At 45.3% G+C, this 269,696-nt stretch overlaps 6 protein-coding genes, 1 long non-coding RNA gene, 1 other non-coding gene and 1 pseudogene across 35 annotated transcripts; 3 read left to right on the top strand and 6 right to left on the bottom strand.

Annotated features, from left to right (window-relative positions):
• Positions 1-65,112: 65,112 nt before the first annotated feature.
• On the bottom strand, positions 65,113-65,216 carry LOC114111099 (U6 spliceosomal RNA). Its single transcript, XR_003587228.1, has one exon. It is a non-coding gene; the product is annotated as a U6 spliceosomal RNA (small nuclear RNA).
• Positions 65,217-81,491: 16,275 nt separating this feature from the next.
• Positions 81,492-94,513, bottom strand: SMIM19 (small integral membrane protein 19). Of its 16 annotated transcripts, none has more exons than XM_060407170.1 (6): positions 94,389-94,513; positions 93,333-93,424; positions 90,976-91,095; positions 90,086-90,223; positions 88,450-88,574; positions 84,479-84,604 (listed from the first exon to the last, which is right to left on the bottom strand). In XM_060407170.1, exons 2-6 carry the CDS (start codon positions 93,386-93,388, stop codon positions 84,480-84,482), a joined length of 564 nt encoding a protein of 187 aa, XP_060263153.1. In that variant the 5' UTR covers positions 93,389-93,424; positions 94,389-94,513; the 3' UTR covers position 84,479. The 16 variants fall into 16 exon arrangements, with proteins under 16 accessions (XP_014960127.1, XP_060263163.1, XP_060263162.1 ...); XM_060407171.1 differs by lacking the exon at positions 94,389-94,513 and adding an exon at positions 94,055-94,171; XM_042241278.2 differs by lacking the exon at positions 90,976-91,095.
• Positions 94,507-205,422, top strand: SLC20A2 (solute carrier family 20 member 2). 10 transcript variants are annotated; one of them, XM_060407167.1, is made up of 13 exons: positions 94,507-94,550; positions 97,091-97,310; positions 98,655-99,146; positions 100,294-130,054; positions 154,304-154,855; positions 163,521-163,661; positions 164,937-165,022; positions 168,265-168,361; positions 180,311-180,427; positions 185,533-185,736; positions 187,087-187,654; positions 195,623-195,808; positions 196,988-203,863. In XM_060407167.1, exons 5-13 carry the CDS (start codon positions 154,567-154,569, stop codon positions 197,274-197,276), a joined length of 1,977 nt encoding a protein of 658 aa, XP_060263150.1. In that variant the 5' UTR covers positions 94,507-94,550; positions 97,091-97,310; positions 98,655-99,146; positions 100,294-130,054; positions 154,304-154,566; the 3' UTR covers positions 197,277-203,863. The 10 variants fall into 10 exon arrangements, with proteins under 10 accessions (XP_060263150.1, XP_060263147.1, XP_027818474.1 ...); XM_060407164.1 differs by having other exon boundaries at positions 98,318-99,146; XM_027962673.3 differs by adding an exon at positions 203,941-205,422 and having other exon boundaries at positions 94,507-99,146; positions 196,988-197,072.
• On the top strand, positions 157,657-158,803 carry LOC105605295 (large ribosomal subunit protein uL11-like; annotated as a pseudogene).
• On the bottom strand, positions 165,497-169,839 carry LOC132658711 (uncharacterized). Its single transcript, XR_009598668.1, has 2 exons — positions 166,903-169,839; positions 165,497-166,325 (listed from the first exon to the last, which is right to left on the bottom strand). It is a non-coding gene; the product is annotated as an uncharacterized LOC132658711 (long non-coding RNA).
• Positions 205,423-210,474: 5,052 nt separating the features above from the next.
• Positions 210,475-222,263, bottom strand: VDAC3 (voltage dependent anion channel 3). 2 transcript variants are annotated; one of them, XM_015104638.3, is made up of 9 exons: positions 222,190-222,263; positions 219,725-219,793; positions 218,817-218,866; positions 216,063-216,215; positions 215,148-215,200; positions 213,810-214,037; positions 212,470-212,620; positions 211,417-211,474; positions 210,475-210,998 (listed from the first exon to the last, which is right to left on the bottom strand). In XM_015104638.3, exons 2-9 carry the CDS (start codon positions 219,789-219,791, stop codon positions 210,907-210,909), a joined length of 852 nt encoding a protein of 283 aa, XP_014960124.1. In that variant the 5' UTR covers positions 219,792-219,793; positions 222,190-222,263; the 3' UTR covers positions 210,475-210,906. The 2 variants fall into 2 exon arrangements, with proteins under 2 accessions (XP_014960124.1, XP_042097211.1); XM_042241277.2 differs by lacking the exon at positions 222,190-222,263 and adding an exon at positions 221,572-221,714.
• A 12,401-nt stretch (positions 222,264-234,664) lies between these two features.
• Positions 234,665-238,799, top strand: DKK4 (dickkopf WNT signaling pathway inhibitor 4). The gene is made up of 4 exons (XM_042241516.2): positions 234,665-234,937; positions 236,132-236,282; positions 236,715-236,834; positions 238,123-238,799. The coding sequence occupies exons 1-4, from the start codon at positions 234,830-234,832 to the stop codon at positions 238,365-238,367; spliced, it is 624 nt and encodes a 207-aa protein (XP_042097450.1). The 5' UTR covers positions 234,665-234,829; the 3' UTR covers positions 238,368-238,799.
• Positions 238,800-239,673: 874 nt separating this feature from the next.
• On the bottom strand, positions 239,674-267,394 carry POLB (DNA polymerase beta). Of its 3 annotated transcripts, none has more exons than XM_042241515.1 (14): positions 267,178-267,394; positions 266,802-266,859; positions 263,917-263,983; positions 260,561-260,635; positions 259,892-259,950; positions 258,063-258,112; positions 255,581-255,632; positions 253,714-253,768; positions 253,544-253,616; positions 249,240-249,310; positions 248,479-248,565; positions 242,660-242,724; positions 240,851-240,990; positions 239,674-240,175 (listed from the first exon to the last, which is right to left on the bottom strand). In XM_042241515.1, exons 1-14 carry the CDS (start codon positions 267,236-267,238, stop codon positions 240,117-240,119), a joined length of 972 nt encoding a protein of 323 aa, XP_042097449.1. In that variant the 5' UTR covers positions 267,239-267,394; the 3' UTR covers positions 239,674-240,116. The 3 variants fall into 3 exon arrangements, with proteins under 3 accessions (XP_042097449.1, XP_014960119.2, XP_014960121.2); XM_015104633.3 differs by having other exon boundaries at positions 239,674-239,913; XM_015104635.3 differs by lacking the exons at positions 253,544-253,616; positions 253,714-253,768; positions 255,581-255,632 and having other exon boundaries at positions 239,674-239,913.
• On the bottom strand, positions 249,311-251,522 carry LOC114110974 (E3 ubiquitin-protein ligase ZFP91-like). Its single transcript, XM_042241514.2, is given in 3 exon segments — positions 249,311-249,947; positions 249,950-251,212; positions 251,215-251,522. Coding segments are annotated over 3 exon segments (1,677 nt in total). The 5' UTR covers positions 251,504-251,522; the 3' UTR covers positions 249,311-249,822.
• Positions 267,395-269,696: the final 2,302 nt, after the last annotated feature.

The raw sequence follows: 269,696 nt of genomic DNA, 5'->3' as shown, positions 1-269,696 counted from the left end.
TATCATCTACAAAAGAGTTGCAGTGTGTGGGCAGAACCCTGACCTACTCTTAGGGACCCTGCGTTTGCCCCTAATTAATCATGTGATCTTGGATGAATAATCTGTTCCGGTGGCAGATCCCTCCTCTTTTGGGTGAAGACGCTGGATTAGGTTAGTTCTTCTCAATGTTCCCTTGGGGAGCTTTTCAAAAACACTGATCCTTGGTGTTGCACCCAGGCATTTTAGATCAGATTTTAACTGGTTTACTGAGAGGCCCAGGAATCAGATATTTTTTAAGCTCTCTAGGTGACTCTAAGCTATAGCCAGAGTGTTGATCCGCAGACCAGAAGAACTCTATGTCCCCTTTGGGTTTGAAATTCTGTGAGTCTGGAAGGTAAGTAGGGTGACCAACCATCCCAGTTTACCCAGGACTCTCCCAGTTTTAAAACTGAAACTCCTTGGCTCCAGCAACCTCTGAATCTCAGACCATGGTCTACATCACTCCCCATCTGACATGGTACAAAAAGAGAGAAGAGAGGCCTGCTCAGAGCTCTCCACGGTGTGTTGTGAGCGTGGGTTTTGTGTGTGATGCCACCAGGCCTGTTGGTAAGCAAATATATGACTTGGCCACTCACCTGCCTCATAATTGCTGTGTGTGCAGCTAAGTACACATTTGGATAAAGCTTACCTCCTGTGGATTTCTAAAGATTATATACCAACCATCCCAGCCTGTTTCCTGTTCTCCAGCCTGATGCTTTGAGAAAGCATGCTTTTATTTTTCCTTTCTGATTCTAGCAAAAGGAAGCAAAAGTAAGAGCAGAATAGTTTTAAAGACATGATGTTATGGGGAGGGAGGTGGGAGGGGGGTTCATGTTTGGGAACGCATGTAAGAATTAAAGATTTTAAAATTTAAAAAATAAAAAACTAAAATAAATAAATAAATAAATAAAAATAAAATAAAAGACATTCATTCAAATCCCAGCCTCTGCCTTCTCTGCCCCATATCCATCCTACACCAAGTCATATTTTTTCTACCTCCAAGACATCTCAAACATATCCCTTCCAATTGCCCTATGTCTATCACTCTTGGGCAATAGTTCTCATCTTTGAGGGACATCAGAGTCATCTGACAAGCATGTTACAATGATGATTCTAGGGCTGGAGTTTCTGATTCAGGAGGTCTGGAGTAGAATGGATCTTTCATGGTTCGCATAAGATCCCAGTTTCCAACAAGGTTCCAGGTATTATCCACTACATTCAGGGTGATGCGTGGAGATCTGGCAGGTGGGACTCTAGACTTCAGAAGAGGGACGTGACTCTTGAGCTGTGGGCTTTAAAAAACAATTGTGGTGAGATACACACAACATAAATTTGCCATCGTGACTATTTTTAAGTGTTTAAGTTTGGTTGTGTTAAGTACCTTCCCGGTGTTGTGCAGCCGTGACCACCACCTGCCTCCGGAACTCTCAGTCTTGCAAAAATGGAAACTCTGTTCCCATTAAACTAAAACCCCCCACCCCCACGCCCATCCCAGCCCTGGCAACCACCATTCTAGTTCTCTCTCAGGCAGAATGATAGAGCTTGATTTGTCTTTTTGTGACTGGCTTATTTCTCTTGACTCTGTTTTTTCAAGGGCCATCCATATTGCAGCCTGTGTCAGAATTTCCTTCCTTTTTAAGGCCCGATAATATTCCATTAACTGTATAGACAACATTTTGCTTATTCACTCACCCATCGATGGACATTTGGGCTGTTTCTGCCTTTTGTGAACCATGCTGCTATTAACATGGGTTGCAAATGTCTCTTTGAGTCTCTGCTTTCCGTTCTTTCGAGTTGGAAGCGAAACTGCTGGATCATACGGTAGTTCCATTTTTACTTTTTTGAGGACCTTCTATACCGTTTTTCATAATGACTGAACCACTTTACACTCCCATCTGCAGTCCACAAGCATTCCAGTTTCCCCGCATCCTCACCAACACTTGTTATTTTCTGAATGTTTGACAGTAGCCATGCGGGGCTTTGGCATTTTTAATATACATGATTAAGGAAATTTGAGAAATTGACATTTTTAAAAATCCTTAATGAGAACTTAATGAAGGAGAGAGCATAAACGTATTGGGTTGACTGAAAAGTTCGCGCTGGTAACCCAATACTTTGAAGCAGAAACCCTCCTACATGTTTTGCTGAGACTTCTTTCATCCTCTCCCCTCGCCTTCACTCTCCCTTCTTTCTTTTTCTCTGTTATTCTGCTCCCATATCTATGCATCCCTTACTGACTTCTGTCCAACCCTCCATGTTATAGGATGGTCGTCTTACCCACAAGGCAAGCCGTGTCCCTCTCAAAATTACTTGCAGCTTTTTTAAGCCAAGAGGCAGAACAAAGCAAATTCTGAATCAGGTTTTAAGCAGTGGATATTTGGGTGAATCCTTGGGAGCTTCTTAAACCACATCCATCTTTTTCCAAAGTGACAAAGCGATTGCACTTTGGCTTATAAAAGGACAAAATGGGAGGGTAAGGTACTACTTTTTGTTCTTTGCAACTGCTGACAACAGTTTATAATTTCTTGCCGATCAGAGGCACAGGTTTTAGAATTACCTCTCCTTTGCATTAAACAAAAAAGTAAGATATACATATCAGAGAAACAAAGATACTCATGAAAGTGAAGTCGCTCAGTCGTGTCCGACTCTGTGACCCCATGGACTGTAGCCTACCAGGCTCCTCAGTCCACGGAATTTTCCAGGCAAGAGTACTGCAGTGGGTTGCCATTTCCTTCTCCAGGGGACCTTCATATAGGCTCGTAGAAAAGAAAACAGAGATTATCCTTCTTTCTCATGGTTGGTATGCTTTGTTTCATGTTTCTGTGAATTGTAGATTTTGGAGATAAACTGAGGACCCAGCTGACCGCTGAATGGTGAGACTGGAAATATGGAATTTCGTCGCTAAAGGGCTAGAAACAAACGCCTCAATAGTGGGAAAAGGGTCTCAGCAGATGAAGCATCTGGCCCACAGAGAGATCCCCCTTCCCTTCCACAACACAAACCTTTTTGGCCCCAAGAGTGACATGGCAAACATTCAAATAATTGGAACTTGAAGTTCGTGGAATGAGTCTCGATATCCATGTGCCATCTACTGGACACTGTATGCATGGATAATATTTATTAACTGCTAATTAAATGCTAATATAGGTGTTACAAAGGTAATACTGTCCAAGGACTATAGACTCTAGCAAGTGGTTGCAGACTGGTAGACCCACGACAGGACGGCCCTTTGATGCTTTAAAGACTAACCGGCCTCAGAAGGGCCCTCTGAGGGGAGGAAGGGCACCATGTCCGGCATGTCCGCTGAGCCACCTTGGAGACGAGCAGGGTGCCCTGCTGCAGACAGCATGCCCTTACCCGAGCGCACTGGCCCTCCCAGACAAGGTGAAGGCGTGTGCATTTGGGGACAGTGAAGCAGGCAGATTTCTGGCTTAGTGAAGATTTCAACCACGTGAAGACTATTGTTTACAAATTGCCGCTGTTCAGAATAGAATACTCAGTCTTAATCAGTAAGTGTCCCATGGACAGGGGAGCCTGGCAGACTGCAGTTCATTGGCTCACAATGAGTCGGACACGACTTAGCAACTGAATACACAAGCACCGTCTTGAAAGCCAGTTGTGAGGTTCATCTGTGATAGAAACTGTGACTGATGGACCTCCCTGGTGGTCCAGTGATTCAGAATCCGCCTGCCAATGCAGCAGATATGGGTTCGACCCCCGGTCTGGGAAGATTCCACAGGCCTCGGGGCAACTAAGCCTGTGTGCCATCACTACTGAGCCCGTGAGCCTAGCGCCTGTCCTCTGCAACAAGAGCAGTCACCGCAGTGAGAATTCTACACGCCACAGCTAGGGGAGTAGCCCCTCTTGCCACAACTAGAGAAAAGCCTGCTCACCACAACGAAGACCCAGCACAGCCAAAATAAATAAATATATAAAAGAAACTGTGACTGATAACAAAAGTGATGAGACAGAGTCCTGTCCTCAATGACACTTCCAGTCTAGAACTGCCAGCCCTTTCTCACAACCTCTATGACTCCAGCTCACATCTGCTTAGAATGAGTAGGTGGGGAGACTTAGTTCAGTGGTCCTGGGGGGTTTGCGGAGTCAGATGAGGCTCTGTGTACTCAGCAAGGCTGTGATCAGGATTTGCGGCAGCGTGGAGGCCAGGAGCAGGGCTCAAAGTCAGCAGGACGTCCTCTCCCCAGGTGATGCTCTGGCCTCCCTGAGTAGAGACAGATTTCTCCATGTGATGGACAATATGACACCTGGTAAGCCAGCCTCACGTGTGCCTTTCAACAGCCCCGACCTGAGGGGAAGGAGGCTTCTCTCCCGACTCTGAAGATGTCATAAAGGGATTTTGGCCCCAGGCCACTGTGGCCAGGGCCGAGGTGCCACGGTGAACCTGGTCTTGTGCCTCCTCCGTAGCTAAGGAGCCAGGCAGGGTCCTTGACGAGAAGCAGAAAGAGTTTGGTGTCAGATGGAATCGTGGTGGCAAGATGACCCCGGGCGCAGAGCAGCCCTAGCAGGGGCAGTCTGCCCCGGGGAGGGCTGCCTCCCAGCCCACGGTGTCCACTCACTGCGGCCACACCCACTGGGGCTCTCCGCCCACCTAGCCACGCGGGTCATCTGTGAACCCATGAACTGAATCACCAAAAACACTTAACTGGGGAGGTTTCAGGTTCACTTCCTTCTACATCCGAGTGACCACAAAGGAAATGCTACAGCCCTTAGATTTGACTGAGAAAGCTTGATTAAATGCTCCTCGATTTCACCAGCTCTGCAATTCTGTGTGAATTCTCTGTGGCCTGACTCCAGGCAGAAGAGGCCCTGGACACCAGCCATTGTCGTCATGTTTTTGTTTTGTTACCGTCTTGTATCTGACCCCCTCTACCCCTACCCCACCCAGTGGCTTCACAGAGTCGTGGGGTCCACGTCTCACTGATCCCTTCCCAGTGGCTTATCAGGAGGGGGCATTGGAAGTTCGGGGCAGAGACAAGTGGGAGCCAGTTCTTGGGTTTTCAGTACAGGCACTCCCATCTGGTCAGTTTAATTCAGTGCTTCTCAACGGGGGACCACCTTGGGTGTCATACTGGGACTTCCGACAGGGAGGAACCAGGGACGCTACAAAACACCCCACAGGGCACAGGGACCTGCAGCAAAGACTCGTTCTGCCCCAAACGTCAGCGTGCTGAGGGCAGGTTCTGCTTCTGACCCAACACGCAGTTGGAGTCCAGTTCTCTGCAGGGTGAAGGACAGGTGTCAGATAAAGTGAGAGACAGTCCTGGATGTGCCAGGAGGTGGCGAAGAACAGGCATCCATGGAGCTTCTTCAGCCCGTGGCCTCGGGACATCAGTAGTGCTGAAGTGGACAAGCGAGTCCAGAAACGCTCCTGTTCTGACTTGTTGTTGCCAAGGGGGCGGAGAGGGGTCAAGTGAGAGTCTGGGGTTAGCAGATGCAGACTGTCACATGGAGGATGGATAAACAACAAGGCCCTTCTCTGCAGCACAGGAAACTCTATTCACTACCTGGTGACCAACCGTAATGGAAAAGAATATGAAGAAGAATGTCAGTTCAGTTCAGTTCAGGCGCTCAGTCGTGTCCGACTCTTTGCAACCCCATGAACCGCAGCATGCCATGCCTCCCTGTCCATCACCAACTCCCGGAGTTCACTCAGACTCACGTCCATCGAGTCAGTGATGCCATCCAGCCATCTCATCCTCTGTCATCTCCTTCTCCTGCCACCCTCAATCTTTCCCAGCATTGGAGTCTTTTCAAATGAGTCAGCTCTTCGCATCAGGTGGCCAAAGTATTGGAGTTTCAGTTTCAGCATCAGTCCTTCCGATGAACACCCAGGACTGATTTCCTTTAGGATGGACTGGTTGAATCTCCTTGCAGTCCAAGGGACTCTCAAGAGTCTTCTCCAACACTACAGTTCAAAAGCATCAATTCTTTGGTGCTCAGCTTTCTTTATAGTCCAACTCTCACAACTGAATTACTTTGCTGTACAGCAGAAATATGGATACAGCAGAAAAATGGATGGCATCACTGACTCAATGGACAGTCTGAGTAAACCCTGGGAGTTGGTGATGGACAGGGAGGCCTGGAGTGCTGGAGTCCATGGGGTCGCAAAGAGTCAGACACCACTGAGTGACTGAACTGAACGGAACTAAACAGCAGAAATTAATGCAACTTTGCAAATCAACTATACTTCAAAAAGATAAATTAAAAACACAAACAAACCACTTCAGTTCTAACAAATCCTAGAGACACAGCAGCCTTGAATCAAACAATTCCCTTCACGGTCGCAGGCTGAGCTTTCACCAGCCTGGAAGCAGTTCTCAGTCATCCCACCCCCCCCTCCCTTGGGTGGAGGGACCTTGATTTTCCAGGCTCCCAGGCTGGGGGGTAAGGGGAGGCTGGTTCTAAAGAGAAATTCATTCTTCTCACATAGAAAGTCTTTACACATGAAGCCTTTGGTGAAAAACCCAAGTATCTATCTATCTATCTGTATATCTATGTCATATATATATATATATATATATAAAATTTCAAACTGACTTGATTCTTAATGTTGCCAACTCCCATAAGAAGAAAATGTGAGATTAAAAGCCAACTCTTATCACTGGAAAAATTTCATCGTGGGACACAAGCCATGAGAACAGGACATATTTCAACCAAGAGGAACCCTGAGAAAAATACCACTTAGATGTAATTATATTTCATCACAGACACAATAGACGTGGAGCAGAGAGGATGAGAGAGGCTTTTTCTAATCGCGAAGCCCTGCGGAGGACTCACCACAGAGAAAGCAAGCATTTAGGAAGGATCATTTTTGTTTTTCTTTTTTTGTTGTTGTGCCAGGCGGCATGTGGGTTCTTAGTTCCCTGACCAGGGATCAAACCCGTGCCCTCTGCATTGGAAGCACTTAGCCACTGGACTGCAGGGAAGTCCTAGGAAGGACGGTTAAGCTGTTTTACTGGAGACGTAAGGCTTCATACATCTGTCCATCCACCACGCATCGTCCGTTCATTCTGATTCCCTACTCTGTTCAGGGGAGCCAGTGCTGAAGGCATGAAGGAGAAAATAAAACAAGAATCTGAGGGTGACTCCCACCCTTAGAAGCTGAGAAACCGGATGTACGCTTTGCCACGAGGAGGAGGTCCTGCATCACCCGCCACGTTCTAATTTCTGATCCCTGAATTGAGCCAGGCTGTCCTCACTCACGTGGGAAACAGGCTGAGAAATTCCATTTTGCCTGGAATTAAGACACGTGTCTATCTTGTGCTGTAGGGGGCGCCGTTACATAGAACACACAGGTCTGCGGCTCCTGGCTGATGAAGAACACAGCTCTTCTTTTTTAAAAATATGTTTTAATTAGAGTAGAGCTGCTTCACAATGTTGTATTAGTTTCTGCTGTACAGCAAAGCAAATCCGCTATATATTTGCACAGATCCCCTCTTTTTTGGGTTTCCTCCCCGTTTAGCTCCCCACCGAGTTCTGAGGAGAGTTCCCTGTGCTGAACAGTAGGTTCTCGTTAATTACCTGTTTTACACACGGCAGTGTGCGCTTTCCCCATGTCAGATACTTGGGCGGTCAGGGAATCTTGGAGAAGTTTGCTGTCCTGGAGGACTCAGGAGGGAAGGTCCTCTGAGATTTTTTTTTTAAATTAAATTGTAACATACATCAAGGGAAGTGTCTGAGTACTAAAGACACAACTCAGTGAGTCTTTGCACAGCTGCAACCCAGGTGACCACCTCCCAGATGAAGATACAATGATCTCCAAGCCCCTGAAGGTTCCTCCTCCGGCTTCCCAGACCACACCCCCTCCCTCAAAGGTTACTCTGATTTTATCACCATGCGTGGCTTTACCTGTCTTGAACTTCGTAAAAATGGGAACTATGCCTATATACCCTTTTTTAAAAAAAATCTGCTTCTTTGACCCATGTTCAAGCCTGCATATCATCCATATTGATGTGTTTGGCCCTAGTCTGATCTCTTTATTACCACGGAGAATTCCACCGGAGGGATGCGCTCAGGGATCTGTACCCATTCTCTCACTGGTGGGCCTTTGGGTTGCTGGCAGTTCGGGCTGCTGTGACAAAGACATCACGGACAAGTCTTCTGGTGCTTGTTACTCTTGCCACACACGGGGAGTAGAATCTGAGCGTGTTTTTTCAATTCTAAAAATGTTCCTAGATAAAACGTGCTGGTTTTAAGAGAAAACACACTAGTTTTTAATCTCTGAATAGGGATGTAGATGTTTATTAAAGAGAGGTCTATCTGCAGCCCACAGAAAATACATTTTCAATTGTGACCGGCCCCACTTTGGAGAAGGCAGACTGCTTTCTTCTAAATTCATACAACGAACCACAGCAGCATTTATGCTGTATAGTGGACACGGGAGACCATGAGGAAAGCGGTGTCCTTTGTTCCTTAAAGTTAACTGGTTAAAATTAATTGGCTAGAAATGTGTGCGTGTGTGTATACAGTGGCCTGGCTCTGGAAAGAAGGTGTGTCTTTTGAAAATGACAGCTGGGTGCCAGTGGTTAGAGCCTTGAAGTCCCGCCGATCTGTTATCCTGGAAAATGTGAAGACACCGTGATGGTGGAAGCAACAGGCCTAGACGGCCCGTGAGATGGTGCGTGGGAAGGAGGGGGGCAAAGCCAGCCAGAGATTCCCATCTAGAAGAGAGGAGGACGGTTATGCTATTAAGAGAAGCAAGAAAACCAAGAAGAAGAGGAGTTGCAACAAAACCGACTTGCCCCCTGCACTGAAATGTAATGAAAACTCATCCTGTTCATTTCTCCGTAGCCAAATGTGAGGCCGCACCTTCTGGAAAGTTCAGAAAAGGACGCCCTCCAGCTTGCCCGAGTGCAGTGTCAGTCTCTGGATGAGTCACTCTCTTGAGCAAATGCTCACCACACCCCGCTCCCAGCTTCATTTCCTCTGAGAGGCATGTAGGTACTGGGTGTTGAAATTGGCTACTTTGCCGGGGATCTTGATAATCTCATAAAGCTTGTTGTTGGTGGTGGTTTAGTTGCTAAGTCCTGTCCGACCCTTGTGACCCCACAGACAGTAGCCTGCCGGACTCGTCTATCTGGCAAGAATTCCCCAGGCAAGAATACTGGAGTGGGTTGCCATTTCCTCCTCCAGGGGATCTTCCTGACCCAGGGACTGAACCCGCATCTCTTGCTTCTCCTTCACTGCAGAGGATTCTTTACAGCTGAACCCCCAGGGAACCGTCATGACAGTTAAATTGATTGTAAAGTATATGACCCTAAAAACTATAAAAAGAATAAATAGTTTATTTATTTTGTAGAACATGAAACCAAGAATAGCCAGGAAGCCCCTGAAAAAGAACAACAGGGAAAACAGGAAAATATTATAAAACCCTCTCACTGAATCAGACCCAGAAATAGACACATAGGCCAAGGAACAGACTAGAAAATGTAGAGAAAGATTTATTTGCATGTGAAACTTAGTTTCTAACGAAGAGGCATCTCAAGTCAATGGGAGAAAAATACACGTTTCAATAGAGGGTTTAAGGATACCTGGACGGCCATGTGGAAAAAGATAAAATTAGATCCCTTCTTCAGATGGTACACTGAGATATGTTCCAAAAGGATCGGAGATTTAAATATGAAGAATCAAGCCCTCCAGCTCCTAGAAGAATTCCTCTGTAACTTACGCAATGAGAAAACTTTTCTGGAGCTTAAAAACTGGAGGCAGTGAGAGAAAAGATTAACAAATCTGATTACATGAAAAAAAAAGTTTGCATGGCAAAAGTACCATAAGTAAATTATAACAAGCCAGGAAAAAGTATTATAGACAAAGGGTTATTATCCGTGATATAAAAGTAGCATCTAAATTAAAAAAGAAAAAGTTCAACAAATCTATGGAAACATAGACTAGAGAGAGAAGTCACAGAGGGTAAAATCCAAATGGGCCTTACCCATCTGAAAGGATTCTCAACCTTGCCTACAAGAAGAAAAATGCCGATTAAAGCTCATTGATATACTATTTCTCACCCAGCAGATGGATAGACGGCAGAATGTTTGCCCACATATTCTGTTGGCCAAGCTGTGGAGAAACAGGCTTTCTCATGAGTTGCTGGTGGGAATTTTTTGCAAATTTGTCTAATTCCTGTGGAGGGGAACTTGGCAGTATCCATGAAAATTACACATGCATTTATTCTCTGAACTGGTGTTCCTGCTTTTAGGTATTTGTCCCAAAGATAGGGTGCTGCTGCTGCTGACACTTCAGTCATGTCCGGCTCTGTGTGACCCCATAGACGGCAGCCCACCAGGCTCCCCCGTCCCTGGGATTCTCCAGGCAAGAACACTGGAGTGGGTTGCCATTTCCTTCTCCAATGCATGAAAGTGAAAAGCGAAAGGGAAGTCGCTCAGTCGTGTCCGACTCTTAGCGACCCCATGGACTGCAGCCCACCAGGCTCCTCCATCCATGGGATTTTCCAGGCAAGACTGCTGGAGTGGGGTGCCATTGTCTTCTCCAGGAAGATAGTGTAGCAAGGCTAAAAAGATATATGTACTGGGCTATTCACACAGCACCAAAGTAACAAAAATCTGGCAAAAGAGCAATTGTATCAATAAGGGTCTGGTGGAGTTACTTCCATTTACAAAATGATGAAGCATTCAGCTAGAAGGAAAAAAAAGGCAAAAAATATCTATGTACAAATGCTGTGTAGTTATTTCTGGATTATCTCAATAAGTGCTGTAAGCTGTACCATGTTTAGTCCTGTCTGACTCTGCGACCCCATGGACTGTAGCCCACCAGGCTCCTCTGTTCATGGGATTTCACAGGCAAGAGCACTGGAGTGGGTTGCCATTTCCTCCTCCAGGGGATCTTCCCGACACAAATATCGAACCAGTGACCCCCGCATCTCTTGTATTGGCAGACTGCAGATTCTTTACCATCGCACCCCCTGGGGGGAGTTCAGATGAACACAATGGACCACAGGCTGACAACTGTTGAAAATGAGTGATGAGAATAGGAAGGCTTCCATCTTCTTCTACTTTAGCATGTGTTTGGAATTTTCCATAATATTCAATTGTTTTTGAAAGACTCAAAAGCTGACTATTATCCTCCTCCCCTGCATTCCTCCCACAACAAACTGAACCCTCCCGGAGGCAAATGAGTAGTCAGAAACCACACATGAGGGATTATAATGGAGAAAAGCAACTGACATATTTCCAAAATATCATCTCCATTTCAGAGGATTTATTTTTGATGGAAGATGATAAGTTCCATTTTACATGTGTTGAGTTTGAGACTCCCAGTTCTAGGAGGAGTTGAAATGCAAGGCTTTAGGCTAGAAGATATATTAGGGCTGACATCATCAGTCAAAAACAGTGTGGGCAGGAAAGAAAAACAGGAACTTGAGGTAAAGCCTCTTCCTTCCCTCCGTCATTCACTGATTCATTCAAAAATACACGAGCAAAGTACTTATATCAGAGCCTGGAGATGAAAATATGAAAGGTTGGGGTTCACTGAGGAAGAAAGGCACTGAAGACATGAAAACATTAAATTTTATCATTAAGGATCCAAGAGGTACAGTAAGGGCACGGAAGATCTTTTAAGCTTGCCTAAAGAAATCAGAGAAATGCTCATGTTGAGAAGGCTAGAGGAAAAAGGGAAGCTGAGACTAGCAGCCACATCTCAGTCCTGAAACTAATGAATCTATCGGGGGACTTCTGTGAAAATGTGTTTCTCCCTACTAAAAGGAAGGTCCTTTCCTGCTTCCTTCCTTCCTTGCTGCTTCCTACTTTCGAATACAGTGCAAGGCCATGATACTTGGTGCAACTGCAGCCACCTTGTGACTAGTAGCCAACAAGCATGAGGACGAAATATCAATATACGGACCATATCTGACCCAGCCTGGGTCCTTGATTATGTTGCTAAACTGCTCAACAAGCTCTAAATCAACTGGTCTGGAAGAGGTGCAATTCACATGGATATCAGTCACATCTCCTGGGATATTGTTATTTCTGATAAAATGCTAAAGTGATTTTCTCCTTAAATATACAACAAGTAAGCTGTGTGTGAGACGAGTCTCCCACTCAGCTGTCAGTCACATATCTAGAGATGTTTAAGCAAACACTTTGACCTTTCTGAGTCTGGCTCAAGTCCATTATTTTAACATTTTATCATCCAAAAATATACTTCCACCAAAAATGAACCATGTCAGAGAGCCTCTCTCTTACGGCAAGATTATAATAAAGCTTTTACACGTGCATCTTCCTTACAGTCTGAAAAGTTTTTACATACAGACTATATGAACTCTGGGCTTCCCTAGTGGCTACGATGGTAAAGAATCTGCCTGCAATGTGTGAGACCTAGGTTTGATCCCTGGGTTGGGAAGATCCCATGGAGAAGGGACTAGCAACCCACTCCAGTCTTCTCGCCTGGAGAATCCCATGGACAGAGAAGCCTGGTGGGCCACAGTCCATAGGGTCGCAGAGAGTCAGACACGAGTGAGTGACTAACACACACACACACACACACACACACACACACACACATTACAGAGTCACTAAACACAAGTTTATGTGATGCAAATAATACAGAAGAATAGATAATAGTAAGGGACAGTCCTCCACGGAATTCCGATTCCCAAAGATAATAACCAGCTCCTGTGTGGCGTGTGTCTCCTGGGCATCTCCTATTCATTCATTCACTTGAGCTTTCATTCATTCATTCAGTATTTATGGATCACCTAGACAAAGCTGAGGGCAGGGGATACAATTGTGGAAGAGATAAACCTATTCTTTAACTAGTGGATCTTACACAAACATAAATACCAGCTCTCATATTCATCAGGAAGCTGGCCCCTGTCAGTCTTCCTTTCCCAGCTGCAGATTCACCGAGGAAGAGTAAAGCCCCTCTTTGCCTGCTCCCTTTGGAGGAAACAAGGATGGGGTGTGCTGGCTGCTCCCCGCCTTTCCACTCCACTGCCCCACGCCGGCCATCCCAGACCCACTAGGGGACCAGGGTGGACGGTCCTGGGGAGAAGAATGGAGGAGATCTAGGCAGCCCGCCTGGGGAAGGAGCGGGGATGGAAAGCAGAGAAGGGGGTCCCTTGGCCCCGAGAGAATGGAAGAGGCTTGCAGGCTGTTGGAGGCCACAGTGACCAGCTCTCCTGTGCCAAGGCTCCATGGGGGCCTGGCCTCAAGCTGGATGGGGAGGCAGATACTGGTGTCCACTGAGGGCCTGGTGCAAGGCCTCCCACCTCAGCCGGAGATCAAAGATTTTGCCTTTGAAATGGACCCTAGAGGTTGGGCACTGGGCACCCAGCTGGGACCAGGAAGTTTAAGGACAGAGCTGCTTCCTGAAATCCTCTGGATGGATCAACACCCTGGGACTCCTGCACAGCCCCAAGGCAGTGAAAACAGATCCTGCTCATCCCAGCGCTCTGGTCAGTGGAGACTGGAGCCGGAGGCAATTTGATTGAGAAGCAGAAAACAAAACATTTCCTGCGTCCAAGTGGTGCAAAGCAAAGTTATACACACACATACCCAAGCTCATGAAATCCCTTAGCTTCGTTTATTAGCTCTCCATTCCACACCAGCATTCCTTTTTACAATACAGAGGCTTCAACTACACCAGAAGCCTCTTTCCTGCCGGTGACAGCTTGTCCCTTATAGCAGCCTGCAGTAAGGATGCTGAGGTGCTTTACATGGGAACAGCTGATCTCGCGCCCTTTACAAAGCCTCCACTGCTGGGCAGTGTTAGGGCGGTGTGGGGCAGCTTGGGGTGGCCGACCACCTCTGGAAGATACAGATTTCCACAGAGCGCTCCGGGGTCCTTTAGGGAACCACAGGCCACTAAAAGAAGTCAGGGAAGGGATGGGATTGAGCACCCCCCTCCTCCTCAATTAAAGCAGTTCTGCTTTCAAAACAAACCAAAACAACACAGACAAACTGATGTTGCTGCTACTGCTAAGTCACTTCAGTCATGTCTGACTCTGTGTGACCCCATAGACGGCAGCCCACCAGGCTCCCCCGTCCCTGGGATTCTCCAGGCAAGAACACTGGAGTGGGTTGCCATTTCCTTCTCCAATGCATGAAAGTGAAAAGTGAGGTGTGATTACAAACCATAAATTATACACATTTAAGTGTGAAGTTCAGTGAGCGGTGACAACTAGAAACAGCACCCCGCAATCCACGTGCAGAGTCATTTTCATTACCCCTGAAATAGGCCGGCTTCCCTCAGCCACTTTGCAATCAGCCCCCGGCCCCTGCCCCAGGGGAACCCTGACTTCTCTCTGTCACCGTCAGCTGGCTTCAGCGTTTCTAAATTTCCATGTCAGTGGAATCAGGCAGTGTGCACTCTGGTGTCTGGCTTCTTTCACTCAGCAAAATCATTCTGAGGTTCATCCGCGGTCAGTGTGTATCAGAGCTGGCTCCTGTTTGTAGCTGAGTATGTTCCACTATAGGCATGCACACCAGCTTGCTAGTTTGCTCATCTGTTGCAGGTCACGTGGTGTGTTTCCAGTTTTTGTCAATGATGAATAAAGCAATGTGACTCTGCTCTGGCATGTTTTTTTTTTTTTAATTAATTTATTAGGCTGCGCTAGATCTGAATTGCAGCTTGTGGGATCTAGTTCCCTGGCCAGGGATTGAACCCAGACCCCTTGTGCTGGGAGTCCAGAGTCTTAGCCACTGGACAACTAGGGAAGTCTCTGGGATGGTTTATATGCTTGGATTTGTGTGCTGTTTGGTTGGAAAAAGCATTTGGCTTCTTAAGAAAAAAATGGAAGAAGTAGAGAAAGGGAAGGAGAAAGGAAGAGAGGGGGATGAAAGAGGGGGAAGGAAAAAAGGAACCCATAGGTAAAACAAAGAAAGCTGCATCTTTGAATCCGCAGACAGAGCTGAGCTTGGAAGCTGGATTTACTTCTAGCTGCATGAGCCTGAGTAAATGACGGAGCTTTTCAGGAGTAGGGAACCGTCCGTTGTATAATTTGTAAAACGAGGGCACTACCGCACAGGGTTTCTGAGGGGCTCAACGCCAGGGGGCTAGCATACGGCAAGCACACAGCTGGTGCTTCTGCCGGGAGAGAGCCGCGGGCCAGAAGAGCTCTCTGGTCTGCTCAGCCCCGCAGACCAGAGGTACCAGTGCAGTTCCCAATCGGTGTCCCTTTTAGGGCTGCCTGTGCCTTTAGGTGACTTAGCCCAAGTGCCTTTTGTCTGCTTGAAAGTCCGCAGACTTTCAGTCATTCCTAATCATGCGCTAAATAACTCTTTTTGAATTGATTAGCTATTCACAACCCTTGATTATCCTGAGTTAGCCTTAGCCTCCCTCGTAAGGGATGTTAGATAAAATGAAGAGCGCTTGAATGCTGCTGGGTTAGTAAGGGAAAGTTCCCACCAGCTAACTGCTAGGAAGTTTCTAGAAAAAAAAACACAGTCTCATCAGATGCTGGGGCCAAGCTGGTGAACTTCGCTCAGCTCTGGGAAAGGCAGCAGCTTTGTCTAAGCTCATGCCGCAGGTTCTGAAGAGCTGTGCTGTCAACTATCTGTGGGAGTCTGAGAAAACGCGGTGCTGAAACATGCAGGCACTTGACAAATAACCACCTGGGAGAACGGAGATTAAGAAAGGTCACGTCCAGTCTGATGGGGATGGAGACCCAGGCTGAGTGAGGAGACGGACGTGCAGTGATGCCGCCTCTGGTTCTTGCAAATCCCGCTGAGGGGATGGTTTCTTCATCTGTAATGAAGGGCTTGCTTCCAGCCCTGACATCCTATAATCTTGGGATACTGGTTAATCCATGGACGTGAGGTGCTGGGAACCTGGCGACTCCGTCAAGTTTCTGACGCTCATCGAGCCCCACATGAGGTTAACTCTTACGAAAGTGCGATTTGGGAGGATTTGGGAGGCAAAAGGACAGATGATGAGGGTGGGGCTGGTGTCGGGACCTGGGGAGGAGTTCAGTTTTTGTTCTGCTGGGTCCCAGGTAAATGTCAGCATTGTTATCTGCCTTCTTGAAGGAGCCTGAGACGCAAGCCTGGAGCCGAAATGGAGAGGTCACAGCCTGAGGGAGGGTCAGGGGTCATGGGCAAGTCAGTTTCAACAGATATTTGTTGAGCTCTGAAGGGTGCAAATGTTCTTCCACTCAATCCACAAGCATTGATTATGTGCCCAGCGCCCCACTCTGCAGGGTAGAGGGTCTAAAAGGAAGGAGACACTGTCTCCCATCAAATTCAGCAGAACATGCAGCTGTGGGCCAGTGGGAAAGGCTGTGGATTTGGGGTTCACCTCTGAGACCCCAGTGTTTCATCTGTCAAATGGAGAGTTCATTGGAAAGACGAATATCTTAAAGTACCTAAAACGCTTCATAAAAGCCTAGATGACATAAAGTATATAACAGGCTTCATAAACGCACGGAGCCTGCTCTACACAAAGTCAGCTTCGAGTCTTCAATGACATCATCAGGCCAACCAAGCACAGTGAGCCTCCCCCCCACTCCGCCCCCAGATTTTTCTACCACGGGGAAAGGTCACCAAGAAAGCAGCCAGGTGAATGCAAAAGGGGGAATATTTTGATTTAGGACCCGAGTGAGCTTTAGTCCCAAACCAGGAGCTGAGGCTTTCTGACCTTCCCCATCTTAAAAAAAAAAAAAAAGAAAATTATTTTTAATGGAAGGATAATTGCTTTACACTAGCATGTCGGTTTCTGCCACACATCCACATCAATCAGCCATAGGTGCACACATCTCCCCTCCCTCTTGAACCGCCCTCCCACCTCCCACCCCGTCCCGCCCCTCTAGGTTGTCACGGAGCCCCGAGTTGAGCTCCCCGAGTTGTACAGCAAGTTTGCACTGGCTGTCTCTCTTACAGATGGAGGTGTGTATGTCTCCATACTGCTCTCTCCATTCATCCCACCCTCTCCTTCCCAGCTCTGGGTCCGCAAGTCTGTTCTCTCTGTCTGCATCTCCGTGACCTTTCTCATCTCTTAGCTGCCTCATACTCCGGGTACTCACACCCCGGTCCACTGAGCGTGTGCCCTTCACCCAATTTCCTTGCCACCAGGCAAGGCGGTGAGAACAGGGAGGGAGCGGGGACAATGAGCTGTCTGCACCGGGCTTAGGACATCATCAGTGGAACACCACGCTACACAAACACAGGACCTGACTTTTCAGCTGCTGAGGAGGGAGGGAGAGTGGTGTCTGCGGAGGTGCCCTCCCCTTGTCCTGGGCCAGTGTCAGGGCCAGGCTGGGGGACAGGAAATGACCGGCCACTTCCCAGGGTGCTGGAGAGGGCAGGGCAGTCAGGGGGGTGGGCAAGGCTTGAGCCATCCTGGAAAGGAGGCTGCCCTCATTCTCCAGACTGTCCTGGAGGGAAGCAGAGCCTCCCTGGAAACTCAGCCATAGAGGTGAGGACGTGTTCACAAATGGACCGTGGGCTGGAAGGCTTGCAGGAGGGAAGGAGGGGTCCTGGCAGGGCACACGCTCGTCTGGGGAGTCCTGTGTGTGCAGACTTCCTGAAGAGAATCTCCGAGTCCATCTCGACAGGCACTTGAGGAAAAGCCAGTCCTTCGTCTCCTTGCCCTTGTGATTTTGATGAGGAAGGTCACGAGCCACCCCAGAAGCAGGCTCTGTTGCCTTTGGGCCCGTCCCAGAAACCCTGACTCGAGTGCAACTAAAGCAACAAGTCCCTCTGTGTCCTTTCTTTAAAAACTTTTTATTTTGCATTGAAGTATAATTGGTTAGCAGTGTTGTGATTCCCCGGTGGCTCAGTTGGTAAAGAATCCACCTGCAATGCAGGAGACCTGGGTTCGATCCCTAAGTTGGGAAGATCTCCTGGAGGAGGGCATGGCAACCCACTCCAGTATTCTTGCCTGGAGACTCCCCATGGACAGGGGAGCCTGGTGGGCTAGAGTCCTTGGGGTCACAAAGATTTGGATACGAGTGAGTGACTAAGCACAGCACACATAGTTGATTAACAGTGTGGTGACAGTTTCAGGGGTACAGCAAACTGATTCAGTCATACATTTACATGTATCTATTCTTTGTCAAATTCTTTTCCTATTTATGTTGTTACATAATATTGAGCAGAGTTCCCTGTGTTAACAGTAAGTCCTTGTTGGTCATCGTCATCAGTCCAGGATCTCAGGAAAAGAATAGAGGCTCCTTTCCAGGATGGCTCGAGCCTTGCCCACCCCCCTGACTGCCCTGCCCTCTCCAGCACCCTGGGAAGTGGCCGGTCATTTCCTGTCCCCCAGCCTGGCCCTGACACTGGCCCAGGACAAGGGGAGGGCACCTCCCCACACACCACTCTCCCTCCCTCCTCAGAGTGCAAGAAATGTTTAACAAAGACTCACAGACATATAAATCAGACTTATGGCTTCCAAAGGGGAAGTGAGAGGGGAAGGATAAATTAACAGTTTGGGACTAAAAGACTTTATATATAATTAAAACTATTATACATAAAATAAACAGCAAGGATTTACTGTATAGCACAGGGAACTATTGAATAGCTTGTAAAAAGTCATCATGGAAAAAACTCTGATAAAGAATATATAGGTATGAATCACTTCGCCGTACACCTGGAACTAATGCGACATTGTAAATCTACTATTCTTCAATAAAAAGATGCAATAAAATGAATGAATAAATAAAAATCAGGGCTGCCAATGGAGCCTCCTCTTTTCCCAGCTCTTCTAGGAACTACCTTTGAAGAAAGACTCAGAATGGATTTACTCACTTTCAGCGTGTGTAATGCCACGCCAAGCATCATTAGAAGGCTGCAGAAATGAAGATGATTTTGGTGACGCTTGTAGTCTGGTCAAGGAGACAGACTTAGACATAAATCAGGAGCATTAGGCAGACAGCAGGCATACTACCATGGAGGATAAAAGGGACTTCCTCCCGGGAGGATGAAGCAGGTTGGAGTGGATGCTGGGGCCATGGGTGTTGGGGGCGGGGGGGCTTCCATCTGGAGCCAAGCTCAGAGGAGGGGAACTGTAAGAAACTGAATATTTGGGTGTGGTTGAGGTCATCCTTGGGCGGAGGTTGTGGTAGAAGGGGAGAGAGAGAGAGAGGTAGTGCAGGTAGCAGGGTGACTGTTTGGACTCGGTTCTCTGTGAAAGAAGGAGCAGGGAATGCTTTCTAAAACGGGAACAAGGCCGTCAGGGTGGAGAGGGTGCAGAGCAGGGAGGCCTGTCGGGGGTCACCGAGAGTCCAGGAGGGAGAGGAGGTGACTCTGAGCCCAGGGCAGTGTGTCCTGGTCGCTCCGCATCCTTCTAAGTGGGCCCTCAAGGAGCCGAGTGTGTCCACATGGAGACATGGAGGCTCCGTCCATGCCAAGGGGACCGCTGGGCACGGCGCATCCAAGGACACGTGGGTGGTCACACGACACACGTTCTTCTGGGTCTGTGCTACAGCCTGGGGTCTGCAGTCACAACCCTTTCTTCTAGATGCTTCAGTTAAGGGGGAGAGGAAGGCCAGAGAATAAGCCAGACCCAAGGGTGAGGGTGTTTCCCCGGTGGCTCAGAGGGTAAAGAATCTGCCTGCAATGTGAGAGACCCAGGTTTAATCCCTGGGTCGGGAAGATCCCCTGGAGAAGGAAACGGCAAGTTACTTCAGTATTTGGGGAAATACTGGGAAATCCCATGGACAGAGGAGCCTGGTGGGCTACAGTCCATGGGGCTGCAAAGAGTCAGATGTGACTTAGTGACTAAACCAACCAACAACCGAGGCGGGGGCGAGCTGCCAACACTCCACAAGCCCAGCTGAGTGGTGGTACAGCCTGGGCATTTTAGAATTGATGAATGTCCGTTATGTGCTGAGCTGGTTATGCTCCATCTTCCCCCTCCCACCCCCAGATCTGCCCTGTTAAGTGCCCGGGATGGGAGGGTGACTCTTGATCCCTGCTCCAGAGTTGGGCTTGAACTGCTTCTAAGGAATCGGACCTCAGACACCTGCCCACAGGCTGTACCAAGTCTCTTCGCTCATGTCCTCTGGGCGTGATAAATTCTAGTCCGTGTACCACCTCCTTCCTGCCAGGACCCTGACTCGGGTGCTGTCCATCTCTCTATGTGCCACTAATCCTCAGGACCACTCTGGGAGGCATTAGTTCCATTTGGTAGATCGAGAAAGTGAGGTGCAGGAAGGCTACCGGACCACACCTGTCCGAGGGGCAATTGTGGAGGCTTCAGGTTGGGAGGCGTGACACATGATTGTCCTGCTGACCTTGGCCACTGCAGGGAGGCCAGCTTCCTTGGACCCGCAGCCAAGCCTGCATGAGAGAAAAATAAACTCCTCCATGTCAGCCGGGAGATGGGCTAGCTCACAACTCATCCTGAGCACCAATTTTCTCTACGGTCACTTAGCCAGTAAATGGCAGGACCAGGATACACACAGGATATGGACAGGAGGCAGGAATTAATTAGGAGAAAGAAAGCCCCATACAGCGCTCAGTCGAGTGAAACCAGAGCCCTGGGGAACTTTCTGTTGCTCACTTTTCCCACAGCTGTTCTACCCTTGCTATCCATAACGTTAGGACCTTACACTTCTCGAGGGCTTATTGTTTGCCAAGAAATGCGCTGAAGGCTTTACCTCTGCTGAGATGTGCACTGTTATTATCCACGGTTTTCATTTGGGGGAACTGAGCTCAGAGACGTTGAGTAATTTTCCAAGTTCATATGGGTGGTAAGCATCAACCCTGAAGTTTTCACTTGGACCATATAACGTTACTTTCTAATGCCTCCCAAGACCACGGCCAAAGCCAACAAGGAAATGGGGTGTGAAAATGCAAACACACACAAACACTGAACCGCTTGTGATGGAAGGGAGCAGATCTAGTGAACCCTGAATGTTGGAAACATCCCCTCAAGCTCCGGCCACAGCATCCGAGAATGTGCTCTCACCAGCCGAGACGAAGTCTTCCGTCAACGGCTTTGAGATGCTCTGACACACCCCGTTCCTGCTCCTACACGTGATTTGGTTTCCGTTTTGCAAGCCCAGTGGGGAATTAGCTTCCTGGAGCTTGCTCACCACGGGAGCCCCCTCAGTCCTGGTAACCACAGGACCTTCGTCGTGGTGGGACAATCACACACCAGCCCCTGTAAGTGCGATGTGCAAACCATTTTTCCGGGAGTCAATCAAACCCAGCTAAGAGTGGGCCCGACCTGGTTGGTGTCCAGCATCCAAGGGCCCCATCCCCCACAGGAGTGACCTTAACCGCAGCGCCCACCACACCTCATCCTCATCCTCTATGGTACCATTTTTCCTCTACGATCCTCTTTACTCCTGAATCAGTCTTCCATTTGGTGCATATAATTACACGCAGGCTAGGAAGAAATTCACGGGAAGCAAGGATGTATAATTGTTTAATAAGATTATTTAAGATTACATTCCCTGAATATCAGAATGCAGCTTTTTTTAGGCATTCCCCTGTCCCCGTGTCTGAGTTTGTGGCATCATCCAAGATATACACAACGTTCATATATCCAAGGACATTCACTTCAAGGCCTTTTTTTTTTTTTTTAGCAGTGTGTTGAGGGGAACTGGCATGGTACTATTTCTTTTCCTACCAAAAGTTCCCCTCCCTCCCAGGGAAACAAGATTTTGAATATGGAAGGAAACTTCCTTTTTTAACATATGGTATGGTGGAGTGTATGTGTGTATGTGTGAGAGAGACAGAGAGAGCTCAGTCGTGTCTGATTCTTTGCTATCCCACGGACTGTGGCTCCTCTGTCCATGGAATTCTCCAAGCAACAGTACTGTGGCGGGTTGCCATTTCTTCCTCCAGGGGATCTTCCTGACCCAGGGATTGAACCCGCATCTCCTGCGTTGGCAGGCAGATTCTTTACCACTGAGCTACCTTGGGATCCCATAGCTGACATAAAACGCTGTTTAAAGTATATGGTATAATGATCTGATTAATATGTGTTGCATGTTGACTACCAATTAAGTTTATTTAACATCCATTTTCTCATATAGTTGACAAAAAAAAAGGAAGAAAAATGTTTTCTGCCTTCTGATGAGAATTCTTAGGACTTACTCGCTTAGCAGCTTTCAAGTAAACCGCACAGCCTTCATGCTAACCATTGCATCCAAGTACTTATTCATCTTTTAACTTGAATTTTGTACCTTTTGGTCACCTTCGTCCGGTTCCACATCCCTCCACATCCTGCCTCTAGTGACCACAAATCTGACCTCATTTTCTGAGTTTTGCCTTTTGTATTTATTTTAGATTCCACATATAAGTGAGATCATAACGTTATTTGTCTCTCTGTCTGACATTTCACTGGGCATAATGCCTTTGAGGTGGATCTATGTCATCACAAATGGCAGGATTTCCTTCTTTTTGGTGGCTGAGCGATATTCCACTGTTCAATTACCACATTTTGTTTACCAATGCATCTGTCAAGAGACATCTTGTTTCCGTATCTTGACTATTACAAATAATCTTGCCAGTGACTGTACTTTTGAGAAAGCAAAGGAAATTCTCAGCAGTCAAAGTGAAGAGAGCCCAGGAAAGCACAGGTTCTGGCAGCCTCTACGCATAGACCCCAGGAAAGTATTGATGGCCTCGGTTTCTGAGAGCCATGGATATGAGTGGCCCCATAGAGTAAAGACTCTGGTGCTGGGAAAGAGTGAAGGCGGGAGGAGGAGGGGACGACAGAGGATGAGATGGTTGGATGACATCACTGACTCAACGGATATGAGTTTGAGTCAGCTCCAGGAGTTGGTGATGGACAGGGAAGCCTGGTGTGCTGCAGTCCATGGGGTCGCAAAGAGTCGGACTCGACCGAGTGGCTGAACCGAACTGAACAGATGCAGTAAAGAGAAAAGGCCTTGGGTCCGTGCAGGTTGGGAAGTTGGAAATAAGACCCCTCACATATAGACACCACCCTCAGCATAAAGATGGACTCGAATGGCTCTGTACCAGCAAAGACACGACAAAGAAACTCATCTACTTTGACCCTGACTCTAGATATGGGGGAAAGTCCTCTGAAAGCGTATAAGCATGGCCTTCCCACAATGGGTTTAAGGAATGAATTTGAGCCATCTGGGCTGTCCAGAAACTCCAGGACTGGGAACTGTAACTTCCAGAGGTCTTGGGTTGAGGGCACCTGGAAGAATGAAAGGTAAAACCTTTTTGGAGGTTTGCCTACTCAGCCAAAGCTTCGTGTGATTCCACAAATTCAGCTCGGTAAGTAGGACACAAGCTCATAGCCCCGGTTAAAAATGCAGGAGATAACAAGCCTCAGAGCAGAGCCAGAGGGCCAGCAATGAGAGGGCAGACCCCCAGATGCTGGCAAGTCCCCCAGAGAACTGAATGTGGGCATTTTACAGCATTTAAAGGAGCAAAGGTCTTCCCCAGTGGCTCAGTGGTAAAGAACTCTCCTGCCAAGCAGGAGACGCAGGTTTGATCCCTGGGTCGGGAAGATCCCCTGGAGAAGCGCATGGCAACCCACTCCAGTATGCTTGCCTGGGAAATCCCATGGACAGAGGAGCCTGGTGGGCTAGAGTCCATGGGGTCGCAAAAGAGTTCAACACGACTTAGCAACTAAACAGCAACAACAATAGCATAGAAGTGAAAGAGGGAATCAAGAAAAGAAGCAAGAAATAAAATGCCAAACAGACCAGACAGATTTGAAAAAAAGACCAGTACTTTAAAAACAAAATAAAACCATGGTAATAACAGAAATGAAAACTCAATGGATAGGTTAAAAGGTAGCTCAGTCAAAGCTGGAAGAATTGGAAGATTCTTAGATAAAAGATTATATAATCCTTTCCTGGCCCTGGATAATTCAGTCTTCTTCTTTTTTTAAAATTTATGTATAATTGTATTGCAATGTTGTGTTAAGCACTGCTGTGTAGCAAAGTGACTCCATTATAAGTATGTACACAGTCTTCCATCTTTGTGTAAGTTCAGGCCATAAGTATCCAACCTGGTCGACTCCTCTTGAGGCTAGGGTCCTAGAGCGATTGATGTCACGTGGGACAGAAGGACATCCAGCCTTTCCATCAAGGTCAAAAGAACAACTCCCAGCCTGGCGTTTCCACTGACCACTCAGGGCCTGTAGGTCACAGCCAAAGAAGGAAGGAAGGCTTGGACTTTTAAATGAAAGTTTTCTTCTGTAAAGCTACGAATGAGAATGAAGGTTTTCAGAAGCCAGCCACGCAATTTTCTACTTAGGAGATAATATTTTCCCCTTAAATGTGCTCAGTCATTTTGGTACATCTTTGGGGACTGAACCTTATTAGCAAATAAACAGCTGAAACTTGATGCGTGTGCAACGGTTTAATGCTGAAATCTGCTCAAGGATATGAGTGCGTTTGTGTAAAAAACTTAAAATAAGACTTTATTGTGCCTCAACAAGATGCTTAATTCTGTTGTTGACATAAGAGACAGGAAGAGTTGTATACAGAAAAATACCCAGAGATCTTCCCCAGAATGTAACACAGAGAGACAAGGAAATGAAAAGCCTGTGAGAGAAAGAAAGAAACACGATAAAGGACAGCACGTGTGTGTGTGTGTGTGTGTGTGTGTGTGTTGTGTGTGTGTGTGTGTGTGTGTGGGGGTGTTCAATTGCTCTGTCACGTCTGACTGTTTGTGGCAGCATGGACTGTAGCCCACCAGGCTCCTCTGTCTATGGGATTCTCCAGGCAAGAATACTAGAGTGGGTTGCCATTTCCTGCTCCAGAAAGGACAGAATGATAAGGTTTAAATCTCAGTGAGCTGGAATTCCATAAAAGAAAGAAAAATCAAACATCAAAAGGCAAGAAATTTTCCTGAGTTGATGAAAGATGGTGATTCTTGTTTAAGATGTGACGCAGAGGGATCCCACGGTGACAGCAATCCTCCAAACCGTACGTGAAAACATTTCCACAAGCATGTCCGGATTCATCGCTGGTGCCGTTTTCTCGCTTCTCTCCGATGCGGACGTGAGGCTGGGGTTCTCTCCGCGTCAGAAAAGGGAAGAAGTTAGTGGCAAAAGGCAACAGGGCAGACAGGTGACTCTGAGGATGTCAGGACCCCGGGAAAGATGCTACGAAAGGTCTCAGAGGGGGTACCGAGCCGAAGGTACGTTCATCTGGGTTGACAGATGAGGTAAGGGGTGGGCTTCAGGGAGAGGGAGGAACTCCAGGACTATAATTTAGTAAGAGTTTTCTGGAACCCCAGTGCTAGAGCGGATTAAGTAGTTATGGCCTTGTGGCAAGTTCATGGGAAAGAGCCAGAGGGAAAATTAACTTGTATTTGACATGAAACACATACTCTCTGGGTATTCATCAGAGAAAATTATACGCAGTGGAGAAGTTTAAAAGCACTTCCTTCCCCCTGCCCCCCGCCCCCGCTTAATGAATATGCACTGTTGGATCACACTGGACTGCCCTCCTGGCTTTAGTAAACAGTCAACAACCTCTGATGCCTGTAATCTAGTGTTTAGCTGTCTCTACTTATGATTAAATGGAAGGGGGATACACATTACCATAATCCCTAGGAATTGCACAATATTTCCCACCAACCCTTGGTTCCCTGCTCCTTAGCACAATGCGGGACTCCAGCCAGGCTGGCAGGCGAGGCCGTGGGAGAGCGCGGTGGGAAGTAAGCTTGACCTTGAGGGAGCCAAGGAGTCGTGTGAGCCATCAGGCTGCCCAGCGGGAGTGGAAGTGGCCAGCTGCCTAGGAAGGTGTGGGCGTGCTGGGTGGAGATGCTGAGGCAGGCATCGCTCCTCTTACGCGGCCCTGAGAACTCAGGACAGGGGCTGCCCACAGCACCTGGGATGATGCTCTAAGCCCCCAGCTCACTGGAGGATGCTGGGGACCCATGGCTGCTGGAGGGGAGTGGCTTGGGCTGGAGGCACTGCCAGGAGAAGACTGACCTTGTCTTCTTCCTTTCCCCCTGAGTCCACCTTGACTTTTCCTCCAGCCGTTCACTCAGCAACAACACAGAAAACCCTAAGGCAAGGCCTATATTTGCACAATGAAAGGAGCCAGAACGTTCCAGGAGGGCTTCTTAATGTGTGTGTGGTGGGGAGCACTGGCATATACTCCGCTTATCCTCACAGCACAGCTGGGAGGCAGGTAGAGCAGGTGCGATCGTCCACATTTCAGAAGAAGGCGCTGGAGAGGTGAGACCATGTACTGAAGGTCAGTGGCCAAGCAGAGGCCAGGTTCCAGGTCTCCTGACTCTTAGTCAAGGAGTCATTCCATCCAGACCTAGAAGCATCCTAATTAGCACAGGGGAGTTAATGAAGCTCTGGAGGCAGGGATCTGGTGTTAACTTCTACCCCCTAGACTGTGCTTGGATAAACCAATATTCACAAGTGACCCCCTAATCCAAGTGATAATAGAGAAGAGTCATGTTAATGTCCCGATTTTGACTAGTTTGGTCCTAAAGCTCTAACCAGGTGGTTTCTGAAAGCATTTCCCACTCTGTGTGCACAGACTTGCAGAGTGGGTCGTGATCCTCGAAATGCCATCCATTCTGCTGATGCAAGAGTATCTGATAGCAACAGGTGTGGCCAGTATCATCACAAATGTAGGCACATCGTAGTATGACCCTGAGAACCCCCCAGGTGTTATGGTCCCAAGTCTGAACTAAACAGACACGAGTCTGGGAAGGTCAGAGCGAGATGGAGAGACCCAGAGTAGCAGGCGGTACCACAGACCCTTTTCCCATCACCTGGTTCTTACTTCTCCGTGTCCACATGCATTACTGGCTTCTGCTTCCACTAGAAGTGCGGAGAAGAGGCAAAAAGGCCAGCCACCCACCCTGGGACTGTGGGGCGTCTAGGACAGTAATGCTAAGTCACTTTCCTACCCAAGCCAGGTATGAAGGGAAGGTGCCTTCCAACTCCTGCTGACGCAAGCATCCTCTCTGTCTCTCCCTACCCCATCTGAAATGCCTACTTGCAGAGGTTCTAACGTAGGCTCAGGTTGCAGGGGGTGAGGGGGTGTGCAGAGAAAAGGAATCATTGAAAATAAACTTGATAGGGGGAGTTATTGTAGTTTGTTAATTATCTCCTTAGAAGGTAAAAAATAATCAAACAAGTTTTTAATGAATTTCCGCCATAGACTCAGTGCCATAGTGGGCACTGATGGGCCACAGAAACCCCTGGAAGGGGCTTTGACCCAGAGTGTGACTTCAGTGGTTAACCCCAAACCACATATAGCGGCTTCCCTGGTGACTCAGATGGTTAAGAATCTGCCTGCAATGCAGGAGACCTAGGTTCAATTCCTGGGTCGGGAAGATCCCCTGGAGAAGGAAATGGCTACCCGCTTCAGGATTCTTGCCTGGAGAATTCCATGGACAGAGGAGGCTGGCAGGCTGCAGTCCATGGGGTCTCAAAGAGTTAGAACATGACCGAGCGACTAACACTTCACTTCAAACCACATACAACAAAGCACTAGGAGGTGCGGCGGAGATCAAGCTGGCTTCCCAGTACCCTGGGATGTCTTCGTGGAAATGTTTCTAAGACACCAAAGTGTCACACCTTCCACTAGACTGGAGGGCAGGGACCAACAGGGCAATGGATGGTCACTGGGAGTTAGTGGGATGCTATACATTTGTCCAGAGTCAACCTTGCCTCCTCCATCTGATTTAGGTAGGACTGGAAGGAGGCATTCTGGATAAATTTGCCTGGATGAATCCTGAACAGGCAAGGACCCTAAACTTTTTGCCCTAAACACACACACATGCACACCCACCTTCAAACTCTTTGGAAGTCCAGCGGTGGTGACCTTTACTTGTCTGCTCGCCTGTCTAGTATGGCACATGGGTGCACAGGACCTGAGTCACGGACCTCTTGGTAAATGAGAATGCAAAGGACCAGGACTGAAGCTAGGCGGGGCTTCTCTGCCTCAGCGCTGACCTTGGGGCCAGGCCATCTTTGCCATGGGGTCTGCAGGATGCTCAGAACCATCCCTGGCCTCTGTCTACTCCCTGCTCCTAGCATCACCCTCCCCCTCCCCTCCAACCCCCTCCCCCCAACCCCCAATCAGGACAATCACCTGTGTCCCCAGCCTTGCCGGACATCTGCCCTGCTCCAGAGAAGGGGACACGACCCTAAGGGGCCACAGTGGGGTGTCCACAGCACGCGGCTATCCCTTATCATTCATCGCCTTTGAATCCCTGGACAAAGCCACTCGGCCACATCAGATGGTATTTCTTGAAACCTGAAGGGATAGAGTTGATCAGAATCCAGGCTCTCCTTTAGAGACAAAGGCCTAGCAGGGAGCTTCATCTTCAGGGTGGTGGACCTCAATGAACCCTTCAGCATGTTCACTGTGCGGTCATTTAGATCTCAGGTCAATAGCCCAGCCAGCCAGCCCTCCCAGGGCTGAAGTTTACCACGTGGTAAGAAGTCACACTCAGGGGACTTCCCTGGCAGTCCAGTGGTTAAGACTCTGGGCTTCCAGTGCAGAGGGCATGGGTTCAATCCCCAGTGAAGGAAGTAAGATTTCATATGCCACTCCCCCCAAGATACATTTTTTTAAGTAGAGCTTGGAGCCCACCTTGCCTGAGGGTATCCAGCAGGTCCTTGCTGGGAGTGAGTTATCAGGCTGTGCATTTTGTGTTGGACACAGATCCAGAAAATTAAACTCAGGTCATTTATTCCGAATAAGTGGGAAGGAAAAGCTGGCCATTAGGAAGGAGCTGGGCAGGAATGGTTCTGGCCAGGGGAAGCATGGAAACGCTAGGCGCCAGGACTCTGGGTGTGTGGAGTGCCCATGCCAGGCCTCTGTGGGATGCGATTGTCGAGGGGAGCTGCGGGGCAGGGAGCAGACTCAACAGCCTTTGGCTCTGTCCTGATGGCCTTGAGTTTACTCCTGTAGGTGACGAGGAGGACAGGGTCCAGGAGAGCCAGTTCAAAGCAGGAAGATGAGCTGGGAGGGCTCTGCAGTGGGAGCAGGGGCACGCAGAGGAAGGGAGAGGACTGGGAAATCCACTCAAGGATGTCAGCAAGGCGCAAGGACAACACCCAGTGTCTGGGGGGCCTTCCAGTGAGACAGCAACACAGAAGGAGTCGGGGTGGCCCTGTGCACCCTGAGCGCCTGTGGGACTTCAAGTGGGCCTTCCGAATGTGGGGGGCACCTCCAGGTTGGAGAATGGGGTTGGAAACCATGCATTGGAAGGAAGTGGTGGGTGCCTGTCACGTGGGGTTGGGTGATATTGCTGGGGGAGCATGGGTCAGAGGAAGGGGTGCCGTGGGGCTGCACATTTATACACCAGTGAACCGAAAGGGAACCTCTCTCCAGAAACCACCTTCCTGAGCAGTCCAGCCATTCCACTGGAAGTCATCAACCCCTTCCAGCCCATGAGGGTTTCCCTTGTGAAACAGGACAGTGGGTGGAACTGCCCAGGCAACTTATAAACTTTGTTTCTCAACTGCCCAAACCGTTCACAGACTTGTATTTCCCACCACCAGAGACTCTCCTAAAGGCACCAGGATGCTGGCTGGCACGCTGGCCCGGGTTCCAGGATCCTTCTAATGAACTGTGAACCTAACATTTGTGGACAGCATTGTGCAACTTCTAAGGTCTGTGGTCTGAGGGTTTCATCCACAACTTAATCGTCGGTGTAGACCCTTAAGATCTAGATTATAGCTTGCAGAGGTTGTTGGCGGTTTACTGAAAACCAAAGGAGAGCTCCCTTTTGCCATGGATTTGCAGTTCTGTGTATTTGCATTGGGGAAGGAGGTTTGCTTTGAATCGTCCCCTCTGCGTGTAATTTCCTCTGATGAGTACCTATACTGTCTGTGTTTCAGACACATGAAACATGACTTGGTACTTCCCCCTGGCTGTTTCCCATGAAGTTGACCCTCTTGTTACATGGAGACAGTAGTACTGGTTGGAACCCTTCTCCGAGTCTTCTCGGCTCGTCAGCCATTTCAGTCTTTTTGGCAGTAACCACACCTCAGTCGCTCAGCTCTTTAATGCTGAATCAGATGCCTATCCCTCAGGGGAAAAAGATAGTTTAAACCATGAGCTTTTTCTAAAACATTTGTGCTTTGTTTCATATTCCTGTTTTCTTTTTCTTTTTTTTTTTTTGGATTTTAAGAAAAATTAATTTTATTGAAGTATAGATGATTTACAATGTGTTGATTTCTGTGGTACAGCAAAGCGAATCAGTTGTACATATATAGACATCATTTTTCATCTTCTTTTCCATTATGGTTTATTGCAGAATACTGAAAAGAGTTCCCTGTGCTATATAGTAAGCTTATTGTTTATCCATCCTGTATAAAATACTAATAGTTTGCAGCTGCTAATCTCAGTCCCTCCTCCACCCCTGATTGATTCCCTTGGTAACCACAAATCTGTTCCCTAGTCTGTGTGTGTTTCATAGATAAGTTTTCTTATATCATTTTTTTAGATTCCATATACGAGTATCTTTCTCTTTCTGACTTCCTGAGTATGATAAATCCCTAGGTCCATCCATGTTGCTGCAAATGGCTCTATTTCATTCTTCATGGCTGAGTAGAGTTCCGTTGCATAGATATACATTTAAAGAGTCGGACACGACTGAGGAGAATGAGCATGCATGTACCACATCTTTATCCATTCGTCTGCTGATGGATATCAGGTTCTTTCCGTGTCTCGGCTGTTGTGAATAGTGTTGCTATGAACACTGGGTGTACGCATCTTTTGAAATAGTCTTGTCTTGATATATACCCAAGCGTGGGATTGCTGAATCATATGCTAACTCTGTTTTTAGATTTTTGCGGAACCTCCATACTGTTTTCCATAGTGGCTGCACCGATTTTCATTCCTATGAACAGTGCGGTGCTGATGGTTTAGTCACTAAGTCCTGTCCGACTCTTGTGACCCCATGGACTGTAGCCCACCAGGCTCCTCTGTCCACGGGATCCTCCAGACAAGATTATTGGAGTGGGTTGCCATTTCCTTCTCCGGTGTAGGGAAGCTTTCTTTTCTCCACACCCTCTCCAGCATTTACTGTTTGTAGACTTTTTGATGATGGCCATTCCGAATGGTGTGCGGTGATACCATACCATTGTTCTAGTGTAGTTTAGCTTTGATTTCCATTTCTTTGATAATCAGCGATATTGAGCATTGTTTCCTGTGCCTGTTGGCAAATTATGTCTTTTTTTCAAGAAACATATATTTAGATCTTCTGCCTATTTTTTCATTGGGTTGTTTGTAAAAATGTTCTATATAATTAATTGTACAGAAGGCTTGGCAAGATACACATCAGATTGTTAACATTTATTACCTTGATGGGAACGCTGTGGGATTCTAGGGAAAAAGACTGAATTTTTAAAAACACTCTTTTGGCCACAAGACATGTGGGATCTTAGTTCCTCGACCAGGGATTGAACCTGCACCCTCTGTATTGGCAGGGCAGAATCTTAACCACTGGACTGCCAGGGAAGTCTCAAGACTGGATATTTTTTAAAGGAAGATGTCTGTAGTTAAAATTTAGCACATGCACACAGTTAAAAGGAAGCAAGAATGATCAGCAAGGTGTTACCAGCATATCTCTTAGGTGGAGTGGGATTTCCGGTGAAAAGGAGAGAAAGCATATATATATATATGTATGTATGTATGTATGTATGTATATTCACATTGGCCACCTACTGTACTGGTATTAGTGCTTTTTTAATATAATTTTTTGCTTCTTTCTTTAAGTTTTACATTTTCTCTCTTTATTGAGGAAAAATTAGAGTTTAGCGCTGAAGGCAGGATTCAGAGATTAGAAGGTGCCTTCGGGTGATCTGACTTCCCTGGTGGCTCAGACGGTAAAGCGCCTGTCTGCAATGCAGGAGACCCGGGTTCGACACCTGGGTCGGGAAGATCCCCTGGAGAGGGAAATGGCAATCCACTCCAGTACCATTGCCTGGAGAATCCCATGGACAGAGGAGCCTGGTAGGCTACAGTCCATGGGGTCACAGAGAGTCGGGCACCACTGAGTGACTTCACTTTCCTTTCGGGTGGTCCGGGAGGGGCAGTGGTCCCAGCTCTGCCGGCCTCAGGCGGTCCTCACTGGAGAAGGGTGTAGTCACAGGGGTATGACAACACGGAGATTTTCTGTTTAAGAATGAAAGCTCCGCAGCTCCTTCTCTGTGCGCGCTGGACAGTCATGCCTGTGTTGTGGGGGATGTACAAGCTGGTGTTTCTCAAAGGTCAGCTTAGGCGGGTTCTGGAAACCTAGGTCTATGTTTTACGAGATCCTTACCAGTTTCTTACAGCAAAATACAACTGTGTGAGAATGTCAGAGTGCTAAGCACTACAGTTCATGCTAATGTGGGGAAGGGTCTCAGCTGGGAGACTGAGGCTCTGACTGTTGTTGCCTAGTTGCTCAGTCGTGTCCGACTCTTTGCGACCCCGTGGACTGTAGCCCCCCAGGCTCCTCTGTCCATGGGATTCTCCAGGCAAGAATACAGGGGTGGGTTGCCGTTCCCTTCTCCAGGGGACCTTCTCGATCCAGGGGTTTGAACCTGCGTCTCCTGTACTGGCAGGCAGATTCTTTACCACTGAGCCACCACGGAAGCCCCTGGCAAGGGGACTGAGGTTCTAATTTTCGTTCTCTACCAATTAGCCCAGTGGGATCCTTGTAAATCATTCCTGCCCTTTGGGACTTGATTTTCCAATCTATGTAAACGGTTGAAGATCAGTGCTTCTCACACTGCAGGGTTTAGACAAATCTTGCAATCTCTGAGTTCTCTGTGAGAATTATTTTTTAAAAATCAAACTTGCAGAAAAGTCACAAGAGTAAGATAAGAACACACCCTTCACTTCCACTCACTAATTAATAGCCTTTGCTCTTCTATTAATTTTTTCACATTGGTGAAATTCACGTTGATGAAATTTCACATTGATGAATTTCCCTGGATCCTTCTGCTGCTTCTTCTAACCAAGGACTGCCCAGCCTAGGTGTCTGTCCGTGTTTATCTTTCTTTTGGGGACAGGCAGGACTGGTCTTATTTCCAGGGGGTATCCAGAAAAGGACTGAAGAGGTCTCTACAAAATCCATATCAAGTAAAGGCCAAATGATACCATGGGGCCCCCTGTAAATGATGGTTGTCTGGTAATTTTAACAGAAAGGAGCCGGTCTGTCAGACTCAGGAAAGCCCTCTTACTCAAGTTATTAGCGTATTCACCTCACCAGTAGCAATTTATTTCGAGTAAAACAGCATCGTCTGGCAAACTAACGTTGTAAGTTAAATTGCATGGGGCTTGGAAGTAATATTTTTATTGAATTGGTAAATCTGTTTTATTATAGTTCTTCAAGAGCTACAAGCATAAGGAATTTATATCTATAATAATGTTGGTGCTGCTGCTGCTAAGTCGCTTCAGTCGTGTCCAACTCTGTGCAACCCCATAGACGGCAGCCGACCATAAAAATAAAACCAGGGACACAAAAGAATATGTTCCCAGGGCACATTACACACTAGTCCTGTTTGTACACAGTGAGCTGGAAGAGTCAAGTTCAGAAGCTGTGCTTCCAGGGGTGGACTTGGGGAGAGGAGAGAGGGGGAGAATAAGGCAGTTGAAATAAGTGGGCTCCTTTATCTCATTTCGGTACACTGGAATTCTGGGTAAGATCTGGTTTGGAAAAAAGGAGTGGGGGTACCACCAATCTAGATTATTCCTAAAAATCCTTTGAGCTTTAGCAGCCAAAACCCATTTATTTTCCTGACAATGAAAATTGTTGTCATTGTTTGGACTCCTCTTCATGTCTCACTGTCTCGAGTGTGTGTATGTGAAGTTTTGTGGGTATGCATGCGTTATTCAGGGCTCTCCAGAGAAACAGAACCAAAATGGATACACATCCATTTTCCTGGGGACTTCTCTGATGGTCCAGGGGTTAGGAATCTGCTTTGCAATGCGGAGGACATAGGTTCTGTCCCTGGTCAGGGACATGCCACGGAGCGGCTAAGTCTGCCTGCCACAACTAGAGAGTCCATGTACCACAAACAAAGTCCCACCAGCCACAATTAAGACCCAATGCAGCCAAATAAGCAAAAAATAAAGCTTAAAAAAAAGTGAATTATTCACTCTGAATGTAGTATCTGGGTCTTAATCATTGCACTTTAAAAAAGATAAAAGAAAGATGTTGCTTGCCATATCAGTAAACAAAGCATGTCGCAGCCATCAGCATTCCATTCCATTCCAGCCAGCCCAACAGTGAGCCCGGAGGGAATCAGGATGGCAAAAATGCTGCAGCCACAGCAACAGTGCATCCCGAGGCCACTCAGAGTGAGAGACCACAGGATACTTGCCCAGACAGCTAAGGCACATACCAAGGAGTGACTTCAACAAGCCCAGAAGCTGCATCTTCCCATACACAGAAAAGCACCAAATTAATTAACTTGATATCTCTGGTTTTCTTTAATTAACAATGATCTTTTGTGTTCTGACTATTTGCCTTTTTCCCTGCAAAATCCCCCATATATCCTGGTATCCACCTCCGCCCCAGCCTCTTTGGAATAGTCTCTCAGCATTATCTGAGATGCTGTGTCCCAAGCTTGAAGTCAGAATGTCCGCTGAATAAAAAATAATTCTCAACTTTTAGACTATGCATTTTTTCAGTCAACATACACACAGAAGAGAGCATGGGGAAATTTTATTTAGAGGAATTAGCCCACATGACTATGAAGGGACATGCCCCCCAAAAATCTGCAAGGTAGACCAGCAGGCTAGAAACTCAAGAAGAGCTGATGTTGCAGTTCAAGTCTGATGATTGTTTGCCAGCAGAATCGCCTCCTGCTTAAATGAAGTCAGTTTTGTTCTGTCAACTGATTGGGTGAGGCCCACCCAAATTACGCAGGCAAATTCATCATTGGGAGTGAGGTAATGAAGTCTGCCACTATTATTGTAAAACTCATTTGCTCCTTCCATCCTGCCTGTTTTTGCTCCATGTGTCTCGATGGTCTGTCTTTAGTTTTGCACGTTTATAATTGCTGTATCTTCTTGCTCTATTGAAACTTTTATTAATATACAACGCCTTTCTTTGTCGTCTGTAAACACTCATGAGTCAGTGTCTGTTTTGTCTGATATCACTATGGCCATTCCTGCTCTCCTTTGGTTACTGTCTGCGTGGAATGTCTTTTTCCATCCTTCCCCTTTCAGCCTGTTTGTTTTGGGGTATCATTTGTAGAACGACATACAGTTGGGCCTGTGTTTTTATCCATTCTGCCCATCTCTGGCGTTTCCTGCTCACACTCAGGTAGCTGCATAGACGGGATAAAAGGGTATGCCACGAAGCTGCGCTATGACTTTCCAGGCCTCCCCAAAGAGCCCTGATTCTAACTTGACCTGAGTCCCAACTTCCTGCGTTGTTCATCTGCTGCTTGAGCGAGTCCTGTTGCCTTCCTGGGAATGCCTTCCCTCTCTGGGTAAGACCGGGGCTCTACTCCTCCACAGAGGAGGGGCTATCACCACTTTCTCTTGGATGATGGACAAGCTTTCCAACTGAAGTGCAAGCTGAAGATGGCACGCCCCCTTATGCTCCTTATGTACTTACCTTTGATCTGGTCACAGTTCAACACATGATAGTCTCATTCTATGATTAAAGGTCTTTATTCTGCTCCCCAGTGACTCTGTACATAGTCTGTGCCCTGCAGTACCATCTCCTAACAAAACACAGTCTTGCGCCCAAATCAGTCTCCACATGGCACATTTCACAGCCCCTGTGTAAACTCAACACAGTAAAAACACAGTTTTAACACAGTTTAAAAAAAAGATTTTTTTCAATCATAAAAGCAAAGCATGCTCATGAGAAGAAATGTGAGATATATACAAAAGGAGAAAATATAGTATCACTATTAATTTCACCACTGTTAACAGCTGAAATATTGTATTAAGTTTAAATTTTAGAAAAATATAGAGTAACTAAATCACTCCCTAAAATAGCACATATTAATACTTTGTCATAAAAGGATTACAGAGACCTTTCCTAGGGCTTCCCTGGTGGCTCAGATGGTAAAGAATCTGCTTGCAATACAGGGTTCGACCTGGGTTCGATTGCCGGGTAGGGAAGATCTCCTGGAGAAGGGAACAGCAACCCACTCCAGTGTTTATTGCCTGGAGAATCCCGTAGACAGAGGGGCTTGAAGGACTACAGTCCATGGGGTCGCAAAGAGTCAGACATGACTGAGAGACTAATTTTCTTTTTTCACTTTATAAAAGAAATAGAAGGTGGCAAATAAAGCTGAAGTGACTTTTTGTCCTTCCCAGGTGGTGGTCCCTGCCATCCCAAGAGGTAACTGCTCTGATGGGAGAAGGGGTGAGGAACAGAAGGAGCAAGGTAAACACAGGAGTTGTGCACAGACATCCAGCCGGGAGGTCAAGCTTCGGGCTGCCTCTCCGCAGCAGGCTCAGCCAGGACTGCCCCCGACGGCACCCGAGGAATCCGACGTGGATTCGAAGTGCCTGTGCTGGAGGCCAGGCCTTGAGTCAAAGCCTGGGGCCCCATTTCCCTTTCAACAGTGACTGTGTTTGTTTCCCAGAGCTTGGGATACAAGCCACTTGGGGAACAAAAGGGAGATTCGGGTTGGGGCTCGGACCACCAGGGAACACACGAGCTGGCTATGTTCCCGGGACAAGGGCATCTTGCTGCCAGGGCTCCGTGGGGTGGTTTCCATGGGCACGAATCAGCCCACATCAAAATTCCAGGGCACAAACGCCCTTCCCCAGATAGGAAGTGACCCTCGGAACAGAGCGTGGCCACCTCTGGGTGAGGTTCACACATGCTCCCCCATCCCTGGCTCACGGGACACTCCTCCTGGACCCCATCACCTGCAGGTGTGGGAGGCGCGCCTGTGAGCCTGGTCTCTCCCAGGGGCATCGGAGGGGAGCGGCGTTGCCTGGAAACCTGGTGGCGCCTGCATCTCCAAAGAAGAAACAGACTGTGAGGGACCACGGGGCCACCACATTCTTCTACTGGGCAGCCTGGTCCAGCTCCGATTTGTGACGCTTCTGTTTATGAAACAGGGCAGAGTAGCCTCAGCACTCGGCCTCCGGGGAGCATGGTGGTGAGTGGTCAGCACTGCCTTTGCCAAATGCCAGGTATTTTGGGAAAAAAACCAAGTCCATTGCAGCTGGAAGCTGGTAGTTATCAGCTCCCGGCGAGGATGCCTAAAGGCCGCATTTCTTACTATGCAGTTATCATCTAATTGGCTTCCTGGGTCACTCAGACGGTAAAGAGTCTGCTTGCAATGTGGGAGACAAGGATTCGATCCCTGGGTGGGGAAGATCCCCTAGAGAAGGGAATGGCAACCCACTCCAGTATTCTTGCCTGGAGAACCCCGTGGACAGAGGAGCCTGGCGGGCTACAGTCCATGGGGCACAAAGAGTCAGACCCGACTGAGTGACTAACATGTTCCCATGTTCCCTCTGCTAGAATGTCTTCTGACTCAAGGAAATCAGAGTGGAGAGCTAACGGGAGTGGGCAGAGGCAAGGAAAAGTAGTTCCCATGAATGTCCAGAGGGGTTTGGATATTTTCAGCTAAAAGAAAAGGTAAATTCTCATTCAAATGGCTTAAGCCATAAGAAATACAAGAGCTCCCTAGTAAGAGCTCTATAGAGATTGGGCAGTGGCAGGGCTGGTTTATAAAACAATAATGTCATCAAGGGCCAAATTGCCTCTTTATTCTCTGTCATCCTCCACACTCTGACTTGTTCACTAGGCTGATTCTCCTCGTGGGTCCCAAATGGCTGCAGTGATTCTGGGCTTCATACATCAAAAACAACATCCAGGCAGAAAGAGGGAATCAACCCTGTCTCATATCCCATGTGAAGACTGAGGTAACCTTTCCAGGGTCCTCAGATTTCTCATGTCTCATGGCTCACAAGCACATTTAAACCAGTGATTTAGCAAGGGGAACGAGAGCGCCATATTGGGTTAGACAAAACTAGGGTGTCTCTTGGGGTCAGAGAGGGCCCTACAGCCCTACACAGGTGTGAAGGTCAAGGCCACTCAGAGGAGGGAAAAACAAAACCGGGGCTCTGTTAGAGTGAGGAAGGTGGGGAGTGACTGACCCAGGTGTGGATAGAGTCAGACTATAGAAGCTAGGGGTGGAGCCAGAATGAGAATTGGTGTGAATAAAGGGGAAAAGTGTAGTCAATTCAAATAGCCTTGAGTGCTCATGACCAGTTTTATTGGATTGGTAGGTATGTGATAAGTGGCATGCAGAGGAAGAGGTGAGCACAGTAATTCTCAAACATTTGGTATTTATTCACTAAAAATAACAGATAACACAGTGGCATGAGTTTGTGTCTTGGCTGTGCGGGGTCTTCGCTGCTTTTGCACAGGCCTTCTCTAGCTGCGGCGATCCGGGGCGCTGTTTTCGTTGCGGTGCGTGGGTTTCTCAATGCAGTGACTTCTCTTGTTGTGGAGCACGGGCCCTGGGTGCACGGCTCTCAGGAGCTGTGGCTCACAGGCTCCGCAGCTGTCACTCGAGGGCACAGGGCCTTCATTAGCTGTGGCTCCCAGGCTCCGTGTTTGCAGCTTGTGGGTTTAGCTGCTCCTCGGCACATGGAATCTTCTGGGACCAGGGATTGAACCCATGTCCCCTGCACTGGCAGGCGGATTCCTACCCACTGCGCCACCAGGGAGGTCCCACAGTGGCATTTCTTCAGCTGTGTTTTAAACTATATTTTCCACAACAAAAGAAAATTTAGTTGTTTTACATTTTACAAATCTCTTTCATGTCTAGGTTATTATAATAAAAGACGGCTCTCCTATCTGCTTCTGCATTCAGTCTGCTGTATTGGTGGAAGTATATGAAGAAAATCTAGCTTCACACAGATAAACAAGAAAGGGAGGAGCATTTTCTATTTTTTTTCGAATGATTATGGATATTCCTTTTTGATACTACACCAAAACGCGACAAATAATAGTATTGAAAGTTTACTTACAAAGTGGAATCAGGACCATACTAATGAAACCTTCATATCATTTTCATGGTTACATTCAAATCCATGAGTCTGTTTGGCACTTTGGATGGATATTTTATTCATGAGTATCTCTATAACAACACACATTTTTTCATTTGGAAAATATCGGTTTACTGAGTTATGCGGATCTTCTAAGCATTGACACACTTCAAACGATACGAAAGAATCCATTGAAGTCGCCATCTATCCTATAAAGTATTGGGAAGCTGTAGGACGCATGGTGGTGAATTCGGGTTTTGCAGTACGGTGAGGTGGTAAAGAATCTGTCTGCCAATGCAGGAGACACAAGAGATGCGGGTTCAATTCCTGGGTCAGGAAGATCCTCTGGAGGAGGAAATGGCTACCCATTCTGGTATTCTTGTCTGGAAAATTCCATGGACAGAGGAGGACTACAGCTCATGGTGTCACAAAGAATTGGACATGACAGAGTGACTGGGCACAATTTTCTCTTGAAAGTTCAGTCTTAATCATAGCAAAAAAAAAATCAGTTGCTTTCCTTGGAATAAAGGGCTCACTCTGTTAATCTCCAACACAATGTCGGCCAAATACCCAAGTCTGAATAATCATGATTTGTCCTTCTGCTGTTTTTCAAAGTAAAAGTGGTGTTCCATGACAAAAGTGGCCTGTTTAACTCACAACTGAAACACGTGAAAGAGTTTTTCTTTGAGACAAACCTCAAACTTCAGCCTGCAACATAAGCGCTTCCATAATGTCAGGGAGAAATACCAGTACCATAATGATGTGGGTTCAAGGAGCTGAGATCTGATGAGATCAACAAAGTTTACAGGTTTGTCAAGGACACTGCTAAGTGAAACTGTTTGGTGTTTTCTTTTCTGACTCCACGGTGAAAAATACGAAGGCTGGGTCCACGTTCATTAATGCCACTTCCTCAGCTCATGCTAAGGTGCCACCAGTTTGACTCACCTTGGCTGTTGTGTCATCCATGCAAATATCAACAGCCTTGTTCCAGGATAAACCGTGAGCCTCAAAAAAGTTATTCAACACTTTGTGTTTCTTGCCAAGCAACGAGTTTGTTGTCAGAAAAGGTCTTCGGCTCTTCAGCATTTGTTGCCAGGTGTTCGCATGAAAGATCTCCGATGTTTATCAGTTGGGGCTGGTAGTCCATTAAAAAACAGCAAACTCAGCCACCTCGACAGATTTGTCCATTGGTAAAGGAAAAATACAATTCTGCACATGAGATGTTAGTCCATTTGGCACCTCTGTAGCCCAAACTTTCATGTAACAAGTTAGTGTTACCGGGAAGCAGCACTATGGTGATTTCCCTAAAGACTTCATCCAGCGGGCATTCAGTACTATCAACTGTAAAGATAGATTTTCAACTATCCTGTGCATTTCTTCAGCCAACCTAATAAGATAACTTATAGTGTAAGTTGTTCTGGAGGTTTCCTCATTCCTATCTGAAAATCTGTAACAAATAACTTTTTGGTTTTAAGGAACTCATCACACCTATATTTAAAATATTAAATTTCTTTTTCGGCAAAAGCTGAGTGACTGGCCTCCAAGGGATACCACAACTTAATTGGCACCACAATACTCTTTCTTTTCATTCATGAACATTAGCTTTTAGTGTGATTTTAGGTCCCCAGCAAACTTGAGCGGAATTTACAGAGAATTCCCCTATACCCACACCCATTCGACCTCCCCCACCATCTACATCTTGAACTAGAGATGAACTTGTACATTCATTACAACTGATGACTCATCATTATCACCAAAGTCCATAGTTTACATTAGGGTTTACTCTTGGTACCGTACAATGTATGGGTTTTGGCCAATATAAAGGACACGTGTCCACCACTGCAGCATCATACAGAATAGTTTCACTGCCCTAAAAAAATGCCGTGTACTCTGATTTTCATTCCTGTTCTCCCCTTCACTCCGGGTAGCCTCTCATCTTTTTGCCATGTCCATAGTTTTGTCTTTTCCAGAATATCATATAATTGGAATCATACAGCTTGTAGACTTTTCAGATTGATGTAGACTTTTCAGATTGATTTCTTTCACTTAGTAACATGCATTTAGGTTTCTTTTATGTCTTTTCTTGACCTGATAGCTCATTTCTTTTTAGCCCTGAATAATACTCCTTTGTCTGGATGTACCACAGTTTATTCATCCATTCACCCACTGAGGGACATTTTGGATGCTTCCAAGTTTTGGCACTCATGAATAAAGCTGCTATAAACATCCGTGTGAAGGTTTTCCTGTGGACATAAGTTTTCAGTTCATTAGGATAAATACCAACGGGTGCCACTGGGATTATGTGGTAAGAGTACGTTTAGTTTCATAAGAAACTGCCAAACTGTCTTCCAAAGTGGGTGTACCATTTTGCATTCCCATCAGCAACAAAGGAGAGTTCCTATTGCTCAACATCTTTGCCAGAATTTTCTGTCCTTTAGGATTTTGGCCACGATAACAGGTTCATAGTGACACCTCGTTGTTTCAATTTGCAATTCCCTAGTAACCTATGATGTTGAATATTTTCATATGCTTACTTGCCATCTGTATATCTTCTATAGTGAGGTGTTTGTTCAAGTCTTTTGCCCATTTTAAAATCGGTTGTTTGCTTTTCATTGTTGAGTTTTAAGAGTTCTTTGTATATTTTGGAGAGGGGTCCTTTATCAGAGGTGTCATTTGCAAATATATTCTTCTGGCTTGTGGCTTGACTCCTCATTCTCTTAACAGTGTCTTTCACAGAGCAGAAGTTTTTAACTTTGATGAAGTGCAGGTTATCAACTATTTCTGTCATAAATCATATCTTTGATGTCATCTCAAAAAAGTCATCACTATACCCAAAGTCACTGGGTTTTCTTCTATGACATTGTCTAAGAGTTTTTCTAGTTTTGTATTATACATTCAGGACTATAGTCCATTTTCACTTAATTTTTGTGAAGGGTGTGAGGTCTGTATCCAGACTAATTTTCTTTTATGTGTGGGTGTCCAATTGTGCCAGCACCATTTGTCAAAGAGACTATATTTGCTTCATTGTAATGCTTTGCTTCTTTGTCAAAGACAGTTGACTATATTTATGTGAGTCTTCTTCTGGGCTGTTTATTCTATGCCATTGATTTATTGGTTTTTCTCTCACCAGTATCACACTGCCTTGAATACTGTAGCTTTATAGGGAATCTTGAAATAATGTAGTATCAGTCTGACTTTGTTGTTCTCAATATTGAGTTGGCTCTTCTGGGTCTTTTGTCTCTCTATACAAACTTTAGAATCAGCTTGTTTGTACCCATAAAAAAAAAAAAAACTTGCTGGAACTTTGATTGGGGTTGCACTGAATCTGTAGATCAAATTAAGATGAACCAATATCTTGACAACATTGAGTTTTGCTATCCGTAAACACAGAATACCTCTCTGGTTTTTTTAGTTCATTTTTTATATCATTCATCAAAGTTTTGTTGTTTTCATGTAGATCTTGTATATATTTCACTAGATTTTTACCTAAAATTTCATTTTTGGGGTGCTGATGGAAATGGTACTGTTTTTCATTTCAGATTCCTTTTGTTTATTGATGGTATATAGGACATCAATTGACTTTTGTATAGTAACCTTGTATCCTGTAATCTTGCTGTAATCACTTATTAGTTCAGGCAGGTTTTTGTTGATTCTTCCATACTGTTTACATAGATGATCGAGTCATCTGTGAATAAAGACACTTTAATGTCTTCCTTCTCAATTTGTATCCCTTTTATTTCCTTTTCTTGTCTTATTGCCTAGCAAGTTACACATTCTTCTCAAATTCACATGAACCATTCAGCAAGATAAACCACATTCTGGGCCATAAAAATCACACCATAACACATTGAAAAGAACAAAAATCACACATGTGCGCCGGAGGGCCTAGAGGAGGTATTCCACGTTCAAGGACGGGAGGGGCAGTGGTGAGGAGATACCCCTCATCCAAGGTAAGGAGCAGCGGCTGTGCTTTGCTAGAGTAGCCGTGAAGAGATACCCCACATCCAAGGTAAGAGAAACCCAAGTAAGATGGTAGGTGCTGCAAGAGGGCAGACACACTGAAGCCATAATCACAGAAAACTAGTCAATCTAATCACACTAAGACCACAGCCTTGTCTAACTCAATGAAACTAAGCCATGCCCTGTGGGGCCACCCAAGACGGGCTGGTCATGGTGGAGAGGTCTGACAGAATGTGGTCCACTGGAGAAGGGAATGGAAAACCACTTCAGTACTCTTGCCTTGAGAACCCCATGAACAGTATGAAAAGGCAAAATGATACGATACTGAAAGAGGAACTCCCCAGGTCAGTAGGTGCCCAATATGCTACTGGAGATCAGTGGAGAAATAACTCCAGAAAGAATGAAGCGAAGGAACCAAAGCAAAAACAATACCCAGCTGTGGATGTGACTGGTGATAGAAGCAAGGTCCAATGCTGTAAAGAGCAATATTGCATAGGAACCTGGAATGTCAGGTCCATGAATCGAGGCAAATTGGAAGTGGTCAAACAGGAGATGGCAAGAGTGAATGTCGACATTCTAGGAATCAGTGAACGAAAATGGACTGGAATGGGTGAATTTAACTCAGATGACCATTATATCTACTACTGTGGGCAGGAATCCCTCAGAAGAAATGGAGTAGCCATCATGGTCAACAAAAGAGTCCGAAATGCAGTACTTGGATGCAATCTCAAAAACAACAGAACGATCTCTGTTCGTGTCCAAGGCAAACCATTCAATATCACAGTTATCCAAGTCTATGCCCCAACCAGTAACACTGAAGAAGCTGAAGTTGAATGGTTCTATGAAGACCTACAAGACCTTTTAGAACTAACACCCAAAAAGATGTCCTTTTCATTATAGGGGCCTGGAATGCAAAAGTAGGATGTCAAGAAACACCTGGAGTAACAGGCAAATTTGGCCTTGGAATACGGAATGAAGCAGGGCAAAGGCTAATAGAGTTTTGCCGAGAGAATGCACTGGTCATAGCAAACACCCTCTTCCAACAACACAAGAGAAGACTCTACACATGGACATCACCAGATGGTCAACACTGAAATCAGATTGATTTTATTTTTTGCAGCCAAAGATGGAGAAGCTCTATACAGTCGGCAAAAATAAGACCAGGAGCTGACTGTGGCTCAGATCACATTATTGCCAAATTCAGACTTAAATTGAAGAAAGTGGGGAAAACCACTAGACCATTCAGGTATGACCTAAATCAAATCCCTTATGATTACACAGTGGAAGTGAGAAATAGATTTAAGGGACTAGATCTGATAGAGTGCCTGATGAACTATGGACGGAGGTTTGTGACATTGTGCAGGAGACAGGGATCAAGACCATGCCCATGGAAAAGAAATGCAAAAAAGCAAAATGGCTGTCTGGGGAGGCCTTACAAATAGCTGTGAAAAGAAGAGAGGTGGAAAGCAAAGGAGAAAAGGAAAGATACAGGCATCTGAATGCAGAGCTCCAAAGAATAGCAAGAATAGATAAGAAAGACTTCCTCAGCGATGAGTGCAAAGAAATAGAGGAAAACAACAGAATGGGAAAGACTAGAGATCTCTTCAAGAAAATTAGAGATACCAAGAGAACATTTCATGCAAAGATGGGCTCGATAAAGGACAGAAATGGTCTGGACCTAACAGTAGCAGAAGATATTAAGAAGAGGTGGCAAGAATACACAGAAGAACTGTACAAAAAAGATCTTCATGACCAAGATAATCACGATGATATGATCACTCACCTCAAGCCAGACATCCTGGAATGTGAAGTCAAGTGGGCCTTAGGAAGCATCACTACGAACAAAGCTAGTGGAGGTGATGGAATTCCAGTTGAGCTGTTTCAAATCCTGAAAGATGATGCTGTGAAAGTGCTGCACTCAATATGCCAGCAAATTTGGAAAACTCAGCAGTGGCCACAGGACTGGAAAAGGTCAGTTTTCATTCCAATTCCAAAGAAAGGCAATGCCAAAGAATGCTCAGACTACCGCACAATTGCACTCATCTCACATGCTAGTAAAGTAATGCTCAAAATCCTCCAAGCCAGGCTTCAGCAATACATGAACTGTGAACTTCCAGATGTTCAAGCTGGTTTTAGAAAAGGCAGAGGAACCAGAGATCAAATTGCCAACATCCGCTGGATCATGGAAAAGCAAGAGAGTTCCAGAAAAACATCTATTTCTGCTTTATTGACTATGCCAAAGCCTTTGACTGTGTGGATCACAATAAACTGTGGAAAATTCTGAAAGAGATGGGGATACCAGACCACCTAACCTGCCTCTTGAGAAACCTATATACAGGTCAGGAAGCAACAGTCAGAACTGGACATGGAACAACAGACTGGTTCCAAATAGGAAAAGGAGGACGTCAAGGCTGTATATTGTCACCCTGCTTATTTAACCTCTATGCAGAGTACATCATGAGAAACGCTGGACTGGAAGAAACACAAGCTGGAATCAAGATTGCCAGGAGAAATATCAATAACCTCAGATATGCAGATGACACCACCCTTAGGGCAGAAAGTGAAGAGGAACTAAAAAGCCTCTTGATGAAAGTGAAAGTGGAGAGTGAAAGAGTTGGCCTAAAGCTCAACATTCAGAAAATGAAGATCATGGTATCTGGTCCCATCACTTCATGGGAAATAGATGGGGAAACAGTGGAAACAGTGTCAGACTTTATTTTGGGGGGCTCCAAAATCACTGCAGATGGTGATTGCAGCCATGAAATTAAAAGACGCTTACTCCTTGGAAGAAAAGTTATGACCAACCTAGATAGCATATTGAAAAGCAGAGACATTACTTTGCCAACAAAGGTCCATCTAGTCAAGGCTATGGTTTTTCCAGTGGTCATGTATGGATGTGAGAGTTGGACTGTGAAGAAAGCTGAGTGCCAAAGAATTGATGGTTTTAAACTGTGGTGTTGGAGAAGACTCTCGAGAGTCCCTTGGACTGCAAGGAGATCCAACCAGTCCATTCTGAAGATCAGCCCTGGGATTTATTTGGAAGGAATGATGCTGAAGCTGAAACTCCAGTTACTTTGGCCACCTCATGCAAAGAGTCGACTCATTGGAAAAGACTCTGATGCAGGGAGGGATTGGGGGCAGGAGGAGAAGGGGACGACTGAGCATGAGATGGCTGGATGGCATCACTGACTCGATGAACGTGAGTCTGAGTGAACTCTGGGAGTTGATGAACAGGGAGGCCTGGCGTGCTGTGATTCGTGGGGTCGCAAAGAGTCGGACACGACTGAGCGACTGAACTGAACTGAACACATACATTAGAAAAGAAGGGATTTCTAAAACCAATCACTCAAGCTTCTCTTTTAGGAAACCGGAAAAAAAAGAGAAAATCCAAGGTAAGAAGCAGAACATAATAATAAAAATTAGAGCAGAAATTAATGAAATTGAAAATAGGAAATCAATGGAGAAAATTGATAAAACCTAAAGTTGATTTTTTGGAAAAATCAATACATTTGAAAAACTTTTGCTAGGCTAACTAAGAAAAGAAAATGACAACACAAATTACTGTATCAGAAAGGAAAGAGAGAGTATTACTAAAGATTTCATGAATGTCAAAAAAAGAATAATAAAGGAATACTATTAATATCCCTGGTGCTTCTCAGTTCCTCTCCTCATCTTTGCGGGGACAGGATGGGTGGAAGGGGCGGGAGTTGGGCTTTTCTCTTCCCCACGTGGGAAGTACGGGGTCTGAGGCCAGGTATTTCCCTTCCTTGAAATTAGGCTCCAATAAATCCCCGACAGGTTAGGCTCTGGGTAAATAGCTTCTCCTAAGGGAATCCCTTGTTAAGAAGAACCATTGGATTTTTCACAATGGTTATTTCCCCCTTCCTCCTGGCAAAAGCATGGGGATTTTTTTTCTGATATGCACTATGAGCTCTTGGAAGTAAACCTCTCAAAATCATGGGGACCCCCGTGTTTGGATCTTCTTGGAGTTTTTAATTCTCACACTGTCCCCTCTGAGTCTCCAGCAATTCATCATTTATAGTTTAGGTTTCCCTACCCTGGCACTGGGTCCCCCAGAATTTCCTACTTAAAGGTTTCGTATCTAGTAAGTCATGATCTTCTCCACCTATTTGTCTTTTTAATTTTTTGGACAGCTGCTTGCTCTATGACTTCGCTGCTCTAATGACAGATCTAAGAGGTTGTTGATTTTTGTTTTGTTCAGCTGTGTACTTGTTGGGATGGAATGACCATGCCTAAGCTCCTTACCTGGAGAATCCCGGGCACGGCAGAGCCTGCTGGGTTGCCGTCTACGGGTTTGCATAGAGTTGGACACAACTGAAGCGACTTAGCAGTAGCAGCAGTAAGCTCCTTACATGCGGGACAAGAAACCAGAAACCACTCACCATAATACTTTCAGAAATAGTGATAAATTAACATGTGTACAGCCTTCACCATATTTTTATATCTTATTCATGATTTCACCCTTTTTCTTTGAAAGTTCTCCCTTCTGAGCAGAGAAATGACTATGTATGTAGATGGTAAAGCTGTGGGTTGAGAAAGTAACCAATCACCTTTAAAAATAAGAATAGGGGGCTTCCCTGGTGCAGAGATGTATGCAGAGTACATCATGAGAAATGCTGGGCTGGAAGAAGCACAAGCTGGAATCAGGATTGCCAGGAGAAATACCAATAACCTCAGATATGCAGATGACACCACCCTTATGGCAGAAAGGGAAGAGGAACTAAAAAGCCTCTTGATGAAAGTGAAAGAGGAGAGTGAAAGAGTTGGCTTAAAGCCCGACATTCAGAAAATGAAGATCATGGCATCTGGTCCCATCACTTCATGGGAAATAGACGGGAAACAGTGTCAGACTTTATTTTGGGGGGCTCCAAAATCAATGCAGATGGTGCTTGCAGCCATGAAATTAAAAGATGTTTATTCCTTGGAAGAAAAGTTATGACCAACCTAGAGAGCATATTGAAAAGCAGAGACATTACTTTGCCAACAAAGGTCCATCTAGTCAAGGCTATGGTTTTTCCAGTGGTCATGTATGGATATGAGAGTTGGACTGTGAAGAAAGCTGAGCGCCGAAGAATTGATGGTTTTGAACTGTGGTGTTGGAGAAGACTCTTGAGAGTCCCTTGGACTGTAAGGAGATCCAGCCAGTCCATTCTGAAGGAGATCAGCCCTGGGATTTCTTTGGAAGGAATGATGCTAAAGCTGAAACTCCAGTACTGTGGCCACCTCATGCGAAGAGTTGCCTCATTGGAAAAGACTCTGATGCTGGGAGGGATTGAGGGCAGGAGGAGAAGGGGACGACAGAGGATGAGATGGCTGGATGGCATCACTGACTCGATGGATGTGAGTTTGAGTGAACTCCGGGAGATGGTGATGGACAGGGAGGCCTGGCGTGCTGCGATTTGTGGGGTCGCGAGAAGTCCGACGCTGCGCTGGGTCTTCACTGCTGCTCGGCCTTTTTCTCTAGTTGTAGCAGGAGGGGTGACTGTCTAGCTGTGGAGCGCAGGCTTCTCACCGTGGTGGCTTCTCTTGCTGCAGAGCCCAGACTCTAGGGTTTTCGGGCTGTAGTATTTGCAGCTCCCAGGCTCCAGAGCACAGCCTCAGTAGTTGTGGGCTTAGCTGCTCCGCAGCATGTGGGATCTTCCCAGACCAGGGATTGAACCCGTGTCTCCCGCACTGGCAGACAGATTCTTTACCACTGATCCACCGGGGAAGCCCGTAACTCATCACTTTTTAACTTCAGTTTCTTCACCTCAGCCTTCTTCATCTGTAAAATGAAAGCTTTAGATGAGATACCTAGTCTCAAAAAAATTCCTTGCTGTTGCAATCATTTCTAATGAATTCATGTGCTGAAAAGTACAGTCATTCTTACTCTCCCGGTGCTGCAGAGTTGTATCAGTTCACAAGAGGGCACGAAAATGTGGCCTTAGCAGTGTCTACAGACACATAATCGCCCACACCAGTGGGGTCCCCGGAACAGATAACACCACTTGGAGAGTGCTTGGCTCAGAGAGTCTATGAGATCAAACTCCAATTCTAACCAAAAATATCTCCACTATTTGGCCTGCAGGAAAAAGGGCATAAACAAAAGCCTTGATTTGACTAAAATACCAGCAGAGAGGGACACCATCTGTGACCTTGCTAAGGAATTTTAGAAGTGAGTGGCTAAGAGAGAAATCTGCAAGATGGCTGGAGTATTAACCTACTGTTCTAAAGGCTGCCTAGGAAACTTAACCAAGAAAGAACAAAGCAACAATGAACCGGCCTGCAATGCTTCCGGTGGGTCCCACCTAAAAGCCCAGTGGAAAAAAATGTATAAATCACAGCTTATTGGAAAACATGGAAGAAAAGACAGACATTTCACCTTTCGGGGTAAGAACCAGTGGCTGCATCTTCACATCTGTCCTCCAAACTCATGTGACAAAAATGTCTCCCTGGTCTGCCCTGGCAGGAAATATACACAACAGGGAATTGTGAAGCCCATGGTCCAGCCTAATCAAGGTGACACATTTCAAAACCACCGCCATTGGATGACTTGCAATAAAAATTTTCTATCCTGGCTCTGTTAGTTAAATCAAAATATTGTAAATAACCTTTAGAGCAGCCGTCCCCAAGCGTGTTTGGCATCAGGGACCTCATGGAAGACAATTTTTCCATGGATGGGGGGCAGGGGCAGGGGATAGTTTGGGGATGATTCAAGTGCATTCCATTTATTGCGCACTTTATTTCTATTTTTATTACATCAGCTCCACCCCAGACAATCAGGCATTAGATCCGGGAGGCTGGGGACTCCTACTTTATAGCTGTCACAGAAGGCCTGGTTAAATAAATTAGAATCTATAAACTGAAATACTGTATAGTCATTAAAAAGAATGAGAAAGCTCTTGCCTTACTGATATGACACAGACTGAAACACTGCATCTGTTGAAAAAGGGAGTTGAAACAAGAGGGCTTTACTAAATGTATCTTTGTTTACTTACATGTACATAAAATATCTCTGAAATGATATGCAAGAAAGTATTGATGTTCATTGATTCCAGGGGGGAGAAATAGTGGTTTAGGGACAGAGGTACCAAAAAAAAATCTTTTCACGCCCTTTTAATTTTGAATCATATGAATTGACCTATTTTTAAGTTAATTAAATTTAAAAGACAAATGGAAAAAATCAAAAGGGTGCTTACAGAATATTCAATGTGTACCCAGCATCGTGCTAGGCATTGTCGGGGCCACAGGGATAACTCAGGATGCTCAAACCTGAAGCATCTCTTGCCCTGAAGGATATAAGCATTCTCCTGGGATTTAAATGTTAGTGTCTTCTGGGGACCACTTCCTTTCTCACTCCTCGGTGAGCCCATCCCTTCTAGTAGATCTTCTTGTTCAGTCAGTAAGTCATGCCCAACTCTGTGACCCCATGGACTGCAGCACACAAGGCTCCTCTGTCCTCCACTATCTCTCAGAGTTTGCTCAAACTCATGTCCACGGAGTCAGTGATGCTATCTAACCATCTCTTCTTAGGCTGCCCCCCTTCTCTTTTTGCCATTAATCTTTCCCAGCATCTGGATCTTTTCCTATAAGTCAGCTCTGCCCATCCAGTGGCCAGAGTATTGGAGTGTCAGCTTCAGCATCAGTCCTTCCAGTGACTATTCAGGGTTGATTTCCTTTAGGACTGACTGTTTGATCTCCCTGCTGTCCGAGGGACTCTTGTCTTCTCCAACACCAAAATTCGAAAGCGTTCATTCTTGGGTGCCCAGCCTTCTTTATGGTCCAGCTCTCACGTCTGTACATGACTACTGGGAAAACAATAGCTTTGACTCTATGGACCTTTGTCAGTAAAGTGATGTCTCTGCTTTTCAATCCACTGTCTAGGTTTACCATAGCTTTTCTTCTAAGGAGCAAATGTCTTTTAATTTCGTGTCAGCAGTGATTTTGGAGCTCCTAAAATAAAACCTGTCACTGTTTCCACTTTTTCCCCTTCTATTTGCCATGAAGTAATGAGACTGGATGCCATGATCTTAGTTTTTTCAATGCTGAGTTTCAAGCTAGCCTTTTTCACTTTCCTCTTTCAACTTCATCAAGAGGCTCTTTAGATCCTCTTCACTTTTTGCCATAAGGGTGGTGTCATCTGCATATCTGAGGTTATTGATATTTCTCCAAACAATCTTGATTCCATGTTGTGCTTTATCCAGCCTGGCATTTTGCATGATGTACTCTGCATGTAAGTTAAATAAGCAGAGTGACAATATACAGCCTTGACGTACTCCTTTCCCGATTTTGAACCAGTCTGTTGTTCCATGTCCGGTTCTAACTGTTGCTTCTTGATCTACATTCAGGTTTCTTAGGAGACAGGTAAGTTGGTCTGGTATTCCCATCTCTTTAAGAATTTTCCAGTTTGTTGTGATCCACATAATCAAAGGCTTTAGCATAGTCTATGAAGCAGACGTAGATGTTTTTTTCTGGAATTCCCTTACTTTCTCCATAATCCAACGAATGTTGACAATTTGATCTCTGCTTCCTCTGCATCTTCAAAATCCACCTTATACAACTAGAAGTTCATGTACTGCTGAAAGCTAGCTTGAAGGATTTTGAGCATAGTCTTGCTAGCATGGGAGCTTTCCAGGTGTTGCTAGTGGTAAAGAATCTGCCTGCAATGCAGGAGATCCAGGTTTGATCCCTGGGTTGGGAAGGTCCCCTAGAGAAAGAAATGGCAACCCACTCCAGTATTCTTGCCTGGAAAATCCCATGGACAGAGGAGACTTGTGGGCTATAGTTCATGGGGTCAAAAAGACTTGGACACAGCCTAGCACACACAAGTAGCAGCTTGCTAACGTGAAATGAGTGTTACTGTGCAGGAGTTTGAACATTATTTGGCATTGCTGTTTGGGACTGGAATGAACACTACTCTTTTCCAGTCCTGTGGCCACTGCTGAGTTTTCCAAATTGGCTGACATATTGTATGCAGCACTTTAATGGCGTATTCTTTTAGGACTTTAAATAGCTCTGCTGGAATTCAGTCACTTCCACCAGCTTTGTTCCTAATAATGCTTCCTAAGGCCTACTTGACCTCACACTCTAGCTCTATGTAAGTGACCACACCATTGTGGTTATCTGGGTCATTAAGACCTTTTTTGTAGTTGTTCTGTGTATTCTTGCCACCTCTTCTTAATCTCTTCTGCTTCTGTTAGGTCCATACCCTTTCTTCCCTTATCGTGTCCATCCTTGCATGAAATGTTCACTTGGTATCCCCAGTTTTCTTGAAGAGATCACTAGTCTTTCCCATTCTGTTGTTTCCCTCTATTTCTTTGCATTGTTCACTTAAGAGACACTTCCGTCTCTCCGTGTACTTCTCTGAAAAGTTGGGTATACCTTTCCCTTTCTGCTTTTTTTTGCTTCTCTTCTTTTTCTTCTTTTTTTTGCAAAGAAGAGAAAAGCTATTTGCAAGGCCTCCTCAGACAACCACTTTGCCTTGTTGAATTTTTTTTTCTTTGGGTTAGTTTTGGTCACTGCCTCCTGTACAATGTTACAAACCTCTATCCATAGTTCTTCCAGCACTCTGCCTACCAGATCGAATCCTTTGAATCCATTTATCACCTCCACGGTATAGTCATAAGGGATTTGATTTCAGTCATACTTGAATAGCCTAGTGGTTTCCCCTACTTTCTTCAAAGTAAGCCTGAATTTTGCAACAAAAAGCTCATGATCTGAGCCACAGTCAGCTCCAGGTCTTGTTTTTGCTGACTGTATAGAGCTTCTCCATCTTCAGCTGTGAAGAACATAATCAGTCTGATTTCGGTGTTGATCATCTGGTGATGTCCATGTGTAGAGTCTTCTCTTGTGTTGTTGGAAAAGGGTGTTTGCTATGACCAGTGTGTTCTTTTGACAAAACTCCGTTAGCCTTTGCCCTGCTTCATTTTGTATTTCAAGGCCAAACTTGCCTGTTACTCCAGGTAACTCTTGACTTCCTACTTTTGTATTCCAATCCCTTATGATGAAAAGGACGTCTGATGTTGAAGAAGCTGAAATTGACCAATTCCATGAGGGCCTAGTAGATTTAATTGTCATCTATATGCTAAATTGTTTCAAACACATATCTCTAAACTTGGGATCACCACTCAGTTTTAGCCATACTGTATATATGTGTAGTTCGTTTTGACAGAGTGGTTTCCACAAATACTAACACTCCCAAAGCAAATCAACCATTTCCTCCACTCTCAAAGACCGCCCCTGGAAGCCCCAAACCAGATCCTCCTCCTAAATTTCCCATCTTAAACGGTTTTCCGTTCTGTGCTTTTTTGTTATTAAAATGAGAGTTAACTTTTTTTTTTTTTTGAGAGTTAACTTTTACAAGTCTATCTTTCTTCTCTTCTGCTTTGGCTTGAATGCTAAGGAAAACTTTTCTTATGCCTAAATCAGATAAAAATGTGTTCATGTGTTGTAAAGTTGCTAAGCTGTGACCAACTCTTGTGACCCCAAGGACTGTAGCTGCCCAGCCTCCTCGTAGGATTTTCCAGGCAAGAATACTGGAGGGGGTTGCCATTTCCTTCTACAGGGGATCTTTCCAACCCAGGGACGGAACATAGGTCTCCTGCATTGCAGGCAGATTCTTTACCATCTGAGCCACCAGGGAAAACTCCATGTTTTCTTCTATTTCTTTTGTGGTTTAATTACATCTTTTTTCTTTCTGAAATGTATTTTGGTCTGAAGTAGCGATCTAACACTCCAACACCACTTATTGAAAAAAAAAATTCATCTTTTATTTGCTTGAAGAAGTTTTCAGTTGATTCTCTGGGGTTTCCAGGTAGTTAAAAACTTTCACTAGCGAAAAGTTTTCCCTTCTTTCCAACATTTATACCACTTGTATTAGTCAGAACATTTTGGTTACCTACAATAGAAATCTTACTGAAACTGTCTTAGGCAAGAAATGAAAGTACCAGAATGGACAGAAGTTGCTTCCACCTTGGCTGAGTTCAGGGATACATATGATGTCTCATTTGTCTCTCTGATCCCCGCTCTGCTTCTTTCTCTGTGGTTCTCCTCTTCAGATGGCTGTACTGGAACACGCTGCTCAGTCACCCATGGACCATCACTTAACAGACTGTTCTTGCCCTGGAGACATAACTCCATGGAGTCTTACTAGGCTGCCTGATAATGTTATTTTTAGTTCCTCAAGTTGCTGAAACACAATATAGAAGTTGGCATCTTGTGCCAGGGTCAGGCAGCTCTATGAATAACTGTACCAGTCAGCTAGACAGCTGGAGGTGGACCGCACCTGCTTGTCCTGTTGTAAACGTCTTAGTCCCAGGCTATGGAGAGGGGAAATGGACTAGGAAGGTTTCCATGGCATTGGCATCCACGGATGCTGCTCTTCAAGCTGGTCATCCAGAGCAGCTGCTGAGGGATGCCCGTCCGCCTGGCACAGCCGCGGTGTCTGGAGGGAAGTGCCCAGCCCCACCCAGGAGTCTGGGTTTCCTCTCAGTTCAGGGTCTGCCCACACCCCCACCCCCGCCACCATGGCAAACACCAGAGTCCAACTCACAGGGCTTAACCCTCCACGCTAGAGGTGAGAGCAAAGTCCAGAACTTAGCTGCTGCAATTTGGCTTGATTATGAGACTGATTTCACTATTTTCAAATATTTGGCTCTGTCTGTTTTGTTTCCAGCCAAGCCACCTTGGTCTGGAATTTGTCACTTTGCTGGGACATTTTACTCAAGGCTTTGACTCTGATTTGAGCCTTAACTTCAGGGGGCCTGAGAGCTGAGAGCCAAGGGCCCCCTTAGCTGACTACACAGATGACCTGCTTTCTGGCCTAGGGTAGGGTGACCCTCAGGAGCTCCAACTCCACTTTCTCCCTGAGGGTCTTTTACTTACAGACCCACTCTCTGTACCAATTTCTACCCCACTAGAGCCTTCTGTATGTGAAAGCCTACTGTCCTCCTCAGAAGTTTATTTTCAAAATCTGAGTCTGTTTTATAAATAAGTTCGTTTGTATCATTAAAAAAAAAAAATAGGTTCCACATATAAAAACTCCACTGAATTTTAAAAAGCCAAAATCATATAGGCCACAATTCTGCTGTCATGATACAATAATTTTAAAAAGCAAAATTAAAATTTCAATTGCAAGCAGTCAAAGATCTTTTAAGACACTCTAATTACAGAGTAAGGCCCAAAAGGTATTTACGAAAATTCGTCACTTGAAATGACTTCATTACTGATTAGGAAAATATTAAAATAAATACATCAAGAATTCTCTTAAAGAAATCAATAAATAGCAAAACTACGTATTTTTTAAATCTAAGGAACCAGAAAAACTTGAGAAAGAGAAGAGCCAAATTAATGAATTTTAAAATGCAAAACTGGTAGAATTAAATAAACTCAAGAGCCATGTCTCTGAAAACTACAAGCAACAGTCAGATAGACACACCTCTAGTAAGTCCAATTATGAAAAATGAACATAGACCATTAAACATTAGAAACAGACAGATGCAGGAGAGATTTAGTAAGTATAAGAAAAAGCCTTCTACAAATTAACATATTTGAAAACTTGGAGAAAATAAATGAGTTTTAGATAAATGATCAATATCAATGCAAAAAGAAATAGCAAAACTGAACAGATCAGTGAAGTTTAAAAGAGTTGAACTTGTCATTAGAAAACACTGCCAGTGAAACACGTGCATATCCCAGCCAGCCCAACAGCTGAGCCTCTTCAAACTTTCCAGGACGAGATGGTACAAATATTACTTAAAATCACACGGACACAGGGGAAGATTAAAGATCTCCCATCCATTGTACCACATTAACATAACTTTTTATCAAAACTTCACACAGATAGACAATTAAGCCCAGTGTGGATGTTTCATGCCTGGAGACAGTCCCCTTTCTAGGCGTGTGTGGTGCGGAAGTAGGTGAATTGATAATTTAGTCCACAAGGGGTTGGTTCCCTCCTTCGGGGTGGGGGCTGAGTGCAATTGTGTTTGTACCAAGAACTGAGTGTTTTGTAAACTTTTTAGAGGAATATACATTTTTACATAAAAAGGAAAGTAAAGATCTCAAAAAAATACATAGCCTTACCGGTAAAGCTATCCTGATATTTTGTTATTCTAGTTCATTTTTTCCAGAGCAAAGCAACACACTAAATTAATCTCTACCATTAATAGGTGGCAATTCACAACTTGAAAAACACCCGGGAAACTGGGATGCCATCTAGTTTGGATGGCAGTATGGATGGAGGTGCCATCCATAGAGCAATGAGCATATGTGGCCGTGTGTGTGTGTGTGTGTGTGTGCACGTGCATGCGCGTGCGTGTACGTGTGTGTGAAAGAGAGAGAGAGAGAACACACAGAGGACACACTTGTTTTCTGAAGGCTGTCATGTCACCCATATGTTCTGAATACTTGCTAAACTCAGGACCCTCTCTCAGATAACGCTCTTCTTGTTCATGGGGGTGGGACCTGTTGCCTTGGTCACGGCCAATTGGACCAGAGCTGGAGCTTGAAACCAGCTGGATTGCAGCTCCTCAGCAGCTCATCATGGTTCCTTCACTGTATAAGCTAGTTTGAGAGAGTTTCTATGTGGTGGGAAGGGATAAACTAGGAGTTTGGTATTAACATATATACACACAAACATATATATAATACATAAGGGCCCACTGTATAGTGCAGGGAACTATATTCGGTATTCTGTAACAACTGATATGGGAAAAGAATCTGAAAGAGAATGGATATATGTATAAGTGGGCTTCCCAGGTGGCTCAGATGATAAAGAATCTGCCTGCAATACAGAAGACCTGGGTTCAGTCCCTGGGTCAGGAAGATCCCCTGGAGAAGGGCATGGCAACCCACTCCAGTATTCTTGCCCAGAGAATCGCATGGACAGAGGAGCCTGGCGGGCCACAATCCACAGGGTCGCAAAGAGTCAGACACGACTGAATAACTAACACACACGCACGTATGTATAAGTAAATCGCTCAGCTGTACACCTGAAACTAACACATTGCCAATCAACTCTGTTCCAGTATAAAAAAAATTAAATTAACAAATAATTTGAGAGGGATCCTAAACTTGCCACCAAAGCAGCTCTCATTGAATAAGCATAGGAAATATCTCTAAGGTACAAAGCTTGATGTAGACTTTTAAAATCCATTATATCATCTTATCAAATATATTGTTTGAATTTTCCATTTCAAGGGTTGGCCCACTGTGGTCCACAGTCTCAGTCAGCTCAGGCTAAAACAAATTCCATAGACGGGACGATTTCAACAACATTTATTTCTCACAGTTCTAGAGGCAGGAGGCAGAAGATAAGGGGTCCAGCAAGGTCAGGCTCTTGGCAATGGCGCTCAGAGAGAGATCCCATGTGGCCCCCTCTTTTACAGGCTATCAACGGTCACGACCTCATCTAACTCTACTCTCTTCCCCAAAATCCCATCTCAAATTCCACTCACTGGGGCTTAGAGTTTCAACATGTGAATTTGGTGGGGGACATGTTCAGTCCACGACACACAATGATCTAAGCTTCCATCCTATGAAACAGCAAATTAAAGCCCAAAGCAAGCAGGAAGAAGGGAATATGAGAGATAAGAAGTGAGTTCAACAAAACCAGAAACAAGAACGGTAGAGAAATCGATGAAACCAAGTCTGGTTCTTTGACAGATTAAAAAAAGAAAAAAATATTTGCTACACTGTGTGTGTGTGTGTGTGTGTGTGTGTGTGTGTGTGTAAAAGAGAGGAGAAAGAGGAGTCACAAAATAGCATTGCCACGGCAGAACATACAGATATTAAAAGGAGAATAAGGAAACACTATTAAAAATTCTATGCTCATGTATATGACCATTTAGATAAAATCAACCAATTCTTTGAAAGATAAAAACTCACTCGAGAAGAAAATAGATGACCTGAAATAGTTCCATATGTATTGAATACATTGAATTTGTAGTAAAATAAAATTAAAACTTTCTCATAAAGAAAGCTTCACACCCAAAGGGTTTCACTGGCACATTCTACCAAATGCTTGAGGAAGAAACAACTCTACACACTCTCTTCCAGAAAGTAGAAGAGGAAAGAATACTTCCCAACTTGTTTTATGAGGTCAGCATTACTCTAAGATTAAAAGTAGACAAAGATATTATAAGAAAACTATAGACCTATATCTCTTGGGAACATATAAAACAAAAACTCCCAGCAAAATCTTAGCAAATTGAGCCCAGAAATATATAAAAATGATAATACATCACAACCAAGTGGGGCTCATCCCAGGAATGCAAAGATATTTTAATACTTGAAAATCAATCAGTGTAATTTACCATATTAATAGACTACAGAAGAAAATACGTGTTAATTCAGAATGTGCCTGATGATACCTTGGTATAAGCCTTTAAAATAAATTTTGTCTTAAACTCGATGAATACTTTTAATTTGACTACATAGGATTTCTTCACCTAGGGAAAAGATTTTTTTTTTAATTTGCTTTTGATAATTCCTTCTGCTTGATTTTTTCTGATGTTTTCTGTAGGAATACCAGCTCTCCATGTGTTGGATGTCCTCGTCCTCTAAATGTACCTTCTTTGTGTTTCTCTGCTATTTCCCCTAAATTCTAGGATACTTTCTCAAGCCTGTGTTATCAGTTAACTACTGCTCTATGACAAACCACCTCAAACAAGATGGCTTAAACAGTGACCGTGTATTACTCACAGGTCAGCGGAGTGGCTCTGCCCATCTGAGCTGGACTCAGCTAACAGCTCAGCTTGGCTTCCTTCGCCTGTGGCCAGTGGGAGGGATGACAGCCTTTGGCTGCGAGGCTATCTAGAGCTGGAATGACTTGACGCTGCCCCATGTGGTCACTCATCTTCCACAAGGCTAGCCTAGGCACAAGCTCAAGGCAGACAGGAGAGAAGGTGGGCAGCCTAAGGGCTTGAGCACTTGTGAAGCCTCTGTACAAGTCAAGTTTTTTGCTGTCTGTTTGTTAAGTCAGACAGCAGAGCCCAAAGTCAGAGTGGAAGGGACTCCAGAGCTATAGAGTAAAGGGCGTGCACGGGGGGGACTATCACTCAGGGCCATTAATGTGGTCAGTCCACCACGTGCTTCCTTCACATTCCCTATTCGATTCTCTACACAATTCTGGTCCATAGATTAGATTTTGCTGTTTTGTTTTCGGTTTCCTTTGTTTTCCCTTTTTAGCTCATCACAGACCCGTTTCATTTTCCTCTATTTCTACTTTGTGACTTTTCTGTTTTACCGTGACCGTGTCTTTTCATATTCTGCTCAGTTTTTGAAAGTTTCTTCTGGTTGTTGGCGTTCCCGTCAATGTGTTCAGCGTGCTGCTGCTTTAAACTTTGTTGCAATACATTTCTATAAGTCTCATTTGATTTCTTTTGAGAGAATTATAAAACGTCTTTTATCAGTATTTAGACCATATGGCCTCACTCTGTCCATTTGAGGGATGATGCACTACCATGCGTAAAATAGACAGCCAGTGGGGAGCTGCTGTACGACACAGGGAGCTCCGCTCGGTGTCTGTGATGCCCTAGAGGGGTGGGACGGGCGTGGGAGGGAGGCTCAAGAGAGAGGGGCGATATATGTGCACATGGCTGATTCACACTGTACAGCAGAAACTAACCCAACATTGTAAAGCAACTGTACTCGAAAAGAAGAGAAACCCACATCACACGAACCTGGAGATGATCATACTAAGCAAAGTAAGCCAAAGACATATATCATGATCTCACTTCTACGTGGAATCTGAAAAAAAGGGATGCAGATGAACTTATTTACAAAACAGAAACAGACTCACAGACATAGAAAATAAACTAATGGTAAAGTGAAAGGGGTCAGGAGGGATAAACGAGGGGTTTGGGATTAGCAGAAAGAAACTGCTGCATATAACATAGATAAACAACAAGGCCCTGCTGTATAGCACAGGGAACTGTATCCAATATCGTGTGAGAAACCATGATGGAAAAGCATATTTTTTAGAAAAGAGAATGCATGTTTGTATATAACTGAATCACTTTGCTATACAGCAGACAGCAACACAGCGTGGTAAATCAATGGAAAAGAAAGAAAGAAAGAATTCCATTATTGCTTTTCAGGAAGAAGTAGGAAGGATATTCTGAATTGCAGGCAACTTTAATGGCTACCGTGACTATGGGTGGAGGAAATTCACAGAAGATGGGAATGTTCTCCTCCTGGTCACCAAGCGGCCCCGCAGGACAGCAGGGCAGATAGAAACACTGCCTTCCACAGGCCACCTTAGACACATTGGATTTCTTCTCTCCCACACCTTCGTAGGCCTGAATTCAGCACTGGTATTTTCCTTAATGAATGCTTTTTATGTACCTTGTATAAGACATCATTGTATTTCGTCTACCCACCCTACAAATTAAATATTATTATCTTTAATAGTTGACTAAACGGAGACCCATTTAGTTAGATTAGACCCATTTAGTGAGGTTAAGTATTATATCCAGGTTTGTATAATTGCATCTCTTCCGACGAGTCAAACAGTAAAGGGTTTACCTGCAATTCAAGAGACTCAAGAGACCTGGGTTCTTTTCCCGGGTCAGGAAGCTCCCCTGTAGAAAGAAATGGCAACCCACTCCAGTATTCTTGCCTGGGAAATCCCCTGAACACAGGAGCCTGGTGGGCTACAGTCCATGGAGTTGCAAAGAGTCGGACAGGACTGAGCGACAGCACACACACAGCTAAGTATCTCATCTGTACAGAGAAGTATAATAAAATCAGCTGTCTCCACCACCGGACGCAGGAGGATCACACAGGAACGTGTGTATTAAAAGTCTCTGCGATAATCACAGCACCAGCTCACACCTGGAGAGTCCTTTGTAATTTTCCGAGTGCAATCACGTTCTGAGATAATCCTTGTTTTACAGAGGAAAACCGAGGCTGAGAGCACTTGGGTATTGTACAGCTCACACTCTGCAGAATCGGAACTGAAGCCCAGCTTTTACTCCTCCAAATTCTATCACTTTCCCACACTCTAATGCTGCCATCTCATTTTCAAAAAGATTCTTTATTTCTCCAGCAGTTAACAATAGCATTGCGTCCCAGAGCTTAGTCATTTTAAATTAAATTCTTAATTTGGTTCATATACTACTTTTTGGGAGCTCACCTATTGCACTAAGGAGATACTAATGGATAAATAATGTCAATAATTCATTATCCATTTACTATTTTAATATAGTAAATCATATCATCATGGCCAAAAAGTACGAAGCAGTTCTTTAAAGGTGCTTATGTTAAAACCAGTGAGGAAATTGGGCCTGACATGTCATAATCCCTGGTGCAGCTGAACACCATTGCTAGTAGGGTGATTTTCAATAAAACTGAATATTCTCTTTTCAATACCGTTTTGGCATTGAATGGTATTGAAAACTGAAATGATATTTTCAATACCATTGTTGGGTGATATTTTCAATAGAATAAAGAGCTTGCCGGCATCCTAAGTACTTACTTTTTGAAAAAACTTTCCAGCAGGTAACTATGTTTACATGGCTCGTTGGTCCTGGAATATATCACTGTCAAAGTGGCTTAAACCCTCCAGACTGCTTTCTGCACAGTCCCTTTGGAGAAGACCACCCAGACCTTCTACCCAAGGGCCCATTTGTCTAGATGGTGTCAATGCAGCCTTCTCATGGATTAAAGAGGAAATCAGCCAGCAAGCCTAGACACAGGGTACAAAAACAAAAGACAGCAGACCGGGGCTGAGCAAAAGCAGAGAGAGAGGCAGAAGGAGAGAGCAAAGTCAGGAAACAGAGGCAAAGAAGAAAAAGGACTTTGTGTACCCTTGGCATTGGCATCGCCCTGAGATGGGTAGATGCACAGGAGAAGAAAGGGTGCTAATTCATATTCAGGCTGCAGACGCCAAAAGGAGCAGTTTCTAGGAGCAGAGGCAATTAACTCGCTGCCCACACACACAAGAGAAGCTAGCCAGCCTCTCCTGACAGTCTACTGGTTGGACTGGTGAACGGCATGGACTCAGCGGGTCTCATGGCTGCAGGAACCTGCTGGTTGCCAGACTTGACTTCCCCACGCGCCCTGGGGCCTAGGTTGCTTTGCCCACAGCTGAGGCCACAGTGAGCCCAGGGACTAGCTGGACTGCTCAGCTCATTCCCCAAGAGGAACTACCTTCAGCTTCAGGGTTATGATTCCACTGCACTTCTATGTAAACCAAATCCCACACGCATCTATATTAAAATCAGAGTCCAGTCTGGAAAATGGTAGATGAAGGGGGTATGACCTCATTGTTGAAAACATAAAAATATGAAACTTTAAAAAAAAAAATCACCCATAATCCCATAATTTCAGAGTAGTTAAAGAGTAATTGATATATAACTAGGCTCTATATTTTCACAATAGTCATATAAAAAGTAACTGTCTGAAACCACCTCGCCTTCCAGACAGGATCAGAGGATAATGACTCTGTTCTTACCTCTCTGAGTAGTACTTTCTTCCCCTTAAGTAATGCTTTTAACTTAGGCTACAGAATTCGAAACAATATTTTGTACAATAAAAACATCATAAACAAGCTGCTGCGTGGGAGAGAGAAACCTCTGAATATTCAATACGACAGACTCGATTCCAGATTCGCTCCCCATCTCTAGGCAGCGTGCTTCTGGGTTCTTATGTTGTGGCAGCTTGGGTCTGCGTGCTCTCTTGCAGTCCATTTTGTTCACTGTATGTCATTTTCTGGACCCATGCCCCTAACTCATTTTTCCTTTGACACTGCAGGAGTGTCAAATTTATAGCCAGAGCTCCTGAAATTTTATTTTATTCTAAATTTTTACTGGAGTAGAGTTGCTTTAGAATATTGTATTAGTTTCTAATGTAGACTGACTCATTGTCTAAGCTGCCATTTCCCCCTCTGCTCATTTTTTAATATTATACACGGAAGAATTGTACAAAAAAGATCTTCATGACCCAGATAATCATGATGATGTGATCACTCATCTAGAGCCAGACATCTTGGAATGTGAAGTCAAGTGGGCCTTAGAAAGCATCATCACTACGAACAAAGCTAGTGGAGGTGATGGAATTCCAGTTGAGCTCTTTCAGATCCTGAAAGATGATGCTGTGAAAGTGCTGCACTCAGTATGCCAGCAAATTTGGAAAACTCAGCAGTGGCCACAGGACTGGAAAAGGTCAGTTTTCATTCCAATTCCAAAGAAAGGCAATGCCAAAGAATGCTCAAACTACCACACAATTGCACTCATCTCACATGCTAGTAAAGTAATGCTCAAAATTCTCCAAGCCAGGCTTCAGCAATACGTGAACCGTGAACTCCCTGATGGTCAAGCTGGTTTTAGAAAAGGCAGAGGAACCAGAGATCAAATTGCCAACATCCACTGGATCATGGAAAAAGCAAGAGAGTTCCAGAAAAACGTCTATTTCTGCTTCATTGACTATGCCAAAGCCTTTGACTGTGTAGATCACAATAAACTGTGGAAAATTCTGAAAGAGATGGGAATAGCAGACCACCTGACCTGCCTCTTGAGAAATCTGTATGCAGGTCAGGAAGCAACAGTTAGAACTGGACATGGAACAACAAACTGGTTCCAAATAGGAAAAGGAGGACGTCAAGGCTGTATATTGTCACCCTGCTTATTTAACTTCTATGCAGAGTACATCATGAGAAACGCTGGACTGGATGAAACACAAGCTGGAATCAAGATTGCTGGGAGAAATATCAATAACCTCAGATATGCAGATGACATCACCCTAATGGCAGAAAGTGAAGAGGAACTAAAAGCCTCTTGATGAAAGTGAAAGAAGAGAGTGAAACAGTTGGCTTAAAGCTCAACATTCAGAAAACGAAGATCATGGCATCTGGTCCCATCACTTCATGGGAAATAGATGAGGAAACAGTGGAAACAGTGTCAGACTTTATTTTTTGGGGCTCCAAAATCACTGCAGATGGTGACTGCAGCCATAAAATTAAAAGACACTTACTCCTTGGAAGGAAAGTTATGACTGAACCTAGATAGCATATTAAAAAGCAGAGACATTACTTTGCTGACTAAGGTCTGTCTAGTCAAGGCTATGGTTTTTCTTGTATGGATGTGAGAGCTGTACTGTGAAGAAGGCTGAGCGCCAAAGAATTGATGCTTTTGAACTGTGGTGTTGGAGAAGACTCTTGAGAGTCCCTTGGACTACAAGGAGATCCAACCAGTCCATTCTGAAGATCAGCCCTGGGATTTCTTTGGAAGGAATGATGCTGAAGCTGAAGCTCCAGTACTGTGGCCACCTCATGCGAAGAGTTGACTCATTGGAAAAGACTCTGATGCTGGGAGGGATTGGGGGCAGGAGGAGAAGGGGATGACTGAGGATGAGATGGCTGGATGGCATCACTGACTTGATGGACGTGAGTCTGAGTGAACTCCGGGAGATGGTGATGGACAGGGAGGCCTGGTGTGCTGTGATTCATGGGGTCGCAAAGAGTCGGACCCAACTGAGCGACTGAACTGAACTGATATATATTTTTAAAATTTATTTTGGGTGTGGGTAGCCTTTACCATCTCTAGGGGATCTTCCCAACCGAGGTCTTCCTCATTACAGGCAGATTTTTCACCAGCTGAGCCACAAGGGAAGCCATACACACACACACACACACACACACACACACACACACACACACACACACACACACACACATATATATATTCTTTTTGGGGTGGGGGGGCACTATGCTGGGTCTTCATTGCTCTTCAGGCTTTTCTCTAGTTGCAGCGAGCGGGGGCTACTCTCTAGCTGTGGTCCACGAGCTTCTCAATGCAGTGGTTTCTCTTGAGGACCCGAAGCTCTAGGGTGCATGGCTTCAGAAATTGGGGCCCCTGGGCTCAGTAGCTGTGGCTTCCCGCTCTAGAGCACAGGCCCTCATAGTGGGGGCGCACAGGCTTAGATGCTCGGTGGCACGTGGGATCTTCCCGGCCCAGGGAGCAAACCCGTGCCCCTTGCCCTGGCAGGCTGATTCTTTACCACTGAACCACCAGGGGAGCCCTTTATATTTATTTTTTTAACAGCTGCGGCTGGAGCTGGAATTCTTTTTAAAAAATTTTATCGGAGTATTGTTGCTTAAGCGTTGTGTTAGTTTCTACTATACAGCAGGGAGTCAGCTGTATGTAAAATGCAACCCACTCCAGAATTCTTGCCTGGAGGATTCCATGGACAGAGGAGCCTGCTGGGCTAACAGTCCACGGCGTCCCAAAGAGTCAGACACGACTAAGTGACTAACTTTCATCAAACACAGAGAACGCTTTACGAATTTGCGTGTCATCCTTGCCCTGGGGCCATGCTAATCTCTATCCTGTTCCAATTTCAGTATATGTGCTGCTGAAGCAGGCACTCCCCAATTCCGAGTTTAACCCCACACGCCATCAGTTTTGTTCCGGCCAGGTCGCTGGCCTGCCTCTAATCTTCGCTTGGTTCCCCGTTGTCTTCCGAATCAAAGCCGTCGACTCCTCTGGTGGTACAGTGAATAAGAACCCACCTGCCCATGCAGGAGACACGGGTTCGATCCCCGGTTCAGGATGATCCCACATGCCGAGGAGCAGCTAAGCCCGTGTGCCACAACTGCTGGGCCTGTGCTGTAGGGCCCAGAGGCGCAACTACGGAGCTTGTGCTCTAGGACCCACTGGCTGCAACTATGCAAGCCCGCCCGCCCTAGAGCCTGTGATCAGCAACGAGGGAAGCCACTCGGTGTGATGAACAGCTCGTGCACTGCAAGGAGGCTAGCCCCCACTCACCGCAACTAGAGAAAGGCCGTGCCCTGCAGGGAAGGCACAGCCAGATAAAAGAAGAATCAAAGTCAAACACAGAATGCCTTCTGAGCTGATCTCTTCGCTTTGGCCCCTCCCCCAGCTCTGAGTGCAGAGAATTAATCAGACTTGATAAGCCCCGCTGAGTTCTCTCAAGGATGGATGCCCGTACCAGAGCCCACAGCCCCACAGCCCCGCCCCAACTTGGCACTACCCAGCTTGCAGATCTTGCTGGTCCAACTGGTTCTAAACTGTGTGTAGACCAGTGAGGCCTGATGCTTTTGGTTTTCTCGTCTGATCATTGCTTGCTCAGAAGCTTTATCATCTTCACTGGGAGCACCCCTCATTTTCTCCCTGATTTGCCTTAGATCCTTGTTGTCAGTTTAAGATACCTCAAAGCTCGCCTCTTGGACCCGTCAAGATTTAATCCACATTGTCCTTCATTGAAGAGATATTCCCAGTTGTGTTGAACGTTAATTCCCATATCTTTTGCTGGAGTGTGTTTGTGAGTGTTAATACTCATTCTTCACTATTATTCTACCACGGTCTCCTATGTGAAATTAGTCATCACCTCCTCTAAGATCTTGAAAGACTTTATAATTCCTTTGTTTTATCCTCTTTTAAGAATGTCTTTCGATGGTCTGTTTTGCTGTCTGAAGTCTGACCTCCTCAAGCATAAGGACTGAGCGTTATTTATCTCTGAATCCCCAGCGCATTCTGACTCATGGTAGTTCCGTGTTGGTGGAATGAACAGAAGACCTGTGTTAGTGGTCGTGTGGTTCAGGTCGGTTCAGTTCAGTTCAATTCAGTTCGGTCGCTCAGTCGTGTCCGACTCTTTGCGACTCCATGAATCACAGTACACCAGGCCTCCCTGTCCATCACCATCTCCTGGAGTTTACTCAAACTCATGTCCATCAAGTTGGTGATGGCATCCAGCCATCTCATCCTCTGTCATCCTCTTCTCCTCCTGCCCCCAATCCCTCCCAGCATCGGGGTCTTATCCAATGAGTCAACTCTTCACATGAGGTGGCCAAATTATTGGAGTTTCAGCTTTAGCATCAGTCCTTCCAATGAACACCCAGGACTGATCTCCTTTAGGATGGACTGGTTGGATCTCCTTGTAGTCCAAGGGACTCTCAAGAGTCTTCTCCAACACCACAGTTCAAAACCATCAATTCTTCGGCGCTCAGCTTTCTTTAGAGCCTAACTCTCACATCCATACATGACCACTGGAAAAACCATAGCCTTGACTAAATGGACCTTTGTTGGCAAAGTAATGTCTCTGCTTTTTAATATGCTATCTAGGTTCAGTCATAACTTTCCTTCCAAGGAGTAAGTGTCTTTTAATTTCATGGCTGCAGTCACCATCTGCAGTGATTTTGGAGCCCCAAAAAATAAAGTCTGACACTGTTTCCACTGTTTCCTCATCTATTTCCCATGAAGTGATGGGACCAGATGCCATGATCTTTGTTTTCTGAATGCTGAGCTTTAAACCAACTTTTTCACTCTCTTCATCAAGAGGCTGTTTAGTTCCTCTTCACTTTCTGCCCTAAGGGTGGTGTCATCTGCATATCTGAGGTTATTGATATTTCTCCCAGAAATCTTGATTCCAGCTTGTGCTTCCTCCAGCCCAGCATTTCTCATGAAGTACTCTGCATAAAAGTTGAATAAGCAGGGTGACAATATACAGCCTTGACGTCCTCCTCTTCCTATTTGGAACCAGTGTGTTGTTCCATGTACAGTTCTAACTGTTGCTTCCTGACCTGCATACAGATTTCTCAAGAGGCAGGTTAGGCGGTCTGGTATTCCCATCTCTTTCAGAATTTTCCAGTTTATTGTGATCCACGCAGTCAAAGGCTTTGGCATAGTCAATAAAACAGAAATAGATGTTATCTGTGTGGAATTAAAGGAAGTAATTTCCTCTCGGCTCTACAACTCCTTAGCAGAGGACCTTCCGCTCCTGTGGGCTATTTTGCCCACAATTATTTGGAATTGGAGCATCAGAGGATGGTCCCGTGAGACCTTGAAGTAGTGCAGCCCTTCAGGGGGCATGTGAGCTGCTCATTAAGGAGAGGGAGGTGGTCTGCACAGGAGACAGCTAGAGTCCAGGGGGCCAGGGGAGGGAGATCAGGTTTTCCTTGGTTCTCGCCAGATTTTCTGCTTCTGATGCCTCATGAAGCTTTGGTCATAAGACACCTCCCTATTCCTATAACTGGAGGCCTCGCCAGTAAATGTCCCAGAGATACCTAGTTACCTGTTTTCTACTCAGTAACAGAACAATTGCAACTTTCACGTTTTCAGTAGAGGTCATAGTAACTTAGGCAGTATTACGGCTAAGGCAACATTTTATTCTTTTACTAGACATGGAGAATCCCGTGGATGGAGGAGCCTGGTGGGCCGTGGTCCATGGGGTCACAGAGAGTCGGACATGACTGAAGTGACTAAGCATAAGACATACAAAAGTCAGCTCACCTTTAACTTAGCCATCAACAGATCTCTTTTTAACTGGCTTCTCTTTTTATTCTTCAGTTGGGCACCACCATGCTTACTGTAGCTGAAGTCACAGGCCTCATTACAACTTGATTAATCTTTCTGAATTAACAACATTAGAGGGCCTCCCTGGTGGCTCAGATGGTAAAGAATCTGCCTGCAATGCGGGAGACCTGGGCTCGATCCCTGGGTGGGGAAGATCCCCTGTAGAAGGGGATGGTTACACACTCTAGTATTCTTGTCTAAAGAACTCCATGGACTGAGGAGCCTGGCAGGCTACAGTCCACGGGGTCGCAAAGAGTTGGTTATGACTGAGCGACTAACACTTCACACTTAACAACATTGATTATATAAACTCCGTTACTGTCTAGGATGACACGAATTCACTTTATATTCACAGTTCTTGGCATCCAAAGTTTTCCACATGAAAGAGAAAAATCAGATAGCAATTTGGGGTATTGGTGGAAGGACTGGATAGAATGGCAGGAATCAAGATCCCTCATTTATTTTATGTTTTTAGGACATAAATAAAAGCTAAACCAGTTCTAAGATTTTACTTTTGTCACAGTTCATATAGTACCTGAATTGAGTATTAGAAAATTTTTTTCTTTGCCTGGTGCAGTTTGTGGGATCCTAGTTCCCCAATCAGGGATTGAATCTGGGGCCTCAGCAGTAAGAGCATGGAGCCCTAACCACAGGACAGCCAGGGAATTCCTTAAAAAAAATTTTTTTTAGTTGCACTATATTGATTTACAATGTTATGTTGGTTTCAGGGTTGTGTTGTGTGTTCAAGTTCAGCAAAGTAATTTATATACATATACACATGCATATATATGTATAGTGGCTCAGTGGTAAAGAATCCCCCGGCTAAAGCAGGAGACAAAGGATACAAGCTTGATCCCTGGGTCAGGAAGATCCCCTGGAGTAGGAAATGGCAAGCCGCTCCAGTGCTCTTATCTGGAGAATCCCATGGACAGAGGAGCCTGGCGGGCTACAGTCCGTGGGGTCACAAAAGAGTCGGACACGACTTAGCAACTAAACAGCAACACATATATATGGATATTCTTTTTCATATTCTTTTCCATTATAGGCTGTTACAAGATATTGACTATAGTTCCCTGTCATACATAGCATGTCCTTTTGTCCATTTTGTGTACAGCTGTGTATCTGTTAATCTCAAATGCCTAATTTAGCTCTCCCTCTCTCCTCTTTGGTAACAGAAGATTGTTTTCTATGCCTGTGAATATGTTTCTGTTTTGTAAATATATTTATTTCTGTCATCTTTTTGCTGCTGCTGCTAAGTCACTTCAGTCGTGTCCGACTCAGTGCGACCCCATAGACGGCAGCCCACCAGGCTCCCCCGTCCCTGGGATTCTCCAGGCAAGAACACTGGAGTGGGTTGCCATTTCCTTCTCCGATGCATGACAGTGAAAAGTGAAAGTGAAGTCGCTCAGTCATGTCCGACCCTCAGTGACCCCATGGACTGAAGCCCACCAGGCTCCTCTGTCCATGGGATTTTCCAGGCACGACTACACAAATAAACAATGCCATGTGCTATTTGTCTTTCTCTGTCTGACTTGCTTCACTTAGTATAATGATCTTTATGCCCACCTATGTTGCTGCAAATGGCCTTAGCTCTTTCCTTTCTGTGGCTGAGTACGATTTCATTGAATGCGTGTCTGTATCTCTCTGCCGCTTCTTTACCTATTCTTCTGTTGATGGGCCCTTAGGCTGCTACCATGTCTTGGCTATTGTACTGAGTGAGTTTTTATTTAAAGAAATTTTATTGTATAATACAATACAGACCCCCAAACCCACACAAAACAAATATACAGCTTAATTAGTAATGATATGGCAGACACGCCCTTGTTATTACAACTCAGGTCAGGAAATAGAACTTGCCCTCCACCCCACTCGGCCATCACAATCACAACTCCCCTCACGTTAAGCTTTAATTATACAGATGACCAAAGGATTTGTAGGCAATTATGCAAATAATTTTGCAAAATGTATTTACATAGATCAGATTTTAGCACTTAAAATAATTTAAAAATCATACTTGCAGTAAAAAAAAATCAACATATTAATCACTACTCTCTATAGTTTATTGTGTGCTCTCTCTATAGGTAGATGGACATGTATATATCTTTAATATATCATCCTAGACAGATGGACAGACATATTTGGTTTTAAAATCTTATCCTCACTACACCCCTTCCAGGAGTTTATTTAACAAACAAGGAAGCCAAAGATCAAAGCTAAAGACGTTTGCTCAAGGGATTAAACTAGAATTGAAATCAAGGATCTCCAACATCCCTTTCCAGGATCTCCTGCTATGATAATTCTAAATCGTTCTTATTTGTTGTTAAACAGGTTTACCACGATCTAAGAGTGTTCTGTTGCTGTATGTTATAGAAAGTAAGAAACTTCACTATTTTTAAAATTATAGCACACAACCATTTCCCTCTTGAGAACAGTCTTTTTCCTTGATTCATTCTGGCATTCTAGCAATGCTTTGTTTATAGCACAAAACATATAGGCTGGCTCAAAGTGAGTATACAACAATTCTTATGGAATATATATTGTCAGACACCTTCTGGGAATTGCATTTAACCCTGAAAACAGTTCTTTGAGGTGGGAGTTATTATCTCTATTTTAGAGATGAAGGTACAGAGCGCTATAGGTAAGAAAAAGAGCTGAGATGGAAAACAGGTCTTTCTGAGACCACAGCTCACACCACCAGCCCCTGGGATGCCTGCGTACCATACACACCTACTGACCTTGTGTTCACTCGGTCACTGATGGTACCTGTGCTGCAGGAGTCTTCTTTTCGAAACACTGTAATATTCTTGAGTAACTGAACTGAAACTGTAGCAGACGGATATGATAGAAAGAAGCAGATGAACAAACCCCACAGGCTGCATGTGCTCCTAACCCTGCGCTTCTTGGCTCTTTTCCAGATCTACATTTCAAGAAATTAGAAGACGATTGCTTCCTGGCAGGAAAACTATGGCAAACCAAGACAGTGTGTTAAAAAGCAAAGACATCACTTTGCTGACAAAGATCCGTCTGGTCAAGGCTATGGTCTTTTCAGTAGTCATGTACGGATGCAAAAGCTGGACCATAAAGAAGGCAGAGCGCAGAAGAATTGGTGCTTTTGAACTGTGGTGCTAGAGAAGACTCTTGAGAGTCCCTTGGACTGCAAGGAGATCCAACCAGTTAATCTTGAAGGAAATCAACCCTGAATACTCATTGGAAGGACTGATGCTGAAGCTGAAGCTCCAATACTTTGGCCACCTGGTGTGAACAACAGACTCACTGGAAAAAAAAAAAAAAACCCTGATGCTGGGAAAGATTGAAGGCAGAAGGAGAAGAGGGTGACAGAGGATGAGATGATTGGATGGCATCACCAATTCAATGGACATGAACTTGGGCAAACCCCAGCAGATGGTGAGGGACAGGGAAGCCTGGAGTGCTGCAGTCCGTGGGTTTGCAAAGAGTCAGACATGACTTGGCGACTGAACAGCAACAAAATAAAGGCTTTGAAGCAAAAGGAAGAAATCAGCCTATCCTTAATATTAATGGAAAGCCCTGGCGCCTGCAGTTTCTTTGCCTTACCAAAAGGATACACAGGAGAAGCGGTATGGAAACCTTTGCATCATACTTATTGGTTAGTGCGGATATTTTTTAAATTATCAAAGAGTGTTATGACAGAGTGGCAATGAAGGAATAACGTTTTCCGTGTGAACTGGAGTTATTTTGAATTTAGTTTGTGCAGCAATTTATGTAAGCCTGTCTGTCACTGTGAAAGGCCCTGTCTTCTTTTGTTTTCAAAGTCATAACTTAAATGACAAACAAATATGTTAAGTGGCTTTTGTGAACTGGCTACAGGCTTTGCGTGCCCAGACTTGTCTGGTACAAAGTGTACAAAACAGTCGTGTGATTTATAAGCTATGGGGTAATTGAATGAACACAAAGAAAAGAAAGAATCCTCTATATTTTAGTATTTGGGAACGCTACTCTAAAAATACTGTAAGGAAATTTTGCTGCTATTTGCTTGACTTTTCTCTGATGTCTAAGAGACATGAATAAGGCTGATAAATCAGGCATGCTAATTTACTCCCCAGCAATAATATCTGTGCTGTTTTCCACTGGAAACAATGCTTGAACCTCCAGACCATTCCATTTCTACCATGAGGATCACTGAAGCACAGAATGGCAATGCTCTCAAGAGATAATATAATTCTGGTTTTTAGCATTGAGACTTTCTCTAATTTCTACGGGCCCATATTTCTATCTGGAAAAAAATGGAGATATTATTATTACTTGAAGGATGACACAGAAGACTGAAGGTTTTGGTGTCTTTTAAAAGACTTTTTTGATGCAGACCATTTGTTTAAAGTCTTTATAGAATTTGTTATAATAATTGCTTCTGCTTTATGTTTTGATTTTTTTGGCTGCAAGATATGTGGGATCTTAGTTCCCAACTAGAGATCAAATCGACAACCTCTGCACTGAAAAGCAAAGTCTTAACCACTGGACTGCCAAGGAAGTCCCCTGAAGGGTTCTGGGCGTCGTCAAAGTGTGAGACATCTAGCCATGTGTTCACACATGGCAGTTTTGTTTGATGACTTGATTCCTGTACATTGTAAGTTTTCCTGAGCTGGCTGCCTTTCCTGGGACTGAAGAGAAAGCTGAAGAATACATGCTTTTGTGGCCTGGAGTCATTAAGAACTCCATGCATGTCTGATTTTCTCTTCCAAGCTCTTAAATATAGAAATTGGTTACACAGTAAAAGAATATTGAACAGCAACACCAAGGATTATTTCATTGCCTTCCAAGGGGCTCAGGTGGTATGTCATTTAGGATGCGAACATCCCTAGGGTAAAGGCAGTCTTATTTCCATTTAACAGACGAACAAATTGAGACCTGGTGAGATTAGTAAGCTACACTCATATTCAAATAGAAACTGCACAGATTGAAACAGGCTGAAGCCTGGGTTTCAAATTCTGTGTTCTGTTAACTAAACCATTACCTAGTTCGTTTTCTCTCTCAGTTGATACTTTCCAGATTGCCTCAAAACATATAGCAGTCAAGACTTGTCTTTGATTGCATTAAACGTGACTTGATATAAACTAAGTCAAATTCAAATTATATTTTAACTTCTTAGGAGAAAGATGAATTAGATCCTTCTGATTGGCCAAAAATCAGAAGTTATAATAGAGTTCAAAAGGAAATGGGTTGTTTGGACCATGAAGTGACTTCCCTCTATTCAGAATTGTTTCAAGCTAATTTTAAAATTTACTTTCAAACAGCTTGAGAAAGCAAACGTCATCTTCAGTCAGAGCTATCAGTAACAGAACGCTAAGTGTCTGGTTAATACGTTCAGTTCAAATTTCTCCACAGCTATAATTAAGGACCAGTGTTTCCAAAAATTTTACAACTCTTTTGAAGCATACTTGACTTGCCAAGGTCTTTTTTTCAATAAACAAAGCATATATTTTACAAGTATTAAGTTAGCATAACTAAGCGTTGTTATTAATTCTATTTCACCATGGCAACAGGCCTAGGGCTAAGAAGACACATTAGAAGTAGCCAAAAATATCCAGAACATTAAGTAAAGCTAGCGTGCAACCAGATAAGCCAATTTTGAGTAAGTAACCACTTCTCCAGCTACTTTGATTTAATCATTGGTAGATGAATGAAAATCTGTCCTTGGAACTGAGGTTTTTAAAACTCAGTCCCCAATCTTCTGCAGAAAATATCGCAGGACTCGAACGTGAATAAAGAAAATTAATGCTGATGGTCAAAAGTCTCAAGGAAGAAAAGGAGGAATTCTTTTCTCGTAAAGATTTGCTAGTAAAGCCTTGACAGCTCGACACAGCTGCCTGAAGTTTTTCTGGAATCAGCCAGGCCAGCGTCCCCTCCCACGGTCCGGACTGTTGACACAGTTCGATTGGTTTCTGTCAACGACAAACTGGCGCTTGTCACGGGCCCTGGCCACCCACCTCTACAAGGAATAGATCACGAGCTGCAACTGCTGCCCTTTGACACCCCCTGAAAGGAGTTCAGGGTGGAGAGCAGGGATGAGGCACTCCGTACTTTAGGAAAACTGGTAGGGCAGGTCTTCAGTGGGATATTTTCAGGAGCTGATTTTATGAGACCAACTCTTGTATCACCTCATATCCAAAAAAGCACTAAAACCCTTTATGGTGATGACTGCTCCTTGTGATGAGCAGAAACCTTCTGGAAAAATATGTGCTTGATTGCATGTACTCTCCCTTCCCCAAAATCACATACTGACCTTCCCCACTGCCTCCTTGGAGCAGTTTCTCAGAGCTGGGTGCGGTGGGTCCGGGCTACAGTCCTCATTTTGCCCCAAATAAAAGTGACGTGAAACTTGCATGTGCATTTTTCAAGTCGACATTTCCAATCAATAGTGCTGTATTGAGTGAGGTTTTGCTGATGCATGACAGTAATGTCACTAGATATTTAAAATTTTTATTTTATATGGGGGTAGAGTTGATTTACAGTGTTGTGTTCATTACAGGTGTAGAGCAAAATGATTCAGGCATACATATACATTTATCCATTCTTTTTCAGATTCTTTTCCCATATAGGTTTTCCCACACAGATTTCCCTGTGCTAAACAGCAGGTCCTTTTTGATGACCCACTTTTACATATAACAGTATATATATGTTAATACCAAACTCCAATATATCCCTCTCCCCTAAACTTTCCCTTTGGTAATCTAACCATAAGTTTGTTTTCTCAGTTTGTGAGTTTGCTTTTGTTTTGTAAATAAAAGTTCATTTTGTAAATAAAGTTCATTTATATCATTTTTTTAGATTCCACATAATAAATGACATCATGTATTTGTTTTTTGCTGACTGATTTCAGTTAGTATGATAAACTCCAGATTTACTATATTTTGCTTAAGAATTATAAACTGTAGAAGATGGTGACAAGTGAATTGAAATCGTGACGCTGTTGTGATCTGCTAAATCTGAATGTAACCACAGAGAAATTAATTTGTAAAAGCAATCACCTGCACCGTGACTGCTCTTTCAAGAAAAAGATGGGATTGGTCCACTCAAGACTGTCTGAAACCAGCTGGAGAATCTGTGGTTTCCTGGCAACCCCTGGCAGCTTCAGGCCAGCTTCCTTCTCTTCGGAATTCAAAGAGCTTTGCATGTGCTGGCCTTTATTACTAGGTATAAATGAGTTTGTTGTTATTATTTAGTCATATCTGACTCTGCGACTCCATGGACTGTAGCTCGTTAGGCTCCTCTGTCCATGAGATTTCCCAGGCAGGAATACTGGAGTGTGTTGTTATTTTCCTCTCTAGGGGATCTTCCCGACTCAGGGACTGAACTCAAGTCTCCTGCACTGCCGGTGGATTCTTTACCACTGAGCCACTAGGGAAGCCCTACAATGAACTTAAGAAATCTCAAACCAATGAAAATATTGTCACGCGAATGTATGTTTTTTGATTTTTTATAGATCTTCTGATCCCTGAACAAGGAGAGACTTGAGCCATCCTGGCGATGTGAATTTAAAATTGACTAATGCCCCTACTAGTCCTTGTTATGCTATATTGATGACGCTTATGATTATTTCATGTACTGTCAATTGTCGAACCTGTTTTGTCTCTGCCCAGGTCAACAAGCGACATTAAAGCCCCCTTGCCGAGTCACAGCTCTCAGATCTTGGATAGACTGTGTTATAGCTCTCAGGTCTCAAATGGACCGTGTTATAGCTCTTAGACAAATCAGTGTCACAGCTCTATTTTATTTAGAAGATAGCAGGAAAATCCATCTTTGGGGTGTGAGGGCACGTTGATCTAAAGACACGAGGAGAAGAGCGCCCCAGCGAGCAGGAGAGAGAGCTGGCTATGGCTCCTCTATTTATATGTTTATCTCTCCCTGGGCCTGTCCTATGTAAAGCGGGCCAACCAGGAGTGTTGTTTGTTTCACCTGAGGTCCTCACTTCGGTCCTCTGACCTTCTTTTGTTCCATTTTTCGTGGGCTTTTCCCTTCCTTGTCTGTAGCCACCACCGTTTTGGACTCTTTTTCCCTCTTTTATCTACCTAACAAATATGAATTTGGAAAGGCAAAGGTGTAACCACACACACACTAAAGCTAACATTTTGGGATTTTTGCCTTTTTAAAATTTTCTAAGCCACCATATTTATCGGTATGATGAACTAAAATTTAACTACTAATTTTTTGAAGAATAATACACACATACATATATATATATATATACACATATGTATGTATGTATATGGGCTTCCCAGGAGGTGCTAGTGGTAAAGAACCTGCCTGCCAAGGCAGGAGATGAAAGAGATGCAGGTTTGATCCCTGGGTTGGAAGATCCCCTGGAGAAGGGCATGGCTATCCACTCCAGTATTCTTGCTTGGAAAATCCCCTGGACAGAGGAGCCTGGCAGGCTACAGTCCATGGGATCGCAAGAGCTGGACACGACTGAGCACATTTGCATGCATTCAGGATTGGAAGAGGCAATCCCACTGTTCACTTTTCTTCATTTGTAAAATGGTAACCAAAAGCACATCTCTGTTCCTACCTCACTGAGATGCCCTATTTTGAAATGAAACTGTTGAATCACTCTCTTTATTTAGGAGTTCTAATGCATCTTATCATTTTGGTGGAGGAAGAGGTGACATTCTGATTGTTTGTGTTGGAACTAAGATGGTGAAAGTGAACGTTGTTCAGTCATGTCCGACTATTTGTGACCCCACAGACTCTATAGCCCATGGAATTCTCCAGGCCAGAATACTGGAGTGGGTAGCCTCTCCCTTCTCCAGGGGATCTTCGCAACCCAGGGATTGAAACCAGGTCTCCTGCATTGCAGGCGGATTCTTTACCAGCTGAGCCACCAGGGAAGCCCAAGAATACTGGAGTGGGTAGCCTCTCCCTTCTCCAGGGGATCTTCCCAACCCAGGAATCAAACCGGGGTCTCGTGCATTGCAGGTGGATTCTTTACCAACTGAGCTATCAGGAAAGCCTATGACAATGATGAAGGAGGGCAGAATTGGACGCAGGAGCCAAATAAAAAGGTATTTAGTTAACTGCTTTCATAATATGATTTCAGAGGCCATAAACATACTTTTATCCCTAAGAATTACCTCTCTGTAATGTTTGAAAACTTCACTGCTTTCCAACTGGAGGCTTTCTGTTAAAATGCAGAACAAACACCCCGTAAGAAGTAACACTTTGACTGTTATCAGTTATTTATACTTTTGTGGAAGTCTGTTTTAGATTCTTTCTTGGAATAGATTTTGATAGAGAGCAGGATTTTGGATACTGTGGGAAGAAGTAGAGAAGAAATAAACATAATGTTGTCCAGACACCTGCTTTTCAGCTTGCCAGTGATTCAGTTCAGTCGCTCAGTCATGTCCGACTCTTAGTGACCCCATGGACTGCAGCACGCCAGGCCTCCCTGTCCATCACCAACTCCTGGAGCTTGCTCAAGCTCATGTCCATCGAGTTGGTGATGCCATCCAACCATCTCATCCTCTGTCATCCCCTTCTCCTCTCGCCTTCAATCTTTCCCAGCATCAGGGTCTTTTCTAACGAGTCCGTTCTTCACATCAGGTGGCCAGAGTATCTGAGCTTCAACTTCAGTGAAAATTGATATGGTACAAAAATAGAATCTGGTTGACCAAGAAGTTGATTTACAAATGTTTTTCTATAACAAAGTAATTCCAAGCTTATATAAAAATGGAAACAGTACAACGTGTTCTACATACTCCTCATTCCCTCTTGATAAGAGCCCCTACTTGCTCTATCAATGTCTTTCCCCAACTGATTATTCATTATTCCTAGAATTTGCTTAGATTTGAGTTTCCAGGTGCTAGCACTTCTTTCTCTTTTTTTTTCCCCCAAAGAACTTTCTTTAGTATTTCTTGTTCAGCAGGTTGGCTGCTGATAAAACCTTTTGATTATCATTTACTTGAAGGTATTTTATTTATTTAAACATCTTTGTCGTGGCTACTTTGAAGTTCTTGTCTGCTAATTCAACATCCAGGTCATCTTGGAGTCAGTTTGCTTTGACTATTTTTTCTCCTGACTATGGACCATATTGTCCCATTTCTTCTCCTGACTGTGGATCTCATTTTCACCCTCTTCTCATTCCTGTACTTTTTCATCATATGTTGGGCATTTTGGATGACGTATTAGAGACACTAGATTCTGTTAATTCCCTCTGAGAAGGGTTGGGTTTGTTCATGCAGATGATTAAATTCGGCCAGATTCAAATTGTACCTGGCCAATGGTAAGCACCAGCTGAATACCACCCTTAGTCCCTTCAGCTGTTTGATTTCTGACAGGTTCCTTGGGGTCTCTCATGTAGATTCAGGGATCAGCCAAGGACTTGGCAGGATTTATATGCAGATTTTGGGGTTCCTCCTTCTGGGGTTCACTTTTTCCTGCAATTCACTTTTTTCTGTGATGTTCTTCCTCACTTTTCAGTTTAGAAGTTCTAACTCTATCCTGTCTGTCAAATCAATTTCACTGCTTGAGTTCTAGTTATTCGCAACTGGTGGACTAAGAAATACCTTCAGGCAAAAAACCCATATAAACACAAATCTCAACCACTGCTGTCCCTTCTTTCAAGGGTTATCTTTTTCCTTCTCAGTTTATGGCTTCTTTCAAATTGTTTTCATGTTTTGTTCTGAACTCATACTGTAAGAGAGTCTGACACAATTATTCCTCCATTACCAGAAGCAGAATTATTTTTAAAATATAAAAAATAAACATCAATTTTATAAATTGATGTGTTAATTATTTCAGCAACTATCTACCAAGCATTTACTCTGGACTAGTTACTATTTACTAGAAAGCATTCCAGATATAAGATTTATATCAGCACAAGCTGTGTGCTTAGTTGCTCATTCGTGTCTGACTCTTTGCAATCCCATGGACAGCAGCCCACCAGGCTCCTCTGTCCATGGGGATTCTCCAGGCAAGAATACTAGAGTAGGTTGCCATGCTCTCCTCCAGGGGGATCTTCCCAACCCAGGGATCGAACCCAGGTCTCCCGCATTGCAGGCAGATTCTTTACCGTCTGAGCCACCAGGGAAGCCCATACTGGCATGTAGTCAACTTAAGTGTGCCTGGTTTTTTAAACCTCAAAATAAAATGTTATTCAGAGACATAATCCCTCCTCCCAAAATAAATAACATACCTTTACTTGTTATATCATAAATACTTCATGTGGGACTTTTTTTTCAGATTTCTGAGGTCAAAGGGATTTGCAGTTGAGTTTAACAACATCAACATTGGTTGCAGTTAAAATTCTCAGCTTTCTTCAGCTAGTCTGAAATCTGTCAAAATATTTCTTTCATGAAAATCCCCAGGATGGAGCCACTCTTTCGTAATGAGACTTCTGTTGCTTCTTGATTTGGAAGAGAAGAAACTTTGGAATAAGAAACATCAAAAATAAAAGACATGAATAGCACAGTGGTTTCAGTATCACATTTGGGAACAGAGAAGCTCCCGATTACCCCAGACGGTTTTACTTGCTTCCCCTTTGACTAATCATCTTCCTACCTTGGGTGCGGCTGCTGTACAGCTATAGCTTTTTACTGCATGTAAATAAAATAAAGGTCAGCAGACTCCAGTGTTACAGGCTGTTCGTTCATTTGTGGGTGAGAGGTCCAGGGTAGGAGAAAGACAACCTGTTGCTGGAAGTTTCCATGTAGGGCTCACCACAGTTCTTGGGTTACCTCCTCATCCTCACTTTTAACTCCTTAATCAAGACTTAACCTCACCCGTACAGACTGGAAAGAGGCTGAGGAGGGGCAAAAAGACAGGTGGGAGATGCTTCTTGCTTTGTAGTTTTGTCTGGCTCTGACTTTATTAGGGAATCGCGTGGGAAACAGATTAAGACTAAGCTTCAGTCGCTCTTCTGTGAGCCTTGCTACTTTGCATAAGGTTGGATATAAGCCAAATGTCCTTTTTATTTCCAGCTCTCCAGCACCCATATGTTAATCCCAAACTCCTAATTTATCCTTCCCCATGACGTTTCTCCTTTGGTAACTGTTTGCTTTCAAAATCTGTGAGTCTTTTGTTTTGTAAATAAGTTCATTTGTAAAACTTTTTTTAGATTTCACATATAAGTGATATCATGTTATTTTATATACAGCAGTGTCTAAGACACATTTATTCTTAATATCTGAAGTTACTTTTAATACCATTTCCTCTCTTACTGTTACTGAATACTTAAATATATTTCCAACATTACAGCAATCTTACCATAAACTCTGCATCTTACTTTCTGGTGAATCCTCAAGAACTCCACCGGAAACAGCGTAAGGTTGAGAGCAAACAATTGTGCCTTTGGAGCAGTGGGCTGGCCCAGCTGTGCACCCAGGGGAGCTGCCCCATTGCACTAACCTCGCAACTTTCATGCAGTGAAAGGGAGAAACGAGGGAAAGGAGAACACCAGTGTTAGTGGGCTGTTTATTAGCCATGCCGCTTTTCTTCCAGAGAAAACAGCTCCGTTATGGACCCTTGGTGGATTCCCGGAGGCGAGGGGGTGCAGAAGCAGGACAGTCAGCTGGCGTGGCTTTGAAGTGTGGCCGCGGGGCATCCCCCCTTCCCTGCTCAGCTGTGGAAGCAGAGAGGAAACTTCAAAGCGGCCTTGCCGTTGATCCTGCTGGTAGGGGGTGTGACTCTCATCAGGCTTTACAGAAAAATGAGGAATCTTCCTCTCTCACTCGCCAGAGTCCAATGTTCACCATCTAGTGGATGCAAATAAAAAGCCATCTGATACTGTCTACAGTACAGCTCAGTCACTCAGTCGTGTCCTTTGCGACCCCAGGACCTGCACGCCAGGCTTTTCTGTCCATCACCAACTCCCGCAGCTTGCTCAAACTCACGCCCATCGAGTTGGCTATGCCATCACCATCTCATCCTCTGTCATCCCCTTCTGCTCTCAATCTTTCTCAGCATCAGGGTTTTTTCTAATGAGTCGGTTATTCACATCAGGTGGCCAAAGTATTGGAGCTTCAGCTTCAGCATCAGTCCTTCCAATGAATATTCAGGACTGATCTCCTTTAGGATGGACTGGCTGGATCTCCTTGCAGTCCAAGGGACTCTTAAGAGTCTTCTCCAACACCACAGTTCAAAAGCATCAATTCGTTGGCACTCAGCTTTCTTCTCAGTCCAACTCTCACATCCATACATGACTACTGGAAAAACCATAGCTTTGACTAGATAGACCTTTGTCAGCAAGGTAATGTCTCTGCTTTTTAATATGATGTCTAGATTGGTCATAGCTTTTCTTCCAAGGAACAAACATCTTTTAATTTCATGGCTAGTGACAAATAAAAAACCATTACCACCAATTGTGTTGTGATTTTCATTTATTTAGGTACACAGTTTGTCCTGACATAGCCAGTTTTCATAATTTGTCCAGGTTTGTGCCTCCATCATTGACAGCATATGAACCACTCCCACCCCTGATTACATAAGAGCAAAGTTTAAGAGACTGCTCCCTCGTTGCTCTGCTCGCCCCAGGCCATAATTACCAGCTTACAATCCTTCACTCTACGTATTCATTCTGGGTACAGGTGGGGAACTCAAAATCATCTGTGGGTTAAGAAAGAATTATTCCATTTGCTCAACAATCCACCATGTAAAATATACACATTTTTGAATGACATAAATTTTAAAGTAAGTGCAATTTTCTTGAAATTATTTCATTTGGCCTAAACTTTTTCATTTAAAATTTATATTCTTGGGACTTCCCTGTTGGTTCAGTGGTTAAGACTTTGCCTTCTAATCCAAGGGGGGCAGGTCTGATCCCTGTTTAGGGAGCTAAGATCTCACATGTCTCTTGGCCAAAAAGCCAAAACACAAAAAACAGAAACAGTATTATAACAAATCCAATAAAGGCTTTTAAAATGATCCATCTCAAAAAAAAAAAAATCTTAAAAAACCCAATAAAATTTATATTCTTTACTTCATAATTGTAAAGGAAAAGGCAATAACATTTAAAATATTAACTCTAACTTTTAAAATTGCATTTGATTCAAAAACAGATTCTCTTTTTTAATATTTATTTGGCTGCTCTGGGTCTTAGCTGCAGCATTCAAGAGCTTTAGCTGTGGCACGTGGGATCCAGTGGCCTGACGGGGGATTGAACCCCAGGCTCCCTGCATTGGCAACATGAAGTCTTAGCCACGGCACCACCAGGGAAGTCCTGAAAACAAATTCTTGAACAGTTATGCGGACAGTTAAATGTACCTGCTATTACCTCCAACCAGTTTTTCTTTAAATAAATATGAAAAACTGGGCAAAAACATTTCAGTGTTTTCAGCATGAACTTTTCAGCAGAAAAATGGTACAAGGTATGAGTCTACAGGGAAGCTTATTATGGTTAAAAAAAAAAAAAAAAGCTCAAGAAGCTAGACAGTTAAACATTTACAGTCATAAGATCCCAAAGCAAGTAGCTAGCACCTGTCAGAGGTACCAAAGTATTCAGCAGCACGGCCCTGGCATGGCTGGAAGAAGACTCTTCTGGTGGAAGGACACACCTCGTGGGAACACAATGAAGGGGAATGAACTCCAGTCCCAGGAAACTTCCACAACTAGCAAGGGGGTGTGCGTCAGGATTTCCCGGTGCAGAAAAGACAGTTTCCTGTGTGACTTCTGAAGAAACAAAGATGGCTAATTCAATCGGAGGTAACAACAGCCACAAGAACACACGTTAGTTAGTCCCTTATCCATTATGACATTTATCCCACGACACAATCAAAGAGGAAATTCTTTCAATGATTTGATTTTTATTTTTTAATTTTGCGAAAATGTCCCAAAGTGGCCTAGGCTCCAGACTCTTGCGCTTTTGCTCCCAACTGCATCCTGAAGGAGTGAAGGTCTTCACAAGGTAAGACTGCCACCTCTGGTGGCTGCATACCTTCCCAGACTCTCTGTGTTCAGGCCTTTGGAGGCATTTTCAATTTGTGGAACAAATGATCTGGAGATGAAATTTTAAAAAGCGAAACCAAACACACCAGAAAACTGGGGGGAAAGTCACAAACAAAATGATTTTTTGGAGACAGAACTTTAAAAAGACCCAAAAACGCTGGTCATGATTTAGTAGTGGGAGGAGACTGCACTCTTGAACAACAAGCATTTATGCCACTGATTTTCTGAGATTTTATTCCAGTGAGAGCTGCACACTGTCAGCTTGGTTCTGTGGCTGCTGATAGTCATACTTCCTGGCTATTAGGAAATAAACAAAAGAAAAAACAAGGGAAAAAGGAGATACAATTAATAAAGTCACAAAATCATTATGAGCTCACATCATTAAATTACAGTCAAGTCATGATTCTCAGTAAAGAATTAGCTTAAACAATTTTTTTTCACTACAGGAAATTTATGATACTTTGTGATCCTCTAATTTCTCATCAGTGCTGATATCCATTGTTTATTATTATTGTTTTGTACATTGGCTTATTCAGAACACTAAAATACATAGTGAGTGCATGCTCAGCCATTTCAGTCGTGTCCAATTCCTTGTGACCCTATGGACTGTAGCCCGCCAGGCTCCTCTGTCCATGGGATTCTCCAGGCAAGAACACTGGAGTGGGTTGCCATGCCCTCCTCTAGGGGATCTTCCTGATCCAGGGATCAAATCTGCGTCTCCCACATCTCCTGCCTTGGCAGGCTGGTTCTTTACCACTAGCACCATCTGGGAAGCCCAAAATACAGGGTAAACACTAATAAAGCTACTAAACTCAAACATTTTGTAATGTCCTCCTTTCTTATCCTCCATCTCCACCTCAAGATAAATGATCAATAATGCTTTTGCCACATCATAAGGAATTTGACTATATATTAAATGACAAGCCTAAGACATTTACTGAACATTGTCATTAATATACACGAGAAGAAAAAACAGACTTGCAATTCTGTACCGTTTTTGTTTTTCTGAGAAATAATTGTTGAAGGTCTTAACCTGAAAATTAGAGAGTGGAGGGCCAAAGTCTTGTGAATGGTTTAGCTTTGAAGCTTTCAGCCTCCTCATTAAGTTTTTACCAGCAAAGGAAGAAATACTATTTATTTATATACTCAGGGTGGATCCAGACTTTTGCGGCCTAAAGCTTATACAATTTGGGGGGTCCTTTTTAAGGAATCTGCCTGCAATGCAGGAGACCTCAGTTTAATTCCTGGGTCAGGAAGATCCCCTGGAGAAGAGATAGGCTACCCACTCCAGTATTCTTGGACTTCCCGGGTAGCTCAGTTGGTAAAGAATCTGCCTGCAATGAGGAAGACCTGGATTTGATCCCTGGGTTGGGAAGATCCCCTGGAGAAGGGAACAGCTACCCACTTCAGTATTCTGGCCTGGAGAATTCCATGGACTGTATAGTCCATGAGATCACAGAGTCAGACACGACTGAGCGACTTTCACTTTCACTCTTTGAGGAAGAGAATTTTGTCTGCTTCTTTCTTGAACCTACAGACGAAATCAGGATTAGATATGTCATCAACACTAAGAATGATGCAATGTGATGGGACTTATGAAATGTGCAAACACTCACTATTTATAACAACGGCTTCCAATCCACATCCTAATCTCCATAATCAGTGAATATGTTGCCTTCTAGGGCAGAAGGGACTCTAAAGCTGTGATGAAGGATGTTGAGAGGGGGGATTATGTAATCACCTGGATTATTTGGCCCAACCTGATCCCAGGAGCCCTGAAAATCAGAGAATCTCTACTGGCTGAGTTCAGAGACAGACAGAGCTATAAAAATGCAAGAATGACCAGAAAGACGCAATGCCACTGGCTTTGAAGATGGGTGAATGAGGCCACAAACCAAGCAATGCGGTAGCTTCTAGAAGCTGGAAAAGGCAAAGAAACACACGCTCCCTCACAGCCTCCAGAAAGAAACAGAACTCTGCTGACACCGTGGTTTTAGCCTAGTGAAACTGCTGTGGGACTTTTAACCTATAATTGTAAGATTTGTGCTCTGTCAGCCACCAAATTTGTGGTAATAGAGCAACAGAAACTAACACACCTTACAAACACAGGCATTCAGACAAACTTCATTTTTATGCCATTTTCATTAAAGACAAGAAAGAGCGGTACACTGGGTTTAAAACTGTATACGCTATGCCAGTGGATTTCTTTTTTTTTTGATGCCAACTAACTTCTGGGGGTTTCTTGTTTGTTTCTGTATTTTGGCTGTGTTGCACGGCATTGCAGGATCTTAGATTCCCCCACCAGGGATCGAACTCTGGCTTCTGCAGCGAAAGCACCGACTCCTAACTGCTAGGCCACCAGGCACTCCCACTAACCTCTGTTTTGAGTAGGCATCAAAGAAAACCTAATCCTTTAATTTTCCATACAGAGCTTCTCGCTCTCTGTGTTTTTGTTTTTAATACTTAGGTTTTCTTGGGGATTTTTTTTTTTGAGGTACAATACCAAAACACTGAAATTTGCATTTTCCCCATTTTTAAGTGGTTCGGGGGCAGAAGCTCCATTCACATTGCTGTGCCACCACCAGCAGCAGCTGTCTGCCCACCACCCCACGGTGACCTCTCTCCTCCGCACACAGAAGCTCCCTGTCCCCTCCTCCCCCAGCTCCTGGTGAGGACACCACTCTGTGTCTCTGGGAATTTGCTTCACAGAAGTGAAATCACACACTATTTGTTATTTTGTGACTGGCTTCCTTCACTTCCTGATAGGAGTAATTTTGGAGCATAATGTCTTCGAGGTTCCTGCTTGTTGCAGCACCTGTCAGATTTCCTTCCCTTTAGAGGCTGAATGATCCCTGTGCACACACAGACCACAGGCTGTGGACCATTCAGGAGCCAAGGATGCTCCAGTTGTTTCCATCTTCTGGCTACTATGAATAATGCTGCTCTGCTAAATTCAGGTTTACTTCTTATTCTGAGCTAGTAATACATGAATATGATACAAAATGCAGAAGGGACCCAAAGAGGAAACACTGAAAGTGTATCTTCCTCCCACCTGATAGCCCTGCAGCCCCTTTCCAGAGAGGAACTGCTGTCTACAGTTCTCAGGGTGAAATTTATGCTGAAGAATTTTTAGAAGTTCTACTTGTGTTAGAGAAATTATATATATATATATATATATATATATATGTTTTTTTCTACTTTTCACCTGAAATTCCGGTCTCCTGAGAGAAACACTAGTAATATCTTTGCTGATTATTCTTTCTTGCTTCTTTTTATGCCCATGAGCATGCACGCATTCACATTTAAGATTTTATTGCAGACATCTTTCTTTTAAAAATACTGTCTTTTCTCCTTGAGTTCCACAGCGTCCCCATCAAGGTAATGAATGCTAATAATCTCATGTGTATCTTTCCAAGCTTTCCTCCAGGCTTGCATAATTATACAGAACATTTTTACAAACAATCCTATCAAAAAATGGGCAGAAGACTTAAACAGACATTTCTCCAAAAAAGACATAATATAAGGCCAACAAGCACATGAAAGGATGCTCAACGTCGCTAATTATTAGAGAAAGGCAAATCCAAACCACAAGGATCAGAATGGCCAGCATCAAAAAGTCTACAAATAATAATGTGGAGACAACATACCCTCCTACACTCTTGCTGGGAACGTGAACTGGTACAACTGTTATGGAGAACCGGATGGATGCTCCTTACAAACTAAAGCCACCCCAATCCTGCAACCCCACTCTTGGACATATATCCAGAGAAAACTGGATATATGAAAAGGTACGTGCACCCTAATGTCCATAGGTGCACTGTTTATAACAGCCAAGCCAAGTTCACTATTTATAATAGCCAAGACAATGAAGGCAATCTAAACGGCCACGTAAGCGAAGTCAGGGAAGGAAATATCACCGATACTGCTTATACGTGACATCTTAGAAAACAAAAGATACAAATGAACTTTTTCACGAAACAGAAATAGACCCACAGACATAAAGGAGTCGGGGAGAGATGAACTGCGAGGTTGGGATTAACATACACACACGACCGAATACAAAATGATGACCGACAACGGCTCACTAAACAGCACAAGGAACTATCCTCAATATTTCGTGGTGTTCTACAGGGAAAAACAAATCTGAAAAAGAATATATATGTATGTATAAAAATGCATAGCTGAATCACTGGGCCATATACATGTAAAGACAGGTGTAACGCAACATTGTAACTCAACTATACATCGATAAGAAAAATGAGATGGAACATTTTTACTACACATACATGCTGTAGTCATTCAGTGTTAAAGGAGTGGTACCCTAGCATATATACAATTACATCTTGCCCTTCCTCATTTAATGACACACCATGGAAGACACACCTCATTTTTTTAATGGTGGCATCAGAGGTTGTGGCTTGGATGTAACATTCACCCTGGCTCTGTGCCCTTTAACCTTTGTTTCTTCTCCGCCACCTACACACTCAGTGTTGGGATTCACAGGATATGTTAATAACCTCTGGCCTGGAAGCTGCTCCTATACGCACATAATGTGGCTGCAGTACGCGGTCATTTAATTGAAACTGAAGTGACTGCAAACTCTGTAAACACAAAACTCAAACCCAAACTAAAAGTAGCTTCAACTCAAAACCTCCCCTTAGCTGGATCCTCAAAGTGCTCGTGGCCACCTCAACGCCACTGCACATGAGGCAAGTCAGAGGAGGACCAGACAGCAGGCTCATCGACTAGCAAAACATCTAGTTTTTGCTGAATTTTCAAAAAATGTGATCACACAAACAGCTTGCTAGGGCTCCTTTCAGGGGGAGGGCTCCGCATGGGGGAAGGGTCCTGAAGCACTAACTTCATGCAAACCGGGTACTACGCTTCTATTATCAGCTATTTTTTTAAATTTAAAAAAAAATTTTTTTTTTCACTGAAGTATAGTTGATTTAAAATGTTGTGCTAGTTCCTGGAGTATATCAAAGTGATTCACATATACATACCTATTCTTTTCCATTAAGGTTTGTTACAGGATATTGAATATAATTCCCTGTGCCACCATCATTTATTTCTGATAACCTTTTAACACTAGACACAAATTTTTTAAAAAGTATGTATTAAACATGCTTGTGTATGTAACAAGGCTTCCTAGGTGGTGCAGTGGTAAACAATCTTCCTGCCAAGCAGGAGACGAAGGTTCGATCCCTAGGTCAGAAAGATCCCCTTGGAGAAGAAATGGCAACCCACTCCAGTATTCTTGTCCAGGAAACCTCATGGACAGAGGAGCCTGGTGGGCTACAGTTCATGGGGTTGCAAAGAGTCCGACAGGACTGAGTGGCTAAGCAACACGTACGTAATTAGGCAGAGTATACTTACAAATGGAGTACATTTCTAGCTGCTGTCTTAAACGAATCTTGCTTATTGTGTCATAGAAGTTGGGCTCTGACAGAGTTTCTGCTGGAGGTGGCAAACTGAATATCCTCATAATTTTCCTTTTATTCCTAAAACACAGAAACGATGCAGAAAAGAGATTTGTATTCTCAGCTATACGACTATAACACTCTTGTGATCGTAGTAACCAGAAGCTGCATTAAAAGCACATAAGGGGCCATGAGCCCCTCTTCAGTTTTGTCCCCGTGAGATGCCACCTTGGCTCAAGTATTCTTTCTTTCACTGAAAGTAAGAAGTTGTACATGCATAGTCACACAGTTACAAGAAAGGAAGAGTGGTGACTGAATACACCCATTTCATATACGACGTGTCTCTCCTCATCTCCACAAAAAATGCCCTATTGTTTAGAAAATTGCACAGACAAAAAAAAGTACAATTTTTTTTCCTCCCTGTCATGTCATGCAAATAAAGCTAATTTACTGGGGGTACTGAATAAACAGAATGTGAGCAGACCTTAATTCTGGGAAACAATGAATAAAACTATTTTTTAAATAGATAGCGTGGCCTTAGTGGGGTCATCTAGTTAAAATGAACAAGAGCCTGTCTATGCTTTTAAAACAGTGGGGTGGGGAGGAGGTGGCAGCTCTCTTTAGGGGACCGCTGTCACCTACCAGTGGCCCTGGGGTGATCCGTGGGGACTCTTCTCGCCCCTCCCTCCAGCCTGGAGTCCAGGCCAGCCGCTCAGGGTTCACGGGGCTGTGAAGGGCGAGCCTGCATGTCCCACGGGTAGGGTGAATCTGAACTATTTCCCAGGCCAGGCAGCAATTATTCTTGGATGACTAATTATCCCGGACTGTCTAATGCCTCTGACCTTGGTACAGGACGTCACAAAGCATGTGGCTATGAGCAGAAGCAACTCAATCTAACTACTGCTGTTCTTCCTCTTCAAAGCAACACCTCCCTCCCTTTTTGCTCACTGTTCTTAAAGGAGCCAGGGAGTGTGGAAAAGGATAGTCAAACTGTGCGACAGTGTCTGGAATGACAGCAGGAAGTATTTGTGGAGGATTTACACTAATGCGCCACTTCAGGGACACAAGGTTAAATAAAAGCCCCTGTTCTTGGGGGACTGAGTGTTTGTAGGATGGACAGACAAGAAATCAGACCATACAACATCATTCACTAAGTTCTGGGACACAGTCATGAGTAAGAAACAGAAGGAAAAGCTTGAAACGTGTGAGGATAGAAGTGGTGACAATGTAGGAGTTGGTGTTTGTGCATTTCAGGGACGTGGGCCAAAAATATGTGCTTGTCCGAGGGTGACAGTGAACTGGCTGAGTGATAACTCTGAGCTATATCAGAAGTGATAGAATGGGAGTACAGAGCAGCTGGCCTGGGAGCCGAGAGCTGCACTCACAGCCCGGCTCTCGGAGCAGCTGGGTTTTCCAAGCCAAGTCCTGGTGTCTGGTATTTGAACACAGGGCCTAGGAGAGAGAGCTTTCATAGGAACCAAAATGCTGGTGAAATCGTTTTTGTGCATTGAATTTAGATCAAACCAACCAACCTGCAAAACTTGTCAATACTCAGGATCTTCTCATCAACCCTGAGAACCTCAAGCCTTTACCTCTTGGCATACATGAAGAGCCCGAAGCTGACGAGGATCACCACCAGGTACACGTTGGTGGCTTCATTCCAGGCCTCGTGGACGCTGTAGTCCATGGCCCCATCGTCCCCCATCACTCCGTAGCCCCCAGGCATGGGCCTATAAGACAGTAAAGGGGGCAGGTTGATGGTGTGACGGCCGGACAAAGGTGGACAAACAGAGAGCCCACTGGCCAGCGGCAGCCCCTGCTTGTCTCCGTGTGGCCCAGGAGTCAAAAATGGTTTTACATTTCCAATAGATACATTTTAAACGGTTGAGAGAACTACCAGTATCTTCCACTTTTGCCTCACAGCCCTCAAAGCCTCAAATATATACAATCTGGCCTGTTAAGATTTATAAAACAGAAAACAGCCTCACAGACTTAGAAAACAAACTTATGGTTACCAAAGGGGAAAGGGGAGGGGATGGGGAGGGATAAATTAGGAGTTTGGGATTGATACATATGCACCACTTATATAGCAAATAATCAATAAAGATCTACTGTGTAGCACTGGGAACTCTAATCAACATTGTAATAAACTATATTGGAAAACAACCTGAAAAACCATGGCTATATGTACACATATAACTGAGTCACTTTGCTGCATACCTGACGCTAACACAGTATTGTAAACCACCAATCATACCCCAATATATTAATTAACAAAATAAAAAATTAAGTTAAAAAAAGGCAAGAAAAAGTTGACCAACCCTGATCTAGATCACTAAGGCACGGAATGCATTTCCCCTTATTTCTGACTTTGAAACATCACAGCTCCTACATAAAAGTTCAAACTTGGAGATTAAAAAAATATTTCTAAAAGGACATGGGTTGAAATATCACTGCACATTTTCCAACCTGTAACTATTACCCGGGCAAATGCACCTGAATACTTAAGACACAGGCCCACACAGCTGGCTTGGACTCGTGACAGTGGCTCTGATGAGAGGCGCTGCCCAGGACCATGCTCTTCCACAGGCCCCCGACGCACCTGGAAAACGAAAGTCTGCAGCTTTATCTGTGCAGCCTTGGCCTCCTGGCCAAACGTGGTTGAAAGAAGCTATAAAAAGTCACTTTTTGCTATTTACACAGCTGTGACTTCTATTCAAGGAAGTGCATTCTTTGGACATTCCCACAGAAAATAAGAGAGATAACAGCAAGTGTATCAAGTAGCGAGGGAAAGAGTCCCGGTTTCTCACTTGCCGTTGGGAAGTTCATTGAATTGTCCCTTAAGGAGAAAGTTCTTCCCCTGTGTTAAATCTCAACTAAGTAAGTATAAATGATTTAATATGTGGAAGAAATTCAGAAGTGTTGTTTTAGACACTCTGTCAAAAGGAGAAAAATGACAGGTGATAACTTACTGTAGTTTCTAGTGATAGTCATTTTCTAATACCAAGAAAAAGGGTATGTGGAATGTCTAAGAAGTCATTTTGCAATTTTTTCTAGACATCCTAAAATAGTGAAAGCATTGTAGAAATTCCTCCACTGAAATATCTGTCCTATGAGCCTCCAGAATGTTTCTTAATGTAGATTTGTCTCAGTTAACAAGTGTACATTAAGGGCAAAGTCTGTTTTCTTTCTTACAGTTTGCCTCTGCATAAAATGAAATTTCCCCAAGGTCTGCTCCCAGGTCAGCTGGCATGTTGGCCCCTTTCTTACACCTGAAATCTCTATCAGAGGTCTGGGGACAGACTGTATTCATTTATAATAAAGGGAGTATCACTGAACGGCCATTTAACTTAAATTCTAGACACTGAGAGCAAGAGTAATGTCTCTGAAACATCTATGTGTGTCTGATAAAAATAAAGATTGGTCTTAGGAAAATCAGTCAGAAACTAATAAAAACAGAATTTAAATGATAAAATTATATAGCCGCAAGATCTAAACATTACTAAATCATTAAACATACACAGTTACTAGCTACTAAAGACTGGTGATGGATTTTTTTTTTTTTTAAGAGAGTGGGAGGTGCAGGGGGATTTTACGTTATTCGATTCTTATGCCTTAAAACCGAACTCCAGAGTTTCTCTGAACGTAACATTATTCATAGTAAGTAATCAACCTACCTTAAAAGGGGAACTTTTGGAAGATCGGAGACTATAACTGTCTTTATGGGCAAGGAATCTAGAATTTTTTTCTAGATTTTTGTTGGTGCCAAAATGTAAAATAACAATGACTGTTTCGGCTGTAAGAGATGACTAAAGAGTCTGCCTGCCAAAGCAGGGGACATGGGTTTGATCCCTGGTCCGGGTGGATCGCACATACCTCAGAGAAACTAAACCCTTAAGCCGGTGCTTTACAGCCCAGGAACCACAACTGCTGAGCCCATTTGCTGCAGCTACAGGGAAGCCCCCACAATGAGAGGCCCGTGCACTTCAACTACAGAGTACCCGCCCCCCACCTCTGCTCGCCACTGCTAAAGAAGAGACTGTGCAACAACGAGGACCCAGTACAGCCAAAAATAAATTAAATTATTTTAAAAAAAGAGAGGTGACTTTAGGTGTCTGATCTGAGATGCTGTGGAAGGCCTGGCATTACCATGCCGTCCCTGAGTGGGGTAGGTTTCAGGATTGGGAGTTAACAAGAAATTAGAGAAGGAACAAGGAACATACATATCTGTGGCTACTGAGACATTTTGTAGGTGCCCTTTATCTGACACAACTGTGAAAGGGTCTCCTACCTGTGTTCCAACACCTGACTGTTCTGAGCCAGGTTAATTTCTTGCTTCAGAGTTTCACAAAATTCTGTTCCTGCACCCCTCAATAAATGGTGTGTTCCTACAGAGCTGTCTTTCTCCTGCTACAAATCTGCCAGTCTCTCGTTATATTTGGAGAAGGATTCTAAAGTACTGCTGACCACAAACGGTGAAATTTTACCAAGAGTTATACAACTTGATTGGTATGCAATGACACTATGCAGTAACACTACTGTTCCGGGGACATGCACTTGAGTTATTTTTAGTAGTGAAGTTGTTGTGAAAGATTTGCACCAGGGGTAGGCCTGTCCTGCCCATTCCTCCATCATGGCCAATGACATGACTCTGTAAGCCTGTCCAAAGTCACCATACAGACGACGGCTCCCTTGTGGCATGAACTATGACCAGCCCCCTTCCAGCTCCCCACAGGCTAACCAAGTGTACACACACAACCTGCCTCTTGAGGACAAAATGCCCAGGGGCATTACAGTGGTTCCTGCCTGGCAAATTAATCGATATTTCAGCAAGCTCACCCTGTGCTTGGATTGTCATGCAGGGCTTTTCTGAGAAAACGGAACCTTTCCCACATATTTTCCCTGTAAATCAATGCTTGGTCAACTCCTTGCTGAAATAAATATCCAGAGATAAAGTTGGCAAAACGTGAACAACTAGGGATAGATTTCAGTTTGACAAAATTTTACGTAGAGAACTAAACCTCTTCTTGGGATCAAGTGACTGTATCATAAACTATATATATATATATATATATATATATTTTTTTTTTTTCTCCTCTTTGGGGTTCCTGATACTACCTCTGGTGGTGGTGGTTTGATCGCTAAGTCGTGTCTGCCCTTTGCGACCCCATGGACTGGAGTCCACCAGGCTCCTCTGTCCATGGATTTCTCCAGACAAGATTGGAGTGGGTGGCCACGCCCTCCTCCAGGGGGATCTTCAATTTTGAAGATCCCTTGTCATCACGTCTTAAATGTTACCAATTTCGCCTCTCACTTAAGAGCTCTGTTATTTCGAAATGAATCCAGATGAGAATCACTTAAACAGTTCCACGACTTGCTCACACAACACTATCCACCACCACCACCGACTGGATTTTTTTCTCTCCATCCTCCGAAGCGCTCAAGGTTTGGGGCTGCGGGAGCGGAAGGGGACAAAGTCACGGGCCAACCGGCGGGCCGAGGAAGGGCAGTGGACATCTGAGGGCGCCCGCGCCGGGCCGCCCAGAGCCCCGGTGACTCACCACCCGCGTGCTGGGCGCACTCGAGCTCCCACTTGGCCGGAGCCCCGGGGGTGCCGGCGGCGGTGAGGGTGAGGGTTACACAACTCGCCCGGAGCCACCCCCCGGCGGGGGAGTCACGCACTTGCGCGCTCCCGGCCCGACCCGACGCTCGAGGGGCGCTCTTCCCGGAAAGCAGAGCGGGGGGCGGACGGGGAAGCCCCGTCCCGGGGCTCTGGGGCGCGGAGCCGGCGGCTCGCTCCGGCCGGGCGCGGGCAGCGGGCCCGGGGGCGGCGCGGCGGGGCGGGGCGGGGCGGGGCGCGCGGCGGGGCGGGGCGCGGGGCGCGGGGCCACTCACGCGGCTCGCTCCGCCGGCGGCGCGCGGCCGGGCTGCTCCGCGGGGGCTCTTTGCGCCGCGCCGGCGGCCGGACGCGCGGACCCGGTTCCCGCGCGGACCGGACAGCGTCTGCTTCGTCACTTCCTGCCTGCCCGGCGGCTTCCGGAGGGAACGAGGAGCCAGGTCTTTCCCCCTCACCCACCCCGCCCCGCCCCGCACCCCTATCAGGGCGCGACCCGGGGAGACGCGGCGACGGCCCCGCGGCCGCCCTCGGGCGCGTGAGTGCGGCCCGGCTCCCCTCCCCGGCCTCGCGGCGCCAGCCCCTCCCCGCGGCCCCCGGGCTCGGTGGCCTGCGTCCGGCCGCCCCGGCCTGGAGTCCACCTGCGTCCGGCCGCGGTGCGCCCGAGCGCGCGGGGCGAAGGGACGGGGGCTCCCGGGAGCCGTGGCGCCGGCCCGGCGTGCGAGGAGGGCGTGTGCCTTGGCCGACCTGCCCGGGGTCGAGATTCAGCGTGGAAACGCGAAGATTTACCGCGCCCCCCCCACCCTCAGTTCGTGATGTGGGCGTAGGGTTACTTTTCGTATTGACTTAGGAAAGCACGTGCTCTCCAAACTGGCTTTTGCGCTTTCCCTGTCATCGTCAGTGACTCCCTGTCATCGTAAATGATGCGTGGCCGAAGCGACTGAAATGTTTTAAAAGCCGGATGCGCCCAGGATGATGTAGTCTTGTCAGTTTAAGTGGCTTTGGGGTATAATTTTGTGTGTGTGTAAGGACTTGCAAAAAAAATTCCGGCAAGAGATGTGTAATGAATTTATGCAGGATTTCAGCGTCAGTATTGAAGTAATCAGATTTCAGTGGTTGGCGCAGCCTCGCAAGTAAATGGCCCCTTAACCACGAGGTTGAGGTCTTAACTGTTCATTTTGAGCCAGTTCTCTAGAATCAGCTGACTGCTGATTATAATTCGCACTAGACGCCGTAGAGGTTGTGTCCTTAGTTGATAAGCAGAGATTAGAGCTAACATTTAACATTCTACCCCATAGCAAGTTTTCTCTGCTTCTTTTCGGATCATTCTGTTCAAATTAAACTCACCTCTGTCTAGATGAATAGCATTGTTTGGTCTTTATTTCTAGTAGTAACACGTATTAGCTTATATACATTATGTATACATAATCATGCTCTACAACCGTTTAGTATGATTACAAAGTTGGAAAATTAGGAAAAGTAATACTGGGCAATGTTGAGTAGTGGTTGTTTGCCAGACTTGTTTCAAATCATCTACACGCTTTATCTCATTTAATCTTTGGGATAACTTTTTGCATAAACATAGGTTACTCTTAAATACTTGAGTACACAAGTTGGATTTGAATGTGTCCAAATGGTGAATATGTATATTAATTGCTTCTCTTTCTGTTTTTGTAAAACAAGGGTGTTGGCAATATAAAATGACTGAGTAAATGTGTTTTTCAAGTTGGAAGATGGCTTTTCAATTGCATGAAATTGCAATTAGTCCCTTTATTGGAGTATTCAGTAGTTTCCAAAGCCCTGTGTGTCTTTTTTATCAAAGTTCCCATTACATGTCATTGTCACTCAATCAACAGGCTGTGCTTGGACGTTCAGAAAAAGTAAATGTTGGAAAGCCTTAAATGCCCCTGGTGAAAGGTCTCCTCTTAACCTGTTTAGTCTCTTAGTGACATTCCTAATTAAGGGGTTAACAAATGACATACAGGAAGGGTGATTTTCCAGTACCAAACCAAGGGAGTAAAAAACAGTGGGTTGACTGTTACTTTTTTGAGTCTAACTTTCATGGGTACATGAAGGTTAAGAATGTTCTGTAACCTATGTTGTAGGGGTTCTTACCTCATTTTTCAGTTTGCCTTTGAATGTCTTAAACATATTCGAGTCCAGTACTTTGTGCATTAAGAAATTTTTGACTGGATTTAATTGAGTAGTTTGGACATCCTTAAGTTTATTCTGGGTCTTCCCTGGCCGTCTAGTGGTTAAGATGGTACTTCCGGTGCGGGGGGCGTGGTTTCCATCGCTGGGCCGGCAAGTTGCACAGGGCAAAACCAAAAAAAAGAAAAGTTTATTCTGTTTCCAGGCGCGATGGTGGGATCCAGCAGTGTGCATCCTATGAGAGTAGGAGTGGTTGAAAGGCCTGCCGAGGATGAGGGAAGTGCTCAGAAACGTGTCTTATTTGTGATGAGAGCGTGTTGGACTTGACCCATCTTTGTATAGTGGTCCGCCATCAGTAAGGGATTGCTTTTGCCAGTTGATATTTATAAGAGGTTCCTTCACCCGAAGGCATCCTCTTCCGGGAGGAGATGAGTGGAGGTTTGTCATCAGTGGAAGGCTGTAGAAGACAAAGATGCAAGTGTTAATCCTTCCGCCCATCGTGACTAACTGATTCCTGCCACCACATGCATCTTCAGGCACTTCCCTGGGAGATATTTGATGTCTGTGGGCAAGCCCTAGTAGAAGAGAGAAGGAAGGGAAAGAGTGGGAGGAGACAGCACAGGGCTTTATGCGGGCTTTCATTTGGGCCTCCATAGCCTCTGAAAACCTTTCCAATAATACTGACTGTGTGTGTCTGTAAACCTCTTATATGTTATTTGTGTTCAGAAATAATAGAGAATGTCTCTTTGATGTGCTTCATAAACAGTGGAGCATATTGAGAGTACAGAACAGGAAAAGTTGTTAACTTCTGTATGTTTGCCATTGTTGGAAGCCGGAGCCGCGGTAACGCCAGCCTTGGCTCCTGTCTGTGAGGCGTTGCAGCGCTGTTGTGTTCCATCCGAGAGGAGAACACCCCTTCCTCCTTCCTTTAGAACTCAGCTGTCACGAGGAGTGAGTGCCCTTTTACGTCCTGCGGTGCTGGGGCTTCTTCTAGGTCCTTCGTGGCCATATCTCGGCCTGCGGAAGGTGTGCAGTGAATGTGGGATGACCAGGTATGCTGGAATCCGCTCTCTGTGCCCGCCTCTTGTGGAAGTCCCACTCGCCTCCAGGGGCAGGGAGGGCCACTGCAGGCTCGCCCTCTCCAGAGCCCCAGCTCACGAGGAGCCCTTGGCATTCAACCCTTTATGGCTTTATATTGTTACAGCAGGAGTGTTTCCCTTTGTTTTGTTTCCCCACCCAAAACACAGGCTGCTCGAGGGCAGGGAATACATGTTTGTACAGGTCTGTGTTTGAGAACCTCCTCATTCATCCGGTATAACAATCTATACTGAGTAGGTTCATTTTTACCTCTTAAGTGACTAGTAGGTGCCATGGGGGAGCATCAGAAATACTTAAGATGTGGTCCCAGGCCTCAAGTGAGTAGTATCTTATTTGGGCAAACATTGTGTACACGGGTGGAACAGTGGAAGAATTTGGAGTTACATAAAGCAAATAATCGGAGAAGGCGATGGCACCCCACTCCAGTACTCTTGCCTGGAAAATCCAGTGGATGGAGGAGCCTGGTAGGGTGCAGTCCATGGAGCGACTTCCCTTTCACTTTTCACTTTCATGCATTTTGAGAAGGAAATGGCAACCCACTCCAGTGTTCTTGCCTGGAGAATCCCAGGGACGGGGGAGCCTGGTGGGCTGCCATCTATGGGGCTGCACAGAGTTGAACATGACTGAAATGACTTAGTAGCAGCAGCAAAGCAAATAATAATAGCTACTATCAATGGAGTGCTTAGACTGTGCTTTTGCATCTAGATTTATTTGACTCTCAAAACAATCCTGTTATCCCGTTATAGCCCCACTTTTTACATGGAGAAACTGAGGCATAGAGAGATTCAGCCACGTGCCTGAGATCATGATGCAAGCAGTAAGCTAGGGAGACGGGATGTGAACCCCAGGCAGCCTGGCTCTGGAATCAGTGTGGATTCTCCCCAGAGCTTTACTTTATCAAAGATAGGAGAGAGAGCTAGAACTTGACCCTAGTTTCTCAGCTGTACAAACTCTTTTACAGTTTCAAAGTGGCATTCACAGTGGCAGTGACTCTCAGCTGCAGAAGCAATGCCAGATTTTCCAGGCAGAAGAGGTTGATAATGAAATGGTTGAGGGGACTCTCTCTTTTGATATGACTGAAAGCACCAAGAAGAGAAACCGAATTTTGCATTTCAAAGCTGAGTGCGGAGTAGGACTCTTGCGTAGTAGACTCTTGTTGAATTCTAGGACAGTGATTCACAAGGACAAAGGGCCGTGACTGTTTAGGATACTAATTCAGTGCCTGCTCATGTCAAATAAAACAGTACTGAATGAACTTGTTACTACCATCCTTTTTAAAAACACTTTTAAACCCCTAGGGAATGTAACTTCCCAGGATGGGAGTGTCACGGAAGGCTTCTGGTGCCCATCTGTCCGGTTGCCTGGTCCTTACATGAAATCTTGACCCACTTCTTCAGCTTGTCTTGGACAATCGAGCACACTCTTGGGGCCCAGAGGCCTCTTCCAACCAAGTCGTATTTCTCTAGTGGAAAAAAAAAAAAAAAAAAGTAAAACAGCACTGTTGGTTTGGTGTGAGACCTGGAGGGAGGTCACTCGGAAGCCTCATGGACCTGGATGAGGGCCCGTAAACAGAGCCCAGCAAGATAAAGGAAAACAGTATTCTTCGAAAGCCCAGTTTTGTGTCCCTTTAGTTGGGAGACGACAGTGTTATCCTGTGGGTGTTGGGCGCCGACAGAGTCCACTGAACCCACATGACCCCGCCGATAGGGAGCACCGCCGTTGGCCCTGGAGTCCGAGAAGGAGGTGCCCTGGAGCAGGCCTGGGCCTGGGCCTGGTTAGCAGCTCTGCAGGTACGTGTTCTGGGGGACACATCGCTTCTGCTGGGGGGTCGGGGGACAGCCTTGTAATTTCAGTAAGAAATGGCACGGTGCTGCTGTCCTTTTAACGTCAGCTCATATTGTGGGATGGCCTGTCAGCGAACGTTCTCGGCCGTGAATGTTCCCTGCAGTTGTGTTCTAATTAAGTGTCCAAGGCTACAGCTGGGGCTAAAAGGATCTACATGGAAGTGTTGTTATCCAACTGGCATGTTAGCCTCCGTCTTAGTTTCGGCCTCTTCTCTGAACGGGGGATTTTTAGAGAAAGAGACGATGATGCAGTGGTTCATCTGTCTTAAACCTGTCCAGCTGGGGTAATGGTGTCCCTCCTGCCCAGTTTCACGACTCTCAGGGTGGTAGAGCGGCACCCTGACCAGTATGGCGGTGGTTTAAGCGCGAGTGTAGACAGAACGACCCAGGGCTCCTTATACAGTGACAGTCACAGATGCCTCCACCTACTCCAGAGGTTAGAGCTCTTTAGAGCCACAGCTGGAGGAGCAGCTGTATTTTAAGTCCCCCTCAGGTGATCCTGGTACCCATCATTGGAAGAACAAGCCCTGTATTTTATAGATGAGAGAATCAGGGCAAAGTTAAATGGCTTGCCTACAGCTGGCTCAGTGGTTTCAAGATTTTATCACCAGATAGTGTGCAATTTCAGAGTTTTATGGCTGGAAGAAATTTTCCAGGGCATCAATTCTGTAACTCACTTTATGGTTCCATATAAATCACACTTGTTCATACCATTTCCAAGTCAGATATGAACACAGAGAAATAATGTTTTCTCAATGCCCGTCTTCTGTCCTGGCCAAGGTAAAGATCAAAATGTCAGTCACCAAAATTTCTTTATGATTTTAATGGATACTTTCTGTTAATTTCAGGAACAGCAAGTTATTTGCAGTATTTTTTGTTATGTAACCTGTGATGCCCTGTAACATTTTTTTTTTGGAAACTATAGAATATTTAAAACTGAAGTGAAAGATTGAAATTTTTTATGAGTTACTTATTGTTCAGTCTTAGCGAGAATTTTCACTACTTTATTAGAGTTTCTTTTGTTTTGGAAATCTGGTTGATTTTTAACTGTTTTTGTTTGTTTGTTTGTTTGTTTGTTTTCTTTTCTTTTCAGGGCATCTTACCTTGGAAGCATCACAGTTTGGCTTCCACGTCTTCTCTGAGCTTAGAGAATCCTTTTCTCACCATGCCGTCAGTAGGGACAAAGAACCAGGTTGGTTCCTTCAAGACGTGTCCCAGTGCTTTGGAACAGCAGCCGTTCCCAGAAGTAAATAATCATGGCAGATGCCTGTGAATAGACCATAGGGCCAAGTGACCGATATAATATTCATGGAAGAATGGTTAAAAAAAAAAAACTGAAGAAAAGGCAAATTTCAAGAAGCAACCTAATGCCATTTAGGATTTTTGAGCAGCTGAAAGAAGATAGTTCTGCAAATACGAAGTGGCACGACTTATGGGTGTCTTACATGGTCTTTGTTAACCCATTGCTTTAGTTTGTACTGTTTGAGTTATTTTTTCCTCTACTGCTAAAGCTGGTAATCTGCTTACAATCAGAGTTTCCTTCTGTGTGGATAGGAAAGTAGTTGATATAATAGGGGAAATGGGATCTTGTATAGGATGCTGGCCCCAAACATTGACTTTCACCGAAGAATTCCTCGAAGTGCCGAATATCGAGGAATTGCTTCTTCTCAGTGATTGTTCAGAACTCTGTGACTTCAGGTTCATTTCCTTTATCTTCCTCCAGCCTCTGTGTGTGCCTGCTTTTTTCTTGCATGGATTTTTTGAAAAATCTGATGACTGTATTTTTTCAAGTTAAAAATAAGAATTATGTGAATCATAGCTTCACAAAGAGACTTTCCTAGGATCAAGAGTAGAGTAATTGTCATTCTTTTTCAGAATGGCTCTTTTTTTTTTCATTTTTACTGTTTTTATGTTCTTATTCGGTCTTTTGTTTTCTTCCTCTATTTTCTAGAGGGAAATGAAGCATGATCACTATGTTCTGTTTTTAGTTATGGAGGAGCCCAGATGCAGAATTTACAGGAAATTTACATGTTTTCCCCATTATTGTCCTAACCTTGTTTTAAGCTTCCATCAGACTTCTTTTTAGCAATATTGATGTAAAGGCCACGTTCTTACTCTGCCCTTTCTTTTTTAGGGCAATAGTAAGAATCAGGGATTTCTCCAAATACTGATAAGCCCAAAAAGAGAAAAAGTGAGAGAGGAAGATTTTGTGATTAACAAATGAAGCAGTTGATCATTAAGGTCATTGATGTGTGTGTACACATGGTCAGTGTGAAAATCAGTGTGTGGGTTAGAGCTAAGATGGTTAACAGACATTAGTAAATTGTACTGTTTTCAGCTCTTCTAACTTTTGCCAAGTCAGTTGACCTCATCAATACTTTTTCTCCTCTGGAGACTGTGGAAACCATTGTTCTTAATCAAGTTTTATCGAACAGAGAAACAAAACAAAACAGGTTTTAAAATTTAATAAAGCGAAATTCCTGAAACCGTTTGTCTTTTTTTTTTTTTTTCCCAATATTTCCTTTCACAGAGGCTTCTTTTACCTCACTCCTCCTTTTGCCTTTCTGCCCTACCTAGTTATCGCCTGGTCTCACTTTAGCATTTATTTCTCATCTGTCCAGAATTTCTTGTTTGGTGTCTTTCCTTCCTGCCTTTTTCTATGACTCAGCCTCCCATCGAGAATGCTTTCTGTTCTCTTTAGCCTCATATCCTTGGGCGTACCCCTTTCTAGCCAGCCCCTCCGGCCTTTTCTGGTTATCTCTTGTGGGTCCCCGTTGCCCTCCTTGCCCTGCTCGTTTCTGCCGCCTCCCCTTGGGTGATGGCCCCTCCCCTTGTCTCTTCTGTCTCTAGAGCTCCCTGGTCTGCCATGGGTTTCGTCGAGCTCTGATTCCTGCTCAGCACACCGCATTTGTGTTGTTTCCATCCTATACCTTTTGTATATTTGGTCCATGAGCCTTTTTCTATTTTCCTTGTCCCTGGGTGGCAGGCATTACTAGATGAATTTGTTGTCTGTATTTGCGTGGAACCCACGTCCTTGCTGTGTATTTCCTGGGTAGCCAGGATGAATCAGTTATTATTAACTTTTCTTGGAACATTGAGCTTCCTGTGTTTTCTGCTTCTAAGAATTAGATTGGTATTCTAGAAAACTAAGCTTACTCCAAAAAGAGGGTAATCATACAATGCTGGCATTTTTAACTTTTTATTCAAGAGTTCTTGCCATTTCAATTCACTGCCTTGCCTTGAAAGAGTAAAGACAGGCATTCAAAGCAGGTTTGGGGGTAGGAGTGGGTGGAAAATGAGAAGAGAAATGTAAATACCACAAAAGGACACATAGTCAATTTCTAGAACTAGAATGAAGACTAAAACCACAAACCGCAGACACTTAAGATTTATTAGGTAAAAGGTCCCCTTGAAGAATAAAAAGTATCAGTAATTCTGTGAAGGAATGTTAATACAAGGTCATCTTTTTTTTTTTTAATACTTTCAAGTTCTAAGACTTGAATAACAAAACAAACTTAATCTTGTAAATATTTTATTTTGAGAGACTTGATGTTTCCTTAAGTATTAACCTGTGTCATTTTGTAACAGTCTCAAAGTGTCATTAATAACCAACCCTGTTAGCTTCTTGCCTGGGAAAGCATATAAGTTGTATACGTTTGCCCCTTTGGACTCTGGAGTCCTGACGAAAAGGTAGCTTTTTAGCAAAATATTACGCTGCTGATGATTTACCTTGTCATATTTTTCCTTCATTCTTGCGTGTGTAATGAGTGTGGTGCTGTGTGTATAAACTGCTGGAAGTAGACTAATGTGAGTACAGATGCCGCTTTATTAACTGTAAGAAAGGAAAACCCTGTAAAGCACACAGTGTTAGTTGCACAGTCGTCTCTGACTTTGCGACCCCCTGAACTGTAGCCCAGCAGGCTCTTCTGTCCATGGAATTCTCCAGGCAAGAACACTGAAGTGAGTGGCCTTTCCCTTCTCTAGGGGACCTCCCCGACCCAGGGATTGAATCTGGGTCTCCTACATTGCAGGCAGATTCTTTACTGTCCTAGCCACCAGTGAAGCTCATAAAATATAGTATCTAAATACTCCTTTCAAGAACCACCCAACTACTGGAGCTGATCATACTGAATCTTCTTTCTGCCAGGGCCTGCCCTCATTCTCATGGTGGTTGTCAGGTATCTTGGAGCTGATTCTGTCATGTTCACCACTTGTGAGCAGTTAGTAAAAGCAACATCAGAACCACTGTTAGGTACTAAATGTGTGCAGGCATGCCGAGTGCAGCACTGTGGTCTGAGGTTCCAGGGATGGGCAAGGTGTGGGCTCTTCTCTCCAGAAGCTCGTCACTGAGTAGGGAATTGTTGATGAGCGAACGATAGCAACACAGTGGGGCAAATGCAAAAATATATTTACATAAGCAGCTGCCATCACAGGAACAGATTAATTGGGAGAGTCAGAAAGTATAAGTCAGAAACCTCAGAATGTCAGATACAGTGTGTAGGTAATGGGTGTGTGTGTTGTGATTATACAGTCATCGGCGGTCCCTCCCTTATTACCTGTGTGAATCGGACAGCTTCCTTAAAGCTCTCAGATGCAGTGTCTTTCGCTTACAAATAGTGAAAATCATCTAGTAATCTTGCACGGGTTAAAGGAGGTAATATGTGTAAGGGGCCGTATGGTTCCTTATGGGCTTCCCAGGTAGCTCTAAAGGATGGTCCCTTACTCAATCATTGTTTAAAATTTGGCGAACACAACACCTGGTAGAGAACATGGGAGATTAGTGTACTCTTACAGCGTAGGTAATGCTGCTGCCGAAAACAGCTGGAATTCCCATTTCACATATGCTTTTATAGTTTTTAGGAAAACTTACCTTATTCAAAACCTTATAGTCAATCTCTCTCTTTTTTTTAAACCGGAAGTTTATTTCCCTTAGTCTACCTGCCAGATGTAGTTCACAATGACAGTTATTTCTTCCCATAAGTCACATCCATTCTCAAATTTAAAATTTGCTCCCTTAAGCGTATGTGATTAAAAATTATGCCATTAGCTTTTAAAGTGTTTAGCTAGCGTGACATCACTGGGATGGGTTCTTGTAACAACTGCCTTCAGAAAAGTTGGAGGAAGACTTACTGGAATGTGTTATAAAATCAGTCTTAGTGTAGTTATAATCTCAATGCCTGAATTTTATGTGAACCTGAATTTAGTTCCTGGATTATATGTATGTTTTTGTTCTTTCAAAAGGTGTTTACATTAACTTCTTTCAACAGAACCAAACTGCACCATCTGCATTTTCTAGTGTAGTAGAAAAAAATTGACAGGCTTCCCTGGTGGCTCAGTGGTAAAGAATCCACCTGCCAGTGCAGGAGACGTGGGTTCGATCTCTGGATCGGGATGATCCCCTGGACAAGGAAATGGCAACGTGCTGCAGTTTTCTGGCCTGGGAGATTCTGTGGACAGAGGACCCTGGCAGGCTACAGTGGTGTAGTGAAAGAGTCAGCCTAAACAATGACAACAAGGGAAAATTGGCACAGTGATTTAATATTATTTTGCTTATGGTTGGATTCATTTCTTCCTAAATTAGCAGGTCTTAAAATACAGATCTGTCTTAGACCATATGATAAATTAGGCTGGGTTAAGTTTTAGCTGGAGACAAATGATTCTTCTGATCTGGGTTGTTTAGCTTTGTTACAATAGTCCACTAATATCATTATAAGGCTTATATTTGAGATAATTTTTAAATATCAGTATTGAGATGGAACTACCAGCCCTGAATTTTGATCAAAATATATGTCTCGTCTAAAACATCTACAGTAAAGTTCATTGTTTGCAGTCAAGGGATTTAAATCAGTTTGGTTTGTGTTTTATGGCTGGTGTTAATTTGTATTGACATTCCATTCACAGGTAGGGAAACTGTATTACCATAGCAAGTGAGACTTGGTACATTACTACTCCAAAGTTTAGTTTTAAGCTGGCTATGATCAGACAAGTGGCTTTCGCTTGGTATTCTCAGCAGCAGTCCTGTGGGCACGTTAATGTGTTTAATTGCCCTAATGAATGTCTAGTTAGCAGAGGCTTTGGGACCTCGCAGCAGATTGTGTGGCGTGGGCTGAGGTGGCGATCTTGTCTCTGAGTGCTCTCTGTTCCAGTCTTTGAGAAGTGAAATTTTTTCTGATAATGTTTTTTTTCCTTGAATTTTTGTTATATTATTATTATTGGTAACAATAACAATTGCCCTTATGGAGCCTCAGTAGGGTCAGGCTCTTGACATACGTTGAACTCTTTGCTACCACTCAGATAATTTCTAATAAAATTTGAGGTGATAAAGTGTATTAATGTAGTATATAAACACATGTTTATATTGATAAATAAGCAAATAAATGTTAGGCCAGTTCTGCAGACCTGTAGGCTTGTTGTGTTACACTTTGTAACACTTTCCCCACTGTTAAAATGAGGGCAGCAGAGGTGATTGAACCGCCCAAGGTCACACGGACAATAAATGGTGAAACTAGGATTACACCCCAGGTCTGATTAAATTCCACACTTTCCGTCACTTTTAAAATGTTTGCCTTTTTAAAATGTACTGCCTTTTAAAATGTTTCCTCTTGAAAAAGTTAAAGTTCAGCTGTTTTATAAGTGCATATTATTTTGAACTAAGACGGATTCTATATAAATTCTATGTGAGATGCCTAATTTTTCCCCCAAATAAAGCAACAGTGTTCTTGAGTATGTAGGTTAATGAGGCTCAATGTTAAATGTATCCAGTGCTCAGTGGAGAAACAAAACCAACTATTATAGAAAAGTACAAAGGAGGTGGTGAGAATCGCTAGGTCGGTGATTCGATGTATAGTTGGTCTTCCAGACTTTTTGGCGTATAGATATGTATATGTGTATTTTTTCAGCAAAAATAGTTTTATACCATGTGCTGTCTCAGTTCAGTTCAGTTCAGTCGCTCAGTCGTGTCCAACTCTTTGCGACCCCATGAATCGCAGCACGCCAGGCCTCCCTGTCCATCACCAACTCCTGGAGTTCACTCAGACTATATCTATCGAATCCGTGATGCCATCCAGCCATCTCATCCTCTGTTGTCCCCTTCTCCTCCTGCCCCCAATCCCTCCCAGCATCAGAGTCTTGTCCAGTGAGTCAACTCTTGGCATGAGGTGGCCAAAGTACTGGAGCTTCAGCTTTAGCATCATTCCTTCCAAAGAAATCCCAGGGCTGATCTCCTTCAGAATGGATTGGTTGGATCTCCTTGCAGTCCAAGGGACTCTCAAGAATCTAAAAGGATCAATTCTTCGGTGCTCAGCTTTCTACACAGTCCAACTCTCACATCCATACATGACCACTGGAAAAACCATAGCCTTGGCTAGATGGACCTTTGTTGGCAAAGTAATGTCTCTGCTTTTGATACGCTATCTAGGTTGGTCATAACTTTTCATAACTTTTCTTCCAAGGAGTAAGTGTCTTTTAATTTCATGGCTGCAGTCACCATCTGCAGTGATTTTGGAGCCCCCAAAATAAAGTCTGACACTGTTTCCCCATCTATTTGCCATGACGTGATGGGACTAGATGCCATGATCTTCATTTTCTGAGTTTTGAGCTTTAAGCCAACTTTTTCACTCTCCTCTTTCACTTTCATCAAGAGGCTTTTTAGTTCCTCTTCCCTTTCTGCCATAAGGGTGATGTCATCTGCATATCTGAGGTTATTGATAATTTCTCCTGGCAATCTTGAGTCCAGCTTGTGCTTTTTCCAGCCCAGCATTGTGCTGTCTAGTAACTCATCTTTCATTTATTATATACTGGCCACCATTCCGCAGCATCATGAGTTGATATATCTTCATTAAAATTGTCCTTTTCATTTTTTTAAAACTAATGTTTTTAGTTTAGAACAGTTGGGGTTTATAGACTATTGCAAAGCTAGTACAGAGAGTTCCCCTTTCTCCCCTGTCATCAACATCTCACCCTAGTGTGGTGTGTTTGTCAGAACTAATGAGCCAATATTGGTACGTCGTTATTAGCCAAAGTCCACGCTTCCTCAGGCTTCCTTAGTTTTTATCTCTTGTCTTTTTCTGTTCCAGGACCCCAGCCAGGATGCCATGCTTGAGTCCTCACGTCTCCTCGGGCTCTTCTTGCCTGGGACAGTCTCCTAGACTTCTCTTGGTTTTTATGACTTGGACAGTCTGCGGGGCACCCTGGTCAGATATTGTCGCGTGCCCCTCAGCTGGGATCTGTCTGGCATTTTTCTCCTGGTTCAGCTGGGGTTGTGTGTCTTGGGGAGAAAGACCGCTGGGGCAGAGTGTGGTTTTCATGGCATCATTTCAAGGCTACCTCCTGTCTGCATGACTTTAACCTTGGTGTCCTGGCTGAGGGGGTGCTTGTCAAGTTCTCCTGTGAACTTCCTCTTTGCCCCTTTTCCATTGGTGCTCTTGGGAAGAAGGCAGCTCCCACGTCAGGAGTTCAGGGTCCTGCTCCACCTCCTTGGGGCAGGCCAGGGAATCTCCCCACGGTGTTTGGAATCTTCTGCACAGGGCGTTAGTCTGCTCTCCCAGTTACTCATTTATCCAGTCATTGATTTATGTCTTTGCAGACTGATGGATGTTTATGTTGCTGTTATAGTCGGATACAGTACAATCGTATCACTCTAACGGCTCCAACTGTGGCCAATCAGAAGAGCTTTCAGTTGGTTCCTATCTTCCTTGGCTATACCTTTTTTTTGTAAGAATTTTTTTTTTTGATGTGGATCATTTTTAAAGCCTTTAGTGAATTTGTCACAACATTGTTTCTGTTTTCTGTTTTGTCTTCTGGTCATAAGACATGGCTCCCTGACCAGAGATCGAACCCCAACCCCCTGCATTGAAAGGGTTAGTCTTAACCATGGGACCACCAGGGAAGCCCTCATACCCTGTTGTTGGGAGTTAATAGCTCCCTTTTTTCACATAGCTGCTCGGTATTCCATTGTACAAGAATACGATAATATATCTAATCCCCCTTGGTATTCCATTGTACGCGTATACCATAATATATCTAATCCCCCTTGGTATTCCATTGTACGCGTATACCATAATATATCTAATCCCCCCTTGGTATTCCATTGTACGCGTATACCATAATATATCTAATCCCCCTTGGTATTCCATTGTACGCGTATACCATAATATATCTAATCCCCCTTGGTATTCCATTGTACGCGTATACCATAATATATTTAATCCCTCTTTGATAATTTAGGTATCGGGTTTCTCACCATTGTAAACAACACTGTGATGAGCAGTCTTCAAAAAGCGTACTTATGAAAACGTTGTTTGGTCATCCTGGAGCGGTTGCTGTGTTAAAGGGCCTGCCAGCATTACTTTTCCAGTGTCCCTGACTTTCTCTTAAGGCTCTCTTAAGCAGATTTCTGAGGAGTGAGCATTTTCACCTGACCCGGGAAAACAGTGGTGTGTTTATCACTGTTGTCGCCTCCCTTTTTGCTTTTTTTTTCATGTGATCAGGGCTGGTGGTGCAGGTGGCACCAGAGGTCCCGAAAGCTGCTTTGAGACTAAGTCTCCATGTCTCTGTCGCCCCAGCCTTATCTGTCAGCTGTGGCCAATCTTGTTTAAAACTTCCATCCACTCCCCTCACCCCCACCACTGTATTATTTGCATTGAATTTATGGATGGAGTGATGAAGGGCAGAAAGTTTCCTCTTGCTTTTTCTATGCCAGACTGAAGCCAAGCCTAACTGCATTATTGTCTTTAAAACTATTTTATTGCAGACAAGTACTCATCTTGCTCATCCTTGTGGTCATTGTATGCAGATCCCTGTCTTCTGCTAACCTCATTCAGATTATCTTGCCTGTCTTTTGACAAGATTGCAGACTTTCCCTTTTCTTTTGTGAATAGGCTTTGTTATAATCAGCTTTGTTTTCCTCTCTGTTTGTGGTATTTCTGAATTTTGGCTCACTTTTATCTCCTATTTTCATTCATTGAGGGCCTTTTAAAGAAGCGTCACCCTTCTTATTTCTAAGCAGAAACTTAAAGGTAAATAAAAAATAACCACAGTTTCGCATTCTTCTCTGGCCAAGTGCATCCAGTTATCCAGGGCTAATGTGTATCGTGGGTTTTAAATTCTGAGGTTTACATCTGTAGCATTTCACCCACTCTGCCTGTTTTAAACTACCTTTTAAACCCTTCTTGATGCAGTAGTGACTCTTCGTTTCCTTAAAATCCTCTTTGCTTTGAAATGGTCTTTTCTTAACTTTGATAGCATTGCTGCGTGCCAGCTGCCTGACCTTGATTGCATTTCTTAACTTCTCTTTCTGTTTCCTCATCTGAAAGTGAGGCTCTTCAGTAGCAGCCACCTCACTGGACCGAGTGTTGACTGGACGAGATCTGCTGTAGTGCCTGGTGTGTGATATTGCAGGTATACTCTGTAAGTATTCCCGCCATCTTTTCCTCTCCGGCTATCTGGCATACCTTGCTTTACTTGTCTATGAATGTAAAACTGTTAGCTGCTCATCTGTGACCAACTCTTTGTGACCCCAGGTCTTACAGAACCTGGCAGGACTGCAGCCCGCCAGGCTCCTCTGTCCATGGAATTCTCCAGGCAGGAATACTGGATTGGGCTGCCGTTCCCTTCTCCAGGATCCTTCCCAACCCAAGGATCGAACATGAGTCTCCTGCACTGCAGGCAGATTCTTTACCATCTGAGCCACCTACCATTAATTAGATTAAGAAAAATGGTTTATCATAAGTAAGTTTTATGCTTCCTTCAAACTGATTTTAAACTTTTTGTCTTGAAATGGTTAAGGACTCACAGGCAGTTGTAAAAATACAGAGAGGGTACAAAAGGATACAAAAATATCCTTCACCCAGTTTCCCACAAAGGCAGCTTGTACAAGAGCAAAGACAGAAGGACCTTGGTACAACCCCCAGCGCTCACTTGGATGTCTCGTTTTATAGGCGTGCGTTTGTGTGTGTGTAGTTCTGTGCCCTGGTACAACCCACAGACCTTACTCTGTTGTCTCCAGTTTTACACACGTCCATTTGTGTGTGTATGTAGTTCTGTGTAGTTCCATCATGTGTGAAACTGAAATTCACTCAGTCATGTCTGACTTTGCAGCCTCATGAACTGTACAGTCCATGGAATTCTCCAGGCCAGAATACTGGAGTGGGTAGCCTTTCCCTTCTCCAGGAGATCTTCCCAACCCTGGGATCGAACTCAGGTCTCCCACATTGCAGGCAGATTCTTTACCAGCTGAGCCACCAGGAAAGCCCAAGAATACTGGAGTGGGCAGCCTGTCCCTTCTCCATCAGACCCATCACGTGTAGATTTGCATAACCCACCGCCACAATCAGGACACAGAACTGAGGCATCAACCCAAGGCTTTCTGCTTGCTGCTCCTTCATAACTCTCCTTCTGCCCACCAGCCGTGGGTAACCACTAATCTCCTGTCCGGCTTTATAATTCCGTCATTTTGAGAATATTATATAAATGGAATTATGCAGCACGTGACCTTTTGAGATGAGCTTTTTGAAGTCCTCATAACGCCCTGAGATGCCTTCTCGCTGATCTGTATATCAGCAGTTTCTTTTGTTCTACTGCCTGGTACTGGTGCGTGGTAAGGATGCGTCACAGTTTAGCCATTTGTCCTTTGGAAGCACATTTGGGTGGTTTGCTGTTCAGTGCCACTACGATAAAGCTGCTGTGAGAATCCACGTGCAGGCGTTCTGTGTGGACCCGAGTTTTCATTTCACAAATGCTTAGGAATACAGTTCCTTGATCAGACCTTTTTGGGTGGGCTATTGAAAGCATCTTTGCAAATACATGCTAATACCATCCCCACTTATATATAAAGGCAATTTAAGTAATATACGTTGTCATTGTCCTTTGTTTTAAACTATCTGTATGAATTGTGGCTTGCATCCAAAGTATAGAATCCTGTCTTCTTTGTACTGTAATGTAATGTGTACTAAATAAATATTTCATTTGGCTAACGAATCCCCTTTCATATTTTATTAACATGTTTTCTCGGGTATATTATTGTTCTCAGATACTAAATTTGAGTGGGAGAGATGTTTCATATAATGGTTTCTCTGGTTTTCAATTTTCTGTGATGTGGTAAGATCAATTTTTAAAAATACCTCTAGATTAGCACAAAAAATCAGCAAGTCCATCATTGACTAATGTCTGGCAACATTTCAGATAATCTGTAGGTCCGTGCTGATGCTTTTTGCTTTCCAACATCATGTTTGGGGTTCTAAGATGTTTCATAAAATCATTGCCTCCAAGGTTTATAATAAATGATGAGTCATTATTCAGATGAAGCTACAAATACTCTTTCGACATGTGAAGGGCTTCTATTGATGGTAGCCATGGATTTAAGTAACTTTATTAACACATTTGGTATATTGTCACCCTGCTTACTTAACTTATATGCAGAGTACATCATGAGAAACACTGGGCTGGAAGAAGCACAAGCTGGAATCAAGATTGCCAGGAGAAATATCAATAACCTCAGATATGCAGACGACACCACCCTTATGGCAGAAAGTGAAGAGGAACTAAAAAGCCTCTTGATGAAAATGAAAGAGGAGAGTGAAAAAGTTGGCTTAAAGCTCAACATTCAGAAAACGAAGATCATGGCATCTGGTCCCATCACGTCATGGCAAATAGATGGGGAAACAGTGGAAACAGTGTCAGACTTTATTTTTGGGGGCTCCAAAATCACTGCAGATGGTGATTGCAGCCATGAAATTAAAAGACGCTTACTCCTTGGAAGGAACGTTATGACCAACCTAGATAGCATATTGAAAAGCAGAGACATTACTTTGCCAACAAAGGTCCGTCTAGTCAAGGCTATGGTTTTTCCAGTGGTCATGTATGGATGTGAGAGTTGGACTGTGAAGAAAGCTGAGCACTGAAGAATTGATGCTTTTGAACTGTGGTGTTGGAGAAGACTCTTGAGAGTCCCTTGGACTACAAGGAGATCCAACCAGTCCATTCTGAAGGAGATCAGCCCTGGGTGTTCATTGGAGGGGCTGATGTTGAAGCTGAATCACTCCAAAACTTTGGCCACCTCATGCGAACAGTTGACTCATTAGAAAAGACTCTGATGCTGGGAGGGATTGGGGGCAGGAGGAGAAGGGGACGACAGAGGATGAGATGGCTCGATGGCATCACCGACTCGATGAACGTGAGTTTGAGTGAACTCTGGGAGTTGGTGATGGACAGGGAGGCCTGGCGTGCTGTGATTCATGGGGTTGCAAAGAGTCGGACACGACTGAGTGACTGAACTGAACTGAATAATTTGGGCCTCAGAAGTCCACATAAAGATGATATGAATTATAGACATTGGACAGAATCAACTGATTTGATCATTTTTGGCTTTCCCAAATACAACTATCTTCTAGCCTTAAAGTAACTAATAAAAAGTTCTTTGTAAAAAAAAAAAATGGAAGAAAAGAAAGAGAATGAAATATAGAAAACTGATTCTTAACTCTGTTCGAATTATCTCATTAGCTTTAAGAATGAAACAAGAACCTACAACCAGGCCAATTAAGTTAGAATCATTGAAAGTGCCACCCAGGCACTGGTATTTTTAAAACACGCTTCCAGGTACTTCTGATGTTTAGCCAAGGTTGAGAAGCCCTGAACCAACAAACAGCAGTCTCTCTGCTCTTGTGTCTTTGCTTTAGAATGGGCTAGTGTTTCTGCTTCCTGCACACATCTCCCACGTATTAGACTGGTGGATTCTGCGTCCCTTTTACTTATGGCTCTGCCGAGATGGATATTTTCCTAAGGGGGAAAAAATCACACCTGTGGACTGTGGACACATTTAATCTACACAACACAGCTTTCATAAGAATAACAGAAGAATGCCTGTGACGGTGAATCAAGTACCAAAACAGTGAGAAACTGTTCAGAGAATTACTAAAAAGTCAAAAGGAAGTTAGATTTGGTCCAAGGCATCCCGTGGGTGGAAACCTTTTGGGGACATCAGAATGGGTTTAGAAAACCTGCCCAAAGTGTCGGGGTGAGAGATCCTGTTTATAGATGCTGTGGTCAATTTTATTAGTTTATTTTCTTTTAAGAATGTATTGCTTTGCAAAATCAGTATTTGCTTGCAACAAGCGAGAGTGTGCAGGGATGAACAACAGCAACATCCATTCCTCCACACCGTGTTCACAGGTGCGAATTCTGCACCTTTTCCTACATTGAAAAAAGTATGTTTAATGACATAAGATTTGTTAGGTGTTTTGTTTTTTTTTTTTTTTTTTTTGCTTTTCAAGTAGGATCATCAGTTCAGTCGCTCAGTTGTGTCTGACTCTTTGCGACCCCATGAATCGCAGCACGCCAGGCCTCTCTGTCCATCACCAACTCCCGGAATTCAGTCAAACTCATGTCCATCGAGTCAGTGATGCCATCTAGCCATCTCATCCTCTGTCATCCCCTTCTCCTCCTGCCCCCAATCCCTCCCAGCATCAGAGTCTTTTCTAATGAGTTAGCTCTTTGCATCAGGTGGCCAAAGTATTGGAGTTTCAGCTTTAGCATCAGTCCCTCCAGTGAACACCCAGGGCTGATCTCCTTTAGGATGGACTGGTTGGATCTCCTTGCAGTCCAAGGGACTCTCAAGAGTCTTCTCCAACACCACAGTTCAAAAGCATCAATTCTTCAGTGCTCAGCTTTCTTCACAGTCCAACTCTCACATCCATACATGACCACTGGAAAAACCATAGCCTTGACTAGACGGACCTTTGTTGGCAAAGTAACGTCTCTGCTTTTCAATATGCTATCTAGGTTGGTCATAACGTTCCTTCCAAGGAGTAAGCGTCTTTTAATTTCATGGCTGCAATCACCATCTGCAGTGATTTTGGAGCCCCCAAAAATAAAGTCTGACACTGTTTCCACTGTTTCCCCATCTATTTGCCATGACGTGATGGGACCAGATGCCATGATCTTCGTTTTCTGAATGTTGAGCTTTAAGCCAACTTTTTCACTCTCCTCCTTCACCTTCATCAAGAGGCTTTTAATTCCTCTTCACTTTCTGCCATAAGGGTGGTGTCGTCTGCATATCTGAGGTTATTGATATTTCTCCTGGCAATCTTGATTCCAGCTTGTACTTCTTCCAGCCCAGCGTTTCTCATGATGTACTCTGCATATAAGTTAAATAAGCAGGGTGATAATATATAGTCTTGACGTACTCCTTTTCCTATTTGGAACCATACTCAATACATTATTCTAAAGCTTTGTTTTCCTCCATAATAGGTCATGGCTGTTTCTCCAGATCAATATATCAGATCTAACTCTTGTTTTCAAAAAGTGAATAACATTTTCAACATACATAATTTATTCAGCCATTTCCATGTGGATGGATATTCAAGATGGCCCCTTCCTTTTTTCCACCATAAACAGTGTTGCAACACGTATCTTTGTATGTATAACTTTTGTATCTAAAGTATTCTTATAACCTGTGGTTTGGTTTTCTTCAGATTTCTTAGTTTCTGTATATCTTCTCTGATAGAATCAGTGAATTAAGGTCAGTTGAATTCCAAGTAATTGGCTTCATCAGGGCATTGTTGGGCATTAGACAGAGAATCAGTTATTTTAGAAATGGCTCTGAATGGATCCTAATGACCGTAGGTATTTTACATAGCTTCTAGAATTCCTAAGGTTTTACCTCAACAGGCCAACGGATGGGCTTCCTGGAGGTCCTGGAATCATCTGATGTTGACTGAAAAACTGTGTACAGCGACATCACTTTGCCGACGATGGTCTGTCCAGTCAAAGCTATGGCTTTTCCGGTAGTCAAGTACGGATGTGAGAGTTGGACCATAAAGAAGCTGGGCGCCAAAGAACTGATGCTTTCGAACTGTGGTGCTGGAGAAGACTTTTGAGAGTTCCTTGGACAGCAAGGAGATCAAACCAGTCGATCCTAAAGGAAATCAACCCTGAATATCCACTGAAAGGAATGATGCTGAAGCTGAAACTCCAATACTTTGGTCTCCTGTTGCGAAGAGCCGACTCACTGGGAAAGACCCTGAGGCTGGGAAAGATTGAAGGCAGGAGGAGAAGGGGACAGCAGAGGACAAGATGGTTGGGTGGCATCACCGACTAGATGGACATGAGTTTGAGCAAGCTCTGGGAGATAGCAAAGGACAGGGGAGCCTGGCGTGCTGCAGTCCATGGGGTTGCAAAGAGTAGGACCCAGCTGAGTGGCTGAACAGCAAATCCTTGTGATGGCTTTCATCAGATTTTCAGCAGAGCTGTTCCCTCAAGAAAGACTGAAAACAGATAAAATCAAATGGTAGTTCTGAGCCTCAAGATTCTATAAAGGGATCTTTGGGACCACAGGGAACTTTTGAGTTTCCGTTGATAGCACATTTAAATCACAGTGTCCTCTTTCTGTAAAGACTGGATTGAGAGAAGTTTATCTAACTTTCCAGATGACATCAACCTAGGAGAGATGACTAGTGCCATACAGAGCAGACTCTCGATTCAGAATCATCTGGATAGCTTGTGGCAGCGTTCTAAATAAAATCAGCAAGGGAATTCCCTGGTGGTCAGTGGCTAAGACTCTGAGCTCCCAGTGCAGGGGGCCCAGGTTCGATCCCTGGTCAGGGAGCTAGATCCCACATGCTACAACTAAGACCCAGAGCAGCCAAATAAATAAAAATTAAAAAAAAGTTTAATAAATAAATAAAATCAGCAAGAGGAAGTATCTGCAGGAGTTGAGGATGGGCTCACAGAGGCTCCTCCATCCATGGGATTTTCCAGGCCAGAGTACTGGAGTGGGGTGCCATTGCCTTCTCCACCTGAGAAGATCAGCTAGAGTTTATTTGACCACAGGCTTCTGCAAGCCTCTCTGTGATGCAGCTGCTAAAAACAGGCGCTAGGCCACACCTGGTGGTTGTGTTGACGCCTGTGACCCACGCTTCGGTGAGACACGAGCAGAGCAAGGAGATGGGTGATGGGCTGAGAAGTGGAGACACTGAGGATCCCCCGGGAGGGGGGCGGGGAGTTTGTTATTGGAGCAGAGGGAGAGGGTGTGAGAGAGCAGCGCAGAGAAAGGACCGCCCGGACCAGACGGTGGTTTGCAGAGCTTGTGCTGTGGATCTCAGGTGCTCGGTGAACATCTGATGAATGGAAATCACAAGGCAAAGGATTTTGACTTCATCTGAGCTCTAGTGAGGGCTTCCCTGGTGGCTCAGCTGGTTAAGAATCCTCCTGGAATGCGGGAGACTTGGGTTCAGTGCCTGAGTTGGGAAGATTCCCCTGGAGGAGGGCATGGCAACCCACTCCAGTTTTCTTGCCTGGAGAATCCCCATGGACAGAGGAGCCTGGTGGGCTACAGCCCGTGGGGTTTCAAAGAGTCGGGCACGACTGAGCGAGTAAGCACAGTACGCAGCACAAGCACCTAGTGAGAGGTCTCCAGTGATGGGGTGGGGCCCTGGAAAGCCATGACTTGGAGCCTAGTGATGGGTGGCCAGGACCGGGGCTCTGGAAGGAATTGTGCTGTGAGTGAGAGGTTGTGCTGTAGGACTTCAGTACCCTTTTCATTGGATCATCATATTTCTTCCCTCAGGTACCTGAATTCTAGAAGTGGAGAAAATTCTAGGATAATGTTGCAGGCTCTTTTAAAGTACTTTTTTGATGCTTTTAACTTAAAGGCTACGTGACTGCCAGTACAGGTATTTTTAAAGGTGCCGAAATGTTGAACTGTAACAGGTTTATATCTGAAACGTGCAGTGCACAAATTATTCCACTGTTAAACCTGAAGTAACTAGTCTAGACTTGTAGTGTATGGTTTAAGAGTTTATTTTTGTTTCTTTAGAGAGGAGAAAAGCCACATTCTTTTCATGCTACAAAAAGAGTAAAAAAGGAAATTTCACCACTTCCTGGCTTCATTGTGGCCTCCGGGAACACAGGACACTTATCTCCATTGGGCTAATTGTTCTGAATCCTGACTCGGATGATAAAAGCTCTGTGCGGAATTTGTGTCCTGCTTGTTGTCTGCACAAGCCTGCACCTGAGTCTGCACACTGCCCTGCGGAAGTCTGTGGAAGTGTAGCTCTGATACTTCTCTTGGTTGAGACGCAGATATCTCTTATTGTCGCTCAAATAATTGAAACAGTGTCAGAATCCTTTAGAAATAAAGGATGGAAAGGTGGAAGTAAATATTGTCAAGTTTTTGAATATAAAGTTTTGAAAGGAAAAAAGAAAAACCTGTATCTCACACTAGTGGTTTTAGAACAGGGTGGGAGCTGCTGCCACTTAGGACCAGGGTTTCTACTCCTTTTTCTGGTGCCAGAGATGTTAGGTTAGGGGTGGGCTGTGCCCCCTGCTGGCTTGGCCACCTGCTCTCCCGAGTGTTGTTTGCTCACTTGCAGAGAGGAAAGGGTAGCACGCACACCTGCAGAGCGGCACTTAGCCCGTGCTGGGACTTAGCACATGTTTAGGGAGCTCCCTAAACATTCTACAGCTGTGTCTTCCACTGTACCCCCCCCCCCGCCCTGAGCGCCTCTTTTTTTTGCTGATTCAGCAGATAATGTCATTAATATGTCTTGTACCATCTTGAACGTGGCATATCTCAAGGTAATGTGTATATTCCCTCCCCTGCCCCTTCCTCCTCTCCTACTGAACCTACTTCTGCTCTGTCCGCCTGTCTCTTCTGTTTTAATGAATGGGGCCTGCTCACCAGACATGCTGGGGGCTCTGGAGGCTTCCTCTCTGGGACTGAATTCCCGCTCCACCATTTCACACTGCCTGACCTTGGACAGGCTCCTTAATATCTCTCAGTCTCAGCTTCTTCAGTGATGAGTAAGATGGCAGTTCATCTTCTAGAACTGGGAAGACTCACTGAGATGAATACACGTTACCACTTAGTGTCGTTCCTGACATGTAAGTAAGTAAGTTGATCACTTACGACCCTCGAGCTGGAAGTAGGGTGTCAGCCCGCATCCCTGTTCCTTCCCTTCACCTGGGAGTCGTCAGTGCTGTTGATTCTGCCTCAAGTCTCTCTCCTCTTTCTGCTGCTGCTGTTGCTGCTGAGTCGCTTCAGTCGTGTCCAACTCTGTGCGACCCCATAGACAGCAGCCCACCAGGCTCCCCCGTCCCTGGGATTCTCCAGGCAAGAACACTGGAGTGGGTTGCCATTTCCTTCTCCAATGCATGAAAGTGAAAAGTGAAAGTGAAGTCTGTTGGTCGTGTCCGACTCCCAGCGACCCCATGGACTGCAGCCCACCAGGCTCCTCTGTCCGTGGGATTTTCCAAGCAAGAGGACTGGAGTGGGGTGCCATTGCCTTCTCCACTCCTCTTTCTAGTCACTGCTTTTAGGGTCAGGATTTCTTCACTTGAATCCACTACTCAAAAGAGGTTCATAACCCCTCAAAATTATTTGTACATTTTTTGACATATGTGCATTTTTCCTTAGGAAAAGGCTTTTAGCTTTTCTTTTTTTAAGGCTTTTAACTTTGATCACTCACTTTCGCACAGGTTGGTGACCCAGAAAAGGTGAATACTAACTACTGGCGTAGACTCCTCTCTTTGTCTATATTCGGGAACCTGTAAATGGACATTCCTCCCCTGGTCTCTGTGCCTCTGATCTACTCTTTTATTTTTTAATTTTAGAATATTATTTACTTACTTATTTTTTCATTTTTATTTGTTGGACTCACCCCATGGCGTGTGGGATCTAGTTCCTGACCAGGAATTGAAGCCATGCCCTCTGTGTTGGAAGCGTGGCGTCTTAACCAGTGGACCACCAGGGAAGTCGCTCTGGTCTGCCCTGCGCTCTTGCTCAGTTAACTTTTCATTATTATTATTGTTGCTCTTGGATCCTCATCCTCCTCGCTTGGTTGTGTTGACTCCCTGTTGCCTGGTAGTGGCTGTTCTCACCCTGACCATATGCTAGAATCACGTGAGAAGACTTTTTAAAACACCAATGCCCAGTCCCCATCTTGACCAATTAATTGATGCTAGCAAATACCAGACATCAATTCTGTCTTAAAGTTTCCCAGGGGATTTTGACATGTAGCCAGAGTTGAGAGCCTCAGGGCGGCAGGATGGTGCGCTGATGAGAGTCCGCATGGCCCGCAGGGACCGCAGTCATCGCCTTTTCCAGCCTAATCTTCCGCCTCTTCCCCCGTTCACATCCTGTCACTTACACTCCGGGCACACAGTTCTTGCTGTTCTTAGAACAGACTCTGAGCTTTTGCCTGTCCTGATCTCTCTGCCTCAAATGCCTTCTGCTTTTTCTCTGCCTGGTCCTCTCCATCACAGGCCCTCCCCTCAATGCCAGAGACAGTCGCAAGCCTCCTTGTGCAAATTCCTGTTACAAAGGCCTTGTGCTATATTAGTTATTTCTGTGTTGGTCTGCCATACCACACTGAACTCCTAGAAGGTAAGATCCTTATTTATTTCATCTCTCCTGGGCTTGGCACCAGCTTAAGAAGCTCCCTGAGAGTCTAACAAATAAATAAATGAAAGAGGAAAACAGCAGCCCACTCCAGGGATCAGGAAATTTATGGGGTTGGGGAGTGTAAGTAAATATAGTCTAGCAGATGGGGTGAGGAAGGCTTGGCAGAAGTTTTATCCTCTAATATTGCTTTGAATTTGCTACAACACTGCCTCTGTTTTATGCTTTCAGATTTTTTTTTTTTTTTTTTTTTTTTGGCTGGGAAGCATGTGGCATCCCAGTCCCCAGACCAGGGATCGAACTCACATCACGCTCGTGGAAGGTGAAGTCTCAATCACTGGAAGGCCAGGGAGATCCCCGCTATTGTTGCCGTTTCATACTTTTGTAAAAAGGAAAGATCGTGTATATGCGTTTCTCATGTGGGACTGGGAAAGTTGAGACCAGCTTTGAGAATAGCCCCAAACACTGTTGAGCATAAAGTCACGTCATATTTGTCTCATGAGATGGTCCAGAGATTTCTGAATGAGAGATGGAGTCAGCCGCTTCGATGATGGCAGCTGTTTATTTTGCCCAGTGGATGGTCCCAACTTAGTTACTGATTTAAAGATATCCTTATATGGACAGCCCTCCAGACGTTATACGTTTCTAATTTTGATCTCACCTCTGGCCTTTGTGTTTTAGCTGCTGCCTTCTCTTGGCTATTTTTAATGCTTTTTTTCTCAGTGTGTCTCAGAATTGTCCAACACATTCTAAAGAATCATAACTTAAATTTGATTGACTCCTCCTTTTCTTCAGTGGCCAGAATTAGTTAAATTTTGAAAGAGACTACTTTTGGTAAATAATCTCAGAGAGACTCTCTTAGATATTGTGCGGGAGGATGTTTGAGGTTTTATCCTAATTATTTTTCTGAACACTGGCCCACCACTCCACTCTTAGGAGTAAGAGATGGCTTGTTTAACACTTATACAAAGAACAGTAAGTACTAATCTGATGTTGTGATTTGCATGTATTTCTGATATGCTGCGTATTAACAACTAGCATACTCTTTGTCTAACTGGCTGTTTATTATCCTGTAATCCTGTATCATATGTTAGAGTTGAATAATGAGAACAAAAATTTTCTTATTCAAAATCGAAGTATTGGTTGGAATTTATTAATATACTGCTCTTTTATGTATCCATCATCTTATTTAAAAAGAGGGTTTTGTGGTTTTTTTTTTTTTTACTTTTAAAAATTAAAGTATAGTTGTATAATGTTTTATAAGTAACGGGTCTACAGTATAGCAATTCACAACTTTTAAAGGCTTTGTTCCCTTTATACTTACTATAAAATATTGGCTGTGTTCCCCATGTTAAGCCTTAAAAATCTGGATTTATCAAGAATTCTTCCTTTCAGTGTAGTTTACTTGAAAAGATCTTAAGTCGTGAAACTGAAAAGATTAATTTTTAGTTAGTTTTTAGGAGCCTTTTTAAAAAAAAAAAAAAACAGATCTGACTCAAAGAATTGGATGATGTTCCCTCTCCTGGCAATTGGAGAGACAGGAATAGAATGTCAAGAAAAAGAACAGACCACGTCTTACAATGTGAGCATTAAGGTCTAAAATGGGTAATTGTCTCCTGTTTCACAGTCTACAGATACCCCAGTACTGCTTGTCCACCCTTGTGTGAACCAGGGTCTCTGTAAAGAAACTGGTCTCTGTGTTTCAGAGAACAGCTATTATAATTATTGGGCTGTTACAGTTCTGAGAGCTGAGTTGTTAGTCCTTCTTTGCTTATCGCTGATATTTTGAAAAATGAGCCTTCATGGGAATGTTTGTTAAAATGAAATATACAGTGCTTGAGACAGAATCACGTACATCTATCTCAAGAGATAGATAGAGCCTCTGCTCCCCGTATTGAAACCTCCTGGATTCTTGTAGCCAAGTGAAGTTAGAATCTCTTACAAATATTTCAGCTCCTATAATTTGCGGTTGATTTTGAACCACTTATTGCCAAAGTGACCACTTCTCAGTGTGTCTGGTTGGGAATGGACTGCATCCATTGACAACAAAAATATTAAAAATTAGAAAGTACATTCTTGATTTCCCAACTCTCTTGGTAAACTGACACCAAGTGTCATGTTTCCCCACACTTGGGCATTTTAGGAGGGCTTGGCAGCTTGAGAATAGAATGTAGGAACCCTGAGCACTTACTTGAAATTATTATTTGTAAAACATTGCCACTTTGGACTGCTGTTAATGAGGGTCCTTTCAGCTTTACCCTGCAAGTTTCCTCTAAAAACTTAAAAGAGTCCCAAAGTAGGATAGATTCTCTACTATGTACAGGTGGTTCAAACACAATTTCCCCTTCCTTATTATTTTATGTAGGTAAAATATGTATTTTTTAAAATCTGTGCCAAGTACCGTCTGAGTGTTATATGTGCATTAACTCATTTTTACAACAGTCTGTTAACTTGCCTGTGGTGGCTCAGTTAGCAGGTAGTGAAGTTGGGATTCAGATGAACCCAGAAGGGTAACTCTTATTAAAGAATTTGCCTACAACCTACAGTCCTCAGATAGTCTTAAATTTCAAGTTAGGAAGTAGGGTAACCCTTATTCTAAAAAAAGTTGTAGATGCTTCTGAAACAAATTTAATTGCTTGTGGATTGAAACAACAGAAATAAATATTAACTGATCATGTACCAAAAGATTTTGGAAGTTAATAGCTTGTTGCCCAGTTCTTAACAATTTTCCTATAATTGGATGGAATAGACTGAGAAGGGGGCATTTATCATTAGTGGTTCAGCATAACTGGTTCATTCAAATCCCATTCACCAGTGCAGTTTGATTTGTGGTAGGTGAAGTTTTTACCTATACATTATCTGTGAAAAAGAGGTCTCTAAGCAAGTAGTATAAGATTACAGGAAATGTTTACTTTTTTCAACGTAGCATAATATTTTCAAGTACTTTTAGTATACTCTGTCAACTGTCTTTAGTATTTTCATCTTAAAAATGAGAAATTCAGCTTCATATTTGCTAGATTCATGTAATAAAACTTCAGTTAAAAATTTTTCAGTTTGGATATATAACTACTTGAAGCCAAATTAGACTGGAATTAGAATTTTGTTAACCCACCTTTTGATTCATGTGGCTTAAAATCTTGTTTTTCGGGGCTTTTGTTTCCTGCCTGAAATCTTAGATTTAAGGTTTCTTGTTTTGCATTAGCTTGAATGCTAATAAATCATAGAGGTTCAGATGATACTTAATAAGCCTATGCTTGTTTTTCCATTGAAAGTGTTTTTATTACATGAGACATTAGAGCAGCTTTGTTTGAATCTGACAGCCGTGCTATGTCTGTCTAGCAGTTTAGTAAGCCCGGCATCTCCCAGGCAGAATTGTTGCCTCAAGAGAAAGAGGGAAGGACAGTCTCCAATCTTTTAACTGAGTGGATGCTAATATTGGGCCATATATGACCCTGTGCTCTAGTACAGAGTGAACTTCAAAGGGAAAAATATATATATAGGAATCTGGCATCTAGTACAAACCAGGTTCTGTCCTTGATGATACAGCTATGTCTGTATTTCTATATTCATGCACATCTGTCTACCTAGCTTGCTATGTATGCATAAACGTGTGAGTTTGTTTATTTAACAGAATGTTTGGAGAAGGAAATGGCAACCCACTCCAGTACCCTTGCCTGGAAAATCCCATGGATGGGGGAGCCTGGTAGGCTACAGTCCATGGGGGTCACAAAGAGTCGGACACAACTGAGTGACTTCACTTATATATTAAGCAACAGGCACTGTTCTGCATTCTTTACAAATATAAACCCATCTAATCTTCATAGTCACCCTATGGAGTTTGTATATTGTTATACCCTCTTTAAAGATGATGAACCTGAGGCACAGAGAGAGAATTAATTGCCCAGAGTCAGCAACCAGAAACTAGAAGTGATGAAACTTGAAGAAGCCCGGGCAGTCTTGCCCCAGCCTCCATACTCTCATTGGACACTTTTCAGCGTTGATTTGGAGAAAGGAAGCGACTTTATCAGTGGTCTAAACAGCTGTTAACTGGCAGAGCTGAAACCCGTTTCCCAGACATACACAGTGCAGACATGCGTCACAGCGTTCCTTTTTCTCCGACTTGCACGTGTTGCTGGTTCTCTATAATGTTCTTTCCACTTCTTTCGCTGTTGAAAGCTTATCAGCAGGCAAATTCACATGTTACTTTCTCCAAGGTGCCTTTCTTGACTAAGCCCACCAGAAGATTCCTGGTGGAATGGATTTTTACCCTTTGGGATGCTTACTGATTACCCTCGTATATGGTAGAAAGTGCATATGTATGCCGTCATGTCTTCTATCAGATTATAAGCCTCTTGAAGGCAGCACTGTCGATAACACCATGTTGCGCTACAATCTTGGGCACCCTGCGGTTCTTTGAAATCTTGTTAATGCTTGGGGGTTTTGGAATGGCAGGAAGCAATTGTTTAGCAAGTGTCTGTTAAATGGATGACTCTTAGGAATGCATGGTGAGGATCAATTTTCCCCGTGGACTTCTAAGATACTTGAAAAGATCAACTGTCTAAAATAAGTATTTAAACAGCAGCAGTAATAATGCTGCCTTTATTTTTACAGTCCTCATACAATTGTTATAAATTATGCAGAATTAACTGTCTCTCAAAGTCTTAAAAAAGAACTGTCTTGAAGAACTGGCTACTTATGTGTATATATATTTTTAGCTTACAGAAGTGCAGAAGAAAAGGTGGTTTATTCTTTGAATCCGTTTTCTCTGCTCACGTGTGCATAAATGGTACTCTTAATCCATTTCTGAAGTATTAAGATGGACTGAACAGCTGTGAACGGGGCGTGCTGCAGTCCATGGGGTCGCAAAGAGTCGGACAGCACTGAGCGACTGGACTGAACAGCCAGGAAGTACACCCATGTAATCAGTCTGAAGGCCAGGATAGAGAATCATCTTTTAAAAAACTGTTTTATTTGTTTATTTATTTGTGGCTGTACTGGGTCTTCGTGGCTGCACCCAGGCTTTCTCTAGTTGCGATGCGGGGCCTTCTCGTTGTGGCTTCTCTTGTTGCCGAGTGCGGCTCCCACGCTCTAGGGCACTGGCATGCTCAGTAGTTGCGGTGTGAGGGCTTAGCTGCACCTCGGCATATGGGATCTTCCCAGACCAGGGATCGAACCCGGGTCTCCTACATTGGCAGGCAGATTTTTTTCCTTTTCCCACATAGTCACCAGGGAAGCCAGAGAAGTCATTTAGCAGAGAGCTGTAGCATTGAAGGCCACACAGATTAGTTTAGCCAAAAAGTTTGTTTGGGTTTCCCTATAAAAGGATACAGAAAAACCTGAATGAACTTTTTAACCAACCTGATATTTGTTTCTAATTATAGGATGAAACAAATAAAGCTTAAACTTAACCATTTTAGCAGTTTCACATTCAGACCGTATCACTGTTTCATTTTAGTTTGAGTAACGTGCTGGTGGATATGGCAAAGTAATTGTAGTAATCAGAATTGTGGGTTTTTTAAAAAAGAGAATTGTGCATTTTTAAGAGTAAGATAGACACAGATTAGTCTGAGAGGGTTTCATTGGAAAGTAAAGGGATGGACTGTTTACAGACCGTTTGGAGATTGTGTGTCTGTGAGCTTTTGCTGTGTAACAGGCCTCCTAATTCTAGCAGCCGGGAAAAGCAAGCCTGAAGTCTCACGGTTCCGTGGGTCACCGGGGTGACTCTTCTGGTTGGATGGAGCTAGCCAGTGGGTCTCTGAAGTCAGCTGGCAGCCTGGCTGGGGCCACCTGGCCTGGGGTGGCCTCCGAGCCTGTGGGGGCCATCGTCGGGCTGACTGTGGTGGGGCTTCAGTGCAGATGGCAAGTCTGTGCCCCACGTGGTCTTACCCTCAGAAGGTTAGGTGGGCATCCAGGGGTGGTCTCGGTGCCCTGAAGTGCAGCTGGAGCCGGGGGCCGGCTCCCCCACCCCAGGCCTGCACTCAAGTCTCTGGTTTATGCTTGCTGTTGCCCTGCAGACCAAGCCCAGAGTCAACGTGGGTCCAGGGAAGTAGGAGCTGATAGGGGGCTATTACCGTCCCATTGCCCGGACACGGGACTTGTGCGAATGGTCACTCAGTGTCCCGCGGCTCTGAGCCAGCCCTCGGCTCTCAGCATGCGCTGCTGGAGTGGAGGAGACCTGAGCCGGCTGCCCAGGGGCACAGTTTTCAGAGCCGAGTTTACAGGCCCTGGCTTCTCTGCAGCACGTCACGATTATTTGGAGCCCCTTTCAGCCTTTTATTCTTTGAAGCTTTGAACTGTCAAAGCAGGAAGCCTCTTACCCTCCCTCAGTAACGTCCCAGTCGGGGGCTGTGTGTGTAAAGGCGGCAGTTTACTGGGAGCCTGGGCCCGGCGGGCGCCAGTGGCCGGAGTCCTTGCTGCCCCTTGATCTCACACCGCCGCCTCTGTTTTACGGGGCGGGCGGGGAAGTGGACTCATACAGGTCAGCTGACATGCCCCAGGTCAGAGTGGTGCCCAAGGTCAAGCAGCCGGGTTAGGAGCTGCCTTTTGAACTCAGATCTTTCTGACTTTCTCCCCAGTGGACTGGTGATGATTTTTTGGGTGGTTTTTTTTTTTTTTTTTTTGAGCATGAAGATATTGAGTACTCTTCATGCCATCCTCTGAAAAACTGGTGATCATGAAATGTGAATTTTTCCCCTTTTCTGCTTCTTTCCCACCCTGTCCCTTCACTAGTTGGACTAAATCACCAGGTTTAATTTGAAGATGATGAATACCTCAGAGAGGAAACTTTACTGCTGGTTCCAGATGTCCTTTTTAAAAATATGTTAGAATAATTAATCTCTCTGTGACTCTTGGAGATTTCGAAATAAAATGCAGAATCCTGAGATGGCCTAAGACATATATTTAAAATTTTAGGGGAGAGGGATAAATCAGGGCTTTGGGAGTAGCATGTACATACCATATAAATATATACATATATACAAAATAGATAAGAGACCTACTATATATTAGCACAGAGAACTATGCCCAATATCCTCTAATATCCTGTGTAGGGAAAGAATCTGAAAAAGAATATGTTATAACTGAATCACATTGCTGAACACCTGAAATAAACGCACACTATAAACCAACTATACTTGAATAAAAAAGTTAATTCACATTCATGAGAGATAACCATCATTTCAGAATGAAATTGTGCCCCCTGACTCGTGTGCTCCCCTAGTACGCAGCACAGAGCCGCGTCTTCAGGGTCGCAAGAACCGTATATGTGCCGGGTGGGGCATGGCGGTCTGTCCGTCTTACTCAGACATGAGCTCCTGGACGGCGCAGAGGCCTTGTCTTTCCTGACTCCTGGGTCCGCAGCACTGGGTCCCAGGGTGGGAACGTTCCAGTGTTTGTTACCCGGTCCCATACCTGGACTCCGTGCCCGGGGACAGACTCTGTTCTGCTTGCCGTCTCTCCTCCGTTTCGTCCGTCTGCCCTCTTTTTAGTCCTTTTTTTCTCTGTTCTAAGTCATCTTCCTCCCATTTGTCTGAGTTCCCCAGCTTTCCCTTTTTCCCCCCCTCTCATTGGCAGTTTTTCTATTCACTATCTGGTTTTTTTAAATGTTTTATATTGGAGTATAATTGATTTATGATGTTGTGGGTTAGTTTTAGGTGTGCTATCTTTGTGACATGTTGAAATGATGGTATCTTAGATATATGGAGTTCAATTTAAAATATTATTAAAATTAATTTCACCTGTTTATTTTAACTTTTTTAACGTGACTGGAAATTTTTGAATTATAGAAGTAGCTTGCTCCAGAGGGTCCTTATCCAGGTCAGTTCATTAATGTGAATTTTTGTTTTGATTTCTTGGATCTGCTGGACTGGAGACCCACAGATCACCTCCCCTCGCTGGCACGGCTCTGCCTCCCTCCCCCCGCCCACAGTGTGTGACCTCGAATAGGAAGGCTTTCCCTTGCTTTTAAATGATGCACAGAGATCTCTCTCTCCTGTCATAGGTATGCCCAGGACAGAGTACAGTTGACTTCTCCATTCTTCTCTCTAATGAAAAGGAAACAGCAGGGTGACTCATGGACACTGGAAGATACGCTATTTACTTTGGAATGTTTCAGTTCTTGGATCTTGGGACAGGTGTGGCCACTGTTGAAAGAAAAGTGTAGTCACACTCAGCATACTTGACATGTGAAGAACTGGAGCACTGCCCAGCGTCCCCTGCCTTCAGCGTCAGGGACGTGGGGTCCACTCCCTGTTTCTCTCTGATGCCAGATTCAGTGCATAGGTGCTTATGGTGTATTGGCATTGTTGTTTGTTGAGGGAAGAAGTACTGTTTGGCTTAGAAACTCTTTGACTGCACCATGACATAGTAAGTTAAGGATCACTGTATCGAAAATAACCTCACGACGTCCTCCTTTGGTGTTGAGAACTCCAGAGTAAGTTCGCAGTGGATCACAGAGAATTGATCGTATTCATCCGAGGTCAGCCATCTTTGATAAGTACCAACTTCTTTCCTCTGGGCTCAGGGTGGGGTGCCCCACTGCAGGGACTTGGGTTGGGGCGGTTGATGAGCGCAGACAGCTACCATCTCATGGGGGGTGAGCAAGTCCTGGCTTCCGCTGCCTAAAGCTGGGCTCTGGGGGTGGAAACACCCAGACTGGCAGCCCACAGTTTTTGTAAACAGCCAGGAGGGGGATTGTGCTCATGCCAGTGAAAACCAAGCCGTTCGCCGCTTCGGGTGGCATGCCCCATGGGCCGGTGCTTCGAAAGGACAGGGTCAAGTCTTGAGGTTCCGTCACCTGCCTGCCTGTGCCACAGTTGACCTGGGATCTGGGGAGCTGAGCAGAATAAATCTCCTGAAATCTAAACTGACATATGACATTTTAAAATTAGAAAACCAAATAGCTCCGACAAGATTTGCAGGATTATAGCTAAATAGTTAATATGGAAGACACGCCATGGAGTGGCTAGGAGGCGGGGTGGAATAATCCCGTGTTGATTTAGCAAAAAGCGTGGAACAAGCTGTTGAATTTCCCTGTTTGCCCAAATGTTTAAAAAACAAAATGGGAAAATGACATCTCCCAGAGATGTTCGGAGATTTGATTGATGTTCATGCCTTGATATCTCTCATGAAGTACCCAATAAGAGCGAAATATATCATAAGAACTAGAATATCCACAGCAAACTAGTGTGAACCATCTTGAGTAGATATTAAGGAGTTTGGTGTCCTTGGCCCAGGTTGCACTTACTGAGGCAGTTGTATTTTTCAAAGAAAGTTCAGTGTCATCTCTAATTTTCTTTTGAATATCAGCTGTGTACTTGGGGTCTTTAACGGTCAACTTGAGCTTCAACAGGATTTATAGATGGTCTGTCATCTATAAAGGACAGTTGACCAGTTCTAGCCAGCCAGGCAGTTAAATGCACTTCAAAATGCTTCTTGCTAAGGATGGTGCCTTTTGCGAATATTTGAGATGTTTATTCTCAGTTGTAGTCTATTAGTAAACCTGCATCCTCATAGCAACTCCTTGGGAGGTGCAGAAGACAAAGCCAGAGAGCAAATCAATGAAATTAGTTCATTATGTAGCGAGAAAAGAAAAAAAGCTTTCGTTTAAGGTTCTTTGTTGATAGACTTATTGGTATGTGTCTTGGATGCCTGTTCAGTTTCACATAGTACCAGATCTCGGCTTCCCTGGTGGCTCAGTGGTAAAGAATCCGCCTGCCAATTCTGGAGACGCAGGTTCCATCTCTGGATAGGGAAGATCCCCTGGAGAAGAAAATGGCAACCCACTCCAGTATGCTTGCCTGGGGAAATCCCATGGACAGAGGAGCCTGGCGGGCTGCAGTCCACGGGGGTCACAAAAGAGTCAAACACAAGTTAAGCAGACCAAACAAGAGTACCAGGTCTGATCGTGCTGCGTAGATAATCTGACTGAACGTCCCTTGGCTTGGTTTTTTTTTTTTCTTTTTTCCTTGTGAAGAGCGCACAGCACTGCCACCTTGTTGCTAAAGTTTTGTCTGATTTTAAAGAGCTGAAAAATCCAGTGAGTGCCTGTGCTGAAAAAGAGCTCGCCCTCTCCGTGGGCCGGCACTTGTGAAAACAGCGAGGAAGGAGATAGCACCAGGGGACCGCATTCAGTAATTAGCATAATCACGATGCTCTGCGTTGTTCGCAGGGCACGCCCCTTGGCCGGGGCTCCCATTAAGAGGACACCGACGTTGTCCCAGTGAATAAATCCCGGCGCGTATGGTGCAGATCAGCGAGTTCCTGCGGGCTGCGCCGGTGCGGTTAATTTTAGCCGGGGGTTTGTTCTATGAGTTGTAAAACTATTTACCCGAGTAGAAGTTAGTAAGCTGAAATGTGACTTCTCGGCCAGTGTGAGAGAAGCCTACTTTAGACTCAGACTGTGTTGGCGATCCGGAGAGCGGTCTCTGAAGGATTGCAGTTCCCATCTCCTTTGAAAGTTCTTGTAAGTACCGAAAGATTTCTCCTTGTTCTTTTCGCCTAAGCTCTCCCTCATGTTGCTATCCATTGTCATTTTATCTCTTGGGAAAACGGGGAACTCTGAGCTGAGTGCTTTAGAGGCTTCTAAGAATGGTGGCCAAAGCTTTTTCCTTAAACATATCTCACTGCAGGAAACCTGCCTCACTTGATTTTCCCAAGAGAAAGTATTTGATTCTTACTATTTTTATCTTTGCAAAAGCAATCCGTGCATTGTTGCATACTTTATCTGTTAAAATGTTTGATTAATGGAATGGTGTGTCATTGAGCTTTACTTTCAGTGGTGACCTAACTGTTAGAGGGGGGAAATGTTGAAATTGGACTCCTGATATACCTACTGTGAGCTACAGGTTTATGTACAGATGCAATGGGAATGTCAAATGTAATTTTGTGAAATGTGTAGATAGTTTTTGTTAAAGGAGGATTTGGTGCCTCAAAATACACCCATGTCTAAAGAGAAGCCCTTAAAAAATAAAATAAATTTAAGAGGAAGCCTTTGGAAAAGTAATTGAAATTATCCTCTAGAAGATTGGGTTAGGGATCAGAATTAACCAAAGGTCAGGAAATTCCCTAGCTCAACTGCTCTTAATTCAACAAGTCTTTGCCAACTTAAGTTTGGACTGAGGAAAACTAAAGATTTTAATGTAGAATCATTTTAATTACATCTGAATCACCTGGCTTGGTTCAAAGTGTGTTTTAATTCACAAGACGCTGACTTCATGCCAAACAACTTGCTTATAACACAGAGCCTGGCAGGAATTCCTTTATCAATTAACATGTATATTCCCTCCCCTACCCTGGGAATGTCGATTTTAATGAAACAGTTCTAATGCTGCCAGGCGTCAGGGTTCCATCCTCTGGGCCCAGGGGAAGGCATACCCTCAGATGCCTTTTTCCATTTGGAAAGCTTTATTTAAAGACTTCTTTGTTACTATGTATTGTCCGATTTTAAATCCCAACAACCCAAGGTGCCAACAATGAAAGGAAATGTTTCAGGGTACATTTAGTAGGAAAAGAATGTAAGACGGGAAAATAGGACTGAGTGCTTGGTCTATTTTTGGAAGGAAACTTTTTTTTTTTTAACTGAAGTCTTTTTATTGAGCAGAAGAGAAATTTGCCGTCCAAATTCATTGCAATTATAACAGAAAAGTCTGTAATGTCATCTTCAGCAGTTGAAGGGACTTTGTTCCAGGATTTCCTTTGGAGTGTATACTTTTATCCAAAGAAACTAACTGTTCCTATTCTTTCTTTTAACTCTTAATGAAGTACCATCAGAATCTCAGTGGAATGTTTTTAGAGTTACACTGTGGTTGGGTGTTAGATCCTCCTCAAGCTATTATTCAGCCACGCAACTGTAGTTTAGTCCTGCAAAAAAAAGCCGTGTAAGATTTGTCTGTTTTTAAAAAACTTAACAGAAGGATGTTTCCCAAGGTATTTTTACTACGAGGAAGCATATGTTCTTTTAGGAGGAGTTGCTAAAATGCTCGTAAACACTTTCCGAGTGTTTGTTTTTGTGATTTATGTGCCGTGAGAGAGTGATCCAGGACCGGAGGTGATGTCAGTGTTGGTGTGGGAATGTCAGGAGGGTTTGCTGGAGCAGAGACCCTCCTCCTGCGGCTCACCAGTGCCTGGGGGAAGGAAGGGCTCTCCCGGGAAGGGACGGGGGTCTCGGTACCCTCTTGGGAAGAGACTCCAGACTGCTTGTGACCTTGACTGTGACCTTGACCGTGACCAATCACAGTGAGCTCAACTCACAGTCACCAGCAGGAGGTCCAGATGCTGAGAACCACGGGCAGCTTTGTGGCCTGGGGAAGGACCCCGGAGCCTGTGGCTCCAACCATGTGTAGCCGTGTGTCAGACACGCCTGTGCTGCCCGTCGCTCCTCTGCACTTGACTCTGCACGTGTGTCCTCTAGCCCTGCTTAAGCTGCTCACCCTGGCCACCTGCCCTCCTGTCCTCAGCCTCCCCCTCTTAAAATAGTCCTAGCCCTGGAGGCTCTGACAACTCCTGATCGCAGGAGATTGCTCTTCCTGGGATTTCATTCCTAGAGAAGAGCCTTCTGCTCTGAAGCTTTGAGGAGTTTTCGGGAATGCAGAGAGGCGCCTTCTCTCTGGGTCCCCTTTACTGTCAGCATGGCCAGAAGGGAACTGAAATGATCTAACAGGTTGCCCTTTGATTGGGAGCCCAATGCAGGTGCTCAGTGATCGCACTTCTAGAATGTTCTCTTTCAGAAGGAAACCTTGCAGGAATAGGGCTTGATCCACTGAGTTTTCCACTGTTTCGTCTGGCATGAAAGGAGCAGTGAGCAGAGGGTGTCTTCCGCACTGCGGGTCTCGGGCACAAGGGTATGGTAATAGGATCTGGGCCCCGGCAGGAATGCCAAGAGCTCCTGGACGTGCTGAGAGACTGTTGTTATTTAGCATGTATGAAGCACCCCCAGAGCCATAGAATGCACAAAGAAAGCGTAGTTCCTATACTCCAGGAGCCCACGTGCTCGTGTTAGGCGGGACGCAGATGCAGAGCGCGGGCCCAACTTGACACTGAGTGAACTAGCAGAAGAAACGGAGAACACGTGGGGCGGGGGCGGGGGCTGGGGCCGTGGGCTGCTCTCTCCGTCTGGGCTCCTGCCAGCAGTGCCGCCGGGCCCTGCTTCCCTGTCTCTCCCAGCAGCTAGGGAAGGGATGGAGGTGAGAGGCCCCCAGGGCCCGGTCCACAGCCCAGGGTCACTGTGGCGAGTCCCACACAGGGAAGGGGATCGGGAGTCTCACCTGCAGCTGGAAAGTGCGTGCTGTTCATCTGTAGACGAGGCAGCTTGACACGTGTGCACGCTCAGCTGCTCAGTCGTGTTCGACTCTTTGCGACCCCAGAGACTGCAGCCTGCCAGGCTCCTCTGTCTGTGGGATTTTCCAGCAAGAATACTGGAGTGGGTTGCCATTTTCTCCTCCAGGGGATCTTCCCAACTCCGGGATCGAACCTGTATCTCCTGTGTTTCCTGCCTTGGTAGTTGGATTCTTTATCACTGAGCCACCTGGAAGCTCCTATTAGCTCCATTATTACCCCCAGAAACATCCAGAGCGCCATCTAGCCGAAGCATGAACCACCTACATGTTCAAACATATTATAAATGTAAGGAGCATCTTTCTCCATACAGTGATATTTGGGTTCCAGACTTTCTCTCCCTCTTAAAAACTGATACATAATTGAACAGGTTACTTAGCCCAGTTGGGGATGTTGGGTCAACTGCTACGTTAGTTAGAGAAGGGCTTTGAGCTTCTTGGAAGAAAGGCGTTTCTGAAGGTCAGCCTGGTGTTACTGCAGCCCATAAAGGAGTCGGAATGGCATGAATCAGAGGGCACTCATAAGGCAGGCGCGGGTGCAAGAGATTAATACCCAGGAGGATGTGGTGTGAGTCATTTTCCCTTTATGTTCAACCTCATCCCATCTCTGACTAAGGCTCCAGGCCTAGTTCACAGCCCCACAGCTAAAAGGGCTTCAGAGAGAGCTCGACAGAGAACCTCAGAAATGATTAAAGGGTTGAAAAATGATGCCTATAAAAGATGTTAGGAACTTCTATTATTTAGCCAGGAGGGGAAAAAAATGACCAAGGGGACTCTTGAATTGTTAGTCCGGCATCTGTATTCCAGGGCCCAGGGACAGAGGCCAGCTGGTGTCCAACTCTGTTGAGGATGTAAGGGTTTGGTCCAGTGATGATTAGGGTAGAACTGTGGTTCTCGTCATGCAGCCAGCCTTAGCCCCACCTGGGAGCTAGTGAAAAATGTACATCCTCAGGCCCCACCCAAGACCTGTTGATTCAAACACTTTGGGGAGGGGGGAGGGCCCAGCAATCTGTGTTTTAACTCACTCCGCAAGTGATTCAGATGAAGTTGGAGGACCCCTGGACAAGTTGTACAGAGAGAAGAGTGTTATAAAATGGGGAATTGGGGTACTGGAAGAGGTAAGCTGTTTTCCTGAAGCCGTTGAAACCTGGGTTTGCAGGGCTTTCAGTATTCCTTCGGAAGTCAGGAGTTAAACGACCTGTCCGAATCCCCGCCAGCCTTCCCTCCTCTCTCTGTCTCCTATCACTTCGAGAAGACTAATGATTAGCCAGGAGAGTTTTGCAGTTACTTCTGTGAGCTCAGTAGTTAGGACCCTGCCCACGCCAGATGGGGAGCAGACGAGAGCCTGATGCAGTCATGCCGAGCCATCAGGTGTCGCCGTCTCTGCTCTGTATGGGGGCCCCTTGGTGTTAGCCCGTGGCCCCTCCACGTCACAGGCTGTTGGGACAGTCCCCATGGAAGGGGGGACTCATCTCCCTTTCAGAAGCAAGGAGGCTGGGCAGGGAGTGTGGCCCTACCCCACTCCCCGATCTGTGTCCCTTGCACCGCGGGAATGCTGACCCATGCTTGCACAGGGCCTTCCATCTGACACCGGGAGGCTGGAGACGGAGCACCTCGACATATTGTGTTCATGGTTCTCCCCCGAGCCGGGGCCTGGGGGCCTGTTTACCCTGTTGGTTTACATCTGCAGCAAACAGCCAGACACATAGTAGGCGCTTCATGCAAATAAATAGTGAGTCATTCCATCGTAGTGTCCCAGGCCATAGGTGCCCTGCCTCCATCCACGTGATGAATGACCTAGAGTCGGGCGGCTCGCTGTTCCTGCCTCCCCAGTCCAGATGCTCCCTCCTAAGCGTCCCTCCCCGCCCTCCATCTTGCACGTAATACAGATGCATCTCAATTTCGTGGTCTTTGCCCTTTTGTACATTCTTCCTGTGTGATTTGCTTGAAGGAGTGCTCTGGGGTGGAAAGCAGAAACTCCGGAGAGTGTGTCTGTCCATCTGCTACACCCTGTATGGCGTTTGGGACAGTCGGCGCTCTGCGATCCCAGTGGAGGGAGGGTTCCCTGAGGACATGTTCTGACAGTGCTGCCTAGAAGGTGTCACAGCGGGAGTGAGCTGCTGTCCCCAGAGAGGCCGGTCCAGCCTGGGCCCGGCGCGGAGGCCCAGAGCTCGGCCCTGAGAGCTGGAACGGGGGCACCCTCAGCATTTGTTGTCAGTTATGCATTTGCAGAGGATTCCGCATTCTTGCAGGTGAGGCAGTGTGGCACGGACTCCAATGTGTGCTGTCACGGGGGACAGAGGGCGGAGGTGGCAGGTGCATTCTGCGAGTTGTCACCAAGTCCTCAGACCTCATTACATTGGAACCAACTGACTTCTCAGACGTGAAGGCATGTGCACCGTCATGTCCCACATCTGTGTCACGTGTCACGCACACTGTATGTGAGGCCTGGTCCATATTCTGGTTGCACCCAGAAAACACAGGTTTTATCTCAGCAGTTCAGAAGCAGAGACGGCTGACTTTGAACACCTTGGATCTGCCCCTGAATTGAACATACTGTCTTTTAAACTCCTGAACTCTCAGTAACTATATGTCCAATAGAGGAAACGCCCAGTGGCTAGTTGATTTGGTTCTTCACGATAGCAGGCAAAGGCTATTTTCATTTCTATACAAAGAAAAGTGACGGAAAAGTCTTTCTTTGGGTATTTTCACCCTGGCAGCAATAATTTTGTTTCTAAAGTCAGTCGTATCTAGTCCACAGATGTGTCATTAAAAATGAGAATGGTTAGGTCACTTGGGATTAGCTTTATCTCATGGCAGTTGCTGAATCAAAAAATGTAACTTTGAAAGGAGAGAAAAGGAAAACTCCTTAGTTTTTAATTAGAAAGAATTAATGACCTAACAATTCAAAGATCCCCAGAAACAACCTAATAAGGTGCATGGACCGTAGCCTACCAGGCTCCTCTGTCCATGGGATTCTCCAGGCAAGAATACTGGAGTGCGTAGCCATTCCTTTCCCCAAGAGATTTTTCTGACCCAGGGATCAAACCCGGGTCTCTCACATCACAGGCAGGTTCTTCACCATCTGAGCCACCAGGGAAGCCAAGTAATTTATGGTCCTGCCCCGTATTACAGCGTGCTACAGCTGTTTGAAATGATGGTATTGGATATATATGGAGTGAAACTAGCAGGTTACAAAAAAACATTAAGTATCAGCTCATTTTTTGAATGGAAGATATTTTTAAATGGGTATTCATAGCTTTAATTCCTTTTTGAAAAGGAAGGCATTTATATGCACATAAAAAAGAATGCAGTGCCCCCAGTATAACAACAGTTAGCTACAGGAATGAGCTCACATTTTCCCCTGGCTTCCTGGTTACCTGTATTTTAGGCTTTTTTCTTCAGTGAGCATATATGAGTTGTGAAATAATGAAAACCTTTCTTTTCAAAACAGAACTGTCGTAATTCATTTTTATTTTGACTTTTATATTTTATTTGATTCATCAGTGGCTTCTCTGTGGCTTGTGTAATTAATACCTCCCCCTGTGGATAAAGCGAGCACACCCAAGTGTGCACAGAAACAGTGGTCATCTTGCAGGGGTGGGCTAGGAGCAGTGTTCCTTGTTTTACTTTCTTCTTTTCTGTATGTACCAAAACTTTTATGTGCATACTGGGCTTCCCAGGTAGTGCTAGTGGTAAAGAACCTGCTTACCAATGCAGGGAGACATGGGTTCCATCCCTGGGTTGGGAAGATCCCCTGGAGAAGGAAATGGCAACCCACTCCAGTATTCTTGCCTGGGGAGTCCCATGGACAGCGGAGCCTGGCGGGCTACGCCCCATGGGGTCTCAGAAGGTCAGGAACCACTGGGCATACATGTTCCAGGCACAGGCAAAAGGCATCTGGCAAGGGCCTGCCTTGTGACCTCAGTGCTCCAGAGGTTCCGTGAACTGTCCCACGAATCTCAGTTTGGCCAGGTTCACGGAGAAGGCAACGGCACCCCACTCCAGTACTCTTGCCTGGAGAATCCCATGGACGGAGGAGCCTGGTAGGCTGCAGTCCATGGGGTCACTAAGAGTCGGACACGACTGAGCGACTTCCCTTTCACTTTTCACTTTCATGCATTGGAGGAGGTGGCAACCCACTCCAGTGTTCTTGCTTGGAGAATCCCGGGGACGGTGGAGCCTGGTGGAGTGCCGTCTCTGGGGTTGCACACGGTTGGACACGACTAAAGCGAGTTAGCAGCAGCAGCAGCAGTGTCATGTGGAGAGGGAAGGCAGGGAGCTGGCAAATAAAACATTTTTTTAAAAGTCATTAAAATAGTACACCTAGCATTAAGATTATTCACTTAGGCCCAGCATAGCGGAGGGTGGAACCATGGCCGCAGGCTTTGGGTCGTATTTACGCAGCACTGACTGTGTGGCTTCTGCGTGCATCTTGGCAGCGTTAACCGAGGTGATAACGGCGTAAGAGAGCATCTGCTGCTACGTTACTTCTGCCAGATGTTCCCAGCGTGTCCTTATGGCCTAATCGGAAGGGTAATTGGGGGAATTGTTTTGGTACTGGTGGTACTTGATTTAAGAAATTATTGAGCCTTAACAGGAGGCCTCCCTTTCTACCCACTTTGTATAGTGACATGAAAGAATAAATACTTTTGATGGCTGTGGCAAAGGTCTCCCTTTGAAGTCTGTTCAAACACTAAGCCTTGACCAGAATGAATGGATCCATCACCAGGTTCACTTGGGGACAGAGGTCTGGGTGGAGGTTGAGTTGAATCCACTTTCAACAAGACTGATAACGTTAAACTTAAAGCAAAAGTGCCTCCAGAAGCCAGATGGATCACACTGTGGCCTAACCTTTGGTTCAGAGCCTTTGTTACTCGTCAGGAGTCTTTCTCAGAGTCCTGGGAGCCCAGAGAGCTGGTTTTTCAGGTTACCTTCTTAAAGGAGCATCCTCATCCTCTCCTTGCTTTCTTCATCATCTTCACCTCTTTCTCCTGCAACGGTATGGTTGGAATAATCTTGTAATCCTTCTCCAGGCTCTCACCTTCCCCAGGAAGTAAAGACATATCCCACATGGATTTATCATCTTTTTCTCTGGGCAGGGGAGGGGAAAGGAGCAGTGGGTGAACCGTTTAACCCAAATAGTCAGGTAGCCAGTGGATGGAGCTCTGTTCCTGGTGAGGATATGCTGATGGCGGCCACATCAGCGTATCCTCGCTGCCAGGTGGGTCCAGCTTGCACTGAGTCACAGATTCCTCCTGCGTTGAGTGGGAGCACAGACTCGCATCAAGACGAATAAGTCGGCAGTTACAGTTTGATTGACAGAAGGCTTTGCCAGTTGATTGGCAAGAAGGAAGAGAGCACCTTTTCAGAAGAGAGAAAGCAGAAAAAAGTATTTCCTGAGGCTCTAACTCCATTAGAAAAGGCAGGAAGCTGATGGCTATCCAGGGAAAGGGTCATTGAATCTTGGCTTAAAAACTTGGACCGAGTTCATTTTCTTCCTTTTTGGGTTTTTTTTTGTTTGTTTGTTTATTCATCTGTTTTGTTTGTTTGTGTGTTTGTTTCTGTCTTTTCTCTGAAGACTGGAATCGGAAACGAGAAGGTGCAGTTGTACTCAGCGTAGCGAGGTGGCTGGGAATTATGAAGGAACTCATCAATGAGCGTGAAGGTTTCTAAAAGAAAGAGGGGTTGCTTTCAACCTGACCTGAAATTGAAGTGGCGCTGGAGCAGGGATGGGGGCGTGCTGGGATGGCCCATCACTTTTTGCCTCAGCCTGCCGAGTGGAGCCGAGAATTCCTGGGCACCTGGCAGGCAGCACGCCCACCCTCACACCTCCTCTGTCAGGCCTGGTTTTTGCCATCTCTACTTTTGTGGACATTTTTCTGATATTCCCCCGTCTTTTAAGTCATAATGTCTTCAGGCTCTGTGAGCCTTGTCAGTAACAATTAATGGAATCCAGAATTTTGACTTGAAGAAAAATGACTTGAAGTCTAATCCAGAAGAGACTTCTTTGGCCAGGTAGAAAAGCTTGACATTATCACGCGGTAGTTATCATGCATTGTCATGCTAACTGTTAAGTACTAGAAGGATCTGGTTTTTAGTCAGTATATGTGTTCTGAGACGAAATGATTCCAGTAGGCGATCGTATAATAAGAAAGATTTGGTTTTTGTCTCCTTTTAAGAACTCAAGTGATCAATTGGATATGACTCCAGGTGTAGAAGTTATCTTTTCTTTTTAAGCCAAACCATGAGGATATGTTGATGGCGGCCATAGGATATGTTGATAGATGCCTTTTAGGCAGATCCAGTCACTTAAAAATTTACATACAGCAAAAATTCCCTTTTTCTGGTGTACAGCTGAATGAGGTTTTACACATGCTCGGGGTTTTATGGCCACCAGCACAGCCAGGATACAGAATAATCCCAGCTCTCCAGCAATTGCCCTTGCGCTGCCCCTTTGCTTTCAGATGCTCCCTCCATCCTTTGCTCTCTGAGCAAAGTAGTCTCTAAGCCCCAAACGCCGTGGTAGAGCCTGGAAATCTCACTAGCTAAGGGGGCTTAAGCACAACCTTTGACCAGTAAGTAGCTTATGCTGTCCCATGGGTGATTTCTAGCAAGCCAGACTAAAATACAAAGACATGGGGGAATATCTGAGCGGGCACAGTAACAGCTGTATGCTGTAGGATAAGGAGAGGTCCCCAGCGTCATGCAGCCAAGTGAACAGCCAAATAACAACAGACATCTGCGGGGTGGGAGCACCGGTAACCAGCATTGCTACAATATACGTTGTCCTTTGTAAAATGTCCATTTTTCAAGAAAAAAGTATGCGTCATGTTAGAGAAACTGAAAAGCGTGATACATACACAGGAGAAGTAAGCAGGCAGGAGAGACTGCTTTTGAGGGACCCATTTATTGAACTTAGCAGACTTCAGAGCAGCTATTATTATATTATCTTAGTTCAAAATCTAAACTATTCTGAAAGAATTCAAGGAATATTGGTGGCAGTGACTCATCAAATAGAGACTATCCTTAAAAGAGATAGAAATGATTAAAAAAAAAACAAAAACAGATGTAGTTATGCCACCAAAAGCAAAAGTAAGGATAGATACATTGGACTACAGCAAAATTAAAAGTTTCTGTATATCAAAGGACACCGGAGTAAAAAGCCAACTACAGAGTGGGGGAAATATTTGTAAATCATATATCTGACAAGGGGCTAGTATCCACAATATAAATATATGAAGAACTCCTACAACTTAAACAGTAGAAAAATACACTGATTCAAAACTGCACAGAGGACTTAAATGGACATTTCTCCATACAGATGGCCAGCAAGCACATAAAGAGATGTACCAACAGTAATCACTAGAAAAGTGAAAGTCAAACCCACAGCGAGATATCACCTCATGTCCATTGGGATGACTTCGCCTGAAAAAACAATAACATAGAAAACAACATGTGGAGAAACTGGAACCTTTGTGCACCGTTGGTGAGAATGTAAAATGGTGTAGCTGCCGTACAAAGTAGTATTTTACTGGTGGTTCCTGGAAAAATGAACAGATTTATCATCTGACCCAGCAATGCTGCTTCTGGTTGTATACCCAGAAGAACTGAAAGCAGGGACTCCAAGAGATATTTGTACACTGTTTTAATAGTATTATTCACAATAGCCAAAAAGTGGAAGCAACCCAGAAGTCCATCAACAGATGAATGGATAAATAAGATATGGTCCATACGTACAATGGACTATTATTCAGCCTAAAAATAAAAGGGAATTCTGACACGTTGCAACAAGGATGAACTTTGAAGCCATTATGCTAAGTGTAATAAGATATTCACAAAAAGATAGAGTGTATGATTTCACTCATGTGATGCACTTAGAACAGTCAGATTCCAGAGACTGAAGGTAGAATTGTGGTGGCCAGGAAGAATGGAAAATTATTGTGTAGTGGGTACAGAGTTTCAGTTTTGTAAGATAAGTTCTATAGGCGGATGGTGGTGATGTTTACACAATGACGTGAATGTACTTAATGTCACTGAACTATACACTTAAAAATAGTTAAATGGAAAATTCTATGCGTATTTTAATCACAAAACATTTTTTTTAAATGGCAATTTTGGAGTTGAAAAGTACAGTAACCAAAATGAAAAACTCCTCAGGAGGCTCCACAGTAGATTTGCATTTTTGGAAGAGAGAAGCAGCAAATTTGAAGATAGACTGGTAGAAGTTACAGAAGTGATAGAAGTTACAGTTTCAGAAGAACTGAAAGAAAAAAGGAATGAGGGGAAATGAACAGTCTCAGAAAAACATGGGCCACTGTGAAGAGTCCCAGCAGGAATACCAGAAGCAGAAGAGAGAGAAAGGGCAGAAAAACACTGTCAAAGAAGCCATGGCTGGCAAATCCCCAACGCCGATGAGAAACACTAATGTGCACACCCAAAGTGCTTAACAAGTGCCAATTAGGATGAATGCGAAGAGGTCCACACCCAGACATATTACAGTCAAAATGCCGAAAGATGAGGAGAAAGTGGGAATGCAGAGAGGCAGACGTGACTCATGGCGTCTGGGGGAAGCCCAGGGCCTCTCACAGCAGTGGAGGCCAGGCAGCAGTGAGAGGACCCAGGAAAGTGCTAAGGGAATCCTGTATCCCCGAGAGCTGTCTTTCTAAATAGGAGCATCAGCAAGTAAATAAAGGCTGGGAGAATGCCCTGCTGACAGGTCCGCCTTACAAGAAATACTAAAACGAGTTCGGTTCAGTCGGCTGAAAGGAAGCGACACAGAACAGCCATTGGAACACACCCAGGAGCTCCAGTAAAGGTGACGGAGTAGGTGATGATGCAAGAAAGTATAGGTTTCTTTCTGTCTTCAGTTCAGTTCAGTCGCTCAGTCGTGTCCAAATCTTTGCGACCCCATGAATCGTAGCACGCCAGGCCTCCCTGTCCATCACCAACTCCTGGAGTTCACTCAGACTCACGTCCATCGAGTCCGTGATGCCATCCAGCCATCTCATCCTCTGTCGTCCCCTTCTCCTCCTGCCCCCAATCCCTCCCAGCATCAGAGTCTTTTCCAATGAGTCAACTCTTCGCATGAGTTTCAGCTTTAGCATCATTCCTTCCAAAGAAATCTCAGGGCTGATCTCCTTCAGAATGGACTGGTTGGATCTCCTTGCTGTCCAAGGGACTCTCAAGAGTCTTCTCCAACAGCACAGTTCAAAAGCATCAATTCTTTGGCGCTCAGCCTTCTTCACAGTCCAACTCTCTGATTTCAAACATCACGGAAGAGCAGCTTATATCTGGTGGCTTTCTGGTTATTGTAAGAAAGCTCCTTATGTTCACATACAAGTGCCTTCCTGGCTCTAAGCTTTCTAAACGAAACAGACACAGGGAGCTAGTGACTTGCCCTGGGAAGTTTCTATCTTAACCGCACATGAGGAATGAAGCCACAGGAGCACTCTCAGAACGGGGAAATCATTTTCAAAGGAATCTTATAAACTGTCTTTTTTAAAACCTTCTGTCTCTGTGGTTTTTCGAAGGTGATATCAAGCAAATGCTTGTGGTTTCTTAACTTAGTTGTTGTTTAGTCTCCAAGTTGTGTCTGACCCTTTGGACTAGACTCTGCCAGACTCCTCTGTCCATTGAATTTCCCAGGCAAGAACACTGGAGTGGGTAGTCGTTTCGTTTTCCAGGGGGTCTTCCCAACCCAGGGATCGAACCTATGTGTCCTGCTTTGGTGGGTGGATTCTTTACCACTGTGCCATCAGGAAGACCCCTCTAATTTTAGTAATGAGACTTTAATTTCATAGTCTCAGAGGTATGAGGAACTGCTAAATTTTCACCTGACTTACCAGCCAAATTTATGGACTCACTGCCTTGTTTAGGCTGCTTTACTTACTATTTTGCCCTTACTGGTGGAATTGAATCAAGTTTGTTGCCTTCTGATGAGGTACTTCAGAGACTTGAATGGACTTTGCTCCCTTGCAGAGAGAAAAAGTCCAACTAAGTCATTTTAATATTTATTAATTTGTCCTCTCTTGCTTCTGACTAAGATCTATTGCTTAAGAACCTCGGATGAAAATAAGAAATACAGGGCTGTAAACTGAGCGTGGATAATAGTTAAGATAATAATCTTCACCTATCAACTCTTCCATTTATATTAATGTTCCAGTAATAGAAATAATACATAGTGGTAGCAGGAATCAATGTTTTTATAAGTATCATTCGCATCTTTATTGAACTTCCATTATACTCGGAATAAAATTAGCAAATAGATATGTAAGAACCAAGATGTCTATTTATATACATATTTCCATTTTCAACCGTGGCTGAAGGGAAAGTATTTCCCTAATATAGCTCCTGGGACTTAGCCAAGCAGCCCAACACTTCAGGGCACAGGACAGGAACAAGTGATCCTTAGGTTTGCCAGTTGATAGAAAGGATATTAAGTGATTTGCTCCTGAAAGCAAATCTGTTTTTGGTTACGAGTGAACAAAAACAGGTGACCTAGAATATTTGGAGGGAATCTGTGTCTATAGTACATACAAAAAGGGAAAGATGTTCAGAGGCCGTTTCTGTCTGGGAGTGGGAATAGATAATATAAGGCTCAGCTGTTCTTGTCCTTGGGTTTCAAGCAGTATTGCACCTAAAACACTCTGGCGAGGTGGTCACAACCTGTTTTTCGAATCTCCACTGCAGGTAATTCCACATTTCCAGTGGGAGCTCATTTCACTGTGGGCAACCCATTGAGTTACAAAGTTTTCTCCTCCTATCTGAGTGTAGCTTTTCTTATTAATGATGAAAGACTGCTGTATCTCCAATTAGATAAAGAGGGGTGGATAATATATTTTCTCTTGATAGGCTTTTCATGGCAAATAGATCAGAAAACAATGGAAACAGTGACAGACTTAATTTTCTTGGACTCCAAAATCATTGCAGTTGGTAACTGCAGCTATGAAATTAAAAGACGCTTGCTCCTTGGAAGGAAAGCTATGACCAACCTAGAAAGCATATTAAAAAAGCAGAGACATTACTTTGCTGACAAAGATTTGTCTAGTCAAAGCTGTGGTTTTTCCAGTGGTCATGTATGGATGTGAGAGTTGGACCATAAAGCAAGCTGAGCGCCGAAGAATTGATGCTTTTGAACTGTGGTGTTGGATTAGACTCTTGAGAGTCCCTTGGACTGCAAGGAGATCCAACCAGTCCATCCTAAAGAAAATCAGTCCTGAATATTCATTGGAAGGACTGATGCTGAAGCTGAAACTCCAGTACTTTGGCCACCTGATGGGAACAACAGATTCATTGGAAAAGACCCTGATGCTGGGAAAGATTGAAGGCGGGAGGAGAAGGGGACAACAGAGGATGAGATGGTTGGATGGCATCACCAACTCGATGGACATGAGTTTGAGCAAGCTTGGGGAGTTGGTGATAGACATGGAAGCCTGGCGTGCTGCAGTTCATGGGGTCTCAATGAGTCAGACACGCCTGAGCGACTGAACTGAACTGAAATGAGCCTTTACGTGGACTTACTAAATTATCCATTTAAAGTGGAAACAACAGATCAAAGCTTTCTTACTTTAACACATCACTCAGTCAAATCCCATTTGAACACCACAAGGCATTCACACTTATACCTCCCGAGGCGATCTTTCAGTTTTTAAAAAATATTTTTCAAGTAAGTCATATAGGACTTCCTAGATCTTTCCTTCTTTAGGTCAGATCATCTCAACTCCTTTAACTCTACCTCATTTGAATGAATTTTGCTTTTATTTCTTTATCCTTTAAAAAAGATATATTCTTATTTACTAGATTTAGCCAGCGCCTTCCCAGAGAGCAAAAGGCTGTGTGGAAAACATCTAAATAACACAAATGCTTTATAAGCCCAGAAGAAATTTAAATGTCAGAATGACAGGAATGCAGAGAGACTGACTGTACCAGGAATGAGGGCTGAGCCCACAGGCTCTGCAGTGGAAACTGTTGCTGGGGGACGAGAAGAAGTGGGTTCACATTGCATAAACTCATGAAGGCCGCTGACTGCACGGCTCAAGAGAGGGTCAGAGCTTTCCACCCGCTCTCCCCACAGGACAATCCTGTGGTTCCTGGTTCCAGGCTAAACTGCCTTTTCCCGGCCGTGTGGTCTCTGGATGATGCGCAGGACTCAAGACATCATCGGACCTTGAGAATGTTCCAGGATGCAGGCTCTGCAGCATTCCTGCTTATCCGCTGTCTTTATCACCCTCTCGTCTTTCCCCATCGAATCTGCCCTCCCATTCCCTGCAGAGACCAGGACTTCAAGGCATCCCAGCTCCAGGGCAGGAGCCAGTGTCACTGAGAAGGTCTGATGGATACCTCCCCAGGGCATCACTTCCGCTGCTTTCCTCGGGGCACCTCCTGTGGAATGAGTGGGTCATCACAACGTGCACTTCCAGTGAGGACAGTCACATCTTCAAAAGGACCAAAATCAGAATAGATGACTTCTAAAGTCCCTGGCTGTTCATTGGAAGGACTGATGCTGAAGCTGAAACTCCTATACTTTGGCCACCTGATGCGAGGAGCTGACTCATTGGAAAAGGCCCTGATGTTGGGAGGGATTGGGGGCAGGAGGAGAGGAGGACGACAGAGGATGACATGGTTGGATGGCATCACCGACTCAATGGACATGAGTTGGGCAAATTCCGGGAGTTGGTGATGGACAGGGAGGCCTGGTGTGCTGTAATTCATGGGGTCGCAAAGAGTCGGACAGACTGAGCGACTGAACTGAACTGAACTGAACTAAGTCCCTTCAGACTTGAATGTTCTCTAAGTCTCTGAACCAAGATAGGCTAAAAAAGTTAATCACCTAGGTTGTTTCTTGTAAACATTACCCTGAAATACTGTGAAGTACTTGGGCCATCAGGACAGTTTCTTATTCTGTGGGTGAAGTTCAGTCCTGGCAGCCAGAACCTCCAGAGACTCATCAGGAAGGTGAGAGAAGGGACCAGAGAGGGAGCAGGTGTGGCCGAGGAGGGACCTTCAGACTCCCGCACACGGGAGGCCCCAAACCACACAGACACCCGTGCCCCCAGGGCTCAGACAGGAATGGAGAGGCAGCCTTGAGAGTGAGAAACAAAGATAAGGGAAATCAAGAGAGCAGAACTGTTCAGTACAGCTCAAGTAGGAATCTCTGAGAGGCTGAAAAACAGGCAGACTCCTATGAAATTCATTTTGTTTACTAGGAAAAACTAAGCTTATTTTGGTGTTACATTCCTAACCTAGGGGGGGAAAATGTGCTTTTCTTTGTAGTGTTTTGTAGGCATTTAAAAAAATAATACAAGTAGTAATTGCTCGTGGTAGAAAATGTTAGTAACATGAAAAAATGTGGAGAACACCCGGAGTCGCTCTGAACTTGGGCCTGTGTCCTCAGTCCCATGCCTGGAGCATTCTTCAGCACAGCTGCAGTGTGGTCTGGGCCGTTTTGTGAACGCCTGTTTCCCTCAGCATTATTACTATGATCCATTGTCCTGCAAAGCTCTCACGTTACACCGTTTTAGTGACTGTATAAAACTCCATCTTTAGAAGTCACCCGCGCTTCCTCAGCCACTGTCCCGTCTGCTCTTTGCTCACGATGGTAGTAGATGACACCGGAATAAACATCTTTGTACATGAGTGTTTGTTCACATTTCCTATTATTGGTTTTTTTAACCGTTGAGAGTCACGTCATAAAGAACACCCGTCCACCGCCTGAGTCCTCCTTGTTCCAGGTAGAGGACCTGGCTGGCCCTGCCTCTGGCCCAGCCTGGCAAGTGTGCGAGCACCATTCTGCATACGAAACTGAACACTGTCACTCAGAGCTGTGTAAATCACTTCTGACTGTACTTACGGGGGATGACATTACAGGACACTTTAGAATTTGGTGTCGGAGTTACAAACAAGGTGACAGTTTTATGATCTCATCTGCTCGATTACTGGACCTGACCTCCCAGAAACTTTGGTACACGAGATGTCCACAAATGTAGACGTCCCGCGTCTCCAGCCCGTGGCCTTCCAGGGATGTGATTTTCAGCCGAAATGGCTCGTATTTGCCCTGACCTCAAATGCTCATGAAATGCCCTGTCCTCGGTTTGGCTCCTGTGAAAGGAATGGAGACCCGTGCTCTTTTCACTGTAGAAGCGCTTGATGCCCATCCTGAAGGGCGGTCAGTGGGCGATCCTGGCAGTGGGCCTTCCTCTCTCATCTCCGACCTCAGAAAAGTTGTGTCCGAATCCCTTTGTGGAGGACTTCCCTGTGAGGTAGCCCCTCCTTGGGTCTCATTAGCTCTGCCTCTCGATGCCACTGCTTGGAGCAAGGGTGACAGCTTGCCCCTGAGCCTGGTCGCACTGTGTCTAGCTGGAATGTTCCTTCTCTCCTCGCTGCAGTTTCTTTCTTTTTTTAAAAAACTGTTTTAGCTTTTATACTTCATCTCAGCTGGACAATGTGGCAGGAAGGGAAAATACCAAATCTGACTTGTGTTGTTTTCTTTTCATGCCCCTCAGCTCTGTTAAGGTACAATTGATACAGTGGTAAGATTATCATTTAAATGTTACAATATGAAGTGTACCCTGTGGTGGTTTTATATGTTTTTATACATATACATTGCAAAAGAATTCTTCCCATCTAGTTGACACAGTTAATTAATGCATCCATCACCGCACGTGTTTATATATTCCAGTGTTATTTTATAAGCAGCCTTACTGAAGCATAATTTATGTACAGGCAAGCCCACCAGTGGTCAGTGCATAGTTGCACAAGTTTTGACACACGTGCATAGTAACACCAACTGCTTGTGAGAGAACTTAGAGTCTCCTGTATAGACGTGTGTTTCCATTTCTCACGGGTCTGCTGGCTTGCACAGTAAGCGTATGCTTCAGAGTATGAGAAACCCCTGAGTTCTTTTCCAAAATGGCTTTCCCATTTTGTGCGGATTTTTTTTTCCTAGCGCTTTTTCAAGTTCTTTTCTCTCTACCCCTTCTCCTCCGTCCACCCCTCCACGAAGTTCCTGACCTTACGGTGTGTGTCAGTCTTTAGCAAAGACAAGGCTAGAGTTTGTACAGAAGGAAGAAGAGCAGCCCTCGAGGGAGGTGGGGCCATGTGAGTGAGGAAGACCCTTCCCAAAGGATTTTGGACCCTTACGCTCTTATTCTCCCTGTGACTGCCCTGATAACCAATAACTTCAAGTTGCTTGAAGCCAACCACAACTCGCAAACACTGAAAAAAATGGATTTGACCCTGAGAATAATTTCAAAAAGTCCGTGTGTTGTTACTGTCCCCCCTTTACAGATGGTGAAACGAGACTTCTCTGTGGTCATGTCGCGGGTTAGCAGCAGGGCCAGGCTCAGGCCTCAGGGTTCCTGCCCATCGCCCAGGGCTTTCTTTGCCGCGCGTGGACCCCTGTGCTGAGCCGGGACCTCACACACCAATTGTGCATTGTGCCCTCCTTGCTGCTTCTCAGACGGGGCGTGGCCGTGACTTGCCCAGGAGACTGGGGTGGACCCGGGGTGACCTGTCCTGGGCTCGTCCCCTTCACCGGGTGGGAGAAACAGGTGCTCCCCTTTAATAGTAGAGAGAAAAGGAGGGGGCACGACACTCAGGGCTGGGCCGAGGTCCCGGCCTCTCCTGTTCCACTTTGCGTGTCTTAGCGTTGCTGTTACCAGGCTGCGCCCGTGCTCCATCCCCTGCATCCGCCGCCTCCATCCCCTGTTCCGGGCGGTCCCTGACCTTCTGAGTTTTCTTCCCTTTCTCTCTCCCTCCTCCCTCCTCGTCCCCTCTGCCCCTCGCCCCTCCCCGCCTCTATCAGGAGAGCACCTGTCTGGCTGTCTCCAGGCACCTCTGCGCTCAGTGCCCCATGGCCGATCTGGAAACAGGCCCTTTAAAAGGGAGCTGAGAGCTGTTTTAGACCCTCCCTAGTAATACTTCAGTTTTTCATCATTTGCGTGAAAACGTGAAGCTCAGTGTTTTCTATCTTAAATATACTGTTATTTTTGAACTATATTTTACCATTTAAGCCTGTGAAGTCAAGAGCTACTCAAGAGAATGTTAACACTCTTCATGGCAAGGTCTGCGTCCTAAAAGGTGAAAAAAACGTTTGTGCTTGCTGCGCTGTTTTCTGCAAGATTCCGAAAGTGAAATCTTCAATTCTGTTGAAATACCACCAGGGGAAAAAACTCGTCATCTTTGCATCTTATTCATCAGGCTCACCCACAGGTAGCAGAATTACTGGATTTTACATCCTGCCCCTGAAGGGATACCTGTCTCCCCCGCCGTTTTGACCTAAGTGTCAGAACTCCCAATGCAGTGCGCGTTGCCGGGAGAGCAGGTTTTTCATTTTCAGAGAGTTGTGTGTGCGAGGTACCTGGGGCCTCAGGAAAGGAATTGGGAAATTACTTCAGAGCCCCAGGTTTCCTGCGTGGGGACCTGGCTCCTTCCTATCGTCTGTTGGTGGGAGGGCCTGGCCTGGGTGCGGCCGTGAGCCTTCAGAAAAGATCCTCATGGGCCAGAACGGCACAGGGGACCCTCTCCTGGTATCTGCTTCTGAATCGAGCCGGAGGATGGAGGCAACTGTTAATTATGACTCAGCTCATGTCAGTAAATCAGATTAAGCCTCATCAAGTAGGACCTTACCCTACTTAGGCTGTTTCCAAGCAGACCCAGGAAACAAGACATTTTATAGATATATTGAATTCCTTCAGCATCACCGGGGCAGAAGAAAGACTTGGGTGAAACGTGACGCTAGCTCAGTCAGCGTCCTTCAGGATCAGAGGTGTTTTTTTTTTAAAAAAAAAAAAAAAAAAAAAAGCTGAGTTCGAGACTTCTAGGTGAACTGATGGAAATCGGTGTGTACTTGGGGAAAAAGCCGGAAGTCATCTTTGGGATTCTTTTCTGCTTGAGTCTGGGTCCCTGAAGAGCCCACAGCCCACCGCTGTGGACCTGCTTGTCTGAGGCTGGTAGGTGCCAACTGGGGAGATGGTTAGACCCCAGGCCGGCGTGGGGTGGGGGGCGCTGGAGCAGACCTTTGCTGGGAGGGTCAAGGGTCTCCTGGGGTGTCACCGTTGGCAGCATTTCAGAGCAGGACCCGCCGATCCAGGCTTCTCTGTGCACCAAAGTTTATTAAATGCCACAACTCAGCAACATTCCTGTTCTTAAGCAGTGTACAAACCTGACTAGAAATATTCTGAGAATGTTTGTTTTCACGCTTCTGTAAACATTCCGATTCCCAGGGTGGATAGGAGGGCGTTGGGGAGAGTTGAATCAACGCTGACAGAGGAAGAGAGTCTGAAGCTTCCACACAGGAGTCCTGGGAACACGGCTCAGAGCCGAAGGCCCAGGCGCCAGACCACGCGGGGTGCTGAGACTCCGGCTCACTGGGGAAAGGGAGGCTCTTGTGAACATGACCCGTCGGGGGCACAGACCCTACAGACCCTCAGTACTTCTTGCAGGAGTTCGAACTCTCCTCCAGTGCAAAAGGTCAGGGGCATCGGAAAACCAATGACCGTCTTGTAACCCTAGGTCTGTGAGTCTGGCTGTTTAGGGGTTTTCACACTCGGGCAAGGAGAGGCAGGAAGAACAAGGCATTTGCTGGAGGTTTTCTGATCAGCGTCGCCCCGGGCTGAACGTCTCCTCTGAGGAAGAGAGAAGGCGTTTCATTGCTGCTCCCACACTCAGAGCCTCTGTCTGTAGGATTCCCATGAACACACGTGTGTTCCCATCCACTGCCTCCAGGGTCGCGTCTAGGCGTCCCTGTCCCAGCATCGAGTAAATATTTACCTGTAGTCTTTATTCTGATTTCAGTTTTTATATTTAAATCTTTCACTTGGGGTGAGGTAGGGAATCTCACTTTTTTCTTCCTTCTAGATAGCAGCTGGCACGTTGGCCCAGTGTTACTTATTGAATAAGTCAAATTTCCGCCCTGATGTGATCAACCACCCCCCACCCCTTCAAAACTCTACTTTCAGACCCGAGCCTCCTGGTCGGGCCTCGGCCACTCTGAATTTGGCCACGTTCTTGACAAGCTGCCGCTCGCACAGTGGTTTTCCAGCCCGCTGAGGGCTCAGTTTCAGCAGCGCGACCCTCTTTTTCAGTGCATCCTGTTGTGTAGTTATTTAAGCACTTCATTTTGCCCACGTTGGACAAAAATCAATGAAGAAAATCAAAATGTTGGTACTTGCAATAGGAAGTAGGCTGGGAAAATATCATGCAAGATGGAAATGATTTAGTCTCTTAAAAGGGGCAGGCCGTTCTCCTCGGCCAGGTGCTTTGGAACTTTGGGGTTGAGTGTGAAGGAGAAAACAAACAATTGTGGAGATAAGCTGTCTAAGGTCATGTGAGTGGGAGAGAGAACCTCTGCTCTGAGGTGGTGCCGGGGTACCACAAAGGCTGTGAGAATCCTCAGTCCAAGCAGAGGCGGCCCGAGGGCCTCGCCTTACCCCCTGTGTGTGTCTAGTGTCCAGCCGTGAGCTGTGCCCAGACCCCACCCTGCCACCTACCAACAAAACCAAGCACAGCGCAGATGGGAGAACACCCTGCCCGGTGACTCCTCAGCCCAGCGCTCCTGTCTCCATCCCCACTGACGAGCCAGCACTGCGTCCCAGCGGCATCAGCCACCGGAACCCCTCTTTCCATCCCTCTTCTTCTGCTTGTCAGCACACTGTCCCCGGTTCAGGACACCCCATCTGCACCTGCGCCGCGCAGGGGCCTCAGAGGCAGTCTCCCCACGTCCCCTACTGCCTCCATCCTGGCCCCCCTCTGCACTGTGGCCAGGGGCCGCCAGGAAGGGGAGCCTGAGCACCCCTCTAACAGAGCCCCCCAGTGTTAGCAGGTGGCCACCAGCAGTGTGGTCCAGCCCAGCCTCCATCTCCCCAGGCTGCCTCTGGTCTCCCCCATCATGCCACTCCTTCCCAACTGGGAACCGCCTGGAGTGACCCCCCCCCCAGTCCCAGGTTGACACCCCCCATCCACCTAAGTGGCAGGGGACCCCTTCCTGCTCACACAAACCAGGTGCCCCACCTGTGGGCTCGTGAGGCTGTGTATGATGTGGGCCTCCCGCTTTAGCACCTGGCACGCCTGATAGTCTGACGTGTGTCTGTCAATGAGCATCCGTCTCCCTTCCTGGACCACATTGCATGCCACTCAGCATCTTCCCGGTGACGGGCCACCAGGGTGCTCAGTAAACAGCATCCCGTGCTGTCCTTGTTGGCCTCTGGGCCCCCTGACCTGACCGGCAAGGCTTCATCTAGAACTCTTTGTATTTCAAGGTAGATAATATTGGTCCAGATACTGGTTTGACTTTGCATTTTCATTTATCGACTCAGTGCAGTCTTTTTCCCACGTCTCCAGAGTCACGTGGGCTACAAAGCCTAGAAAGTGAGAAAGTGGTCTGAGCACACTTCCTGCTTCGTCCTGGGCCTGTCACGCTGCCAGCACATGTGGTTGATGCATTTTAGTTGATCATTTTTCCTAAAAAGATGGTTCTATATATTTATTGATTTGTTTTTATGTATTATTTTAATTTGGAAAGCACGTCACGACAGTATAGAGTTTTGGGAGGAAAGAAAAACTTGATCTCTACTGTTGCTTGTCAGCTCAACCACTGTCACACTGTTAGTAAATTACCTCTGGGTCTTTTATATACCTTTTAACATTGCCACAGTCATAGGTACATAAATTTTGTGTCCTGCTTTTTTCCCTCTAAATAACCTTAATGTTGACTGATGGTTATATTTTATATGATGTGGTGTATGAGGCTAACTAGTTCAGTAAGCATTTATAGGCATCATTCTCAATGCTGAGAACCACTCAGGTACACAGACGTGGTACTCTGTCTAATAATAGAACACCACAACTCTGAAGCTTTTCATGACATTTTTCCTTCATGGATGTATTACTTCTGTGACATCACTTCTTCATCCCAGGAAGAAGCCGATGCAAGCCTTCCTTTATCTAATAGCTTCTTTCTTCACTTACTGAGCAGCTTGACTGGGGCTTATCCCGTGCCGGATGCTAGTCTGTGTGCTGGGGACTCAGCTGGGAATCCTCGTGCGTGAAGCCAGACGGGAGTGAGTGCGTGAACGGATGAATGAGGTGGTCAGTAGAAAAGGCAAACAGTTGGGTGAGAGAGAGGGATAATGGCATGGGGTGGGTGGCGCTGCTGTTACTAAGGTCAGGGCCCGCTCTGGTGGTGACGTCTGGGCAGAAAGGGACTTGGAGCAGGCAGTGAGCTGGCAGAGAGGCTGTTTCTGGCCCGGGGACCAGCAGGTACGAAGGCCCTGAGCTGAGGGAGCTGGTGGTTTTCACACAAGAGGCAGGAACAAGTGAGGGGAGGAGGTGGGCAAGACCTGAGGCCAATGGGCCCAGGCAGGTTTGGGGGATGAGATGAGATCTGGCAGGGGGTGATCTAGGGAGGGAGCCCTGAGGAGATCTGGGGGGAGCCCCGAGCAGATCTGGGGGGAGCCCCGAGGAGATCTATGGAGGAAGCCCAGGGATAAGAGCTCCCCCCAGATATTCTCAGGGCTTCACCATATCTCCTGGAGCTGCCCCCAGATCTCCTTGCGACCCCCCCAGATCTCCCTGGGGCTCCCCCCAGATCTCCCCAGGGCTTCCCCCAGATCTCCTTGGGACTCCCTGCTAGATCTCCCAGGGCTCTGCAGGGAACCCTAAGGACATCTGGGGGCCCCTGGGGAGACCTGGGGGTGATCTCCCAGGCTGTGCTCAGGCCTCTGGCTATCCCCAGGTGAGGTGGGAGGCGGTGAGTAGTGACTTGCTCTCCCTCGCGCTCTGACAAGGTGGCTCTGCTCCAGTGTCCCCATCCTGCTGGGGACGCTGTCCCCTTTAGCTTCCGTCTCCCCCATCACCCTGTGGACGGGTCACTTCGTGCTCAGACACAGGTTTGGTAAGCTCGGTGTGAAGTGTGTATGTGAGCAGGTGGACAAGGAGCCACACCCCACAGTGTCACAGCCACGTTGGGGTAACCCTGCTCCAAGAAGTTAGGCATGTTCCGTGAATTTGATGAGCTCTGTAACTCTGAATTTCTCATTTCTTTTTTTTTGCTCCTCTGTCAGAACTTTTTCCTTCTAAAATAAAGGCCACATATATTCATCATATTGTGTAAAAATGTACCCTAGTAGGACTTCCTGTCAGTCTGTAATCATAAAGCGTGATTACCCTCTGAAGTTGTAGAATCAGCTCTCTTTTGGTGGTGGCAGGGGTAGAAGTTAGCCTGCTTATGACCTTCCAGCATTGCTTTATGGTCAGATCGGCCACACGCACGCGGAAGGGAGAGCCCACGAGTCGTCTCTAAACACTTCTTCCTGGAAGAACAGACCGTTGTCGCCCGGTCCTCAGGGTGACTAATTCCTCTTGTTTTCTTTCTGACACAGGAGGAGCCCTCGCAGCTTCCCCAGATCAGGAGGGAAAATATGGAATGTGTTTTACCGCTGACTGAACACAACCCAATGAACTGTCCTGACAGTAGCTTGAAAACCAGCAGTTAGCAGTTTGTGCAGCCCCAACATCACCCGGCACTTTCCAGAGCAGACTCACTGTTTACAGAAACTCTCAGCCTCACGCCCCGTAGAACCTCAGGCTTGGCCGATTTTAGAGATTTCCGCACAAGAAAAGCACCCAGAGCCCCGCGTCCACAATGGCGATGGACGAGTACCTGTGGATGGTCATCTTGGGTTTCATCATAGCTTTTATCTTGGCATTTTCTGTGGGTGCCAATGACGTTGCCAATTCGTTTGGTACCGCCGTGGGCTCGGGCGTGGTGACCTTGAGGCAGGCCTGTATCCTGGCTTCCATCTTTGAAACCACCGGCTCGGTGTTGCTGGGGGCCAAAGTCGGAGAGACCATCCGGAAGGGCATCATCGACGTGAACCTGTACAACAACACCGTGGAGACGCTCATGGCCGGGGAGGTCAGTGCCATGGTTGGTAAGTAGCCTCGTCTTTCCGCCCGTGGGAGTGTGTCCCCAACCCACTTCTTTGCCTGACTTCTGTCATACCCATAAGTGAGACTTTTGCTTCAACTTTTCAAACACTGGTTTGGTAGTTGTTGTTGTTTTTTTAGAGTATAGCTGATTTACAGTGTTTTGTTATTTTCAGCTGTATAGCAAAGTAATTCAGCAATATATATATATATATATATAAAATAGATGTGTATGTATATTTTTCAGACTTGCTTCTCATTATATCTTATTTGTGCTTTCTGTATGTTATGATTTTGGTCAGTGTTCAAATGTCAAGCAACCATTTCTTTCTTGAATGTGTTCAAATAGATTTTGGCTAAGTCAGTGCTTTTCAAAAAGTCCGGAAAAAAAAAAGATATTTGTAGCATCGCTCTTTGTCATTTTAAAGCTATTTGAAAGTTCTTAAAGAAAGAACACGTTAAAGTGAATCAGAGGTTTTGTTAGGTTTATTTAGAAACCTTGATGGTTTATTTCTGTTTTTTCATATATTTTTCATTAGTTCCAAGGCGATGTTTTAAAAACTTGGATGCCAAAAACCAGTGTTCATTAGCTTAACTTTGGTATTCTCAGTTTAAGTTTTAGAGCAGTTACCAAATGAATCTCAAGTGCCTGTGTTTCGAGAAGCGTTGGTCTTCTCTGTCATTTGTCATCCTTTTGTTGGTTTTTGTTCAGATTTTCTAATTCCGCCCCGGAGGGGTTCTTCTGGTACGCTTGTTTTGTTTTCTGGCCAGAAGACCATTTGTACGTCACCTGTTTGCAGTAGGGCCTCTGATGGGTTACGGTCAGGGTGCCTGGATGAAGGAGCATCGCTGGCTGGATGAGTGGTTCCTTCTCTGTCCACGCTGATCCCAGACCTGTGGCAGCATATGGGTGCTCCCTCACCATAGCAGCAGAGAGGTTCGGGCAGCAGGGCCTTAAGTGCAGCAGACAAGACCCTCCTCCACTTGCCTCTAGGTCCAGGTGACAGATAGCAGGCGGCGGGTCTGCATGGGCATGGGGTGGGGGTGAGGGGGTGTCCTGCCACTTTCTGTTTTCAGCAGGGCACATGCTTTTGTGGGGAGAGCTATGCCATGGGAGGCTGGAGGCTGGTGGACTGAGAACACGGCTCCCTCCCACGGGTCCCAAGATGAGTCACCAGCAGCGCTTCCATAGCACCGAGGACGTGCAGGTCATTGGCCAGGTTTAGGATGGCCCATCATCTTTTCTGTGGCAGCAGGTTAGTCTGAGAAGTAGTTGAGGTCTTTGATTGGAAGCAGACGCAGGTCCTGAGTAAGGAATTAAATACTACGAAGCGACTCAGCAGTGGCCGCAGGACTGGAAAAAGTCAGTTTTCATTCCAATCCCAAAGAAAGGCAATGCCAAAGAATGCTCAAACTACCACACAGTTGCACTCATCTCACACGCTAGCAAAGTAATGCTCAAAATTCTCCAAACCAGGCTTCAGCAATACGTGAACCGTGAACTTCCAAATGTTCGAGCTGGTTTTAGAAAAGGCAGAGGAACCAGAGATCAAATTGCCAACATTCATTGGATCATCGAAAAAGCAAGAGAGTTCCAGAAAAACATCTATTTCTGCTTTATTGACTATGCCAAAGCCTCTGACTGTGTGGATCATAATAAATGTGAAAAATTCCACTGTGTGGAAAATTCTTAAAGAGGTGGGAATAGCAGACCACCTGACCTGCCTCTTGAGAAATCTGTATGCAGGTCAGGAAGCAACAGTTAGAACTGGACATGGAACAACAAACTGGTTCCAAATAGGAAAAGGAGTACGTCAAGGCTGTATATTATTACCCTGCTTATTTAACTTATATTCAGAATACATCCTGAGAAATGCTGGGCTGGATGAAGCACAAGCTGGAATCAAGATTGCAGGGAGAAATACTGACAATCTCAGATATGCAGATGACACCACCCTTATGGCAGAAAGTGAAGAACTAAAGAGCCTCTTGATGAAAGTGAAAGAAAAGAGTGAAAAACTTGGCTTAAAGCTCAGCATTCAGAAAACGAAGATCATGGCATCCGGTCCCATCACTTCATGGCAAATAGATGGGGAAACGGTAGAAACAGTGTCAGACTTTATTTTGGGGGGCTCCAAAATCACTGCAGATGATGACTGCAGCCATGAAATTAAAACACGCTTACTCCTTGGAAGGAAAGCTATAACCAACCTAGACAGCATATTGAAAAGCAGAGACATTACTTTGCCAACAAAGGTCTGTCTAGCCAAGGCTATGGTTTTTCCAGTGGTCATGTATGGATGTGAGAGTTGAACTATAAAGAAAGCTGAGAGCCAAAGAATTGATGCTTTTGAACTGTGGTGTTGGAGAAGACTCTTGAGAGTCCCTTGGACTGCAAGGAGATCCAACCAGTCCATCCTAAAGGAGATCAGTCCTGGGTGTTCATTGGAGAGACTGATGCTGAAGCTGAATCTCCAATACTTTGACCACCTGATGAAAAGAGCTGACTCATTTGAACAGACCCTGATGCTGGGAAAGAATGAAGGCAGGAGGAGAAGGGGACGACAGAGGATAAGATGATTGGATGGCATCACCGACTCAATGGACATGAGTTTGGGCAAACTCCGGGAGTTGGTGATGGACAGGGAGGCCTGGCGTGTTGCAGTCCATGGGGTCACAAAGAGTTGGACACGACTGAGAGACTGAACTGAAACGTGGTAGGCTGATCATAGGTGCTCAGAGTTCCTCTTCCTCAGCTGCACATTTTGTGTTTGAAAAATGTAAGGCTCACCATTGATATAACTGATCATTATTTTTAAGAATTAAATATTTGCTCTTAGTACACAGACTTTTGGCTCAGAGGCGGCCAAGATGCAACTTTCTTAGGTTGTCCCAAATCCAGGTTTGTCCGACATCAGCCACCCCCAGCTTGCCGCCTAAGTTCGATGACCCCAACAAGATCAAAGTTGTGTACCTAAAGTGCCCTGGTGGGGAAGTAGGTCCCTTGTCTGCCCTGGCCCCCAAGCTTGGCCTCCTGGGTCTGTCTCTAAAAAAAAAAAAGGTTGGTGATGACATGGCCAAGGCAACCAGTGATTGGAAGGGTGTGAGGATGACAATGAAAGTGACCTTCAGCCCAGACAGGCCCACGTTGAGGTGGTACCTTCTGCCTCTGCCCTGATTAGAGCCCTGAAGCAGCTGCCAAGACAGAAAGAAGCAGAAAAACATTAAGCACAGCAGAAACACTGCTTTTGATGAGACTGTCAACGTTACCTGACAGATGCAGCGGTGGTCTTGGCTGGAGAAGTGTCTGCAACCATTAAAGAGGTCCTGGGGACCACCCAGTCTGTGGACTGCCGTGTTGACAGCCGCCACCTCCATCACCTCATAGGTGACATCAACAGTGGTGTGATGGAGTGCCCAGCTCGTTAAGAACATCTAAGAAAAATAATGTAATAGAGGGTGATTTGACAACCAAAGAATTCATTTACCATAACAGTTACTGTAATGATTGAATTTTACTCACCTTCACTGAATATATATTTCTCATCATAGTCAGGTATAATTGACATTTCCCTTAGAAAAATAACAGTTACTTGTAAAAATTGCCCTCAGTAGTGGTGATCAATATGTAAGACATAATCATATCAACCATACCAGACCACCTGACCTGCCTCTTGAGAAGCCTGTATGCAGGTCAAAAAGCAACGATTAGAACCAGACATGGAACAACAGACTGGTTCCAAATAGGAAAAGGAGGACGTCAAGGATGTATATTGTCACCCTGCTTATTTAACTTATATGCAAAGTATATCATGTGAAATGCCAGGCTGGATGAAGCATAAGCTGGAATCAAGATTGCTGGGAGAAATATCAATAACCTCAGATATGCAGATGACACCACCCTTATGGCAGAAAGTGAAGAGGAACTAAAAAACCTCTTGATGAAAGTGAAAGAAGAGAGTGAAAAAGTTGGCTTAAAGCTCAACATTCAGAAAATGAAGATCATGACATCCGGTCCCATCACTTCATGGCAAATAGATGGGGAAACAGTGGAAACAATGTCAGACTTTATTTTGGGGGGCTCCAAAATCACTGCAGATGATGACTGCAGCCACGAAATTAAAAGACGCTTGCTCCTTGGAAGGAAAGTTATGACCAACCTAGATAACATATTAAAAAGCAGAGACATTACTTTGCCAACAAAGGTCCATCTAGTCAAAGCTATGGTTTTTCCATTAATCATGTATGGATGTGAGAGATGGACCATAAAGAAAGCTGAGTGCCGAAGAATTGATGCTTTTGAACTGTGGTGTGGGAGAAGACTCTTGAGAGTCCCTTGGACTGCAGGGAGATCCAACCAGTCCATCTTAAAAGAAATCAGTCCTGAATATTCATTGGAAGGACGGATGCTGAAGTTCAAACTCCAATACTTCGGCCACCTCATGCGAAGAGTTGACTCATTGGAAAACACTCCGATGCTGGGAGGGATTGGGGGCAGGAGGAGAAGGGGACGACAGAGGATGAGATGGCTGGATGTCATCACCGACTCGATGGACCTGAGTTTGAGTGAACTCCGGGAGTTGGTGATGGAGAGAGAGGCCTGGTGCGCTGCAGTCCATGGGGTCACAAAGAGTCAGACACGACTGAGCAACTGAACTGAATCAAATCAAGCAGAAATTAAGGTTTTGCCAGTCAGAGTGATGCGGACAAGATATATTGAAAGTAAAGGAGAAGTGAAAACGTTGCTCAAGTTCAGTCTCTTTAAATTTTTGTTGGCTTAGAGTTGAATTACAGTATTGAGTTAGTTTCAGGTATATAGTGAAGTGAGTCAGTTATACATACATCCTTTCTTTTATAGATTCGTTCCCCATATAGGTCGCTACAGAGTATTGAGTAGCGCCCTGTGTGGTCTAGAGTGATGAAGTTCAGCTTTAATAGCGGTTTCTCCCTGTATTGGGTGGGCCCTGTGGGGAGTGGTGGTGCTTGTCTAGGAGATTTGTTGGTGAGGCTGCCCTGGGGCCCCAGGTGAAGAGAAGGCCTGTGAGCTGAGCTCCATGTCACCACTGACTTGCTGTGTGGACAGCATAATTTGCCCGGCTTTGGGCTTTCCCCACCCCTGGCCTAGTCTCTCCACTCAAAGAATGAAGTACACTTACCTCCGCTAGAATTTAGGTTAACCAAAGCAGTTTGTGGTTTTGCTTGAATAACTTGATTTTGTTTGCTTTGGTTTCTTTCTTTTTTTTTTTTTTTTTTTTTGGTGTGTGGTTAGATGAATCTCAAAGCCTATTTTGTTGTGAGTTGGTGAGATGAGAGCTACCTAGACATTTAAAATTGGTTTCCTTGAACATGAGAATTCTGGGTAGCTTTGAGAGGGTGATATAATTATGTTTGGCTCAAATGAAGAGATTCTGTTCAAATGCCTGAATTCTCCCAGTCTTCCTCTTTTAAAGCCAACATCCCTTTCTTTTCCCCTTTCCTCCCTTGTCTTTTTCACTCTGTTTTTTTTCTCTTTTTTCTTGATAAACTTTGCCCCAAGCCCATGGGTCTTTGTGTTTTCCCATAGCATGATGGTAGCGTTAAGTTGATTGGGTGGAAGATGTTTTTCATGCCAGCCAGGCTTTCCGAACATGGCCTCTCTGGGAACTCTAGCTCAGCCCTAAAGCAGTAGTCAATCCACTCAGTATGAAACCACCCATGGTTCCCAAAACCCACTGAGAATTCAGAATTCTCCATCTTTTCACAGCAGTACCCACAGCAGCGTGACCAAGCCTTCACCGTGAAGCACCCCCAGAAGTACTGAGTCTCCTCGGCCGCCCTGTAACCCACACCTGCCCTACCATTCTTGCATCGTCTGGGAGCCCGTAGCCTCAGAGATGCCATCTTAACCCCCCAGTCTCCCCAGGTTTTGTCTCGCACCCGATGTTGTTCAGTCGTGTCCAACTCTTTGCAACCCCATGGACTGTAGCACACCCGGCTTCCCTGTCCTTCACTATCTCCCAGAGTTTGCTCAGATTCATGTACATTAAGTTGGTGATGCCATCCAACCATCTCATCCTCTGCTGCCCTCTTTTCCTTGCACCCCAATCCCACACTTAATCCCTTCCTTCGTGGCAGGTCACCTTTATCTTTAGGTTAGACTATCTCTTTATCCCACGGTTTTCCTTTTTTTAGGTATTTATTTCTATGTGTTGATTTGGCTGCACAGGTCTTAGCTGTGGCATCCAAGAGCTTTAGTTGCAGCATGAGAGCTCTTAGTTGTGACGTATGGGCCTTAGTTCCCTGACCAGGGATGGAACCTGGGCCCCCTGCATTGGGAGCTTGGAGTCTTGGCCACTGGACCTCTACGGGAGTCCTTTCCACTGTTTTTCTTAATATTAATATAATGCCATTCACTTTCAGGATTCCCCAAGGTCGAAGAGGCCTGTCACCCACTCTCACCTCACAAGACCCCTGCACACAAGGCTTCCTTCACTCCATCCTCCGGTCATTTCTCCCCTCTTTCTCTCAGGCAGCCCCATCCCCCTACCTCTCCTTACAAACCTTCCTGTTATAAAGTCACCCCAGGGAGAGGAGAGTGGCTTTCAAGACAGAAAACCTCATGGTCTGAGTTCACGTAGGTCAATTTTTCTCATTCCCATAACATCACTGGGTTACTTTAATTTTTGTAAGACTATCAATCATAAAGGTTGCTTTTTCAGTTCTAGTTCTGTGCTGTGTAACACACTCCCAACTCTGGCTTTATTTTTAAAACAATCCGTCCCCCTAGGAGCCCAGGGCTTAGGTGTCCTGGCTCACAGAACTGTCCGCGGGGGAGCGTGGGCGCCGCCATCCAGCCTGTCACCAGGTTGGCAGCCCCAGGCTGGCCCTTCTGCTCCCAACACACGTTTCAGGGATAGGCTTGGGGTCATGGCCCGCTTCAGCTCAAAGGTCATGGTGCCCAGAGCTCCCAGAGCAGCTGTCCCCTTGCTACACAAACTGGGACCTCTCATGAGCCTCTGTAGCGCAGATATTTTTGGAGAAAATGCCAGGGGTCTGTTTGAAGGCACTGCTGCTGCCAAGCAACCAGATTTCCAGAATTAACGTTTGGGATTAATGACGTGCCCTGTTTATCAGCCCGCCCCTTTGTTCCCCTGCAGTCTTTCGTGAGCTATTCAACAACTGTTTCTGAAAGCGATCTCTCCCCAGCCGATGCTTTTAATACTCCCTGCAAAACCTGATCTGCTTATGAAAATATCTGGCGTGAACTCTGGCCTAGAAAAACACGAAGCCTGGAAGAGGGTGGTGAAGTTGAGGTGAAAGGACACAAAGCCAAAACCCAGGGATCCTCTTGACTCCTGAGAGTTAGCAGGCTTGGAGGGAGCAGACCGAAAAGGCCTGGCGGCCGGGCAGGGGCTGGGGGTAGGTGCCCAGGGTGGGGTTTGGTATCACGGTTGCTTCTCATGGGAGAGACAAAACTATGAAAAGCAACATGGAATTACCCTCTTTTTTTAATTGGAGTGTATTGACGTGACATATGGGTAATAGCAGTTTTAGGTGTGCAACTGTGATTTTTATTCTTTTGGCTGCACTGGTCTTCATTGCTGCTCGGACCTTTCTCTAATTGCAGTGAGCGGGGGCTGCTCACTGGTTGTGGCTCGCAGGCTTCTCTTTGCAGTGACTTCTCTTGTTGTGGCACATAGCCTCCAGAGCACAGGTTCAGTAGTTGTGATTCATGGGCTTAGTTTCCCCTGGATATGTGGGATCTTCCTGGACCAGGGTCAAACCTGTGTCCCCTGCGTTGGCAGGCAGATTCTTAACCACGGGACCACCAGGGCTTTCCTGGTGGGTCAGACAGTAAAGAATCCGCCTGCAATGCGGGAGACCTGGGTTTGATCCCTGGGTTGGGAAGCTACCCTGGAGGAGGGCACGGCAACCCACTCTAGTATTCTTGCCTGGAGAATCCTATGGACAAAGGAGCCTGGTAGGTTACCGTCCATCGGGTCACAAAGAGTCGGACACGACTGAGTGACTAAGCACAGCATGGGACCAGCAGGGAAGTCCTAATACTGTGATCTGATGTTTGTATTTTGCCCTTTTTTGTATCAATTAGTATACAGTATTAGTATACAGATTAGTATACTAATATATATTAGTATATATTATATATATTATATATATACTAGTATATAACTAGTATATATTATATATTATATATTAGTATACATAGCCTGTCTCCAGTCTCCTTATGATGCAACCAAAAGATGCTAACTACAGCAAAATCTTCTCTGATACACAGCCTTTCCTGTCTCTGTCTCTCCACGTCCATTGGTTCACAGTCTCCTGCTTGGTCCTGGCCGCACTTCACATCAGAACTCACTCATCACCTGCATCCTTGCTTAAACGTGACACAGTCAACTTGTAGCTGGCATCAGGCTTTTCTTTTCATACCATCAAAGACTTTCGCTTGAATAAATCATCATTATCCCTTCCGTGTTGAAGAACGTTCCTTTGCCTATAGTTATTTGAGTGGTTTCTGTCGGGACTTTGTTAAGAAACAATCCGGAGACAATTAACCCCAGCGAGGGGTGGGGAAGGAGGACTGTCGTGTGGGTTTCTTCCTTCTGTGGCGATCTGAGACACTGCACCGTGTCCCTGACTTGCCTCTCTTTGTCTCTTATCCTCAACCCACAGGCTCAGCTGTCTGGCAGCTCATCGCATCCTTCCTGAGGCTCCCAATCTCGGGGACTCACTGTATCGTCGGGGCCACCATAGGGTTCTCCCTCGTTGCAATTGGTACCCAAGGTGTGCAGTGGATGGAGCTGGTCAAGATTGGTAATTGGCATTTTCTTTTACGTATAAGAAGGAAAGTTTACATTTTCTAGAGTAAGTGTTATTAAAAGTTACCATTATGTTTTTTCCTTTAAATGTTCATGTATGCTGATAATATGTTTTCCCTTAAAATTTCTGTTAGCAAAGATGGTGAACAGTTAGGCTTTTTTTTTTTTTAACTCTGGATGCTCTTATCAAATGCCGCATTGTCATTCAGCTTTGAAAACCAGTGTCTTATTTGCTGTTCACAGGGAGTTAAGAAATTTACCTGGTTGAAATCAGTCTGTAGTCAGAGAAAAACTTTGGGCCCTTGTCCAGGAGTCAGCGTTCCTGGTGCTGGGGAAGTGTGGAAGTGAGGTACTCACCCCCACTGCATCCAGGAGTCCTCCCCACCAGCCTACCTGGTGCTCCTTCTGCACTGTGGGCTGCCCAGTGGGGACTGTTTGGAGAGGTCTGACAGCTTGCTTCCTGCCTCTGACTTCTTCAGCGAGAGGAAAATCCATCGAACCCCATAAGTACCCACATGCCCATTGCGAAAAACACTCTCTCAACCACCTCCGTCATCTTATGAATCATAGTGGCCTCTGAGGCCTGAACAGATGCCTGACCTGCCAGGCAGGACACAAACGGCCAGAGAACTCACCTGATCCCAGGAAACTCACCTGAGATCCCCGGAAGCTCACCTGAGATCCTGGGAAGCTCACCCAAGATCCTGGGAAGCTCACCCGAGATCCCCGGCTCCTGAAACAGTGGTTTGATTCCAGCTGCACTTTAGAATTACCTGGGAGAGCAATAAAGATATCAGTGCCCAAGCCCCTTTCCAGACCTTTGAAATCAGAATTCTGTAGCTGGAGCCGGAGCATTAACTGGTTTTTGGAAACTCCCGCAGATGTTTCTAGTGCATGGCCAGAGGCTGTGGAACAGTGCCAGGCTGGCCTTGGAATATGAAAGGGACGGGGCCCGCTTTTCAGCTAGCCCCGCAGCTGGCACAGGAGGGGCTCAGTGGGAATCAGAGGAATCGTCTGCAGAGGCCAGAGCTGGGGTGGCCGTGTACATGGTGGGCTGGAGGAGTTCATGCTTGTCTGGGTGGGGCTTGTGTCTGAGGGTGGTGACCCCCTTGTGGAGGTCAGTGGGTTTGTTGAGTTCTGAGTTAAAGGTGAATGATTCTAGGAATGTTTGTTAATGTGTGTGCTGTCTGTTAGTTACCACTTTTTATGTAAATAGGACCTGAATTGTGTAGAATTTTAACATTCATTGGATTTTCTTTTAATTATTCAGTTGCTTCTTGGTTTATATCTCCACTGTTGTCTGGTTTCATGTCTGGCGTGCTGTTTGTACTGATCAGAATGTTCATCTTAAAAAAGGTAAGCGAGTTTATTATCTTTTTTAGTTAAGTTTTAGAACTAAGTTTGGTTCTGCTCAATAAAAATTAATAGTGAGAGGGCTCAGAGGGGTAATTACTAAGGCACAGCCCCGGATGTTGGAATCAGACATTATTATAATGCAGGCTGAGGACTCGGGTGGAGTGCCTGGGGGCCCCCCGGAACCAGGACTGGACACGAGGTGCCCTGCCCTATGACTTAGTTCACTGGTCAGCATTCCTGGGCACTAATGCTCACACCTCAAAAAGGAAAAACAATGATTTTGTGACCGGTAAACAGAATAGAGTGAGATAGTGTTAGATTTTGAAACTGCCCAGCACTAAAAACAACTGGAGAATTTTTTTACCCAGATGGAAGGTATTTTCTGTTTTCTAATGGGGAAGGGAAGCATGAGACACTGGATTTTTTTCTTTTTCCTGTCCTTGAGGACAAGATAAAAAGCAGGAACTACACCTATGGGGGTACTTTTTTTTTAATCAAAAATAAAATGAGATGAAAATGAAAACTTACTGAGATCAGTGTTCTAGGGGAACGTCAGGGGTTATTGCAGCGCTTTATAAGCCCTGCCGCTTGCCCTTGGTCACTCGGCACACTCCAAGCCCATCGGATGCGCCTGCCTGGAGCTGTGTCCTTACACGGCTCTTCTTCGAGTCAGGCTGAGGTCTCTTGGGTAATTGCACACTGACCGTCCCTTCTCCCGGGCTCGTGCTGTGCCGGGGCCTGTTAGCATCTTGGCAGGTGCCTGGTAAGCCTCCCCCTTTCATTTCTGCTGCCCCGGGCATCCCTGCCAGGCGGGCTCCTGCCCCTCCTCCGCCCCCAGGTGTCCCTCCCCAGGAAGCCCCACCTCCCACCCCAGCTTCCACTGGGCTCCTCCCTTTGTGTCCGCACAAGCGCCTGCCTTCTCATCACTGCACTCTCCCATCGTGCAGGGATTTATTTCCTGCTTGGCTCCCGGTTCACTCTTTGTGAGGTTGAGAGTGGACACCATGACTCCCTGTTCACATGTGTAGGCAGTGCCCAGCTCTGCCCAGCCCTTCCGAGGCGCCGGCTGAGTGTCTATTGAGAGAGAACAAAGGCTGCTTGGATGGGTGACAGGTGATGGGTGGGTGGAAGGAAGGAAAGAAAGGAGGAGGTAAGGAGACGGGGCTCGGTGAGGCAGCTGTCCTCGTGTGTTAAGACTAGGTTCTCTGGGGCCTTCCCTGTGGCCCAGGGGTTAGGAGTCCATACTTCCAATGCAGGGGTTGAAGGTTTGATCCCTGGTCAGGGCACTGGGTCCTTGCATGCCCTGTGGCGAGGCAAAAAATAAAAAGAGTAGGTTATTTAAGAAAACATAAGGTGATTCAGTTACAGCACACAAACAGAAGACTTTACACCTTCACAAGCTACCAGTTGGGAGTCTATCTTCAGCAGCTGTTGTCCCCAGAAAAGAACAGTTTGGAAGCCGAGGTGGCAGGCATGTGAGCGTGTGGGCATTCTGCTTTTGGTTCAGCCCGGGTTCCTGTCCTGGGCCCATGGCAGATCAGGGGACGGCATGCTCCTCCCAGGCCCTGCCCGCCCCTGCACGCCTGCCCTTCACCTGCCGCCTCCTGAGCCTGGCCGGGACGCCTGTGCGGCTGCGTCACCTCCCACCTCGACTCTCAGTGCTCCTGACACCTCACTCCATTCACTCCAGCCTCCTGACTGTGCTGGGGGCCGCTAGAGACCTTCTAGGCGGGCTCTTGATGCGCTTAGGTTCTGCAAACGGGCTTAATTTCTGCACGTCTGCGTTTGACAGTAGGAACCTTTGAGGTAGTCTCTCCTGATCCTGGCTCCTGTAGCTCACATCAAGAGGAGGGCATGGCAGCCCGCTCCAGTATTCTAACCTGGAGAATCCCGTGGACACCGGAGCCTGGTGGGCTACTCCATAGGGTCGCAAAGAGTCAGACACGACTGAAGTGACTTAGCATGCACACGCGCTACTGATCCTGACTTCTGTAGCTCTCATCAATGTTTAGACCTAAAAAAAAAAAAGGAAATGTTTAGACTTGATTTTCCTTGTAATAGGGTAGGTAATAGATTCATATCAATGTACAAGAGTGTTTTACACAGTCATTAGAAATTAGCCCCTTTTTGAATTATTTAAGCAACACCTACGTGCGAGTGCTACGTTGAGTTCCCAGTTCATATTTTTGCTTCAGAATTCTCTGTGGATCCAAACCCTCAAACTCTACATTTTTCCTCTGTGAACTCTTAATTTCTAATATTCTCCCAGGTGATATTTTGCCTTAAACACATGCAGTACCGTTCTTCTTGAAACATTAGATTTAGGAAATGTTGTACCAGAAGCTTAAGGTTGTTAAAAAAAAAAATGTTTTCTTAGACAAAGAGCCTACAGTTCTTTTTCAGTGTGACAGTTGAAGGTGATATGCTCTACTTTGTGAAAAGATTTGGAAACTCATAGCACATAGTTGGAGAAGGCAATGGCACCCCACTCTAGTACTCTTGCCTGGAAAATCCCATGGGCGGAGGAGCCTGGTAGGCTGCAGTCCATGGGGTCGCAAAGAGTCGGACACGACTGAGCGACTTCCCATTCTCTTTTCCCTTTCATGCACTGGAGAAGGAAATGGCAACCCACTCCAGTGTCCTTGCCTGGAGAATCCCAGGGACGGGGGAGCCTGGTGGGCTGCCGTCTATGGGGTCGCACAGCGTCGGACACGACTGAAGTGACTTAGCAGCAGCAGCAGCAGCACATAGTTCTGTGTTTACTTTATGTATTTCAACACAGCAAACATGTCACGGAGTCACATAAAATCTAGTAGTAACGCCGTGGTGTTTAAGTCACTTGACTTTCTCAGGGCGTCCTCAGAGGGTCAGGCCTGAAAATATTTGTGGAAGGTGGATTTAGAGGGCCAGTGTGCACATCGTTAGAATAGCGAGCGCCCTGGATTCTGAAGGGGAGGCCGGCTTGGGGCTTGGGTCCTGGGAGCTGGCCTCACCAGCAGCCCTTCTCTGTCCCCAAGTGTCCTGCCAGCCCACACGGTCCCTGTGCTTTGATGTTTCTGCCGGTCCCCGTGGCGGCCCTTTGACACAGCGCTCGTGTGGGAGGGACAGCCCAGGCCAGCACTGGGTCTGGGGGTGCACACAGCCTCGGGAGGGGCTTTCTCCGAGCAGCACTGCGTGTCATCTTGCCCACCTGCAGACACCCCCGGAGTCCTGACCTGCCCCCTCATCTCCTTACCCTGCAGGAGGACCCCGTTCCCAACGGCCTCCGGGCGCTTCCCGTATTCTACGCCGCCACCATCGCCATCAATGTCTTCTCCATCATGTACACCGGAGCCCCAGGTAAGAGCCCTCAGCCGGCGGGCGTGTGAGAGTCCAGCCTGGGTGGTGGACTTGGGCCTGGCGCTGTTGCTGGCCGCCAGCCAGAAGCCCTACTCCGCTCGTAGTCATTACGGAGCAGAGCCAAGAGTAGGAGGTACAGTTTCTTGTTTTACATATTCAAGAGAGGTGTGAAATAGAAAAGGCAGAGACTTGGGTTAAAAAAAAAGATGATTAACATCCCCTTCCTGGTGCTGAGTCACAGGACGCGAAGTGCCAGCCCGAACCTCCCCGAGCTGGGGACCCGGGGGCAGCGGGGGGAGGGGGCATGTGTAAACAGTAGGTTCTCACCCCCAGGCAGGGTTGGGGGGCTGTCACGTGTCCACACCACAAATATCCACCAGCCACCACCAGAGCTCATCAGACCAGTAAGTCCAGTCACTAGAGCTGTGCTTTTTTTGTCCCCCGGATCCTCAAACCAGTGATACTTTTGTTTTCAGAATTACTCCTTTTCTTCCGTTCTGATGGCCTGTGTTCTTTTTTCCCAAGGGTTTGGGGTGGGGCCTGGTTAAAAGTCCCTTTCTTTAACATTTTTAGTAGGTAAAGCACTTTAACACAGTATTGGTATTTGCACACATCTCCGTGTTGATGAGCTCATAGGGGCCTCACTCAGCATCTCCGTCCGAGTTTCTGCGGAGAGGATGGTGGAGAGGGGTGCCCATTTCTCCCTGGGATGGGCCTCCTACGGCCAGATCCTGACACACCCGTCATCGTGGGGGCGTCCAGTCAGTGGAGAGGCTTGTGGTGGTGTTTTCCTTCTCGCTAATGTCCATTAAGGATTCATATTCAGTTATGGGCCATATCTGACAGAAGTCTCCCTGTCTCTGTTGAAAAGATAAAGCTTCTGCTAAATGGTGCGTCCTTACAGTCGAAAGCACCCTCTTCTGAAATGGGGGAAATCCTTATTAATTTCGCCAGCGGGGTTTTCTCAAGGCAGTTTCTCTCAGGCTTTAGTAGCCATATCTAACTATATGTTTGTGTGCTTTACTCTTTCCGAATGGTTCTTTTTAATTCTGTTTCTTTTTCATTTTTGGCTGCGCTGGGTCTCCCTTGCCGCGCGTGGGCTTTCTCTGGCTGCGGCGAGCCAGGGCTGCCCTCTAGTGCGGTGCCTGGTGCTGGCTTCTCTTGTTGCGGAGAACGGTCTCTAGGTGCCCCGAGGCACACGGGAGCTTCCCAGCACAGACCCATTACACCCTGCGTCGTAGGCGGATTCTTTACCCCTGAGCCACCAGGGATGTGCCACACCCCGCCGTGATTCATAGCACCGCGTAACCTACTTTGGCATCTCCGCAGCATTCAGAACATGGCTCTTATACAACTTTGAAGAGTTGAGGTCAGGGCTTTCAGATTTCAGGGGCAGGGGTAGGGGGAGCGGTGAAGCATCACAGCTGCTCTAAGTTACGTGAAAAGTGCAAGGTCAGTGTCATGGTGAGCTGGAGAGGTGGGACCCCCGCCTCGGACAACAGCAGCCGGATCGCCCTCCGGCTTGACCATTCAGAGCATGAAGTGTATTTGTCAAAGGCTGTTTCCATGATCCATTGAAAAAACAAAAGGCAGAGGCAGAGAAAAAGCAGTTCTACAGTGTGAAGGCCACTCCACCGCAAGTCTGTGCATATCTCGAAGCTTTCGCGTGGTGCCGGGTGGGCCCCGGAGCACCAGGGGGGAAGTCACCTGGAGCAGAGAGATGCCCTGTTCACCTGAGCACTTGTTCTTGGTTTTACTCAGCTCCCAGAGCCCAAGTGAGCTGAGCAGAAAGAGGGGCAGCCATTGACGACCAGACGCCCCTGCGCTAGTGATAAAAGAGATTAAGCAAAGGAAGGCGAGAGGGCCTTTGTCAGACAGAGTCCTAGAAACAGGAACTGGTGGAAATGAGAATCATTTCTTTCTAAAGTCTGCATTTTTTTTCTAGCCTCTATTTCTGTCTCTCCCTGGTTCTTGATCTGAATGTCAGAAGACCACAAATGTATGATTTTTATTAGAATTTGACTTTTTCTAGACTTACCTATTTTTTCCATCACTTCTTTTTCTCATCTTTTAAAAGACTATTTTAATTTTAATTTTTTATATTTTGGCCATCGCTTAGTTCCCCGCCCAGGGATCAAACCTGTATCCCTTACATTGGAAGTGTGTAGACTTAACCGTTGGGCCACCAAGGAAGTCCCTCTTTTTCTCATCGTTTGCTGCAGTTTTATTGCAAATTTGCTAGGAGAGTCAGATTACTAAGAGATTAAATTATGCTAGAGGAGTGAAGCTATAAAATGAAGGAGGCAACCAAGGATAATATAAATACTTCATCGAGAAGTTTTGAAGAATAATAAAAAAAAAAATGCTTTTATTGAGCTGAGTTTTAAATGAATTAGCTCTTCTGGGAAATCAGTAATATTGCCAGCGTCTCCTGAGAGGTGGGACATAGGCACAGTGAAGCTGGCTGAGTGCCGAGGGCATGAAACTAGCGAGGTACAGAACAGACTTGGAAGTGGGCAGCCTAGTTCCAAGCCCCCGTCAGGGTATCCCATTGGCACATGACGGGGCAGGGGTCAGACACCCAGCATCTAGTCCCTGGTCCCCGATGTCACTGTAAATGACGATCAGAATACATCCGCCTCATACATCCTGTCCTTTCTCCTCACTCTCTTTAAAGATGGCTTCCAGGGAGCTCCCTGGCTGTGCAGTGGTTGGGACTTGGTGCTTTTACTGCCAGGGCCCAGGTTCAATCCCTGGTTGGGGAACTAAGATCCCATGAGTCATGAAGCTCAGCACCAACCACCCCCCCACCAGAAAAAGGCTTCTAAAAATTTGGAAATGATGTGGTTTAGTATCTATTTAATGTCCAGGTAGTGTGAAGAGGGTGGCTGCCCCTCTGTTTGGGAAAACCGGGAAGTCGGTACGAGAACCTTGGTGATGGACACTCACGTGGGAACACAGGCGACGCTCCTCGTGCTGGGAAAGCCCATCGCTTCCTCTCCCCGAGCCTCTGCGCCTCATAAAGGAGAGACGGGTGGGCAGGAACCGCTGTGAGAGGGAGGCCACGAGACAGGAGGTGATGCGGGCAGAGTGCTGAGCTCGGGGGCCGCTCACGACGGCGCTTTCTGTGCTCGGGGGCCGGGGGTGCGGTTTCCTTCACTGCCATCGGCCATCTCTTCAGCCTTACGTCTCCGGCGTGTCCTGAGGCAGCTCGTCTCTGTCTCCCCACACACGCTGCTGTGGGAGCTTTTCCTTACTTGAAGTTTGGGGGTGAGGGGTTTTGCATAGGGAAGGAAGGAGGTCAGGACAGAGGGTCCAGCCAGAGTCAGAAAAGGACTTTGCTGAGGTCTTGGCTCTGGAGAGTGTTTCTAAATATCCAGTAGGTGAGTCCAAATCCTATTTTTATTTAAACATTGAAGGTTAACTTTGCCCTTGAAACTAAGACGTTAATTCCATCCTGTCTCCACATGCTGGCTTCTCTGCTGTCCAGCTGGGTCGTCTGTAGCCCTGGCGTCATATCTGGGGACAAGTGAGCCGGGAAGACCCAGTCCTCTGCCTCTCTCACAACTGGCCGGCCTTTCTGCCGATTTTGAGATTTGATCTTCCTAGTCCTTTTCTTCCTTAAAACGTTTCCATTCAGGGTAAGGGCCTTAGAGATAAGAGGAAAAAATGAAATGTTCTAACAAACAGTGGTGGCATCAACCTACCCTGTTGTAACTTTCAGAGATTCTGTAAGTGGCACTTTGCCGCATGGAGTCGAACCCGGTGGGTCCCCATGGGCTGAGTCATGGAGCTCTGGTTTGACTTCCTCCCTTCCTCCTCCCTAAATTATTTTGAAGTTGTTTATATCTTGGGCTTAGTTGGATTTGTTTTACTTTGCGTTTGACGTGACTTGTCTCAGACGTCATCCTTATACTTCAGAGACTGAGTTAGCACTCTTCAGAAAGTGTCTTTGCCTTTTTGTCCTTAAAAAAATAATTCACAAGAAGCAAAAATAACTTGAGGAAATAAAGTGGGTTGGGTTGGATAAATCACTTGGGTTGGGCTGGATACAAGCCTGAAGTTTATTTTTGATGAAGGGCTTCAGCTGGCGGGACCTGGTTTTTGTTCTGCCTTTCTAGAATGAATGCTGAGTGAGGTACATGGCACACGACTTTGTGGAGTCGGAGCAGATTAGCTAATGATGCTTCCCAAGTCCACGTGTGGTCCCTGCACCAGGAGCATTGGCATCACGTGGTCACTTGTCAGAAATGCAGATTCCCAGGCTTAGACCCACTGAACCAGAAGCACAGCCCAGCAGTCCAGGTTTATGGGACGGAGCGCTCGGGGTGACCTGATGCTTGTGCGTTAGGAGGGTCCCTGCTCTAACCATCTCTTTACCTGCTGTTCTTCAGTTGCTAAGTTGTGTCTGACTCCTTGCAACCCCGTGGACTGCAGCACGCCAGGCTTCCCTGCCCTCCACTATCTCCTGGAGTCTGCTCAGATTCATGTCCATTGAGTTGGTGATGCCACCCAACGATCTCATCCTCTTCTGCCCTCTTCTCCTCTTGCCCTCAATCAGGGTCTTTTCTAGCATCAGGGTCTTTTCTAGTGAGTTGGCTCTTTGCATCAGGTGACCAAAGTTGGAGCTTCAGCTTCAGCATCCGTCCCTCCAGTGAATATTCAGGGTTGATTTCCTTTAGGATGGACTGGTTTGATCTCTTTGCAATCTAAGGGACTCTCAAGACTCTTCTCCAACACCACAGTTCAAAGGCATCAATTCTTCGGAGGTCAGCCTTCTTTATGGTCCAAGTCTCACATCCATAAAGGACTACTGGAAAAACCATAGCTTTGACTATACAGACCATTTTATCTAATAACCCTAACCCTAATCCGAACCCTAGTAATATGATCCTTTCACCATACATACTGCTATCTTATCACAGTCCTTATATAAAGAGGTGCTCTTCAAAAGCCCTAACTCCTCACCAGCAGTTGAATTCTCAGACTCCACCAGGCCTGGTGTCTGGCTTCCCCAGAGTGGTCTGTGCCTGAGATGGGCTGCCTCCTCCTCCTCTTCCTCCTTCTCCCCTCCTCTTCCTTCTCCATCTTCTCTCCCTCTCCTCCCCCCCCCACTCTCCTCTCCCTCTCCCCCCCACCCCCGTCCTCCCACTCCCCTCCTCCCCCTTCTCCATCTTCTCTTCCTCTCCCACCTGCTCCCTCTCCCCCTGCTCCCTCTCCCTCCATCTCCTCCTCCCTCTCCTCCTTCTCCCCTCCTCCCCCTTCTCTTCCTTTCCCACCTCCTCCCTCTCCCCTCCATCTCCTCCTCTTCCTCCCCCAGTGGCAGCCCTTCTGGTCCAGCCCCAGGGAATCCAGAGCATCAGGCCCCCCTCGAGTCCCCGGTGACTCAGGAGAAGGAGCTTGATTCCCAGAGATGCTCGGTTTTTTACATTCCAGGCTGTAGGGAGCGGGCGTTGGAGCTGGGGTGGCTCCCAGCCCTGGGTGGGGAAGGCGTGGGCTGAGAAGAGTCTCCAATTTCACTCAGAGGAGGATTCAGGACAGAGTGATTTGAACTCACTTCCTTCTCAGAACTGTGGTAACTAAACCCTGGTTTGAGAAAGCTAGTACCATATGCAGGGGGAAGAAAGATCCCAATTATAGGACAGATAAGGAAAGAGCATTTTGTAATTTCAAAGTGGTACTTCATCTTCTTAAAGTTGCCGCAGGATTCCTCCTACCTAGGGAGCTCCTCCAGTGCTTTGAACATGTTGATCTGAAACAGAGCAAAAACTAGTGACTCCATTTATCAGGGAAGGGAGGACTAGCAAAAAGTGATTCTTCAAATGAGGTCAACTTGTGTGTGTGTGTCTCTGTGTGTGTGTGTGTCTGTGTGTGTGTGTGTGTTAGTTACTGTGGGAAAATGTCCACAGTATACTGTTATGTGAGAAATGCAGGCCCAGAACAATATATACAGTATAGTTTACATCTATTAAATTTAAGGCAAAGTAAAAGAAATCCACACTCTGCATTAGATGTTTGTTTATCTCTAGAAAATGCCTGGGAAGATACATACCAAATATTTATCAGTGTTTCTCTGGGAAGTGGGTTCCAGAGGGGAGGACAGGAGGCATTTTCATATTTGTACCTCCTACAGTTTTGTATGGTTGATTTTTTAAAAGCTTTTTATATTTTATTGGAGTATAGTTGATTTACTGTGTTGTGTTAGTTTTAGGTGAACAGCAAAGTGATTCAGTTATACGTGAATCTGTTTTTCTTCAGATTCTTTTCCCGCGTAGGTTATTACAGAATATTGAGCAGAGGTCCCTGTGCTATACAGTAGGTAGGGCTGTGTTGATTATCTGTGGCTGTTCTTTTTATAATCTTGTATTATTTATCAAATTAAACCAGAGAAAACGAAAAGAGAGGGTGCAGGAGAGGTGGGTGAGAGGTATAAGGGAACTAACATGGGCTAGAGCCTGAGGGGTTTGAGAGAAGCTTCATTTTCCCGCAATAACTAACACACACACCACGTGGACCTCATCTGTAGAATCACTTTTTACTCATCCTCTCTTCGCTAATAAATGGAGTCACTAGTTTTGGTTCTGTTGTAGATCAACATGTTCAAAGCATCAGATTGTAACAGTGATTGTTGTGTGTGAAAACTAAGAGCTGTGCCAAAGTCAGGGCTCGGAAGGCTGTGAGTGGGTCTGACAGCTCTCTCTACTTGCTCCCCAAGGCCGTTGGATGTCCTGATCTTCAGGGGGTTTGGGAGAGAATTGCAAGGATGCCTGAGGTTTGAGCTGAATCACTATTTATCATATCTTTGCTGTTCAGAAAATGAAAGGGCTGGACATGAAAGGCCATTGAGGGTTGGAGCCAGGCCTGGGCTTCCGCGCGCCCAGTGTGGGCTCCTGGCAGCCGCTCTTGGCCGAGGGTCGGAGCAGTTCAAGCCCAAGCTGTGTCCTACTTTGCCTTCCCCGGGGTGCGGGCCGAGCCTCAGTGCCCTCTTGAGCATCTTATCCGAGGATAATTTGAGACTCTAGCAGGAAGGCCATTCAGTACCAAGTATTTTTGTCAAAAATTTTGTTGTAAAAAGTCTACCTTAAATTTTCAGAAGGAGAAAAGTTTTCCCCTGAAAGTTCATTGATTGAAGGGCTTTCCTGTGCTGGATTTTTGCATTTCATTGATTTTTTTTATCCATGAAACTTGCTTCTGTATAATTAGGACAATTTAGAGCTGGGTCCCCTAACTATTAGTCGGCAGCTCTCACATGAGGCTTTAAAAGTAAGTCCGGCTGCTCTTTTTTTTTTTAGTTGGAGTATAGTTGATTTACAGTGTTGTGTTCATTTCAGGTGTACAGCAAAGTTAATCAGTATTATATACATATACTTAACACATGTGATACATAATATGTATAATATATAAATACATAACTATATAAGTACACAATTTATAATATACAAGTCATATATAATATAAATTATGTAACTTATATGTAATGTGTAATTATATAATTACATGTTAAGCATATATTATATAATATACTCTTAATGTATAATATCGTGTATTATATATCATATGTATTCTTTTTTAGATTCTTTTCCCTTTAAGATTTAACCTTATAGGTTATTACATAATGTTGAGTATAGTTTCCTATGCTATATAAAAGGTCCTTGTTTATCTATTTTATATATAGTAATGTGTACCTCATGCAAAGAGTTGACTCATTGGAAAAGCCTCTGATTCTGGGAGGGATTGGGGGCAGGAGGAGAAGGGGACGACAGAGGATGAGATGGCTGGATGGCATCACTGCCTCGATGGACGTGAGTCTGAGTGAACTCCGGGAGCTGGTGATGGACGGGGAGGCCTGGCGTGCTGCGATTCATGGGGTCGCAAAGAGTCGGACACGACTGAGCGACTGAACTGAACTGAATGTGTATCTGTTGGGCTTTCCAGGTGGCTCTAGTGGTAAAGAATCCGCCTGCCAATGCAGGAGACGTAAGAGACGCAGGTTTAATCCCTGGATCGGGACGATCCCCTGGAGAAGGGCACGGCCACCCACTCCAGTATTCTTGCCTGGAGAACCCCGTGGACAGAGGAGCCTGGTGAGCTGCAGGCCATGGGGTCTTCTGAAGTGACTGAGTATACACAGTGTGTATCTGTTAATCCCAGGCTCCTGGCTTATCCCTCCCTCCTTTCCCCTTTGTAAGCAGAAGTTTATTTCCTGTCTGTGGGTCTGTCTCTGTTTCGTATATACGTTCATGCTGGTGTGTGCTCTCGATGCTCTGTTGATTTGCTAAATTGCTGGAATAGTTCGGTAAGATCCAGTCCCCATTCTGTTCCTCTCTCTCTTTCTCACCATCAGCAACTCGCCTGTCTTCCTGGTTCCTTTGCTCTTCGCCATCTTGCCCCCACCCCTGGCTTTTCTCCCCTGTGTCTCCCGCCCTCTCACCCTCTGATCTTCCATCCAGTCCTGTGACTCAGAGGGTGGCTCTGGAGCTTCCTGGCCACTTTCCAGGCCAAACTGATGGTGAAGGCAGTTGTGATGGTTAAGACTCAGGAGCAGGTGACCCTGTGGCTCATCGTCCCTGCGAAGCATCATGAGCCTTGTGTATAGCCGGCCTCAGCCTGTCCCTTTCGGGTTTGGGTCCTGATGCCCTCCGGAGCCCATGTAACCTCAGCACAGAGATGGGCCTGGAAGGAGCATGTGGAGCGACCCTGCTCTGCCCTGCTGAGGGCTCTGCTCAGAGGGGATGGAGGAGAAGGGGGCCTGGGAGCAACAGTGTCCACTTGCTCAGACACTCATCTCTCCAGCTCCTGGGCTTCATCCCCCTCCCTCAGTACCCAGAGCTCTCCTATCTTAGATCAGGTTAAGGTAGTGAGGCCAAAGTAGCCCAAGTGTCAGCTTTATCATCAGCTCAACCAGAAGCCGCAAAGGAGACAGGGAGGACTCTTCAAAAGCCAGGTAGTTTTAAGCCGCAGTTGGTTTGATGTTGGTAATTAACAGTTACCATTCAGTTCAGCAAGAAACCACATTGGAGTGGTCCTTCCCCGTGTCCGGACACTGACATGCAGACATAGAGCAGAAGCTGGAGCCCCAACCGCAGGCACAGCCGAGTGAGGTCAGCCTGAGTGGTTTTATAAGCAGCTCCAAGCCTGGATCCGGAGACAGAGCCAGGGCTGGGGCGGGGCTGCCAGCTGCCCCGGCACAGCCCCACGTGGGGCCTTGCTTGCTGGTGTGTCCAGGCGCTGGAGGATGGAGCTGCCTGGCTACTGAGTGTCTGCTCCCACCAGTGACCCTTCCACGGTGCCAAGGCTGGGTGATTCTGGTTCTTACTTTCCATACTTATATGTGAAAATCCTGACTCCCCATTTAGAGTATTAACTACCCATTCTCCCTCTTACCATTACCAAAATGTCTAATAATACCTTACCTGAATAATTTCAAGCTGGTTCATATACATATATATAGAATGGTTCTTGTCCGACTCTTTGCAACCCTATGGACTGTAGCCCTCCAGGCTCCTCTGTCCATGGAATCCTCCAGGCAAGAATACTGGAGTGGGTTGCCATTCCCTTCTCCAAGGGATCTTCCTGACCCAAGGATCAAACTCAGGTCTCCTGCATTGCAGGTGGATTATTTACTGTCTGAGCCACCCTTACTTTTTACAGAATGGTTAACAGTGAGCAGTTATACGCCAATGAAAAAAATAATGGAAAAAAGAAAGTCAGTTTTATATTTAAAAAAAGAACAGTTAATAGTAACAAAGCCTGTAGCATTAGAGGTTTATTTAAGAGCAGAGTTTTAAATAGTTCACTTATTTCAAACTTTAAAAAAAAAAGTTTAACAATTTACAAAAGTGTGTGCTTATTATAAATTTTCAAAGTTAGCAGTATGAAAGCACAGAGTAAGTGCTGTAGGAGCCTTTAGCAAACAAACAAGCAGCTAAATAAATAGACCTGATTTTGCTTCCCAAATGACTGTGAGTTTCTGCTTTTCAAGTTATTGAAGTTTCTTTACAGTTTTTTTTTCCTTTGCCTTCTCTGTTTTTGTCACTATCCATGGGCTTGTGACTAAGAGCCCTTCTCTCCTTCTATTTAGAAAGAATGTGGTATAATGTTGAGGGCCTTGGGCTCGGGAGTGAGATGCCGGGGTGGGTAGGCTTGTGCTTCAGATGGACAGTGTATAGCGCAGGGAGCGACCCCTCCTGTTTCCCATCCCTCCACTTGAATGACCGCTGGTTCTTCCCAGAACTTTTACGATCTGTTCAGGAGTGTACACTTGGCCGTGGTGGAGGGGGGAACGGCGGTGTTTCTCTTCTAGACATAAGTTGGGTGGTGCTGCACACACCGTGATCTCGCTGGCCTTCCTCACTTAACTAGACAAGAGCATCACTTCTTATCAGTCCATTTATCTCGACCTTATTTTATGCCATGCACCACGCTGACTTCCCACTTCTATGATGATGCGTGTGTCGGTTGCCTTGCAAACTCTTGCTGTTACAGGTAATGCTCTAGTGAGCACTCTCGCGCCTGTCTCCTTGTGCCTGTGCAGGGATGCACCTGTGGGTGTCTGTATCACACCTGTGTCACCAGGGGAGCGGGGCTTGGGGCCCTGCAGGGCAGGGCAGCCTGATGTCTCTCCACCTTCCACCTTTTTATTGACTGAGGGAATGGCAACTTTGTGTGCTGGACCGGATAGCAATGAAAAGCTTTTCTGTGTTGTAATTCCATGAGTTGGCCCTTGAAAGAAGAATTGAGCTTGAAAGTCAGTGTCCTTTGACAACACTTTTCTATCTAAGCTGACTTTTTTTTTTTAAACAATAAAAGGGTTCATTTATGCATATGGAAGCCTTCACAGAAAAGAAATGAGCACCAGGAGAAGCAGTCAGACTTCAGGACTTCTGTACCATGGAAGGAGACTAGGACACATACAGAGGAAACTAACGGGAGAGAAGAGTTAGTGTGGCAAGGTCTGTTTGTGCAGACCCATCTGGGTGGTGGTGCCTGGTCTCCAGTGATGGGAGTCACTCTCCTCTTCCTGGAACAAGGAAGGCACATTTCTCCCAAGAAATTTATGCCCTGTTGTCCGGCAGTTACAAAGCGGGGCAGCAGACTCTTCCTGCATCTGCTGTTTCTCAATTTAAGCTGACTTTTACAAAGGTTTGTGTGTGTGGTCCAAGCGTCATGTCCTTTTAAAGCCGGGCTGCTGAGTATTGAGAAACCAGAGAGGCGGCCGTCAGCCTTGCTGTGGCCACTGTAGCCCTGGGCTTCGGGGTGCCCAGGGAAGGCGGCGGCAGGTATCGGGAGGGCAGACAGACCCCTTCTTACCCCCGTTTGTCCCCGTTTGTCGGGAATTTAGGTATTGAGATAATACTGTAAATGGGTTTATTCCCAACTTAATATGTTGTTTGTGCGAAGTTGGTCGCTTTTTAATGATTAGCCTACTCACTGAGTTAACAACCGAGTCACAAGGTAAACAGTATATCTCAATTATTTTTTACAGTTTTATAATTCATTTATCTGGCTGCGTTGGGCCCTCATCGTGGGCTTTCTCTGCTTGTGGAGGGGGGGCTACTCCTTGCCGGGGTGCGTGGCCTCTCACGGCAGCAGCTTCTGCTGCTGCGGAGCTCTGGCGCCCTAGAGCAACAGGGCCGCAGGGTGCGGGGCTCAGTTGCTGCGTTGCACAGGCTTAGTTGCTCCGAGGCATGTGGAGTCTTTCTGGACCAAAGGCCCGTGTCTCCTACCCTGAGAGGTGGATTCTTATCCACCACATCACCCGGGAAGTCCCGGTCGTGTAACACAAGACTTTGTTCCCCAGAAAAAGTCTAGCACGGTATTGTGGCTGAGAGCTTTATTAATCACAGGATCCAGATGACGCACTTCAGGGTCGGGGAATGGCAGGAGTGGGGATGTCACACCCGACTTTGGAGACGTGTCCAGTGACAGCTGTGTCCCCTCTGTCCCCAGTGATGGGCCTGGTCCTCCCCATGTGGGCGATCGCCCTCATCTCCTTCGGGGTTGCGCTGCTGTTTGCCCTCTTCGTGTGGCTCTTTGTGTGTCCGTGGATGCGGAGGAAGATAACAGGTAAGTGCTTTTCTGTTCTTCTGATTTGCAAAAAGGCTCTGATTCCTAAAGCTGCAGGCATCATGCACTGTGATCCTGAGTGACAGGGAATACAACCACGGTCAAGCCGGTCCCTGTCTCAGGGCGCCTGCCTGCTCTCTGGCTCAGACTTTTCCTGGATATCTTGGGATCTTGGTGAGAATGAGGTCCTCGTTGCCGTGGGTAACAGCAGGTAGCAAATCAGCAGCATAGCACTGCCGTCCCTCAAGAATGGCAGAAGGTAAAAAGACCAGATTCCGAGTGTGATAACTGAAATTCCCACACGTCTGTGGTGAAATAAAAACTGGTACAACGATGGGAAAAGTTCGTTTAGCCGTTTCCTATGAAGTTAAGCAAACATTCATCATATGACTTAAGTAATTCCACCCCTAGGTGTTTATCCAAGAGAAGTGAGACTCGTACACAAATTAAGTCATACTAGCCACCAAGTGGAGACAAGCCACAGGCTCATTAACAAGTGAGTGGATGACCAGACTCTTCATACAGCAGAGGGCGGATAAGCAATGAAGAAGGCGAACTCCCAGGAGGAGCCACGCACAAACAAACTCATCCTGTAGGCCTCCAGAGGACAGCCATCCCCAGCCACCGAAACCAGGGGCTGCTGGAGACACTGCAGAAGGGAATGTGAGGGGACTTCGCAGGGACAGAGGGAGCTTTAGAGACAGAAGGGCACTTTAGGGACAGGACAGAGCTTTGCAGGCACAGGAGGGAACTTTGCAGGACTCTGTCTTAATTGAGGGGTAGTTATAGTCTGTACTCGTTTGTCACAGGTCATCTACCTGCACATTTTAAAAGGTATAAATTTCGTTGTACAGAAATTATACCTCTGTGAAAGCAATTTTAAAAAAAAGAAGACCCTGGCTTAGAAAACTGCAGGAGCTATTTTCCTGTCACTGGCAACATGATTGAATTCCAAGCCTTATGGCCACACGCTTTTACAGGGCTCTCAAAAGACAAGAAGTATTTCCATTTGGCCTCAGAGTATACCTTACAATCATGGTTTGATCCGGACATATCTGAATTTGAAACCCACATTTCAAAGAAAAACTGAACAACCGAGGAGACGTTACCACACTTATGAATGGGAAGGCTCAATACCAGAAAGATGTCCGTTCTCAAATTGATCTGTACATTTAATGCAATTTAAACAAAAATCCCAGCAGGATATTTTGTAGATTTATACAAGTCACTTTAAGAATGAATATGGAGGACTTCCCTGCTGGTCCGCCTGCCATTGCAGGGGACAGGACCCCAGGAAGATCCCTCATGCCGAGAGCAGCTGAGCCTGTGAGCCATAATGAAGGGCACACCTTGTCACTGCAACTAGAGGGAGCCCTCACTCAGCAACGAAGACCCAACACAGCCGAAAAGAAACAATTCATTAATTTAAAAATTTTCTAGGGAAAGGGACTGGAATGGCCAAAACAAATTTGGAGAAGAGTAAAGTTGAAGGACCCATGCCACAAAAAGCTCCAGGAGAGTGTGGAAGTGGCGAAGAGATAAACACCTAGATTAACAGAACAGGATAAAGTCCAGAAACAGACCGGCAAATATGGCCAACTGAGTTATTGAAAATCACTGATATAATCAATGATACTGGAATAACTGGGCATCGAATGCCAAAAGAACCTTGACCTAAAGCCTTATACCTTGCAAAAAAAAAAAAAATAAAATAACTCAAGATCCATCATAAGTATAAATGTAAAGTAGAAAACCATGAAACTTTGGGAGCAAAAAGAGGAAAACTTTTGGGACCTTGGGTAGAGCAAAGAGTGTTTAGGTTTGATACCAAAAACACAATTCATAAAAGAAGTTGGTAAATTGCACTTCATCAAAATTGGAAACTGTTGCCCTGTAAGGAACACTGCTGCTACTGCTGCTGCTGCTAAGTCGCTTGAGTCGTGTCCCACTCTGTGCGACCCCATAGATGGCAGCCCACCAGGCTTCCCCGTCCCTGGGATTCTCCAGACAAGAACACTGGAGTGGGCTGCCATTTCTTTCTCCAATGCATGAAAGTGAAAAGTGAAAGTGAAGTCTCTCAGTCGTGTCCGACTCTTTGCGACCCCATGGACTGCAGCCTACCAGGCTCCTCTGTCCATGGGATTTTCCAGGCAAAAGTACTCGAGTGGGGTGCCATTGCCTTCTCCGTAAGGAACACTATTAAGAGAAAAGACAAGCTGCAGACTAAGAGAAAGTGTTTGCAAATCCTCTAACAAAGGACTTGTATTCAGAACATATGAAGAAAGCTCAGAAAATAACCCGATTTAAAACAAAAATTTTAAATAGCTGTTTCACCAAAAAAAGATACATGAATGGCAAATGAGTCCATGAAAAGCTGCTCGACATCAGAAATACAGATTAAAATCACAATGAAGTATTCCCACACATCTATTTTAATGGCTTTAAGAAAAAAAAAAGGATAGTGCTAAATGCTGACAAAGATGAGGCGTGGCTGGAATGTTCATTCATGCACTCCTGCTGGGAACGTGAAATGGCACAGCCGCTCAGAAAAGGAGTTTGATGGTTTCTTATAAGGTTAATCACTTACCCACTCCTAGGTGTTTACCCTAGAGAAATGCACATTTAAATTCACACAGAAGCCTGGAGATGAATATTTATAGCAGCTGTATTTGCTATCACCAAAAACTAAAAGCCTGGATTATCCACAGAACACACACACGTATTTCTGGAAATAAATACATCCACATATTAGACTGCTACTCGGCAGTGAAGACTGAGCCTGCACCAGCATGGATGAACCTCGGGTGCCATGGTTAATCGTGCCACGTCGGAGGAGCCAGCCTCAGAAGCACATGTCTTATGGTTCCATTTACATGACATCTGGAAAAGACAAAACGGTAGGGACGGAGACCAGACAGGTGGTTGTCAAGGGCTAGGGCAGAGGGGCTGACTACAGGGATAGGCGTTATAGGAATCTAGACTTTTAAGATTTTTTTTTAATGTGGACTATTTTTAAAGTCTATTCAATTTGTTACAATATTCCTTCTGTTTTATGTTTCGGTTTTTTGGCCACAAGGCACATGGGATCTTGTGGGGATCTTAGGTCCCTGACCAAGGATTGAACCTATGTACCCTGCATTGGGAGGTGAAGTCCCAGCCACTGGACCGCCAGTGAGATCCCTAGACATTTTTTAGAATCAGAATTCTACACACACACAGCCAGTATACCATGTGCAAGTTTTAAAAACTAATAATTAAAACACTACATTAGTACATACAACTTCAAACTAAGTAGTGATTTCACACTATGATGGATTCATATCCAGCTGCTTCTTCCTCTCCTGTGTAGCCGCCCCCTGCTCTTGGTTGAGAAGGAACCCCACCCCCCGACCCCCTTAAACATTCTGCTTGTCTGGTTTAACCCCAGTGGGAGTGATAAACTAAACTTGAATGCTCTTGACGTTTAAAGCTTTTTCTGATTGTTGTTGTTCAGTTGCTAAGTCGTGTCCGACTCTGTGACCCCATGAACTGTAGCACGCCAAGGCTTCCCTGTCCTGCGCTACTTCCCTGAGTTATGGACCATAGGATCTTTGCTCCCACCTTTAGGCTGTAATGTTACAGTAGGAAACTGACATTACTACCCATTCTGGCTTGCCAAGGGATTTTTTTTGGCCAATAACATGTATTTTGACATTTCAACATACAGGTACCTTGTTCTATTAAGTACAGACTATGGTTAAGGGCATGGACAGAGAGTAAACTGACTACATGTTACTACCTGGGTGACCTTCAGCAAGGGATTCAGTCTCTGTGGGCCTCAATTTGCTCATTTATAAAATAGAGAAAATGGTAATACCTGTTTCATACGTTAGCACGTTTTGGGGGACTTCCTGATGGTTCAGTGGTTAAGACTCCATGCTTCCACTGCAGAAGCCCAGGTTTAATCCTTGGTTGGGGAGCTAAGATCCAACAAACTGCATAGTGTGGCCAAAAACAAGAAAAAACAAACCAAATAACACAATTTAAAAAATCTGTTATTATAATCTTTACAGATACTAACTTTTCTCGTCTACATTGTCAGCAGTTTGAGATCAGAAACCTGTGTGTACCTTTATTTATTCCTTGTAGTAAACAAACTTAGTTTTTTTTTTTAATCTGTCTTTTAGATTTAGATAAATATAGAGATAGAGGTATAAAGATTGAGGGCAGGAAGAGAAGGGGACGACAGAGGTCGAGATGGTTGGATGGCATCACCGACTCAATGGACGTGCGTTTCAGCAAGCTCTGGGAGACGGTGACAGACAGGGAAGCCTGGCGTGCTGCAGTCCATGGGGTCGCAAAGAGTTGGGACACAACTGAGCGGCTGGACAGCAACAACAGAGACAGAAGTGACCTGTCTGAGTAAATACAGAAATGAGGCTGATGCACGAGTGTATCCGGCCGAGGACCCGAGAAGGCTGTCCGTGTCAGTTGGGTAGGTTAGAGCGTAGACGTTTCCTCAGGGAAGTGTGAGGCAGCAAGACCATGAACCCACATACCAGATCTGATTACCAAGAGTGCGCTCCAGCTTCAAAACCACTTTTTGAAAATCCCTGGTTTCTTTTGGAAGTAAAGGATATTTAACAGTAAGCAGAATCTCTCTGTTCCTTTTGAGGAAAATGATTTACTTGTTTCCTAAGACTTGGTGACCTGAGGAAATCTGAGCGCAGTCTCTTATTGAACAGAAGAAAGCAGACAGACCCTAACAGTATCTATGAAGACAAAAAGGATAAACATTTCAGTGATTCTGAGGTCAGTTTAAGAAAACAGAAGGCCGGGCTAGATGGTTGTAGAATTTACAGAATGTTTACCTTGGGAACCAGATCTAATCCTGTCTTTTTTGTTGCTTTTGGATGAGATAACTCAGGGCTGAGCCTCCATCTTTCCCTCCGTAGCTGAATTTTCTAGCCTGTTTCCCAGACTGAATTGTCCACTTTATTTTCCTTTTTTTTTTTTTTTGTTCCCAAAGTATGAAAGTATCACGATAAATACTTTTTTTATATTCATTTGTCAAAAATAAGAATCCTCGTCCCAAATTTTCAGTTATGACTCTTTATTTTCTTCAGGCAAATTACAAAAAGAAGGTGCTTTATCGAGAGCCTCTGATGAAAGTCTCAATAAAATTCAGGAAGTGGAGTCCCCAGTATTTAAAGAGCTGCCAGGTGCCAAGGCTCACGACGACAGCACCGTCCCCCTTACGGGCTCAGCTGCAGAGCCCTCAGGGACCTCAGAAAGCATGTCAGGGGGTCACCACCCCCGGGCCCCATATGGTAAGTTCCTGGGGGCTGGGGTGGCATGGGGCAGAGGCAGTTTTGGGGGGCCAGTTGGCCTGCATGTGGCAATGAGGTTCCAGCGCACAACAAGTGTCCCCAGAGAAAACTCGGGGGCTGAAGGGTCCAGGGTTTGGTCAGTCCCAGAGCGAGCTTGTTCCTATCCTGTGACTTTCCTCCAAGAGCCATTTACCTGCAGTCTCCCAGCAGCACCTCTGGGCCCCTCACCTGTGTCTTCGACATGCAGTCACCTAACTGCCAGAGATTGGATTATCAGTTTATCCAGCTTTGTATCCAAACCCCTTCCTCCTGGGAGGTGCAGAGAGAAAGCTGACGTTGGAACCGGGGCGGTGGTCTCACTAGAGTAGCGCAGAAACCATCAGGGCCATCGTGAGGGTCCTCTGTCCCACAGTGTTTATGGACAGTGATGGGCCACCTCCTGCCTCTGCCAGGCCTACCTCCCTGCAGGGGTGCTGGCACTGCGGTCCAGGATGGATCTGCAACTTGGCCAAGAAAGAGGATGGGCTCTGCCCACTGATCTGACAGACCGCCTTTGACTGTGTCCACCAGCCTTTTTTTTCAGTTGAAGTGTATGGTTGATTAAACAGCACATTAACTTCTGCTGTACAGCAAAGTGGTACGTGTGTATATATATATATGTACATCCTTTTTTAAAATATTCTTTTCCATTATGGGTTTATTACAGGATGTTGAATATAGTTCCCTGTGCTGTACAGTAGGACCTTGCTTACCCCTCCTGTGAGCTTGCATCTGCTGCCCCAGCCGCTCCCCCCGTTCCTCCTCCCTTCCTCCCGCCCCAGGAGCCGCTCTGTCCTTTCTCTCTGTGACTGTTCCTCTTTCATAGGTGGGCTCATCTGTGTCGTGTTTTTAAGCAGCACCTGGAGTGTGTCTCACAGGGAGATGGACTGAGTCCCCCTTGTATCGAGTTTTCTATAAAATAAGCTCCCGACACGGATCCTTCTCCTACCCGTTCCTGGAAAAGGAAAGAGTGCTTCCGCATTTTAGGAGAATGCAGCATCATTTTTCAGCTGCCGTACTGTTAGTTTTACCCTTTGCTGTATGTTTCCAAGTTTCCCTTTTTATTTTTACCATACTGCATGGCCTGTGTTGTCAGGTTGGAAAATAAAAGAGTACGGCAGAAAAATGCAAAAACTCTCACTGTCCAACCTCCTGAACTGACATGGTGGCCCCACAGCATCCCAGGCGTGGACTCAGGCTGTCCCTTGTCCCCTTCAGCCAGGCTCGGTCTGTCCCGTGTCCCCGCAGGCCGGGCTCGGTCTGTCCCTTGTCCCCTTCAGGCTGGGCTCAATCTATCCTTTGTCCCCGCAGGCCGGGCACTGTCCATGACACACGGCACCACCAAGTCGCCCGTGTCCAACGGGACCTTCGGCTTCGACGGCACGGCGCGGGCTGATGGCCACGTGTACCACACGGTGCACAAGGACTCGGGGCTCTACAAGGACCTGCTGCACCGCATCCGCGACGAGCGGCCGGCCGACGGGGCCCCGCGGCAGCTGCGGCGCAACAACAGCTACACGTGCTACACGGCGGCCATCTGCGGGCTGCCCGGCCTGGCCACACGCCGTGGCGACACGCCCGCGCCCGAGGACAGCGAGAAGCTGGTGGCCGACGCCGTGGCCTACTCGCGCCGCCGGCTGCGCTACGACAGCTACTCCAGCTACTGCAACGCCGTGGCCGAGGCGGAGATCGAGGCCGAGGAGGGCGGCGTCGAGGTCCGGCTGGCGCCCCCGCTGGCCGAGCCCGAGCCGCCGCGCGACGACCCGGTGGACGAGGAGAAGGAGGAGAAGGACTCCGCCGAGGTGCACCTACTCTTCCACTTCTTGCAGGTCCTCACCGCCTGCTTCGGCTCCTTCGCGCACGGAGGAAATGACGTGAGGTGAGAACCTGGGCGGGCGGGGCCGGGGAGGGCTTGTGTGGTGGGCGTGGTCTTATAAGGGGGCGGGGTGAGGGGCGGGGCCTGGTGATTGTGAGGGGCGGGTGGGCAGGGTCAGGCTGAGGAGGCGGGGAGGGGCACGGCAGATACCTGACCCACCCTAGAACCACGCAGGTTGCAACCGCCTGGGGTCGGCCAACGCCAGGTTTTGTCCACAAGTGCAGCACCTGCATCTCCGTGGCGCAGGTCTTTGAGTGAACCAGATGCAGGGAGAGTTGGCCTGGGGTCAGAAATCGCAACAGGTGGAATCAGTAGAGCTGGGCTTGGAGCCCTGATTCTGCCCAAGCCTGTCCCGGCTTCCTACCCTGGCCTGCGTTCAGTGCCATTTGGCATCAGTGCCTTTTGGTTTCAAAGCAGAGGGAGATTTCCCCCAAGTTGTATAAGGGTCATGTGTGAGCAAGTAGCTCCTGTAGTGACCCGCGTGATGGGTCAGAAAAGAGACGTGGGAGACCCCAGGGTGCCGCCGTGTTGGATGGCCGCTCCAGTCAGGAGGGTCCCCTAGGGACACCCACAGGGACTGAGGGCACAGCTGTGACGGCATCTATAGGAGAACCTCCTGGAAGAGGGAAAAGCACTGCGAGGCCGAGGCAGGAGTGTGCCTGGTGGGTCTTCCGGAAAGAATCACTAGCAAGAGCATGGAGAGCTCAGGTCAGCTGGGCATCCAGGCCAGAATGTGCAGGAATGTATAGAGTCTGGCCAGGCATCCGGATCAGTCACTGAATCTTCCAAAGCCTCGGTGTCCCAATCTGTGAAATGGGGGTAAAACTAGTACCAATGCAGGAGATTTCTATGAGGATTAAGGGGAGGTGCTTATATAATAAGATAAGAACAGTCCTTTCCCATAATCAATGTCCAGACATTTCCACTATTATAGTTATTATGCAGCCTAATGTTTCTGTCCAAATGAGGGAAATGTGCCATCATTATATATTTTTTTGGCCCAGTTATATGACTCCATTTTATACCATGTGCAGCTGCGTTTCTGTTCTTTTTAAAAGACGTCTTCCAGCCAGACAAAGAGGCCTGGACAGCTTATGTTCTGCTCAGGGTCACCTAGGCATTGCCAACTTATTTTACGGAGGGCACCATGTTCTGTCCTCTCTTAAATTTTTTACTCCCCTCCCCCACCAGCCCAGTTCCTCCTCCTTATCACAAATTCTTTATGAAAAGCCTGGTACCAGCAACATGTTACGAATTGGATCCCTTTCTAGAACTAAGTTCCAATTAAGGAGACAAGAAAGGCATACTCCTGGAGAGTAACAGAACACCCCAAAACAGCATTTCAAGGCCAAGGAAGAGTGTAGACGGTAGCTGCTGCAGATGGCCAGAGTGTAGAGCAGCTGTTTGCAGTTTGGAGACTGATTCTCAGGCTTTTGAGCAGGGATGTAGTCTGATGAAAGCAAGGTTTAGAAATAACAGTGCAGCAGTGAGGAGGGGGCTTCTGTTTACTCAACAAGTGGGTGTTAAGTTTGTACCAGTCCTCAGAGCTGAAGCACTTGTAACTTACTCCAGGCCTGTTCAGAACAGTCCTTTGTAGTCCTAAGTGAAAGAAAGTGAAAGTGTTACTCAGTCATGTGGGATGCTTTGTGATCCCATGGACTGTAGCCCACCAGGCTCCTCTATCCAAAGAATTCTCCAGGCCAGAATACTGGAATGGGTAGCCCCTCTTTTTCCTAGGGATCTTCCCTACCCAGGGATCGAACCTGGGTCTCCCACATTGCAGGCAGATTTTTTACTGTCTGAGCCACAGGGAAGCCTGCAGTTGTAAGTGATGCCTCTCAGAGACTGGGAGTCTGAAGCTCAGAAATGTGACTTTTGCCAGGGCCACACAAAGAGGAGCCAGCGTGGGAAACCAGCTCTCTGTGACTCGGTCTCCGGAGTGTGGAGGGTGGGCTGGGAACCACAGGCGTCATTCGAAGCCTGTAGGGAGCTTGGGAATCATCACTACATCCTAACAGCAAGCAAAAACCAAATAGACTGAAAAGTCAACAACTCTTCTTGGATCTCAGAGGCAGAGGAGAACACAGGACAAACCACTGTCCCCAGGGTCGGAGAGGCAGAGATGCTGGGGGTCCTGGAGGGGGCACTCAGGAGCGGGTGCTGTGGCAAGAACCATGCAATCCTGGACTGGAGCAATGGGCCCTGGAGGCTCAGGGGGGACAAGGAGAGAGTTAAGGCTCTGGGGGACCCAGGGTAGGGGGGACCCCACTATCCAGGAGCCCTACCAGATCCTAACAGTGAATATCAGGGAAGAGGAATCCCTCCTGCTCTGGGGGGAAGGAAAGCAGCCACTAGACAGAACAGACACCCTGTGCTTAGCCAGGCTGTGCTCAGGAGAAACCGGGTCACCAGAGCCCAGCCTGCAGGGGATTACTGCAGGCTAACTGACCTGGAAGGGGGAACACACTCCAGACTGCCCTGGCCTTCCCCTAGGGAGAAGGGATGCTCCCCAGCTCCAGCCATCCTGTCTCACATAAGGAAGGAGCAAATGCTGAGAAACATACAAGGGATGGAAGGGTGGAATTAGGATTATTTTTTTAATTTTAAGTTATCTACACTTAACTTACATGGTTTATATGGTAAAGAATCTGCCTGCAATGTGGGAGACCTGGGTTTGATCCCTGGGTCAGGAAGATCCCCTGGAGAAGGGAATGGCAACCTACTCCAGTATTCTTGACTGGAGAATCCCATGGTCAGAAGAGCCTAGGAGGCTATAGTCCATGGTGTGGCAGAGTCAGACACAACTGAATGACTAACACTTGCACACTTTCACACTATCAGTAAAGTAGTATAATGTTATTGCAAAGGGGATTTGGGTTAACCCTAGGTATATATGGCAAGCTCTAGGGCAACCATTTTAGAAAGTTAGCAAAAAAAAAAAAAAAAAAAAGTATAGCCAATATGCTAAGAAGGGAGAGAAAATGGAATCATATGGAATGCTCAGTTAAAACAACAGAAGGGGGGAAAAAAGGCAGATGACAAAAATAGGAACAAAGAACAAGGACAACAGATAGAAAGCACTGACAGATACGGTGGACGCTAATCCAGCTATGCCGGCAATCAGCTTGAATTTCAGTGATCCAGATGCACCAATTAAAAGACAAGAGATTATCAGAACGGATCAAAAAAACACAACTCACTGCTATCTACCAGAAACCCACTTGAAATGTGAAAACACTTAGGTTAAAAGTAAATGGGATTAACTTTTCATGTGTTTGTTAGCCATCTGTATGTTTTCTTTGGAGAAATGTCTGTTTAATTCTTTGGCCCATTTTTTGATTGGATCGTTTATTTTTCTGGAATTGAGCTGCAGGAGTTGCTTGTATATTTTTGAGATTACTTGTCAGTTGCTTCATTTGCTATTATTTTCTCCCATTCTGAAGGCTGTCTTTTCACCTTGCCTATAGTTTCTTTTGTTGTGCAGAAGCTTTTAATTTTACTTAGGTCCCATTTGTTTATTTTTGCTTTTATTTCCAATATTCTGGGAGGTAGGTCATAGAGGATCCTGCTGTGATTTATGTCAGAGTGTTTTGCCTGTGTTCTCCTCCAAGAGTTTTATGGTTTCTGGTCTTACGTTTAGATCTTTAATCCATTTTGAGTTTATTTTTGTGAATGGTGTTAGAAAGTGTTCTAGTCTTAGTCTTTTACAAGTGGTTGACCAGTTTTCCCAGCACTACTTGTTAAAGAGATTGTCTTTTCTCCATTGTATATTCTTGCCTCCTTTGTCAAAGTTAAGGTGTCCATAGGTGTGTGGCTTTATCTCTGGGCTTTCTATTTTGTTCCATTGATCTATATTTCTGTCTTTGTGCCAGTACCATACTGTCTTGATGACTGTGGCTTTGTAGTAGAGCCTGAAGTCAGGCAGGTTAATTCCTCCAGTTCCATTCTTCTTTCTCATCACTCATTATCAGAGAAATGCAAATCAAAACCACAATGAGGTACCATTTCACTCCAGTCAGAATGGCTGTGATCCAAAAGTCTACAAGCAATAAATGCTGGAGAGGGTGTGGAGAAAAGGGAACCCTCTTACACTGTTGGTGGGAATGCAAACTAGTACAGCCACTATGGAGAACAGTGTGGAGATTCCTTAAAAAACTAGAAATACAACTGCCTTATGACCCAGCAATCCCACTGCTGGGCATACACACCAAGGAAACTAGAACTGAAAGAGACACATGTACCCCAATGTTCATCACAGCACTGTTTATAATAGTCAGGACATGGAAGCAACCTAGATGTCCATCAGCAGATGAATGGATAAGAAAGCTGTGGTACATATACACAATGGAGTATTACTCAGCCATTAAAAAGAATACATTTGAGTCAGTTCTAATGAGGTGGATGAACCTGGAGCTGATTATACAGAGTGAAGTAAGCCAGAAAGAAAAACACCAATATAGTATACTAATGCATATATATGGAATTTAGAAAGATGGTAACGATAACCCTGTATGCGAGACAGCAAAAGAGACACAGATGTATAGAACAGTCTTTTGGACTCTGTGGGAGAGGGAGAGGGTGGGATGATTTGGGAGAATGGCATTGAAACATGTATAATATCATATAAGAAACAAATCGCCAGTCTAAGTTCGATGCAGGATACAGAATGCTTGGGGCTGGTGCACTGGGATGACCCAGAGGGATGATATGGGGAGGGAGGTGGGAGGGGGTTCAGGACTGGGAACATGTGTACACCCGTGGCGGATTCATGTTGATATATGGCAAAACCAATACAATATTGTAAAGTAATTAGCCCCCAATTAAAATAAATAAATTTAAATTTAAAAAAAAGTAAAGGGATTTAAAAAAGGAAAAAGAGTAAATGGAAGAAGGGAAGTATAGCATGCTAACACTAAAAGAAAGCAGGAGCAACTGTTGATTTCAGACAGAGGAGACGTGAATAGACCCAGCAGCAGAAATCAATGAGGACGTATTTGAGTGAAACAGACCATCAATCAACTACATATAAATCAGTAACAAAAGAGATTAAACCACATACTTCTAAATAACATTTGAAACAAGAAATACCAAGAGAAATGTCAAAATATGTTAAACTAAATGAAATTGAAAACACACCAAAATTTGTGGGAAGCAACAAAAACAATGCTTAGAAGAAAGTTTACAGCATTGAATTCATATAAAGCTGCTGCTGCTGCTGCTAAGTCACTTCAGTCGTGTCCAACTCTGTGGCAGCCCACAGATGGCACAGCCCATAGATGGCAGCCCATCAGGCTCCCCCACCCCTGGGATTCTCCAGGCAAGAACACTGGAGTGGGTTGCCATTGCCTTCTCCAATGCATGAAAGTGAAAAAGTCAAAGTGAAGTTGCTCAGTCATGTCTGACTCTTAGCAACCCCATGGACTGCAGCCTACCAGGCTCCTCCGTCCATGGGATTTTCCAGGCAAGAGTACTGGAATGGGTTGCCATTTCCTTCTCCAGAATTCATATACTAGGAAAGAAGAAAGATGTAAAATCAATAATCTAAGTTTCCAGCCTAGGAAATGAAGAGCAAATTATTAATTAATCCAAAGTAAACAGAGGTAAAGAAATAATAATTAGAGCTAAATAAATGAAATTAAAATCAGGAAATGAATGGAGAAAAATCAATGAAACTAAAAGCTGGATCTTTGAAAATATTAATGATATTTATAGTCTTCTAGCCAGGCTACCTAAGGGAAAAGGAGAACACAAATTGCTGATGCCAGAAATGGAAAAGCAGACATCACTATAGATCTTACGGACAAAAAAAAAAAAGTTAATAATGCTATGAAAGCAATACTATGAATAATTTTATGTTCGCCAGTTTGATAAGCTAGATAAAACGGACCAGTTCTTGAAAGACAGAACCTGCCCAAACTCACACAAGAAGAAATAGACTACCTGATAGGCTTGTATCTATTAAGAAAATTAAGTCAATAATTAACAGTCTTTCAAATCAGAAAGCACCAGGCCCAGATGGGTTTACTGGTGAATTCTACCAAGCTTCTAAGAAAGAAATTATACTTGTCTACAATTTCTTTCAGAGGACAGAAGCAAAAGGAATACTTCCTCACTCATTCTGTTAGGCCAGCATTAACCTAATCCCACAACCAGACAAAGTCCTTAAGGGAAAACTGTAGACCAGCATTTCTCATGAAAGGGACTAGTGAAAGTGAAGTCACTCAGTCATGTCCAGCTCTTTGCAGCCCCGTGGACTGTAGACTACCACACCCCTCTGTCCATGGCAAAAGTACGGGAGTGTGTTGCCATTTCCTTCTGCAGAGGATCTTCCCAACCCAGAGATCAAACCCAGATCTTCTGCATTGTAGGTAGACTACCGTCTGAGCCACCAGGGGCTCCTAAGGATATGCTAGTATCTTAGGGCAGTATAGGATATGCTGATGATGGATACATGTCAATTTGTCTAAACCCATAGAACATATATCACCAAGAGTGAACCCTAATGTAAACTGTGGACTTCGAATGATTCTGACGTGTCACTGTGGGTTCCTCAGTTGCAACTGATGTTCCACTCTGGTGGGGATGTTGTTGATGGGGAGACTTAAAGTCTTAAATAAAGTCTTAATTTTAAAAAAGCTGTGGAACCCTCCCCCCCAAAAAAAGACAGTGTGTGCTTGTCAAGAGCCTGAGTGACAATCATGGGTCTCAGGGAGGGGTGAGCACCTGAGTGAATCCTAAACTCACACCCCAGTTCTGCTCCCTGCTAGTGACATGATTTCAGCATCAGTTTTCTCATCAGTAAAATAGGAGACCAATGCCTACTTTGCAGGGTTGGCCTGAGAAATAGATATATGTTTTGTGGTTCCTTTGTTGGGAGGCTGACATGGTTGCCCCACACTGGTAGTTGATGTTAGCAGCTGTGCTGGCAGTGAAAATGGAAAGAAATAGAGAAAGAAAGGAAGGAAAGAAGAACTTGGTTTTTGTGTCCACTTCTGATTTTTCAGTACTTTAAAAATAACAGATCTCACCATCATGAAGATGGCTACTGTAAAAACAAAGTAACAAGTGTGGGCAAGGACGTGAGAAATTGGAACCCTTGTGCACTGTTGGTGGAAATGGAAAATGGAAAATGTGGAAAGCAGTCTGAGGGTTCCTCAAAAAATGGAGCAATTCCACCTCTGGGTATATACCCAAAAGGATGGAAAACAGGGCCTCAGAGACATCTGCACACCACACACCCAGTGGGATATTCTTCCTTAAAAAGGAAGGGCGTTGTGTCATATGCTACACCACCGATGAATCTTGAAGGCATTCTGATAAGTGAAATAAGCTAGTCATGAAAAGACAATACAGTATGCTTGCACTTCCATGAGAAACCTAGTATAGTCCGTCAAATTCACAGAGGCAGAGTAAACTGGTGGTTTCTGGGGGAAGGGGGAAAGGCCAAGAGAACTCTCATTTAATGGGTATAGTGGTTCAGATTTTCATGATTAAAAACTTTCTGGAGGCCTGTTTAACAACAGTGTGACTCTCCTTAACACTGCTGAACTGCGCAGTGGCAGCGGTTGCTCAGCCGCTCAGTCATGCCCAGCTCCTTGTCCACGTGGACTGCAGCATGCCAGGCTCCCCTGTCCTTCACTATTGCCCCGAGTTTGCTCAGATTTATGTCCACTGAGTCAGTGATGCTATCTAACCATCTCATCCTCTGCCACTCCCTTCTGGTTTTGCCTTCAGTCTTTCCCAGCATCAGCGCCTTTTCCAGTGACACTTAAAAATAGTCAGTGGTAAATTTTTTGTTTATTTTAGCCGTAACCCCAAAAATGGCTAAATCGTTATCACTTACAGATTACACAGGCAAACCACAAATGCGGTAAGACGGGCTGTTCTCAAGACTGAGAAGTCACTGAATGCTGTGTACAGCATCATCTGTACGCATGGACATTTGTTCAATCTGCTTGGTTTTCCTCCTAGTAATGCCATCGGGCCGCTGGTGGCTCTGTGGCTGATTTACGAGCAAGGTGCGGTCCTGCAAGAAGCCGCGACTCCGGTCTGGCTGCTGTTTTACGGAGGGGTTGGAATTTGTACGGGCCTCTGGGTGTGGGGCAGACGAGTGATCCAGACCATGGGGAAAGACCTCACCCCCATCACGCCGTCCAGGTGAGCGGGTGTGGGGGTGGGGCGTGGGGAGGAGGGTGGGGGGCAGCCTCGGAGCGGGTGTGTCGATGTCCCCCTGCACAGCCTGTTCTGGCGGGGGAGGGGGCGGGCGGTCCCCAGAGTGGGGCGTCTCCAAGCACCATCTCCCCCATCGCCCTCATGCTCTGCTGGCCCCCATCCACGGTGGCACTGAGATGGGGCAGACACAGAAGGGAAGAGAAGACGCGAATCCACCTGCAGCCCCTGTTCCCATCCCACGGGGTGTCTTACCGGCCTGAGGTCCAGAAAACCTGTGGTAAAGGCGGGGCCGGGACTGCCTGTCCCCACACTCTGCTCACCGGCTCCACCTGCTGCCCGCAGGGGTGATTGCCTACATCCTTCCTGGGCTGCCTGGGCTCAGCGGGTGGGGTGGGGGGTGCCTTGCCCTGGGGTGGGGTCTGGAGCCTCCCGCCTGGCTTCCTGTGGTCCTCCTTTGGAGATATTTAGATATATTAGGGGTTAAATAAATCCACAAGAGAGTTTTCCAAGTACAACTAAAATTCAGAACTACATATTTTAAGGGCTTCTCTCATAGCTCAGTTGGTTAAGAAACTGCTTGCAATGCAGGAGACCTGGGTTTGATTCCTGGGTCAGGACGATCCCGTGGAGAAGGGAATGGCAACCCACTCCAGTATTCTTGCCTGGAGAATCTCATGGACAGAGGAGCCTGGCAGGCTACACCCCTTGGGGTCCCAAGAGTCAGACACAACTTAGCGACTCAACCACCACCACCACCTACTGTAAAAGGCCTTGAAATTCATTTTAACAAAATTCACTTTAACGAAAGAGTCTAGCATTGATTTGAAAAAAAAAAAAAAAAACCCTAGTAATCTGAGCAAAAAGTCACTCCTTTATAATAATGACACATTTTTGAAACAAGAGTGTGGTTTTCCCTGTGTCCACTTAGAAACGACGTGTGTAGTTCTCCTTGCAGCAGGTATTCCTGGCCCAGCTCCTTCAGGTGAGGTTTCTGAAAACCCATCAAGAAGACAGGACTCGCTCCTCAGGGCTGAGCGCGGCCTCGCAGCGAGTGCCGTGTGGTGCTGCCGCGATGTCCTGGCTCTGGTGCCATGAGGCCCAGTCCACCCAGAGGTTCTGGTGAGCCCCTGGCAGTGCCCTGACGGCCTCCCGTCTCCCCCACAGTGGCTTCACCATCGAGCTGGCCTCAGCCTTCACCGTGGTCATCGCCTCCAACATCGGGCTGCCAGTCAGCACCACGCACTGCAAGGTAGGCAGGCTGGCCTGGTCACCAGGGCGAGGTGTGGGGGTAGTCGGGGTGGCTCTGGGTGTGCACTCAGGGATGAGAGAGTCACTTGGGGTCTCCCAGGGAGGGCATTTTCTTCTCAGCAGCCCCTCTAGGCCCTCCCCGCCCTCCTTCCCTGTGTCCTGGTTCTCTCACTGGGGGTTTTGCACTGAGGTCCTGTGTCCATGAAACATGCTCGTAGGCCTGGGTAGGGTGTGGAGGGGTGCATCACTCAGCACCCCCCCACCCCCTCTGAAGGCCTGGGAGTGGGCAGGGGACAGACATAGGCACAAATCGCTCCTGTAAGTATAAGACGTGGTTGTTTCAGTTTTCTCTTCTGTATGGTGGTCAGAGCGACCTTATTGCCTTCAAGTCAATTGCAGATGATACTAACCACTGTTACTATCCGGCTCTAGAGCTCAGGGTGAGAGGGAATTAATTCCTTGTCTAGTGTGAGATGTTGGAGCTGCAAGGAGCTTTAAAGATGAAGAAAGAGGAAACAGGCTCTGGGAGTTGTCCAAGGGAGCCCCAGGGTGGGCCAGGCTGGAACCCAAGTCTGCTAACCTGGGGCTGCCAAATACCTAGGAGAATTCTGAAATATCCCCAGGGGCCTCCGGTAGACAAACATAGCCACTAACTTCAGGAAAACAGAGGCAGATTTTCCTAGGTCCAGTGACTCCTGTCATTCAAGAAAAACTCACCTGTTCTGCTCTGTGTGCAGTGCTGTTCTGGGCACCGAGGGACCACGGGGACCACGATGACACGGCCCCCCACACCCAGTCTCAAAACTCCCACCCATGTATCTGCAAACAAGCACTGCTAAGTGTGAAAGGCTTACAAAAAAGAGTGAAATAAGGCCATTTGTAGCAACAGGGACGGACCTAGAGGTTTTCATATTAAGTGAATTAAGTCAGACAGAGAAAGACAAATATTGTATGCTATCACTTATGCATTGAATCTAATTAACAATGATACAGATGAACTCATTTACAAAACAGACGCACAGATGTAGAAAAACTTACGGTTACCAAAGGGGTAAGGGAAAAGGAGTGATAAATTAAGAGTCTGGAATTGACAGATACACACTACTATATATGAAACATAAACAGGGGCCTACTATACAGGGAACTAAGCTTAATATGTTTTAATAACCTATAGCAGACGAGAACCTGTATGTGTGTATATATATATATATATAAAACTGAATCACTTTACACCTGAAACTAACATAACATTGTAAATCAAATTCAAAAAACTACAAACAGGATCACTAGCCTCTAGGTTTCAGTTATCTAATCTGGAAAATGGAAAGACCACCTTAGATGACTCTAATACAGATGCTGTCTGGTTCCCCTACTTCTCAGTAATTCTGTTGCTGTTAGTGCTTGATGATGAGCTTAATCTGGAAACATACTCAAAAAGTTGAAATGACAGCAGAGAATACCACCTTATATCAACAAAAGACCTCATTAATAGTGAAGCCATGGGACTCCGGGCCCTTTGTGATCCAAATAATGTAGCAACTGAAAATACAAGGCAAAATCTGTTAGAACTCAGAAATTACTATGTCTAAGTCTGTGACAAATGAAGAAGACAGAAGTACTTGGGAATGTAAAGGATTTGAATAGATTTATAGTGGTGTAACTGGGCTTCCCTGGTAATTCAGATGGTAAAGAATCTGCCTGCAATGCAAGAGACTTGGGTTCAATCTCTGAGTCAGGAAGACCCCCCTGGAGAAGAGAATGGCTACCCACTCCAATGTTCGTACCTGGAGAATCCCCATGGACAGAGGAGCCTGGCAGGATACAGTCCTTAGGGTCGCCAAGAGTTGGACACGACTGAAGCTGCTTAGTATATATACTTAGCAAGCACACGTGACAAATAATATGAAACAAGAAGTGGGGAGGGGGAGCGGAAAACCTGATCAGAACAGTAGGAAGAAAGTAAGGAAGTTCTCCAAAAACAATTCTCACTTGAAAAGGCGAAAGGAGGAGAATGCTGCTTGACTCTAGATCTTGACGGAGTCGCTGGTTAACCTTTTCCATCTTAGAAGAGAAAATTCTCACATTAAATGAACTTGCCATAATATAGGAGAAAATAAAACAGGAAGCCCTCCAATTTGTTCTATGAAACATATACTGAATAACCTAATACTGAAACCTGATTGAAAACACCACAGTCAAAGCTGTATTTCCAGATGTATGTTGATTAAAAAAAAAAAACACCTTTAAGTAAGATGCTAATAAATGACATCAACACTATTATAAAAGAACATTTCAACAGGACCACATTGATCTTCTGGGTTGTCAGAAAGTCGGTTCTGAGCAGGACAGGTTTTAATCTGCTGCCGATACCTACACGGGGCAGGCCCCTCACAGAGCTCAAGAAATGGGTGTTTACAGATGTCTTCAATATAATACGGTTCATCGATCCATCAGAAAATGGCATATGGTTGTCTGTTGAGCTCCACTCCAAAAAGACATTTAATAAAATTCAGCATGGATTTCTAAGATATTCCTGGAATTCAGTAAAAATGACCAAGTTTGCAATTAAAAAAAACACACAAAAATTTAGAACTTTTGCCTGTCAGCAATATCCAGTAAGAAAATGAGATGAAAACAAAGAACTCCTCCATAGTTGGAACAAAAATAAAAGGTACTTCAGAAAAATCCTAATGAAGTGAGAGATGTACAGGGAAAAAACACAAAGCTTTGCTCACAGGTCAAAGAAAACCTGGCTATGAGACACACTGTGTCGTTGGGTAGGGAACTAGGTTTTATAAAGATGTCAGTTCTCCTCAAACACAATGCCAACCAAATTCTTACAACTTTACAAACTAAGGCTGCAGTTAAGTTTGTGGGCTAAATTAGCAGGAATATAAAATGATCTACAAAGAGAAACAATGACGAGGGAACAGCCTGGCCAGATAGGAAGTCTGTCACAAGCAAACAGGAGGCAAGAGGATGGGGAGAGAGGGCAGATGGGCAGAGAGTTTCAGGACTGTACACTTAAAAATTGTTAACATGACAGATTTTTGTGTTGTGTATTTTACCACAATAATAAGAAATTAGATACTTGTATAAAAAAGTAGATAGAACCTAGTACATATGAGCATGTAGTTTGAGGAAGGAAAATTTTGACCAGTAAGTGATGTTGGATAACTGGCTTTCCCCCTAGAGAAACAAATTTAGACCCACAGTTGTCAAAATACATGCTTTACAACGTGCAAAATCTGATGGCTTAAATAATATTTTAAAATTATTTTAGAATAAAATAGAATTTTATTTTAGAAAATTTAAAATAAATGAGAGTTATGGGCTTCCCTGGTGCTCAGTGGTAAAGAATCCACCTGGCAATGCAGGAGACATGGGTTTGATCCCTGATCCAGGAAGATCTCTCCTGCTACGGGGTAACTAAGCCCGTGCGCCACAACTCCTGAGCCTGCGCTCTAGAGCCCGGGAGCCGCACCTACTGAGCCCACGGGCCCACGAGCCCATGCTTCGCCAACAAGAGGAGTGACCACAATGAGAAGCTTGTGCATCACAACTAGAAAGTAGCCCCGTTTGCCGCAACTAGAGAAAAACCCACACATCAACAGAGACCCAGCATGGCCAAAAGTAAGTATTAAAAAAAAAAAAAAGAGTTAAATATCAAATATCCAAGCCAAAGATAAATCACAGGGAAAAAGTATAGCATATTTTAGTCTATGAAATTAGAAATTTTAAAATGAAAGCAAAAATACTGGCTTAGAAAATATTTGCATTAAATATCAGTTAATATTTATTTAAACAGCACATAAATAAGATCTTAAATGACCTGGATAACCATGCTGTGTAGTCTCTCAGAGCCAGACATCCTGGAGTAAGAAGTCAAGTGGGCCTTAGGAAGCACTGCTGCCAGTGAAGCTGGTGGAGGTGATGGAATTCCAGCAGAGCTATTTCACATCCTGAAAGATGATGCTATTAAAGTGCTACACTGAATATGTCAGCAAAATTGGAAAACCCAGCAGTGGCCACAGGACTGGAAAAGGTCAATCCTCATCCCAGTCCCCAACAAAGGCAGCACTAAAGAGCGTTCAGACTGCCGGGCAGCTGCACTCCTCTCCGCGCCAGTAAGGTATGCACAAAATCCTCCAAGCCAGGCTTCAGCATTACGTGAACCGCACACTTCCAGATGTTCAAGCTGGGTTTAGAATAGGCAGAGGAACCAGAGATCAAACTGCCAACATTTACTGGATCATAGAGAGAACATTCTAGAAAAACATCCACCTCTGTCTCATGGACTACACTGAAGCCTTTGACTTTGTGGATCATAACAAACTGGGAAAACACTTGGAGAGGTGGGAATACCAGACCATCTTAGCTGTCTGAGAAACCTGTATGCAGGTCAAGAAGCAAGTTAGGACCCTGTGTGGAACAACTGACTGATTCAGTCAGGATTGAGAAAGGAGTACAACAAGGCTGTTTTATTATCACCCTGTTTGAATAACTTATATACAGAGCACATCATGTGAAATACCTGGCTGGACGAAGCACAAGCTGGAATCAAGAGTGCCAGAAGTGTCAGCCTCATATGCAGATGATGCCCCTCTAATGGCAGACAGTGAAGAGCCAGAGTCTCTTGAGGGTAAAGGAGAAGAGTGAAAAACCCAGCTCAAAACTCAATATTAAAGAAACTAAGATCGTGGCATCTGGTCCCATCACTTCATGGCAAATACAGGGGAAAAGGTAGAAGCTGTGACAGGTTTTCTCTTGGGCTCTAAAATCACTGTGGATGGTGACTGCAGCCGTGAAATTAGAAGACCACTGCTTCTTGGCAGGAAAGCTATGACAAACCTAGACAGTGCGTTAAGCAGAGACATGACTTTGCCAACAAAGGTCTGTATAGTCAAGCTATGGTCTTTCCAGTAGCCATGTATGGATGTGAGAGTTGGACTATAAAGAAGGCTGAACACCAACAAACTGATGCTTTTGAACTGTGGTGCTGGAGAAGACTCTGCAGAGTCCCTTGGACTGCAGAGAGAGAAAACATGTCAGTCCTAAAGGAAGTCAACCCTCAATAATCTTTGGAAGAACTGATGGTGAAGCTGAAGCTCCAGTGCTTCGGCCACCTGATGTGAAGAGCTGACTCACTGGAAAAGACCCTGATGCTGGGAGGGATTGAGGGCAGGAGGAGAAGGGGGCAGGAGAGGATGAGATGGTTGGATGGCATCACCAATGCAGTGGACATGCACTTGGGCAAACTCTGGGAGATGGCTGGGGACAAGGAGGCCTGGCACGCTGCAGTCCGTGGGGTCTCAGAGAGTCAGACACAGCAACTGAGCAGCAATACATCGAGATACATTCAGATTCCAATATGTAGACGGGCAAAATACACGAAAGACCTTGTGTTATCAGGTGTTATTTCATCTGGTTTTTAATATAATTGATGTAAAATATTGTAGTTTTAGGTGTACAACATAATTTGGTATTTTTATATGATACCCCATGCAAAGTTATTATAAAATGTTGACTATATTCCCCATGCTGTGTATCACATCCTTGTAATTTATTTTATGCCTAGTGATTTGCTCCCTTCAACCTCCTTCACCTATTTTACTCCCCTCTGGTTACTACTTCTTTGTTCTGATTCTATGCCTCTCTTTTTTGTTACACTTATTTTGTTAGATTCCATATATGAGTAAAAATATACAAAATTTGGGTCTCTGACGTATTCCACTAAGTGTAATACCTTCCAGGTTCATCTATATTGTTGCAAATGGCAGAATTTCATTCTGTTTTATGGCCGAGTGATATTCCTATCTGTGTGTGTGTGTGTGTGTGTGTGTACCATTTCTCCTTTATCCATTTATCTATTGATAGACACTTAGGTTGCTTCCATATCTTTGTTATTGTATGTAAATAACGTTGGGGTGCACAGGTTTTCAAATTAGTGTTTTAGTTTTCTTTTGATAAATACCCGTGAGTGGAATTGCTGGATTGTATAGTAGTTTGTATTTCCAATTTTTTATGGAACCTCCCTACCGTGGATACATCAATTTACATTTCCTCCAGCAGTGTACGGGAGTTCCCTTTTCTCCACACCCTTGCCAGCATTTGTTATCTGTGGTCTTTTTGATGATAGCTGTTCTGACAGGTGATGGCTCATTATGGTTCTGATTTGTATTTCCTGGATGATTAGTGATGTTGAGCAGCTTTTCATGTGGCTGCTGGCCATCTGTATGTCTTTTTGAGAAAAATGCCTACTTAGGTCTTGGGCCCGTATTTTAATCAGGTTGCTTTTTATATTGGATTGTACGAACTGTTGCCCTCTTCTCCTCCTGCCCTCCGTTTTTCCCTGCATCAGGGTCTTTTCTGGTGTAATCATGACAGTGTTGCTACTCCTACTCCCTGCACCCTCTGGAAGTGTTTTATCTTCCACAGACTGAGCCACATGGATTAGATCTTTGCCAAGATCTCCAGCTCCAACGTTTTATGATGCTTTTATTCTAGGAGAAGGGTGACATTACTGCCATCCCATTGTGTACTTACAGGGGGTTCACCACTGTAATCAAGTCTCCTGCCTGGAGAATATTCAAAATAAGGGCCATCACAGCTGGCTGATGAAGCTCAGGGAGAACAGGAGACATTTACTTGGCTGAGCATCCATTCAATAGAGCAGAACACGCGTGGAAAAGTGCTTCAGAACTGTCCTCTGGACAGAGTGATCCTAAAATAATTCTAGCTGAAATCTAACAAGTGTCTTTAAAAGCTTCTCATCAGATTTAGGGGAAAGAACAGGCCATCTTATGCTACTGGTTGAATATAGATTGCGTCTCACCTCGGTTCGCTCTGACATACCTGTGTCCCTCCAGGTGGGCTCGGTGGTGGCGGTGGGCTGGATCCGCTCGCGGAAGGCCGTGGACTGGCGCCTCTTCCGCAACATCTTCGTGGCCTGGTTCGTGACGGTGCCCGTGGCCGGGCTGTTCAGTGCTGCTATCATGGCTCTCCTCATACACGGGATCCTGCCGTTCGTGTGATTGCTCCTCGGCGGCCAGCAAACGAGGGATGGTCCGGGGCGTGTGTGTGGGTGGTGTGGGCTCACAAGCACACGCGTGCCCATGCGCGGGCTGTCCCCCAGCCAGCACCTCCACACCCCTCTCAGATGTTCCACTGTCCACCTAGGCGTAGAGTCATCGTCCAGAGCTAACTTAACTACTGTACATAATACTGTGCGTTCAACTGGTATCGTGGCGACATAACATGGTGCGGTTACTTATATATTAAATATATATTGTATACATAGAATAATAGCTAGTATTATTTCAGACATGCTCGAGATGGGAGTGGAGCTGCCTGCCTAGATTTCAATATTCAACAGATCTTTGTACATACCGATTTCAGTGGCAGATTTTAAGAACTTTTTAAAAGGAAAGTGTAGATTGGAAGACGGTGGTTTTTTTCCCCGTTTAATATACTGTAATGTAAGTGAGACACAGGATGAAGGAGGCCTATTTGGGAAGGTGTCCGTGTGCTGTTGACTCATACTGGAACAGGAGTTCACAAGTGCTTTCACTGAAGAATTTGTTCATATACTGTGTATTGATTATGTAATATATCATGAATTGCTTCTGTAAATACTTAAAACTGTAATTTTTTAATGGTGTGCTCCCCTTAAACTTTTTTGATCAGAGAATTTTGGAAAGTACCAAAGAAGCAGCGGAATAGTTTGCCAGTATTATATTTTCATACTGTTTGTGCCCCCCCCCCCCCCACTTTCTCACTAATCCCAGCATTAACCCTGGGGGCGGCGAGACCACCACCTGGAGCAGGGTGTATGGTGCAATGCCAGCCCCCACCATGGGCACGTCCCCCTTCCAGCCCCCCACTGCGGCCCGTGCCAGATCATGGCCCCTCGACGGTGTCAGCGTAGAGGAGGTACCGACGCGAGGACGCGTGAGCGAGTGCTACACGTCAAGTCCAGGTTAAACTCCCGCCCCCTCCTCCCCTGCAGCCTAAAGAATGGGGCTCCGACCTCAGTCATGAGGCAAGTGCTCTGGCCTTCTAGAAATTCGGGAGTGGGGAGGGTTGGCCTGTTAGGCAATACACTGGACTTGAGGACTGCCTTGAGGAGGCGGAGCATCCTTCACGGAGCGGAGCATCCCTGGTTGCTCTGCTGTGGTCCCCACTGGAGTCCTCTTTGTTTTTGATAGCGGGAGGAAGTACGACTAACGCAAGAGCCTGAAACTGTGGAAATGCTGCTAAACTTTTATATTGACAAACACTTTCTCGGTACTTCATTGTGATTTTTCATTAATCAACCATATTAAATTTATAATTAAAAATGCCCCTCAAAAGTTTGCCTCTGAAGTCTTTTTCTACATACCTATGTTTTTTCTGAGTTTCCACAAAAATAAAAGCTATAATTTGTTTGCTTTTATTTTTCAAATACCTTTTTTCCCCCCCCTCTTATTTTACTACTGTTATCTGTTTGTGCCCAAAATACACGAGGGGAAAGAATGGCCCACAGCCCGGCCACGAACTCTCACACACTGGGCCTTCAGTGCTGAGCCATCTGCCAAGAGAGCTGGTCCCCGATGGGACCTCTGTCACACTCTGCTCGGTCTTCCCACTTCATACTTTTTTTTTAAAGGAACTTCTCTAAAACTGGTCTTTATGTTTGGTTACACTGGGTCTTTGTTGCTGCATGCAGGCTTTCTCTAGCTGCGGCGAGCAACTAGACTGAACCTGTGCTCCCGGCGTTGGCAGGCGGATTCCTAACCACTGGACCACCAGGGAAGCCCCCTGCTTCACTCTTAAGTCAGCCAGACTCAGCAGCACTGGGGCTGCAGCTCGCCCGTCTAGGGCTGAGGACCTGGCCAGAGCCCACGTCCTGTCTCCCTTCTTGGCTCGAGCAGCCCAGAACACAAGGACACAGCTCCCTGGAGCCTCAGGACCTTCAGAAGGAAACTTCCAGCCTCTGTGGCAGAAGCCATGCTCTCTGTCTCCTTCTGGGGCCGGGAAGGTAGGGGAGGAGGAGGGCTGGCCAGGTGGAAACAGTTCTTCCTCTCCACAAAGAGACTTGCCTGCCCTGATTTTTAACTGGTACTTCAGGCCTTTCATGGCCCTGCTTTAGATAAAACTATAAAGAAAGTTCTGTTTCCTCCTAAACTTTGTAAGAAAGATAACAGCACAACACGGTGTCAGCAAGCTGAGTCCTGGCAGGAGGGCTGCTGTCTCAGTCTCACAGCCAGGGTGACAGAGGCCCCGATACGAAGCAAGACGAATGTCACAACCCCACAGGGCCCTGCAAGAGAATCGTTTCAGGTGGAGACACACAGGCTGCAAGGATGGAGAAAGGAACTCCCTACAAGTGGAGACAGAGAAAGCTGGGAAAGCAGTACTCCTGTCAGTCAAAACAGAATTCAGAGACTAACAAAAAAGACAAGGACATTACATAATAATCCAGGGATTCATCCAAGATCAATTCAAAAAGATGTAACAACTGTGAGTATATACGCACCCAACATAGGAGCAGCTCACTCCACAGTGCAAAGATTAACGGACATAAAGGGAGGAACTAACGTTAACACAGTATCAGGAAGGGACTTGGGCACCTAACTTACATCAATGGATGGACAGAAAATCAACCCAGAAACACTGGCTTTCGGGCCAGTCTCTGCATTGTTGTTTATATATATAATATTCTATCCCAAAGCAGCAGAATACACATTAGTTTCAAGTGCACAAGTAACAATCTCCAGGATAGATCACAGGCTAGGCCACAAATCAATTCACAGTAAATTTAACAGAAGTGAAATCCTGTCAATCCTCTTTTCCAGCCACTGCACTGAGACTAGCCAGTGACAAAACAGCACGCAGAGACAAGCCTTGCCCGCTGCCCCATCCCCCTGCCGCCCCCAAATCACCTAACTGGGATGACCTCTCGCCCCCATGAAGGCAGAGGAGGGACCCTCCCAAGGGGACGGGATGCTGACAGTCTTTGAGTTAATCAGCCTCTTCCTCAAAATGCACACACTTCTCAGACCAGGGACCCTCCTGCATCCCTGACATCTTACTGTGCTGAAGTTTCGTCAACACACGCTCTGCGGTGCAGAGACGGGGCGTGGAGCTGAGGGGCTCCTGGGGAATGCAGCCTCCCGTCTCTCCAGGGCAGAGCCTGCACAAAGCACAGGCTGTAGACCATCAACAGAGCCAGAGCAGGATGCGTTTGCTAGTCATTTCCCAAGGCCAGCAATCTAGAGGTTAAACCAAACAATGTCAATTCCAGACTGTGAGCTGGGAGGTTATTGAGGAAGAGAGGGAGGAAGTCAAAAGGAACAAGACAGACTGACCTCCAGGGCAGGAGGCCTGGACCCCACAGCTAGGCTGGCGCCTTCTGCTGGCAGACAAGAGTGGCACCCAGTGGTGTCAAGTGTAGTTGCAATCATGTCCGTCTTTCCAGAACCTTTTTAAATTGCAGCAGTGAAGTCACCTCACAGAGTGTTTATTATATCATAATTCAAAGAGTTGTCAGAAAGGTCAGGAGTTATCTGTGCCGCTTTGATGGCCAGAGGAGTACCTGCCAGAGGAGAACCTCAGTCTGGATGCAGAAACCCCAGACCAGGCCCACCATTTACTCAGGCCCACATTCACTGAATAAATGTCCACTATGTGCCCATCATGTGCCAAGTGCTGGCCTAGCCACAGGACACAAGGCGGCAGGCCTCTTGGAGCTCAGCCTCAGGGGAGGTGGGTGAGCAAAACAACCAACACGAGGTGTGACTGGCCCCCCGTGGGAGTGTGCCCAGGAGGCAGGAGCTGGGGTGGCAGGGGGGCTTTCACAGAAGAGGCAGAATGTTGCCAGAGACACCAAGAGCACCAGGATGGTGACAGCACTGCTTCCCTGGGGAGATGCTGTTTCAGAGCCCGCAGAGCAGCTGAAAAGCACATCTGACAGGCCGCTCACAGCAAAGGTCTGTAGGTGGTCAGCCACCCACCGGAGGCCAAACAAGCTGGTCAGAGAGTGAGGCTGCAGAGGCGAGACTGAGGATGGCGGCACGGTCCAGAATCAATTGATGTTAAAAGGGAAGGTCAACTAATGGTGAGGCCACAGGAGCTGTAAGGCTAACAGGGGCCGGGGATAGGGAAGGAGAGGAGGGGGACCTGGGGAGCAGAGGGGAAGTGCTGAGGGGCATTTTACGGGGGACAGCAGAGCTGGTGAGCATCTCAGCACCAGCGCACTGCTGAGGCTCCCTCTCCTGGGCAACTGCACTCCAGATGCCTGTAGTCACCGTGAGGAGCCAGCACAGGGTCTGGCACAGATGCTCAAACGTGCTCTCCTTTCTGCTACGACTGTTGTGATGGGGGTACTCAGATCACAGCCCAGCAGCTGTACAATCCAACGGAGCTGCGGAATAAAGGCTGAACTCCACATCCTTCTGTTCATGTCTGGGTTATCGTATCAACACAAAGACTGGCTCTTCGGCTCTACAAGAAGAAATCACTTAAAAAAAAAAAACACGCAAGGAAGGGAAAACACACTGACCTGCAGCAACCTTCCCACTTGCCTCGGGCTATAAATACAACTACCCTCACCAGACAAGTTAATGAAGCGTATGAGGGAGCATCTCATCGGCGGTTTTCTGCATCTCCTCGGACGCCAGCATTTCCATCCCCTGCCCTTACAACTGCCCGGCTGAAGAAACGCCCACAGTGACAGCCTCTAACCCCAGGAACCACCAGGGCGGCCCAGCCAGCCCAGCTCAGTGTCCCATCCACACTCAGGTTGCAGAGTTCTCCCTGAAAGACACAGGCATCCCCTACACAGAATGAATTCGTCGTTTACCCCCTCATCCCTTCTCCTTTTCTGTTATAATCTCCCGTGAGGGAGATTCAACCCACAGAGACAATGAGAAAATAAAACTTTATCGTGTGGCTGGTATCACAGATGATACCTGACATTAGAAGTGGGGGCTGGAATCTGGATTCTCGTAGAGAACCTGTGGTGGTGGCAGGGAAGTGCCCTGCAGCACCGACATTTTCCAAAAGCAGTTGTGTCCAGCTGTTCTTAAGATGACTGACTTGGGAGTGAGGAATCTGAACACGCCAACCGGAGAATTATAAGTATCAGTGGACCCATGAAAACAGCCCCGTCTCACTGGCCATTAGGGAAATACTGTTGAGACCTTTTTCCTCTAAAAGTGGTAAAAAAAATCTTTAAGTCTGTTAACATTCAGCGTTTTTGCGGATGCAGGGGAATAGGCACCCTGACCACCATTGGTAGAAACACAGGTTGGCACCAAATTTCTAAAGGGTGACTTTGCGCTACTGACCAAATGGGCACAGTACCTATGACTCAGCACTGAACTGCCAGACACTGACCCTGTGGACTTGCACTAATACAGCAGCCACAGTTGTGCACGTGGCTGTGCGATTTTATAAAAAACAGAATTAAAGACAGTCCTTCCGCTGACCTACTTCATGCTGCCGAATGGGGCCGTGTGGACATACACCATCTTCATAGTCACAGAAGGCTCCACTGGGCAGTGCGCCCTGGGGCCACTCACGGCGTGGACAGAGTCAAGTGGACAAAGGTACTCAGTGCAGCACCATCTGCACAGCAAACTGAGTACAGGAAAGAGGGGAGTAAATGAGCACCACAGATTCAGAAGCATAAAAACGAAAAATACAAGGCGCAGCTACAGATAGAAAAACTGCCTTGTTAACTTGAGCAGTGTGCTGCAAGGCAAGACACACGTTTTCACATTTTATAGAGACACTGACGTCGTCACTAAAGACACTGGACAGCATCCACAAGGATGCACGTCACACTGTTAGTGACAGAGGGAGGGGCTGGAGGGCGGAATGGCAGGGTCCACCTTCACTTACAACTACACTGACTGGATCTGCTGCGACCAGCAGAGTGTGAAAAACTTTTTTTTTCCCCTGGAATTCTACTTTTAGAAAGACAGTTTACCAGTAAGCCCTGAAGGTATCAGTCTCCTCATTCCTCTTCTGAACCGCTATTTCCATACTCTGGGCATCAGTTTTCTAGATCAAAAGCCTTGTCCCCAGGCCTCGCCCTGGCAACATTTCCCCGCTGCCCCCTCTCCACCCACTGACACTCTCGCTCCTCCCCAGGGACTTTACAGAACTACCAGGAGGACAGACTCTCTCACTGCAATCAGCAGCGAGGAGCCCAGCAGACGTGCCTCCGCCCAGCAGGATGAGGCTCGGCCTCACCCAGAGCAGCAGCAGCAGCAGCAGCAGCAGCAGGGAGGCCAACAGAAGTGGCGGCGACAGGCAGGAGCACAGACCCGTTCAGACCAGAGCCCGCCTGTGAGAGCGCTCCTCACAGCAGAGTCGGTCACAGCAAACACGGCACCGGCACCGGCAAGTCCAGTCGGTTTATGTTCCAAATGTGATGGGTTTATTTTACTCTGATGCGAAACCAAAGATTCTACTACCGTACAGAGACCAATATATTACAAGGTCATGAAACAGTGGTGTGGGACATGCAGGACGCGACGGACAACTGGAGGGGCAGGTCGTCTCCTCTGAACATGACCCTACACCGTCGCTGAGGAACACATTGAAAATAACACTGCAGAACTGAACTGAAATGTGGCACGAACGTGACAACTTCCGGGCATGCCTTCAAGCATCTCCCTTAGGATGGACTCGGTACCTAAGCTTCAGTGTGGGGAGGAGTACAATTCTTTGGAAGAATAAAAAGTTCACACTTTTGAAATTTCACAGAAGAATTTTAAGGCCAAAACATAGTGGGTTCATTTCTCTTCACCTCCAGGGACAAAGCTGATGCTTTATTCAAAACCACATTAAGCTTCTAGTTCAAATCCCAGACCGACCTTGTGCCCTCCTGCATTGAAGTTCTTTCCATCAATTAGAGCTGACAGGGTCAGTTTCACTCCTGAGAAGAAGAAGATCACAATTACTTGTAATGAGCATCACAATCAGATTGTGTGTTTCCTAGAAACCACGGGTGGAGTCAGCGGCATGGGTTCAGCTGGCAGAGAGATTACAGCTATTACTAACTTAACACTAGGGATCCATAACCACCTCATCTGTAAAGCAGATAGGACACACTACTTGGAGTTCAGACTTAAGAATAATGAGTGATCAACCAAACTCACAAGCCAGAGGAACCAAGTTATAATTAGAAATACACACACATATTTTTAAACAAAAGCAATGAATCTATTTTACTTTGAACAACCGAATGTTACACAATTGTCTGAATTTCCCTAAAGTGACTACAGCTTGTCTATAATTTTCATTATTCCTCACTCACCTTCTCCAAGCCCACTGTTATTCATTCTGTTACTCACCTGGTCGAAGGGTCTGAGTGTAACCCAGTCCAATCAGGCTGGCATTGTTTACTTTAGCCTAAGATAAAGAGATCAAACAGAAGCAGAAAATCAACTTCGTAATATGCAAGGCCAACACCACCACTTCATGAATCAGATTTCCAAAGCGGAAACACCTTCGGACCAATCCTGAATTACTGAAACTGAAAGCTAAATTAATAAAAAGATAAATCTTTTAAGAAGTCAGTAGGACTAGCAGACACAGAGGGGACCTTGAGCATGCAGCGTAAAGGCCTCGAGCAGAATGTTAAAACACCATGTGGCCAAACATCCCTCCCTGTACACCGGATTCCTGAGATACCAGTTTTACGACCTCTGACAGGGCTAAGAGGATGAACTCTAGTGACAGAGCGATCTGGGATCAAACCCTGACACTGCCTCTTACTGAGTGACCCTGGGCAGTTACCTGACCGCTCTAAGTCTCAGCTCCTTTGTCTGTAAAATGCGGGAGGAGGGCAATATTATTCACCAAACAAGAGCAGTTGTGAGGATTACATGAGATAATACGTACAAAGTCTTAGCACAGGACCTGAAATTTAAGAGCCCAATTAGCACTGTAACCAGAATTACTAATGGCAATTGGGCTTCCCTAATAGCTCAGTTGGTAAAGACTCGGCCTGCGATGCGGGAGACCGGGGTTCGATCCCTGGGTTGGGAAGATCCCCTGGAGAAGGGAAAGGCTGCCCACTCCAGTTTTCTTGCCTGGAGAAGTCTATGGACTGTATAGTCCTTGGGGTTGCAAAGAATCAGACCCAACTGAGAGACTTTCACTAACGGCAACAGAAAAAGTGATTGAAACCCAGGAATCTATAGATAAGAACATTTTGAGGCCAAGAGATAAAATGACTTGAGAAGGTCAGACAACAAATACAGGAGGAACCAGGATTGAAACCCATGTTTCCTGACTTTAGGGAGATGCCCCTCTCACTACCCGGTGACCAGCTCAAAGTTACTAAAGAACATGCAAACCAGGACCACCTCACACCGTCCACTCGGAACTCAGCACATCCTTACAGAGAGAGAAGTTCTGCTGTCCAGCTTGTACTTAGCAGCGATGCCGAAGCGGGTGTTGTTACTGCCGGCTGTCCACGCGAGGTTTATCGACGTTTCAATCTTCTCATTCACCTTCTGGTAGATCGAGCCTCCAAACTCGGTGCCATCATTCCTGTTTTCATGGCACAAGAAAATCTCCTTAAGTATCTAGTTTGTTACAATATGGAAACAAATTCCAAGACTCTCTAAATCAGGGTCTTGTTTTATAACTACAGATCTCAGTAAACTTCTAGCATAAATGACTGTCAAATAAGTTATATAATTTATAACCACGTAATTAAAGCACAGTAACATCTGATTCATTTACGTGGCTCCCCCACATGATATAAATTTCTTAAACAGCATTTGACTAGGCACAAAGGCAGACACCAAGAAAATATGATCTGTATGTCTCTCAGTTGTTCATAGTACTTAGAAACTTCAAAATAGAGTTCTATGAAGATTCTGTGAAAAAATATATACAGTAGTACAAGTCAATTCTGGATTTCATTCAAAACACAATCCTAGCATAAGAAAGTGCATTCCATGCAACAGCTACCAGGCATGACCCAGGGTATTGTCTCACAGCATCTCAGAGGTCAGCCCCTGAGCTCTGATGACTTTCCTGATAATACTGTTTCACCAATTCAATGTCTCTGTCTACACCACTAGGGACTTTAGTCATTGTAAGTGGATTAGAGTGTCGAGTGGTCAGCAATCTGCAACACTTCAAAAACACAGAGCTAATCCTTCTCTTTCTGGGACACTGTTAGTGCCCAGTAGGCCAAGACATGAAGTAACAATTTCAAGTTCAAATTTATGTAACCAACAGGGTGCAGCCTACAGACTTGAACCCAGGACTGCTCTGGTGACCCTACTTCTGAATACAACACAGGTACCTGGGGTCACACCCGGGTACCTGAACACCTCCACAGAATTACACTGGTGCTGCTCTAGGACCCTCTGATCAATCGGGGTTATTCCTGATCCAAACAGACCTGCTTCCAGAAACTGCCAAGATGAGTAGGGAACCAGAGGAAGCAGCAATACCTCTCCAAAGGACCCCTCTTATCAAAGGGAATCCCTGCCCTCGCTCTCTCATTGCGGGCTCAGAGACCAGCAGCGAGCACCTGCGCCAAGGGCACCAAGCCCCGCGGTGCTCTGCTGACTTCGAGGACAGCACAGCAAGGCAGGGTGTCCACCACAGCTTCATTACATGCAGGCACCACCCCCTGCCAATCTGCGCAACATGCTCACGGCCACCATCCTTCTGGGCGGCTGCACCGGCACTGAAGGAGGAACTCTGAACTTGGAACACTCACACATGAGTGTGCAGCTGGAAGTCTGCGGCCTTGTAACCCAGGGCGAAATTATTCTGTGACAGTTTGGATTTGGCTGTGTCAAAACTCATCTGATAGCCAGCAAGCCAACCTTCAAAGGCCAACACAGCCCAGCCATAGATGGTTGGTCCTGAAAAATCTATATCAACATTACTGCCAAGACTGAAACAATCTCGTTTATATGAGGCCTTCAATTTCCCACTCTTCTTTCTGTAAAACAAACAAAAACAACATGAGCTTTTACTGCCATCTAGGAATCTTGAGAGTAAGATCCCTTTTCTCCCCTAATGTAAATATTATTTTGGGAGAAGGCACAAACAGACTAACAATGTTTCAAATGACTTAGCTCTACAAATGTAATTTTGCTAGGATTTGAAATATATATACTGTTTTCTACCTATTCTCTACATTCAGATGATTAGGTATTTCATGATTAACTTCATAAAAGTATAAAAAGGTGCAAGATATTTCAGTACCAAATTAATAACCTGAATGCATATGTACATAGACACACAAAAAAACAAATTTCTTTAAATGTTTCCAAATGGTACAAAAGGTAACATCCAACAAAATTTTAGATTATTGACCTGTCACAGAGAGAAATGTACTTTATTTTTTGGTAAGCACGTTTATTTTCCTCAGGTCAGTGTTGTCTCCCTGGACAACGTGGGATACAAGAGTACGCATCTGAAGGACAATTTTGTGAAAACACAAAATTAGTCCTGAACAGTCCAGGGCGATTGCAGTCAGGCCTCTTCTGAGAGCCTCGCCCGGGACAACACAGGTGTGCGGCAGGAGGGGCGAGCCTGCCGCGGCTCAGGAGGACCGCGCCCACCGAGCCGCTGCTCCTGCAGAGACAGGCAGGCAGGAAACAACAAAATCCTCACTTTTCAGATGAAAACACTGAGCCAGAGAAGCTGGGGGATTCACAAAGGCTAAGAAACCAAGTGAGCAGAACCGCTCTTTACATTGTGCTGCTGCCAGGAGACGACACACTTGTCTAAAGATGTTAACTTCCCAGCAAGACCTCACATCCAAGCATCCTCGGGAGAGCTTAAACACATCTAGTCTCAGACCCTTCTCGCTCCGACATTTTCCCCACAATGTGCCTCTTTGAATTAGATTTACAAGTTCTTGTTCATCTGCCCAGATTTCAAATGAAAACTGGCCCCTGCCTCCGGCGGTCTTCCTCCCCGTCTCCTGCACCCACAGGTCTCTGCTTGCCTCCCCTTCTGAGCTCCTCCCGCAGCCCCCTCCTCTAAACCTTTCCATCCCTTCAAGAAACAAGACCATTTCAGAAAATGGGGTTGGGATAATTACCCTGTGTTTGGTACAAATATGGTATCAAGAGTCAGTTTCAACCCTTCAGCCAACTGAAAAATAAAGATTTAAATTGAACAATTAGCATTTTTCAATTCTTTTCTTGACTTGAGAAACCAATTCTAAAGTTTTCTCTAACTTATTCGCTAATAAGGAAGTCATTAAAGAAAGACAAACATTAGATTATTTCATAAATTGCCTCTTCTTCCTTTTCCCTGCCCCCACCCCTCTCCCCTCACCCCAGGCTTCATCACGATTCTCACCAAAAAACGGGCTAAGACATACAGGTCAGATCCAATTATAATGGCCAGTAATGTAAATTAAGAGTACAAAACAACGCAATCCCAATGTGACAAAATAATCGTGATACTCTTTTGAAATTATTATGGTAACTGGACAGTTAACAAACCAACCTCAAGTAACATTCAGCTATACAGATGCATTATCTCTATATAATAATGGGCATACAGACATACCTCAAAAACTAGTGCCCTGAATGTAGCAGGCACTTGACAAGCATCGGCTGAAAGAGTTTCTTTGAAAACATTAAAGAATTTTTAGAAACATTTTTCTGTGGAGTCAGTTTTGCAATGATTACAAAAGCAAAATTAAATCACTGCAAAGAGCTTGGTCTGCTCAGGAGACGCCCAACTGTTCAACAGTAAGTAGAACTGGTCAGAACAAAAGGTGTCATAATTATGTACTGACCAACAAAATCTTACTTTATAGAAACATAAAACATACCAAAGAAGGCCACATGCAGAGAAAAAACATGGCAACCAGACAGTGTGCAAGACTTCGCTCAGATTCTATTTGGACAAAACATATTCTGTGCACAAACTGATGACAAAGTCTGTTCATCAGCTCATGCCCAGGATAAGTTCACCCTGCAAATAACTTCCAACACTCTCGTACCTTATTCTCCCAAGAGATTTCTGTCCCAAGAGTATTGTCTGTGTTCCACTTCTGGGTGAAGGTCAGTCCATAGTTACAGATCTTGTATTTGGTCTCTAGGTTGCCTGATGCTTTCCCTGTATCAGTGTAAGCATGACCAGAAGTAGAAAATTCCTGGTAAGAAAAAAGTAATTAAGATCAGCTCACCAAATAGAAAATATTCATTCCAGAAAACAGCATTCAGTGCAGCAGAAACCAATGCAACTGACTTTCTATCACAACCCTACTCCGCAGCAGCTTACTTCCTGCTCTCCCCCCCCACCCCGCCTTCTAATCTCTAGATGTTTTAACCAGTTTTGCAAACTCCACATTACTCCACCTCTCTTGATGATATTTCTGTTCCATATACCCTCTTACTCAAACGGGAATCCCAAACTCTCTCTTTTAAAAGAAAAATATCTTTACTGAAAATGCCTTTCCTAAAAAGACAAAAACATCGAATCTTAAACATTTACTTCATGACATGAAAAAGACTTGGTTCTCTATCAGACCTTTTGAACTGTTAGTTAATTTTAAAGTCTTTAAAAAATCCCCAAACACTGGAAGCTTTAGATTCCCTCCTTTTAATAGGGCCAGAACTTTACTGCATTAAAAACTTTTTAAAATTTTCATTGTGGTGAAATACACTTCACATAAATTAACCATTTTTATGTGTACAGTACAGTGGCATTAAGTACATTCACACTGTTACAAAAAATGTGTTGCTCTTGCTCACAAAACTATCTGTAAGATTTTCAGATCTGTAAACAATTTCAATATTTGAAAGTATCTCGCCATTTTTCATAACAAAATGGAATGTTGTAAGTTATCCCTCTTCCTCCCTCTCCCCTGTCAAATAGTTACTATGAATGGCTCAAAATAAATCCTCCTCCCTAGTTAGGTGTCCCTCAGTCATATGACAGTAAGCAATTAGAAATACATCTCCTTCTAGGGGGAAGCACACAGTCAGCACCTGTCACTGACCGTCTAGGAACTGTCAAGGAAACCACATTTCTGATTGGCCCTGTTTTTAAAGACCATCTCGGAAATATTGCCAACAGTCATGAAACGCCAGCAACTCTGCCCCAGTTGTCTTACCACCTGCAATATGAATCCTTCCTCCACGAAACACCCTGCCCCCTAACCCGCGTTCTATAGGCTGATGACACTACTGGGAAACTGTGATCTGTTTATCTACACGGCACAGCAAGTTTTCAAAGAGACTATCACACTGCACACTAAGGGCAAGGCCTTGGCAAAACATGACAAAATGCCAGCCATGTTTTAACAACTCACATCACTTTCTTTTAGTACATCCAGCTACCGAGTGTTTTATTTTTCACATTTACCTTTTATAAACTTGTAAGTATAGCAAATATAAACCTTAATTTTGGTGCAAACAAGGTAGAAGCGTATTTAGTCTGTATTTCTTTCTTATCACCACTATTTCTTCATCTGAAGCTTTGTCAAAAATCTAAAATACCAGAGCTCCAAATCTCAAACACAAGGCCATAATTTTCCTAAGCTGAGTTTCAGGTTCACAATTACTCCAATTTTTGTTTAATTTCATAATTAGCTCAAACAGTGCCAAACATTTATAACATGCACATAACATCTACAGTTCTGCTGTAATGCTGGTATGCAACAAAACAGTCACGGAAATGGCGCTGTTATAAGTGGCACATCACAAAAAGACCGAGATACGATCTAGGCAACCCGGGGCAAGGGATGAAAGACAAAGCACACAAATATACTGCTTTTCTTACCATCTGAATGAATATTCACACACAACAGCAGCATGAAAGGGAGATAAAATTTTAGTTGTTGATTTTCTCAACACAAAACTACCTTGAGCAAATCTGAAATACTAATTAAAATGAGTGTGATTTTTCTGTTTTAATAGACTACATAATAAAATCCCATCTTACGAGGGTAGTTGCATAAATATTTACTACTAGAAAACCCAGGGAAAGAATAGTGACAAACCAGGATTACACGAAGTATGAGACAAAGCACCATAAATACTCCACATGCTTCTTGCCCTTCTAAAGAAATCATTATATCCAGAAATAAAATTTGCATTGGTTTGAATAGGAAAATACCAAAGAAAAAAGATGCAGCCAATATGGAGAAATCAGAGAATAAGGTGAATGTAAATTTGATCTATTTGCTGAAACTTACAAAAGCTCTGGTTAGTGATGCTCTGATAATATGGTGATATATCCTTTATTTCCTAACTTCCAGGAAAAAAGACTTAATGAACATTAATAAAAGCTGACTAACCTTCTGCATGTATTTCTACATTTGTTTCAACTAATCGTGATGGGACAGAGACTAAAGTTAGTTTGTTTTTGTAAAAGGGCAACAAAATTTGTATGAACCCAATAAAAAGGAAGCAAAGATTTTAGTGTCCACAAACATATTCACAAAAGTATAAAAATACAGCATAAAAAATATATACACACACATATGTATACACATGTATTCTAGATTTTCTGAGACTAAGACTCAGAATACTTTTATAATGACAAACAAAGATCTCCCCCCAAATTCAACCTGATTGTCCTTGGGCTCAAGTGGCTGAGTGGCTCTCTGAAATCTGAGAGGAGGACAAAGCTGTAAGGAAGATAGCGTAGCACCAAAGGTATGCTGTTTCAAGTAACTTGACTAAACAATGATTTTCAAACAGGGTCCTTTAATTATGCTACATCTATTAGCAATGTATTAAGTACTTACCACTCCACTGCATGACTTGGTTCTCAGATCTATTTTGACCATGCCAAATCCTAGAGACACACACACACAAAATAAGTGATGTACAAAATGTGACATGCACTCCAGACTTTGCAATTTAGAAATTATGAAAATAGCCCCTAGTACACTTCATATGGAAAATATTCAGTATTCCTGTTAGGTGAGAGTGCCACAAGAAACTGAATTCTAACAAAATTCTAACAAAAATTGAATTGTAACCAAAAATTACAACAAAATGCTAACAAAAATTAAGCGTGATTTTTAAAGCCAAAATAATAAAGACATATTTTAAAAATATAAGTTAAAAAAACCTATGGATGAAAGAAAAATACACTATTTTAAGAACCAAAATTATGAGAAATTATACATATATACAAGCTTAAAAGACATAATTAACATCACTAGTTAATAAAAAAAAAATCAAATGTGTACAGCACAAAAACTTTAAAATTTCAAGACTAAATTTTTAAAACCAAAACTAAATGTCTACTTGGTTTTAAACACTGTATGTTCCTCCAAAGAAGTCAAAAGCTGGGTTTTGACGCTCATGAAAACACTGCCATTATTTGGAGGAGGAAACACACTCCCTGCTTTAACTGTCCCCAGAGCTAACCAAAGGAGGCACATACATTACAGATTTATACTATTTTACCCCACAGATAATATTAAATGTGCAAATATGTGTTTATGTACACAATGGCTTTTAACGCTTGTGGCACTCCAGCTCTATAAAAAGAAGTCTAGTAACCTGCTAATAGTTATCCCCTTAAATCTTATGAAATAGATTAATGTTGACTTAACCTCATTTTACTGAGCATGGTATCTCCCATATCTTAGGCATTCAGTATGAATGCTTACCCCATAGTGGCAATTTACAATAGCAGACTTACCATATCCTTTGTTGAAGACATCTTTGGCAGCCTTTCCTAGGTCACAGTAAGTCGGTGTGTTACACATATCTTATAAAGAAAAATAAGGACAAGGGAATAAATAATATTTAGTACTTATTCACTGTTCAAGTGTTTATTTCTGTAAGAAGTAGTATACAATGTTTCCTGCTTTGTATCATTAATGCTTAACCCCTAAGGCAAGCAAAGTTCAGAGAAAGCACGCTGCTCCTTTAAAAAGAGCTTTCCAGAAACCTGAAGAATGAAAGGATGTTTCTCATGAGATTCATGGAGGTCATCTTTCTGACTGCATTTCAAAGAAGAGAAATTTCTTGAAGGCTGAAGCAGATGTTCTGTTAAACTGGACTTTCACTTTTTAAAAGAATGCAAAAATGTACATTAGTAAAACATGTCTTGAGCAGTTGTAAAGCCAGAGAGCTGTATAAGATGACAAAGTAAATTTTCTGAGGATCTGTAAAGCAGATGGACTTTAACATCTTCAGGGTTAACATTTTTGCCACTCTGAAATTCAGTTCTTAAGAATTACCACACTAATTGAAGTGTATTCATCCAGAATATGCCCTCTCTCAAAACTCTTAAAATACAGTGCTATAATCTAACCTATTAACCAGAGAGAGGATAGATCCTACCTGCAGTAATCTGCTTACCAAAAATCGGTATACACTCTAAAAGTTACAGTCTTCAAAAACACTAGGTGCTTCACTTCATCTTGCCTGAGGATTCACCCAGCTTCTCTACTGCCAACATGACCCTCACTTCAAAATTCTGAGGCCAATCAACACTGCTGAATATACCATTCCTTTGCCCTTTCTGCACAACAGGAAATCTCTTCCAGCAGCATCCTCAAAAGTCACGCTGGAGCACCTCAAGCAACCCCATTAGCCCCACTGTGCACTCTAAGTTGCCAGGCTCCTCTGTCTGTGGGATTCTCTAGGCAAGAATACTGGAGTGGGTTGCCATTTCCTCCTCCAGGGGATCTTCCCCACCCAGGGACTGACCCGGCCTCTCCTCCGTTTCCTGTCTTGCCAGGTGGATTCTTTACCAATGAGCCACCTGGGAAGCCCCTGTTAACCCTATTACTACCCCTAGTAAAATCCAGAGCAGCAGCGAGCCCTTGCAATTCCGATGCCTCAACCACCTACACGTTCAAACCTATTTATTTCTATTTAGCGGAGCTCTTAGCCTGGCCTCCTGCTAGTAAGTTTCTGCCTATTCCACCACACCTGAACACAACACACGCTTTGTGGTGCACGTCTTCACTGTGAATTCATTTAAAATGTGTTCCTTAACCTAAACCTGTCCAATACGACAGACATTAGGATATGTTAGGAGAATAGAGTTTAAGAATATATGTAAAGTGTAAAGAGTAAAGATGAAGAAGATAAATGTACTGAGTCATACCATAATAAAACTTTGTTCTAGGCCACAAGGTGTCCAAGTTCCTATCCAGAGCAATTAGTTTACAACACAAGTCCTTTGTGTCCCAACCATCAAATTGAGACCTTTTACACACTGCCAACTGCAATCTGATATTACTCTTTACGATCACAAACGACGGTGGTACCTGTTGAAATTCTGCCTGAAGCCCATAACTTGGGAGGTGAAGTGTAAAAACCAGGCTCTACGTACTCAAATATTAAAAACGTTAAAGCTTTACTGTTTGCTCTTTTTAAAAAAAAAAAAAAAGGAAAGATACACTTAAGTGTTTGGCAACCTCCATCTAGGGACCCATTACAGTCTTTCAGCATTTTGCTTCTTTTTCAAAAGCACTTGCTAGACACTCTGCAAAGTCGCGTTGGGGGAGTGGGGGGTGGGGGGCGTCATCTGACCTCTACTGTGCCCAGTTCAAGCTTTCTTTTCGAGGCCCACGATCCCGATGGGAAATGCACTGCTGGTATGAGCAAGCAAAAACTCGAGAAGCCCCAGACACGTCACGTTCCAACACATTGCCGCGGCTCTGCCGATGCACTCTTCCGTGGACGTGCACGGCGCCCCCGGGCTGCGGGAGCCGCAGGCGGGGGCGGGGAGCGAGGGGAGGTGCCGGGGTCGGGGGTGGAGGAGCGGCGGCTACAACAGCATCACCGTGGGGACAGCCAGCTCGCCTCGCCCCCCTCAGCTGGACGTCCAGCACCCTCCCCTCAGGGGCAGGGAGTAGAGGGGCCCCCTGATGCTGGATGCCGAGGCCGGAGAGGAAGCCGGGGCTCGGGGGTTCCCGGACCCGCCTTCCCTCGAAGCCAGCCTCCCGGGGACCGGCCGGGCCGAGGCGCAGGTGGCGGCGCGGCCCGCCCGTCCCCGGAGGGGCCGGTTCCCGCTGCCCCCGCCCGCGGGCCCGCGCCCCGTTCGGCGGCCTTGCCTCCGTTAGCCGCCTCCCGCGGGTCCCTGCCGGACGGCCGCCCGCCCGGCCGGCCCCCGCCCGGCCGCCAGCTCGCGGCCCCGGCTTGCCTCACCTCCGACCGGAGGGCCCTGTCCGCTCCGCTAGGAGGGGCCTGTCCGCTCCGCCAGGGCACCGCTGAAGGTCTTCTTCGGACCAACGCCGTCCGCGCCTGCGCGGCCCCACGCCCGCGGCGCCTGCGCGCCCCGAGCCCCGAACCCCGCGCCGCGGCTGCGCCGGAGAGTCGCGCCGGGGGCGCGCGCCGCGAGCCCGAGGCGGCCCAACACCTCCAACTGTCCGAGTGCGCGCGCGCGCCGCGGAGGGCGGCGCGCGGGGGCAGACGGGGTGGATGTGAGCGCGCAGGCGCAGGTCCCGCGCCTTTATCCCCTGAGGGGCCCGCTCTCGCGAGAAGGCGCGGAGCCCACTGGCGACCCTTGCCCGCGGAGAGGTCGCTCCTTGCCCGCGGAGAGGTCGCCCCTTGCCCGCGGAGAGGTCGCCCCTTGCCCGCGGAGAGGTCGCCCCTTGCCGCGTCTTTCTCCAGCGGACGCTTGAGAGACCTGTGAGGAGATTCCGTCTCAGAGTGACTGAAGTTCAAGAATGTGGCCCTTAGGTCACCTCATCTTAACGATGAGAAACATAGGTCCCCAAGGGGTAAGTGGCATGACTTAAAGATGTAATCCAGAGGGAGAGAGGAGGTGAATGAGGGACAGCTCTCCTTTAGAGAAGAATTCCGACTCAAACGTATGAGAAATTACAGAAACAAAATCCCTGCTTTGGAGGCACCAAGAACTGGGTCACGCAGAATTCATCAGTAGATGCTGAACGGTTGAGAATATTCGTCCAGTTCCAAAGTATTATCCCACAGATGACTTAGTGAAGAGAAAAGGGTAACCTTCACATCAAACGCATCACCTAGACCGAGTGATGGAACTGTGCAGCGCCAGGGATGGTACAGACTGATGTCTTGTGTGAGAATGACTCGCCGAAGAAGTGCTTTCTCTCCGTTCCGGAGGAAACAGACAAATCCAGTTGAGGGACAGTTCTGCAAAACAACCACCTGGTCTCTCCTAAAAACGCGAACTTCATGAACTGTTAAGACTAGTCAAGTGTTCTAGATTAAAGGAGACAAAAGAAAGATATGACCCTGAGAATCAAGTAATCCTAAATTGCACCCTGGGTCAAAAAACAAAAAGCAGCTATTGAGGGTCAGTATTGGAACAATTGAGAAAATTTGAATGTCGACTGTATTAGTATTGCAACAATGTTAAATTTCCTAAGGGTAATGATTATATCTTGATTATATAGAAATGGGGACTTTGCTGGTGGCTCAGCGTTAAAGAATCCTTGTACAATACAGAAGATACAGAGATGCGGGTTCAATCCCTGGGTCAGGAAGATCCCCTGGAGGAGGGCACCGGCAACCCACTTGCTTGGAGAACCCCATCGACAGAGGATCCTGATGGGCTTGCAAAGAGTCGGATGCGACAGAACTTGCATGCTAACACGCATGTATGGATAAATGGCCTGTTTTTTAGGAGATTAAGTTATTCATAAGTGACATAGTGGGTATCTGCAACAAACTCTCAAATGGTCAGGAAAAAAACATTCAAAATGTTAACAATTGGTGTATCTAGGTAGAGGATCTATGGATCTTCATTGCATTATTCTTGAATCTTTCTTGTAAGTCTAAAGTTATTTTTCAAGATAAAAAGAAAAGAAAACCCCACAAAGTGTTTGATACTCAGAACATAATACCAGGTTGCTTCTTGAAACCAGAGCCAAAGATGATTTGCCTGCTGTGTTTAAGCATTTCAGGCTAAGAAAAGATAAGGAAGACGCTTGCTCCCAAAGGCCTCGTAATGTGAGACTTGGAAAATGAGGCAAAAAATGATCAATGTCATTGGCAAAGCAATATAAGTTTAGTGGGCTAAATAAAATGAGTTTTGGAGTAAAAAGATGCTGTGTTGGCACCTCAGACCTGCCAACCCTGTGGTTGTTGGCGAACAACTCTACGTCTCTGTTTCGACATCTGTGAGACAACCAAATAAGGTCTACTTCAGAGGATTGTGCTGCTGCTGCTGCTAAGTCACTTCAGTCGTGTCTGACTCTGCGACCTCATAGACAGCAGCCAACCAGGCTCCCCCATCTCTGGGATTGTAGTCGATAGTAAAGACGGTGATGTATCCAGAGTACAGTGATCCACCTGGCACATGGAAAATGTTCATTAGTTAATAACACAGATGAAAATTCATATGCTATAGGCTATTAAAAGCCATGCAAGCCAACTTAGATTTATTCACATCCAGACGAATATTAAAATTACCACTCCAACCTGCACTGTGGCACAGACCTGGCCTTTGTCAGGCCCAGCAGGTCATTAAAGTCTATAAAAACCACTTCCAACAGGAAGGAGAAGGGGATGACAGAGGATGAGATGGTTGGATGGCGTCACCAACTCGATGGCAATGAGTTTGAGAAAGCTCTGGGAGTTGGTGATGGACAGGGAAGCCTGGAGTGCTGTACTGTAGTCCATGGGGTCACAAAGAGTTGGACATGACTGAGCGACTGAACTGAGTTGAATGGCTGACACTTAGAGGATTCATTATATTGTAATACACTCATATTTTGGGATATGGTTCAACCATGTGTTCTGCTAGTATCTGGTAATCTGAGGGAAAGGCCCAGTTTAAAAAAGTGGGGTTAGCGGGACAAAAGTTTAAGGACAGTGTAACTCCGTGCGTGTGTGTGTATGCATGTGTTACAATTTTACTTAAAGAAAAAGCAAGGTCTCCTTCACTGCAGGCGGTTTCTCTACCATCTGAGCCACCAGGGAAGCCCCATAGACGTGGACATTGGCAATGGCTTAACTCTGGACTGGTGATAGATTGATAATACATACATTATATATTAACTAAATAGATGCTGTATATTTGTGTGTGTGTGTGTATGTATGTGCATAGAAGAAATGTTGGGAAAATGTTTCCAAAATCTGACAGTGACTCTGCTGGGTCAGAGTATACGTGATTTTTATTTTCTTCACACTTTTCTGTATTTTCCAAAATTTCTAAAATTTGGAAATGTGTTTGTTATAATTAGAAAAGTTAAACTGACTTTCACAAGGTGGGAAAGTACCTAGGTTCATGAGAAGGGGACTGCTGTGCCCTGGGGAATTTCCACCCAAAACTGGGAACTGCTGCTGAGATCAGTCCCTGGAATTCACGTTGGGCCTTCTGGGCGCTCATGTCACTCTTGACCACAAGGGGGCACAAGGAAATGAGGTAAAGAAAAGCTGACCCTGCAGGTGAGTGCTGCAGATGGGAGTCAGGGTGATGAGCCCAGCCCTTCCCTTGCCCCCAGAGCCTCATCCAAGCTCTCCATACGATTGTGAATACAGTTATGGGGCTTCCCTACCCAAGTTAGAGTCCAAGTTGAATGTCAAAAGGGCAGGAAATATTTACAAATTGTTTTTATGAGGAAATCAATTTTGTCCATGTTCCACTTGTGGGTTTGGGTACAGCCTGGCTTACACAACCTGGAAATTAGCTCTTCTTAACCACTTGCTAGTAAAGCACTATGATCACTTTACACAAAGGATAAGTTAAGAAAAAGGAGGGTGACATATTCCTATGTAACCTGAAAATAGAAAGAAGCAGTGTCCCTTTGGTGAATATATAGCTATGTTTCAGGGAACTTGAACTGTGGAGTGTGGTGTGCAGGAAGGAATGAACTTGGGAACCAGAACATTTGCGTTAAATCCGAGGTCTGCAACTCACTAGCTGTGTAAGCTTCGGCAAGTTACCTGACCTCTCTGAGCCTCGGTGTCTTCATCTTTAAAATGGAGATTCCCCAGAAATAAACCATCTGGATGAGGCCCGCCCAAGGGGCCCCACCATATGGCTTTCTGTGGTCAAAGTTCTGGGGAGGCTTGGACCACTCCCAGGGTTCACCTCAGGCAGGAGACAGATCACACCCCGTGAGTCACATACAACACAACTCCCAGGTCGATAGAAAAGCCAGAGGCAGACTCACCGTGAAGGGGTGCAGAGTCTGGATCCTGGGAAGGGATTCTACTACTTGGGATCCCTGGAGAGCACCCCAAAGAGGGTCAATGCCCACAGCCTCTCCCCTCCAGTGGGGACTCTGTGTGCAGAGCTCAGGACAGCTTTATTGAGGTATAATTGACATGAAACACTATGTAAGTTTCAGGTGTACAGTGTGACGGTTTGACACATACAGGTTAAGGAAGGAGTCCTTTTACCCTCCGATAATTATCATTTTGTTACTATGGTGAGAGCACTGATGCTCTGCTTTCACAGGAACTTTCCAGTTCACAGCACAGATCTGTTAACTGTAGTCACCAGAGCTGTTCTTTTTTTAAATTTGCTTCTTTAGAATTGGGACACCAGGCAGGTCTGGGGTCTCCTAATATTGTGGGATTCACCCACTACCTTTGAGGAAGAAGAATCAGATTCCAGTTAGGGTGCAGACCCCATCTCGTCCGCAGGCTGGTTGGATTCCCCTTTGTGTGCTCCTCCCCTGAAACAGGCGATGGGGTGTGTGTGGGCCACTGCTCAGGTCCACTCTGTCCTGCAAAGTCATACGCGGTGGGTGGGGGGCTCGGTTCTACACTCTCCCTTCCGAACCCTCTGGCCTCCTGCTTACAGATGCCACAGAAAGACCCTGCGCTGGTCACACACCCCCAGCCCCACCCTGCATGGTGGAGGCTGCTTCTTGGCCTGAAGGGCTGGTCATCAGGCTACGGTGCCACCAGGCTCTGAAGGCACAGGGGAGAAGAGGAGGAGTAAGTGGGTGAGTTACAGGGGTGCAGAAGGATGTGACTGAGAGAGTGCAGAGCAAGGAGGAGACAGAGAAAGACTCAAATGATGAAACCATGAGCGGAAACGGCATAGAAGAAGAGAAGCTGAAAAGAAGAATGGGAGTTGGTCTCCACTCGGTTCTTTAGGCGTCTGTCCTCCCTGCAGGGTATTTATTATTAGTCAGTACAGTGAATAAAGGACTTCCCAGCTGGTTCAGTAGTAAACAATCTCTGCCAGGCAGAACACTTCAGTTTGATCCCTGGGTTGGGAAGATGCCCTGGAGAAGGGAATGGCAACCCACTCCAGTATTCTTGCCTGGAGAATCCCATGGACAGAGGAGCCTGGTGGGCTACAGTCCACAGTGTCACAAAGAGTTGACAACTGCTTAGCGAACTAAACAGCAACAATGAGAATAAAGCAAAGTGGACTGTGCCGAAGGGCCTTGCCATAACAAAGGGGCTGAAAGGACCTTGTGACCCACTCTAGAACACAGGTGTATTTCAGTTGAAAAGGAAACCACCCAAGTCTCCTACACGGATGAGTACAGGCTGCTGGGACCCTCAGTGGCATCAGCAAAAGGCCATCAGTTCCCTGAGTCAACTCAGTGCCAAGGCCTCGTCCCAGCTGCCTGACTCCTGCCGTGACTGAAGACAAGTGATGCTGTTTCCAGCTAATGTGTATTGAGACCCGGGCAGCTTGTTTTAAATTTTCTTTTCTTATTCAATTTTTTTACTTTACAATATTGTGTTGGTTTTACCATACATCAACATGAATCTGCCACGGGTATACACGTGTTCCCCATCTTGAACCCCCCTCCCTCCTCCCTCCCCGTACCATCCCTCTGGGTCATCCCAGTGCACCAGCCCCAAGCATCCTGTATCCTGCATTGAACCTAGACTGGCGATTCGTTTCTTATATGATATTATACATGCTTCAATGCCATTCTTCAAAATCATACTACCCTCTCCCTCACCCACAGAGTCCAAAAGACTGTTCTATACATCTGTGTCTCTTCTGCTGTCTCGCATACAGGGTTATCATTACCGTGTTTCTAAATTCCATATATATGCGTTAGTATACTGTATTGGTGTTTTTCTTTCTGGCTTACTTCACTCTGTATAATCAGCTCCACTTTCATCCACTTCATTAGAACTGATTCAAATGTATTCTTTTTAATGGCTGAGTAATACTCCATTGTGTTTATATACCACAGCTTTCTTATCCATTCATCTGCTGATGGACATCTAGGTTGCTTCCATGTCCTGCCTATTATAAACAGTGCTGCGATGAACATTGGGGTACATGTGTCTCTTTCAATTCTGGTTTCCTCGGTGTGTATGCCCAGAAGTGGGATTGCTGGGTCATAACCGGGCAGCTTTTTAAACATCTTTCCTTGCCTTTTCACAGCGGCAACTGCTGTCACTACCCCCATGTCCGTGTCTTGTGTAACACGAGTATGTCTGGGGCTACAGGATGCAGAGGACGAAGAGCAATGCTGTGGTCTGAATGCTTGTGGGCCCAGATTCATGTGTTGCTCTCCTAGCTCCCAGTGTGATGGTGTTGGACGTGGGAACCTCCCGAGGCGCTTGGTCTGGAGGTGGGGCCCTCGTGAGTGGGATCAGCGCCCTCATGAAAGAGCCCCCTGCAGGGCTCCTTGTCCCTCCTTCAAGTGTGTGGAGAAGGTGGCAGGGAACCTAAGCAGGTGGGGACTCTGACCTCAGACCACAGCGTGAACGCAAGCAGCTAGTCTGTGGGATTTCCATCACACAGAAGTATGGTGTGCGCCCAGGAACGGGGTACGGCAGGCAAGGCCGTTAGGATTCATGCATCACACTCAGCATCATCGAATTTTTTTTCAGCCCAAAGAAGGCAGAGCACGACCTGGATTAAGCAAGCTAGGGGCCCCTGGTGCCGTTCTCAGCTACACGTCTGCTGTGGGGTCAGGAGGGCTGAGGCTGTTGCTGCAGAAAAGGGAGGTCCTAACACCGTCTGACCGCACAGCTCCGAAAGGGGGCCACTCACACAGACAGCAGTCTGGGTCCAAGTGGTGCCTCCAGGGTGTGTGACATCGCAGTCACCTCCCCCACCATCTATCTGCAAATTCCCCAAAACCTGGTCTGGAGGAGCCCTCCAGGCCACAAGGAGCTGAGGCTGAGAGGCCCGTGACCCAGCCAAGGCCTCAAGATCGGTGATGGGCCGGACTCCATCTTCCTGACTGCATCCAAGCCATTTCCAGAAGTGGAACCACCCCAAGGGGCAAGACCTCTGGTAAACACAGTTCCTCGGCAGTCCTCTCCTGACCTCAGTGTTTACACAGCTGCAGTGATTGCAGGGATCCTGCACTCTTTGTCTCCCCTCATCAACCCGCCCCTCTCATCTTTCACTTATTGAACATGTCCTGTGACATGCTGCCAAAGACCTGCTCCTTTCGGTTCCTTTGATTTTAAGAGATGCAGAATGTATGGAAATCAAACTGGTCTTGACAGGAGAGCCATAACAAAACTTCGCTTTCGGAAGTGAATATAAATCACAATGCTGACTTTGATGTGAACTACAGCAGCTGTCACTGGAGGGCACAGCTGTCAGCTCTTGCACACCAGCCCACACCCTACTTCCCGGGCTGGGAATCACATCTCCCTCCTTGCTGAACCGGGATGGGGGGTGTAATTGCTTTTCGGGAATTTTCATTTCCCCTGAGCTCAGTCTATACTCCCTGATCCCGCCCTTCCTTTGGGCCAGGAGCTCCCCGAGGCATGAGGAGGACCAGCTCGGGTTGTCAGTTGGCCCACAGTCCTCGCCAGGGGCATCCAGGCCAGGAGAGTACATTAGGGCGTCCTCATGGGAGGGGCCAGGTTCCCAGCATGGGGAGCGGGCAGTGCTCCGCCGTCTGCGTCTGGGACCTCAGGGGCCCTGACTTACTGTTGGGTTTCAGTCGGCCAGTCGTGTCCGACTCTTTGTGACCCCATGGACAGCAGCACACCAGGCCTCCCTGTCCTTTACCATTTGAGTTTACCCAAACTCACGTCCATTGAGTCGCTGATGCCATCCGGCCATCTCATCTTCTGTCGTCCTTCTCCTCCTGCCCCCAATCCCTCCCTGCATGAGGGTCTTTTCCAATGAGTCAGCTCTTCCCATGAGGTAGCCAAAGTATTGGAGTTTCAGCTGCAGCATCAGTCCTTCCAATGAACATTCAGGACTGATCCCCTTTAGGATGGACTGGTTGGTCTCCGTGTAGTCCAAGGGACTCTCACGAGTCTTCTCCAATGCCACAGGTCAAAGGCATCAATTCCTTCTCAGCAGAAACACTTCTGAAGCCTTTCTCTCCCCTTTGCTCCTCCCTGGCATCCACTTCCCACTGCTCCATCATCTCTAAGCTGCAAGGACTGACCTCAGCCTGAGGGTGGTGAGCGCAGTCACGGGGCATCCTGGCTGAGGAACCCTGACTGTTATCCGCAAGCAGCCTCTGCAGATCTGGAAACACCCCGGGTCGTCTTCCAGGGAGACTCTGGTATCGTCCTCAAGGTCACTCTGGCCTTTGGGAGACCTAGAAATAACGGGCCACTGGGGCTGGGTGTGGATGTGTCTTTGGTGCACAGGATTACACTGAAGGCAGAGGAGAGGAGGACGACGGACGATGAGACTGTTGGACGGCATCACCGATTCCATGGACATGAACTTGGGCAAGCTCCGGGAGATGGTGAGGGATGGGGAAGCCTGGCATGCTGCAGTCCGTGGGGTTGTGAAGAGTAGGACGCGACTCAACTGCTGAGTAACAACAACTGTTGTATTATACAAACTTCTGCTGAGCACCGCCGAGGAAGGGCCGTGTGGGGTGCTGGGTCCTGAGCTTCAGTGAGGGTGGCCTGGGACAGAGCGTATGAGTGCCAGTTACTGCAGCAGGCCTGCTACACAAAGGCATGCCCTGAACCCTCCAAATGTAGGGCTTATGGGGAGTCATGCCCACTTTACGGTTGTGGAGATGCAGCCCAGAAAGGTGGAGTGTCTTGTTCAAAGTCACAATAAATGCATTTATTTATGTAGTCTTCCGTCACAGAAAACAATGTATGGAGCTTCTATTATGTGCCAGGCCTTCCAAGCATGAGGATACAAAGATGACACCTTTGTCTATAGTTGTAGAGACAAAACAGTGCCCAGTCACAACAGAGTTTTATAAACACTACAGTGGGCAGATGGATGCCTTCGGGAGTCAGGGGCTACAGGGAAGGCCCGTCCGTGTGGTGCTCCAATGAGGTCCACCTGACTCTGAAGCTCTCAGTCTTGCAAGGCTGAGACAAAGTCAGACAGAGACAGAGAGGAGAAGCCTGCTTTTCAGTCTTGTTGCCCATTTGCAGCCTCCTGCGTCTGGTATGTCTGAATCCTCACATCCTCTCGTCCGTGGGAGTGTTCCTCCCGGAGGACACAGGGGTTAATCTTCGGTCTCCATGATGGATACCCAGCAAAGGCTTGATGACTTGGATCACAGTGCTCCTGGCCTCTGTCCCACTGCCCCCAACCCACTTTCCATCCCTAATTCCATCTACAGTGCATGACCATCCATGCGCGTGCTTAGTTGCTTCAGTGTGTCTGACTCTTTGTGACCCCGTGGACTGTAGCCTCCCAGGCTCCTCTGACCATGAGATTCTCCAGGCAAGATTACTGGAGTGGGTTGCCATGTCCTCCTTCAGGGGATCTTCCCGACCCGGGGATCGAACCCACTTCCCTTAGGTCTCCTGCGTTGGCAGGTGGCTTCTTTACCCCTAGTGCCACTTGGGAAGACATGACCATCCACCTGTGCACAGAATTAGAAATGTCAGGGTGACCTGAACTCCTCCGTTTCACACATCAGGCGATGGAGATCCACCTGCAAAATCCCATCCTTGGCCGTCCTCACTGTCAGCATGTCGCCTGCTCACACCAGCCTTCCTCTTCGCTTCCTCCACCTCCTCTTTATTGGCCCCGCATTCACTTTCACCCACTGTAAGCCCAGCTCCACATTGCTGCCAGCACTGCGCTCCTAAAAAGCATTTAAAATTAGATCCTGTAATTTTCAAGTTCAAATATCCCCAGTGACTTTCTTCTGCTTATGAAATAACGTCTTCTGGTTCCCTTTGCCTGTTATCAGCTTTGCACAATCTAGCCTTCTCTGGTCTCTCCACCATCTGCTCCAGTCACACAGACCCTCTAGAACTGATATGTGCCTTCCTGCCCCTGTTCACACTTCACTGTCTGAGCCTGAGACGTATCATCCCCTGCTTCTTAACCTAGGGAACTCCTACTCAACCCACAAAACCCACCTCAAATAATCCCTCCTCCAGAGGGCTAATCGCGCCCTCCCCTGTGATCCTCCAGCCCCACATTTCTGCCTTTTTGTTCGTGTTTGTCGTAATATATAGAAATTGTCTCTACATACATGTCTTCTGGACATTAACTCCTCACAGGCAAGGACCATTTTTATCTTTTATTCCCAATACCTAATCATAGGTTCTGCTCCATACAAAGTACTCAGTGAATATTTGTGCCAGTCCTTTTTGTCTGTGTGTTTTGCCAGAGGCTTCTTCTGCCCTAATATTCTCTCTTCAGTTAGCTAACAGGAAGCAGAGAAACCCAGCAAGGGACAAACCCTGGGGCTTTCTCCTTTATCTTTGGTCATAATTGTCCAACTTCAAAATAAATTCTGTAACACACCCAGTCACCAGGCATAGCCTACTATCAAAGGGTGTTTCATATTGCTTCACATGAGAAAGGAGTACTTGCAGAAGAAATAGCTCCTCACTCCACACAATGGAGGCAGACACCCCAACACCAGGGAGAGAGCCAAGGAAAGGGGCCTCAGGTTGCCTGCCCCAGCCGTGAGGGCACTGGGCAGCCTTTGAGGCTGAGAATGGTCCCCTGGCACAGAATATCCAGGTTCATCTTGACAACTGAGGTCAGCTGGTTCTGGAAGAAGACCCAGTGATACTAAGAATGACATTGATGGCATAGAAAAAATGCGTCTTTAGATTTTAAAGGGTACCTTACATCCCAGGTAGTGGGATGAATTTACCCTGAGAACAAAGCCAATGGTAAAGGGATTTTTAGATCCACATTCAGACTGTTCTACCCTTAAAGTACTTAGGCAGTGACAAAGAGTTGCTAACTCAGTCATATCCAACTCTTTGCGACTCCATGGACTATAGCCGGCCAGGCTACTCGGTCCATGAAATTCTCCAGGCAAGAATACTGGAGTGGCTTGCTGTTCCCTTCTCCAGGGGATCTTTCTGACCCAGAGATTGAACCTGGGGCTCCTGCATTGCAGGTAGATTCTTGACCGTCTGAGCCACCAGGAAGGTAAGTGCATGTCAAAATTATTTGAGTTAGGTAACACTTTGACTGAAAAAAAAATCAGACAAAAGGGGATGAAGCAGAAGTTATAAAAGTTTAAATTAAAATGCATGAAATTCCCTCTGAAATCTGCTATATTGGAGACTGTTCTGCTTCAGTCAATTCACCACCATACAACACAAGTTAAATCCACTGCTCAATAAAATGCACCCAACCTTCCTATTAAGTTGTGTAAATCTGTATATACAATGGGCTCTCTGGGGTTCTCATTAAAAGGACAATTTTCATAAATTTCATTATTTTCCGGATTAAATAATCCTAACCTCAAACAGTCCCATTTTCATCTTAAGGAGAATTCTTTTCCAATTGACATTTAGCCGGAACAGGTGCTGTTACATTCACAGCTCTTAAGCTGTTGGGCTCTTTACATCTGGATGCCAGAGCTAATCAGAGGCATCGTCCCTCGTTTCTACCTGAGCATAGTCTTCACTACCTGAGCATCTTTTAAAATGTTTCGGTGCCATCTACTTTATTGTTATGAGTTCGGGTTTATACGGCCTTTCTGTGTTTCCTGTCTAGAGAAGATCCTTTAGCATTTGTTGGAGAGCTGGTTTGGTGGTGCTGAATTCTCTGAGCTTTTGCTTGTCTGTAAAGCTTTTGATTTCTCCTTCATATTTGAATGAGATCCTTGGTGAGAGAGGGAGAGGGTGGGATGATTTGGGAGAATGGCATTGAAACATGTATACTATCATGTAAGAAACGAATCGCCAGTCTATGTTCGATACAGGATACAGGATGCTCGGGGCTGGTGCACAGGGATGATCCAGGGAGATGATATGGGGTGGGAGGTGGGAGGGGGGTTCAGGATTGGGAACTCTTGTACACCTGTGGCTGATTCATGTCAATGTACGGAAAAACCAATACAGTATTGTAAAGCAAAATAAAGTAAGAATAAAAATTAAAAAAAAAAAAAAAGTCTCAGTACCCTTCTAACTCTTAGTTTTTGGCATCCCGCATAGCACATTGGCTAATAGGAGCCATTCTTTCTTGGGAGCACAATTAGCTGTGAAAACAGCTCTTAGAGCGGACTCCCTCCTCCCCCACAGGATTATGGAAGGTAGAAAATGCAGGAGGTTATCAGAGTTTGCCTTTGATACAGACATCCTGCTCCTCTGCTGGCCCTTTGAACTGACCTTGAGAGGCCGTAATTAAGAGGGATTCAACCACTGGAGGAGGAGCGGCTGCAATCCTGTCTGTGCTCCCAACTCGACTGAGTCCTTGTTTTGAACTATTGATCAAACAGATTTGCAGGGATTTGTTCTAGCCTGTGTGGGGTAAGAAGGAAGGAAATGAAGGAGGAGGGAGCAGGGAGAAAGGAGGGGACGCATCTATAAATAGTTCAAGAGGGAACCTGCAGATCAGACCTGGCTTATGGCATTTCACCCACCTTCCGCCCTTCTCTTTCAGAAAAAGCAGTTCCCAGCAACTTGCTGAGTTTCCATCTCGGCCAAAGCTCCACTGCGGGTGCAGAGCTGCCCAGCTTCAAAGAGGACGCGGGGAGGTCTGAGAGGGTCGAGGATGATGCTGGTGGTCCTGCTGGGGCTCGGCTGGCTGTGCGCCCCCCTTGGAGCCCTGGTTATGGATTTCAGCGTTAAGAACTCTGCTGATGAACAAGAGGCCCAGGAGGTAACGCCCTGCAAGGGAGGAGGGCTGGGTGCTGGATTTGCATGAAGCATCACTCAGATCGGGGTCTCAAACGGTTCATCTCAACTAGCCTGGGAGCTGGAAAGGCTGTGAGCTGGATTGAAGGCCGCCTGGGAGAATCCAGTCACCTTCGCATTAACTCACCCAAGAAGCCCAGTGGCCTTTCAGGGCACTGAGCTCTCAATTCGCCTATAAATCAGAGAGGAAGTGGACACTGAGAAGGCTGTGCTACGTGCCAGGCCTCTGATACATAATACCTTGCTTCCTTAGAGCTTGAGATAGTTGTCACGCCTCCTAACAACGGACGATGAAAATGCAACTCAGACATGCTAAGGGATTTAACTAAGGCCATGCAGTCAGGGAATTTGGGAGTTATTAGTTTAATGCTATGTGGCAAGGAGCACCGGCTTGTCACCCTCTCACTTCACAGAACTGTTTTATAGGAAATGTTCATATCTGTTTGAAAAAGCATCCATTGTAGATGAGAAAAGCTGGTCTTTGGAATCTGTTCCTCTGCAAATGAGGCATCCCTAAGAATCAGGTGACTTGGGTGAGGTCCCCCGAGGGCTACTTGGCCAATGGTGACTGATGGAGTCAAAAGGTCAGCTAGATAGAGCTGCCACAAACACCAGCCTTCCATCTCATTAAACTGTAGCACAATGTCGAGGGCTTCTAGCCACAGAGCAAGAATCTCGTAATCAGGGACTTCCTTGGTGGTCCAGCGGCTGGGACTCTGCACTCCCAGAGGAGGGGGCCTGGGTTCGATTCCTGACCAGGGAACTAGATCCCACGGCTACAACTAAGGCCTGGTGCAGCCAAATAAATAAGTAAACAAATATATATATTTTTAAATCTCATAACCACCTCTACGACACATGGGAAAACATTTTCTTCCATTTTCACAAAGAGCATAAAAATTAAATTCTGGGTTTAAATGTAGGACAATTTTTCAAGCACGAATAACCTTGGCAGCACATAGGTCTCTTTGTTGGTGATTTGCTCTCCCCTTCGTGGGAGAAAACCAACTCTAGTGGAAAGAAATGAAGATGCTGCTAGAGGCTGGTGGCAACGTCTCAAGGGCCTCAGCATTCGGCTCCCTCCACCTCCTGCCTGCAGTATAAGGCTTGCTCACATCTCCCTGGATTCTCTACCCTGTGAACAAATGTCCCTTCACAGGACTCATGGTGTGTGTCTGACGAAGACTGCGGTGCTGGAAAATTCTGCGTCAGACTTTGGAATGAGAAACCGTTCTGCGCCACCTGCCGTAGAACACGGAGGCGGTGCCAGCATGTCAACATGTGCTGCCCCGGGATGCTCTGCGTGAACAGTGAGTCGGCCCAGAGCTCGACAGGACTGCTGTGCTCCGACGAGGCGGAGGCAGCACCTGGGTCTCTTGGACGACGATGTCCCACGACAGGCACTCTCTAAAGGCTCCCTGAAGTCATTCTGGAAGTGAATCTCCCCAGCTGCCTCTTTTCGATGCAGCAAAATAGTTCCTTTCCTGGCAACAACTCTTGCCAGCAACGTGGAGATGATTTTAAAGGCAGGGTGCAAGTTGGAATCACTGTTTCCGCTTTGATTCAGTTTCTTAAGCCCCTTTCTCTGCCTTATGTGAGATATAAATATGCAATGCACGTGTCCCAGAAACCTAGACAGTCACAGAGAGACTGAAGGCAGAGGCCCTGCCAATCTCTCAGGCAGCCTGATGATGTGCCTGCCCGTGGCTCTCGTTCTCTAACCCCGCCTGCTTGTCTCTCAGATGTCTGTACTCTACGGGAAGACGTACGGCCAATGGTGGAGACGGAGACAAAGGCACACACAGCTCAGCAAGACAAACGCACGAGGAAGCCAAATATTGGAACGCCACCACCCGAGAAGGGTAAGAGCAGCATTCAAATATGAGCGTGTGGTCATACATATATATATATATATATATATATATATATATATATATATATATGGGCTCGCATATATATACGAGTGGCTCAATGGCACCCCACTCCAGTATCCTTGCCTGAAAAGTCCCATGGACGGAAGAGCCTGGTGGGCTGCAGTCCATGGCGTCGCTAAGAGTCAGACATGACTGAGCAAATTCACTTTCACTCTTCACTTTCATGCATCAGAGAAGGAAATGGCAACCTACTCCAGAGTTCTTGCCCAGAGAATCCCAGGGACGGGGGAGCCTGGTGGGCTGCCATCTCTGGGGTCGCAGAGTCGGACACGACAGAGTGACTTAGCAGCAGCAGCAGCAGCAGTGGTCAAGAACCTGCCTGCCAATGCAGGAGATGTGGGTTTGACCCCTGGGTTGGGAAGATCCCCTGGAATAGGAGATGGCAACCCACTCTAGTGTTCTTGCCTGGAAAATCCCATGGACAGAGGAGCCTGGCGGGCTGTACATTCGATGGGGTCATGAAGAGTCAGACGTGACTGACCAACTAACACACACATAGCCCAATTAAAAAAAATACATCCAACACAGATAAGCCAATAAGCTTGTTTTAAAAAAAATAAAAAATAAAAGAGATGAAAACAAATGCAGTAACTTTTCACTCTCAAACAAAATACAAACTTCACTAAGATGCTTTTGAAACAACTGTAATCTTAAAATTCAACCTTTGACAGAAAGCAGCTGGAATGTTTGAGGGTGAACCGGCTGCTCCTGGTGGTGTCTTTAGGTTAACTGGTCCCCGTCTAAACGGTGGTCTCTTAACATGTCAGCACACATCCCCTTTACTAAAACACTGCCGAGTGATACTTACTTTACGTCTCAAGACAGGAAACCCCATCTTTCTCTGACAGAGGTTTTACCTCGGTTGTTGTTCAGTCGCCGTCACGTCTAACTCTTTGCGACCCCATGGACTGCAGCACGCCAGGCTTCCCTGTCCCTCACCATCTCCCGGAGTTTGCCCAAGTTCACATCCATTGAATCAGCGATGCCATCCAACCATCCCATCTTCTGCTGCCCTCTCCTCCTCCTGCTCTCTGCCTTCTCAGGCAGTATCTTCTGCTCGGGAGAGCTGTCCGTTTCACTGCTGTGCTCAGCCTTGGAGCCAGGCGTGCTGCTCCAGCCTAAGTTTGCCGGCTTATCCTCCCTGCCTTGCCTCACCCCAGTCACACCCCGACAAGCCACCTGCTTATCACTAAAGCCTGTGTCAATCTTGTTACAGCACGAAAGGGACAAAAGTGTCTCACAAGTTTAGACTGCGGGCCCGAACTTTGCTGCGCTCATCATTTTTGGAACAAAGTCTGTAAACCGCTGCTACAGGACGGACAGGTCTGTTCTGGGAGGCATTACAACTTTGGCCCAGTTCTGGGTCAGTCCCAGCGCTGTAAATGTAAGGCCGGGCTAGTGTGTCGGAGTCAGGTGGCTCATCGACGCCGCGGACGGTCGAAAGTGTGCCAGAAACCCTAACGGCTGCAGGTCTAACCCAGCAGAAGGCTCAGGCGTGCACTCGCACATCTTCCCATCTACACATCTTAAAATCCCATCTTGTAATAAGTGAAACAAACTGAGCTGCAGAAGCTGTCTTGTGAGGAATAGAGACTAGTTTGGCTTTTTGTCTGTTTCTGCAGAAAAGTGCAAGTGATTCTACAACAAATTTAAGTTCATCTAGTCATTCAGTTAGTTCAAATAAATCTTTTAAGTGATTTCTGGTGAAGCTCTGACACCTGATGGGAATTGTGGGGAAGCGGAGTGACAGTTTATCTGCTGTTAAGTCAGCTTACCAGGGAAAACTTCCTTAAAGCCCCTACTGTTTATAAGCCTTCATGTCTTGGAAGGGAAACGCCATCTCGCTACAAAAACAGAAACCTGGTTAATAAAGATACAAGATTCAAAAGATAATAGCCTATGTTGGTATAACCCACTGCAAGTTCCAAAGCACTTTTCCATTAGTTTGTTTTCAATAGCCTTACTATTTAAGAACTTTTCATATTTTTGTATTGATATAATTTCTGCATTTCAAAGCTTGGGCTTTCAAGGAGTGCCTGACCATCTGTACTCAAAAGTTACACTGGAGGAAAACAAGGGGAAAAAAGTGAAATCTTTGTCTATTTGAAGTTTAAATGGTCATATTTGATACAAATGGGTGAATGTTGGAAAAGACCCTGATGCAGGGAAAGATTGAAGGCAGGAGGAGAAGGGGATGACAGAGGACGAGATGGCTGGATGGCATCACCGACGCAATGGACATGAGTTTGCGCAAGCTCCGGGAAACAGTGAAGGACAGGGCAGCCTGCTGTGCTGCAGTCCACGGGGTCACAAAAAGTCGGACACAACTGAGTGACTGAACTGAACTGAATTAGGGAAGTTCTTTCTCATGGATTACAATCAATTGCTACAGATTTCATTTGAGAGACAAACCACATACCTGTTCTTTAGTTTATAAGTATTTATAACAGAATCAAATATGGGTCAAGCAAAGACAAAAGTGAAATTTATGAAGTTCTCTAATCTCTAAAAAAGCCTGAACCCTCTTCCAGAGGCTGGCCCCTGGGTGCACTTTAACTAATTTATAATCAGTAAACAGGAGGAAAGGTAATGAGGTAATGTAGTTTATAACATAAGGGCAGGAAAGGAGAACATAAAAATCCCCACTTAAGATTTGTTATCATCTCATCTCTTAATTCTCTCTACTGACCCTTAGTAAAGTGCAGTCATCAACAGAATATATAAATTTAGACGTTTGCTAATAAAGTAAGAACTAGATCACAGCTGATAATCATACAAGATGTTTTATTGACTACAGTGCAGGTTACGGCATGAAGAAGAAATAGTTACTTAAAAACACCACAGACCCTTACATAGCAAAGCTTAAGAAATAAATTAAGATTCTGATTGGGCTGTGCCGGGGAGGACGGGCCTCACTCGCTTCGGTCCTTGGGCTCACGGTACTTCCACTGGATGTAGTCGAAAATGTCCTTCTCACTGTCCACGGGCAGGGGCTCCCCGGCAACGCCTGCAAGGAGGGCCAAGAGACCTTCCTCATGAGCCAGTTCTGGAGCTCAGTTACAGAGGGGTCAGGATGGAGAGCTGAATAGGACTTGCTTCAGAGGGAAAATAAAATAGTCCACAAGCGACTTAAAAAGACCTCCCTCGAGGGCTTCTGTTCATGCTTTGCCACACACATATCACCAGTGCTACACAGCGAACCTGAATACCTCAACTCTGGCCCTTTGACGTGACCCTAATCCATGACTCTCCTCTCTGCTGGATCTCCCCTGTGCCAGAGAAAAGACTCCAGTGAGTTCCTCTGCAACTCAGCACACGGTCCCTGGACTAGCAATGCAGCAGTCCCGCAAAGCCCACTGAAGTGAAACCTGCATTGAGTGAGGGTCCCATGTAGTCTGTACACCCACTGACACGCGACAAGCACAGCCCTACTTTACAGTTTTAGGACAAAAAGACGAAATCTTCATTCTCCTAGCAGATAACAGTAGACCACATAATAAATAGACTGTGAAATGTTAATAAGATCTATAAAACAGACTATGTAATTCTTACTCTTTAAACTGTGAAAGTTTGGAGTCAAAGCTACCAAGTCTGGCCTGACACTGAAAGGAGCAACACCTGAGTTTTCCTGAAATCTTGGAGGCACATTTAAGAAAACAAAAATCCTTTAGGTCAATAAGAGTTTCTTCTTTTTTTGCTGACCATGGAAGTAGAAAGAATTTAATCCATTTGAACACAGAAAATAACTAAATCTTGTCATCATGAGCTGAGGGCCTGGGAACACCTATGGAGCAAAGCTTTCTCTGTTGCCTGAGGGACTAACAATTCTAAAGAAACTACAATTAACTGCCATGGTTACTTAAAGGCTCTTAGAAAAACCAAAGTTGCTAAACCAAAATATCCCGATGACTGGGATTATCTCCGATGCAGACACAAATACTCACCAGTGACACCCAAGGGACGGATTGTGTATTCATTGATTGTGAAGCCTTTTTCTAGGGCATGAGCTCGCATATTCTTATTGAAAATATCACTCCCGGTGAAATAGAGGACACCGCAGTAATACTGGTCCTTGGGTATCAACCTAAACAAAAGAAACAAGCGAGCAATCCTTTACTATGCATTTCAAACTTCGCAAAAATAGGACTCATAATCAGGAAGGCATAATACAAGCCTGTGCAGTCCAATAACCTAAAGAGACCCCCATCACTAGGACCATTCAAATGTCCTCAACCGTGCAGTTAGTTCAGGCTTCAGTAAACCACACTCTGCAAGGGGTGTGGACAAACCCAAAGATGGTCTCAGGACCACCTTCCCCAGCGGGATCCACCTCATGCTGTGGCAGGCACCTTGAAAGTGAAAATGAGCGTGAAGTCGCTCAGTCATGTCCGACTCTTTGCAACCCGTGGACTGTAGCCCACCAAGCTCCTCCGTCCATGGGATTCTCCAGGTAAGAATACTGGAGTGGGTTGCCATTTCCTTCTCCAGAGGATCTTCCCAACCCAGGGATCGAACCCAGGTCTCCCACATTGCAGGCAGACGCTTTACCTTCTGCACCACTAGGGCCAAGTACTAACATCAAAGATTTCAAGGGAGGAAAGAAAGCCAGGTTGAAAGAAGGGAGAGGAGGTGGGAGAGGTGAGGTGAAAGGGGTGGCCTTACAGACGTCTCCTGCCACCTACAGATACCCAGGTGTTATGGGACTTTTCCCTGGGCCTCCAGAGAAGGGAGGACTGGAACTCGCCCCTACCAGAAATCAGACCAGACCAGAACCAGAATTCAAGTTCTCTGCCAAGAGGAGGTGATCAGTCTCCAATCCTCAGCTCTGGCTGAGGGCCTTTCAACCAGATTCCTGCAACCAAGACCAGGGGACCAGAAAAACAGGCAAGGATAGGAAGGGTTAAGCAGAGGAAAGAGAGAGGGAAGGGGAGAGAGGTCAATGAATCTCTTGTTCCTTACCGGTCAGGGCACTCTGGCCAGTTGTCCGCGTCAGGAGGAGACCAGGGACCAAAGGGTCCCAGTTGCGGACGCTGGGTCTGGTCCATTGGCAGGCAAGCTGGCCCGAGCACCCCGAGTGGTCAGGATGTCAGTCTCAGCGGAGAAGAGTCCCACCAGAGTCACCATTTGTTTCAGGAAGGCTGACCCCTTCCAGGGCCCGAAACTGGGCTCTTGTCTAACACTCGGAAATGAACTGCCCGAGGAGACACATGCGCGGACAAAGCAAGAGATTTTCTGGGGAAAGGGCACCCGGGTGGAGAGCAGTAGGGTATGGGAACCCAAGAGAACTGCTCTTCTCTTGATAAGGAAGGCACCTTATGAAGAGGCAAATCCAGAGATAATAAAGCAGATTCTGTCGATAGTGTTACTTTTTACATACTTTCAGGCCAAAAAGTGTCTATTGCAAGGACATAGGGCACTTCAGGGGCTTCCCAGGGGGCACTAGTGGTCAAGAATCCACCTGTCAATGCAGGAGAAGTAAGAAACGGGGTCAGGAAGATGCCCTGGAGAAGGAAACGGCAACCCACTCCAGTATTCTTGCCTGGAGAATCCCATGGACAGAGGAGCCTGGCGGGCTACAGTCCACAGGGCCACAAAGAGTTGGACATGACTGAAATGACTTAGCAGTAGCATGGGTCTGCAGAATGAAAAGGGATCCTGGATATTTATGTAAATTCCAAGATATACCCAGGGGGAGGGGTGGGGGGGAGGAGAAAAGAAAGGAGAATAGGTCAGCAACAAATTTTGAACAATACCTGATATCAATTCTCCTGTGTGGATATTCCTTTTCATCGTTTTTCCTGGGAAGCTGACAAACACCCTAAAATGGATTTTAAAATGTTTAAAGATTTTTTTTAAGAATTTCAGGCTTAATTCTAATCAAATATTGTTAAGTGTGAAGTTACCTCTGCTTTAAACGGAGGTGGTTTTAGCCTATGAAAACCTGTAACGTAACTTTTCTCCGTTCTATGTCATCACCCCCTGTACTGTAATACTTCGTGATTACTAGAGAACCACAGGGAGCAGCAGATGATGAGCCATCTGGCTTTTTTGTGACTCTGAACAAGAAAATAATCAAGGAAAGCACGAAAGACAGACCAGAACAAACAGAAACAAGCAACTTGGAAGAAAAAATGATTATTTAGGAAGACAAACACACCCACAAAAGCTACCAGTAATCTTCTCAGATTATAGATATTTTATCCATGATACAAGGACAGAATGCTACAGAAAAAGAAAACTCTAGGAAAGGATTTAAATCAAAATAAAAAATATTATAGAAAAATTGGAAGTTGGAGATATCATCCAGAAATTAGAGAAGACAGAGAGAGTACAATTAAGAAAAAAATTAAAAGATAGAGGACTGTTTTATTCCTTCTCTATGGGGGAGTTTCCTTATACTTCGGTAGTTTTTAAACAACAATTATCAAGGTCTGTTTTGTTATCTTTTCCTTTTCCAGAAAAAATGGGGAAAGTTTATGGGCTGGGCAACAACCCATATGTAAAATATGTAAAAAAGAAAAACATTGCCATTTTTCAAAGTTAAAGCTTCAAACGCCACATTCCGAGAAAAATACACAAGTTACAAGCTTCCAGTTCTGAAGGGCAGTCCAGCTGGTACACACATCACTAAAAGCCGTCCGTTTCACTCAGCAACACAGAAGAATCAAAATCTAAAATGGTTATTTTCTTTAGCAACTCCTCTGGCTGAGAGATTAACGAATCCTGTCTATCTTCAAATATGAAACCTACCTTCTCAGGCACTAACACTTACAACTCAGATGGAATTCCCATGAGGTACTACCTTGCTGACATGGAGGTCTGAGTACCATGGGCAATGGTCTTGCTGTCTGTCACACCAGTAACAGGATTCCAACTGATGGGTTTGTTCCTTTCCTCAAGGCTAAATTTCATTTCCTGAACTTTTTCTGAAGTGCTGGTGTTAAAGAATTTCTCTGTATCACTGTAAAGTCTGTATTAGAGTGAGTGGATTAGTTTTGTTTGGCATTTCAATGAGGTAGCTTTATGCTGACTCTGAAATAAAGCCTCCTCCATTCCTCTCGTGTGGCCGAGGTTTCTCCTATCAGAAAATCATCTTCTGAGGCCAAACCTGCACAAAAACGCTAAGATATGAGTGGTACTCATCTATATAAAAAGGTATCTAAATGCAAAAGAAATTGGTTTTTCTTCCAAATGTTATTATATTCACAGGAAGAATAGTTGAATTAACGAAAGACCATGAGTCCACAAGAAGATCTGGAATAACCCTGACTTTCCTAAGGTTTCGTTACTATTAATTTAAAGGAATTCATGTTTTAAAGATAACTTTGAAAACATAGAGAAGATTGTATCTTTCAAACTATTTAGTCAGTGATTACAGCAACAAGATATTCTGAAATCAACTGGATTGATATAGAGTGGAGTTTATTCTACTTCATAAGCTGAATTCATTTTGCAACCAATTTCCTTTCAGAAACCCAGAGATCTTAAAACTTCTTTGGTGATCTTCACTAATGTTCTGTGCCCAGAGTCCCTGCCCTGACTCCTGCCTGCCATCCTTCCCCCCAGAGATCTGCTGGGCTAACTCCCTCACCTCAAGCCTCTCCCTGGGTGTCATCTCAGTAAGGTCATCTTATTTAATACCTTCTCCTGAACTCCCTAGATGGTGCTAGCAGTAAAGAACCTGCCTGCCAATGCAGGAGGTGTAAGACACCTGGGTTTGATCCCTGGGTTAGGAAGATCCCCTGGAGGAGGACAGGGCAACCCACTCCAGTATTCTTGCCTGAAGAATCCCATGGAGAGAGGGGCCTGGTGGGCTACAGTCCACGGGGTTGCAAAGAGTCTGACACGACTGAAGTGACTGAGCACACATTTATTATCTTAACCTACCGTGCAACTCACCTACTTAATATACTCACTGTGGACAAGCAGTCCCTTCCACGCCCGTCAAATAAAAGTAGCACTCAAATTCACTGATCTATCCCTTGCTCCTGGGGCAGAGCCTAGAACACTGTGATGCTACACACTCTGTTTGGTGAACCGACTGAATACAGCCTCTCGTCTGACCGATAGCCCTTCTCCCCACTTTGTTTTTTCACAGCACCACCCTCTGTCCATCCCTTCTTCTGTTCCCCAATGTTATACCTTCTAGACTACTGCCTTCCTTTCATCGATCTATTTCCAAACAGAAACAAACTATTTTTATATTATTATATGTTATCCTAGTATAACAGTCTGCATAACTCTTCAAAGATTCAGTATCTTCAAAAGATATTGGTACAGATGCTTCAAAGTTTCCACATACATGGCCTGAATATCACCTGTGTGCAGAGTCCTTTGACAGAGGGCAAAGATATAATTTTATAGATAAGAAAATTAAAGCCTTACAGGAGTAAAGCAATTTGCCAACATTGGGCAAAGAACTGGCAATGGAGCTCAGACCTTACAACCTCTGTACCCAGATCTACTGACTGCAAGGCAGCACGCTCACACCCACCCCCATCTTGGCCACCAGATACAAACCACTTCTTACTGCCTCCACAACAAAACGAGTTCAAAGTTGACCGGGAGTGCTTCTCATCCTAACAAATATGAATGACAAATGTCAAGACAGCAGGCTCACACGTAGCCTTTTCTAAGCTTCAGTAAATACAGGAAGCACATGTCCACTGCCTGAACTTTATACACAAACCCACTTAGATGGACGCTTATGTCACAACAAAAAGGCCTTAGTCTCTTGATCTTACAGTCATTAAAGTCTTCTATACTTTAAAAGCAAACAAAAAAATAGAACTGTTTTCTTATTTCTCAACCTGTTTTCTTCTGGGAATCGGTTTGGGAGGATTCCCTTTCTGGCAAGATCTGTACATGTGCTGCCAGGTATATACGAGGACAGGAAGGCAAGAGAGAGCCAAGATTCCCACCGCTCCAGCCCATACCCCAGGATGGTGGAGTGGCCCTGCCTCTCACACAGCACAGGTTCTGTAAAGGCTGACCTGGCTAACCCTGCAGCAGCACTGGGGTTTGGCTGCCCATGACCTTACTAGCAAAGGATTCTCTTTGAGAAGCTAGGAATTCCACTACCGCCAGCAACTCTCAGCATTCGTGTACTTGGCTGCCCACCTCCCTTCACAGGTTACACCCAGCCCGCCAGCTTGTAATTTGTCCTTGTATTCTTGCTAGCCGGATTACTACAGCCTCTGCTGGTCTTCCCTCTGGGTCTCTTTGGGCACAGCAGAATGCTGTTCAGACTGTAAAAAAAAGCTTCTGCTTTCTTTACTGAAATAAACACCTTCCTGGTGGCTAATTCTGAAAACAGCTGGTGCAGTTCCCCAGGAGATAGCTCACTGCCTTTCACAAACCTGACTATTGCAGGAAGCCACTTAGGCCACAAGAGTTCCCCGAATATGCGCAGGCATACCAGGACACTTTCTTACTACTTAAAAACAAAACAAAAAACCCCAAACTTGTCCAGCACATATTATTTTTAGAATTTTATCTGACTGAATGTTCTTTAAATATAAGATTTGTGCACATTCATTTTGAGGGAATTAAAGACAAGCCAAATCCCAAAGAATGTTCATAGGGCACATACAAACCCTATTTTTATTAATATCTTGGGCGCATACACTTTTGGACACAGAGTTAAAAGCTCAAAACCTGACAGACTCAGGAGAATCGATAAAAATTTAATTCCCTAAAACTGATTGGGATTTTTATTTTTACCTTTCCAAAAGTTCTTTTGAAAATATTGATAAAGTGTGGCCAACTTAGACAATGCACTCTCATAGCCCATTAAAATCACACGAACTTAACATTTTCTGCACATGTGATTAAATTACACAAGATGGACCATTTTTAAGCATGTAGTTCAACAGCACAGAGCACATTCACACAGTGTAACCATCACCACCATTCATCTCCAGAACTGTATCATTGTCTGCAGCTGACACTGTCCCCACTGAGCACTCCCTCCCACCTCCCTGCCACCCTGCCCAGGCCCTGGCAACCACGGTCTAGTTTCTAAATGACGTGGCGTTTCAATTTTCTGTCTCAACCACCTTCGACTTTCAGCTAAGACTGTCGAATCTAAACAGAGACTCTTGTTAACTTTAGCCTAATCCACACTCCAGAAGCACAGGCTCTTTCCTTTCAGTTGCATAGCTCACAAAAAAGGGAGCATGGAGAAGACAGGGTCCACATGCCATATTTAAGGGAGCAGTAGACAAAGGTGGTTTGTCACCTTAGCCCTAAGATTTCTCCCTGCCTCCCGTTTCTACACAGGACCATTTATTAATCTGGTTTTGATCCGTCAGCCATCTGTCTTGAGTCCTTGAGTCTTAATTCCCCAGGAAGGCCACAGGACCTCAACGGTCTGTGGCAGCGGGTTTCTCCGTGATGCTCTGCAGGCGCTGCTCCCCACCTATCATCTCACACCGCATGGCTCTTTCCCTGGACGTTCCATCACTGACCCTAATGCCTTTTTTCTTTCGTGCTGTCACACATAATACTCTTCAGACAATTCTAATCTCAATTATTAATACATTCTGAGTCAAAGAATATTTGCTATTTTAGGGAAAAAACATAATGTGTCAAAGTCATTATGGATATTTTAAAAAGAGCAGATTATGCCTAATTACCTATTCCATTATCTTGATGAGGGTGAAAGAAGAGAGTGAAAAAGCTGGCTTAAGAATCAATATTCAAAAAACTAAGATCATGGCATCTGGTCCCATCACTTCATGGCAAACAGACGAGGAAAAAGTGGAAAAAGTGGCAGATACTATGTTCTTGGGCTCCAAAATCACTGTGGATGGTGGCTGCAGCCATGAAATTAAAAGATGCTTGCTCCTTGGAAGAAAAAGCTATGACAAACCTAGACACTATATTAAAAAGCTGAGACATTACTTTGCTGACAAAGGTCCATATAGTTAAAGTCATGGCTTTTTCCAGTAGCCATGTACGGATTTGAGAATTGGACCATAAAGAAGGCTGAGCACTGAAGAACTGATGCTTTCTAACTGTGGTGCTGGAGAAGACTCTTGAAAGTCCCTTGGACAGCAAGGAGATCCAACCAGTCCATCCTAAAGGAAATCAACCCTGAATACTCTTTGAAAGGACTTGTGTTGAAGCTGAAGCTCCAATGCTTTGGCCACCTGATGCGAAGACCCGACTCACTGGAAAACATCCTGATGCTGGGAAAGATTGAAGGCAGGAGGAGAAGAGGGTGACAGAGGATGAGATGGTTGGATGGTATCAATGACTCAATGGACATGATTTTGAGCAAAATATGGGAGATATCTGGTATGCCGCAGACCATAGGGCTTCAAAGAGTCACAACTTAGTGACTGAACAACCACCACCACCACCTATTCCAATGGCACAGATTATTTACAAGTGGGGAATTTTGAACAGACTCTTTATTAAAACATTCTCAGATTAGAGAATATATCCCCTCCAAGGTCCAGAATGTCCTATTTACTGACGGACACTAAGCTACAGTGAGGTCACACTCAGAACAGTTACTGGTCACCACACTTGTTCTTCAAATGTGTTAACTCAAGCGAGTACTCACCATGAACTTTGTTTCACCCTTTGACAGAGTGTCTGTAATAAAACGGACCTTTTGTAACTGCTCCACAACACGATGTAACAGTTTGGGCTGTAGAATCATAATCAGAGATAAGAAAAAAAAAAAAAAGCAATTACCCTGTTAGAACAAGAAAGTGTTTTTAACATGAGTTTCCGATGCTCTCTGCATAAATGCCTAGTTTTCCTATGCTCTGACAACTTTTTCTTCTAACAGAAAATTCCCCTTATCAAATGAAACCACTGCTTTTCACGAATCCCGTGACACCTCCAAACAGACATCATTTGTCTTTACCTGTTTCATAAAAAAAAAAAGTTACCTGCTTATCTTTAAAAGGTATATATTCCAAAATAAAAAACATTTGCCTTCATGGGTCTTCTAATAGAGGTAAAGTTTCTTAATACAATATTTTAAATAGCAAAATACTTCTATGTTAAAGCCTGAATATTTTACTGGATATTTCTAGAGTATCTATGCTAGGCAATCAATAATTCTGGAAGTATCTTACTACATTTCATCTTCAAATCTTAGGCTGTTCTGTCAGTTCTCTGTGGAAAAACAATATGCATTCCTTTCAACAACTTACTTTTCGTCTTTCACAGAATTCAATCAGCACAAAATGATTCAACTGACTTTCAGAAAAATTAAAACAAAAACTCATTCTGAAAATATCCAACTATCTCTTAGAAAATGATATTCATTGCTGTGTTAAGACTGATCACCTTTGCCTATAAGTTCAGAGGTACCTGTTTTGCTGACTCAGAGGTAAAGCTTGGATGGGTGAGAAGGACATCCATGTCACCACTGGACTCTGCACCTATAACAGCAAAAATCATGTATGGAGTTCCCCTTGTAAATGTAGCAGTGAGGCAAATATTGAACTGAGGTGATGACACGTAAGAAGAGCCTTAACTTATTGCCTAACTTTCTATTTCACTGTTTCACATTCAGAATTAGTTAAAAGACGTCAACTTCCTGTCCAAGTATTCAGGTTTATTGATGTAAACAACAGAATCTCAGATAACAACAGTAACTAACATTAGATATGCACTGTATAAAATTAGTTATAAGTTATTAAAAATGGAGCTAAGAGATTACTCAATAATGATAAAAACAATATTTAAATATAGCTTTAAAATACATCTATGAACACTAAATGTCTAAGACTCTCAAATAATAATATAACCCTGTATTAATCAGAAAATTCACTTCAATTCTTTTTTTTATTTATTTTTTATTTTTTAGATTTTAAATGCTTTAAATTTTTTTTGTCCTTTTTGTCTTTTAAATACAAAGTCTGAGCCGTCCCAGCGCCCGGTCTGCCCCTGGCTATGGCCCCGCTGAGTCCGAGTCTTCGATCAGGACCTCTGCGGTAGCACCGAGGATGTCCGAGTTCATGACCACCCCATCCGCGCCCGTGCCGCCCCCGCCGCCCACGAAGAGCTTGCCGTCGTCACCAGGCTCACCCGCTCAGGCCCGCCACAGAAGGCCTTGGACACGCCCTCGGCTTCCAGCAGCAGGCACTCTCCGGGGACGGGGTTGCCCAGGGGCTCGGGAAGCAGTGGCAGGCCCTGGCCGCTGGCGGGCGGGCTGAGGGCCTCGGGGCTTGTGCCCAGGATGTCTGTGCTGGTGATGAGCGCGCCGGCGTTGGCGGCCAGGGCCTCGGCGATCAGCACCTCGGGGTGGCTCTTCGCTTTGTGCGCCACCACGCTGTCCTTCTTCTCAAACTTCTTGCTGCAGATGTTGCAGGAGAACTGGTAGGAGTCTGCGTCGTGCTTCTTCCTGTGCCAGTTAAGGGACGCCTTCTGCCGGCACGTGAACCCACAGATCTCGCATTGGAGCGGCTTCTCGCCGCTGTGGATCCTCCGGTGCACCGCCAGGTTGTGGGAGCTCTTGAAGGCTCGAGCACAATATTCACAGATGTAATCTCTCTGGTCTGTATGTTTGGCATGTCGGAGAAGTTGCTTCTGGAGCCTGAAGAGTCGTCCACAGGAGGGATGGGGACATACATATTTCTTCTTCAGCAAATGCTGGTATTTAATGTGATGCTGCAGGTAGCGAGGGTGAGCAAGGACGGTCCCGCAGCCTTCCATCTCACAGTGGACGTACTGGATGGGGGGCTTCTTTCTCCTTTTGGGTAATCGTGGGCTTTTGTCATCTTTCCGCCTTCTTCCCCTCTTCCTAGGAGGATCCTCGTCTTCCCTGATTTCATTCTCTTCTTCTTTCACCTCTACCTCGACTTCCACTTTTATTTCCTTCTCTTTCTCTTCTTTCACCTTCCCTGATTTTCTCCGTGGCTTTGGGGTTTCCCTTTCTAAGTGGGGTTTGTAGGTCTCATCTCTTGGATCATCTTTGAATGGTATTTCTTCTTCACTGATCAACATCTCTTCCTCCTCCTCCTCTTCCTCATCACTAATGCCACCTGGAGACTGATGCTCTTCTGCATCATAATCAAGCTGATCTGTGTTTGGCTCTGACTTGCAGATGAGCTGCAGGGAACCCGTTTTGGACCGAGAGCTGCGGGTGTTCTCCGCGTCGCGATGCCGAGAGACGGATGTGCGGCTGCTGCCGCGCCAGCCCCGGCTAGGCCGAGCTGCTGCCGCGGGAGGTTCCTGAGCTAGGGGAGACTCTTCCTCCTCTTTCTCTTCCTTGGGATCTTTCTCAGTTGATACTTTTTCTATGCATAGCAGGCGCGGGCTCCTCTTGCCCTGGGCCGGGACGGCGGCTTCGCGGCCTGGGCCGGCTGCCCCGGGGCGTCGGCGGGCCTGGCGCTGGGGCTGCTCCTCCGCCGGTGCGGGTACTCGGCCTTCCTCCGACGGGACACGGTGGCGGTGGCGGCCGTGGCGGCACGGCTCCGGTCCTGGCCTCCCCTCAGCACGCAGCTGCTGGGGGGCCCCGCGGGCGGCGCTGCTGCCGCCTCAGAGGGCTGTGGCTGGGGCTCCGCCGCCGCCGGCCCCCCTCCCTGGTCCTGCAGCTCCGGGGGTCGCGGCTCTTCCGTCTCCCCCGGCATCGAGACGCGTCCGCCCCCCCACACCCTGGTCCCGGCGGCAGAAGCGGTGGCGGTGGCGGCCGCGGCGCTGCTCCCCCCGCCCCCCCGGAGCGGCTGGCTCACTCACTCTGCGCCTTCAATTCTTACTAATGCATTCATTTAAAGACTATTGTTAACCATTACTATTATGGTGTCATAGATAAGAATCCTAGACTATCTGAGCAGCTTCCCAGGGAATTCCTGACAGCGTATTACCACTTCCTAACCAGAACTCAGAGGTGGCCATGGATTTAGTCGGACATCTATTCCAAAGTTTATATAAAGTTTTTCTTTCTCAACTTTGTAAGATAATAGGGGTAAACTAGGTTGGATCATAAAGAAGACTGGGCACCAAAGAATTGATGCTTTTGAACCATGGTGTTCGAAAAGACTCTTGAGAATCCCTTGGACTGCAAGGAGATCAAACCAGTCAATCTTAAAGGAAATTAGTCCTGAATATTCATTGGAAAGACTGATGCTGAAGCTGAATCTCCAATACTTTGGCCACCTGATGTGAAGAGCGGACTCATTAGAGAAGATCCTGATGCTGGGAAATATCTAGGGCAGGAGAAGGGGATAGAGAATGAGATAGTTGGATGGCATCACCAAATTCAACGAACGTGAGTTTGAGCAAGCGCCAGGAGATGGTGAAGGACAGGGAAGCCTGATGTGCTACAGTCCATGGGGTCACAGTGAATTAAGACACACTGATCAAAAATAACAATTTCAAATTTTAGGTTACCCTTCCAAAATTTTGGATTGAGTGGTTCTTACTTTGCTCATATTCACATAGTAAATCAAGATGTAAAGAACCTGGCTGTTCTGGTTTTAAACTGGTGTTCCTGAGACATTAAAATTTAATTCATTATAGAAAACTTTGAAAATTAAAGTAAAACAAGAAGCAAAAAACCTGCCCACAGCTTCACTAGCATCTGGCCAGACAACAACTACTAGTATTTAATACACCTAAAATTATGTTATGTGAGTGCTAAGTCACTTCAGTTGTGTCCGACTCCTTGTGACCCTATGGACTGTATGTAGCCTGCCCTTCTCTGTCCATGGGATTCTCCAGAAAAGAATACTAGAGTGGATTGCCATGCCCTCCTCCAGGGGATCTTCCTGACCCAGGGATCAAACCCGTGTTTCTTATGTCTCTTGCACTGGCAGGCAGGTTCTTTATAATAATAAAATTATGTTATAAATTTTATTAAAACTGGTCATCAAAAAAGCCCATGCTGGACTTACTTCCCTAGTGGTCCAGTGGTTAAGAGTTCGCCTGCCAATGCAAGGGACATGGGTTTGATCCTGGTCTGGGAAGATCCCACAGGCCGTAGAACAACTTAGCCTGTGTGCTACAACCACTGAGCCTGCACGCCTAGAGCCTGTGCTCTGGGACAAGAGAAACCACCGCAACAAGAAGCCTGCTCACCACTGGGAGTGGCTGCCACTCACCGCAACTAGCGAAAGCCATGTGCAGCAATGAAGACCCAACGCAGCCCAGAAACCAAAACAGCAGGAAAAAAACCCATCCTATCATAAAATCAGGATGAACTTCCTCTAATTTACTCATGCTGCTGCTGCTGCTGCTGCTAAGTCGCTTCAGTCGTATCCGACTCTATGCGACCCCAGAGACGGCAGCCCACCAGGCTCCCCCTGTCCCTGGGATTCTCCAGGCAAGAACACTGGAGTGGGTTGCCATTTCCTTCTCCAATGCGTCAAAGTGAAAAGTGAAAGTGAAGTCACTCAGTTGTGTCTGACTCTTAGCGACCCCATGGACTGCAGCCCACCAGGCTCCTCCATCTGGGGGATTTTCCAGGCAAGAGTACTGGAGTGGGGTGCCACTGCCTTCTCCAAATTTACTCATATATTCCTCTAATTTACTCATAAACTTAGTTAATACTACAAGGTCTTAGCAAACCTATGAAGTAACACAGGTTACATCTTTTTAATCCATGTTTTTTGCATGCATTAGCCAATTTTAACATCAAGGCATAAATAACCTAAGATTAGGAAGTATGTTACCTCTTCTGAAACTGCCACAGACTGTAGCAATGTATTCAGAATCCACTTTTTTAACTTCACTTAGTACAATATCCTAATAGAAGAAAAATTAAGTTAGTATTCTAAAAATGGCTTTTCACCAAGTGACATTCTCAATTCTAATTAAAGAATATAATTCGGAGCTCTCTTACTTGCATTTGTAACATTTCTTCACGAGGAATTCTTTTCTCAAAGTCCTCAAAATATCTATAAAGACAGAATAAGTAGACAAAAGATTTTTTGTAAAATTTAAATCTTAACATTAAATTGTTTACCTTATTGGGCATCTTTATACAAGCAGATATTTTAAAAATCATGACAAAAATTCATTAAGAGTAAAATTGCGAGGGGTGGGGGGAGGCAGTGTAAGGAAAGGTTTACTCCTTAACTTGGATCAAAACCCATAAGTGTCACACTTACTCATATTGCAGATATTCCATTCAAATTCATTTTAAATAAGCTTCACATTTCAAGAGTAAATACATATATTTTCGTATGGATTCAAGTTAGACAGCTCCCTACCAGCAAATTCAGGGATTGCAATTTACTGCTTTTAAATCCTGAAAAATACTTGTATAAATATTTTAAAATATGATCCTACAATATGGATAAACTGAGACAACATTATGCTAAGTGAAAGTCAGTCACAAAGGCCAAATATTATATTATTTCATTTACATGAAATATCCAGAATAGCCAAATCTATTAGACACACAAAGTAGAACAGTGGTTCCAGGGGCTGGGGGAAGGAAGGGCAGCTAGGGAGAAATGGGGAGTGACCACTAATGGGTTTGGGCTTTTCTGGGGATAATAAAAATGCTCTAAAATTGACTATAGTGATGATTGTACAACTCTGGGAATATACTTCAAAAACTCATTGAATGATACCTTTAAATGGGTAAAGTATATGGTATATGAAATGATATTTCAATAATGTTATTAAAACATTGTTGTTCAGTCACTAAGTTGTGTCCGACTCTTTGCAACCTCATGGACCCCAGGCTCATCTGTCCATGGGATTTTCCAGGCAAAAATAACTGAATGAGTTGGCATTCCAACTGAGTGGGTTACCAACTCCTTCTCCAAGAGATCTTTCCAGACCAGGGATCAAACCCACATCTCCTGCACTGGCAGGCAGATTCTTTATTAAGTAACATCCAAGAATGATAAATAAACTGTTCAAAACCAATTCTCACAACAAGCAAGTTCTTCAGAAGATGTCCATTTACTGTACGTGCAAGGAGAGTGGGAACCACACCATCCTGATGTCTCACTGATTTGAAGTTTTGGAAGGTCAGGATAAATTTTCAAATATTGTGCTAAGGCATCATCAGGCAAGTTCAGAAAGTTATTAGGACTGAATGGCCCACAAGACAATACAAGATCAGAGCAGATACAAGCTTAGGGTAGAGATGGCTAATGTACTATGTGCTATAAATAGCTAGAAAGGGGGGGTTCTGTATTTCACACTTGACAAAGAAATTACCCATGCTGACAGATGACATGTCTACTAGTTATTCCTATTCTGTTATTTAGGTGTTTGGGGTATTTTTCCTATTCCTTTTTTAAACAATTAAGTGTTTCATAGTCATGGCCCATCTTCTCAGGGAGACTAAAATTCTTGAGAGCTACACTGAAGCTGTTTGTACCCTAACCTCTGCTGAGTGCAGTGCTTGCAACAATGCATGCAAGAAACAAACACCCTGACTGACACCCCTCATTCTGTGTATTTTAGGGGGAAGCTCTCAGCCAAAGTCAAGGGAATGAGGGAACCACACACACACACACAATGAGGGAACCAAACACACACACACACACACACACACACACACACACACACACACACACGTGAATGAATACATGGATACCCTCTACAGGAGTATGCAACAACCTTAACGTTTCTGAACAGTAAAATGATTTGTGTTTAGCTAAGTCTGAAGACTTATGGGGTACAGATGAATGGCTATAAATGTTTTTACTTTTACACTTCAAGTGTCAAAAGAAAATTTGCTATCTTACTTTAGCCCAATTCGTTGATGATGGTTCAATTTATCTTCATTTTTTCTGAGATCTGTATAGAAGATAAATAAAGTTAAGGTGCTAATTTCTGGGGAAAAAAACATTTTCCAATTTTTGGGGAAAAAATGCTAAATTCAGTGATCCTTTCTTCAAAGGACTACCTAGAGAAACACTGGAATGACTGTGAGAAGACAATGAAAAAAACTTTCAGATACTAAGGACTTGATAAAGGTGACTTCAAGCCAATGTAGTAAAACCTAACAGTTGATTTCATAATCATTTTTATTTACTGAGTCAAAATTTCAATTATAGTTATACAAAACAGTACATAAAACATACCAAGATCATACAAACTTTCACTGAGTACAGCAAAAAGCAGCCTTGTAAGGACCTTCCATTGTTGTCCAGTCGCTAAGCTGGGTCCAACTCTTTTCAAGGGTTTTCCTGGCAAGAATACTGGAGTGGGTTGCCATTTCTTCCTCCAGGGAATCTTCCTGGACCAGGAATTGAACCCATGTCTCCTGCATTGGCAGGTGGATTCTTTACTGCTAAGTCACCAGTGGTGGCCACCACCCTTCTAAGGACTTACATTGCTTAATTTATAATTACCAGCAGCCACAGAAATTCATTCATACTGTTCATTTGCTCATTCACCTCTTTCAGTGAGTTAATACTCTTTGTGTACTGATTTGTGCAGCCACTGTGCTAAAAATTCTGTTGAAAGGAGCGGTATTATTGTCATTTTTTCATCAGAAAAACTGTCATGTCTTAAACTGAAAGTGACTCAGATCCACCTGGATGGTCCCTTCGTGGGTACGAGCACAGGCATGAGCCTTGTTAAAGAAATGAGAGGATAAGTATGATTCAGAAGCAATGCCTATGGTCACTCTGGGCTTTCCAGGCGGCTCAGTGGTAAAGAATCTGACTGCCAATGCAGGAAACGGGGGTTCAACCCCTGAGCCCGGAAGATCTCCTGGAGATCTTGGAATGGCTACCCACTCCAGTATTCTTGCCTGTGAAATCCCATGGACAGAGGAGCCCAGGGGGCTACAACACACGAGGTCACAAAGAGTCGGACACAGCTTACCAGCTGAACAACAACAAAATGGCCACCTGATGTTCACAAATTCTCTCTGGAGATACAAAACAGAGAAAGATAAGCATCTTTATGACACATTGAGCATGTAATATTTATTATAGTTTTGTGCACACAAAAAATTAAGTATATGACTGAAAATGCAACAGAAATATTGAGTTTGTTATACATATATAGAGAGATCCAACAGCTATTACATTACGTATCTGTGAACAGTGAAATAATCTAAAACCATCACTGCAGATCCTTGACGCTCCCAAGTGACGCAACTGAATACCTCTGAGGAACAAACTCTTGGCCTTCTTAACCAGTATTTTATTCTGATAAATGATATATGCCACACGCAGAAAAGCACTAACCCTCCATGAGATGCAGGTATAGAACAAGTTCACTCTTAGCTATGAGATTCACACAAATTCTTAACTTAATACTATGACTAATTAGTCATACCTTTTAAGAGTCAGTCATTATTTTTAGGTACCAAGCACTTTGCTAAGTTTTTACAGACAGTACTGCATTAAATCACATGAGATACTATGAAACTATTTTGTAGCTGGGAACCTGGAGCTTCACAGTCATCTAGTCTAAGAAACTGGTGGAAGCTGGATGCAATCCCAGGTCAGTCTCCCAAAATCTCTGTCCACCTCATCATTAGGGTTGCTTATAAATAGTTGAGCCCACAAATATTAATCCCCAAATGCCACAGATGGGCTGTAACGAATCAATATCGTACATACCCTTGAAAGCATGAAGAGACAGATTATGTTTAAAAGATTGCTATATTAGGTTTAAGGAAAATGTCTTACAATTTCTTGACTTCTATTTTTATCACTTCTTTGAAAGCAAAAATTCTTTCAACAAGAATTGCAAGCCCCTTAACAGAATTTTTCTCAATATACATGACTTGGCTTAAAGGCTGAATGTACAGGATTTCAATGGTCTAAAATTTTACTAAAGAAACAAAAGCAATTAAAATCATCTAAAACTCTGCAAGTGAAGTTACCTCTTTAAACCAAGATGCCTCCCCTTGCTCTTCTTGATTTTCTTCTGAATTATAGAACACAGTTAAAATGGGAATATAAACTACACTTCACATCTATTCTTTACTGTATACTTAAAAAGAAAACCTTATCATTCATATCTCCCTGCAGTAGGAAATGACAACCTACTCCAGTATTCTTGCCTGGAAAATTCCATGGACAGAGGGACCTGGCAGGCTGCAGTGCATGAGGCTGCAGAGTCAGACAGGACTGAGGATCCAGCATGCACATCATTCGTGTCTACTAATTGAGAAAGGTTTTTTTTCAAGTTTCAGTTTGTTAGAGCATCACCAGTCCTTCAGGACCATATCTGACCTGAAATTAGTGACCAACTGTTCAGACTCACCTTCTAATGTCTTAATTCCTTCATCTACAAACTTCCTTGCGGCAGATGGACTACAAAGAAAGAAAAACACCATCTCAATATCAAGTGAAACTCAGGATCCTTATAACAAATAACCAGTAATGCTCTCTTGTCAAACATAAAAGTTACTGGTGAGCTAAAAAAGAGCTGCTAAACTGTTGTGTGGTTACTTTGTGAAAGTCGCTCAGTCGTGTCCACCTCTTGGCGACCCCGTGGACTATACAGTCCGTGGAATCCTCCAGGTCAGAATACTGGGGTGGGTAGCCATTCTCTTCTCCAGGGGATCTTCCCAACCCAGGTTTCCCGCATTGTAGGCGGATTTTTTACCAGCTGAGCCACCAGGGAAGCCCAAGAATACTGGAGTAGGTAGCCTATCCTTCTCCAGGGGATCTTCCCAAACCAGGAATTGAATTGGAGTCTCCTGCACTGCAGGCAGATTCTTTACCAGCTGAGCTACCAGGGAAGCCCCAAAGCCCAAAGCGGTTACTTTGGTAATGTTCAAATCCTTGAAGCCTTCATCTAGGAAGACAGTCATGAACTTAGACGTGAAAAAGACGTCCAAGCAGCTAGATGTCATAATGCCTATGTACTTTACCCATAAACCAGACATACAGGCCCTTGAAAACTATTCATTCTTGCAAATGAGATTTAATAAGAGCTTATTATGGGTCAGATCGCAAAGAGTCGGACACGACTGAGTGACTTCACTCCTGTAGGTGCTGAAACTACTGCAGGAATAAGACAAATAAGGGCCCTGCTCTTACCTACTGACACTCCAGTGGGTAGAGAGAGACAATAAATAGATACATAAACAAAGAAAATACCAGGTAGATGAATTAGAACAGGGTACTATGACAGAGTGGCTGGTCTTCTTTAGATTGGGTGATGAGGGAAGGCCTCTCAGATGATAAATAAACTGAGATTTTAATGACAAAGAGCCTTGGTACAGAAACTGTGAGGTACGGAACCTGATAATCACATTGGAAAGGCAACACGGCACAGGAATAATGTATCTGAATTGAAAGCTCAGAGGCCTGGGCCCTGATTCTGACCCTGCCACAGCCATCTCAGTTTCTGTACTCAGCTTTCTTGCCTGGAAAGAGAACGATGTAACAGACGCTCTGTAAAACAAATGCTAACATTTTATATTGATAATTGTTTTGGGGCCCCAAAGAGTTATGCTCCTTTTCTGTATACTAGGTTTAAGAATTTAAAATATTTTAAAATAACTTATCGAAAATGTTGCCATTAAGAAACAATCATCATATACTTATGCCTCAATCTATCAAGACAATAGTTAAGTAAAGTGCTGTAGTCCGAACATTTTGGTGTTAATCTTTACTCTATTGAGTATCAAATTTAAGATAAAGGTGCCTCCATTAAGAAATACTTGACTTCTTGTTCCAAACTCATATGCACTGTGCTATAGGGGAAAAAAAGGCATTTTAAATGTTTAAGATAAATATGACCAGAGAGGCAGAAGAGACATAATTTGGAGGGAGTGATAATACGCCCACAGAACAAGTGCTAACAGAGCTCAGAGGAAGGAAAGAGTATTTCTGGCTGGGGACTCAGCCAGAAACTGGATTCATCAGGGAGCTGACAGGTGCCTTGAATGGCACTCTTAAGAGTCGAGGCAGCAACTGAAGAACCAGCTTCAAACATCTAAAGTATGGAAGGAAGAGCGAAGTACATGGGCAGAGGCACAGAGATGGAAAGACACAGGTTTTAAAGGGAAACAGTGACTTCTTTAGTTCGGTTGACACACAAAAAATTAAACCAACCCTATCTGCTTAAAAAAGAATTCTTACCCAATGCCACTAACTCGAGTCAGGAAATTGATGGATGAACTCGTATCATCCTGCCGAATCTTTAAGGGAAAAAAAAAAAGTCTAACAATGATTTAGGAATGCTTTGAAGACTCAAACAATCTTACTAGAAATACACTAGTCTGCTAAGAGACTTATTAAGGGCCATTACATTTGCCTGGATAACCCATGCAGAAGTATTCATGTAATAACCTCAGGGGTTACAAGTGAGTAAGAAAGCAGATGAAGATGGCTCATTTCTCATTCATCCAATATTTTTTAAAGGCTTATTCATAAAAGTCCAGAAGTGATACAATTACTATCATCAGAATAAAATAAAACCATAAAAACGGCTTGGGAGGATTTAAGGATAAAAACTCTAAAAGATAATAATCACTTAGTTTAAGTTTATATCTCCCTTCTAACTGGTAATGAAAATAAAGAAATAATCCTATTATAGAGGCTAACAGTCTCTTAAATGTCACATAAAATAAGTGAACATTTTAGAGGGGCGATATTTAAAATTTAAAATACAGGACACTTAGAGAGCCATAAACTGCTCCTTCCTTAACCTACTGAGTCTCATGGAGGGGGATGATATCACCTACTCTGTAATGGTGCTACTCGATAGCTGTCCTAATTATCAAATAAACAAATAAGTAAAAATTTTACCTTCTCCAGTTTACGCAATTTTCCAGTAGCTAAAAACTCATCAATTTTTTCAGCAATTTTTGTTCCTACTCCAGGCTACATAGAAAATAAAAAACACAATAGTCACATAAATATAATGCTTACCAAATCACTAGAAGATAAAGTAAAAAATGAGAAATGAAAAAACAATGACCATTACATGATCATTGTCCAAAGGACACAGGTAACTGAGCACCAGTAAAAAAATATATTCTCCCAAAGACAAAGTGCTTAAATGACTGCCAAATGAAAAGCCCTAATAAGACAATTTTAAATGACTCTTGCTTTTTAAAAAATTAACTTTTGTTGTAGAAAAATTAGAAACTACAGAGCTGAATAAAGAAAAATATTAGCATCATTTGTTAATTTCATCACTCTGAAAATTAAAATAAACTATAATCTTGCCACTTAACATCTGCTATATGCTGACTTTTTTGCAATCAGTATATACACATACATACACATACATAGACATGCAAAGTTACCTGTGTATGTATATATACAAGCGTATATATATGTGTGTATATATACCTACTTTTCTTACAAAAATAGAATCACACTGCTTTGTAAAGTGCTTTGACTTGAAACTACATCATGAACAAATTCACGTGCCAATAAATAAGTATAACTACAACCACTTTAAGGACTTCATAGTGTTTCACTGTATGAACATATCAGAATTTACTTAAAAATGCCCTATAGGAGAACATTTGGACGGTTCCAATTTCTGATATTGTAACAATGCTGTTGTGGACTTTCCTCTGGAACAGAGGAAGCTTTCTCAAGCTTCTGCATACCCCAGCACAACCTGGGGACGGTGTTAAAACACAGCATGCCATGTCCTGCCCTAGAGTTTCTGATGCAACAGACTGCATTTCTAACAAGTTCCCAGGCAATGCAGAGGCTGCTGGTCTGGCTACCACACTTTGAGAACCAGTGCTGTAAACTGCACAGGCCAGTGTGACAGTGACCAGCTCCATGTGACTACCTAAGTGCACATTAATCAAAACTATAAATTCCTCAGTCATATTAGCCACATTTTAAGAGCTCACTGGGCTTCCCTGGTGGCACAGTGGCAAGGAATCTGCCTGCCAATGCAGGAGTCGCAAGTTCAATTCCTGGGCCGGGAAGATCCCCTAGAGAAGGAAATGGCAACCTACTCCAGTATTGTCGCCTGGAAAATTCCATGGGGAAAGGAGCCTGGTGGGCTACAGTCTATGGGGTCACAAAGAGTTGGACACAACTTACCGACTCAACAGCAATGAGAGCTCACTAGTTAAATGTGACTCATGTTCAGTAAATATATACTGCACAGCACTGCTCTAGAATATAAGCCCTAAGACAGCAGAGATTCTATCTTTTCACTGCTTTAGCACCTGGATGAATACCTGACATACAGATGCTCAAAATTTATGAGCTAGTGAATCCTTGTATAAATATCTCTCTACTGGTTTCCTCAGGATGAACTGCTCAAAGTGGAACTGCTGGGACAAAACACACACACATTTTGCCAACATTCTGCCTCATTATCCTTCAGAAAAGCTATAAATAACCAACACTTCGATCAGCAATAAATGAGTGTCTTTCTCCGCACACTGTTGTCCACACTGTGTATCTGCTAATTTGGTGGGCACTATATAATTGAATTTGCAACTTTGATGTACTAGTGACATTGAACTTTTCTTCATGTTTATTGGTCCTTTTTAGTTAAATGTTCAACAAATATAACATGTGCCAGTTATTTCCTACTCTTAGCCTGAAATTCACCCTTCTATATTCTTAACTGATTTAATGTTTAAATAAGTGTCCAAAGACCACTGAACGCATAGTCAAGCTCTGAAAATAGCAAATATAGGTAGGAGTGAATAAAAGAAGCAGAACAAAAAGGGGAAACTGCTTGCGTTTCTCATCTCCTAAAGCAAAAGATACATACAGATCTGAAGCAATTTTGGCCTAAGCTACTTTCTAAACCTAACGTTAAGGAACAAAAGGCAAAACTCTCATTCTGGAAATTTCAAGTTTCTAGATTACTGAGAAGCACTCACATGCGCCAGAGAGTAGGTCTGTGCTTTTTAAATTAACAGTGAAAATCCAGTCTTATGCAAAAGGAATTTTGGATATTTCTACATTTTTGTTAGAGATATACCGTGAGCTCAGATTTGAGATGAGATCCATCAAACTTGTCAAAAGTTTGCCTCCAACAAATGAGCAGGCTATCTGCAATTACCATAAAGAAAGAAATTCAAAGTGATAAAAGGAAAGCACAAGTGGTAAAACTGAGTCAGTTCACCAAGAGAGAAACTCAGAATTAAAGTCCAAGGTATTTAAAACGTGTTAGGCTAGTCTCTGTGGGGAGGATTTACTGAAGTTGAGAACTGTTAGCGGCACAAAGGATTTAAAACCCCCGAGTGTAACTTGTGAGTAACACACAAAAGGTGAACGTGTGACACGTAATTAATGTGGGTCTGTCACTCAACCATAAGATGTATAAGATTGATGCTAATATTATAACTCTGAAAAGTGAAAACAGAAGAGCAGTTATAGGTCACACTCTACAGGCTCTCATGAGAAAATTAAGGACAGTCAGATACTAATACCTAAATTCTAGAGGGCTCTCGTGAGACCTACACAGGTAGGTAAAGAATAAAAGAAGGTGGCAACTATCAGAACCTCGACTTCTCAAAAAGTCATGTCAGTTTGGCATTTTTAACAACAAATGCATAAGATATGGTCCTTAATATTGAGTAACTTACAATCTTTTATCAATACGAAGACTTCCCTAAGATACTGTTAGCGAGTGATGTTCATGCAAATTACCAAGAGATGCAGGTAAACCTCTAGAAACCGTGACACTACCAGCTTACAGGGTTTCATGGAAATTACAGAGAACAGGGCTAAACGTCATACTATGCAAAGGGGCTTAATCATGAGCTTATTATTAGTAAGTAAGATCTCCTTGGGAAGAGTAACTCTAACTCACAGAAATCCCTACACGTGGGCATCAGAAGGAATAGCCACGAGCAGATGTGCTGGCACCAATCTGTCACCACACTCTTCTTAAGGACCAACTCTCAAGCTGGAAATCAATGTGAACATGAACACATGCATACATGGCAAAAGTAAACTGTAATTACATATATTAAAAAAACCTTTTTAACCCACCCCCTTTTCCAATAAACACACTCGGAGTGTGAAAAAGTATGCTGGAGATAGCATTAATATTATTCCAAGAAAGCACTGAAATTTGCCTGTTTGGGTCAAGAGGCAAATTTCGTTTCGTGGGAAACCACCAAACTGGTACGTGTGAACTCTTCGATCAACTTGCTCACTAAACTTACCAGTTTCTTAGCTTCCGCTCCACTCTTTATTTTGTGTGGGTACTTTGCTATCACAGATGCTGCTTTTCTATAAGGGGGGAGAAAAAGGAAAACCAATTAGAAATCCAGTGAGGCAGTTAATTTATCTTATACATACAAGCAAATAAGCAGCTTAAACTTTCACCAAGATAACTAATTTCCCACATCTGTGCAGAACTTAAAAAGCTCAACGAGCTGACAGACCATCCACCTCTCTAACTTTCAGAAGGAAGTATCCTGAAGATCCTCACACTTGAGAGTAACACAAATTAAATCGTATATGTAAAACTAGGGTGATCTAGGAAGCCAGCAGTCTTTCCTTTTGGGGATTAAGTGGAAAATGTCACTGAGCCTTTTTAAAATATCTGTGCTGTCCTGTGCTTAGTTGCTCCGTCGTGTCTGACTCTATACACACATATATACATTTATACGCTGTGTGCAAAGTCACTCAGTTGTGTTCAACTCTTTGCGACCCCATGGACTATAGTCCGCCAGGCTCCTCTGTCCATGGGGATTCTCCAGGCAAGAATACTGGAGTGGGTTGCCATGCCCTGTCCCAGGCGATCTTCTCAACCCAGGTATCGAACCCAGGTCTCCCACACTGCAGGCAGATTCTTTACTGTCTGAGCCACCAGAGGTGAGGCGAAATGAAAGTTACTCAGTTGTGTCCCACTCTTTGCAACCCCATGGACTATACAGTCCATGGAATTCTCTAGGCCAGAAAACTGGAGTGGGTAGCCTCTCCCTTCTCCAGGGGATCTTCCCAACCCAGGGATCAAATCCAGGTCTCCCGCATAGTAGGTGGTTTCTTTACCAGCTGAGCCACCAGGGAAGCCTTTAAAATAGCTAGTTTTTAGAAACTGTTCATAATAATCTTTCATAAAAAAATGTGCAGCTAGTAGTATTCAAACTAATATTCATATGTAGTACATACTAAACTGGCTTATGGATGGTTATTTTTAAATTCATGGCTTAAAGCTGTATCCCCCTGTGTCCAGGTACCAGTTGTTTTTTCACTGCTCTCATTTCAGTTCCACTTAAAGCACTGACTTGGGATCCTTGCCATCTCTACACACACCCCGTTCAGTAACTGGGTGACAGACTGGGTCTACCCTGGGAGCTCTCTGATGGTATCCTGTCTATAATTTCAATGCTAAATGTAGATAAGCACTGATGCCCATACAGAGCAGCGCTTCTAAGTCTGAAGCATAGATACTGGATAGTCTTTGGACCTTCGTTTTTCATTCTATTCTAGCACATGTAACCTTTAGACCTAGATTTCTTCTGACTTCTCTACTAGCATATTACTGATAATGAGACTGGAAAGGTAGGTTGAGTGCAATCTGTGGATGAAATTGTTTCAGCAAAGACAAGTAGTTCCACATAATTGGCCCTATGACACAAAGCCTGAAAGGGAAGAAGGGTTAAATCATGAAAGGCCTTTTGTATGCATGACGCTTTAGGGCTTTATCAAAGGAAAGAGAAAATATTTAATTATTTAATGTGGGAGAATGACAAGACCAGATAACTATTTTTGAAGAGAATACTTTGGCCACATCAAAAGAAATATATATGGGAACTGAGGGGTGGGGAGGAGCCTTCAGGGGTAGTATAAGGCATCACCTGCTTTTCCAGACTTATTTCCCACTCAGACATATCCCGTAAACAAACTGAATTACTGACTCCCTACAAAATGAAATACCCCTCACGTCTTAATGCCCTGGCTCATTTTGTTTCCTTTCTCTAGATTGTTCCTTCTCTCACTTATCTTTTACTTGGGGCTCCTTCAAGACCAAACACCTCCATTCTGAACCTGCTAAGACTCAAACAGAATATAGGGTTGGATACCTAATTTTCAGATCATCAAATGTGTGGACTACAGTATAATTACTTTATCTAGAAATTCACAAGAGGTAAAGAAAGGGAGTGTAAACAGTTTTCAGTTATGTTGAGTGAGAAGGAAAGAAGATGAGTTTAGCTTTGAAAGGGAAGAGACAAAGGTAACATAGGCTTGAAAACCTGGAGAAAATTTCTGCGAACAACAGATCTGGAGTTATGGACTGGTATTCAAAGCCAAGAACGGTAAGACTGCAAACTACAGAAGTGAGAAAAAAGGGCTAAGGGCATTAAAAGGTAAGAAAGAACAAAGTTGTGCCATTGTGGAAGTCAAGGTGAACGTCACCGAGAGTTCAGTAAGATGCGATGTGGGTGAAACAGCAGGAAGGAAATTACAGTGCAATGAGATAAAGAATGGCTGGGGACGCAGAAAACGAGACAAGGAACACAGATTCTTTAAGGTTAACTGTAAAGTGGAGAAAAGAGAAAGGTGCTAGCTAGCTCAAGGGCTGAGGAAAGTGAAGACAACTGCTTTGTTGCTCTTAAGAGTTGAGGGACTGGACAGGCTTCCAGGTTAAGGGTGCAGAAGCAGATGGATGGGGCATTAATGGCTGGGATAAGGGCCCTGGTGAAATGGACAAGGATGGGATCCAAAAGGCGACAGAACACCCACTGACCAACCAGATGGAACACATTCCCTTGGTCCACATCCATTTCACAACACAGGCCTCACTGTCTTTCATCAGGGCCTGAAATCAAACTACATTTTCAGTAATTTACATTTGTTGATGGGGAAAAGTACCTATTAACCTATTTTCAATCAGAACTGGGAACCAATCAAAACGGATCCTACAGAGCTCTCCCAGAAATATGGCAGGAAGGTGCCACCAGAGTCAATACCCTCAGTTCTTGCTTTTTTTTTTTCTTTTCTCCTTCTGCAGATGTTTCAAACATCCACGGGGACCCTCAGCCCCGTCAACTGCCACACATCCCAGAACGCATGCTACCAGAGAGCGCTTGCACCGTCCCACCTGTAGGCATTGTATTTGTGGATAGCCTGGTTCACGTTCTTCTCAAAGTTTGCGAGTTCTGAAAAGGCAACAAGAGGTCTGGGTGAACAAGAGCCACGAGTAAACAAACAAGAACCGAGTTTCCTAGAAGGAGGCATTAACAAACTCTTAAGGCACCAGTGATCCCCCGCGGGCACACCAGGTCAGGCAGCCCAAGCGCACTCGAGGGTCCCCAGCAGCGCTAACAACCGGCCGCCGCCGGCGGAGCGAAGGCCGGCACCGAAGACCTGGCGCTGCGAGCGGCCGACTCCTCCTCGGCTGTCAGGACGGCAGGGAAGGAAGGGAAGGCGGCGGGGAGGCAGCAAAGGAGAAAGACCGCGGCTCCCGCCGGACTAACCTGTGAGCATGTCGGTGATACCCCCGTTGAGAGTCTCCTGCGGCGCCTTCCGTTTGCTCATGGCGGCCCGCGCCCGAGGACCACGGAGAGCTCACGGCCCAGGACAGCACAGCCCCCTCTCCCAGCTCTGAGGAGACGCCGGGACTCGCCGAGGGAGCAGGACCAGCCCAGCGGCAGCAAAGCCACCGCGACCGGCTGAACAATGGCCGCCTCTGACAGGGGGCGCGTCGCGCGGCGCCTGAGTGACGTCATGAGCTGGGGGCGGTGCCAGGGCGGGACTAGAGGCAGCGTCGGAGCCCTATGGGTGGGGGCGGGGGTTAGGGGCGGGGCCAGGGGCGGGGTTTGCACCGCGAGCCAGTAAAAGGAACCTGGAGTGAGCCGGACGAGAGGGAAGCCCGAGCGGAGCTTCGGTGTGGAGGTGGGGATCTGGGTGCCTCGGGATTACAAGCCAGTGGGGTTTTTCTGGGAAGACCTGGATTCCTGACGTAAGGCGTTGGACCTGTCTTCCCGGTACATTTCTCTGCAATCCTCTCCCTAGGAGGGGAAGTCGGGTTTTGATTCTTAAGTCAAAACTTCAGATGATGGGGTTATGTAAGATGATGGGGTGGGGGTAGGATACACACCATCTGTGTATAATGATGAGTTACCGAATGCATCACGTGCCTTACGTGTGAGTAGGGGCAACACCAGCGTCAGACTTACTGTCCGATGCTTGTGTGAGCCTGCACTGCAGAGGGCTCCGGTAAGCCTCCTGCGGGAGTCTGGACCAAAACCCGGGGATCCGGGGAAAGCCTCCCACACCAGACTCGTTAGCAGATATGCCAACCAGTGTCCAAGGATATTTTATGTTTTATTCCCCTCCATTTGTGCTAGGTGGAGAAGGAAATGGCAACCCACTCCAGTATTCTTGCCCGGAGAATCCCATGGACAGAGGAGCCTGGTGGGCTACGTCCATGGGGTCACAAAGTCGGACAGGACTGAGCAACTAACGCATTTGTGCTAGGGGCCAAAGTGAAAAAACCACCGACAATCCCTTAACCTAGCTAATGAGCAATGCAACTGCCATTACAACATGATGACCTGTATCTCAGAAATTTACAAGTCTGCTTGAGAAGTGAAAATATGACATCAGCAATATTTTATTTACAAGACTAACTCCTGAGGTTCATACTCAACTGTCAATGCCAGGCAATTGCTCTCTGTATAAATTAAAAACTTTACAAAATGATACATCAACACTGTAGCAAAATCTGAGAAGTGTATAAAAGGAGAATAGAAAAAAATTAACATCAAAGATGGAGAAGGCAATGGTAACCTTCACTCCAGTACTCTTGCCTGGAAAATCCTATGGACAGAGGAGCCTGGTAGGCTAGTGTCCATGGGGTCTAGAAGAGTCAGACACGACTGAACAACTTCACTTTCACTTTTCACTTTCATGTATTGAAGAAGGAAATGGCAACCCACTCCTGTGTTTTTCCCTGGAAAATCCCAGGGACAGAGGAGCCTGGTGGGCTGCCGTCTCTGGGGTCACACAGAGTTGGACACAACTGAAGCGGCTTAGCAGCAGCAGCAGCAGCTTATCCTTTAAACTTTATTCTGAAGCTTCTCAACACCTTAAGTCCCTTGAGAACATTTAGATAGCCTCTATTCTCCTTTTTCCTATGCAATCTCTATTCCAGATTTTATTCCTATTATTTTGTTCTGAAGGATGGTTATTTCTCACTAAAAAAAAGAGTTTGTATTCACCTCTAAATGATGAAAGTTACAAGTTTGGGAAATTGTGATCACTCTTTATGTGTGTGTGTGTGTGTGTATATATATATATATATATATGATATATATATATTTTTTAAATCAGTTTCAGAAAACCCAAGGAAAATAATCAGTACTCTGGACCAACCTTATCTCCTTGGACCAACCAGTAACATTTGACCCACCCAGTCACTGTCTTCTTGCTGTAGTTTGTCTTTACTGGCTTCTAAGTTAGTCCATGTTGTGGGTTTTCCTTCTTCCTTGCTCTCCCTTACTCACTGCTCCTTAGCTGTCTTGTGTGTTTGTGCTGGTTCCCGGCTTCTCCTCCACCCACCAACCTTCTTGGAAAAGTGCCTGCAGCCTTGATCCTCTAACTGGCTTTTCCACCTTGTCCGGTTTTAAATGCCCTTTTAAACGCCAGGTCTCCCAGCCTGGCACTCTGTGATGACCTGGAAGGGTGGGATGGGGTGTGGAGGGAGGCTCTAAAGGGAGGGGGCTATGTATATATAATCATGACTAATTCGAGTTGATGTACGGTAGAGACCACCACAGCACTGCTAAGCAATTATGCTCCAATTAAAAACTAAAAAAGAAAAAAAGACGTCTAGTTTGAAGACTCCTTTTCTATTTCTAGCCCTGATCTTCCTTGAGTTCAAGTCTCATATACCAAACCAGATAGTGGACATCCTCCCTGTCCATCATCATAGACATTTGACAATAAACTGTCCTACAAATTCTTACTTCTTGCCCCCACTAACTGCTCCTTA

The sequence above is a fragment of the Ovis aries genome, chromosome 26, assembly GCF_016772045.2.
Source record: "Ovis aries strain OAR_USU_Benz2616 breed Rambouillet chromosome 26, ARS-UI_Ramb_v3.0, whole genome shotgun sequence".
NCBI lineage: Eukaryota > Metazoa > Chordata > Mammalia > Artiodactyla > Bovidae > Ovis > Ovis aries.
Note: the sequence above shows the minus strand (reverse complement) of the source record. Positions and strands in the feature narration are given on the sequence as shown.

Coding starts and splice junctions, on each gene's coding strand:
- SMIM19 (XM_060407170.1), bottom strand. CDS start 93,388: ATGTGGGAAAGGTTCCGTTTTCTCAGAAAAGCCCTGCATGACAATCCA. Junction 91,096..93,332: donor CATGACAATCCAAGCACAGG/GTGAGCTTGCTG, acceptor TTCGTTTTCCAG/GTGCGTCGGGGGCCTGTGGA. Junction 90,224..90,975: donor ATTCAGGTGCATTTGCCCGG/GTAATAGTTACA, acceptor ACTGTCTTATAG/GCCCATGCCTGGGGGCTACG.
- POLB (XM_015104633.3), bottom strand. CDS start 267,238: ATGAGCAAACGGAAGGCGCCGCAGGAGACTCTCAACGGGGGTATCACC. Junction 266,860..267,177: donor TATCACCGACATGCTCACAG/GTTAGTCCGGCG, acceptor TTGCCTTTTCAG/AACTCGCAAACTTTGAGAAG. Junction 253,617..253,713: donor AAGAAATGTTACAAATGCAA/GTAAGAGAGCTC, acceptor TTCTTCTATTAG/GATATTGTACTAAGTGAAGT.
- SLC20A2 (XM_027962674.3), top strand. CDS start 154,567: ATGGCGATGGACGAGTACCTGTGGATGGTCATCTTGGGTTTCATCATA. Junction 185,737..187,086: donor CCACCCCCGGGCCCCATATG/GTAAGTTCCTGG, acceptor TTGTCCCCGCAG/GCCGGGCACTGTCCATGACA. Junction 187,655..195,622: donor CACGGAGGAAATGACGTGAG/GTGAGAACCTGG, acceptor TTTTCCTCCTAG/TAATGCCATCGGGCCGCTGG.
- DKK4 (XM_042241516.2), top strand. CDS start 234,830: ATGATGCTGGTGGTCCTGCTGGGGCTCGGCTGGCTGTGCGCCCCCCTT. Junction 236,283..236,714: donor CGGGATGCTCTGCGTGAACA/GTGAGTCGGCCC, acceptor CTTGTCTCTCAG/ATGTCTGTACTCTACGGGAA. Junction 236,835..238,122: donor AACGCCACCACCCGAGAAGG/GTAAGAGCAGCA, acceptor ATCTTGTTACAG/CACGAAAGGGACAAAAGTGT.
- VDAC3 (XM_015104638.3), bottom strand. CDS start 219,791: ATGTGTAACACACCGACTTACTGTGACCTAGGAAAGGCTGCCAAAGAT. Junction 211,475..212,469: donor ACAGCAGAACTTCTCTCTCT/GTAAGGATGTGC, acceptor TCTTTATCTTAG/GCTAAAGTAAACAATGCCAG. Junction 210,999..211,416: donor CACTCAGACCCTTCGACCAG/GTGAGTAACAGA, acceptor TCTTCTTCTCAG/GAGTGAAACTGACCCTGTCA.